Source organism: Triturus cristatus, chromosome 6 (genome assembly GCF_964204655.1).
Source record: "Triturus cristatus chromosome 6, aTriCri1.1, whole genome shotgun sequence".
Classification (NCBI taxonomy): domain Eukaryota; kingdom Metazoa; phylum Chordata; class Amphibia; order Caudata; family Salamandridae; genus Triturus; species Triturus cristatus.
Genome location: NC_140589.1, coordinates 1313822475 through 1314110284, shown reverse-complemented (window position 1 = coordinate 1314110284; position 287810 = coordinate 1313822475). Strand labels below are relative to the sequence as shown.

At 46.3% G+C, this 287810-nt stretch overlaps 1 protein-coding gene across 3 annotated transcripts; it reads right to left on the bottom strand.

The window, feature by feature from the left end:
* Positions 1-142829: 142829 nt before the first annotated feature.
* LOC146821352 (uncharacterized) lies at positions 142830-285911 on the bottom strand. 3 transcript variants are annotated; one of them, XM_085612284.1, is made up of 8 exons: positions 285785-285911; positions 230005-230125; positions 229794-229877; positions 229074-229184; positions 207891-208010; positions 194036-194137; positions 184143-184232; positions 142830-146909 (listed from the first exon to the last, which is right to left on the bottom strand). In XM_085612284.1, the coding sequence occupies exons 1-8, from the start codon at positions 285806-285808 to the stop codon at positions 146185-146187; spliced, it is 1377 nt and encodes a 458-aa protein (XP_085468410.1). In that variant the 5' UTR covers positions 285809-285911; the 3' UTR covers positions 142830-146184. The 3 variants fall into 3 exon arrangements, with proteins under 3 accessions (XP_085468410.1, XP_085468411.1, XP_085468412.1); XM_085612285.1 differs by lacking the exon at positions 229794-229877; XM_085612286.1 differs by lacking the exon at positions 229794-229877 and having other exon boundaries at positions 207891-208007.
* Between the last annotated feature and the right edge of the window lie 1899 nt (positions 285912-287810).

Sequence of the window (287810 nt, the reverse complement as noted above, 5' to 3'; positions counted from 1 at the left end):
CACTTTAGAGGTCTGCTGTTGGGCTCGAAGTTTGGTCGCAAGGAACCTTCCGCATTTATTCCCGTTTACGTAAAAGGAGCGTTTTGAAGATTATTCAGCCCTATCCAAGTCTAGGCTCACCAGTTGTTTCTGTGTGATCTCTAACTGGCGCCATATCCTGGGGGCTCCTGTGCAGTGATGCACATGTTGTAATTATCAGACCTTCTCCTTGAGTTCTGCCCTTTTAGCCGTGCGTTAGTGATTTTCAGCCGCCAAGATTGCTATGATCGCCCCCCAAATGACCCCCTTTAGAGCGTCCTATAGAGTAGATGTAGGGATGTCTGGAGTGTGATTGAGTTCAATGTAATCGCAAATGACTTTTTGGATCTCCATGACCACCTTCGGTCTTTGCAGCAGGGTCTCTCGGAGTCTCCATTGTCGCCGCACTTCCATCTGTCTAGGGTTATGCAACTCCAGTATGAGCGCTGAGTGGTCAGACCGAGATCTGGGTTCGATCTCCACTGCCCGAATAAGTTGCTGTATGTCTTGCGTCCCTAGAAAATAGTACAGACGGGTGTAGGACTTATGAGCGTGTGAAAAAAAGGTGTAGTCCCAAGTTTGGGGATGTGAGGCCTGCCACAGATCCACCAGCCCCACCTCCCTCAGCCAGTCCAGTTCCTCATCCGACAGGGCCCCTGCCCCACCCTTTCTGGGGCCCAAGCAATCTAAGGTATTGCTTAGGACTACGTTAAAGTCGCCTCCTATTAGGACTAAACTGTCTCAGGATGTGAGGGTCTCTTTTAATGCAGCACGGATGAAGTGTACCTGTCCCTCGTTGGGTGTGTACAGGGAGCCCAAAGTGAGTGTCCGGGGCACCCAGTTGTATATGATATGCCAGGAGGTGACCTTTAAGATCAGTGAGTAGAGGACCAATCGATCCCTGAAAGCCATGGAAGAATATGATTGTGACCCCCGCTGCCTTACGACCTATGTAAGAGAGGAAATGGTGTGGGAAGGACTTAGATTTAAGCCTGTGAAAGTCCCTTGCCAGAAGATCAGTCTCTTGAAGGAGACAAATATTGGCCTCCGTGTGTTCTAAGTATGAAATGACTGCCCTCCTCTTGACTGGGTTATTAAGTCCCCTCACGTTTAGGGAGATCACCTTCAGATGGTCACTAGATGTCATTCTATGATTGTACTGTTGTGCTAATTGCCTCTCTAGAATTCCTCTGGACAGGAAGGTGTTCTATAGTATGTGTTGCCACCTGGAAAAGCAAGAGCGTATGTGGATGACCTACCGCTTTCCCCGTGCCTGTCACCCTCCGTATTATAGCTGTTTGGTACCTATTGAACATTAACATTAGAACATAAAATGCAATAAAGTCTCTGAAAGGGGAGAGATGTCAGACTCTGTCCTCGCCACTCCTGGAGCAAGACAAAAGGTGGGGTCCATGTTGGCCATTAGCGTTCATGAGGGGTCCCTTCCCCTCTCGGTCTCGGATGGTGTCTGTTGTGTACCCTTGTGCTGATCACGATTTAACCTCGACTTCCCCATCCGTGTTCCTGATTTCCTGCCAAGCTCTCTAGCACTGCCTTTTTCTCTTGAGCCATCATGGCTGATTCCAGCCTAGCGGAGCCCCTGCCCTGAGTTCTTCTTCTCCCACGAGGTCGTCCGCTGGGCCCGGGTTCTGATCTCGCCTTGTTCACAGGAGGGCCCTCAGGTGGATCAATCTGTAGGAGGTTGCATGCTGCTTTAAATGAGCGCAGTGATGAGACTTTACTTCCCAATTGAAGATTAGATGGAAAAGGTGACCCCCATGTGTATGAGGTGTTTGGTTCTCTGAGGTAGGCAGTCACTGATGGAACTCCCTCTGCTTCTGCAGCATGATCACTGAGAGACCTTAGAGTTAAAGTGGGTGGCCACTTTTTCTGATGGTCTATTGATTGTGTTATCTCTTGCCCAGATAGGCTTTGCTTTAGGCCTTCTTACGATTGCCAGATCAACCCTCATTTTTAAAGTAACTAGTGGCGATACGCTTTTTGAAAGGGTGCAACATAGGTTTCCCTCTTCTCCATTTGTAATGCCCCAATGTGACCTCAATCTGGTCCTCACTTATTTGATGAGCTTTCCTTTCGAGCTACTTCACAACTGTCGCTCACGGCTCCTTACTATTAAGACTGTGTTGCTCATCTCCATCACCTCAGCACATCCTGTTAGTGAGCTTCATACTGTTCGTTTCAATCCAGTCACTACTGTTTTTTCCAGACAAACTGGTTCTGCAGACGCGAGTATCATTTCTACCAGGCAGTCAAACTGCCAGTGTCCTATGCTCAACTTGACCCCTCTAAGGAGGATAAGAGGCTTCATCGCTTGGATCCCAAAAGAGTACTCAGCTTTTACATTGATGGTATCAAGGAACAACGGATGAAGGATTAGTTCTCTATCGAGTTCTCTGGAGCGAAAAAAGGCAAGGCAGTTCAGAATAGAACCATCTCCTGCTGAATTGTGCTCTGCATTAATATCTGCTAAGCATTGGCCAAAAAGCAGCCTCCAGGAGGACTGTCTGCTTGTTCTACTAGGGAAAAAGCTGCTATCCCTGCATTCGCATGCAGAGTCCCTGTGCCAGACATATACCCAGCCGCTACGTGGCTTACCCTTCATACGTTTACAAAGCACTATTGCCTGGACAGTCTGGTTTGCAGAGAGGGGCAATATGCCCTCTCGGTCCTCCAGGACTTTCTGTTTTGAGTCTGTTCACAGACCCACCTCTAAATAGGTGCTGCTTTGATATCTATTCAAAAGGTGAGGAATCTATGGCTAGAAGTCTTTATCAGAAGAACAAGTTACTTGCCTTTGGTAATGCTCTTTCTTGAAGAGATTCTCTATAGCCACAGATTACTCCTCAAGCCCCCCTTTCTCCCCGTTCTGGGATTGAACTCTATCCGTTAATAAGATGTCTAGTCTAGGGATCCGCACACTGGCTGCAACCAGTTTTCTCTTGGGATTCTGCATCTGGGGATGCAGATCGTCTGAAAAGTAAGAGGCTCCGCATGTCATTTCGTGAGCAGAGCAGCGTCAGTGCGGAGCCGCATGGCGCCTTCTCAGCGCACCAAGGTACTACTGAAAACATTCCGGATCCAATATGATGCTGGGGGAATATTCAGAAGGTGGGGAATTTGTGGCTAGATAGTCTCTACCACATAGAGTATTACCAAAGGTAAGTAACTTGTTCTTCCAGTATGTGGATGCCCTGGTGTGTTGCTAATTCCTTGGGAGAGGGGAGGTGGGGGACAATTTAGTACAGCCTAAAGGCCTGGCATTGTAAAAGAACATACAAGGGATTTGTGGGAGCTGACAAGGCTATGGTCAGATACAGCCATTATGTGGACAGAGCCTATTCTGATGCGGTAATGGAGACTGGGAAGAACGCTAGTGCTACTAACATGGCCAGGAGGATGAAAATGTGAGGTCTCAGTAGAGAACAAAGGAAAACTAGGGTAATGCCGAAAAAAGGTTTGCAGAGCAGCTGTTCTTTCCGGAAGATGGGGGGGGAAAGATGGGGGGGCCGTCAGAGGTGGAGCTACAATGTGATACAAGTGCGAAAGGACCTGGCAGGGTTGCTGTGCAAGCATGTGTGGAAAGAGTAGGGGAAGCAGCAACAAAGGGGGAAAATAAACTCCTCCTGGCAGGTTTTCAGGATGTTTTTGGACTTTAAGTATGTTGGTTATGATACTGTATAGGGGAATCCGCTTTGGGAAGAATAGCGGGTGGAGAGTCGGGAGAGTCCAGAGATGGGCCAAAAGACACAAGGCCTTGGTATGTTAGTAAGTTGAGTTGTGAATAGTATGAGTGAAAAGAGGCAGTTTTTCTAATGTTAAAGGACTGTTATTTAGGTGTGGGGTATAAGGGGATCAGGTTCAAATCCTGTATAGTGAAGCCTTAAGGTTAGTCTGTATGGCAAATTGCCAAGGATTGTTAAAAAATAAACGTTATGCGGACTTGTCTCATTCACAATTTTTTTGTCTACAGTGGTTCGCTATCTTGCCCAAAACCAGTTAGCCTGACTTTTCTGTGTATTTCTAGCCTCCTTTTTAGACACGCACCATAGGTCATAGGCGTTAGGAGAGCCAGTGCCACAAAAATCACAGTGCCACAAAAATGCAAGAACCTAAGGAAAGTGTATTGGTGGTGTTTTTCACATGAAGTGTAGACTGAAAAAAGTAGAAAATGAAGGAGAAGGAAATTCTGAACTATTTCTTTGCGGGGGTGTAGTGTTGCCATTGATTAGAGTGCAGTTAGAACGTTTCCACTTGTTGGCTTTAGTCTCACATACGCCAGATTTATTGTTAGTTATTTGGTGTAGTGCCTGGATCCCTGATACAGAGTGCGTGCAGCTTGCACCATGGTACCATTCACAGTCTTGCATAGGGATGAACAACCAAAAAGAGTTCCTAATCAGTATGGCGAGAGGTAGGCCTTGCTGGAGACCCAACACAGAGAGGCTCATTTAGAAGCCCATTGAGCTGCCGGTGCTTCACTTGTTTTGACGCACCAGCAGTGCAGTGTGCCTGCCCATATTTACAATGCCACGTAAAGCCACCCTGCATGGGTTTTCATGACCTTGTAAAAATGGCCCCTTTTCACACATTACTCTGCATGAATGGGGCATTTTGAGGGTTTGGTGTGGGTGTTCCCACGCAAAATCCATGAAATCAGGCACATTCCCAGATTTACAAGGTTTCATGAACCAGGGAATGCGTCAGATTCCTACGCCTCGTGCAACGAAGAGAAATACCTTAATTTCTCCTGTTTTTTCCTTTTACTGTGTGTGCTGCATTCTGCAGCACACATAGAAAGAGGAAAACATCTCGCTCGTGATTGTTTTTGTGCAGGAGGGTGTGCCTTCCCGCACAAAAGCAATAACCCTTACAATACTTGCACCATGGCGCAACGGTGCCTGCATTAGCGCATGGCAGCCCATGGTGCACCAGTGCTGGGGGAAAAGGACAGGCATCCGTCGTATCTCATACATAGATATCTCATAGATACAGCACATTCCTGACCCTTTGTTTTGATGCAGGGCAGTGCACAATTCCTTGTTCATTTTCCTAACTCTTCAAAATTAGTGCAAAACTGTGCAAGATTGTTCCACTTGATGCAAAGAGCCTTTAAAGTTTTATCCTTGATCAGACCTCTGTTTTGGGATTTAGACAGGGCCTCGGAATGGACCCTGAAGATGTGTTAATGTTAGCCAAAAAAGTGCAGCTTTTTATTCTCGTGATGTTTTTAGAGTGCAGATATGTTGTCTACATGCCAAAGCACCAGTGCTTTAAAAGGGCAGGTAATGAGTACCTGCATTCTTTAATTTTGGAGATAGCATAACAACGCCTCTCAGCAAGGATGCCATACTTTCAATGGGAGAGTCCATTTACTGAGAAGCAAACGGGCACTCCGGGAAAGAGTAACTGCACTTCAATTTTTCAGTTCCAATCGCTGCCTAAATATTATACTGCTCAGGAGGGTGGCTTACAATACCACTGCAACTAAACTGACCTATAAAAAGGTCAGTAGCACGACCATATGCTCTTGAGTAACACATATGAAGGGGCTGGAACTATGCGAGTGATTTGTGAGGGGATTTGCATGGGAAGCAACTTTTACAACGCAATGCTATTACAACGCATTTTTTACAACGCAAAAGCTTTTACAACGCATGCATTTACAACGCATGCTTTTATATGGTAAGTACTTTTACAACGCATATACCATTACAACGCATTTTTTTTATTTTTTTGAAAAATGATGTTAGAAAAAAAAATTAATTCATATTTTAGTATTTATATTAAATACTATATTTTAAAAATATGAAAGAGTAATTTTGGAGTATAACTAAATAAATAAATAAGAAAAATTAAAATATATGAGTAGTATTATAAAAGATTAATACTTGAGTATTTTAAAAATATGAAAGAGTAATGTTTGAGTATAAATAAATAAATAAAGTATAATAAATGAGTAGTATTATAAAAGATTAATACTTGAGTATTTTAAAAATATGAAAGAGTAATGTTTGAGTATAAATAAATAAATAAATAAAGTATAATAAATGAGTAGTATTATAAAAGATTAATACTTGAGTATTTTTAACTTTCTGATTTAAAATGTAATTAATAATAATAATTATTTAAAAAAAGAATGAGTACTTTTGGAGTTTTAAATTTTAAAAAAGATAATGTTAAATAATAGAGAATTTAAAATAAAGAAAAATACTTAAGTATTAATTGAGTAATTAAAAATAATTTAATTTTGGAAAATTAAAAATATAAAAAATAACCTGGAGTATTTTTTGATTAATATAAAATAAAATAATAAGAAAATATAAAATACCTGAGTATTATGTTTTAAATTATTAAAATAAACAATTAAATTAAATATATAATTATTTAATATATATTTTTATTTTTGAACTGAAAAATTACTTAAATTAATTTAAAAATTTATATGTAGAATAAATCAAAAAATAACTATACTAAAAACATGTTCTATTGAGACAAGACATTAATACATAAAAGTTTATATTAAAAAATAAATATATTAAAATTGAAAAAAAAAAATATTTGTAAAAAAAAAAATAAAAAAATTATAAAATATTTAAAATATTAATAGTTATTTAAAAATAATTTAACTTTAAATTATACCAAAACAAAAAAGAACTAAGAAAATAGAACTTACTTTTAAAAAATTCCCACGCTTTTGTATTGAAGTCTATGTGATAAATTGTCCTTCATTTATTTTGGCAGCTTAAGAAGATACAACCCGCGGAACAAGAAAGGAAGGAGTGAAAAGAGAAGAAAAAGCAAGTTTGAAAGGAAAAAAAAATTAGAGTCGAGGTAAGGAACACATTTAGTAAATTTACATATTATAATATATATTTTACATGTTTAAATAACAAATTAATAATAAATAACAGTAAACAAATAAGGTGTATTAAATATTTCTTTATTTGACAAAACATAGAAAAAACATTTTTGTTTTATTCTTTTTTATAACATAATGTACATATTTTATAAAAACATACATTATTTATTATGATTTTTAAACATATATTTATTGAAATAGTAAATTAAATAGTCCCTTTTTAACATTGATGCACGCGATGATGTCATGACGTGAACGTAAACGTAAGGCGCCATTTTGGAGAGCATCGGAGGAGGAAGCAGCAGGAAGCTGATCTGCGTCCAGGTAGGAAACTTTTTCACATTTATTTATAGATATAAAGTTAAAAAAAGATACATATATAGTAAATAAAGAATAAGGAGAGGATGCGGAATAACTAATTGATGTTTAAAATGTAAAAAAGCATGTCCACGTTCATGTCATTAGTGTATGTCTATGTCGGGTCGCGAAAATTTATTTGTAACAAAAAAAAAATGTAATTAACTGTAACAGTAATTAAAGTTACAATTAAAAATGTTATTTTCAACACTTCGGTACAATTGTAAATGATTTATATCTTCATTTAAAAAAAAAAAAATTTTGCGTATTCATCATTTGAGAAAAAAAGATTGTTATTTATTTGGTGTTTATGCAGCAATGTGCATTTCGAAAAAAGGATTGACTTTTGAAAATCTGAATAGGTAGAGATTTTATGGATTTTTTGGGTGGTAGTTAGTTAGGAAGTTTACTACAAATTAATATCTTGCTATTGATCTTTGGAAAGTTGGAAAAATATTATGGTAAAGTTGTTTTGGATACATTGGTTGTTTGGAAAAAAATGAAGATTGGAAAAAAAAAGGAAAAATTAGGAGACCCGACTCGTAATTTGGAAAAAATGTTTGTAAAAAATTTGTATGTCAATTGTAATTAAAGGTTATTTAATTTTGAAGCAAAGCAGGAAAGTAAGTAGATAACTATTTTTAAAAAGAAAGAATGTTAGCAAGATTTTCCAGGTAGTCTAGAGCCACACACAACGTAAATTGTTGTAATATAGCCAATAGTCTCTCAGACATTTCCTTTGTTCTTAGAGTTACTCGTGGGTTTAGACTACCTGCAAGGGTTTGGGCAAGTCTCATTTCTTGAAAACTTTGCTCCTTCTTCAAAGTTTCCAAGAAAGAGTAGAAATTAGGATGAGGTTTGCCAATTGTATGGTTGAAGGAGTTATGCCATCCCTCTATGGCATTATTTGTTTTTGCTTCTCCCTCTAAACAGCTCGTGTAACAGTTCCACCACTCCACATGGAATTGTGGCTTCCTCCTGCGACCCGATCTGCTTAGGTGCCCAATCCATGTGTCCTAATAATTTAGGATGGGTGCCAATTTCTCTTCATTACTTGTAAAAAAAACAGATTCTGTAATAGCAGTGTAGTACTCGTCCACACTATCGGGAGGAACAAAACAAAGTGCTGTTAATTTTTTTAATTCAAACTGTAGTTTGCTATCTCGACAGTATTCTGCAACTAGGGATGTTTTTTGTAATTTACGCCAAAATGCCTGGGAAAAATGGAAAAAACATCCCTGAATTTGGGTATCCATGTACGTTTTAGTGATCACATTGATCATGCTCAATTCAAAATCTATTATTATTTTCCTAGGACTTTGAGAAGTTTTACTTTTAATAACTGATAAAAATTCAGAGTATGTTGCAGAAGTCTTATCAGGTAGCAAACTATATACTAAGGGGATTACATTATTGTTAATTTTTGCATGTATAGTGTAAATTTGAGTGAAAGGATGGGGTGTACTTTTAAACGTCCCATCCATCATCCAAATTTCACTATTTTCTAACTTTGCTAGGTTACGTGGGGTACTAAAAATAAGAATTCGTTTCTGAGGGTTTTGGTTATCATGCAGAAGGAAAGGTTCATCAGAAAAAGAAATAGAACGATCATGTGGAATTCTAATATCAGAAAAAGTATGTGGTGTAGATAATTGGATGTTACTTGCCTGCTTTTGTCTTTGAATAATTCTTCTCAAATTAGGAATTATAGGCATATTACTAGCAACATGACTGGGGACATGCTGTGCAACCTCTCTTAAAATGGATCCTGTAGAATCATTGGAGGTGCTTGCAATAGCTTTCATTTCATTTACAGTTTCTCTTATTTCTACCTCCATTGCAGAGGCAGAGTGGTTATGTTCTGTTGTTTTTACAACTAAATTATCAAGTGTAACCGCTCTGCCACTGCAATGGGTAGAGTAGTATTGCACACACCTCCAATGATTTCTAGGAAAACTTATTCTTTCCTTACTATATATGTATCCTGCATGGTTTAATAAATTTTTTCCTTTCCTCGATTTTATATATTTTGCAGTTTCAAGAGTAGACATTATCTGTGAAGAGAAGAGAAGAAAAAAAAATTAGGATGTAAAAGTAAAAACACTAGCTGCAATGTTACCCCTACACCATGCCACACTTTCTCTACTGCTGCACCTTTCTGGAGTTAGAATAGTAATTGTTACCCCTACACCATCCAACACTTTCCCTACTGCTGCACCTTCCTGGAGTTAGAATAGTAATTTATACCCCTACACCATCCAACACTTTCTCTACTGCTGCACCTTCCTGGAGTTAGAATAGTAATTTATACCCCTACACCATCCAACACTTTCTCTACTGCTGCACCTTCCTGGAGTTAGAATAGTACATTTTACCCCTACACCATCCAACACTTTCCCTACTGCTGCACCTTCCTGGAGTTAGAATAGTAAATTTTACCCATACACCATCCAACACTTTCCCTACTGCTGCACCTTCCTGGAGTTAGAATAGTAAATTTTACCCATACACCATTCATCACTTTCCCTACTGCTGCACCTTCCTGGAGTTAGAATAGTAAATGTTACCCATACACCATTCATCACTTTCCCTACTGCTGCACCTTCCTGGAGTTGGAATAGTAATTGTTACCCCTACACCATCCAACACATTCCCTACTGCTGCACCTTCCTGGAGTTAGAATAGTAAATTTAAACCCTACACCATCCAACACTTTCCCTACTGCTGCACCTTCCTGGAGTTAGAATAGTAAACTTTAACCATACACCATCCAACACTTTCCCTACTGCTGCACCTTCCTGGAGTTAGAATAGTAAATTTTACCCATACACCATCCCACACTTTCCCTACTGCTGCACCTTCCTGGAGTTAGAATAGTAAATTTTACCCCTACACCATCCAACACTTTCCCTACTGCTGCACCTTCCTGGAGTTAGAAAAGTAAATTTTACCCCTACACCATCCAACACTTTCCCTACTGCTGCACCTTTCTGGAGTAAGAATAGTAATTGTTACCCCTACATCATCCAACACTTTCCCTACTGCTGCACCTTCCTGGAGTTAGAATAGTAAATTTTACCCATACACCATCCCACACTTTCCCTACTGCTGCACCTTCCAGGAGTTAGAATAGTAAATTTTACCCCTACACCATCCAACACTTTCCCTACTGCTGCACCTTTCTGGAGTTAGAATAGTAATTTATACCCCTAAACCATCCAACACTTTCCCTACTGCTGCACCTTCCTTGAGTAAGAATAGTAATAGTTATTCCAACTACAACCCATATTTTATGCATTGTGGGATTTTATTTAAATTATTAAAAAAAAGGTTTGACTATTATATTGATGGATTTATAACAGTGTTCATTTAAAATACCTTTTGTTTTTGGTGTTTGTTTCTTGGTTTGGCTTCTGCTATGGTTTTGGCCTGCTGGCTGGAGTTTTTGGTTATTTGTTTTTCAGATTTTTTCGACAAAGTTGCAAACAATTGTCTGTAAAAATGAAATAAAAAAAAAAAAAATTTGAACAACTTTAACAACGTTGGTGACAAATGCAAAATAAGAAAAATTTTATGTAAAGCAGACATTTTATATAAGTCTAACGACATTACATATCATACTTTCCCTGGTGCTGCACCAAACTTGATTTAGATAAATATTTTGTACCCATAAACAACCTACACTTTCAATAATGCTGCACCTTCATGAACTTAGAATAGTAATGGATACCCCTACATTATCCCTCACTTTCCCTACACCTCAACCTTCCTGGAGTTAGAATAGTAATTGTTACCCCTACACCATCCCACACTTACTCTAATGCTGCACCTTCCTGGAGTAAGAATAGTAATTGTTACCCCTACACCATCCAACACTTTCCCTACTGCTGCACCTTCTTGGAGTTAGAATAGTAAATTTTACCCATACACCATCCCACACTTTCCCTACTGCTGCACCTTCCTGGAGTTAGAATAGTAAATTTTACCCCTACACCATCCAACACTTTCCCTACTGCTGCACCTTTCTGGAGTTAGAATAGTAAATGTTACCCCTACACCATCCAACACTTTCCCTACTGCTGCACCTTCCTGGAGTTAGAATAGTAAATTTTACACCTACACCATCCAACACTTTCCCTACTGCTGCACCTTCCTGGAGTAAGAATAGTAAATTTTAACCCTACACCATCCAACACTTTCCCTACTGCTGCACCTTCCTGGAGTTAGAATAGTAAATTTTACCCCTACACCATCCAACACTTTCCCTACTGCTGCACCTTTCTGGAGTAAGAATAGTAATTGTTACCCCTACACCATCCAACACTTTCCCTACTGCTGCACCTTCCTGGAGTTAGAATAGTACATTTTACCCCTACACCATCCAACACTTTCCCTACTGCTGCACCTTCCTGGAGTTAGAATAGTAAATTTTACCCATACACCATCCAACACTTTCCCTACTGCTGCACCTTCCTGGAGTTAGAATAGTAAATTTTACCCATACACCATTCATCACTTTCCCTACTGCTGCACCTTCCTGGAGTTAGAATAGTAAATGTTACCCATACACCATTCATCACTTTCCCTACTGCTGCACCTTCCTGGAGTTAGAATAGTAATTGTTACCCCTACACCATCCAACACATTCCCTACTGCTGCACCTTCCTGGAGTTAGAATAGTAAATTTAAACCCTACACCATCCAACACTTTCCCTACTGCTGCACCTTCCTGGAGTTAGAATAGTAAACTTTAACCATACACCATCCAACACTTTCCCTACTGCTGCACCTTCCTGGAGTTAGAATAGTAAATTTTACCCATACACCATCCCACACTTTCCCTACTGCTGCACCTTCCTGGAGTTAGAATAGTAAATTTTACCCCTACACCATCCAACACTTTCCCTACTGCTGCACCTTCCTGGAGTTAGAAAAGTAAATTTTACCCCTACACCATCCAACACTTTCCCTACTGCTGCACCTTTCTGGAGTAAGAATAGTAATTGTTACCCCTACATCATCCAACACTTTCCCTACTGCTGCACCTTCCTGGAGTTAGAATAGTAAATTTTACCCATACACCATCCCACACTTTCCCTACTGCTGCACCTTCCAGGAGTTAGAATAGTAAATTTTACCCCTACACCATCCAACACTTTCCCTACTGCTGCACCTTTCTGGAGTTAGAATAGTAATTTATACCCCTAAACCATCCAACACTTTCCCTACTGCTGCACCTTCCTTGAGTAAGAATAGTAATAGTTATTCCAACTACAACCCATATTTTATGCATTGTGGGATTTTATTTAAATTATTAAAAAAAAGGTTTGACTATTATATTGATGGATTTATAACAGTGTTCATTTAAAATACCTTTTGTTTTTGGTGTTTGTTTCTTGGTTTGGCTTCTGCTATGGTTTTGGCCTGCTGGCTGGAGTTTTTGGTTATTTGTTTTTCAGATTTTTTCGACAAAGTTGCAAACAATTGTCTGTAAAAATGAAATAAAAAAAAAAAAAATTTGAACAACTTTAACAACGTTGGTGACAAATGCAAAATAAGAAAAATTTTATGTAAAGCAGACATTTTATATAAGTCTAACGACATTACATATCATACTTTCCCTGGTGCTGCACCAAACTTGATTTAGATAAATATTTTGTACCCATAAACAACCTACACTTTCAATAATGCTGCACCTTCATGAACTTAGAATAGTAATGGATACCCCTACATTATCCCTCACTTTCCCTACACCTCAACCTTCCTGGAGTTAGAATAGTAATTGTTACCCCTACACCATCCCACACTTACTCTAATGCTGCACCTTCCTGGAGTAAGAATAGTAATTGTTACCCCTACACCATCCAACACTTTCCCTACTGCTGCACCTTCTTGGAGTTAGAATAGTAAATTTTACCCATACACCATCCCACACTTTCCCTACTGCTGCACCTTCCTGGAGTTAGAATAGTAAATTTTACCCCTACACCATCCAACACTTTCCCTACTGCTGCACCTTTCTGGAGTTAGAATAGTAAATGTTACCCCTACACCATCCAACACTTTCCCTACTGCTGCACCTTCCTGGAGTTAGAATAGTAAATTTTACACCTACACCATCCAACACTTTCCCTACTGCTGCACCTTCCTGGAGTAAGAATAGTAAATTTTAACCCTACACCATCCAACACTTTCCCTACTGCTGCACCTTCCTGGAGTTAGTATAGTAAATTTTACCCCTACACCATCCAACACTTTCCCTACTGCTGCACCTTTCTGGAGTAAGAATAGTAATTGTTACCCCTACACCATCCAACACTTTCCCTACTGCTGCACCTTCCTGGAGTTAGAATAGTACATTTTACCCCTACACCATCCAACACTTTCCCTACTGCTGCACCTTCCTGGAGTTAGAATAGTAAATTTTACACCTACACCATCCAACACTTTCCCTACTGCTGCACCTTCCTGGAGTAAGAATAGTAAATTTTACCCCTACACCATCCAACACTTTCCCTACTGCTGCACCTTCCTGGAGTTAGAATAGTACATTTTACCCCTACACCATCCAACACTTTCCCTACTGCTGCACCTTCCTGGAGTTAGAATAGTAAATTTTACCCCTACACCATCCAACACTTTCCCTACTGCTGGCTGCACCTTCCTGGAGTTAGAATAGTAAATTTTACCCATACACCATCCCACACTTTCCCTACTGCTGCACCTTCCTTGAGTAAGAATAGTAATAGTTATTCCAACTACAACCCATATTTTATGCATTGTGGGATTTTATTTAAATTATTTAAAAAAAGGTTTGACTATTATATTGATGGATTTATAACAGTGTTCATTTAAAATACCTTTTGTTTTTGGTGTTTCTTTCTTGGTTTGGCTTCTGCTATGGTTTTGGCCTGCTGGCTGGAGTTTTTGGTTATTTGTTTTTCAGATTTTTTCGACAAAGTTGCAAACAATTGTCTGTAAAAATGAAATAAAAAAAATAAATTTTGAACAACTTTAACAACGTTGGTGACAAATGCAAAATTTGAAAAATTGTTTGTATTGCTGACATTTTATTTAAGTATAACTACATAACATATCATACTTTCCCTGGTGCTGCACCACACTTGAGTTAGATAAATATTTTGTACCCATAAACAACCTACACTTTCAATAATGCTGCACCTTCATGAACTTAGAATAGTAATGGATACCCCTACATTATCCCTCACTTTCCCTACACCTCAACCTTCCTGGAGTTAGAATAGTAATTGTTACCCCTACACCATCCCACAATTACTCTAATGCTGCACCTTCCTGGAGTAAGAATAGTAATTGTTACCCCTACACCATCCAACACTTTCCCTACTGCTGCACCTTCCTGGAGTTAGAATAGTAATTTATACCCCTACACCATCCAACACTTTCTCTAATGCTGCACCTTCCTGGAGTAAGAATAGTAATTGTTACCCCTACACCATCCAACACTTTCCCTACTGCTGCACCTTCTTGGAGTTAGAATAGTAAATTTTACCCATACACCATCCCACACTTTCCCTACTGCTGCACCTTCCTGGAGTTAGAATAGTAAATTTTACCCCTACACCATCCAACACTTTCCCTACTGCTGCACCTTTCTGGAGTTAGAATAGTAAATGTTACCCCTACACCATCCAACACTTTCCCTACTGCTGCACCTTCCTGGAGTTAGAATAGTAAATTTTACACCTACACCATCCAACACTTTCCCTACTGCTGCACCTTCCTGGAGTAAGAATAGTAAATTTTAACCCTACACCATCCAACACTTTCCCTACTGCTGCACCTTCCTGGAGTTAGTATAGTAAATTTTACCCCTACACCATCCAACACTTTCCCTACTGCTGCACCTTTCTGGAGTAAGAATAGTAATTGTTACCCCTACACCATCCAACACTTTCCCTACTGCTGCACCTTCCTGGAGTTAGAATAGTACATTTTACCCCTACACCATCCAACACTTTCCCTACTGCTGCACCTTCCTGGAGTTAGAATAGTAAATTTTACACCTACACCATCCAACACTTTCCCTACTGCTGCACCTTCCTGGAGTAAGAATAGTAAATTTTACCCCTACACCATCCAACACTTTCCCTACTGCTGCACCTTCCTGGAGTTAGAATAGTACATTTTACCCCTACACCATCCAACACTTTCCCTACTGCTGCACCTTCCTGGAGTTAGAATAGTAAATTTTACCCCTACACCATCCAACACTTTCCCTACTGCTGGCTGCACCTTCCTGGAGTTAGAATAGTAAATTTTACCCATACACCATCCCACACTTTCCCTACTGCTGCACCTTCCTTGAGTAAGAATAGTAATAGTTATTCCAACTACAACCCATATTTTATGCATTGTGGGATTTTATTTAAATTATTTAAAAAAAGGTTTGACTATTATATTGATGGATTTATAACAGTGTTCATTTAAAATACCTTTTGTTTTTGGTGTTTCTTTCTTGGTTTGGCTTCTGCTATGGTTTTGGCCTGCTGGCTGGAGTTTTTGGTTATTTGTTTTTCAGATTTTTTCGACAAAGTTGCAAACAATTGTCTGTAAAAATGAAATAAAAAAAATAAATTTTGAACAACTTTAACAACGTTGGTGACAAATGCAAAATTTGAAAAATTGTTTGTATTGCTGACATTTTATTTAAGTATAACTACATAACATATCATACTTTCCCTGGTGCTGCACCACACTTGAGTTAGATAAATATTTTGTACCCATAAACAACCTACACTTTCAATAATGCTGCACCTTCATGAACTTAGAATAGTAATGGATACCCCTACATTATCCCTCACTTTCCCTACACCTCAACCTTCCTGGAGTTAGAATAGTAATTGTTACCCCTACACCATCCCACAATTACTCTAATGCTGCACCTTCCTGGAGTAAGAATAGTAATTGTTACCCCTACACCATCCAACACTTTCCCTACTGCTGCACCTTCCTGGAGTTAGAATCGTAAATTTTACACCTACACCATCCAACACTTTCCCTACTGCTGCACCTTCCTGGAGTTAGAATAGTAAATTTTACCCCTACACCATCCCACACTTTCCCTACTGCTGCACCTAACTGGAGTTACAATAGTAATTGTTACCCCTGCACCATCCCACACTTTCCTTTATGATGCACCTTCAATGAGTTAAAAAACTATTTTTTACCCCTACACCATCCAACAGTTTTGCTAATGGTAAAGTTAATGTTTTTATTTTAAAAATTAAAATTATAAGAAAAATTAAATAATTTACCTTCACATTAAGAAAGGTGAGTCGAGTAGGTTGAGATGAAGAAAAATTTGGCAAACGATATGTTGCTTTTGATAGAAAATCAAATTTCTGTTTTAAGAACAAAAATAAGATGTTATAAGTTCGTATATATTAAAGTTACTTCAGAGAAAAAAAATGGTTACAGTACATTTTATAAAATATTAAAAAAATTTTAGATGCACTGTTTGGATGGAAATAAAACATGATTTATGAGAAAAAATGGTATATAAATATAATGGTAACTTACTTGTATTAGGAAAGAAAGAATGCTTCTCCAATGGATTGCAGTGTTCTCTCAGTCTAGGTCACAGTCTAGGTGTCAGAGGGTCAGGTTTTTGCGTCTGGTCTCTCTGGTAGTTGATAATCAACTGATTGCAAAATGGTGTCTTGCTGGTATTTATAAGTTTTAGTCAGTGTCATAATTAATTTTTTTAAAAACAGCGTTCGTTGTGTTTTTTATTATACTTTTATTTGCTGTGGAAAATTATAATTTAAAAAAGCTTTAAAAGATGTGTTGTTTTCACTTATTTGCTCCGTTTTGGCATCCATTTTGGAACATGTATTTTGGTACTGTTTTCAAAGAAAGTGTTGTAGGACAAGTTTTAGAAGTGGGATGGTTAAAATGGCGACTATGTGTATGTGTTTTGTGTTGTAATCCGTTTACTTATTTTCTGATATAATCATGATTTGCATGTATATGAACTGTGGATTAATTATTCGTTATTTGTGTAAAACGTTTAAATTTGGTATTCCGGATTTTTTGGGGAAATAGGAGTATTAATTTTAATACCCGAGTATTAATTTTGTAATGCATTTCAGTTAATTTACGTACAGTTTTTCTCCACATTTTAATACACTTCCCCACCCTAAAACCCCTAATTTCCCTGCATCCCATGCCAGATTTTATTGTACTTTTTAAAAAATATATATATATTTTGGCGTTGTAATGGTATGCGTTGTAATTGTTTTCGTTGTAAAAGCACTTTTAAGTATTTTACTCAGTTTTGCGTTGTTACAGTATTCGTTGTAAAATATTGCGTTGTAATAGTGTTTGCGTTGTAAAAAATGCATTGTAAAGGTATGCGTTGTAATAGCATGCGTTGTAACGTCATACATCCGATTTGCATATTTCATTTCAGACACTTAATTTTTCCATCAGTTTACATCATTTGAGAGATTGTGCCTTGTAAGGAATAAATTACCCCCAAGTTCAGGGACTCTTAGGTGGCTTGCAGTATTATAATTACATATATTTGAGGGCACTTTATCCATACATCCCTTCATTTATGACATTCAGACATTGGGGGATATATTTTGTAAGTTTCAGCGCCGTGTTTGTGATGCAAATCAACGCTAAAACTTTTAGGTTTAAATCTATTTTATTGGGTTTAGTAAACAATCAAACAATGCCACATAGAAACTTCGCTTTATCATGAGCAGCATATAGCCCTGTGCATTCAGTATCTGAACAAAAATAAACTAAAAAAGGAAAAGACATTGCCCTCCACCCCTCCCCCATCCTACATTCACCGTAAGATCTGTAACTCTCATTGCCTAGGATTGTGATGTTTCCAGTTGGTCCGTGTCCAGGGCAGTAGAGGTGCTAGCCTCTGGTAAGCGTAATAAGCGTAAGTATTTAGGGCAAGTGAGTTAATGGAATTCAGGTGTAAGTAGCGACAAGAACGGCTGCCACAGTTCTCCAAATGTAGAATCCTTCCCAGATAATGTGAGGGTTATTTTCTCCATCCCCAATACGTGCCATAGGCGTTGGAGCCAACCCATGTGGGTGGGAATCCAGGGAGGTCTCCAGTGAATCAAGATATTTTAAATAGCTGTTCCTAAAGCAATCCCATTCTGGCGCCCTCTCCTGGACTTTAGGGATACGTTAATGTTATGTTATGTTATGTTATCCGTTCTTGTATAGCGCACAGCTGCCCCAGCAAAGGGGCGTCCCGGCGCTCTGACAGGCAGAATGAAACATACATAACAGAGAAGCAGACAGAGAAATGGGTTTGACACCCCTGGAAGTACGTAGGCTGGGAATCTAGGCGGGTGAGTGTCCAGATGTGTGTCAATCTCATCCAGTATCTGAGACCAATACTGTTGTAAGTGTTCGCATTCCAACAGAATGTGTACCAGTGTACCCTGCTATCCACAGCCCCGCCAGCAGTCTGCACTTTGTTTAGGATCAACCCTGGTTATTCGCACTGGAGTGTAATACCAATATATAACCACTTTCATCAAAGTTTCTGTCAGCCCCATATTACTCGCTGTGTGTTGTGCCCTTTGATATACTCCCTCCCACTCCGTACTACTCAGTTCACCTGGTCACTGTGCTTCACCGGACCTCACCGGACCTCATCTCCCAGGGTGCAATCTGCAGGAGAGGGAGGAGGATCTTGCCGCCATCGCGCTTAAAAGCGCTCTACAACAGCGCGGCGCGGGACGCGCTCACCTGGTCACTGTGCTTCACCGGGCCTCATCTCCCAGGGTGCAATCTGCAGGAGAGGTAGGAGGATCTTGCCGCCATCGCGCTTAAAAGCGCTCTACAACAGCGCGGCGCGGGACGCGCTCACCTGGTCACTGTGCTTCACCGGACCTCACCAGACCTCATCTCCCAGGGTGCAATCTGCAGGAGAGGGAGGAGGATCTTGCCGCCATCGCGCTTAAAAGCGCTCTACAACAGCGCGGCGCGGGACGCACTCACCTGGTCACTGTGCTTCACCGGACCTCACCGGACCTCATCTCCCAGGGTGCAATCTGCAGGAGAGGAAGGAGGATCTTGCCGCCATCGCGCTTAAAAGCGCTGTACAACAGCGCGGCGCGGGACGCGCGCGGGCAAAGCCCGGGCCAAGGGCGGGCCAGTCCTTGCCTGTCTGTGACCGGAGGAGGCCGGGCCGGGCAACCCCCCTAACATCTGCAATGGGTAAGCGAAAAAATCCCTGTAGCCAAGCACAGAGTGGGCTAAAGGCAAAAATGCCTCGCAAATCACCCTCGATAATATCTTACTTAACCTCGGCGGTGGGGGCCCTGAATAAAGAAATCGCTAATGCAGAAAAAGAGTTGGGCTTGGGTACAAGCGCAGAATTAGAGGAACGGATTACATGTCTTCCCCCCGTGACTGCTATTTCCACCCCATTGGATCCCCTTGCTTTACCCACATTTCAGTTGGACAGTCGTGCTCATTAATGGGGGCCGCTGCCCCGTCTGGGATTCCGGCCTCTGTTTTTACCGATCTTCCGCTGACTGTGGAGGTAACCGCAAAAGGCTTAACCCCGGGCCCCAAAGGGAAAAAGAGATCCCATAGAAAATCCTCTGAACGAGCGGGGAACATAAATAAGAGCAATTCTACACAAGTCAACATCGCGAGTGAGCCCACCGCTCAATTAGCACGGGACGCAATTGAAGAGATGTTTACATCACGATTGGAACTTGCACTTGCTAGTATCGCCAAAGACATTATTGACACTTTGAACACTTGTGTCGCTGGGATATTGGCAAAATGCGAACGTATTGATTCTTTTCTATCTGCATCTAATTCATCATCGTCTATCCCAGGTGCAACTAACGTGCCTAAACCCATTATAGATTCCAGGTTGGGCTCTGGTATAGCTTCTGGGGACGGCCAACCTCTTCCCCTATTTCCAGGAGATGGGATGGCCTCCGGCTCTTTGGGGAATCATGTGCCTCATTATGAGAATCACGTTCGTACCACCAGTCGTCTCAGGGACCCTTTAGTGAAAACCCAGTCTTTGGTCTCCAGCGGGCTCCCACTTGCTCTGGGGGGGCTCGCTGGACCAAGGACTGAGGTCCTTAACCTCCCCCCAGAGGCTGGACCATTGGTCGCAGTCCTGGTTGGGGTCCCACCACTTGGGATTGATGTTAATGAATCCATCCAGGACCGGATGGGAAAAGAATGTCTGACAGAATATCGACGGACAGAAAATCGACCTACAAAAATATCGACACAAAAATATCGATCACAAGAATATCGAGATCCTATCTACAACATGGTAAGTACAAAAATATCGAAAATAAAATATATAGAATGTCAAAAATATTGTTATTAAAAATATAAAGTATTTTTTAGTTAAAAAAAAAAATGTAAAATAAACCAAATAATACTTATAAATAAAATAAACATAATTAAATATATTTTATAATGTTTAAAATTATTAATTAATATATATATAATGTAATAAAACATTAATTAAACATATATATATAATATATATACTTAATAATACATTTTAATAATTGTTTTAATAACTTATAACTTGTTAAAAATTATTATAAATTACAAATACATCATACACATAAAACAATAACATGAATAAAAATTAAATAATTATATATAACACATTTAAAAAATTACATTTAATTTGAATATTGTTAAAATTAATTATATATTACATTAGCTAAAATAATACAAAAAATATTAAATAGCACCGACAATAAAACTACTACTCCAGCTCCAAAAAAAAACAGTAAAGAAAATGTTGGATAGCGTAGAGCTAAAAATTACTATTTCCACTCCAGGGAGTGTAACAATAGGGAAAGTGTTGGATAACGTACAGGTATAAATTACTATACCCACTGCAGGGAGTGCAACAGTAAGGAAAGTGTTGGATAGCGTAGGGGTAAAAATGACTATTCCAACTCCAAAGAGTGCAACAGTAGGGAAAGTGTTGGATAGCGTAGGGGTAAAAATTACTATTCCCACTCCAGAGAGTGCAACAGTAGGGAAAGTGTTGGATAGCGTAGGGGTAAAAATTACTATTCCCACTCCAGAGAGTGCAACAGTAGGGAAAGTGTTGGATAGCGTAGGGGTAAAAATTACTATTCCCACTCCAGAGAGTGCAACAGTAGGGAAAGTGTTGGATAGCGTAGGAGTAAAAATTACTATTCCAACTCCACAGAGTGCAACAGTAGGGAAAGTGTTGGATAGCGTAGGGGTAAAAATTACTATTCCCACTCCAGAGAGTGCAACAGTAGGGAAAGTGTTGGATAGCGTAGGGGTAAAAATTACAATTCCAACTCCAGAGAGTGCAACAGTAGGGAAAATGTTGGATAGCGAAGGGGAAAAAAATACTATTCCCACTCCAGAGAGTGCAACAGTAGGGAAAGTGTTGGATAGCGTAGGGGTAAAAATTACTATTCCCACTCCAGAGAGTGCAACATTAGGGAAAGTGTTGGATAGTGTAGGGGTAAAAATTACTATTCCAACTCCACAGTGTGCAACAGTAGGGAAAGTGTTGGATAGCGAAGGGGTAAAAATTACTATTCCAACTCCAGAGAGTGCAACAGAAGGGAAAGTGTTGGATAGCGTAGGGGTAAAAATTACTATTCCCACTCCAGAGAGTGCAACAGTAGGGAAAGTGTTGGATAGCGTAGGGGTAAAAATTACTATTCCAACTCCAGAGAATGCAACAGTACGGAAAGTGTTGGATAGCGTAGGGATAAAATTTACTATTCCAACTCCAGAGGGTGCAACAGTAGGGAAAGTGTTGGATAGCGTCGAAGTTAAAAATAACATAGTTATAAATAAAATAATTATTTAAAATAATTAGTGATTTAATTATTAAATAACTATTTTTTACAAATACCAATAAATAATTATTACAAACATAAGTACCAAAGAATAATTAATTAACAATACATTAATAATAAATAACAATAAATAATAATTAATAAATATGAATTACCAAATAATAAATATTAAACGATAAATTATTTTTCATAACCAAAAACATATGAATTATTAAAAAGTAAATACCAATTACAATATATTTAACAATTTAAAAAAATATATACCGCAAAATAATAATTATGAAACATTAATTACCAATTAAAAAATATTGAACTATTAAATATTTTTCATACGCCAAAATAATAAATATTACACATTAATTACCAATTAATAACTACTTCTTAATATATTAATTAGACATATCAATGCATAATATTTAATTATATTTAATTCACAATTAATGATTAATCAACAATTAATTATTTTTCATAACCAAAATATTATAATTTAAAATATTTACCAATTAATAATTATTGTCCAATTAATTAATTATCAATACCCAACAAATAATTTAATAATTACTTAATTAGATTTCAATTACTTCCAACACTATTCCCCTATAAACGCACGACACACTCCACTAATAAAATAATACACTTAACATAATTATCAATTAATCAACTAATTAAAACTAATTGCCAATTAATAAAAATTAATTACCAATTAACACTTAATTAACAATAATATAATTATCAATACCAATAAATGAAAATAAATGATTAATTAATTACAATTAAATTACTTCCCACCCTATTCCCCTGTAAACCCACAACCCGCTACAGAACTTAAACGCAAAAATTAATTAAAATTAATTTATAATTCCTAAAAATGTATAATTAATTCCATATAATTAAATTACTTCCCACCCTATTCCCCTATAAACCCACAACCCGCTATGGTACTAAAACACAAAATTGACTTAAAAAACCATTGTTAACATATAAAAATTGTATACATATATGTTAAAACCAGTAGAACACTTAACTAAAAACATATAACACATACATATTAAATACATAATAAAATACATAACAATAATATAAATATCGATATTAGTAACATCAATATTAGTAAAATCGATATATTTGATGTCGATATTACTAACTTCGATATTACTAACATCGATATTAAAATACTTACCTTAGGATCGATATTCTGTCCATAGATATTATTGACATCGATATTCTGTCCCTTCGATATTTAAAACTCGATATTAGTGTAGGTAGATATTTAGTTTCGATATTTTGGCTGCTCACCATGGGAAAAGCTAAAAAATGGTGTGATCAGTACTGCTCGGGAAAGTCTGAGATCTCATCTAGTATTATAATGGCAAGGAGGGTGGATTGGGTGGGAAATCGCCCCAAGCAAGTGGCTGGTGATTGTATTGTTGTTAATTCTAACAATAAGCATGTTGTTGATAGATTGTTTTGGGATGCCTCAGCGCTGGCGAACGGGGAAATCAGAGCCCTCCCTTTGGGCTTTTTTTATCCCCCGGTTAGCCGACCATTCTTGCTTGACAAGAACCATCTTGACCTCTATTTGAAGAGGCAAATCCAGCCTCCCCAACGCAAGACTGAATTCAAAACCCCAGAATGTCGTTTAGTAACCACGAGTCCTGCAGAAATAATTGTTCCACATGTAACTGTCGGGGATTCTGGATATGAACGTGGGAGTATAGTTACATCTAATATATTTTCCCCATTATCCCAGCTAGAGGAGAACGATTGACTACCATCAACATCTGATTGCTCTCTGAATCAGTGTCTTAATCCAGTGTCCGTAGTTTTGAATACCCCCCATAACTGTAAGATCATTAGCTGGAACATCCCGGGGCTTAAATCTAAAAGGGATGATCCCAGATGGCTAGATCGTATTAAAAACTACGATCTAAGTGCCTTCCAGGAAACATGGGAATGCGAGGGTAATTTTTGGTTGGATGGATTTAAAACATTCCATTTACCTGCTCGCCCTTCTACGGCGGGCAGAGCTAAGGGGGGCTTGATATTTTTATTTTCCTTAAAGTTCAAAGGTTTAACAAAGCTGATTGAAGCAAGCTCCCATAATTGTTTGATAGTGGAGCTAACTACACCCAACCTGCCCAAATTACTATTAATTAACTTTTACAATTCGGGGGAATGTTCATCTAGGAATGAACACCTACATTTTTTAAAATGTTTTATAGAAACTTATAGGGCGAAGCAACTTACTTCTTTTCATATTATACTTATGGGTGATTTTAACATTCATCCCTGCATCGAGAATTGTCGTGTTGACGATGAGTTGGGCCCTGAATATTCGTCGCCACCGCACTTTGAGCATTCGTTAATGGGGGAGGCTTTGGAGGATGTCCTCGCGGGATCTGACCTTTTTGAACCCGGCTTTAATGATCCATCTGACCGGGTCCCGACATTTAAGGCTAAGGGACGTGACACAATTATTGACTATATATTTTTGTCTCCCACCATGTTATCTAGTGTAGTATTTTATAATGCTATCCAGTCTGCTTTTAGTGACCATAACCCAGTAATCTTGGAGCTATATATAAATACGGGTTTTTTGATGCCTCTGGGTAAGACCTCGTTAGTTAATCGATTGGTAACATCAGATCAGGGGAGAAGGCTTAAATGGTCAAAGGTTACCCCAGATTCCTTTTTTTCTAATCTTTGCCTGAAGGTTGAACCCGATATTGCTACCTGTATAGATTCCACTTGTCCGAAAGTTGAGATTATTTCAGCATTCGAAGGGATTTGTGGTCAGGTCGCTAAGGACCTGACCGTCCCCTCTAACTTTAAACCTACAATTGGTGAAAGGTGGTTTGATGTAAATTGTTCCAGGGCTCATCAAACTTTAATGCTAGCACTGAAAACAACACCAAGAGACAGCAAGCAGATAGCTATCCTTAGAAAGCATTATAAGTCTACACTACACACTCGTAAAAGTAAAATTAAATCTGAGGCCTGGAGCGCATTAATGTCGGCAGAAGTCCTTAAGGACAGTTCGAAATTTTGGGCCATTGTCAACACCCCCTTCTTTACGGGCCTAGGGAACGATAGCTTAGACACTAACATCCCAGAACAACAGTGGTTAGAGCACTTTGAGTCTATTTATGGATCAAGTGAGACCCAGGACTTGTTCCCTTTTTCAGATAAACATGGGGAATTCTCTACTTTGGTCTTCAATGTGGGAGATGTTGAAAAGGCTATATCGGAGACCCTCATTAACAAGGCCCCGGGTCCTGATTGTGTTCCCGCAGACATGTATAAAGGCGAACCTAAATTCTGGGCTAAAATTCTTACAAACATTTTTAATGCTTCAGTTACTTGGGGGTTTCCAGAATCCTGGTCACGGTCTACCATTATTCCAGTTTTTAAAAAAGGTCCGAGAGGGGATCCACGATGTTATAGGCCCATATCTCTGATCGATTCTGCCGTTAAGATTCTGGGTAAGGTGATCTTGGCAAAACTCTCAGACTGGGTCAATGACAACGGGGTGTTGTCTAATCTTCAATATGGCTTTAGATCAGGTAGAGGCACTACGGACCAGTGCCTCAACCTACATTTATTGGCTGGCAAGTATACAATAGCTAAAAAAAAAGTTTTACTCTTTATATTAACGCCCTAGATAGATCCCTGGATAAGGCCAGTCTGGACGTTCCCCGTATAGGAAATAAGTCAGTCCCGGTTCTCCTCTACGCGGACGATGCCGTGTTATTATCACGGACCGCTGTAGGGCTCCAGAGACTTCTGGACGCATTTGGGGCCCATATGAAATCTCTGGACCTGGTGGTGAATATGTCCAAATCACATGTAATGATAACCGGCCAACGACCCAGAAAAGAAAGAACTTTTTTCTGTAATGGAGTAGAGATTTCCAAACTGTCCTCCTTTACGTATCTGGGGGTCTTGTTCGATGAAAGAGGTTCTTGGGTCCCTCAATTTAAAGCCAAGAAAAATGCAGTAGTTAGGTCAACTTCAGCACTTCTGGGGTTCTCAAAGCGGTTGGGAGCCAGACCTTTTGATGCCATTCTCGCCATTTTCCGCTCTAAATGTCTGGCTATTGCCACATATGGTGCTGCTATCTGGGGTTATTAACCTGCGACAGGGGTGCAGTTGGCAGAAAATAACTTTTTACGCACACTCTTGTCTGTGCCCCAATGATCCCCCACATTCTCTATTCATCAGGAACTAGGGTTGGGTATGTGACTGATCAATTGAGATTGGCCCCATTAGTTTGTTGGATTAAAACATGGCTAAATCCGGAGTTGACCCTGAATCATGAGATTTTGCGGGATTGTGTTGCTCTGGATAACGCGAGTAATATCCCATGGCTGTCCTATGTTAAGTCTACGTTTTACAAACTAGGGCGCCCTGAGATTTATAACACTCCAGCAGGGATTAAAAAAGAAGATGTAAATTGGGTGAAAACACATTTTTTAACCTCAGCAATGTTGGCAAGGGAACAACTAGAGTTACAAAAACCTATGGTTAAAGCCCATTACTTAACCATTTCCACTTTATTGATTGAGCCCTATTTAAGCGTTGTGACTAAACCTTACCATCGTTGGCTCCTGACCAGATTTCGTTTTAATCTAATCCCCCCTTTGTTGGGTAATTATTCTGGTTGGTGTAAATGAGAGGAGATGGGCCCGTGCCAGTGTGACAACTTTTCTACACAGGACACTATGCACTTTATCATGTTTTGTGATTCTTACAACGATCTACGGAGGAGGTTTCTAGTCCCTCTTTTGAGGGAAAAGGGCTTCTTCCAGGTTAGACCAGCCCTTTTACACCTTCAATTATTGGATGATGTTAGGACTATTTTTTGTGTGGCTAGTTTCCTTGTTGCTGCTGTTCGCCGCAGAAAAAAACATTGCCCATGAATAATTTTGAATGAATTTTAATTGGTTTGGTATTTTAACTAGGATTACGATATCTTTTTGTAGATTGGATCTTCGAAGTTATTTTAATTTCCTAACTTCTACCCGTTTTTATGATAATATATCTCTTTTTATATCTCTTTTTATCCTTGTGTACTTATGCATTGTACTTTTATGATTTTAATTAATCGAATAAAGTTACTTTGTCTGTCTGTCTGTCTGTCTGTCTACTCAGTTCCCTTCCCAGGTCTCTCTCCCAGCGAGCGCGACTCACATTGTATGAGTGTGTTTGTCTTGTTATTAGCATCATGTTGAGGTCAGAGATTAGCTTTTTGGCCGAGGTCCTAGTTATGAGCCACTTTTCGAAATGTGTAAGATATCTCTGCACTTGTGGCCTATAATGTGGTTGTAGTACCCAATGTCGGAGTTGTAAATAGCATAGCCATTCTGTCTCAGGAATCCCGTAATCAGATTTGACCTGTGGAAAAGAGCACGCGCTCCACATCAAATAGGTGTCCTAAGGCATGGCACTCTGAAGTGCGCCAATGCACAAAAGCAGTCTCACCCATCCCTGGGCCGAATTCTGGGTTATCGAAGAGGGGGTAAGGGGGAAGGGGAAGGTGGTCAGATTGTACTTGATGCTGGTTTGGTCCCAAGCCACTAGTGTTGTATGTGTTATGCAGGATGCATCCAGACTTGGGGGCCTATGTGGTTTTTTAAGAAAGGGAATCTTTTGAAGAGACATACCTGCCACCACCCGGTCCTGAAATAACCAATGCTTCTCAGATTCGTTGCGGCTCCACTCCACCAGGTGCAAGTAAGTAAGTAAAAAACATTTGTAGTGCGCGTGGTTACCCGAAGGCATCCCAGCGCTAGAGGCAGCCGCTCATAAACTAGGTGCAGACTTTGGGAAATAGAAACGTTTTTATACGTTTCCGGAAGGCCAGATGGTTGGTCTCGCTACGAATGTCAAGGGGGAGGAGATTCCACAACCTTGCTTCATTATACGAAAAGAGACCACCACCGGTACGTGATTTCCTGATCTTAGGAACAGTCGCTATCTGTTTATTGCCTGACCACAGAGTCCTTTTCGGGTGGTAGGAGGAAATAATGGATCGAATAATAGGCGGGCCATTTCCTAGCATTGCCTTGTGTGAAATGCATAGCGCCTTGAACTGCACTCTCGGCTGAATTGGCAGCCAATGTAGTGTGGCAAGAGCAGTCCTTGCTGATTGGGGATGTTCAGAAGCAGACGCGCTGCGCAGTTCTGTACAATCAGAAGTTTCCTGAAAGTAGCGCATGGTGCTCCTAAATACAGGGCATTGGCATAGTGAAGCCTGGGAAGTATGAGCACCTGGATCGCCATTTTTCTAGCAGGGAAAGGGAGCAGGGGGAGAATTTTCTGTAACATCCTCAACAGCCCGAAACAGCGACCTGCAAACTTCCGTGCTTGCTCCCCAAAGTCCAGATTCCGATCAAGCCAAACCCCCAGGCTTTTAATCTGGTCCTTGGGGGAGGGGGTGGGGCCAAGGCAGCTGGGCCATGGTAAACTTACATTAGGCGAGGGAAGTTTACCTAGAATCATCAATTCTGTTTTGGACCCATTGAGTTTCAGATATGAACCTTCCATCCATGCTGAAACTTTTTCAAGGCACCTGGCCAAATCAGGGCCAGTATTGTTGAGCTGGTTGAGAGACACCACCAGCTGTGTGTCGTCAGCATATGTAAAAATCTGTATGCCGAATGGCTTCACAACACTGGCCAGAGGACTCATGTAAACATTAAAAAGAGTGGGGCTCAGGGAAGATCCCTGTGGGACCCCACATCTAAGTGGCTTGGGTTCGGAGGTAAACTCATCTTGGAACACCTGAAATGACCTGTCCTCCAAAAAGGAGTGAAGCCACTTTAGGGCCATACCAGTCACTCCTACCTCTCTGAGTCTCTGAACAAGCAACTGATGGTTAACCGTATCGAAGGCTACGCTAAGATCCAAGAGCACAATACCAGCGCAGCCTCCGTTGTCTAAAATTTTTCTGGTTTCCTCAACCACTGCCAAAAGGGCAGTCTCTGTACCATGTTGGGGCCTGAAACCAGTTTGGGAAAAATAAAGACGGTTGATGCTTTCCAGAAACGCAGAGAGTGTGAGGTTCACATGCTTTTCCACCATTTTGCTAATTCCCCGCAATAATGATATGGGACGTAGTTCCCTAGTGTCTCAGGGTCTAGATCTGTTTTTTTTAAAAACACTTTTACCATTGCTCGTTTCCATTAAGGAGGGACCAGACCTGCCGAGAATGTACTATTAATCGTGTCCAAAATGACAGGGGCTACAGTATCAAAAACATGATTTAAAATAGGGGGCGCCACTACATCCTTGGGGGAGCCTGATTTCAACTGACTAAGAATACCTTCCAAAGCAAGCTGATCTAGAGGAAGAATTTCCGTTAAAAAGCAGTCGCTAGCATAACCTCCTTTGCTGATTAATGGTTGTGCATTGGCCTGAGGAAAGGAGGAATAAATATCTTGAATTTTATTGGGAAAAAAGGTTACCAGTTCATTACAACGAGATAGTATGTCATCAACGAAAGTGGGAAGGGGTGAAGGTTTAAGAAGAGATTTCAGTATACGAAAATGTTTGTGAGAGGAGTTAGCGGCTCAAAGGATTTGACCTTCATAATGAAGGGCCTGAGCACGTTTAATTTCTTCCTTGTATATTTTTATATCTTCCCTATAGATCATTTTTTTAGCTGCCGAAAAATCTTTCCTCCATTTTCTTTCAGACCGTTTACATGCTTGCATCAGTGTGCGAAGCTTGGGGGAGTGCCAAGCTGTTCTATATGCTCCACTTATATCATTGATCTGCTTTTTTGGAAGCACAATATCTAGGGAGGATCCAAGCCATTTGTCAAAATTATCATTCGCTATAACAGGGTTAGAATCAGGTATCGGTCTGGTATCATTAAGTATTGCTGCTCAATGCTCTGTTGAAAGTTTGGACCATAAGCAAGTCAATTTAGTGGATTTTACCACTGGCCTGCTGATGGATTGATGAACCCAGGAGAAAGAAATGAGACAATGATCTGACCAGGGCAGGGGAATAGGACTTCCCACCAGCAAGTCGCTAATGTTAGAGAAAATGGGATCCAGCAGATGGCCTTTGGAATGGGTCTGGTCTCTCACTTTTTGATTAAATTGAAGGGCTCCCATAGTGTCAGTTAGCTCACATATGGCGGGTAGAGAAGCCTCATCAAAATGCATGTTAAAATCTCCTAGTAGGGAGAAATTGGATAGGGGGCTGGCTAGCCTGACAGTAAACTCTGGTAAATCATTGCAGAATTGCCCCAAGCACCCAGGGGGACGGTATATTATAATCCCAGAGAAAGTGCAGGTATGGGAGAAACCAATAGAAAAAGACAGACTCTCGCAGTCAGGTAAGGAAATTGCTAAGGTGCGACAGTTAAATCCTATTTTATAAACAATTGCTATGCCACCGCCTCTGATATGCTCTCTATCACATCTTTGAATGGCATACCCGGGGGGGGGGGAGAGCTTGAACAAGGGCCAGGTCAGCCTCACTCGATAACCATGTTTCTGTTAAGAACAGAACATCTGGGCGCTCTTCCTCTAACAATAGCCACATTTCCATGGTGTGCTTAGGCAACGAGCGACAGTTAAGTAAGAGCATGTTGAAAATACTTGGAGGGGACAGGCTTCTGTCCTCCTTGATGGTGGACAGAAGGTTAAAGGAGCAGTGAGGGCATTGAGTTCCCTTATAGTCGGGCCAGATAGGGTAGACACAGTTATTCCTCATTGCCCCTCTGTACTAATGGAGTTGATCGGCAGTATAAAAGATTTCCCTCGTCCAACCAGCAGGGGTCCTGGTACTTGGGACATGTCTGGCGCGGACGGGCGCAGACGGACTTGCCTTAGGCGCGCCAGCGGCGCATCCGCTGCACGCGGCCGTGTCATCGGCCCCTTATATAGTTGGGCGTGCTCGCCGACGTCAGCGTATCAGTCAGTGCCCAGAGTACTAGAATGCTAATATCCCAAAGGTTTCACAGTGCAATGGCGACCCCCGGGGCTATAACACAGCTTCCCGGAAGTCCAAAGAATAAAGTGCAGAAGCGCAAGTCACAAAAATGACCCCCCAGCAATTTTAAAACAACAAAACAGTTTAAAACAGTTCTAAAAATACAGTGTTCTCGAACTGAACACCACTCGTTCAATAAGCAGCGCCTTTAGGTGTCTTAGTTGTGCTGCGTAGTAATAATGCTGGGGGTCAGGAATCCCCAACCCACCCTCGACAGGCGGCAAGAAGCCAATGGTTTTCTTCATGCGCGGTTTGCGGCCTTGCCAAATAAAGTGTGAAACCTCTGTCTGTATCTGATGGATCAGACCGGGGGGAGTCGGGGAGGACCGTAATTTTAATTGCAGCTATCCTCCCTAGCCATGAGATTGAAATTTTTTTCCACCTCAGCAAGTCTGAGATAATCTGGGTATGCAGTTTGTGATAATTAACCGCAGCAGTAGCCTGTAATGTGGATGCCAAAGGGATTCCCAAATATGGGACTGTGCTACTTGCCCACTGTATGGGGTGTTGGCTCTGCAGACCTTTCAAAACTTGGGGTGGTAGGGAGAGATTAAGTGCAACAGATTTCTCAATGTTCACCTTAAATCCCGAGGCCTTCGCAAAGGAGTCCAGCTCCGCGAGGAAGGCTCCTAGTGCGGTGACTAGGTTGGCCAGTGTCACCAATATTTCATCTGCATACAAGCTGATAGTGTGTATGTTCCCTCCAAATGGGACCCCAGCAATATATAGGTGCGATCTCACTCTTTGCGCCATAGGTTCCATATATAATGCAAAAGCAGGGGCGAAAGAGGGCACCCCTTTCTTGTACCTCTGCCTATGGGAAAGGGGGTCGATGTATGCCCATTGATTCTAACAGTTGCTGTGGAAAAATGGTAGCAGTTGGTATGAGCCACAACTAGATTTATCTTTCGCCGGTTTAGGGATGACTGCAATGGCGGCCCCCAGCATTGAAGCCGGGATTGTCCCTGGTGTTGAAAATGTATTGAAAAACCGGGTCAATAAAGGGGCTAATACCGAGCAAAACGTTTTATAGAAGGCCGCCGTAGAGCCATCCGGCCCAGGAGATTTGGCTAATTTGAGTTGCGAAATTGCTGCTATAACCTCCTCTACTTGGATGTCTTTCTCTAGATGTCCTGCTTGCGCTGAAGTTAGGGTGGTGGGTTGCGCCTTCGCTAAGTAAGTGTCCCCGTCCGTGCTATCCAGTGTCTGACCTGAGTAGAGCTGGGCCTAAAATTCCCGAAAGGTCTCAACTATTGCCGCATCATCCTGCTGAATCTCGCACCTCCTGAACCCCTTGTAGCTGTCTACTCTCGCGTAGCTTATATGCCAACAGGCACCCGCATCGGTCACCTCTGACGTAGAAGGAGTGGCGCAGTCGCAAGGCTGCATACTCTGCTCGATCTTGGTCAATGGCTGCTAATTGTGTTCGAATTGCGCATAGTTGGTGCCAAACTCTAGGTGCCCCCATACTCTGGAGCATTTGCTCTAGCTCCCGTATCCTCTGAGCTAAGTTCTCTCTTTTCTTTCTGCGGCAAGCATTATCTGCCACGAGATCGTGATGACCTCGCCTCTAATCACCGCTTTGAGTGCCTCCCACAGTGTTGATGTGTTTGTGTCTGGAGTATCATTGTGAAGGAGGTAGTCATTGATGGCGCGCTGGATTTGCGCCACTGTGTCTCGACGGTGTAAGAGTATGTCTCTAAGACGCCACTGCCAAGCAGGGCAATGTATAGGGGGAAGCGACAGTGTGGCCATGACTGGTGCGTGGTCTGATAATGATGCCACCAGGATTTCAACCTCCAAGGTGAGATCATGAATAGCCCTAGAGCCTATTAAATAGTCAAGCCTGGCGTAAGTTTTATGAGCATTTGAAAAAAGGAGTATTCTAAGAGTTGGGGGTGTTGGGATCTTCACAGGTCTATCAGGCCCAGCTCCCTCATCCTACCCAACCCATCTGCCGAAAGGGCTCCTGTCTGGCAGAACCGTTGAGCCGATCTATCAATGCCTTGGAAGAACCGAGACTCCAGGATAGCCACTTCTGCAGCTTTGGTAGGAACAGACGAGAATAGTTGCACGGAAAACATACAGGACTTAAGCCGATCGCAGTCGCGGGTAAGGAGATGTGTCTCCTGTTAGGGAAGATGCCGACGAGTCCAGCTCGCACTCGGATAGTACTTCTTAGATAGACTGATAGGATAGGAGCAAGAATTATAAATAAACCGACCCCTTAAGCCACACTACCCTTTCCCACCCCATCCAGACACAACAGGATTGCCATCCATATTGTCCTTAGGGACGACAGATCAGGTCCCTGACTCGGATTACACCACAGGCCCGAATCCCCTCACCTCACATGATGTATCAGACAAGAACCGGACCTGCCACACCACCCGCATAGTTACTTGGTTCACTGTTACCTTTCCCCTTTCATTATTTGATTTTCCTTTTCTTACTTTTCACACTTCGTTATTGTTCTTAATTAACTCATATGGCATTACCCTACTGAGAGGCAGCACACAACATTCACTCCCAATGCCGTGATCCCCTCTTCCCTACCAGACTGTTTGCACATGCGGGACCCACATGGCAATGAAGACTAGGCTCACTCATTGATCCATCACTCTTAGTGGGTCTTCACTGCAGACCCTCAACTAACAAACACCTTGATGGTATAAATGTGCATGTGTATGACTTGAACGCCTCCTGATGTTAAATGTGGCCTCTTTTTTTTTTCTTCCTTCTGTCTTTCCCTTTGACAAATGGTTAAAGGCCTAATACCTGTTTACGTGTGACTTGTATACCAGAAACAAACTGCAAAAAATGTTTATTGTATAACTCATATGCCAATAAAAATATGTTATAAAAAAAAGGAGATGTGTCTCCTGTAAGAGGCAAATGTCAGCTTTGGTGCTTTCTAGATATGATAGAATCGTCCTACGCTTTATCGGATTTTTGAGACGTGTGGCAGTGCTCGCTCTCTTGAGCTGTGCATGTGTGATTGGGTGGTGCAGCTGGGCTGGCAGCAGGCACTCCAACGTTAGTATAGGCCGCGAGTCCTCCGGTACTCCGCAAGTCAGCGTACAGGGTGGGCCAGCCACTCTCGCTCCAAAAACGGCATTCGTCGGAGGCCGCGCCACTCTTCCGTGGTCGCTTTGTTCTATTGCTTCTGCCGCACCAATGTCGCCCAAACTGTTCCTAGTCTTTCTAGGGATGGTATTCGGCAGAATTCGTCCCTTTGTGCCATACATACACAGTGGGTATCTCGTTGTTGGGCCGGCGGCAGGCGGGAGCAAAGGAACCCAGCGTCCTATCTCACCGCCATCTTGGCCACCAACGCTAAAACTTTTAAAACTAATTCACTCAAAAATAGCCTAAAGCGCTGCTTTGCATTACTTAGCGCCAAGGGGGCGTGCCATGGGTGGTACATGGGTGTTACCATGTAACTACTCAAGGTTTCTGGCACTAAACTTTATTTACTTAAAGTAGACAGGGCTAAGCGCGAGAAAATAGTGCCCATTTTGAATAGGCGCTATGAAGGAGAAATGCTTTCATTTCTCCCTTCTCTTCTGACTTTGTATGTCTTCTGCACTGTACAGCACACATACAAAGTGGGAAAGGTTTTAAAGTTAGTTTAGGCATGGCATTTTGTACTGGAAGTGTTCCCTTCCAGTACAAAACCTATACCAGACTCACGGAGACACCCTTGCACTATGGTGCAAAGGTGTGTCCGTGGAGCACAGCAGCATATTTCTGCGCTAGGGAGAGGTGAGGAGAGTGCCATATTTCTGTAAATACGGCACTCTCCTGCTCTCTCCTTCTCACGCAGTGCAAAATGTTCATCAGCTGCACTGCGCTCCATGAGAATCTAGTAAATCTGCCTCTGGGTTGCTTTTAAAGCCAATAAGCCTGGTGTTAATGTACCAGCACGTGCTCATGGTGTATTCATTCACTGCATGGACAAACGCGGTTTACCATATTATGGCTTTTCCATCTTTCTTTGCCAGTGCTTGGAAAACAAGTACCAAAAAGAATTGCTTTCTGTAGAGAATGGATATAAGGAAATGGATATTACAAACTGTGAATATTGAGGGCCTCTTTTATGAGGTTTTGCCATAGGGCAGCGCCGCGGGCCTTCCTGCTGCGCTGCCCTACAGCAAAAGAAAAGGGCAGGAATGTGCTGTATTTATCAGAAACGTCGCATTGATTGCCTTTTCCCTTGTGCTGGCGCACAATGGCCTTCTGTGCACCAACACAGGCACCTTTGCACCATGGTGCAAGAGTGCCTGCGTTGCGGGTATGATTATTTTTGTGCAGGAAGGAAAACATTCCTGCATAAAAATAATCATAAGAGGCTTTTTCCTCTTTCTATGCACACACAGAAAAAGGAAAACCGAGGAGAAATGAAGATATTTCTCCTTGTTGTGCCTCCCTTATTCCTCCCCTGGGGAGGCGCTAGTTTTTGTCGTTGCCTCAGATTTACGATTTCTCAATAATCTGGGGCAGTGTAAAAAAAAATGGACGTTGCTGGGAACGCCCCCAGCAACACCCATTGCAGGCCCCTTTAACACAGAAAACTGAGATCAAGGGAACAATATTTTTGAGCCAGCATTAAGCCAAAAAAAAAAGTGACTTAGTGCTGCCTCATAAATATGAAGCAGGCTACTGCGCCACGGAACGTCGCAAAAGTGACATTCTGGCGGGGCAAGGGGCCTCATAAATGAGGCTCTAAGTGTATTTTTAGATGTAAAATCATTCTTCATGCATTTCAGTGGAAACCCTTGAAGGTGAAATGATGCACCAAATAGCCAATAGCATGAGCAAAGAGTAATACTCCTCTTTGTGAATCCAAATATGGATATTTTAAAGAATTGGTAACAATATGTCTTGCAAGCAGTTGCAATGTCACGCCAGAGCTAAAATGTGCATAAATAATCTAGAAGAGGAATTTCCGCACCTAACATTTCATTTCCCCCAGTAGGCTCTATCATACCTACCAGCACACTGTCAACCCTATCTGCCAGTAGTATTTTTTTAGGTAAAGCCTAAGCTAGTGCGCATGCGCTTCTCTGCGAGACTTGTTCTGGTGGAGTAGCACATGGAATCCCGCCCACTCACCCCCCATATTTGCCATTGGCTTGTGTCATTGTATGTTCTAAATGCTGGCTTCTGATCCAAAATAGCCTTGTTAGTACCTCCTTAGTACCGTCTACTCTTCATTTGCCACCTCCAATGGCGACTGGCCCCTTTACTTCGGTTGTTAAATGGTACATGTTATTTAGACTGTGAGCACTATTTTCTTGTTTCTGTTTCTCTTACTGCAGGCGCGACGTGCTTTAGAGGCTTCTTTACCCCCACTCCATTGTCATGCCTTGTTTACCTCCACCCTCCCTCCCGTTGTCTGTGCCTCCTCCCTCCTCCCTCCTCCCTCCCGCCAGACCCCAACAGGCCGTGCCTTCTTACCCCCCCTCCCAGCTGCCACCACAGCCCGTTTCTGGTCCCAGCTTCCTCATGGGTGTACCTGGTGGCTCCTAGCTGCCACCACAGCCTGTCTGTTTCTGACTCCAGATTCCCCATGTGTGTACCTGGCAGATCCTAGCTACCACCACAGCCCGTTTCTGGTCACAGCTGCCCCACCGGTCCATAGCACCCGGCAAACAAAGGGAAAGCTGGTGACCAGCCGTGCCTGTGTGTTGAGACTAGAGTGCCAAGCAGGCACGCTGGAGCTGTCTAGTGTAGTGCCACCATTGGCAACATTCCCCACCCACACAAACACATAGCATGCATGCTAAATAAATAAATACACAAGACAACTTTTTGTTTAGGCAAATATTGCTGCAGGTTTATTCCATACAACAGTATGCAATATGGTGGGTTATCTTACGGGTGATCCAAGGGCAGGCAGCTGGAACCAACTATATTGCCTGCCCGCCTGATGAGCCAAGCAGCACTGGGGAGATCTGTGCTACACCTTATGGTGTGATCCTCTTTCCGGATCACGTGACACATTGGTCCCTTATTACTCACGCCCCTTTCAGGGCGGAGCATAGCAAGGCAAGCTCCCGATTGTTCAGGCCCACAACCGCCCGAAGGACTAACAGGACGCCAACGCGGTTTTCCAGGAACCTCCCATGAGGCTCCTGGGATTTGGCTCTGGCGCCCCTATTGTGCCCTGCAGAGGTACCCTTTTGTACCTATTTGCTTCGAGATCGCCCTGTAACTCCGCCTACAACAAAAAAGAAAACATTACAACATTCTATGTATCGTGCCTGCCACCCCCGGTAAGCGGTAGGGTTGGAGACGGCGTAACCAGCACGAAAAGAGGATGCCAAAATGGCAGGGGGGGCTTATATACCCCCCTCCCCCCCCCCCCCCCTTCCTACGCGCGCGGGAAGTGACGCACCTAGCGCGCCACAGGCCAGTCTGGGGGGGACTCCTCCCTGAGTCCCCGCAACTAGAGAAGGGGGTGGTTTAGTGCCCAGATGGCACTAGAGGGCTGCCCTCTTGAGTGGCCTCCTGTGTGGGCCACGGGCAGCAGCATAGTGCCACCTTTGGCAACATTCCCCACCCACACAAACACATAGCATGCATGCTAAATGAATAAATACACAAGACAACTTTTTGTTTGGGTAAATATTGCTGCAGGTTTATTCCATACAACAGTTTGCAATATGGTGGGTTATCTTGCGGCCGATCCAAGGGAAGGCAGCTGGAACCAACTATGCTGCCTGCCTGATGAGCCATACAGCACTGGGGAGAACCCAATCTGTGCTACACCTTATGGTGTGATCCTCTTTCGGATCACGTGACACATTGGTCCCTTATTACTCACGCCCCTTTCAGGGCGTAGCGTAGCAAGGCAAGCCCCTGGTTGTTCATGAAACCAAATTCCCTTTTGGCCTGTGAACTTGTGCCAAGAACTATTCACCCTCCTGCGGGAAAGTTCTACTGCCTCACATGACTCAGCCCGTGCCAACTCTGGGTGGGACGAATTCAGACACCATGGCTCACATTGCCCCATGTATTGGCTGATCTCGCCTAGCTGCCGTCCTTCTAGCACCGTGTGTCCTGAACTCTTGAGTCACCCATTTATGGGACAGCAGCCAACTTGTTAAGTGACCACTCCCACAACCCGCATACCTATTTTGGCTATTAGGGCGAGAAGGTTTATACTTAACATTTGCACAGTTCCTTTGATTGCTAAATCATAACGCACAGGAATGTTCATAACTAGAAGTATGTGACAATGAGCAAGGGAGTCCTCCTGCACTTGCCATGCATCCCTTATTCCTTATGGGAATTTCGCCCACTTAGCTCCCTCTGTGGTGAACCCCCCTAGGCATACCAGCTTAGGAATCTGTCTGATTTAATACAGTGCACAATGTCTGCAATATGGTGCCTAACATTCCGGATTGACTAAATCCTACTTTCCCCCCATCCTAGAATATTCCAAAAAGGGGGAGTGGGGGGGGGGGGAGGGGGGGGTTCGTCCCTGCCTATCCTGTGCAGCCCCAGCAGGAGAATAACCTGCTCCGTTAATTTTCAATTTTTCGTTCAATACTGGACATGCCAAATGCTCTTTTTACATCGTAGCTTTTTTGCGCTTGACACCTTGTTTACCCATTTTTTGGGACAGCAGCACACTATGTTGGCTGGCAGCGTCCCCACCCAGCGTAGCTAATATAGCTAACTGGGTGGGGCTTTTGAACTTAACTGCAGGAACAAGTCACCTACCCTTGGTACTGGGGTGCACTTACTTCGCCCTGTTGACCAGACAATTGCACAGACCCCTTTGATTGCTAAGCCCTGGCAAAAACCTTAATGGTGTCAATCTGGTTTGAAACAATATATGTATTGTGCCCACTATTGGCGACACCTACCCTTTTGTGTAGTGACAACTTACGCAGAACACCCCGCTTGCTTAACTGCCGTCGGATCAGAGATGCACAGTACCTACTGTCCATCTCTGACCCTGGCTGCTTTAAACCCGCAAAAATGTTGGAATTCCAGATTCCCAGTTTCCTGTTTAGCTGCAGTACACCTTCAGTGGATTCGCTAGGAGATACCACAAACCGCATTGGTCATGCGAACCTTAAGAAGTACACAATTTTCACCTGGTCGTACCTCTAAATGAGACTGGCTCCACACAGCTGTAGGCCAGAGACATGCATATATTAAACCTATTTACTGGTTTTTGCCACTTGGCACCCTACTGGTTGGTGATGCGGAACCTCCTACCCCACATAAGCTGGCCATCTAGCGTTTCCGCCACACCACCCATGTCCCTTGAATCACCCTCCATCCCCCTGTGCAATAGTCATATTGCTAAGTGGGCAATCAAGTCAAGGTGGACAGGTTACATGCTCAAACTATAATGGGAGGGACCCATACCTGCCTTCGAAGAACCCGACTTTGTTTTAGCCACTTTTTTAGGCACATGCTGCAGAAAATTGGCCCTTCAGATCTTGGATACTAGCCAATGGAAGATAGAAATTTGTGGCATTTGCTTATGGAACCTCAAGATTTACTGCCTAAAGCCATATGGCGCCTTTACGGGGACCTAGAAGATCAGGCAAATGGAGGACCCCTGTGCCTCAGCTATGCCCCTACGAACTTTTGCATTGTAGGCCAACGTGATACTTCCTGCTATGGAGCCCCCACTGAACAGCCAGCTGTGGCTCAAAAGACAGGTGAAATCGTATCCCCAGCCTTCTTATGTGTTGTTCACATGGTGAAAATTGGGGCTAATTTAATACCACTGCTGGGGGAGAACTGTTGTAGGGCTCTGGCCCTACTGCCAACATTTCCCATGCTCTGTCAGGGTTTCCTAAGCACCAGTCCCCTACCCTCCTAGTCCCCCATAGGATTCAACAGAATTGACCCCCCAACCTGGGGTGCGATGGCCCGCCAGCCACCAGACCCATATCTGAGTACTATCCGGGACCTAATGCTTTCATCTTTCTCAAGCAAGGGATAGCCACCTGCAGCGCTCAATCGCTCCCTAATAAACTATCTGCACTGGCAAGTTAGCATGGCTATATTATTCCTTGCTGTCCTGTATGGGTCCAACCCAATACTTAAAGAAATGCTTGCTTACTTGGTGTAGGTAATGCAGTCTGCATATACTATGCTAAGAACAGGGTGCACTTGCTCCGTGATCCCCTGCATTCTTGTCTGGCCTTCCTTTATGCCCAGGGATACCTAAGGCAATGCTTCAATTCTGAAATGATGGGACTGTGCAAGAGCTGTAATGAGTCTTCACCTACAGAAGTCACCCAACAGACAAGTTGGCCCTGCCTACCTTGTGTTCTGGTGCCAGATTTAGAAAGAGCCTTGCCTTCACTTGCTGCCCCCTCGGAAACACACAATGCCCGTGCTCTGACCGCAACGCCGCGATGCCCTCGTGTAGCATCGAACCCCTGGTCACATAAGAGCGCGAACTCCAACTACTTAAACCTACACCTTGACCATAATGCATCCACCAAACATGGACCTGAGAACCCGACTGTTCACTTTCCCACCTAGAGTGCCTCCACACTGGCTGCACGCCGGATGTCTGATTCCACGTGGTGCCATGGGGTGAAATTTACGCATAACTCCGTAGCTAAATGAGAATGCTTCAAAAGGTTGGCTTCCTAAGTGATATAGATGCTTTTTAGTATCACCAGTGCTGTGAAGTGAACCGCTCGCACCTAACAAAGCGAACACCTGGACCCCCGGAACAAACTGCTCAAAGCGCACAGCACCAACAGCGCCACCCCCGTGCCCATTCATGTTCAGGAACATCATAATTTAAGAAAACACCATGCCCAAAGACTTAAAAAACGACCAACTCATATCACCTTGTCCCCTCTCCTGAGGCAGGGTGGACAATCAAGACTGGTGCGCACGCATTCTTCCCATAGCCCTCTTGCACATTTACAGTAACTCTTGATGCTGTGCAACCATGTGACCTAACGCATTATGGCACCCAAAAAGTCCTTGCTTTGATCAAGACCTAAAATTAGGTTCTATCTTTACATGGCATTGCTTGGTCTGCCGCCAGGCCACCATTGCAGAAAGATGAACTTGCTGCCACCACCAGACTTTGAAGCCTCGCCCTGTAAACCACATAAGCACAGACTGCACCCTGAATCACCGAACCAGTTAAAAACACTGGTGCCCTGAGTATTGAATCAAGCGTGGGGGCCTACAAATCCCCGTCCCCACTTGGGCACACAGCCACCTGCGCCCCTGCAAAACTCATCCACATTTGTTTTGCAACTCAATTTGGGCCCTTACCCCATACAACCTGGCTCAGGTTTGGCTCCACAATCATTTAAACTGTTGCGCAATGGAGCTACGCAAAGGTATTGAAACGCTATACATGTGCGCCTAGTACATTACCTATTCAGCACAACTATCCTCATGCCCACTGCAAATGAAAGCATGGCCATCCGTGGAACTGTGCAACGGTCACTGCTCCAGGTGTAGCCCGCCAAATGCAAAGTTTGAGTCGAGTGCCTCCGCTAAACCCGCAAGCGATGTAGCCCACTGCCATGCACTGGTGTGCGCCACACCCCTTCTCTCAAAGGTGACCATACCCTGGACCCACCGACAGGCCACTTCGTCGCCCGCTCTGAGTCGGTCCCACAGACACTCTTGTGTGCCACCAACTTCTGCTGTTTTCTCACATTTTTGGGGTGGAGAGGGTGGGGGGGGGGAGCTTATTAATACACTAATAATACCTGTGCATAGCACACCCAGTACAATCGTAATTATTTCTTGATATTTAATAAAAGCTGTTTATTGCAATGCAACTTACTGGTACTCATTTTTTCACACTCAAAGAGTGAAAGATTGAACTAGCTACTCATACACTGCACATTACAGATGGGGTTAGCAGCAGGCACCAACCCTAGTGAGCTATCTTGTTTGGAAAGGATCTTTGACCTGGGAATTACACCTCGATCTCTATCCCAAATGCAAGAATACCTTAAGAAATGTACTAGTATTCAAATCTGAGACCAATAGATTATATATACCTATGGACCTGCTACATAATATGGCCATAATGCATGCTACCCCCTCACCTTCTGCCTGCGAATATAACGCTGTGATTCCAGGCTGATATCCCTTCCTCGTGCAAGTCATGTATTTTAAAATTTTAAAACTTCTGCCAGTGAGAACCCTGTTGTGGACCGGGTGGGGGGGGGGCACTATAAGTCCAGCTACCTAACTTCACTTGAATAATGGCCATGCCACCATTTCTTCAACATTGTAGCCATTAGTGCTTTAAACACCCTGTTTCCCTCATTGTGGTACAGCAGCCCCCCTGCTAGAAGTCAGATTCCTCCCCCGCCTATCTCTATGGTTGTCCGGGAGCACCGAGTAACCCACGTCCGCCTCACCTACACAATACCCGCACCGATCGGTGAATGTCCCTAACTGCAACTGCGGGCACAAAAGTCTCCATACGGTGCTGGCAACAGTATCAAGAGGAACAGCTATCCTGTACCCGAAGCATGCCAAGGATGCAGTACATGCATAAGCGGAAGCCGGAGTTCCCAGCGCTAGTACGGGAACCGCCCACGCAAGAGATCTCCAACCCACCGCATGATCAACCTGGCTCAGTGTGCACATTCGCCCGTGCGTCGCACGCATCACCATCAGAGACCATCCACCCGATGCCATGACACATAGGGACCATCCACCAGCGTGTCCAACCCAAGGCTGTGGAAAGAAATCCATTGGAGGCCATACTGAACAAGTAGCCCGCGATACAAGAAAACATGCTACACTGCTCAAGACCCCTGCTGAGAGGGATAGGGCGATGCCCGGCCGAACGAACCATGACGTGATGGAATCCGCCTGGTTGCATGCTCGCCTCAGCTCCCATGCACCCTACTCTCAGGGTGGAAGGGTTCAGATGTATGTTGGGTAGATCAGCAGGTAGGCTGGCCGGCATAACTCCGGAGGCCGCAGCCACCGCACCCAAAATCCCCGAAGGAAACCCAAATACCCCTCACAAATTTCTTCATAAACAATCCCTAGGAGGGAGCTGCACAAGGAAAACTTTGCGTGCAGCTGGGGGAGCCGCACCAGCACCGGACGCAGAGGAACACACTGGAGCATGGGCATCAAGCTCCACGTAGAAGATAGAGCAGCACTACTCGCTGTGACAAGGAATCATCACCGCGCCCTGCAGAAAAACTGCATCCTTATAATGGAAAGTGCAGCAGGGATGCATTATTCACTTGCAGGACACCCAGGCCTCGGGCACTTGCTACCACGGGTGCCCGGTGCACCCCTGGTTTGCATGGTGAACACACACCGCCCCCCAAGGCCATGAGGGCACCGCCATTTAAACCGCTTGCCCACTACGCGTCTCATGGACCGTGGGTGCCGCACTGGGAGGACGGCCACGGCGGTGCTTATGGCGAGAATATTGCTGCTTCCCCGCCCAAGTGTTCAGCACCACCTCTCATCCCCTTGTGAACACCCCGAGGGAGTCTTGGCCCACCCCACAGCACCACCCAATGCACCTGAATGCACAACTATCAAAATACACACACGCCATCTCACATATGGGCTTGTAGGATTTGACAGCACCGCCAATGAAAACCTGATTCAAACTGCGCACACCGCTGAAAGACCGGGCCTCGCAGAGAGCATCTCTCCCCAAGTGTGCAAAATGCTAATGGCAAGCCACAAAATGGGAGCGAATACTTGAACCCCCAAATAGCTTGTGAGTGATGGAGCGTGGGTCACCAGCTCTGGTCACACATACACCTAATGCTCACCTGGGCCCAGACCACATTCATACAGTAAGCTAGTAAACCCCCGCTGGCATCAGTTTCGTGTAAATAATACCTGTAACTTTGTTACCTTTACCAAGTCTCACCAACTCAATAAAAATATAGTTTCCTTCCTCAATGAATTAAAAGTACAACGCCAGCATTGCACCCCTCTCTGACACTACTCTCCTCGGGTGTCCCTTTTCCGGAATCCCTCTAGATGAATAGATTTATCGATCAATATCTCGAACTCTCGGACAAAGTTTCTGGCAGCAGCAGGGTCTGAGACAGCATCTTGGACAAGAACTGGAGCAGGATACGCGTTGGGTCAGTGACGAGTCGGAATGACAGATCTGACAAGTCGGACGAGGTCTCTAGCTATCTTACCTCAATTATACTGTTCTTGATTCGTGTACCACCCCCCATGTATCAATTCTTATGTTTTCCCCTATTCTGATTGGTCAGGATGAAGAGGTGAGTTCATCACACCACTTAGAATTTAAGTTTTTCTCTATGAGCCATTGTTTAAGTGCCCGCCCCTTAATTTTCTTTTCCCATAGCTTTATTCCCACACGCATTTCACATTACTCAGTAAATTAAACATTTTATTCAACATTGTTGCTCTCGCTGGGGTCATCAGTTGAACTTCCCATGCTTCTTCATTCAAGGTGGCCTTGGCTGAGTGACACGGAAGCCATGATTGTTTCCGGCCAATCTTTATGCGCATGCGCGTAGTAGGGATTCCAGTCACCCTCCGAGGCCCAAATAAGAACTAATAATGAAGTCAGAAAAGACACGTTAGAACACAGAAACAAATAATTTCACTGAATACCACTTATCTCTACTCTATCCCCATTTACTTGTTTAAATCTTTTGCAATAGTGTTTAATAAAACTTACGAATTTTAGTTTAGCAGTAGCAAGTGTATTAGCATGTGAGTTCGAAGCGGCCATTTTTAGTGCCATTGCGCAGATGCAAACGTTTCCCACCAAAAGCGACAGTCATACTACGTAGATGCAGTAGACACATGCACAATAGAAATCCCGCGTTTTGTCGGCCATTTTAGGACATTCATGTTGCGGGTTAGTAATGCACATAGAAAAGCTTCCCCTAGATAAAAGTGTTCATGGTGTATTGCGGTTTTAGTATTCGTAAAACAAATTGGTTACATTATTATACATTATTTGAGAGGATTGAATCCAAGCAAGTTTCTTTCACGAATCCTTGCTCCACCATGAGTCACCGGCACGGTGCCAAGAAGCCACGCCGCATTTCTGTGATACATGAACAGGCGTGCGTGAAGGGTTTCCACGCGACGGGGGCAAGGGCTCACAGGACCTGGTGCAGTCAAGGCCCCAAGGATCGTGCCTCGCACAATCTGCTCCCCCCCTTCACCCCTGGGGTTCCTAGACCAAGAAAGGCAAGGGGGGAGCAGCAGGGATCGCCCGCCACCAACAGCAACAACTGCTTTCTTGACCTTGCTATAAAGTGTCGCTCAAGGTGCACACATAAAGCAGTGAAATGCCACTCATAAATACACTGAATAACTTGTAAATTCATGCAGGCTGGACTGGCCCACAGGGTAACCCGAGGCTGCCCATGGCTTCTTGCCACATACCGCTCTCCTGCCTTTGGCAAGCAGGGAAAGACAGGCGGCACTCCAGCAGCCACCGGCTCCACCCTCCGCGCACTTGAAATGGAAACCCAGGCCGCCTCAATGTCGACAAAGCGGGTGGTGAAGCTCTCCGACCTGCAACAGCGGCTGTAATTTATAATTTGGGGACCACAGCCAGTGAAAACAGGATTTGACCCCCATAACTTTTAGAGTGCCAACCACGCACCCGCTCACTACAGGAACCCCGACGCTGCCTCCACTCTTCCTCTGCTCACTTGTCCCCCACGGGGAAAAGACGCAGCCCCTGAACCCCTGCCACTCAAATTGGGCCCGGAAAGTCACAACCTCCAGCCCGGGAAAAAGCCTACTAAATGAGCCCCTTCTTATGGGGCTGTCAAGGGCACACTACCTGCGTCCTATGTAACAGACGAGAATCCCCAGGCGTGAACACCCGCTCCACACCACAGCGGCTTGGGTGCTTTTAATTGCGGGTACCACTTCTCCATAACCATTTAAAATTGGCAAGAGAGGCCCCAAGGTCCTCCCTGCACCCCAAACTCACCACGCATGACGACCACCACCTGGTCCCGGGTACACGGCACCCAAGGCGCGCTGCAGACACAGCGTGTCCAGCGGGAACAAAGGAGACCAAAACAACGCCGACCGACTCAAGACCAGATGGCGTGATCAGCGCGAAAAGAAAATGCGAAAATGGCAGGGGAGGCCAATATACCTCCAACCCATCCTCCGCGCACGGGAAGTGACGTGCATAGCGCACCGCAGGCCAGTCTGGGGGGACTCCTCCCTGAGTCCCCGCAACTAGAGAAGGGGGTGGGTTAGGGCCCAGATGGCACTAGAGGGCCGCCCTCTTTTTTTTTTTTTTTTTTTTTTTTTTTTTAAAAACCTTTATTGAGCATGAAGAAACAGTACACAGCTGTACGCCTACATCCTGAATGATCAGGCCGGCAGCGACAACATGCAGTGGGGGGGCATCGATGAACACATTTTGAAAAGCAATCTCTGGTTTACACAGCATGTCGCCTACAACCCAAACGGGCCGGCCGCGTAGCATAGGAACTAGAACTGTGTAGGCATGTAGTAGTGGACAATCAGAGCTGCATGAAGTGATCCAGTATGAGGAACATGAGGTTTCATTCAACTTTAATAACGGAACCAAACAAGTGCTACATAAACTGTGCCCTTCCAGCAGAGATCCAGCACACCCAGCCCGAGGCATCCATGACAATGTGTCGCTGGGCTGTGCCGATCGCGTATCATGCCATGGCGCGCAGGCATCAACCAGGGTGCCGACGTCCCGCGCCCCAAGGCACTGTCTAGTTAGCCGGGAGGGCATGGCAACGGCCCTATTAGAGAGCATGACATGATGCTGCTTCCTGTAGTGTCGTGCATGCTATGCCGTAGTGGGGTGGGGGGGGGGGGTGGGGGGGGACACCATAAGCTCGCGGCTCCCTCCGCCCGCATATCCCGTGAGTGTTAGGTGATTCCACGGGACGCGTGAAGCCAGCCGAGTGTAGCGAGAGCGCCGGCGTAGCATGTATGGGGAACTAAAGGAGTGCGGGAGAGGAGGGGGCCAAATCGGTGTCAGCTGGTAGTGGATTAGGTGCTGGAGCCGGCGAGGTAGACCGACCTTCCACTGGCTCATCCCCACTCGCGCCTGTCGTGGGCTCGTCTGGGAACTGTATTTTTAGAAGATACGCAGTGAGGGGACCCCAAAGGTCCTTGGGGCGCGATTTGTGAGGTAGAAGGTCCGAATAGTTGTGCAGTTGTTCCTGCCAAGTTGTCATCGTATCCAGCCAGGTTTTGAATTTAGGCGCTCGTCCTCGCCCCCACCTGCAAGCGACATGGCGCTTTGCCAACAGAAGGCCCATCGCGAAGAATTTCCGGTGCGCCTTAACCGCGTGGTTGGAGTGGCCCAGCAGGGCAATCTTAGGACAAGGAGCAATGCTTACCCCAATCATTTCAGTGAGAGCTGTAAACACCTCCCCCCAATAGGCGGCAACGGCCTGGCAGGACCACGCCAAATGCATGAAGTCCGCCCCTGGCCTTCTGCAGCGCAGGCAGCAATCATTGTCCCGGAGTCCGAAGCGGTGTAATTTAGCGGGTGTAAAGTAGAGGCGATGCAGAAATTTAAAATGAACCAGGCGGAGGCGGGCATTTCCCGTCACCGCGCTGGTATGGGAGCAGCTCTCCTCCCACTGGGCGTCCGACAGATCGCAATCCCAGTCAGTACGCGCTCGGAGAGTGGGGGGGGCGGGGCAGCCTGCGCGTGGGTATATAACATGGAAACCACATGTGTCGGAGTCCCCTTCTGCAGTAGGGCATGTAGGGGCGCCATGGTATCAGGCTCGCTGGGAAAGTCAGGGGTGACTGCCTTGATATTTTGCCGGAGCCGGATGTAGAGAAAGGTATCCATAACGGAAGGAGTGGTGTCTCTGAAGAAGTGTGTAGCCGTGCGGAAACTCCCCTGGTGGTACAGATCTCCCCAGGTGTGCACCGCAAGCTTTGCGAGCATTCTACGGCCAATTTCCTCACGGGCCACACTCACCCTTGGATCGTGGGCCAAGGTCATTCGTGGGGAGTATAGGAATTTTACTTCCATGTGGTCCGCCAGTCGTTTCCAGGCACTGACAGTGCAGTCGACCGTGGTGGGGTCTCTATGTTCTATTCGGGCTGACGTGTACAAGTATCCGGAAGGTTGTTCCGGCCTCATATACCCATCTTCGACTGCCAAGTGAGCCATAAAGGGGGGGGGGTGAAGCCAATAAGCGGCAAAGTGACCTTGTGCGCAATCATAATATCGCTGGAAATTGGGGACATCAAACCCCCCTTGGTGGTAAGGTAGCATAAGGGTTCGCAGCCCGAGTCGGGCCTGCTTGCCTCCCCAGATAAGTCGAGATAGCTGGGAGTTGAGGGCGCGAAAGAAATAAGCGCCAGGACTGTATGGTATGTTTGTAAAGAGATACAGCAGCTTGGGGAGGACAACCATTTTAATCAGTGAGATCCGTCCCGCCATTGACAATGGGAGACGGATCCATTGGGAGACTTTGTCCGTGATTTTATCCACAACAGTCCCGTAGTTGGCTCTAATCAGGGCTTCCCGATTTCTAGTCACCTGGATGCCCAGGTATTTGATCTCCTCTTGCTCCCACACTAGGGGATAATCTAGAGGGAACCGTGTAGTGTTGTCCGTCAAGGGGAACAAGGCATACTTCGTCCAGTTTATCTGAATCCCCGAGATGGCCCCGAATTTAGTGACTTCCCGCAGCAAAGGGTTCAAGTTTTCGCGCGGCTTATGCACATAAAGAGTCATGTCGTCGGCATATAGTGCAATGAGCAGTTGGCGCTCAGGGTAGATAAGAGATCGGTGATTATGATGCTGCCGAAGCTTGGCTGCTAAGGGCTCTATGGCAAGTGCGAACAGCACCGGGGAGAGGGGACAACCCTGTCGGGTCCCCCTGTGAATCGCGAAGGGGGGGGAGCGGGCACCATTAAGCAGCACCATTGCTTGAGGCCGGCAGTACAACAGTCGGATCCAGTCCAGGAAATTGAAGGGCATGCCCATCCGTTCCAGCAAGGCCAGGAGGTAATCCCACTCAAGGGAATCGAACGCCTTAGTGGCGTCGAGAAAGACCGCGGCTGCCTCGCTCTTCGGGTCAATATCCTGTATCACCGCCTGGAGAGTGCGCAAATTATGAGAAGTTGCACGGTTGGGAACAAACCCGGCTTGGTCTGGGAGCACGAGGCGCTCCATCAGGAGATTAAGGCGAGTAGCCAGGACCTTCGCTAATATTTTAACGTCTGTATTTAACAGCGAGAGGGGCCTGTAGGAGTCGCAATATTCCGGCGCCTTACCAGGTTTTAACAAAGACGTTATGAGGGCCTCTCGCATCGTGGCAGGCAGGGATCCCTCCTCTAATGAAGAGTAGTACACCTGCTGTAGAATGGGGGCCAGCACATGCTTGAAGGCTTTGTAGAAGTCGATCGGTAACCCGTCCGACCCTGGCGCCTTTCCCGACTTCATGTACATAATTGCGTCCGTTATCTCATCTAGTTCCAGTGTATGATGGAGGAACTGCTGCTGTGTGGGGCCCAGCCATGCAAGCGCGGTGTCGTCAAGGTAATCATGCAACACTATCGGGGCGGTCCTGTGGGAGGAGTATAGCCTAGTGTAGTGATCCGTGAGGACCTTGAGTTGGTCAGCAAGATCCCGCTGCGGGGTACCATGCTCATCAAGCAAGGCAGCAACATAGTTGCTATACCTAGGGGAGCGAGTCGCGGAGGCTAATGCCCTGCCAGGTCTGTCGCCCTCGCCGTACACTCGGGAGACATAGGGTCTCCCCAGAAACTTACTCTCCTTGGCTGCGGCTTCCGTGTACTCATTTAGCTTCTCTCGCATCTGCGCCGCTGTGCCGGGCTCTCGCCCATTTCGCTCCATTTCGTTCTCCAACTGACGGAGTTCAGCCTCGAGCCTGCTTAACTCTCCGCGTAGAAACTTAAGGACCCCACCTCCCTTAGCTATGCACCAACCTCTCACGGTAACTTTGAACGCCTCCCAGACTGTAGTAAGGCTGGAAACGGAATCTATATTTCGCTCAAAAAAGTCCTTTATGTCTTGCTCAAGTTCCGCTTGAAACACCGAGTCTGTGAGGTGTGCAGGATTCAGTCGCCAACTCAGGTATGGGGAGACCGTGAGGGGAATACGCAGGGACAGAAGGACCGGAGAGTGGTCAGAGAATGTGCGAGCAAGATGGAGTGCTCCACTCAACCAAGGGGAGAGGCCAGATGAAAGGAATACGTAGTCGATACGCGCCCAGGTGGAATGTACTGCGGAGTGGTGGGTGCCCTGCCGGAGCGTGGAGTGAAAGTGCCTCCAAGCATCAATTAAGCGGTGCTCGTCCACTATGTTCAACAGCGCGCGTTGTGTGTGCGTGTAGTGCGACGCCTGCGGGTGTGACCTGTCCATCCCAGGCCTGAGTGCAGTGTTGAAGTCGCCCCCCAATATAATGTGGGAAATACCTAGGGACTGAATCTTACCCCAGATAGTGAGGAGTGCAGAAGGGTCATCCGTGTTGGGGCCGTAGTAACAGGCAAACAATATCGTATGCGAGTGTAGTGTCCCCCAAGCCATGCAGTACCGACCCCCAGAGTCCACCTCAGTACCCGCCAATGTAAACCCCATCCCCCGTCTCACCAGTATGGTCACCCCTCTCGCGTAACTCGAGTATGACGAGAACACCCTGTTCGTAGGCCACCGTGACGCAAATGGGGGGGTCATCCCCGGTTGTAGGTGCGTTTCCTGGAGCATGGCAACGGACACTCCCTGCCGAGTCAGGTAGCTAAGGACTTGCCTCTTCTTCCTCGGGTTGTTTAACCCGCGCACATTCCATGAAAGCAACTGAAAGGTCTGCGCAGGGCGCTTATCAGTTAAGTCCCCCATTCCCCTGTGTAAAGGCATAAGTGGCATGTTCTCACAGCTTGCAATTGCTCGTAGCACTTAGTAACGAACTCCATAACAAAACCCCATTGAACTACCCCCCCCACCCGTCCCCCCGCATCTTGCACTGTGGAGGCAGCTAATCCAGATGCGGATCGAAGTATTCGACCACCCACGCCGGCTACCCCAACTGGCCGGGTAAACAGTACCCACCCATCCCCTCCCCCTCCCATCCAACCCAACCCAACAAACAGAAAAAATACAGCAACTACCCCTGCCTTGATGAGGAAAGGGGTACTTTGGGGTGCGCCCATTGGGGGGATCGTACTCTAGGGGCGCCAGACCTGCCAACCACCTCCCTACTTGCACCCACGGGGACCCAGAGTCACACTAGGCCCTCAAAGTGGGACGGAGGTGGGCGACCGGGCACAAAATACAACAACGACCAAGCCAAGTGATATTGTCATGAAACAAAGAGAGGTACCCCACCAGGAGTGACGTTGATCCAGTCGGGCAAGTGCTGTCCCAACAGCAGTGTGAGTTAGAGGGGGGAGCAGCATCCCCGATATGTTCAGTCCTGCTGCTCCATCGGAGAAGGCGACGGTGTCCGAGAGGGCCGCGGCCCAGCAGCCCCCCCCAGCCGAATCTCCACGTTGCCGCCTGAGGAAGTCCTCCACCTGCTGCGGCTGCTGAAAAAACAATTGTTTGCCCTGGTGTGAGATCTTCAGTTTAGCAGGGTATAGCATTGCATACGGAATCTCCCGGGCCTGCAGCTTCTTTTTTACCCCAGCAAATTTCCGACGGGCCTCCTGCACCGATGCAGTGAAATCGGGGAAGAAGGACAGTGTAGTGTTGCAGTAGAGCACTGTTCCCATCTCTCGCGCACGTCTGAGCACCACATCCCGGTCTCGATAATTAAGGAAGCGTGCAATTATGGGCCGGGGCTGGCCGCCAGGGGGGGGGCGGGCAGCAAGGGACCTGTGGGCTCTCTCCACAATGAAGTGAGGGGAGAAGGATTCCCGCCCGAACAGGTCGGCCAACAGGTTCTCGATGAAGACCTCCATTTTCCCGGTGTTGGTGGTCTCCGCAAGGCCCAGGATGCGGACGTTGTTGCGACGGGACCTCGCTTCTAGGTCCTCATTCTTATCCGCAATGATCTTAAGGAGACGATCCATTTGGGAAACATGTCGGCCTGAAGAGGCGGCGCCGTCTTCCAGTGTGGAGATCCTGTCCTCCGTCTCCTTGATGCGGGTATCGTGCCGCTCCAGTTTGGCCACCACACCATCCAGCCTGGTAGTGATGGTGTCAATTTTAGAGTCTATGGTTGTTAGGCTTTGTTTTAATCCCAGCAGGAGAGATTTCCAGTCTTCGTCAGGAGGGACAGCGGCGGGTGGGCCAGGCTCGGACGCCGGCGCGGGGGCCTTCTTGGCATCAAATGGTAGCTTGGACTGTCGCGCGTCGTTGCGCCCCATGGCGCACGGCGGACGAACCCGCCCAGGTCACCCCGCCAGCAGTCCAGGTGGGGCAGGGGGCTCTGTCCAAGCCAGGCCGCAGTGGACAGGGGTGGCGCGGCTACTCACGCCCGCCTCGAGGATCGCTGAAGTGAGGGAGGCGGCCAGTCCAGGGGCAGCCCTCAAGCGAGCGAGCGACCAGGGAGGCCGGCAACGGGGGGGGGGGGGTGTTAGCAGTCTCCGGGCCCCGCACTCACAGGATAGCAGATAGTGGGCCACAATCCGCCCAGTGGAGGCCAGCAGCAAGGAATGGCCGGTCAAGCTCGGACGCGATCTCTATAGTATATGGCGGGTCAAGGGTTCCAAGGTTCCAAGCAGCCCCCGTCCTCGGAGCCGCAAACCCCCCACGCCCGCAGTCACAGTCGCCGATGAGGGGGGAGCAGACGTCGCGGCCCCCCAGACCGCGCAGCCGGTCAATGCAGGACAGCACGCGCCGACGGGGCCACGCTCCGAAGCCCCCCTCGGCGCGATCCGGCAGCCAGGTCCCGGGTAGGTGTCTCTACCCACGAAGATGCGTGTGGGGGAGGGGGAGGGGCAGGATAGCCCCCAAGCCAGTGCTCGGATATCCAAAATGGGGTCGGCGGCAGCCTGCGAGCGTGAGTCTCGGGTGTAGGCCTCAGCCAGCGGAGGCCAAGCGGGCGAAGGTCCCCCCGGTTCGGCCCAGCCTCAGAAATGTCGCCGCACGCCTGCTGCGAAGCAACTGTCCCAGGTAGGGCTTGCCGCCGATCCTCCGGCGTCTTTTGCAGCCCCACCAATCGGAGCCGTCCAGAGTCGCGAAGGCCCCGGAGCCCCGGGCTTTCGTGGATCGTGCCTCCCGCAGCTCGCCGGCCGCAGATGAGCCCTCACCCTCGGCCGCGGGAACTCCAGCGAGTATCTCCGCACTCCGGCCGGCTCCAGAGACGTGGAGGGTATCGGGGAGCAGCGTAGGTCACTGCGGATACAGCCGTGGAGGTGAGGCAGAGGATAGTCTGGTCAGGATAGCAGAAAGGATCTTGAGAGTGCCCGGTCTGGCGGGAGCCTCACTCTTGTGCGGCCATCTTGGTTCGGCGCACTCTAGCGCCCCCTAGAGGGCCGCCCTCTTGAGTGGCCTCCTGCGATGGCCACGGGCAGCCGCAATCCTTCGGATTCATCGTCAGTGTAATACAGCTATGCGCCTGAGACTGATGCGAAGCAGCTCATCCCCAGCCTTGTGTGCAAAAATCAAGGTGCTGCCTTTTGGCAACACCCAACGCGATCCTGGTACTCCCACCATAGGGGGGTTCCAAAGCCTCACCACTGAGTAAGCAGATGCCTTGCACTTTCTAATCACCTGTTAGCGTCCTACTCCTTTGTCTCCGAAGAGGGTGCGGGGACCCTCGGGTCCCCCAAAGGGCGACGAGAGGCTCACCCCCTCCCAGTCATGAAACCTGGGACATGCCTCGAGACGCTGAGGCACTTTCTGCAACAGCAGAAGCCAAGCCTCCTGCCACACAGAGGCAGATACAGAAGACACCAGATCGAAAGACCCTCCTAGTAAACACTACACATTACATGCATCAATCCTGGCGCACACGCTGAGGAGGTGTTATACGTCGAGCATCCTGTGCCCTAGCTTGGGTAAAATCACTTCAAACTACAACCCCCACAATGCACCCTGTGTCAAGATTCAGTAGCCTTGTTTGTGTGCTGCCACAAAGTCTCACTTGAATCAGATTGGCAAGTGACTAGGTTAGGATAATGGAGAGCTTCTCACTCCCCACAGTGCTTGACTTACTCCTTCGTTGTGTGGACCAGGCCCCCTGAATCGGATTCCCTCGTTTGTACTTCCTGCTTGCTGTGATAGCTTTGGGATTTTTATGTTGTGCCTGTGAAGCTTCTTGGATCCTCCTGAGGAAGAATCCTGTGCAGTTCTTCATGAAGTACGAGTGCTTTCCTTTTTAGGTCTCGCCTTGGCAGCGCATGCGCTGTATGTGCTGTCTCAGCGAGACCTAAAGTAATCTCTATATGTTGGCAAGCAGCCGGTAGTTTCTCCTGCTGCTTGCCATTGGCTTAGTGTTGTTCTCTCATTTCTTTTTCTTTTTTTTTTTTTTTTTTTTTTGAAACCGTTTATTACAAATCTCAAGAATATACAATTATGGGCCCACAACCTTCCGGCCGGCCGCTAGGAATGGCAGAAACATATGGCATACGTTCATAGAACCCTTGGCATTACAAAGGAGCATAAGCAGGAGTCATCAAGATCATGGGCCACAGCCATAATACGTCACAGTGCGGTTTCATTTTATACAAACAACAAGAAAACAACACCCACAAGGCTACCCTACAGTCGAAAGTAGCAGCACGTGCTCCCCAATAGGGAACCCCAACTATTAGAGGAGTCCAAAGAGGGGAAGGGAAACAGAGCGAGGACTGGGGGAACCCTGTGCCCGGGGCTAGGGGAAGGGGTCAGCTAAGGGGACGGGGCTGGTGAGGCAGCAGGCAGCAATGGTGGCGCGCAAATACTCCCACGGTAGGCGTTCCAGGGGCCCCACACTTTCACCCATGTCGCAGGCTTACCCCTCGCCACATACACCACCTTTTCTCGAAACATGCACCAGTCCATGTGCTCTTTCCAGGCCGACACCGTCGGGGGGTTCTGGGATCCCCACAGTTGCGCAATGTCACGCTTAGCAATCATATATCCCAGAGTCACCCACCACGTTTGCGGAGCCGAGTAGTCAGTTGGTTCCCACACATTCAACAGGCATCTCCTCGCTTCCGGCAGCAGCGCAACACGCGTAACCACCCGCAGGACCTCGTGCACACCGCACCAGAATCGCTCCACCCTCGGGCATTCCCATAAAATATGCAGGAAGGTCGCCACGGCACCACAACCACGCTTACACAATCCATCCACAGTGTAGCCCATGCGCTGAAGCCTTGGCCCCGTCATGTAGACCCGGTGGAGTATCTTGAGCTGGACGAAGCGAAGGCGAGCCGGTATAGCCACCTCCTTCGGAGAGGCCACCGCGGAGATCCAGTCCTCATCGTCCAATTCCAGACCGTCGGCAACCCAAGCCTCGCGAAGGCCAATCAGCAAGCCCGATCGATCATTAATCAGTTTTTTATAAATAAGGGAGATCGTACTGTCTGGGACGTGGCCATCTAGCACTCTATCCTCCAGGGGGGAAGACTCCGGGATGGAGGCGACGTCTGGGAAGACGGAGCCCAGTGCATGACGGATCTGCAGGTATCGAAAGTATTCACTGCCCTGCAACTGAAACTCCGTCTGCAGCATCTCGAATGTTTTAAATCCTCCCCTCGACCAGAGATCCCCCACTTTACTGATACCTATCATGTCCCATTTCGCGAAGCCCTTCGAGGTCCAGAGAGAGCCCAACTTCTCAGACGCATACAGCGGTGACGCCCGGGTCAAACGGTCCTTCCACCCCATAGCTGCATTAGCCGCATGCCATACTCTGACCATGACACGCGTAGGTCCCGTCAAGCGAGCGTCGGGCGCGCCAGAGTAGAGCGCTCGATTGTAGTCGCCACCGGGCAGTAGCATCTTGTCCATCTCAAACGCCGGGTTCAAGGCGGGCCCATAGAGGCCATGGTTAATTGCAGCTAGCTGGGAGGCCCAGTAATACCGTTTAATGTCCGGGAGGGCAATCCCCCTGTCATACCATGGGAGCGTCAACTTCGACAGGGCAATGCGCGGCCTCCCGTCCCAGAACAGGCGGCGCTGTAAACTCTCCACCTCACGGAAGTAGCGCGCCGGGACTGGGTCCATGGTGTTCTGGAGAGCGTATAAGAAACGTGGCAACGACATCTTAAACAACGCCGCCCGGCCGAGCGGCGAAAGCGGCAGGCGCCGCCAGCGCACGACGTCCTCCTTCAAGCACTGGAGAGGGGGAAGCAAGTTCCGCTCGTAGCGAGCCTCTGGGTCCAGAGTAATGTAGACACCCAGGTATCGAAACCCCTGAGAGGCAATCTGAATCGGACAACCCCGCGGAAGGACAGGAGCCTCCCCAGAGAGCACATACACGCATGATTTAGCCCAGTTGATGACAAGGCCTGAGTTCCGGCCGAATGAACGTAAAACATCAACCAGGACTATGAGTGACTTACATGGGGAGGCTAGGTACAAAAGGATGTCGTCAGCGTATAGGGACACACGGTCCTCATATTCGGGGGTCCAACGGAGTCCACGGATGGAGGGATGCCACCGCAGCCACTCCGCCAGGGGCTCCAAGGCCAGCGCAAACAGGAGCGGCGACAAGGGGCAGCCCTGTCGCGTGCCCCGGCCCAGCTCGAATGGGGCCGAAACTCTTCCATTCACCACCACCTGCGCCAATGGGCCCGAATACAACAATTTAACCCAACTGATGAAGCCCGGGCCGAATCCAAACTTCGCCAGCATCGCCCAAATGTATGGCCACTCAAGCGTGTCAAACGCCATAGTGGCGTCCAAGGACGCCAAAATGGCCGGCTCCCGCACGAATGGGACACGTGCGAGCACCCCGTGCAAGCGCCGCAGATTAAGGGCTGTATTGCGATGGGGGATAAAGCCGGACTGGTCTTGGTGAACCAGGTCGCCCACCACGCCGACCAGCCGATTGGCCAGCACCTTGGCGAGAACTTTGGGCTCCGCATTCAAAAGCGAGATAGGCCGATAGGATGTGACCCGGTCCCGAGGCCTCCCTTCCTTGTGGATCACCACGATAGTAGCCAGACGCTGGTCCGGTGGGAGGGAGCCCAGCGAGTGGGCCGCCAGGAACATCGCGCGGAGGTGGGGCGCCAATACATCCGGTCGCAACTTATATAACTCGATAGGGATGCCATTTGGGCCCATGGCCTTGCCAGAGGCAACCGAACGTATGGCGAGGGCAATTTCGTCGGATGTAGGAGCGGCATCCAGCGACGCCCTGTCCTCCTCCGAGAGGGAAGGCAGCGCGATATCCCTAAGCAGGGAATGGGAGTCCTCCTCCGAGCAAGGAGAGACCGGAGAATACACCTCGCGGAAATAATCCGCGAAACAGGAGACAATTTCTTCTGGCTCGGTGACACTCACACCATCCGTCCTCTCAATCAGCGGGACCACACGATTCACTCTCTCCTTTTTATCCAACCACGCTATCAGTTTGCCCGCCTTATCACCCACATCATACAGTCGCCCCTGCTGCTCCCTACTGAGGCCCCTGGCCGCCTCCGTAACGAGGCCTGTAGGCCGCCTGCTTAAGTTGTAGGACATGCAGTGCAGCATCCGTCACTCCGCCCTCTAAATCACCCTCCAATTCAGCAATTTCGGCCTCCACCCGGGTAACCTCCTCCCGCTCGCGCCTCCGGGCATGGGAAATGAGGGACAGGGCCTCTCCTCTGAGAACTGTCTTGAAGGCTTCCCACAAGGAGATAGCCGAAGGGACGGACCCCACATTCTCATCAAAGTATCGCTGCAGGGATTTAATCACAGCAGCGCGAATAGTGGGGTCGCGCAGGTACCAGGCATTGATGGGAACTACCCTGCCCTCACCCCTCGGAAGGACATCAAAATGGAACAGGAGCGGGGAGTGATCTGAAATACCCCGCGCCAGATGGCGCACCTCCCCCACACTCCCAGCATAGGCCGCCGGGACAAGGACATGATCAAGCCGTGAGAGGCTACCATGTGCCCCCGAATGGAAAGTGTACTGCTGCTGCGTGGGATGTTTTAAGCGCCAGCAGTCCACCAATCCCAGTGTATCCAAGAGGCCAGGTAGCCACGCCTGGGCCCGGGGGAGGTCCCTAGGGGGGTGACGATCCAGAGTCCCAGAAACCACCGCATTGAAGTCCCCCCCAACCACTAGGAGTCCCCCCGGAAGGCCCAGGAGGAGGCGCCCCAGGTCTGCAAAAGTGGTCGCCTGCAACCCCGGTGGGACGTATACCGATACAAAAACCACCACTTTGCCTTCCATTCTCCCCACTAAAACAGCATAGCGCCCCCTATCATCATGGCGCACCTCATCAATTTCCAACGGGAGCGAGTTCTTCACCATAATGCCCACACCCCGTGAGCCCGACGTGAAGCCCGAGTGGGCCACCAAACGATAGCCACGCCGATTCATGGCACAAAAAGAGTTTCCAATAAGGTGTGTCTCCTGCAGGAAGACTACATCGGGTGAGATTCGTTTCAAATACTGCAGGACCACACCTCGTTTGATCCTATCCCCCAGTCCATTAACGTTCCAAGACAACAAAGTCAACTCACTACCCTTCATAACACACAGGAGCCATCAATCGTCCCCCGGAGAGCACCTTAAAAACAATACAGAAAAGGGTTAGCCTTGTGGTAAAAACGAACAACAACACCCCACCCCAACTCCCCCCCCCAACAGAACTCCCCCCTCCCTGCACCCCTGCATGAGCCCAAACAGCCCCCCCAAAGTGCAGTGTGCCTGTCGCCCCATAGATGGTGAAACTAACTAAACCCCCAGAGGAGGAGGGAGAACCCCCAAGAGACCCCACACGACCTCCACAGGAGGAGACTTACTCGAACAGGCGAACAGTCAAAAGTGACATCAATTTTGTCCAGAGCGAGGCATAATATTAGTCCCTCAGTCCTGATCCGGCGGGCCCTCTCCCCCCACCGCTCCCCCCCCACCCCCCCGATCCCGATCCCCAGGCAAAGTATCTAACCAGTCCCCGGCTGCTTCGGGACGATCAAAGAAGTGCGTACGGCCATCCAACACCACCCGCAGCATAGCCGGGAAAAGCATAGCATACTTGAGATTGAGGTCCCGTAGACGACGTTTGACTCCGAGAAAGCTTAGTCTCTGCTTTTGGAATGCTGGGGTGAAGTCAGGATAAAAATTTATATCCATATTGTCGAGTCTGACCGGCACCAGTAGTCTGGAGGATTGCAGGATAGCGTCTCTGTCTCGGAAGTTGAAAATCCGGGCGATGAGAGGCCTCGGGGGGGCTCCGGCCTTGGGCCTTCCCCCGGGAACCCTGTGGGCCCGCTCCACCGCGAAGAATTTACTCAATCCCCGGGGCTGGAGGTGGGTGAGAATCAAGTCCTCCACGAATAGATCCGCCGCCGCCTCCTCCCGTCCCTCAGGCACCCCGAGAATACGGACATTGTTCCTCCGGGCCCGACCCTCAGAATCCTCCAGGCGACGATCCATCAGCGCGCTCGCCTGGCCAAGCCGGCGCACCTCCTTTTGGAGGGCTGCCACATCCGTCGTGAGGCCCGATGTGGTGTGGGCCAACGAATCAACCCGGTCATTAGTCTTGGATAAATCGGCCCTTACCAGGCCAACATCCACAAGGACCGAGTCGATTTTCTGCGCCAGTGTATCAAAACGCTGGTCCACCGAGGCCTTCATCTCAGCGATGGCGCCCATCACGTCTCGCAGGGTCAGGTCCGCGGGCAGAGCAGGAGCATCAGTCGGGCCCTCAGGGGACCTACGCGGCACCTCGGGAGATCCCTTCTGGAGGGTGTAGCGGTCCATGCTGTTAGACTGGGGGACTGCGCCACGTCGGGTCGATTTCACCTTTGCCCGATCTCCATCTTGCTTTGTGGACATGGTTCCAGTCCCACGGCCGTGCCAGGCACGTCGTAAAGGGCGGGCAAGCCGGTCCACGGGATCCGGGGGGGGGTCACCACAGGGCCACGGGGCAAGTCACAGCCGGCGGGTCGGCAGGGCACCCCAACGGGGCCACACTACCTCACAGTGCCCCGCGACCCAACCTCGCCCGAAACAGCAAGGAGGGTGCAAAAGCGAAAGTGAAAGTGCGGGGTACGCGAGCCGCCGCGCCCAGCCCGCCGCTGTTGTTGACTTTGCCTCCGGATCACCCCACAACTCCAATCCGGGGTCCGGCGTGGAGAAGGCCGGAAATCTCAATCGGTGCTACCGCCGGAGTCCGAGGTCCAATTTGGAAGCGGAAAGCGGGTGCCACCTCAGCTCGGGCTCACCAACACAGTCCCCTCATCTAGGACAGGATATTGTCAGGATATATGTAGGAGGTCGCAGAGGTCCTCGGGAGCCTCGCACCTACGCGGCCATCTTGGTTGCGCGCTAGGCTCCTCCCTGTTCTCTCATTTCTTACCTTTGTTTTCAGTGGCCCAAATGACTTCCGTGTAGTCCGGAAGCAGAGGCCACCAACTACAGTTTTAGTCCGCACTGTTCGGACTTTTTGTTTATCTTGCGCATCGCTGCCTGACCTAAACATGGCAGCGGCACATGCGCAAGGAGCCGTTGTGCACGAGGGGTGGGCAGCGCTGCTGCTTGTTTTTAATTGACGGCCTGAACGGGTCGCTCAGTTAATGACGCACGTCCGTCTCTGGTGGAGCTGAACAAGCCTCGATGGTGCTCTCTGGCCCGGGGGCCCCCGCTCATCCCTCAGCGTCCGGTTCAGACATCCGGCACTTCTGTGGCCCCGGCACTCGGCTTCAACCCGGGCCTGCCCCTCACCGCTGCTCGGTGTGTTCGGGGCCTGCTGCGGGGATCTTGGCATAATCTGAAGGTTGTAGGGCTGGTTGAGCCTTGATTGCTTCAGAGTGGTAAAAAGATTATTATTGAGTTGCCTAATAAAATACCTGATGATAAAGCACCAAGAGGTAAATCAGTCTGAGGTGTGAGGTATGTCAGTAGTTAGTCTTATTATAATCATAGCAATAAGTCAAAATATGAAATATTATGTAAAAAAAATTAAAATGTGCCCTTCCCCACGTCTACTTTTCAGTGTAAATAGATGGCGACAACAGACTCCTGCTCGAAGCCTCAAGTTGGTGCATGAGGCACTGTGGAAAGGGAACCCCTCTTTTTATATCATCTGACATATTGTACTGATGGTATTCATGTTACTACCTTACTTTTCTGGTTCAGTTTAACAATGGTACTTCTTGTGGGGTTTCTGCTTTAGCCTGCAGAGTTATTTCGCATCATCATTGTCCCCTATAAAGTCCCTTTGTGTTAGCAGTCCTTGTTGGCATGAAAAAACCATCCCCCCCGGATCTTTCCCGCCTCTGTGGACATGGCATGCATTGCGTACCCTTGGAAATTGCCTTCATGCCAGACTGCAGCTCAATGGGCACTGGCCTCATACATGATCCGCTACATCCTCTAACAGATCCGACATATTGTCTTCCTGATCCCCCCTTTGTCCAGTGGAGCTTTCCTTTCATCTGGCTGTGGTGTTGGCCTTCGGGTGACTACAGTGTCTTTGGCTGCTACTTTGAAAGCTATTGTTATAGACACCATTTTATGAAATGTCGCTCTTTCACTGCTGCAGTGCCGTCCTGTGGTTGCTGCATCACCTTTGAAACATACACATTAATGTTACATGTAGCAGGTGCCGTGTTAAAAGAAATCTGCATTTTCTCTGCCCCTTCCTCCGAGGTGCCATTATCCCCCATCTCCCCAACCTATGCCATTCGTGTTGCTTGTTTGTCCCGTCTTTGTGGTAGTCTTTCATCTGTAAACTATTGATGTCCGCATATCACATGTTTGTTTTTTATTATTTAACGTGAGATGTGATTATTGGGATTGGGGGCCTCGGTCCCTCATTAAATACGTCTGTAGATGTCATTCCATTAGATACGATAGCGAATTGCTGTTATCACCTTTGTAGGAAGTAGTTCACGTTGTTACATGTTCACTGCAGTGCCGTCCGCGTGCGTTGGAAATGCGCTTGGTGTACTTTGGGCGTATTTGGAGTGGGCGCTCTGTAAGTGATAGCATTTGAAGTGCTGCTCTCTATGTATGTGTGAATTGGGAACATGCACTATTTATACACAATTGGCACGCAATATCTATCTACTCGTGTAACGCTTTCTGCACACAAACTTGACACAGTCGCGTACAGTCTTGGGGTGTACTGGTTCGTTGTCAGTGTAGTGTGTATTCTGGAAAGTGGTCTTACATTATTGGTGTTTGTGTGTTCCGCCTGATACTTGCTGGCAACTGTTTGGCCTGCGTCCCTTCGTGCATTAAGATGTGCTCTGTATATGTATGTGTTGTCGCGTGTACTTTACTATGTGGGTATTACTGCGATCTTTGTGTTTTCATATGTGTATACTCTGCGCATATGATATGTGCATTACACTTGCATCCCTTTTCTTTAAGCTTCTTGGACTTTTAAAATTCATGTGAAAAACTTTAAGGCCGTTTGCATTTATATTTTGTAGAGTCGCACGGGGCAGAGCGAACGAAGTCCCAGTAACAGAGTTGTAGCCCGCCACTGACATCTGCAATAACCGGAAGGTCCGGGCTCATGAACTTAGTAAGGTAGATTTGGCCATATGTACTTTCCACACCAGGAGTGTGGTATGAAGCGCTTTGTAACATTAATATTTTGAGGGAAAGGCTGGGGACTCAAAACGTGTGCTTTCCCATTTAAATCCCCACCTCTCTCCAAATAGAGAACTGACTTTGTGAAACACGAAACTGGTGAACGTCATTGAACTTTCACCAAATTTCGGAGGGAAATCGTACTGTTAGTGGTGGTCTGGTTTTGGTACATTTTTGTTCAGTGGCTTTTGAGGAGAAATTCTATAATGATAGTTTACATGCACTGAAAATGGTGGAGGAATTTCAGCCTTGTAATTACTCCGTGAGCATCAGATAGGACTGCCATCAACTGCAACAGAGCTAGGCTTTCATTTGTCTTTTAAAGGTTATCCAAAGCCGCACCACAGTCTAGTGTGTATACTAGCTTATTAGGTAAACCAAAATAGGCCGCAGTTGTGAACGGACCTCGTTTATTCTGCCCCTCCCTGCTGTGGTCTAAAATTTGTTTTCAATTTCGGAGCTTACTCTGTGCCCAAGGGACTCTGGAACCGCCTATGTATACCATGAAACAGCCCCACAAAATAGTATTGTACATTATACATTCATTGCGTTAAGCAACCTCCTACGAAACGTGCTAACATTAAAGACGTCAGACACTGAAAAACATGCCAATGGGAATTCTTCCAAACTCCCCTCTTACACTCCTGCTGCTTCCAAACTCTGTGGTAGAAGCAAGAATAGCACATTTTATGATAATGAATTCTTGTCTTCACTCTGTTTGCAGAACACTCAAATATGTGCCAAAACTGATTGTGCCCTTGCCTGTCAGCAACTGGAGATATTAATACCACCTCGGCAACATTTGCACCTCACTAAAGCGGAGTAAGTATCAGTGATATTCATTAGTCGTACCTACTCTTTCTTTACGTAGTCCTCACTAGAGAGATGGCTCTCCTCGCATCGCTGGAGCCTTGGAGGCCAATAGGAGTCTTTCATTAATCCTTTCTTGCCCATCTTGTGTCTCACAGGGCTGGAGAGCCCTTGCTCTCCTTGGACTTTTCAAAGCATAAATACACTCCACATACCACTCAGTGCCACATAATTACACTCTACTGAATGCAACATACACTCCACATAATACCGCTCACTGCCACATAATTACACACCACATAATTACATTCTTCTAATGCAACATAAATACACTCCACATAATACCACTCAGTGCCACATAATTATATGCTACATAATTACACTGCACTCAATGCAACATACACTCCAAATATTACCACTCAGTGTCACATAATTACACGCACATAATTACACTCTACTGAATGCAACATACACTCCACATAATACCACTCAGTGCCACATAATTACATGCCACATAATTACACTCTACTCAATGCAACATAAATACACCCCACATACCACTCAGTACCACATAATTACAAGCCACATAATTACACTCTACTCAATGCAACATAAATACACTCCACATAATACCACTCAGTGCCACATAATTACACTCTACTTAATGCAACATGAATACACTGAATGTAATACCACTCCATGCCACATAATTACACACCACATATTTACACTCTACTCAATGCAACATAACTACACTCAACATAATACCACTCAGTACCACATAATTACATGTCACATAATAACACTGTGCCAAAAGGTCAAACTCACGTATATGCGAGACCTATTGCATTGCAAATGCTTGTTTCTGTTTACCCTCTGCTCCGGATAATTATCGCCTGAAGCAGTTCATTGCAATTGTTTTCATTTTAGAGAGATCGCGTTGCTGACTGAGGCTGCCTGCCTCTCCCCAACTCATTAAGCACAGCTGGCTTGGAACTGTGAGTTTGCAATTATCAGCGCAGCATGTGTACGCGCTGAAGCTCGAGTCTGCCTTTCCCTACATTGTTCACACTCGGCAGACTCTGAGCCACAATTCCTGAAAATTTCAGCTTCAAGTGTAAATGCTCTGAACTCCTAGGCTGCCTGGCTTTAACTTTTGGTTGTTGAAAACCTCTGAACCTTGAAGAAAGGTTTCTTGCGATCAGCTGAGAGACTCACTGAGAACAGAGGCTGCCTGTTTCACCTTGTTGGTTAATTAAAGCTCAGAACTGGAAACCTAGGGGCATATTATCAACAAATGGCGATATTTATCGCTAACTCTCCTTAGCGACATTTACCTTATCGCCGCAGTTCGACAGAATCCATCGCCGCTTTAGCGGCCTTTCAGCAACACACCACTGAAGGTGGGAGTCCAGCGCCACAGGAGGAGCTGGATGAGTTGGAAGAGCAGGTGTCCCGAGTCATCAGTGAGGAGACGGTGGTTGGAGTTGCGGTTCAGGATAGTGCTGAATGTGAACAGACACAACAACACCAGGGTGAGCATCAACCACGGACGGGGGGGAAGGGGGTCGATGGGCACAGTGGCATTCATGTACAATTACATTAATTTAAGTGCATACCCACATGTACTGTGGATCATGTCCCTAATACCCCTGTCCATGCTGGCATAGGGACATATCCCCCTTCTAAAACAACACATTGCACGACACACATTGGCCGGCATACAGACTTCCAAATGAGCACAGAAAAGGAAGCCCAAAATAGTCCTAGCTCACTGTCAGACCACTGCATAAGTGCCCCCTCAAATGACAAAGTGGAACAACAACCTGACATGCGGTAGGGTGGCAAAATGACCCCCTTGCCACATCACCACACACATACAAATAGCCTGCACAAGGACACATCTCACTCTAACGGCAAAATGCATGTGCACGTTGACTGGTCATGTGCACAATAAGGCATGCCACTACCAATGTCAGCACACCTGCAGCAATCTGCACATGTGTATGAGTGGTGTGCAGGAATGTGCATGTGCAAATAGGTGGACTTTGCTGTGCATACACAACCTTGCACACAACTCACACATTTGCACAATGCTGCAGGTGTGCTGACAATGGTGGTGGCATGCCTCATTGTGCACATGACCAGTCACATGCACAGTGCATCCGCAGTTTTGGCCTCACAGTGAGACGTGTCCATGTGCAGGCAATTTGTATGTGCGTGGTTGTTAGAACTGGGAATCTCTAGTTGGCACAGGTATGCACTTGCGACAAGCAGGGACTCTCAATTCTAAGTCAGAGTAAGGGGATCACCCTTTCAAATAACCCCTGCTTACCCTTTAGGTAGTGTGGCGCAAGCAGTCAAGACTATTCTCAGGGCGTCATAGGTTAAGCATTTGTGAACACATACAGTAATACAATGACACACCACAAATGGACACCAGTCAAGGTTGTATCAAAAATAGGTTTCTTTATATAAGGCTTAGCACAAGACCAGCATAACGAATAAAATGACCACAGTATTATTTTAAGGTTCAATGTTCTTGTAAAAAGGCTTAAAATGCAAAAATAGGCTTCTTTTAGTCACTTCTGCTTCTTTTCAGGCTTTGTACGGTTCGTACCTGGGTGTGCGACTCGTCCGCATTAAAAACAAGGAAAGTAGAGGTCTGGGTCGCCAATGGCCTAGAATTGGATGATGAGGACTGGGTCGCGGCCATAGCCTCACCGAGGGAGGTTGCCATACCGGCTCGCCTTCGATTTGTGCAGTTAAAGATATTACATAGGGTCTATGTCACCGGTCCCCGCTTGCTTCACATGGGTTACACAAGTGATGGTTTATGTCGGCGTGGTTGTGGCCTGCTTGGTACTTTTCTTCATATTCTGTGGGAGTGTCCGAAGGTGCTACGTTTCTGGACGGGGGTGCATGCAGTGATGGAGGAGGTTACGGGTGTGGCTCTGCTCCCTGAGGCTCGGCGATGTGTGTTGAATGTGTGGGAACCGACTGACTGCAATGTGGCACAAAAACGCTGGGTGACTTTGGGCAACATGATTGCTAAAAGAGACATTGCACAGCTCTGGGGTTCCGGTAGGCCTCCCACAGTTACGAAGTGGAAAGAGAATATGGATTGGTGCATGTTCCGAGAGAAGACTGTTTACGTGGCCAGAGGCAAACCTAAGAACTGGAGTAGGATGTGGGGTCCCTGGAATTCCTACCGTGGGGATATATGCACCCCCCCCTTGGTGGTCACACCAGACGTAACGATGTCCCCTTGACTTTGATGTTCCTGGTCTTTTTCCCTTTCGCTTTGCAGGATTGATGACTGATCTTTTCCCTGACCCCCCCACCCCCCCCCCCTGCCCTTCTTAACGCGAGTTACTGTGTAATGGGCTGCATTGTCGCTGTTGTCCCCCGCTCATGAGAGAGCAAGTCCCTGCTAATGGAGTTCTTCTGCCTGGTCTAAGTTTCCTTTTGTTGTTTTTATTTATAAAATAATTAATAAGAAACCTTTCTGTAGTGCTGGGTTCAGTTGTGGGCGGCTGCAGCCGTTACGCGTGCGGTTCGCTCCTGCTCTCATGATTGCTGTATTATTGTTGACCTCCTTTTTTCTACGTTAGCGGCCGGCCCAGGCGGTTGTAGGCCCATGACTGTGAATATTTGCTGTGTAAATAAAGGTTTTTTAAAAAAAGGAAAGTACGAGTCAAACAATCGGAACGGACTCTGGGGTCCGTGACGCGCACGCTGCGGTGTGAACAGAACAAAGTACCTTAAATTTGTGGGGTCCGTGACGGACAGTGCGGGACAAGTTGATGGGTCCGGGTCGTAGTTCGGCAGCGTATTCAGTTGCTGGTCGGGTCGCGGCGTCGGGATGCGGTGTTGGTACAGGACCTTCAGGGATACGTGCGGATGGCCCGGATCAGCTTGCAGAGTCCGTGGCGTTCGGCGTTCGAGCCGTACCTTCGGTGCGGATAGGCGGCGACACTTCTCGGCGCCGTACAGCGTACGGGGAGGATCAGCGTGATGCGGCTTCTCGGCTTTGAGTACGGCATGGTGCAGTACGTTAGCAGCGTACGGACCGTACCTGCGGGACAGCGAAGCTTGAGTCCGGCGTACAGGGTTCGGCAGCCAGTGTTGTATGTCTCGAATCGGCGGGGAAGGTTAGGTGCGATGCGGCCGGGAGGAGTACGGTGCGTACTAACGCTTTTGGATCAGCGTAGACACACGGTGCCGGGTGGCAAAGACACGGCTTCGCGGCGGATGGGGTACGAGTCGTACTGGGGCCAAATCCAGCGGGAAACAAGCAAATATTGACCAGGCAACTCAGTTTTGGAAGGCAGATGAGTCCAATGGTCCTGGGACTCAGTTCAGGGGGCAAGCTCTTCTTCCAAGCCCTTGGAGATTGTTGAAAAACAAAGTGCAAAGTCTCTCATAGTCTTTTCCTCTCCTTTCTCAGCAAGGCACCAACTGCAGGCCAATCCCGCAGGTCAGGGAAAGTTACTCCTCCTTCAGCTTCTTCCAGGTCCTTCTGGTCAGGCAGAGTTTCTTCGTGGTTCAATCAGGATCTGATTTCTTAGGAGCAGAGCTCCTACATTTATACCAAGTTTCTTTTGCCTTTACAGGCCAGGGGGGCCTTTGCATAATCCCAGTACATTTCTTTTCAGTGAGGAGCACTTTGTTGTTGGGACTCTGGCTTCTTCTTTCAGCAGGCAGGGCAGAGACATCAGACGCTCCCCAGGGGGTGAAGCCAGCATTGTGGTGGCAGAGCACTGCCCTATTCAGAGTCAAGGTGCACTCCTCCCACCCATCCTGGTGTAATCTCTCTATTCACCACCTGATAGCCCCAGCCTGTCTCCTGGAACTTCCCAGCCCTGTCACTTAAGCTACACACAAAGAAGACAGCCCTCCCCTTCAGAGGCGGACTGGGATGGTTAGGCACGCAAAGGCTTACTTTCTAAAAGTAGCATTTGCAAACCCAGGATATTAAAATAACCTTTACTAAAAGATGTATTTTATTATTCTGAGTTCAGGCATACTAAACATGAATTTCTACCATGCTTCCTGAGCCTGCTAGGATTATAGAGTGTTATAATCTAGCAGCCCATTCTGGCCTATGGAGAGCAGGTAGCCTTACAATAGTGGAAAACGAAAATGGCTGTAATTCACTATTAGGACATGCCACACACCTCAGGGCATGTCCTACCTTATCCTTACAATGCACCCTGCCCTAGGGCCTACCATAGGGGTGACTAACATGAAGGTAAGGGAAGGTTTAGGGACTGGCAAGTGGGGACACTTGCCCAGTCAGCATGACAGTACCTGACTGCATGCAGGTTCTGCAATGGCAGACCTTAGATACATTTTACCAGGCTGCTTCTGTGGGTGGCACAACCAGTGCTGCAAGCCCACTAGCAGCATTGGATATACAAGCCCTTGGCACCCCTGGTGCACTCTACTAGTGACTGATAGTAAACCAAATAAGCCAAACATGGAAGTCAATTCACATAATACATTTTCCCATAGGGAGCACTTGCCCTGTGGCACTGGATGGCAGTGTCACAGGGCCCAGGGCCCTGAGCAGCTAACACCAGCACAAAAATACATTGAGGCACAGACAAAAATGGAAGGGTGACCCACGCCAATGGTGCCAGGTCTAACAGTGGTGATGTGGCAAGGGGTAAAATCTGACATCACCTGCATCACCATGCAATGTGCCCCCTTATCTGTTCATGAGATGCAGTCTGCTGTACACCAGGTGGGGAAACATCTAGTGAGTCTGCATACCACACATACATGCAATGTCACAACGAGTTGACCATGTAGGCTGCTGGATAAAGGTTGCACCTCCAAAAATGCACACAAACAGCACACGTCACTCAAAGGGCGATGGAATACAATGAGCAGGGTGATGTGCCAACAACCACACAGTACGTGAATAGTGCATTACAGGAATGTACCACACCAATATGTACTGCATGCCTTGTCTGTGTGGCACACTCACTGTTGGACTTGGCCCTTTTTGCAGGTTCATCCCTAAACCTTTTGCCTTTCTCGTTAGCCTTTTTTCTGACATGGTGTTGGTGGTTTTAGGACTCTGGGCACTTCAGCACTGCTGTCCAGAGTAAAGTGTGTGTGGTCTCTGTGATAAATATGGTAAGATTCGTCTACACATGTTTGGCCTACTTAATTTACCTGTCAGTCCCTTGTAAAGTGGTATCTCATATACCCAGGGCTGGTAAATTAAATGCTACTGGTGGGCTTGCAGCGCTGATTGCGCCACCCACCAAAGTAGCCTTTCAAACCTGTCTCAGGCCTCTGCCATTTCAGGGCCTGTGCGCGCAGTGTGACTGCCGCTGTGACGTGGCACCTAAAGTCTGTGCCATGTGTGTGACCCCCCTTTTACTGCTTGTCAGTCACCCCTAAGGTAGGCCCTAGCTAGCCCTATGGGCAGGGTGCATTGTAGGTAAAAGATAGGACATGTACCTTAAGTGGGTGGCATGTCCTGGTAGTGACAAACAGCCATTTTGGTTTCTCACTACTGTGGGGCTGCCCTCCCATGGGAATGCATTGGGGATTCCCGGATAAGTGTTTCAGTGGTAATTTCTGATATGAGAGGAGCAGCGTGGTCAAGTTTGGTATATTTGGAATAGTGATAATAAATGCTGCACAATGGTGTGTGCAGATTTATTATAACTATTTTAGAAATGCCACTTTTAGAAGTTGGCATTTCTGTGTACTATGTGTCTGCCTGCCTGATGTGAATTGCGTGTCTGGCTTTTGAGTGACAGGGGCGGGTGAGGTGTATGTGGCTCCAGGAGGGGCAGGGTGAGTTAGCACTAGGCTGAATGGGACATCTGCATTTGGAGAAGTGGGAGGAGTAGTCCCTGGTCCCTGAATAGGCCTGTGCCTAGCCTGTACAATGCTGGCTCCGCCCCACTGTGGTGTGTCTGATGACGAGCCCCCACCTGACAAAGGGGAAGAGGAGCCTTGTAAACAAAGTGCTCCAATTCCCCCCTGAACCAGTTGCATCTGGTTCCCCCAAACCCTGTACTGCAGACAATGGACTGTGTGATATAAATATAGGGGCTGTGACCCCATGATTTTTGAGCTTGTTCCTGTGCTGGGGGCTGCTGCTGCTCGGCTCCAGGAGAAACCGCCACAAGGGACTGCCTCCCTGCTGGAGGGCCCTGTGAGCTGGCCTGCCTGAGCCCAGCCATATGCCCCTAAAAACTTTGCGCCTCGTGAGCGCTCTGACTTCTAATTGCCAGGAGAGAGGAGCTGGCGTTTGCAGCGTGCTGCATGAAGGATTTCAAGAGGGAATCCCCAGTGTAGGGATTCCCCCTTGCTGGGTTGTGGAGCGGGAGCCCACCCCGCTTTATGCTGTTATTTGCAGCGGGTGCCCACCCAGCTGTTCGTGCTAATTACAGCAGGTGCCCACCCCGCAATTACTTTCTTGGAAAGCGGGAGCCCACCCTGCATTTACCCGAGGAGGAAAGATCGCCGCCACGATCCCCGACCTGGAAGCCAGGCAACTGTTGCCTGACTGTAGGCGGAGCTCCCCTTTGAGGAAGAGAGCCCCTCATGGAGTCTAAGGCTGTTTCCGGGAAGATCGCCTCGGGGGAAAAGGGACGCCGGAGACTTCGCTTCGGATCCAGCCCTCCGCCTCACAGAGAGCCAAGCGGAGGCAGCGGAAGTCAGGCGGCCGTTGCCTAGTTACGGGCGAGGCCGATGGAGGCTTTGCTTCGTGCCCTGCTGCTTGTTTCTTCTTTCTCTCCTGGGTCTTGTCACAGCTGCGCCGCAGGCTCGGGGGCAGCTGCAACTTCGGGGACAGTCGCTAAGGAAAGAGCTGCAACTTCGGGGACAGTCGCCAAGGAAGGAGTCAAAGTCACGGGTGAGTGGCATCCTGCCCCCTCCCTTCGCATTACGGGCATTGCTTGGGCTCACGTGGCCCGGTTGGTGCTGGGCACTACGGGTGCCGATTGGGCGCATTTTGTTGTAGAGTCCCTGAGTGGGACCGGAGAGGCACAGTGCTGCCAGGCCTCAGTACCCCAGCTGCGCCGCACCAGAGCGGGCAGCTGCAACGGTTGGCACATTTGTTGGAGAAAGCCCCAGTGGGGGCGCAGTGAGTGCCAGGGTCCACAGCCTCTACACAGCTGCACCGCAATTAGCAGCAGCTGCAACGTTTAGGCCAATTACTTACAAGTCCCAGTGGTGACCCAGGAGGCACAGTGGTGCCAGTGCAATTGCGCACTTTGTTTGCTGCTGAGGCAGCTAGTGGGCCCTTTGCGAGGTCCCTCCTAGGACCCTAACTGTGGACATAGGGCATTTGAGCCCAGAGGAAGGCCAGTTGGCCTAGGGTCATGTCCATGGTTGGTACCTGTGTGTACTGGAAGGGCGCAAGGCCCCAAGAGATGGCCTAATGTGTTTGTTAGGTTGTTTATGCCTAAGGTGATGCCTACTGCTAGTGCATGATCTGGTTTATGCCTAGTGTCATGCTATAATGTTTTAGGATGATGCCAAATGTGATTTATGTTCCATGATTATTGCATAATGTGTTTATGCTGGTGAGGCCTATTGCGTAATGGGTTTATGCTTAGGAGGTTTGGGCCTAATGTGTTTTATGCATAACATAATAATGCTGCGGTCATTATTGTACCAGTAGTTACTGGTTGTGTTTTATGTTTACTACCTGCATACTGATGGTTCTGACCGTGGCCCGATTGGCCTGGTCCTGTATATAGTCCCCTGTGAATATTGCCTAGTGCCAGTTGGCACAGTGTATATGTGTGATTATGATTCTAATGTGTTTTATGATAATACAAAGGCTATTTTTGATACAACCTTGTGTGGAGTTTCTTTTGTAATGTGCCTAGTGTGATGCTGCTGTGTGCGTGTGTGTTGCGCAAACGCTTTACACATTGCCTCTGGGATAAGCCTGACTGCTCGTGCCAAGCTACCAAGGGGGTGAGCAGGGGTTATCTTCAGTGTGCAACTCCCTTGCCCTGACTAGAGTGGTGGTTTCTTCCTGGCTTAGGCGCAAGCCCTAGCCAACTATAAATCCCATTTCTAACACTCGCTGAACCACAGTGTGTCTATAAAGCTGTCTCACTGCCAAAGTATGACAACAAGCAAGGATAGCTAAATTGAAACAAATCATGTCAACTGGCCAGATGCCACCCTCAACCCCTATGTAAAATTGCACTCCTAACCCCCCCAAGTGTACACATCTGACACACAGAATACAGCATTCCACATCAGTACTGATGTGAGTTGCCCATCACACCATCATGTGCAATTCAAATAAGCAGTTTGGTAAGTCAACTGTGTCAGTGAACCAAAATGCAGTCAGGTAGTCATCACCCACATGCCTAGCCAGGCATTGAATAACAGAACCAGGACAGCAGGTATCATCCATGGCAACCGCTGCATGGCACATACACAAACACACATCACCCGCACATTTGCATCACTTTTGAGGGTGGCGTTGACCATGCCTCAGCACTACAAATAGGCATAACGAAATGCACATACATTAGAAAACAGGCCACTTACACACCACACGCGGGCTCAACCTTAAGGGTAATGAGTGTTGACACTATGGGACATATTACCAAGCCCCTATCGTCACCACAACGTCACTTATCTGTTCACGTTGGTGTGGCGACAGGCTCAGCGCACCATTATCAAGGCAGCGAAAAGTCACATGTGGTTTAAAGACACGTTAAGTTGATCTACGCTGGCTTGAGAAAAGAGCCCCTTACAAGCTAAACCTTGTGTCAAAAGGGGGCATGCAGTGGGTGTTGTGGTGGTTGTCCCACAACAACACCAATTGAAGACTCCGCTGAAGTTAGGCGAGAAGAGGTGGCAGTGTTGATCTGAACACCAGATAAATCATGGGCCTATGGTTGCAAAACTAGGAGAAATGCATGAATCCCCATGTCATTGCTTGTATCATGTGTGCTGCCTTGTGCATCCCACATGTGAAATACAAATTCCATGGTATGTTGATGTTCAGGAAGGTGTCCCTTCCTGTACATGAGCAAACTATACTTCTAAATGTAATTTCGTAACTTCCATGTGTGCTGCACGAAGCAACACACATGAAAGCTACAAAATGCCGGCTTAGCTTTGTTCATGTGCATTAACTACTTCCTACACATGAACAAACATCCCTTCCCGCAGACACCCTTGCACCATGGTGCAAGTGAGCCAGAGCTGGCGCTAAGCAGTGTACTTTACTTCCATTGCAGGGGGAAACGCCAGGCTGCACAATATCCTTCACGGCATGTATGAGCCTGGCGTTAAGAAAGTGGAGTTGAGAGCCGTGAAGACAAGATGGCTAACCCCTCACCCTGCCACGTCCTTGTTCACATGCCCCTGTCTGTTCAGACCGCAACAACAATCCAAACTCATGCAGAACCATACTCACAACGGGTCAGCCAAACGGAGGGCACTCAGCATTGCATGCAACCAAAACAATTCAGTACGACGTGCACACCAGACAAATTACAATAGACAAAGCAAAATGGATGTCCGTGTGTACTACATAGTGCAGCACATGTTGAAACAGCAAGTAAGCTCAAATTACTAATGTGCCTAAGGTCTGACCAATTCACACATAACCATACATGCACAAAACACATGCACATGTGCAGTACCCTGCAATGCTGCGTGTCCGTGAGCCACATTGAAAAGGCAAGTGACAGTACATGATGACTAGAATGCCTGCAGGCCCAACCTATTAACATGGTTAAGACCACCTCACTGAGGTGGCTGAGTTTGGACAACATCCTTAATCAAGCAAGTCACACTCTGACACATCCCCATGTACATACAACACCTGGCGCAAAAAAGTCACATCCGCAATTTCCGCAAAACCATCAATATCCGGAAACAAATAGGCATCTCCTCAAAAACTGTATGAATGGACACTGTCCTGCTGTCGGCTTGTAAACACATCCAATGCATGATTGTACATGACAAACACTGTTTAACTGTATCTCCACCATCCCTTTGCAGAGGGAGAGACATCACCTCCTGAACAGCACAATGGCCCAACCTTCACTGATGACGAGGAGGAATACCCCACCATCGATCAGGAAGCACTGCAACATCCGCTAGACTCCTTCAGCACCCCACCACCAGGAGCAGGGCAACCCAGCAGCACAGCGCCAACCCCAACCCCTGCACAGACCAACCAGCAGCAAGCACCTCCCAACACAACTGCCTCCACAGACCCCGAGAACCCACAACTGGCCTTCCAACACCGTGTGCTAGAGGTCCAGCGTGAGATGGTGGAACGGTTGCGGTTCGAGCGCCAGACGGACACACTTGAGGCCATCCGGGACCACATGCAGAAGATCAGTCACCCACAACCTACTCGATGCACTCCAACGGTCCATGGCTGACATTACTGGAGTCATGATTCAGAGACCAGACCAACTGTCTGCTCAGAGTGGCTCCAGCAATGTCAGCCAGCATTTGGCCAACATCTGTTGGATAATGGAGAGCACGAGGCAGATGCAGGCACAAGATATGGCTGCCAGGGCCGCACACCAGGGCGAGGTTGCTGGGATCTATCATGCCCTGCACCTGCTCATCACTTCATTGCTGCCACATGGACTGGCAGAGAGGAATGCTGCTGCTGCCTCCACATCCTCCGCTCCGCCACCGGATGTGTCAGTGCATCACAGGGCCGCACCCATCATACCACCACCCACATGTGAGGGACATCACACATCAGAGGACGAAGATGAGGGTGAATCTGCTATTGTGATAAGGAGGAAGTGGTAGGATCCATCTGCGCCAAAAGCCCAGTTTCATCTTTGGTGCCGGGCTTAGTTTCCTGCCAGGGCAAAATCTTCTTGCACTGTCCTCCACTGTTCCCCAACAATCACCTTGGACCACCACATGGACTGCCATATCACTTTTTCTTCTGCCAATGCCACTGCTATCAGCCTGTGGACTGAACTATGCATCTTCCCTTGGACCTGTTACCACCAAATGACTCTGTCTGGCCCTCCAACGGGCATCCATGCAATGTGGGCATGTATGTCCAAGCACTGGTCCAGTCTTCATCCTCTGAATGTAAATAAAATCATTTAACTCACACAGATGTGTGTGGTTCTTGACCAATCGAGTATAGAAGTATGTGAAAAGTTTTAGGACACTGATTCACCAAGAAGGTACACCAAGGCAAATACGAACAATGCACCTGTTTCACCTGATACAGATAGGCAGTGAGATGGCGGTGTATGTGTAAACTAGCGGTGCCCCCATTGCTCCAAATCAACCATCTAGCAACATACCAACCTATGCCCACGTCCTTCTATGAAAAGGCATGTATGCTAAAATTTCCTATTCTGTTTCAGGCCACGAGTTGTGTCCTCCTTAACAATTGTAAACAAATATCTCTTGGCATATCAGCTCACACACAACGTGGTGGAGAAAGCCTGTTGTGATGGTGCACATTGTATGTCACAACCCAAAATACCGGACAGCATATTCACATTGATGAAGACACTGAGGGCACATGTCCACCATACACATACGGTACCACAATGTATGCCTCAGTGAAGTAGATTGGCAAATAGGGGCTCAACACAAAGTGCAATCCGTCAGTCAGCCCCTCCCTGTCGACAAACAATGTAACCTAAGATATGCACCCTCCCATGCTGTGACCACTGTGAGCATATTGGGCAATGTGTGTAGTGATGTGTGTGTCACTGCACACAGCATATAGTCAGATGCACCAACAACATTTCAAGTGCGTCATCAACATGAGTCAATGGCAAAAGTAACAGCTGGCACAAGTCTCCATGACACTGTCCCAACAGGGAGCACTGCAACAGATCCCCCTTGTGTGCAGCAGAATCGTGTGCCCCCCACCCCTATTAGCTGTGACAGAATTAAAAACTTGACTAGTGCCGTGAGTCATGGTAGGCATCTAGGACATGTCAACTCTGTAAAGCAAATTGCACTACTCCCAAAATACATTTGTGAGTAACGTAAAATGTGAAGTACACTTACACTCACATTACATGTGTAAATCAGGAACACTGCAGTTTCAAGTCCAGTACACAATGCACACAGATATCTAACAAATCATGCATGGTCTGGAGACTGAGCGTACATGTACCGGATCATATCTTACAAAGGAAGCAGACACACTGGCACTACGCAGCAAGTGTGGCTAGGACTGTGCACTGTAGATGGACTGTGCAGCAGGAGCATGTGACATGCAGGTGTGTGACGGAATCCGTTGAACCTGGCGCATACATCCATCTCCATGATGGATAACAGTAGCAAACTGTATTCACTTGCCATGCCATCTTACTAGGTCATGTGCACAATGGGCAACAATGTGCTGTCCAAGGGGCGCTAGGTGACGTGCTTGTAAGATGGCCGCAAGCAAGTGAAGCGCCCGGTGCCGTTATCCTGCCGTTTTCCTCCTGGCTGGGCTTCTTTCTGGCACTGGGCACCACCGGTAGCGAGGCCCGGACTTTCTGCCGCCACACGGTGGGAGTTCGCCGGCGCAGCCGCTTGCTGCACCGGCCTCGCAGCACGGAAATTGGCGCCGGTGGGCGCGGAGATGTGGGCGGTGAGCCGCGGCCGGCTGCAACAAGTAATTTAGTCCGCGGCTCACCACGTGGAGCCCAGGCCGTGCTGGCTGGAGCGCCGGCGGCGGCGGTGTCCTTATAAACGTGGTGCCCTGGACCAGCGGTGGCTGAAGGAGACAGTCCTGCCATGCAGTGAATTGCAGGGGATGCCCTGACCCTGTGGGACGCCCTGGATACAGCGGCGAGGGAGACGGAGGCACGGAGGCGGTCGCGGCCTGCTGATGGAGCCGCGAGGTGCGACCATTGACGGAGTTGTGGTGCGGAGGGCCCCCTGCGACCTTCCTGGGGCACTGCTGCAACCTTGCCAGAACCTAGCCAGAACACCCGAGGTGCCCCGGTGAGAGGCCTGCCTGAGCGCTTGGTGGCGATCCCCTGGAGGGGTGCTGCACGCCTGACAGATGCGGTGAGGTGGCTGGGAAGGTGAGGCGGGCCTCCCTACATTACGCGGTGGAGCGGTGGGCCCGGTGCTGGACTATTCGGTGGCCCTTGCCGCAGCGGACTGCCCTGAGATCTGCTGCGACGGCGCGGGGACCTGGAGCCTTGGGGACCCGCCGACTGCAGTTGGGTAGGCGATCAGAGGACGGCCTGGTACCGGACTACGAGGTGAGCGACGGTGGCGGAGAGCGAGGCCACCCGGCGCTGGCGTGAGGGGAGCGCCTGGGCTGTTTACACATACCGGAGGCGCTGACATGTGGTGGTAGCGCCTGGAACCTTTACATGTGGTGCGGCGCCGAGGGAGCAGGAGAGGCACGGACTGACTTGCGGGTGCTGGTGGTGGCGCACGCCGAATGAGGTGACCTGGCCTAACTGGAGTCGGGGTGCTGTCTGGGGCGTGCGCCGCCTGTGCCGTGCCTGCAGTACCGGAGTGGTGCCCAGCGATCGGTGATTGTGCAGGAGCAGCTGCCAGAGGTAGAGGCGGTGGACATCCATCAGCCCTACCTGACGAGGGACACCGACGTCCAGGGGTGTCCGACGGGGGACCCTGGTATATCGGGGGAGTGACATACGACGGCCACTGGAGGCCCACGAAATCAGTGAGTAGCAGGAAGCTGATACCTCCTGGTCGGTGGCTGCGGACCCTGCGGGGGGGGCTCTGGCTTCCTTCTCCTTCCTCCATCCTTGCCACGTCACCGGAGGGGCTGTGGTGTCAACTCTCTCCTGTTGTGTTAGTCTGAGGGCTGGGGCCCGAGCCGCCTGCCTGGTGCTGGGGTTATCAGCAGATGCCTACGGCGCAGCAATTGGTCATGGGCCGGCTACGAAACGCGTCAAAGGAGGGCCGGACATCGACGGCGGGCTTGGGCCCCATGCCGGGATGCCGCGGTGAAAGCGTGGAGCCTCAGGCGGCGGCGCTTGCGGCAAAACTGGACACAGTGCTAGCTGCGGTGGAACGAATTGGCTCTACCCTGGAGCAGACGAAGGCTTCTCTAGAGTCCCGGATTGATAAAGTCACGGTGGACTTCACCCTTCTTCACGCGGACCACCACAAGTTAGCGGACACAGTGGCCCAACAACGCCAAACGCTCCAGGATGTCCAGCCAGTGGTGAATAATCACACTGCAACATTGCAGGACCTAATAGACCGCGTACACACCCTGGAAGATCGTGTTGAGGATGCCGAAGGGCGTTCCCGGCGCAGCAATATTAGAGTGGTGGGACTACCGGAGGGCGATGAGGGACGACAACCAGAGCAGTATGTCGAAAGGTGGCTTCGAGACCTACTCACTCCGGGGGCACTCTCTCCGCAGTTCGTGGTGGAGCGGGCCCATAGGGTCCCGGCACAGAAGCCCAAGCTGGGGGCTCGACCCTGTCCCTTTCTGTTCAAACTTTTCAATTACCGGGACAGGGATGTGGTGCTTCGCGAGACCAGGAAGTTGGGTGCAATCACAGTGGGAAGTGGGCAGGTGATGTTCTTCCCGGATTACACGGCGGTGGTGCAGAAGCGGAGGAGCAGCTATCTGGCGGTGAAGCGCCAACTGCGTGACCTGGAGATCCCATACTCCCTGCTGTACCCGTCGCGCCTCAGAGTGGTCACGAAAGTGGGGACCCGTTTCTTTGATGCCCCGTCGGATGTCTGGGACTGGCTGGAGGAGACTGGGCAGAGTAGGGGGCAGAGGCCTCTGGATCCAGAACTTGGCAGTCGGCGGGGGAGAAGGCCAAAGCGGCGGCGGCGGAGAGGGTCACCTAGAGATACAGAATTGGGCCCGGGGGTAGCGCCTAGAACGCCAAGGAGCGCTGGAAGCGGTGGCAACTCTCGGGTCTATGAGCAGTCAGGGAGATGCGGACATTCCTAGACATAGCGAACCCGAGACCAGCAGATCATCCTCTCCGTCCACCACGCTCTCTGAGGACCAACTAATGCCACTAGTGATGCCCCAGACCTCTGACCACATCGTATGAGCTGGAAGCGGCGTGACAGTAGCGCTCACCGGCACACACATCAATAAGGGATAGACAATGAGTCATGTTGGCTGACTGTTTACAGATTCTGCTATATGCTATGGTGTAGTGCTATGTGATGGCGCTGTTAAGTCTATTTTGGTCGCTACATGTGTGCGGGGAGGACGGGAGGCCCTGTCCCGGGGGGGGACTGCACGCCAGGCGGATTTTGCGGCAGGTGGCGTAGGTAGCTGCAGTTAGGTTATCCGCCCATGCTTGGCCAAGCCCATGCTACAGGAGGCACCTACAGCGCGCACAGGGGCACCGCAATAAGGGAGCTGCTGGCGGTATCTATAGCCACACTAAGCACCCGTTAGCCACTACCTAGCTTAGTTTCATTCCATGAGCGTTTAGCTTGCAGTTTGGACAAATGCCCGTACAGGGGTTTGGCCTGATGGTTATGCTGTTTTTGATTTTCAGCTCGCGTGCTTGGCAGCACGTATATGTTTACTTGTTCTGTTTCTCATTGCAGCGCACCGGCTTGACATGTAGAGCCCATGTTCTTCCCACTGGTCGACCGGACCCCGGCCCCGTCACCTATGCAGTCTTTAATTGCTTTACATGACCAACACCAACGTAATCACATGGAATATTAGGGGCATGCACACGCCAGCGCGTAGATATTCCATTTTCTCTTATTTGCAGAGACACAAGGCGGCCATAGCCCTCCTTCAGGAGACTCATTTGACACAGTCAGAAATAGCCCGGCTGTGCACCCGCTGGAGGGGTCAACTATTTGGAACCACATATTCTGCACACGCCAGGGGCACGTTGATCTGGGTGAGGGCGGGCACTCCACTCACATGTACGGAGGTAGTAGTCGACCCGGCTGGGCGATACACATTAGTGCGCGGGCGACTTTGTGGACAACACATATTACTAGGCTCATTGTATGCCCCGAACGTTGAGCAATCGTCATTTCTTGCCCATCTGTCCACGGTGTTAGCGCCTTACGTGGGTCTCCCCTGGCTCCTGGGCAGGGATTTTAATTCAGTCCTCGACGTACGTCTTGACCGGTCCTTCCCGCCCCTCCGTAATACACAAGTAGTTTCAAATGCACGGGCTCTGAATGACTGGATATCGCGTTGGGCATTGGTCGAAGTGTGGCGCAGTTTACACCCCGATGATCGCATCTACTCGTACTATTCGGCAGTGCATGACCTCCATGTGCGTCTTGACAGGGTGGTGGGCTCCTATCCTTTGCTTCCCCTGTTAGAGCAGGCAGAATATCTAGGTCGGACGCACTCCGATTATAATCCTCTTAGACTGTGCCTCCGATGGAACCCCGGCCGTCCCCCAATCCCTACATGGCGCCTCCAATCAGCGGGTCTGGAAGATGCAGAATTCCGTGCATTCTTAGGCACTGAGATAGAGCATTTTTTTGATCTGAATGAGGGCACCACGAGCAGTGAATTGACAGAGTGGTATGCCCATAAGTCCACCATCAGGGGCCATTGTTTAGGCACGATGTGGAATATCCGCAAGCAGCTTACATTGTCGCTTGCCGCCTTGGAATCCCGCCTACTCTCGTGCGAGCGGCACGGGGAGGGCAGCGGTTGTGACTCGACCCGGCTGATGAGACTCCGGGCGCGCCATGCAGAGCTGCTGGAGCGCTTGCGATGCCGCAACTATGCGGCTCACTCGGCTCGTGTCCATACCACGTCAGACAGGGCGGGGAGGTTGCTGGCCTGGTTGCTAAGACAGGAGACTGTTTACGCTCCGATAGGCGCTATACGCGGGCCCGACGGGTCACTTGTGTACATGCAGTGGGAGATTCATCAGGTGATGACGGTACACTACGCGTCACTGTACCGCTCGACGGGACGCCGGCAGGCGCAAGATCTGGACCAGTTCTTGGAGGCTGCCTGTCTGCCCACGGTCCCAGATGAATATCAGGAGTCACTCGAGAGCCCTCTCACTGCGGATGAGATCGGAGACGCGGTCGCCTCTCTGGTTTCTGGGAAGGCACCGGGCCCTGATGGGTTCCCGGCAGAATATTATAAGACCTATCGGGAATCACTGGTACCCAAATTGCACACCCTCTATCTGGCTGCCCTTGAGGAGCGTACCTTGCCCGGCTCAATGCGAGAGGCCTATCTGGATCTCTGCTCAAGCCCGGGCGGGATCCCACCCAACTGGGGTCCTACCGCCCCCTTGCTCTGCTTTAATGCGGATTATAAAATTCTGGCTAAGGTGCTGGTGGAGTGGCTGGCGCCAACGGTGCCGGAGCTGGTACATACCGACCAAAATGGCTTTGTACCTAAACGCAGTACCTCCCTTAATCTGCAGCAGTTCTTTCGAGTGGCATCCGATAGTATCCAACAATGGCCTAGGGCGGGCTGCTTGGTTTTAGACCTTGAAAAGGCCTTTGACTGCCTGGAATGGGGATACCTGGTGGCGTCATTGTCACACTACGGGTTGGGTCTTGGCTTCCTTCAACTGGCAGCCCTCCTGTACAAGGTCCCCACAGTGAGAGTGAGAACCGGGCCGTACATATCCGATGCTATCCCTATTGGCCGCGGCACTAGGCAGGGGTGCCCGCTCTCACCCCTCCTGTTTGTGCTCGCAATAGAGCCTCTGGCGGCCACACTCCGCAGGGAGCTGGCTGACGGCATCCCCCTGGGTAATGCGACGCATCAGGTATCCCTTTATGCGGATGACCTGCTGGTCTTTGTGAGGGATGTGGCTCACATTCCAGTTGACCTGGAGCGTATTTTGCTTAAATTCGAGGCCCTCTCGGGGCTCCGGGTGAACGCTGCTAAGTCCTGCCTATACGCGTTCCGGGCAGACACTCAAGACCCGAGTTATTCTCTTCGGGGAGTGCAGGTACAATGGCGACCGGACACCTTTCGTTATCTGGGTATCCAGATATATCGTCAGCCAGCGGATCTTGTGGAGGGCAACCTGGGCAGAGCCGTGTCCGCAGTCAAGACTCAGATGCGTTCTGGGGTACGCTGCCCCTCTCGGTCACGGGCCGAGTAGCATTAGTCAAAATGGTGATTTTACGCCGCCTCCTGTACTATTTCGCCAACTTGCCTATTTATGTTCCGGCGTCTTTCTTTGCGGTTTTGGCGCGGTCCCTCCGGGACTTCCTGTGGGGTGCCACGCGTCACAGAGTCACGTTGCCCAAGTTGTACCTCCCCACTGACCAGGGGGGACTCGCAATGCCGTGTTTTGAACATTACTATCTGGCTGCGCAGCTGCAGTGGATAGCCCGTTGGCTGGCAGACAGAGGCTGTGAGGATACTGCGACTGTGGCGCGCCCCCCCTCTCACTGGCTGACATCATTAAGCTTTTCCATCCGGCCGCGAAGGTATCGAGGCCTGTACCTCTTCTTTTGGTGGTAGCCTACAAATGCTACCGCCGGTGTCTTCACCTTACCCGGACCCGGACTCCTTATGCCCCGGCCATACCGCTCGAGGGCTCTCCTAGTGGGCAGGGGGTGCTCAGTGCTTTGGAACTCGAGGACTGGAGCGCGGCAGACATACAAACATTGAGGGACCTTTATCGGAACGGGACCCTTCTTTCGTTTGCCGCTCTGGTGGAAGAGACGGGGTTGGCTCCCGGACACTTTCTACATCATCGGTCTTTGGTGGCGACGCTCACGGGCTGTTGGGGAGACCTTCGGGAGGAGCCAGAGCAGCATCTCACGGTGCAATATCTCCATGTCATGGGGCGGGGGAGACATCTGGTTAAATGGTTCGCAGCGTCCTTGTGCACACATGCGGCGATTAGTTTGACGTCGTTACGTGGTAAGTGGGAGGCGGATCTGGCTCGACCCGTGACTGACCAGGAGTGGGACAGGGTGCTGCAGGGACCGACGAGAATCCCCAGGAACATGCGCTTCCGCCAAATACAATTCTTCATCTTACACAGAGCATAACTCACGCCCGCCTCTATTAATAGATACTATCACCGCATGGATGCATGCTGCCCCCGCTGTGCGGAGCTGGACGTTGGCCTAATTCATATGCTGTGGAGCTGTCCCGTACTGAGTTCGTACTGGCAGGCAGTGCAGGAAGTGCTCTGCGAGTGTACAGGTCGTGATGTCCCATTTGAGTGGCCAGCCTACCTACTACACCTCTTCCGCAGAACTCCTTCCACAAAGGTTACTTCTCGATTCATTGACTTGGGGTTCGTGGTGGAGAAACGGCTTCTTACCAAGCGTTGGAAGGCGGCTACTCCACCGCACACGCGGGCATGGCGCGGTTCCTTTTTGATGTGGGCTAAAGTGGAGGGCACGGCCCTCAGGAGGGAGGAAACGCTAGGCCTCAGGAAGACGCCCATTGCAGCCCAGTGGGAGGCGCTTTTGCAGACCATGATGCGCTCAGATGAAGACCCCGCAGAGGCCTGTCGGGTACGTGACAAGGGCGCCACCCCGGGGGGCATGGAGTTAGTTCGTCCAGCCGAGGGCCATGGAGTACAGTAGCGAGGGCTTAGCCAGGTTTGCGGGGCGCAAGAACAAGCGCGATACTGTATGTGCAGTAGCCAGTGTAGGATGCATAGAGCTGGGGAAAGACCTATGGGACATGGGCGAGCAATACTTGGACAATGTCCGGACTTTGTTGCTGTTGCTGCACTGGTTGGGCGTTAGCTGTTTGGCCCCTGTTATTTTATGATTTGCTATCTGTTTATGGAGAAACTCTAAGGGAGAATGGGTGACATATTAATATTCTTTCTTCGGGCCCCCCCTTCTGTGGTAGGATCTCAAAAGCAGCTTTATAGTTGTTGACACAGTTGAGAGGGCCTCCATGGTGACAGGAGACCAGGTGTCGTACCCATTCTCCACAGCCCAATGTATGCTCGTCTGGGTGCATAACCAAGGTATAAATGTTACTGTACATTGTTCTGTTCCCACACTGTGATGTACACCTTTTCAAAACCTCAATAAACAGATTTATAAATGAACAATGTGCTGTCCAAATCCGTGAGTCACACAGAAGATATAGAACGTCACAGATGACTGTCCCTCGACTAGGGCATCAATCCAAATTGACACCCTGTCAGCATTGCAAGTTCAGTGAGCTCACATCTAAGGGATCCTGACAGAAAACATCCTGCTAACTAACATGTCATGAGCAGACTTCGCGATTAAAATGGATAGTCCAGTGATGGCAAAAGTTGCATACAATGGAATGACCCGCACTCCACAACCTCATCCCTGACATAAGTGCAAGCTGATATCTGAAGTATCAAAAACTTTATTACAACAGTATTAATATGCAAGAGACCTAAACTAACACTTAGCACCATAACTACTACTAAAATCTAAAATAAGTATTAACAATATTACTTACCTAAACTATCTACCCTAACTAATCCTAAACATGCAACAACACATCATAGACATCAACCCCGCTCCCACCCTTAAGGCACACCACGAGACAGAACAAAGACACCTAAGCTATACATAAACTAACTAAACATGTAACCTACACAAAGAAATATTTTCTGGGAATTTATATATATATATTTTTTTTTTCTTGAAGACTGCCCAACTAAAGGAAACGGAAACTTATACCCAAATACAGATGACTAATTAAAATCTTATATCTACCTAACAAGCTAACACTGACTAAAATCTACACTAAACCTACACTACCTAACTATGAAAAACTAACCTAACACCACATAATAAGAAAATTCAAACGTTGGTGGAAGGGAGAAGAGTGGGATGGTGTCCAACAGGTCCTCACATCATGGCAGTCCCAAGTGTTTTTGTATGTCCGTCACTCGTCTGTTGACATCAGACAGTCCACGCCTGAGCTCTGCTAGTGAGACCACAATGTCCTGAAGCAGCCTCCTGTCCCGCAATGTGAACGAGACCAGTTGCAGGTGGGACAGTTCTTTGGGGTGGGGTGGGGGTCGTAGGGGGATTTGCCACCTGTCCTGGCTGTGACACGCCACTGACACCTGAGGGGCCGGGGGGGGGCTGTCTGACATCCTGGGCATGCTCTGGCCTCTCCTTCCATGTGCCCTTCCTACGTTCCTCATGGTACCACTTGGACATGTTGCGGTACACCTTCGCAACCATCTTCACATGGCGGTATGGTCCCTCCGCACCTGGAAGGCATGTATTTGGCCAGGCCTCATGTTGTCTGTGAAACACACACAAAGGCAAATTAGAGTCCCTTGGCCAATGTCAATTTCCTCCATACACATCTGTAAGACAAGTTCACTTAAACATGGGAGCATACACTACAGCGTAACTATATGAAGTCACCAAGTGACCTGGACAACGACATGTTAAAGCATGGATCAGTGACTACATGCTGGAGAGACTGACATGACAGTGCATGGCATGGTACATGCACTGTCACAAATTAATTTGGCTGACAGTGCCAAATGATTTTGCCATAACATACACGGGCAGAGGGTGACCTGTACAAGCAATGGGAGGAGGAAAGCATTACCCCCCTGTGTGTAGCACCACCCTCATCCTCACCAGTGACACAGGGCTGCATAGGTACAATGCCCATGTGCAGGCATGTGTGTCCCACAGCACATGTGTGCGGTTCATCACGACTGCGCAAACACAGGCAATCATGCACCAGAGGGCAAGTGTGTCTGCGAGCAGGGATCTTTGTACATGTGTAGGGATGACTAACTCCTGGAACATGAACAATCCTAAAATGCCATTACGTAACTATCATGTGTGCAGCGTTGTGCAGCACACATGGAAGTTTCAAAATGGCTTGTTGATCTACAGTTTGTTCATGTATGGGTATGGACACCTTTGTGTACATGATCCAAACATGGCCGTTTAGCTTTTTCCATGTGTGCTGCACAAGGCAGCACACATGGAATGCGCAAAATCGTTGAAAAAGGAAGCATTACCCCTTGCATCGCCACCTTGAGACCAGGATTTCTCTGGGTGTAACTTTTCCGCAGCCACCTATTATCGCCAGACTTGACAATAGGTGGCAGCGTCAACTTCAATGGGTATTGCGGCGGAACGCACACAGCAGCACCCACTGCACGCCCCCTGTCACGCTAAGTTTAGCAACAAAGCTGACCTATCACGAAGGCAACATTAAGACACTTAACATGGCTATCAGCCATATTGAGTAGCTTTATGCTGCCTTCATGATAGTGCGCTGAGCCTGTCGCCAGCACAACGTCACAATAACTGACATTGTGGTGGAGATAGTGGCTTGATAATATGCCCCAACATGTGAAGTCTTGCCGCAGAGAGGGTGAAACATCCATTTCTCGTAATTCACACTCAATAATGCATTGCTGGTCTACGCTAGGATCACTCAGTAGTGTATCAAGATTGGCTGGCCGCAACTACACAAACAGTCACTATGCATTTCCATTTGTGATGGCACCCTGGAGTCATCATGATCATGATGTTGTTAGTGGGAACGCTTCTTCACAGATAGCGTTGGAAAACCATGCATAGTAAGATAGATGCCAAAGCACTTAAGGCAGAGCTAAAGCAAGCGTGGTGTATGCGTGCACAGAACTGACAACAATTGTGCCTGAGGAGTTTCCACACCTGATCCTGAGTCAATCAGGGAATGGACGCAAGGAGGCAGCTCGTCAACACCACTGCAGTGGCCATACATGCCAATGAGAATGATTTGGGCAAATCTGCTGTGTGTTTGTGGAACGTGCCATTGATATGCTTGGCTCACTGTCACACACTGCCACAACTCTGATTCCGGCATGGAGCATATCTAACATATCATAATTGTTAACTGTGTCTGCGCACTTACCTGCTGAAATTCACTGCCTACTTGTGCATCATCATGCACACTTGCACAGTCATCTCACGCAAGGATGAACATGCATTCAATGTCATTGGATAGTCATCTGCAAAGCCACTTACATGTCTCCTGTCCCATCTGTGTTAGCTGCAATACACAGGCATGTGCTGTGGTGAGCGAAGCCATGGATCTTGGGGCATATTGACAAGTGAGTAGGAGAGGCAGGCGTTCGCCTCCTCTGATTAACGGCTACCTCCGCAACTTTGCTAATGCAAGTCTGAACCCTATTTCCAAGGATGTTGTACATTCTAGCGTTTCACCCAGCAATGGCGTTACGTCTCACATCTTAGCGTGTACGCAGGCACCCTTGCACCAGAGTGCAAGCTTATGTGTGTGCATATGAGTTTTGTGTCTGTACATGAAGGTGCCCCTTCATGCACATATGTCATCATCGAGGACCATGTTGTGACTATCATGTGTGTCGCACAGTGCAGCACACAGGAAAAATACATTGGTGAAAAATGAGGTATGTTAATGTGTGTACTGGGAGGGCCACCTTGCTGTACTTCTACACACCATGTCAATTCACTATTCCCATGTGTGCTGCACAAAGCAGCTCACATGTACAAACCAAACATGTTGATCAAAAAGCATTCATGCTCATATGGCCAGAATACAAGCGGGATGTAACTGTTTATTTATTTATTTTTTATTTATTTTCATAAAGTCTCATACAGTGTACAAGAAAAGCATCAAAGAGTACAACAATATGAAAAAACAACCATCAACATCTCGTGGCTGTAATGCATTCATAGAAGAGATAGAGTCTAATCACATTGGTATAGTTACATATAGCATACGGCACATGTAATTACAAAAAAATATGTTCACAGGGAAGCATTGTCGGGGGCATCTGGCTGTGCAACAGAGCACAAATATATCAATAGGGGCTCCCAGATGTCATTTGGCCTGGAGGACGATGGCAGCACCTCCGCATACAGCACTAGATTTTCTCTGCAGTATACCAAGCCCCTGAGCCACTCTCTGCTGAAAGACTCTGCGTGCTATCCCACACCATCGCCACTCGTCTTTTGGCAATACGCAGTGCCACCCACGCCAGTCTGCCTGTGACACCCTTCAGGAAAGGGACTAGGCCCAATAAGCACATCTGCGGGGAAGACTGCAAGTTGATCCCAATTATCTTAGACAATTTGGCAACCACATCGGCCCAGTATTTCAACACTCGCCTGCAGGCCCAAGCTAGATGCCAAAAATCTGCCCCCAAGGCCCCACATCATTTACAAGCGTTAGTGTCCCAGAGCGCATATTTAAAAAGTTTGTGCAGCGTATAATAAACCTGATGAAGATATTTAAAATGTAAGATACGCAGCTTCTCATTAGAGGTGAGGGCGCTAGTCAGTTGGCAGCAATGTTCCCATTCTTTCTGCGTAAGCAGTCAAAAACGTGCCATTGGGGTAGAGGTCTTGTAACTTGTCAATTTCCACCAGTGCCATTGTGCGTACAGCTCCCTCCTCGTGTGTTACCGATATGCCCGAGTGGTAAGCAAGAGGCAGCATAGCGGTGATTTTCCGGACTCACGGTCCAACGCCTGCCAGGCTGCGATTGTCGAGATAGTAGTGTTAATTGCATCTCGGGCGTAGTCCTATACTCATGTGTTAATATGGAGCTCAACGGGATGGGATGTGTGTCCTAGTGTTCCACCACTACATGCGGGATAAAATCATGAGACGTAAACTAAAAGTGTGTGTATTGTGCGTGCACGCAAAGATAATATAGATAAATATTGGGCACACTGAAGCCCCCACGCTTTAAGTCGACAGTAAGAGTCCTCCAGCGCACACGAGCCTGCCTGCCACCCCAGATCAGTCGGAGAAGCAGGGAGCGCACAGTTTAAAAAAAATGTTGGGTGAGTGGGATCTGTATGTTACTGAAAAGATATATAAACTTAGGAAGTACAACCATTTTTATCAGTGCAATGCAGTCTGCAAGAGAGAGCAGGAGTTTCACCCATCTGTCCACCTGCTGTTCCAACACCGTAGTAGCAGCTCCATAGTTCTCTCGGATAACAATATCTGGACCCCGATGGACCCATACCCCTAAGTATTTAACCGACTCTGCTGCCCATACAAGGGGGAATTCAGGTTTGTGAAGAAGTGTACACACCGTCGGTGGCATCACCACAGATTTAGTCCAATTAATATGTAGCCCCGAAAACCGAGCAAAGCGAATATATTCACGCAGAACCGGCACCAGGTAGTTGCAGGGCCCGCGTATGAAAAGCAGCATTTCATCCGCATATAGAGAGATGATAATCGGCTGATGTACAAAATTGAGAGCCGCATATTTGTGACATTACCTAATAAGGCAAGCCAGCGGTTCCAGGGTCAGGGCAAAAAACAGCGGCGAAAGGGGGCACCCCTGTCTGGTCCCTCTGGTGATTTGTATAGGGTCGGAAGTGTAGCCCTCCCCCCCGGACCCGTGGGGTTTGCATACAGTAGCTGCACCCAATTAACAAAGAGAGGGGTAAAAACCATCCGCTGTAACACATAAAAAAGATAACCCCACTCTATTGAATCAAACGCCTTGGTGGCGTCAAGCATGACCGCTGCCGCTGGTAGTTCGGGATCCAGGGTGTGAAACATAGCAAACAGTGTACGCAAATTATGGGAGGCGGACTGCGCGGGAATGAAGCCAGACTGATCTGGCAGTACCAGATTCTGCATGAGCGGCTGGAGATCAGTGGCCAAAATCTTCGTCAGGATTTTTGTGTCCGTGTTAATGAGCAACAGCGGCCGGTACGAATCACAACTAGTGGGCGGTTTATCCTTCTTAAGTAATGTGATGATTAGCGCCTCGCGGAGAGATGGTGGCAGCACACCTAGATCATAAGCCTCGGCATACATTTCTAACCAGTAGGGGGTGAGTTCCTCTGCATAGGTCTTGTAAAATTCACAGGGAAACCCGTTGGGACCCAGCGCTTTCTTGTTGAGAAGGGCGCTTATTGCCATTCGGATATCTTCCGCTGTAATCGGCTGGCTGAGATATTCTCTCCGACTATCCGACAGCCATGCGATGGCCACCTGGGACAGATAAGTATCAAGTTCAACAGTATCTGTCTTGTCTGGGGAGGTATACAGTTTTGCATATGATTGCCGGAATTGGTCTGTAATGTCTGGGGCACTATAATGGTCTCGACCTGTGTCCTCTGTAATCTTCGTGATGATGTCATGGCCCATACGGTTTTTATATCTTAGTGGCTAGTTGATGTCCCGGCCTCCCACCCTCCCCATAGACGCGGGCTACATGACGTTTAGAGATGTATCTCATCTCCTCCTCTGCCAGCTTCGCGTGCTCGAGTATAGCGTCCTTAATGGATGACAGGGTCGACTCACAGGGCGAAAGCTCGTAGTTCCGCTCCAGCCTTGTCAGAGTAGCCTTCACCTTAGTCAATTGGTCTTGCAGGTCCTTAAAAATGCCAGATGATGTACCTATGCAGGTGCCCCGAATAGTAGCCTTGAACCCTTCCCAGAGCACCCCTGCGCTATCTACAGAGCCTTTATTGTGTGCAAAATATTGTGTGATGGCCTCACGAATTGTCTCCAGATAGAGATGATCCAGCAGTGCTTCGGGCCGTAAGCACCAGGCAAAGGACCTGGGAACAGTTTGCGGTATACAGAGGGTGAGGCGGACAGGACAGTGATCGGAAAGTGTGCGTGGCAATCCCTCCACATCCGGCACCCAGCCCGCAGCCCCCTCACTCATCTGCCAGTAATCGAGGCAAGACCAGCTGCCATGTGCTGTGGAGATGTGTGTGCCCTCGAGTGTCTACTCATGTCTATGTCGCCATATGTCCAATAGTCCCAATTCAGCCATTCTATCATTGATAACACGAGCCGCCCTAGGAGAATGTCCCTCCCTGTCACTGGATTTATCTTTGCTGGGGTCCAGATGTGTGTTGAAGTCTCCCCCCCCCAAAGAAACACAGCGTCTGGCAAACTTTGCAGAGCAGCGAGAAGACACTCATACAGGGTAGGGTCGTCTATGATGGGACCATAGATGTTGACAATGGTGACTAGTTTGCCCGCCAGTTTCCCATGTACCACGGCATAACGACCCACAGTGTCAGCACCGGTCTGGATTGCGGTGAAGGGAAGGCCTTTTTTGACAAGTGTTAGAACCCCACAGCTATAGGAGGAATAGGAAGAGGCCAGACGGTAGCCAGCCCAGTGAATCCCAACCAGTTTATCGGTAGCCTGTGTCAGATGCGTTTCTTGTAGAAGGGCAATGCTGATTCCATGGGGATCCAAATGCGCTATTACCTGCCGTATCTTTTTTGGCGTGTTAAGCCCCTGCACATTCCATGTTAAACAAGAGATTGACATTACATTATTATGCACAGATATAGCAAAGTGTACTTGAGACAGAATTTACCCTGAGCCCCCAACAGTCTTGCTCTAACATTTTAGAGTGTGAAAACATGTCAGCCATATAGAGTGCATGTGCATTGCTCAAGATATTGATAAAATAACCAGTCACATAAACAAACCCTGCAACACCCATCCCACCCACCGTCACCCCCCACCCACTTCAGCGGCCCTAACTTGCTAAAGCCATCCCAAACCCCCATGAACAATTCCCAAGTGCAATACTGAGGGAGTAACCAGTTGTGGAGAATATACATAAGGGGGGCGCCGGAGCAAAGAATCCCTCCCGGTGAGATAGGAGGTGGCCGAGCCAGCGTGAGTTCCCTTCCCGGCCATTTTAACGTTTCATCACAGAACACCACAAGGTCTGCCCCCAGTGATAAACATTACAAATTTAAACAGTGAAGAAAATATTGCCATAATTGGACCAGAGCATGTCGAATGTCTGCGGCACTCATGTCAGAGTTCAGTGCGGCAACCTGGTTGATTAACGCCATCTTAGCTATGGAACAAAGCAAAGGCATACCCCAGCTCCATCACATGTGGCCCGCAGGTATATCTGCTCATCTGCCATTTCGCTAGTACCCCAGCCATCACCCCCCGCCACAATGTTGGAGGACCGGCTACGACGAGTGACAGTTTTGGCAAAATCCATTGCTGACTTCGGGCAGGTGAAGATCTTTTACTTTCCATTGTCCTCTATGCGCAACCGCGCAGGATATAGCATGGCATATGGTACCTGTGCCGCAATGATAAGTTTCTTGACAGGCTGATACTCTCTCCGAGCCTCCTGAACCGCCACAGTAACGTCGGGGTAAAAGGCGAGGGCGTTCTCCTCATGGGTGATGGTACCCTTCTCGCGAACCATACGGAGAACAGCGTCCTGGTCTCTATAATTCAAAAGACAGCCAATGATGGGACATGGTGGGGTGCCCGGGGGAGGACGGGCAGCCAGAGAGCGATTAGCCCGTTCTACAATCAGGACCTGAGACAACTGTTCTGTCCCAAAAACCTCACGAAGGAGATTTTCCACATACGTCTCAACTCGGCCTGTGTTCGTGGACTCTGGCAGGCCCGTAATGCGCACGTTGTTGCGACGTGATCTTGCTTCTAAATCTTCATTACGGGCCTGTATGACAGCTAGCACCTTTTCCATGGACGTCGCTATGGCGGTCACCTGTTGCAGGCCGTCTTCAGCATCAGAGATACGCATCTCCGCTTCCCCTAGGTGCAGTGCGTGCTTGTCCAATTTCGTGGACATATGATCCATTCGCAAGTTCAGGTGGTCGATCTTTCCATCTATGGATTGCAAACTGGCCTGAGCCGCGAGAAGGGTTTTGTTGATGTTGGTTAGGTGATCAGTGGGAGCGTCAGCTTCGGAGTCAGGGGCAGCATGCTGAGAGGCCCTGCTGGTCTTACATGGTTCAAATGTGAGACGCGGCTGGCCGCGCTCGGATTTTCCCATGATGCTGGCACAAACTGTAGATAGCGGATCTCAGCCCAGATAAAAAACAGAGAGCCCCACTTGGCAGCACCGCACAGTAACACGAGGTGGTGATGTAGAGCGGAATGAAGTTGTGACCATGCAGGTAAGGTGCAGCGCAGCCGAGGGCAGGAACTGTATAGTAACCAGTAGCGCCCCCCAATCTGCAGCGCAGCTGAAGCCCACCACCAGTGCCACCAGTTCAGTGTAAGCCCAGAGCATGGGGTGGTTGCTCAGTAAGTCCCAACCAGGATCCGGGCTAGAAGAAAAGGACGCGTACACCCTGTGTCTCCAGTACAGCGGCTCCGCCGCACAGGGGGGAGAGTAGTGCAGACCAGGTTCCCAGCAGAGTCTCAATCCGCCGCGTCCCCCTCAATGAAGAACTGAGGCAGGGATGACAGCAAGCACAGCTGCAGTCAGTTGGTGGGCCAAAGAGTAAGGCAAAGCGATTATGTCTCTGGTACCGGAACAGTATGACGTGGAGTCAATGGTCTGGCACAGTAACACCACCCCAGAGATGAGGGGGAGATAGCAGATCAGGCCCACACCAAGGCCACACGCCATCACACCTCTCCACAAGGCTAAGCTGATCAATTCTGGCTGCACCGCCGGGCACAGTCACTAGAGGAGCCACAATGCAGCAGCCATCAGGAGCTCCAAAGGCTGCAGAGAAAGCGAGCCCACCACCTGTCCGTCAGCCAGCAGCGCACAGAATTCAGCCACGCAAGAGCAAAGGTGTCACCAGTCCACCTCCATCCACAGCGAGTGCTCCGCAGTACGACGCCCGACCAGGTCGTGATGAAAATGGCAGCAGGGGGAGCCCGCAGGACAGCCGAAAATAGGGCAGCAGCATGCCGTTTCTGGAGCGGTCACAGCGGGAAGGTAGGAGCACGGGGCATACACCCAGGACCGCGGCCCAGCCCCCAGCAACGGCCCAAAGTGGCTCCACAGTAGGCCTGGCAGTCAGCGCCGAGCAGAGGGTGATCAGCCCCGCCTCCCGCAAGCCCGCAGCCGGCAGACCGCAGAGGCAAAGATCCGAGGGCGGCCCGCTCCCCAGGCGCTATTAAATCGCACAGCAGGGAGCCCGCCAACCCCCAGTCCAAACCGCACAGCCCAACGGACACAGGCTGAGCTGCGCAGCTTCCCCACAGTACCCGCATACTGCAGCCAGCGCCGCCCGCAGCTTACCTCGGCCACGCACTCCGAGCACGTCCCGGTCTGGCATGCTGTCGGGGCAGGCCCAGAGCTTCAGCCGTCTCTTAGCTGCTCAGAAGACGCCTCTGCGGTCCGCAATTCCCGGCCAGAGTGCTCTGCAACACTCCATAGTGCAGTGCCTGCAGGCAGGGCAGCAATCGGGGCAGGATGGCAAGGATAATGGGTAGATTATGGGCTCAGCCAGCGGAGCTGCTCTACAGAGCGGCCATCTTGCCGTGCGCCCTCCAGCGCCCCAAGCGGGATGTAACTGTTGGGAAGTTGTGCGCTGCCAACTATGAATGACGCAATTGGACATCAGGGGCAGCCTCTGATACAATGGGTGTTGCTGTGCAATGCCAAACACAACACCCAAAGCACGCCCCATTGACACTCAATACAGCGTGACAGTGTACCTCATTGACAAGTAAGCGTTAATACACGTGGAATGTTTTAACGCTGCTCAGATAATGATGCTAGGCCCCTATTGACAACACAACTGTGATGACACTTATGTTGACTTTGCGATATGGGCTTGATGATATGCAACTCACTTTCAATGTGTGTCACTGACTGGGGATGGGCCAAGTCACAACTGTGAGACCAATGCATTTGTACAGAGTCACTTACCGATTTGTGCACACCGCTGACTTCCACAATACATCATCACACTGTAGGCAAGGTAGAAGTGAAACGCACCTATACTTTATACTGCAATGGTGATCATGTGACCCAGACATCCAGGCCAACACAACATGCTAGTCAATTACGTTCCAACTCACCACTGGTGTGTGGGTCCTCGAAGCTGTCAATGTCCACATGTGTGATTGGCGGTCATCCATCTGTGAGACGTGGAAAGAAATATGTGTTGGTATTAGACTTCAAATCATATGTGTCATATTCCTCATACCAAACATCACCATGACAGCAAATGTTACGTAACTGTAGTGGGGCATCTCATGTTGACTACATGATTGTTTAAACTTTAACTGCCATTCACACCAGACCTGTAACAGCGGATTTTGACAGAGAAGACTGTATTGCTATCTGACATGACCATTATCGTAGTGTGAGTCATCCACGAGGCAACATTACTCTATGCATCCTGATGTTCTACATGCACTTTGTACAATTGTGTAGCTGCACATTGCACAAAGCAGTTACACAGGGGTTGTTGGTGTATGACAATCTGGAGATGTCCACTTTCCTTAGTCCATTTGTCCCTAAACCGGAGTTATTCACACAGCAACTATGTTCACAGGGCAGCGTAGATAACGTAACACAATTCATGATGACAGCATTTTGTCACTAGCGTCTGGCCAGCACACAGCTAACATGGACAATTCCATGGATAATTAATGACCAGTCACCCATGCGGTACACAAACAATCGTCTGCCTGCAAGCACATTCTGCGCATGTGTGCCAGCTATAGCAGTACTGAGCTAAGTGTTGTTCCTGCGCAGTCGGTGACACAGACTTGCAACATATGCTTGTCAATGTGGTGCTGCGTTGTGTCTCGTATGTGCCAACAATATGCGCAAACGCTTTTCGTCTCCCACCTCAATCAGCAAACAATTCTCACTTTGCCAGCAGTGCCACCCACATCGTAATTTACATTCTTTACAGTCCACCAAAGAAAATGTGGAGTTTGTACTCACCACCCTGTAGGCCTGTCATGACTCCCACGTAGTCCAAGAGGTCTCGCTCACGTGCAAGCATGTCCTGCCAGCGGTGCTTCAACTGGCGCACAGTGCGGTCCACTCTGAAGAAACGTAGCATATGCACCCGCACACGCTCCCATCTGATCTTATGCACCGTCACATTGTACCCTTGCAGGATACGGCCTCCCCTCTCCAACATCAGTGGCAGGTGGAATTTGATGAGCCAGAGGAACCCCCCACTGTCCCCTCGGACATCCTGCCCACCTGCCTACACCCGGCATCTCCCTATACACCTGTGAGCCCACAGCCAGAAAAAAATAACCCTCTGAAATATCCCCAACAAGTATTTAACTGCCCCACAAAATTGAGGACAGGAGACAGTAAAACACAATAAATGAGTACACAACACTTCACAGACACTATACACAGGACACAGGACACAGCAACACAAAAATCACCAAACTGCAGCACACACCACCAAGTAACTCCAGCACTCAACACTAACCAGCAATGTGCTCAAAAGAGAAACTGAAAGTGCAGAACACTACTCCAGTAGACAGGAAGCATGCAGACATCACTTCCCGTCTCTTTGTGGCCCGTTTTTGAGTTAGCGGCAAAAATCTGCACCCAAATGGTCCCATGCGTAAACTTTCCAATGGCAAAAAGTGTTGCACGATGTTTTTAACATTGTGCGGATGGGGGGAAAAAATGACACTTTTTCATGTTAGCGTCCAGATTTGCACGCTAAGAGGGAATCAATGCACTGATGTACAGTCTTACTGAAAATTTAATGTCGGAGCCATGTAACAACATGTTGAGGTTGGTTGGCACTCAAATGACGCCATGGAAATGAGGTTTCACAACACATGACACCCTAACCTGCAGCATTCAACACAGGTCACACCATAATTGCATATCTAACGAGAGGAGCATCAATAAATCATGGATTTGTAAAGTGTGCTACTCACCTATGGGCGTCACAAGGCAAAGGGGCATGACTTTTGGAACGCTTCAAGTTGTCTGTGTACGTGCATGTGTTGAAGGTGATGTTGATGTGGCGTAGTGGTTAGTGTGCAATGGCAGATGTGGCTCTGTGGTAGATGTGAGGGGGCCAAGGGGTCTGTGTGGGCCCACGGGTGAATGCCTTTCCTAGCGGAGGAGGTGTATTCATCCGTGCCTGGTGTCCATTTAGAGATGGCGGTCTGTTTGTTGGCTCAGGGGTGCTGGTTGACCATCTGCTGTGTCAAGTTAGTGCTCCACATACTGGTTGTAGTGCTTGTGGATCTGGAGGTGGTCGTGGCTTCAAAGCTAGTTGCTCCGGACACACAGGAAAACTGGTTTACCCCCATTGCATGCCCATTTCTCATAATTGCCCCCATTGCACGTCCATTATTCATTATTTACCCCATTGCACGCACATATTTCAGATTTTACCCCATTGCACGTCAATATTTCAGATTTTACCCCATTGCACGCCCATATTTCAGATTTTACCCCATTGCTCGCCCATTTTTCAGATTTTACCCCATTGCATGCCCATATTTCAGATTTTACCCCATTGCACGCCCATATTTCATATTTTACAACATTGCACACAATATTTTCATATTTTACAACATTGCACACCCAAAGTTTCATCTCTTAAAACCATTGCACGCCCACAGTCTCATTGTTTTAACCAACGTAATCAGTGAGTCCTCTGACTCTGGTCAAGGCCTCTCTCTTTCCCAAGCAGCTCAGCGCCTAATACACCGCTGTTGCACCTCCCCTCCTCCTCCTGGGAGGTGTTAGAGCCCCCAGCTTGCCAGTGTCATCAGCTGAGCCTCGGCCGGTTACCTCTGCCTGATTGTATTCTTGCCATCTTTGTGTGTGATCCATCACTGCATCGTGCTAATTCTAAATTGGTATCCTTTGTGCTTTTACTTTAGTGTTTGTATCAGTAGCAGTCTGTTGGTTGTTCGTTCTCCCTGTGTACTTTTTCCTGCCGCTGCTGCCCTAGCGGGACCGTCCCCTCCACAGCCGATCCCGCCTCTCAGCCGATCTTCCCTCCCCCTCCCCTACTTATGGCGGCTGCTACGCGGTTGAGCAGCGGACACGCGCAGCGGGGGCTCCGCTAGTGCGCCGAAGGTGCACAAGAGGCAAGCTCACGACCCAACCGTGACCAGCGCCAGGATCCCAGGGTCGCCGAGGCACCACGGATATGACTCCACCGCCCTCCATGCACTCAACCCCAGAAGACACACCGGCTGCCAAAGATCTACACCCAACACAACCCATGGACAGTTCTCCTGCAGACACTGCTGGAGATCCTTCACCATCGACAGCGCCCCCACGACTGCCGAAGGTCCACGGAACGCCTGCAACACCTAAGCCCTGACATAATCCTCCTCAACGTGGGCTCCCTACACAGACACGCAGTAGAGATCTGGGACCCGATCGACAGCCTCTCGCCCGACTTCGCATTCTTCACTGAATCCTGGACCAACGCCACCTCCGGCCCCTACATCGCCACCGCCATCCCCGACGGATACAAGAACCAGAGAAAGGACCAACGCCCAGGAGGGGGACTCACCATAGCACACAAGACCCCCCTCCGACTCTCGACCTCCAGCACGAAAGACCCCCTCTCCAACACAGAACACCTCCACTTTCAGATCCGAACCAACCTGGGGACCACGCTATGCGGCACCCTCGTCTACAGACCCCCAGGACCTCGCACCCAGGACGCAACTACCATTACCGACCCCGTTGCACCCCACCATCACCTCTACGGACTACATCCTACTCGGAGACCTGAAATTCCATCTTGTCAACTGCAGCAACCCTGACTCAACCACCCTCCTGGTCAACCTCTACAACCTCGGACTGAAACAGCTCATCAACACACCCACTCACAGAGCAGGACACACCCTCAACCCCATCTTTGCAGGAGGGACAAACATCCTCTTCAACCACACTAAGGAGCCCCTCTGGACGGACCACCACTGCGTGCATTTCACCGTCAACACCACCGCCGCACCCAAGCCCGCCCCTTGCCCGCCACAAAGGAACTGGAGCAAGATCACAGAGTAACACCTCAACACCACCCTGCTCCACTACCCCCCCCTCCGCCATGACCGACGCAAACTCCGCAGCCAAAGAACTTCACCGCTGGATGTCCAACTGTGCTGACAAGCTCGCACCCCTCCGCCACCCCACAAAACAATGCCCCCTGAAGGCTGCCTGGTTCACCACCAAACTCCAAGAGGCCAGGCGCACCTGCAGACGCCTTGAGAAGACCTGGCCAAACAGGAAGACCACGGAAGACCTGAACAGCCACAGGAGCGCCCTGAAGGAATACCACCAGCGCATAAGAAACACCAAGCGGTCCTTCATCAAGAACAAAATCCACACCAACGCCAAAGAACTTTTCAACGTTATACAGCAATTCACCAAACCCCCCAGCGAAGCCACAGACGTCACACCATCCCAGGAACTGCAACAAGCACAGCTCCTACTTCCATGTGAAAATCAAAGCCTTCTATGAAAACTTCAGCGAACAGATGCCAGACACCATCCCCCTCCCCACCACCGACAACAAGGCAACCCTCAACACCTGGACCCACGCCACCGTTGGACACTTCACCGCAACCATGAAGAACACTCACTTAGGAGCCACCACGGACCCCTGCCCAGTGCACATCTACCACAGGTCCGCCGCCGCCATCGCACCCTAACTAGGACAGACCATCAGTGCCTCCTTCAAAACAGGAATCTTCCCAGACGACTGGAAGCGGGCAAAGGTCAAACCCCTCCTCAAAAAACCCACGCCTGACCTGACGGACCTGAAAAACTACCGGCCCATCTCTCCTCCCCTTCGCTGCCAAAGTCGCAGAGAGACTCGTGAATGCTGAGCTGACCACCTTCATCGAAGAGAACTCCATCCTAGACTCCTCCCAGTCCGGATTCCGCTGCAACCACAGCACCGACACCGCCCTCCTCGCCGCCACTGATGACATCCGCATGCTACTCGGCCAGGGACACGCTGCGGCCCTCATCCTACAAGACATCTCTGCAGCTTTCGACACCATCTCACATCGCACTCCCGCTGCCAGACTTCACAACGCAGGGATACGAAGAACCGCCCTCAACTGGATCCAATCCTTTCTCTCCGGCAAAACCCAGAGGGTCAGACTCCCTCCCTTCCTCTCTGAACCCACGGACACCAACTGTGGAACACCCCAAGGATCATCTCTCAGCCCCACGTCTTTCAACATCTACATGGCCCCCTCGCCACCATCGTCATACAGGATGGGCTCAGCATGGTGTCTTACACCAACAACACCCAGCTCATCCTCTCCCTCACGAAGAACCCCAAGGGCACCAGACGCTGCTTCAGGAAGGAATAAAGGACGTTGCGGCCTGGAAGAAAGATAGCTGCCTGAAGCTCAACTCGGAGAAGAATGAGGTCCTCATCCTCCGACCCTCGACCTCAGGGACAAAACACCTGGTGGCCCTCAGGGTGCCACCCACCCCTAAAGACCATGCACGGAACCTCGGCATCATCCTTGAATCCTCCCTCACCATGACCCGCCAGATCAACTCCATCGCCTACACCAGTTACAACTGCCTTCTCATCCTACGTAAGACTTTCAAATGGATACCCCCCAAATGCAGAAAGAACGTCACCCACGCACTCATTACCAGCAGACTCGACTAAGGCAACGCCTTCAACACCGGAATCAACAGAGCTCTTCTACACAAGCTGCAAACCATCCAGAATGCCACAGCCAGACTCGTCCTCAGGACCCCACAGCACAAACACATGAACCAACACCTACGAGACCTCCAATGGCTCCCCGTTGAGAAGAGAGTAATCTTAAAACTCCTCACACACGTCTGCAAATCCCTCCACAACATCAGACCCAAATACCTCAATGAGAATCTCCTTCCACGCACTCAAAAGGAACCTACGCTCCGCCGACCTTGCCCTGGCAGAGAACCCTCGCATCCGCAGAGACAGAGCAGGCAGAAGAACCTTCTCCTACATCGCAGCCAAGAGATGGAGCAAGCTCCCAGCTAACATCAGATGCTCCCGACCCTCACACCTTCATGAAGAACCTCCAGTCCTGGCTCTTTGGCTGCACCGGAGCTGCACACCTGCCGCCCCCCCCCCCCCCCCCCCCAGCGCCTTGAGCCCCTAACGGGTGAGTAGCACGCTGTATGTTCCCCCTGATTGATTGATTGATTGATTGAAGGTACACACTCCAATTAATTATTGACCACTGCCAACAGACTACAAATGTGCATTTATTCACAGAGGACAACATATATTGATTTATTTGCACAAAGGACACGCTAAAATTATGTATTGGGTAGCACAATTTGCCCCATGTAGACTCTAGCCTTACACATTTGACACACTGAAAAGCAGCTCTGTACTGAGGAGACATTCCCAGCACGGTGGAAGTTTTGTTATTTTCATTGCACTTTTTGTGCAACATACCCTTTTCAGAGTGATGTACCCATGCTGGACAAAAACAAGCAGACAGGGTATGTGTGTATATTATGTTATTGGCACACATCGTGATTGCGGTCATTTTGCCATGAGATACATTGGAGGGGGACTGTCACAATGTGATGTGCTCAGTTGAAGAAATTGTTTATTATTCAGTCCCTTCGGGAAGTTCCTGCTGCATTTACTGTGGGGTGTGCGCCACCTGCCTTATCTTCAGCATCATCCTGGTCGCCGTCCGTTGCAGCAGGCACTTGGATTCATGGAGCATTTGTGCGAACACATATGTTGTGCAATACACAACATGCAAGGATAATTTTGTTGACCATTTCAGGGCTGTACAGCAGTCTGCCACCTGTGATGTCCAGGCAACCGAAACGTGACTTTAGCACGCCAAATGTACGCTCCACAATGCACTGGGCACGTCTGTGGGCTGCATCATACTGCCTCTGGGCCTGGGTGGTGGGGTTTCGTAGGGGTGTCATCATCCACGGGCATAGTGCATATTCTTGGTCCCTATAACATGTAATAGCAAGATGTTTACATTATTGGTTGTGCTGGCTGTGTTGTTGGTGTAGATGGTTTTGTGGTGTGTCATTTGTGTTATGTTGGATTTCATGTTAGCCATGTGTTGCTTCTGAATGATTACAGGCATCAATGCAAATTGAATTGACTCACTGTTGATACTCCCTCCCCCAGGCATCTTCAATTGTGTGTGCTGCGCGGTTGCATGACTGGCTCTTCTCCCATCTATCGATGGCACTCATCCACCCTCCTCACAGTCAACGCCATGTGAATGTTGAAACGGCAATGGGCCACAACAGACACGGTTCACGTTCAGTTGTGCTGCTGTCGCTGGTGCCAGACATGCCCCAGTGCACATCACATGCTGTTTCCTGCCCGACCGGCCACATATCAACAGTCATCAGCCCCCTCGCAAGCAGGACACATTTCAGGCAGGAAGACTTCACCCACACCATCAGCATCATCAGACACAACACTGTCCACTACATGGACTACGTACTCATTTGTGAGTGTAGACTCCAACTCACATGCCACGACTACTCTATGTACATTTGACTCAGTGAAATGTTAGCTGACATCAGACAGTCCCAGATCTTCAGCACACTGATCCACAAGGCAGGGCACACCTTTGACGGCTTCTTTGCATGTGTGGACTTCGTCTAGTTCCTCGGGCCCACTAAATGCACATGTCCACATGACCACTTACGCATGCTCCACCTTGTTGATGTACCCCAAATCACCGTTGACCACATGCAGGCCCCCACAAAGTTGGTGTAGATCAGTCACCGATGAGATGCTACACACCACCATCGACAGCAACAACCACAACACTGCAGTCACCAACAATGGCGCAAGTCCACATTTTCCAGACATATTTCTTCAACTGCGCATGCACCCGTGTCCCACTATGCAACTGCAACATACGTCAGGCAATGAATGACACCTCGGTCAGCACCAACCTCGGACTTGGCTGCTCACACATGGAGTGGAGCTGGTGCAAGGTTTGGGATACCAGTAAACAGCACCAGCAACACATACAGAATGCTCCTAATCAACATCAACAAAATGCCCACACACCACACTGCTCTTCCGGGTAGGATTGCTGTGATTTGCAACATGTATGATCAACAGGTGGGGCGTGCTATACGCAGGGGAGACATAAGTCTTCATCCTCGTAACAGAACTGTAAGCAGGTGGCATCACCTGGTGTTCCAACGCTTTTGGATGCCCCCAACCCTAATCTATGTACCTGTGCCCCATTTTTTGACTCCTCCATCTCCATGTACCTACAGGTGGCCTGCAGCTGCTTCGCCAGCCTCTGCATCCTACATGCAACCTTCACATAGATCCACACATTGTCAGGTGTAACAGTGACTCACACAGTCAATGCCATCAGGCTGGGCTACAGAAACACACAATATGTCAGCATGGGCACATCTGCAGTCAGCTTACTCCCAACTGTCCAGCACAACACCTACGCACTGGCCCTTGTGTTCCTACTTTCATTGTGGATCATGTGCCTCCATTGCACATACATGGTTCCCACCTCTCACCACATTTGCTTATGGGTGGCGCAGGGGCTGGTCATTTAAGGATGGTTTGTCTACATATCTAGCCACAGTTCGAACAGTTCTTGGTGTTGTTGTGTCTGGTTTGTGGGCATGTTGATTGACATGTTGTATGTGCGATTGTAACATGTTCATTCTCAAAATTGTGGGTTGCATGAATGTGGGGTTGAGGCGTGTGGTGTGTTCAGTTAGTACTTACCAACAAGGACAGCATTTCCATATGTGCCATCCGGGAAGCGCTGGTTTATGATGGACTGTCGGAAGATGTAGGAATCATGCACACTCCCTGGGAACTTGGCTATGACATTGGTGAACAGTCCCCGGTGGTCCACTATTGCCTGCACATTCATGGAATGGGTGTGCTTTCTGTTGCGGTATATGTGTGCACTGTCCGCAGGGGGCACAAATAGGACATGAGTGCAGTCAATTGCACCCAATACCTGTGGGAATCCGGCTATGGCGTAGAATCCTTGCTTGGTCTCAATCTGTTCCTGCACAGTGTTGGAGAAGTGAAGTTGCTGGGGTATCAGGCTGAGTATGCCAACCAAGACAGTTGGGAGGAAGATTGGGAAGGCTGCCTTTGATACTCCTCCAACTCTGGCCGTTGTTGGTTGAAAGGTCCCAGAGGCCAACATATGCAGCACGGCCAGCAGCTTTGTCTGTGGAGGGATGTTGGTTCTCCGCTATGTTTGTGGTGCCAGTCTGTGGGTTATCTGGTTCAGGATGTGTTGAATGGATGTCCTTTTGAGCCTGTAGTGGGCAATTACATCCTCTGGCATCAGGTCTGCGAGGCTGAGACGTCTGCGCAAGGCCTGCTGTCGTCTTTGGCGCTGCCTTGATGGTGGTCCTGGGGGAGGTTGCAATGGCGATGGTGGTTGTTGCCTTCCTGGGGCTCCGAGCTGAATGATTAGCACCTCCATGGTGTCTGTGGGTCTTCAGGTGGGGGTCTGTGCTGGTCTCCCTTATATGCCTCCATTTATCACCACTTTTCAATTTCTAGACCTGTTTTTTCCAGGTCTTATTTTCCTGCAGCTAAGGGGTCTTAGCGGGACTTTTTTATCGCTTCGCGAGTCCGGGACATCATTGGTAATAGTGCAATGGTGTGTTAGTGACTTTTTTCATGAAATTTTGAGGGGGTACGCCTACTTTGCATATCATTAGCAGTAACTATCGCTGCCATGCAAGGCAACAGTAAAAACGATTGCTATCGCCAGAAAGCTGTCGCTAATGGTTATTAGCGACATCTTGGTGATAGGGCGATAAAAAAAACATGTTAGCGGTACAAAAGTGCCGCTGACGCGGCGGTAACTGGCTTGATAATATGCCCCAAATTATCGTTTCGAACTAAAACCTTGAAAACATTTATTTTAGAGGTTGTGTGCACTTCAAAAGATTTAAGGAACTTCTCACAACAGAGGCAGACGTATGCTTCTGATGAGTTGAACTAAAGGAATACTTATACAGAGAAGTGCTCAGCCTCAACATCCTTTATACTATTCTTACCTGAAGAGACATCTATTATTTGTTACTTGCCTGAAAACTTCAAGGTCACCAAAAATGTCATTTATATTTAGATTGGGCAAGAGAGTGGGGTGGATTACTGCGGCTAAAGCCTGTCCGCTTCTTGTCATCCCTTGGTGGTCCATCCCTTTGTCTCTTCTCTCCCGGAAGGCAGTAGGCGATACCAGAGTGATTACTAATACTCTGTTTGGCTCCATCTTAGGGGAGAGTTGGGGTACATCTTTGCTCCCGTGGATTCTGGTTTGAGGAAATTCGATTTTCGATCTCGCTTGTATTCAGCCACCATTTTTTTTGTGTTCCACCGCCATTTTGTGTTGACCTCACTCAGGCAGCACAATGAACGAAGTTTTTCTGCTGATCTTACTGCGACGTGTCAAATAACCTTCTGCCTCTGTTTACGAGACTGATGTCAGGGACTGGCTGAGTCCACTAATCCTTGTCTGGTTTGACTAAACCCTGTCTCAACTGTCTGTCGGTTCACAACATTCTTTCCTGACTTTATCTTATCTTCTGGCCTTCGCTATTCTCTACTTGTATTCTCTCATTTCACAACTGTCCTCCAAAGCATACAAATATGTCCTGCCACCTGCAAGTTGAGTTGTAGACACTACCACTGATTAACTTGTGGGGAGGGGTGACAAAAACAGTTGGAAGACAGGTTTATTTGGGTTACTTGATATCTTGTTTTCAAACTTTTCTCATTGGTTATATCTTGTTTTCAAACTCTTCTCATTGGATAACCATGTATGCATTGGGAGTGTTCTTGGTGAATCTATGCGCTATAAAAGATTGTGCGCCACAGAGTAAAGTGGCAGTCTCCTAAGAACATACTGAGTGTACTTCTGGGACAACTGTACTTAGCTGCAGCTAATAAACCTGATCTTCTATGCTCAACAGAATGTCCTGTGTCTCTGTTCAACAAAGCAGGTGAACTCAGGAGATTAAGGCGTGCCCTGCGCCGCTGGCCCATAAGGCCCTGGTTCTTCAATTGGTGCCCTCTGTGAGGCGGCTTCAGAGGTAGCGATTTTGCCTGAGGGTCGTGAAGAACCCCGCAAGAAAATTCTGGAGGAATCGCGAACCACGTCAAGCGACCCCTGTATGTCGAAGTGGTCCGAAGGTGTTTTTCAGCGCGGTTTCTCCTTCCTGACGGCTGCTGACGACTGCTGCCCTGACTGCTGCCTTGCTTTGGCCCCTTTTGGTGATGTATGGTATCACGAGACGTTAGACGGGCCTCTGTTGGCGTAAGAAGACACTTAGTTAAGTATTGGTGGGTAGCTCCCACTATTTTTATTGTGAGGGGTGAGTACGTTTGTGCTATATTATTTGATTTAACCCCTTGATGTTTGTGAACAGTCCAGTGAAATAACGATGCCTGGTCTGAGTAAGTTTAGAAAGTTTTGTTGTTTTGGTTGTGATAGGGATTCCCGGCTGGAGGACTCTTGTCCAATTCCTCCGGTTGGAACTCCCACTTATGAGCTTTATTCTAAACATGGTGTTGGCCCCATTGCCTTTAATGAGGCATGGATCCGATACACAAAGAACGATGGTGTTCTACAGTGGCCACAGAATGGTAGCTTTGAGCCTGACATATTAGATAATTTGGAAGCAATTTTGTTTAAAAGAAAAGCCCGGCCGGCAATGTTTGACTCTTTCCGCCTCTGGCGTAAGGAAGCCAAACAGAGAGAAATTAAACAGGCAAAACGAGATAAGAAAACACAAAGTATGACGATTATACAGGCTGCCCAGCAGTTTAAAGATAATGAGATGAATCATGAAATGGAAATTTCAGAGAGACAGCATCGTATGGCGATAGATAAATGCTATCCGGTGTTGCCTATTTCCCGTTCTGATAAAAGTAAGGATCCGGAGGAAGACCCTTTGATGTCTCACTTATTGAGATTGCCTCCTCCCTATGTACAAGGTGCTAATGCACCCCCATTGTTACAACCAGTTCAGCCATTAGTTGCGCCTCCGCCTGCTCCGGCTCTTCCGCATTTGCCCCTTCCGGTAGTGCCACCCCCACCTCTTCCGCCACCGACTTCTTTGCCTCCGTTTCCTGAACATCAATCTCCTTTGCCTTCGGCTCCCCTTATAACTGTTAATTCTTCTGTTAGTTCACCTAATACCTTGTCCCCTGTTCTTATGTCTAATTCTCCTACTGTGCGCAAACGAATCACAGATACTGTCTCTGGGTTTCTGTCTCCTTTCTTTGAGACTTTGAATATGTCTCCGGCTTTTTCTCGAAGACAGTCTCGTAGTCAACTCCCAGGTTCCGACGAACGGGTGGTATTGGACTCTCTCGCTCGCAAATGGATCGAGAAGGGTCCCCAGTATAGTGTGAAAGATATCATGACCACCTTTCATCAGTGGGAGGCGCCCATGCAGAGATATGTATTTAATGTTATGTGTGACACTCTTGCTAAAGAATGGGAGGATATGGATTTGGGTTTACTTCCTCAGGGTTTGTTAGATGTTCAGGCTAATTTCGATAAGGGACTCATTGTGGGTTCTAAGGTTGAGGATGCCGTAAGGACACTTGTCACTTTTAGGTCCTTATTTTCCTCACAGACTTTTTTTGATTCCGATCCTGCTGTTAGGCTGACATCCAAACATTATCCCATAAGAGAGGTTCCTCCAGTGTGGAGAGAAGCGGTTGCACAAGCAGGTGCTAATCCAGCTGTTCCCGCGCACTTCCAGCGTATATGGGTACATGTCCCCTGGAAGAGATCTGAAGTTTTGGCTCTTAAACAGTCTCTACCGGATCCCCGTAAAAACCCTGCTGGCTATTATAAGGAGTTGTCCCAGACTGTTAATGCCTGTATTATGAATTTAGCTGATATTGATATGTTGATGGGAAATGTAGTCCCACAAGCATTATGGGCTCGGATTCGTAGAGAGGATCACGCCCAAGCATTGGGTGGCGATTGGGCTGCTATAACTGCCGCGGATGCAGCCCAAGTGGGTGGTGCTAAGCCTGATGTTTTGATTTCAGAACTCCCTGGTAGGATTATTACTTTAATGAAAACGATGATGCCCGCCTTTCGAGTTAATTGGGATAAAATAGCTGCGTGTAAGCAGAAGTAAGATGAGAGTGTCTCTGATTTCTTCACTCGTTTTGAGGAGACGTTTATTGATCACAGTGGTCAGGATATGTCTACGGAGGGTGGACAGCGATTATTAGTAGATACATTCGTATTTAATTTGCTTCCAGAACTGTCACATAAGTTGAAAGACTCCGAGAGTTCATGGGCTGTTTCTTCTTCTGCCCAGATATTGGCTACTGCTCAATATTACGAGAACAGGGATAAAGAGGAGAAAGATAAGCAAGAGAATAAGACGAAAGAATTAAAAACGAAGGTTCTTCTGCAACAAGCTTATCCTCCTCGTTATACTGAGCGCCAGTTTCAACAGCCTCCACAGTTTCAGAGGGTGCATCAAAAGCCTGAGCCCTTTATTCCGCGACCTTTATTAGGTCCTAACCAATGTGCCTATTGTAGAGAGGAAGGTCATTTTAAGAATAGCTGCTCGGTTTTATTGCAACGTAAGGGAGAACTATCTGCTCCAAGAGGCCGTGGTGGTTTCCAGATAATATACAGGGGTAGAGGTCGAGGTGTGACGCCTCAAGAACAGCGTTCCTTACCCCCTCCAAATTCTACGAACTACTTCGATCAGCAGAATACTCAGTCTACACAATATTACAATGATGATTATCATGTTGAAGGTGAAAATGAAAGCCTTCACGCTAACAAGGACAGCCATAGACAAAGTGAGGGAGTTGTATCGATTCCAGTAAATCAGGATGGGCCTTATGTCAATGTCACTACAATGGGTGTTTCAGAGCCATTTCTTTTAGATACTGGTGCGATGAGTAGTTCTATCATTCATTCTAAACTCCCTGGGGGACCTTTGTCTGGCTTAACAAATGTATCGGTAGGATTTTCTGGCGCCCCAGTTCGTAACCCGATTTCCTGTCCTTTGCCTATTTCAATTGGCCCTTATGATATGGAAGCTCCTCTTCTTTTAACGACTGGTTGCGGCGAGAATCTGTTGGGTTTGGATCTATTGAAAAGAATGCATGCAACGATATATTGTTCTCCTTCTGGTGTGCATCTTACTTTAGGGCAGAAATTGACTTCTTCAATGTATTTGTCTAAAGATCAATTCCCACCTGAATTGCTCTCTCTTCCTGCAACGCTCTGGGCTACGGGTCCAAATGATGTTGGTTGTCTTGAGATCCCGCCTTATGTTGTTACTCTCAAGCCCAATGCTAAATTGCCACGCATTCCTCAATACAGAATTTCCAATGAAGGTGAAAGAGCGCTTTTGGATATCATTTATGATTTGGTTCAGAAGGGTGTGATTGAGGAAACGAGAGGAAATGTATGCAATAGTCCTATTCTTCCTGTTCTTAAACGCACTGATCCTTCTAAGCCTCCTGTTTATCGTTTTGTGATTGATCTTCGGGAGGTCAATAAAATTGTTGTACCACAATTTCCTGTTGTTCCAGATATCACTGCCCTGTTAACTATGATACCTGCCTCAGCGGCTTGGTTTTCTGTTATTGATCTGAAAAATGCTTTCTTCAGCATTCCCATTGCCAAAGAGAGTAGGGATATTTTTGGTTTCTCTCTAGGAGGCCGAAGTTTCCGGTTCAAGCGCGCACCCCAAGGCTATTGTGAAAGCCCCTCCATTTATAGTCAAGCTCTGAAATGTCAGCTCGATGTTTTTCCTTTGCCCCCAGGTGCTACTCTTATTCAATATATGGATGATTTGTTGATTGCTGCTGATTCAGAGGATGTCTGCAAGAATGTGACTGTTGCACTGTTACGTCACTTGTCTGATCTTAATCATAAGGTTTCGCCTTCTAAACTACAATATGTCCGTCGAGAGGTTACCTATTTGGGTCAGCTCTTATCAAAGGAGGGAAGGCGATTAACCCCAGAACGAATTCAAGCAATTGCGCAAATGTCTGTGCCATCTACACAAAGAGAGGTGCGCGCCTTTCTGGGCATCACTTCTTATTGTAGACAATGGATTCCGAATTTTTCTTTGTTGGCCAAACCTTTGTTAGCACTCACTTTGAAAGACACACCCCAACCCCTTCCTTGGACTGACGAATGTCAGAAGAGTTTTTCTGATTTACGTACTGCTCTGTGTTCTGCTCCTGTGTTGGGTACTCCAGATTACAGTAAGCCCTTCACGCTCTATGTCCATGAAAGAGAGGGTTGTGCGTTGTCAGTCTTAACACAACGATTTGGAGACAAACAGCGGCCATGTGCCTATTTTTCAGCTACGTTAGACCCAGTAGCCAAGGCATTGCCTGGTTGTCTCAAAGCTACAGTAGCAGCAGCGATTTCTATTCGTCAGTCTGCTGGAGTGGTGCTAGATAATACTCTCATTGTTATGGTACCCCATGCAGTGGATACTTTGCTAAATAGGACGAAAACACAACATCTTACAAGTGCTCGATTGTCTGGATATGAGCTGACGCTCTTGGCTAGTCATGTGCACATCAAACGATGTAATATTTTAAATCCAGCCACACTGTTACCTCTTCCAGAAGAGAAAGATATTCGGAAACAACATGATTGTTTTCTCCATACTGAGGAGGAGACAAAAGGCAGGATTGATTTGAAAGATACGCCGTTAGTGGATCCAGATGGGATCCTATGGGTGGATGGGTCTTGTTTCAAACTCCCAAATGGTGAGACAACTTCAGCTTATGCTGTTACCACCTTGTATACAATCGTGGAGACAGCATGCATCAGACATAATTCAGCTCAGGCAGCTGAACTGATAGCTTTGACCAGAGCGTGTGTGTTATCTAAAGGAAAGAGAGTGAATGTGTATACCGACAGCCAGTATGCGTTCGGTGTGGCGCATAGCTTCGGTCGTTTGTGGAAGGAAAGAGGATTCCTTACCTCCCACGGTACTAAAATACAGCATGGTCAATTGGTAACTGATCTTCTTGAGTCACTTGTTTTGCCGACCCAGATAGCAATTGTGAAATGTAGTGCGCATAAGAAGATTACTGATGATGTTGGTCGCGGAAATGCTTTTGCGGATGAGGTTGCAAAAAGGACAGCCAGAGATGCTACAAGTCGCATGTATGTTGCGGGCCCTGCGAATTGGGCCAGGGAAAGAGGGATGTGTGAGGACACAATAGAAAGTGTGAGATCGATTCAGGGAGATGCTACAGAGAAAGAGTTCAGAAAGTGGAAAGAGAGTACAGGAATGTTAGACGCAACAGGATGTTGGATAGAATTGTCAGAACACCAGCGTTGGCTGTTACCAGACGCCTCCTACTGCATGTAGTTACTATGGCGCATGGTCCAGCCCACATCAGTGCAAAAGGAATATGTAAACTTCTGGCTCCAGTGTGGCTGAACGAAGGGATTCCAAAATGTGCAGATAATGTGGTGAAGCATTGTATCATTTGCTTGATGTACAATCCGGGAAAGGGAACCCCAACTCCGGCAGGTCATTTTGCTCCCCCAACATATCCTTTTGAGGTGTTGCAAATCGACTACATTCACATGGATCGATGTAACAATCTTAAATATGTTCTGGTAGTGGTATGTACCTTTTCCAGATGGATAGAGGCTTACCCCCTGAAAGACAACACTGCTTTGTCCACTGCCAAGGTTCTTCTAAAAGAGTTCTTGCCTAGGTTTGGTTTGCCGCGCATTGTCTGGAGTGACAGTGGAAGTGAATTTGTAGGCCAAATTATGCAAAAGGTGTGTACCGGTCTTGGTATAAGGCAGAAGTTTCATGTGGCAAATCATCCTCAGTCCGCGGGTTTGGTAGAGTGCTATAACGGCACTCTCAAACTTAAGCTTGCAAAAGTACAAGCCAGCACAGGTCTTAATTGGCCCGATACTTTACCTTTGGCTCTCCTGTTCACTAGAATAGCTGTACATTCTCGTTTGGGACTCAGCCCATACGAGATTGTTTTCGGGCGCCCAGCTAATGTATGGGGAGTCCCTCGCCCTAGAAAGTATTCTGATATACAGTATCCAATGCTGATTGACTATTTACATGACCTCACCACTAAATTACGTGTTCTTCACCAACAGGTTCAAAACGCTTTACCAGAAGCCTCCACAGACCCAGGTCATTCTATCCAACCTGGAGAATGGGTCTGTGTGAAAAATTTTCAGAGGACAAAGAATTTGGAACCTCGCTGGAAGGCGCCTCGACAAGTTCTCCTGACAACTCGCACAGCAGTACAAGTCGAAGGGAAAAAGAACTGGATCCACGGCGTGCACTGCAAGAAAGTGCCCTCGCCCTTGCCTTTTGATCAGTGGGTTCGTAAGGGTATAGGTGATTCTGAAGGAGAAAAAGTCCCCCGATTCATACCTTTCAGTAGTGCACACCTGGATGGAACTCGATCGGAGAAAGAAGATGACGACATTCTACAAGAAGCCGTACCTTCCCATCTCCGATTAAACACTACAGAGCCACAGACCCTATTTCAAGACCAAACTGTACCAACAAGGACTGGATACAATTTAAGACCTAGATTGGTCAAGGACACCTGAGATTTCCATCTCTTCTGCTACATTTATCATCTGTCCAGGTTGCAGGGTCACGGTAGGAGTCTTGGTTTGTGACCTGTATAATGGCTAGGCCCCCAGGACTTGCAGTGTCATAGGACGGCTAATAATCACAGCCAAGTGAGTAAGGAAGATTGCCGTGAGCAACAATTTTAGAGAATGGATGTTAAATTAGGAAAGAAGGATAATAAGGAAGAGATGAGAAAGAAATATTGTAAAATATTGTACAGTCGATGTGACGTAACATTGTGTGTTTCTATATTTTTGTGTATCTTATTGGCTTGTGTAGGTTGGGTTATTCATGCTATGCAGCAAAAAGTTGTCCCTAATTCTATCTCCTTACCTCTTCATTCTACTATCTCCCCACATCAATTATATACACTTCCCCAACATGAACTAATCAGGAGAACAGAATATTTTAATAATTCATTTATCCAATTGTTGCACCAACACCAATTGGTAGTCAACACAACCGACTGTTGGGTGTGTGGACTTATGCCTCATACCACAGATAAAGGGATGCCATATTTAGTCCTTCCATTTTCTTATGAAGGTTCCGCTTGGGCCTATTTTGTAATATTTTCAAATGCATATCGGAGCCGATTTTGACGTCCAGTTGGTTCCTATGGTAGTAAGCCAGATTTTAGTCATAATTCTCTGATAAAGGGAATGGTGGCTATGACTAAAATTGTGGAGAATAATAAGGTTCCTGTTGACGAGAGACAAACATATACTAATTGGAACGTGACTCGTTACATTACTAGCCTTACAGATAAAATTAAACAGGGAAAATCTCCACCAATTTGGACTGTCCCTCATCAAGGTAATTTTTGTTTACAAATGAATGGCCTGACTACTGACACTGGACAAAGAAAAAGCTTTTGTTCCCATACATACATCTACACGTCTCAGAATTCACGGCCGTTAGTGCCATCCCAGGGCACATATTTTGTCTGCCACGATAGAGCTTACACGTGGCTCCCAACGGATTTTTCAGGAACATGCTATATAGCTTTTCTTCTCCCTCCTACATACACTGCTCCTTCAGGCCATCATAGAAACAGATATGGCAGAGGGATTATTGATTCTAAAGACACGGCAGGACAAGAGGGAAGTGATTTCCTCAAAGGATTTCCTCCTTTTTGGGGCCCAATGGCCAACAGCAGAAACATGAGACAGCTGGTTCGTGTTGTTGAGACTACCATAGATGTCACTGTGGGAGCCTTGAGTAATCTCACAGCTGAACTTCAGGCGGATCGTCTCATGACTTTGCAGAACCGGATTGCACTAGATGTTATTCTTGCAGATCGTGGTGGAGTCTGTAAATTGATTGGATCTAGCTGTTGTATTTATATACCTGACGACGCCCCTACGGTATACCAAGCCATCTCCAAATTACACATGATCTCCGAATCGATTCATCAAGTCGAAGGAGATTGGTCTTTATTAGGATGGTTTTGGGGATTACTATCTAAATGGGGATGGAAGGTACTAACCTTCCTTGGAGTGGATTTGGCCATAATTTTTTCCTGTTGTCTCTGTATGCAGTGTGACCCCGCCATCTGCGGTTTTTGTGCCACTCTGTGTGTCCCAAGACCTGAGTCACAGAAAACAGAGAACATTAAAATGATGTTGCAGCAACAGTTTGACGACCTCATGGCTATTGACATTGATTCAGATTAACGTGAATCTGTGTGTTTTGCCTGAGTTATGGCAAAAGGAGGGTCTGAGGAAATTCGATTTTCGATCTCGCTTGTATTCAGCCACCATTTTTTTTGTGTTCCACCGCCATTTTGTGTTGCCCTCACTCAGGCAGCACAATGAACGAAGTTTTTCTGCTGATCTTACTGCGACGTGTCAAATAACCTTCTGCCTCTGTTTACGAGACTGATGTCAGGGACTGGCTGAGTCCACTAATCCTCGTCTGGTTTGACTAAACCCTGTCTCAACTGTCTGTCGGTTCACACCATTCTTTCCTGACTTTATCTTATCTTCTGGCCTTCGCTATTCTCTACTTGTATTCTCTCATTTCACAACTGTCCTCCAAAGCATACAAATATGTTCTGCCACCTGCAAGTTGAGTTGTAGACACTACCACTGATTAACTTGTGGGGAGGGGTGACAAAAACAGTTGGAAGAGAGGTTTATTTGGGTTACTTTATCTTGTTTTCAAACTTTTCTCATTGGTTATATCTTGTTTTCAAACTCTTCTCATTGGATAACCATGTATGCATTGGGAGTGTTCTTGGTGAATCTATGCGCTATAAAAGATTGTGCGCCACGGAGTAAAGTGGAAGTCTCCTAAGAACATACTGAGTGTACTTCTGGGACAACTGTACTTAGCTGCAGCTAATAAACCTGATCTTCTACGCTCAACAGAATGTCCTGTGTCTCTGTTCAACAAAGCAGGTGAACTCAGGAGATTAAGGCGTGCCCTGCGCCGCCAGGCCCATATGGCCCTGGTTCTTCAGGTTCTTCTGAAAGCCTGAAGTAAGTCTTGACAGGAGGGCACAAGAGCGTCTGGCCACTTATAGGGCAAGAAGGCTTTGATTTATGTATTATCTAGACAAGGTGCCACAAAATGGGTACCTCACCTTTCACTCAGTGCCACCCTTTAGCATGTGGGAGCTTGGCACACACCCAGGGCGCCTACCTCCATAGGGGCACAGGAGCTCCCCGCAACCGTCTCCTCACCACTTAGGTGCAAAGAAAAGTATGCGTAAACGCTTTTACTGAAGCCTGCTTTCTGTTTGTCATTTTTTCACGGCATTCGTAATTTTACCCCCTCACCTGCCTCCTGCTCCTCTCAAGTTTTCAATAGGTAGCTACATAGGAAAAGTGGGAGGGGCGCCAAATCTGGTTTTGCCCAGGGAGCGCTCTGATCAAAGGCGTCTCTGCTTTCACGTGTGCTGTACCATCACTGCTGGGCCAACTCACCCAAGGCGCATACCTCTGGCACAATGCAGTATCAGAAGGAGACAGGCCACTGCTTCGAAGGGCATTATTGTCACCTAAAGCACTGTTACAAGCGCAGGGGCTCACATCCAAACCATATATCATACGTTCCTGAGGCTCTCCCAGCCCAGCACACACATACAATGTCACTGAATGCCCATCTCAACCACTCACGTGCACAAGTCTTGTACACGCAACCCTGTCACCAAAGGTTCAACTCAAGTAGTGGGCCCCCACCTAGTCCATTGATCAAATGTGCAGGAGCCTTTCCCAGCCATCGACGCACATGTTCAATACTGTCATCCATGGCCCCATCTCATGTGCAGGGCTCACATCCAAGTAATATAGTACAGATGTAGGGACCTCACCCAGGTGGCCTCTCTCCTATCACACGCTAACGCTCATATGTGCATTATTATCACCAAAGGTACCATAACATGTGCAGAGACTTAAACCCAGGCCAGCACTCATGTACGTGAACCTTACCCAGTCCACATGTGCAGTATGAACTAGCCACCAACCCTTCTCCTCCGTGAGATATCACGTGTGGTACCCTAAACCCAGACACCCATTCATGTGTGCATGATACCAGAATACCAGACATCATGACGAAATATAATCTGACTGAGATACTGTAGCTGAAATATAGTTTACACAAATAGTGTTCTATTGGTGTAGATAACTGCACCCAACAGCATGACGTTTTTATAAATGATATTTAGGACACCATATTTCTGTCAGAGGATGTCTTTGTGTTGCTGTTCTCCAGTACAGCCCCCTATGATGTGGTACCAGAATTACTGTAACCACGGTATCGTCTGAGAGAAGCTTGCATCCTACTTATAGTCCACAAAAATATCATTCAATTGCAGTAAATGATAGAAAACTGTTATAATTGGCTTGTGTCTTTCCTTCCTTTGGCGTGTCTTCCCTGCTGCTCAGCTAGTAGGAGTGTTAGAATGCCTGATGACCTCATGGAATATTTGAGTGCCTGGCTTGTGTGGGATGTGTCAGTTGAGGGCAGGCAGGCTGAGCGGCAGGGAGGCTGCTCCTGGTGGGGTTACATTTCCATCTAGCTATCTAATTCTAATGAACTTACCTTGTAACTAAGCTTCAATAAATCCAACCTATTTTATATACCTTGCTCCATGGACTTTCAATTTACCACATTTGGTGACGATTTAAAGAACCTACGCGTTGAGGAAAGAGTCTGTGTAAAGGAATTAAGAAATTACTGGAACTAAGGAACCTACTAAAACATTTTGGAACTACAGAAACTTTAAGGAAAAGGAAAGGCCTTGGCCAGCCCCACCAGTGTCTTCTGTCATCTGGGCAGCCTGCAGCCCAGGGTGTTTGACCTTCTACTGCCGGTCTTCGTGCAGTTGTTGTGGAGCCTGCTTTGTCATACTCCTGTTTTGGAATATTTGTGCGTTTGGACAGTCTCTCCAGATAATAGAGTTTCATTGTGGCGTAACAGGTGCAGTGGCAAAAGTCTTAACTGGAGCAGGGAAACTGCAGGTGTTATCTGCTGTGAACGGAAGCAGATGGTGTGGGCTGTTGGGCGCATATCTCCTGAGTGAAGACTGCATCTGATTTGAGCGGAATCTGCCTTCGATATCGGAAGCGCATTATTCTCCAAGCTGACCAGGAGCTGTGTGGAGTGTCAAGCAGCCCGTCAAGGAGCAGCGCTTCTGAGAGGATTTATCACAAGGAGACGTGGAGCAGCGCAAGTAATCAAGCACTGATTACCTCTCAACTGGCTGGTGAGGAGCGGTTGTGGGGGTGTTGTGCTGTGAATTGTGCCCACTGCGACGGAGACGCGCTGTAAGGAGAAATTACTGCGCAATATTTTGTTTTTTGGAAGGCAGTTAGTGTGGTGTGCGAGGGCTCTGGTGGACGTCTAGCGACGAAGTGTAACCTCCGAGACTGTGCTCATTTGGCAATTGAGGTCATTGTGGCAAGCAGAGTGTGATCTACGATATTGAAGGAAAAATCAGCTGTGCTAATGCAGATTTTCCACATTTAGAAATGGGTAGAAAATCATGATTTTAATAAAGGCACGGAGGCTAATATTATGCATTTCCCTTTTATTGCTCCCCAGAAAGCAGCAACAAATAAACCATAGAATTAGAACACTTCAAACTTCTTAGAACACTGAACATGCATAAATACATAGAACTGGCAGCCATCTTCCGCTTTTCGTGCTGCGAATAAACATAAAATCCAAAGTCTCTTCCAAATAATAATAAACTTTCCATCTGTCTTGTCCATCACTTCCAAGTTTCTTTAAATCCAAATTCTTTTTCTTTACCCTTCATAATAAAGAAAGAAAAAACATTAATAAAATTGGGAGGGCACAGTGGAGGGATAATATTAGCCTCCGTGCCTTTATTAAAATCATGATTTTCTACCCATTTCTAAATGTGGAAAATCTGCATTTTACATCAAGGCCCGGAGGCAATTTTATTAAGCATGTTCAAAGTTCATCTAAAACTCTATCCAAGACATTCTCTACAGGCTTAAAATAGAACTTCTTAAATGTAGAATAATTACTCCAATCAGCAGCCTTCACAATTCCACCTAAACTATACCCTCTCATTAAAGCCTTTGATGCCATAGCCCCTCTAACAGAATGAGCCCCCAAAACACTTACATCAACTCCAGATCTCAACATTACTTCTCTCACCCACCTTGCCAAAGTAGGTGTTGACACAGGCCTAAAAGGCTTCTTATATGAAATTAAAGTTGCGAACAACCTCCTTGCCTTAGATTGAAAGTCCTCCTTTCATATTCCCTCAAACACCGAACCACACACAAATTGTCATTTCCTTCCAAATTTGGATAGAAAATACTTCTAGACATGCTCTTCGTTCTTTTCCTTAACTCAAAACACACACCCTCAGGTTGATAAAACCTACAATCTACCTCCAATGCCTTTATATCAGACACCCTTCTACAAGACACCAAACAAAGAAGCATAGCCATCTTCCAAGAAAGCAACTTAATATCCATTGAAGCATTACTACCCCAACTATCCAATTCCTTCAAAAACAAAGAAACATCCCATAATACCCCATACTTTGCCTTTGGTGGTAAAATCAACCTTACACTCTTAACCAACCTCTTAACCAAAACATTCTGTCCTACAGGTATACCATCCACCAAAATATGACCTGCTGAAATCGCTGATCTGCTAATATTCACTGTATTGTAAGCCAATCCTAACTTATACAATTCTAGCAAATAATTTACCACCTCCACTATAGGTGCTGATACGGAATCCAAATTCCTCTTGATACACCAATCAGACCATCTTCTCCAAGCTGATCTATAAACTTTTGTCGTCCCCTTTGACCATGATTCAGCAATAAGATTCTCAGCCTCCTTCGATAATCCATGCACTTGCCATATTCTCCTGAAATCAACCACGCCACTAACATTAACTGAACCCTCACCACTAAATCGTGAACATTCCCTTCTGGATCCAGAATGATCTCCTTCAAATCCTGTAACAATACCGGATCCTCTATCAATAAATCCATCATATCTGGAAACCACACCTGAGCTCTCCAAAAAGGTGTCAAAATTACCATCTCCGCCTACTCTCTCCTCACTTTCATCAGAGTTCTCTGAATCAATGAGAATGGGGGAAAAGCATAATTCCTCCCCACACTCCAATCCTGTAGAAAAGCATCTATTCCCTTCGCTTCCGGATCCGGTCTCCAGCTGTAAAACTCTTTCAACTGACAATTTAGTCCGTCTGTAAACAGATCCACCTGAAAAGGACCACATCTCTTCTCCAACTTCAAAAATATCCCTTTCAGAAGTTTCCAATTTCTCACATCCCTTAGATATCTTGAAAAACAATCCGCTTCTACGTTGCACAGACCCGGAATATATTGTGCCTGAACTACAATCTCCTTCTCTAAGCAAAATCTCCAAAACTCCTTTGCCAAGTCTGCTAGACCTCTCGGCCGTGGTCCTCCCAACTTGTTCACGTACCTCACAGCCGACAAGTTGTCCATCTTCAACAGCACACCACACTTCACCCTGTCTCTCAAGAAGCTCTTTACTGCAAATGACCCTGCGAGAAGCTCCAGACAATTTATATGCATCTCCTTCTCCTCCTTTGACCACTTGCCCCCTGTTGAAACCAGACCACATTGTGCTCCCCATCCTTGAAGACTCGCATCCGATTCTATCTCTACCTCTGGAACCTCCCCAAAAATCGCCCTGCCATTCCAAGCTTCCAAATTCATCAGCCACCACCTCAATTCATCCTTCGATTCCAGATTCAACATTATCTTTTGCAAATACTTTGCCCCCCTCCTTAAATGAAAACCCTTGTCCTCTGCAATGCCCTGTAATGTAGAGGGGCCGGAAAAATCGTTTGAATTGATGCTGACAAAAGACCCAGCAACCGAGCTAACTGTCTCAATGTAATCCACTCCGAACTCATTGCTCTTCTCACTTCCTTCCTCATTTTCCTCACCTTCATCATAGGTAACTTCAACACACATTCCAATGTCTGTATCTGAAAACCTAAAAATTGAATCGTCTGCTGTGGATCCACAAAAGACTTCTCTTTGTTTACTACAAAACCTAAGTCCTCTATCACCTTTACAGCAAATTCCGTTTGCTCCTTTGCCAACTTCCTTTCCTCTGCCATGATCAGGAAATCGTCCAGATACACTATCAAACGTATTCTTCTCGACCTCAACCAAGCTGCTACCGGACGCATCACCTTCGTAAAACACCATGGTGCTGACGTCGACCCGAAAGGCAGGCTCCTGAACCTCCACAACCTTCCCTTCCACCTGAACTGTAGGAAGTCCCTCTGCTCTTTGCACATCGGAATAGTTAAATAAGCATCCTTCAGATCCAACCTTGTCAACCAATCCCCTTTCCTTAAGAGATCCCTCAACATATGGATCCCTTCCATCTTGAAATGATTGTATGAGACCCAATCGTTCAATTCCCTCAAATTTATCACAGGACGCATACCTTTCTCCTTTTTTCTACCAGAAAAATGTTGCTTATAAATCCTCCTTTCACATACCTTGCCACTTCTATTGCACCTTTTTTCTCTAGCTCCTCTATCTCCTTTGTCACCATATCCTCCATTTCTCTTGAGAATCTCAAAACTTTTGGTGCTCTCACCTGTATCGGCGTCTGCAAAAAATCTATTCTGTAACCTGTTACCGTCTCCAACACCCATGGATCCCTGGTAATTTTTTTCCATCTCGAAACAAATTGGGCTAGTCTGCCGCCCAACTTTATTTGGATAGAAAAAGGGCCTTGTAAGCATCTTACCTGAGGCACCTCTTGTTCTCCTCTCAGAACGCATTCCTCTTGCCCTGCTTCTCTGCCTCTGAGGGAAGAAAGCTCCCTGTCCCCCTCTTGAACCGTAGAAGCTTGATCCATAATTTGAAACATAGGGCCTTCTTCCTCTTCCAAAATTCCCTCTGGAAAAGGCTTGACCTCGGCCGGGGAAACGGCCCTGCATCCTCCCGGCCACTCCAAAAACTCTCCTAATGTCCTTTTGAGCTTTTTCCAGCGAACTAAATGTACTCACATAGCGAGACATATCTTTCACAAATTCGTCCCCAAAGAGCAAGCCTTCACTTCGCTCTCCCGGCTCATTGTTTGCTAAGTCCGCCAATTTAGAGTCAATTTTGAATAATATTGACTTCCTTCTCCCAATGCAAATTGCTGTATTTGCATTACCCAACAAACAAATTGCCCTTTGTACCCATTGACGCAGCTCTGCGACATCCACTCCAAAATTATTTGTATGTGCTTCCTCGCACATATCGAAAAAATTTGTCAATGGTCCTAACACATCCAAAAGTCTGTCTTTACACCCTTTAAGCCCTTTCTCAAGACCTTTTCTTGGGTCCTTCCCATACTTATTAATAAACGCCATCATCTTCTGGTCTAACTCAGGCGTGTAGACAACTTTGCTTTCTAGACTAGGTCTAGGGCATTCACTTCTTAGTCTTGTTCTCACCTCCTTAAGAATCTCTCTCCTAATCCAGTACTTAACATATCTTGCCACGTGCTTTAGCGGAGTACACTGTGGAGAAAGTGGATGCTGTATCAGTAAGGGGTCAAACATATCCTCACCTTGAGGATCCACAATTTCTTTCTCTTCCATTTTTATCTCTCTCTCTTTAATCTTTCTCCTTTTATTAGGGACTTCTTCCACATCTGAATCCTCGATACTTGAGCTGCATGTCAGCTCCACATCTCCACTCGAAGATGTCGAATCACAAGATACACTTGTATGTTTCATTTTTTGCGCCCTTTTAGCGCCCTCCTTGGCCTTTATAGCCACATCCTTTTGAACATTACGTTCTTTTCCCTTTTTTATTGACACACTCATTTTCCTTTTATGTGCCTTCTTATTTCCATCTTTTGAACCAATTGCAACCACCTCATGTTCTTCTGTGGTCCAATAACTCTCATCCTCACCTGATCTCAGCCTTCTCTGCATTCCTTTTTCCATACTATTCTCTATCTTTTTATCTAACGATGTTGTCATTTCCCCAAACATTTTCTCCATGTAGCTTTTCATTCTTTCCTCAAAGCTACCCTCAACTCCTTCCATTCTCTCTTCTTATTTTATTTATTTTTAAATATTTTTATAATTTTTTTTATATATATTATACTCCTACCTCAAATTTAAATAAATCGTTACCTCTCTCTTTTTTTTTTTTTTTTAATTCCTTTCTCCACACTTCACCAACAAAAAACCCTCTTTAACTCCTTTCTTCCTCCTATACCATAAAATCAATTAATCCAAACCTCCTCCTATTCACAATCCTGTCAAACCAAAAAAACGACCTGCTCCTGAACCCTGACCAAAGTCTGTCAGAAACAACCTCTCGTTTCGACAGATTTCGTTAAATAATTCCCAAAATATGTCTTCCTACACTCCCCCTTCATCACCATTAATTCATCCCAATCACCTAAAATGGCCGCTGCACGCTACGTGCGTACGGCGGCCTCTACAGAACAAAATTACTCGTCTCCTAACTCGCACGCCTCCCTCGCGCGTCCTTTAAGCAACTTCACGTTCCGACCTCGCGGAACGGCTCCACTCTGCCTCGTGCATACACGCGTTCCTGCCACAATGCCCCAACCGTCAAATCACAAGGTAACCCCCAAATCCCCAATTACCATGGCTCTTTTCTACACGCGCTCGCCCAAATTCACAAACCTCACCAAACTTGATATTATTTTTGTATTCTCTTGTAAAAAAAAAAAACAATATCGCTACCACGAGAGTCTTTACATATTTTACTTTTAAATGTTTAAATGATCACTAATTTATAGACTAAACCTCCTTTGAAAAATACTATATCTAATTTATCTTATAAATATTATATACATTTCATCAAATAATTGCAACCCCTTTTAAATTATTTTCGTTTGAATAAAGATCAACTTATCTGTCCACTGAGCAGCAACAAAAGCGGAAGATGGCTGCCAGTTCTATGTATTTATGCATGTTCAGTGTTCTAAGAAGTTTAAAGCGTTCGAATTCTATGGTTTATTTGTTGCTGCTCTCTGGGGAGCAATAAAAGGGAAATGCATAATATTAGCCTCCGTGCCTTTATTAAAATCATGATTTTCTACCCATTTCTAAATGTGGAAAATCTGCATTAGCACAGCTGATTTTTCATTCAATATCGTAGGTCACACTCTGCTGGCCACAAGGTAATCGAGGTTATTTAGGCAGCTGCCATCCACTAGGATTCACTGTGCAAGGGTGGCGGTGTTTGTTCAGTAACAGTGAGTACTTTCTTTGCCGTTTTTGCCTATAGCAGTTTCGGTTGCACCATGGCAGTTGAAACGTTATCACTCTTTCAAACATGTCATGAGCCGTCCACTGCACGCATTCACTGAGCGCGCACTGTCTTACCATCCTGCTGTTCTGCCATTCATCCGTGGGATTCTCAGTGACGTGTGGCTTATGGCTATTGTGGACGTTTTTGAGCACAGTGATGCCGGGAGCCATCCGGCGCGGCCTCACCGGTGTGTACCGCCATTTTGGGATTGGCGTTTCGGATCTTCTTGGTTAACTGCTATTTCAAGCACATGCTTGCCAACCACATTTTTACACGCTTTGCCAACCGCGTTTTATTTTGGGATTGTCATTTTCAAAAAAGTTATTGGAAACATCGTCTTAACTGAGCAACAAGTGGGATCCTCCTTCATACAAGAGCCCTGGTATTCGGTGTGTGAATATTTCGTTTGAGCCATCGTGGATTTGGTTCTTTTCCTACTTAACTGTATGTACTGTGTTTTTTTGGGGCGAGCATTTTTTCTCCACGTGCAGAGGTCTAATAGCTGCATTCCTGAAGTCTTCTGTGTAAAAGCTGGATGTTTTAAGCTTGGTGGTGCATTTTGGATGAGGACTTCGGGTGAGAGATCGCTCAGAGGTGTTTAATGACTTTCTCTATTGTTTGTTATGTTTTACATGTCATGTATTGGTGTGCGTGCTTGTGGACATGCAATTGTTTTCCTGGTGTAATGCTGTTCTATTTTCAAGGGTGGTGAGTACAAGTTTGTGTTGAGGTGGTGGGGCGGTGAGTGCCCCAGTTCTGATTTCTAGGGTGGTTAGTACCCTAGTACATCGAGGTTGTGGGGTGGTGAGTGCCCTGGTTCTGTTTTTCAAGGGTGGTGAGTACCCTACTACGTGGAGATTGTGGGAGTTAAGTACCCTTTTGCGGTGAGGTTGTGGGAGCTGAGTGCCCCAGTTCTGTTCCTAGGGTGGCGAGTACCCTTTTGCGGTGAGGTTGTGGGACCTGAGTTCCCCAGTTCTGTTCCTAGGGTGTTGAGTACCCTTTTGCGGTGAGGTTTTGGGAGCTAAGTGCTCCAGTTATGGATCATAGGGAGGTGTGTTCCCCTATTACGTGGAGATTGTGGGAGTTGAGTGTCCCATTTCTGGATTTTTACCAGATTTGCGAGTTTTGCGTGGTATGCCAATGAGTGGCATTAATGCTTGTTTTAATTTTGCATAAGGGAGGGGGATAAGGTTAATCCCAATATGTTTATTTTTGAGAATGCAATGTAAATGCTTTCCTTTGCAATGTAAATGCTTTTCTTTCAGAATGTATTGTATATATTGATGTTTGTGTTTGCTTGTTTCACTTCTGCATTGTTGTTTCCCTAAGGAAGGGGATATGTTATAAATGGCGTGTGTCTTTCCTTCCTTAGGCTGTGTCGTCCGTGCTGCTCAGCTAGTATGAGTGTTAGAATGCCAGACGACCTCATGGAATGATTGAGTGCCTGGCTTGTGTGGGGAGTGTCAGTTGAGGGCAGGCAGGCTGAGTGGCAGGGAGGCTGCTCCTGGTGGGGTTACATCTCCATTTACCTATCTTCTTCTAATGAACTTACCTTGTAACTAAGCTTCAATAAATCCAACCTATTTTATATACCTGGCTCCAAGGACTTTCAATTTACCACAAAAACCTACCACCTGTGGGATGAATAATTTTGAAAACGATATTTAGGACCATATTTCCGTCAAGCTTTATTTTTGCTGACAACATCTGAAATAGAACCACTCCCAACACAGGCAGCCACCCACATGTGTGGTTCTCTTACCATGTCCCCTTTCACATGCACCCTGTAATGAACTCAGGCCAGCTACCGCAGGCTTAGTACCTGAACCTCAAATGACAAACGACCTGTCCCATACATGACTCAGGGCCCCTAGCACACGTCTGGTATCCTCCCCTAGGCCTCACAATAGCTCTGAAAGACTTTACAAGTGCCCATCCAACATACGCCGTGGGACCTCCTCACCACACCTCCACTACGAAAACTCCCATCTGTGAGGTCACCTGAGGAGACAGCAGGTCACCCACTGTGTGTGAAGAGCCCCATATCCAGGGCCACTTTAATTAAGGGGCAGGGGAAGCCCACATTATGCGGCAAGGTTTACCAAATTATGCAACAAGAAAAGGAAATTTATGCAGCCTATGTGGTATATTTAGTGATAGTATTGCCTCATTATTAAGTCATTTTTAGGTCTCGCCTGAGCCAGCGCATGCGCTGCTCTGGCGAGACTTTTAGTAAGTGGGCTTCAAAAAGCTCACCACACGCTTTTTGTGTGGCCTAAAGCGTGCGGTTATGTGCACGGTTACGCGCACAGGCACCATCTGGCTTTCCTCTTGCGCCATGGCTCATTAAGCGCATCCCTCATCAGAAAGCATGGGGGCACGGGTCTCTTTTTAAGTCAAACAGCCGTTGTCTTTCCATCTCGGTTACGTTTAGTTTACTTAGTTGCCATTCATTAAAATAAATAAATGTGTCTGTGGAAAACACACGCAGTGATTTCCAGCATTCTCAATAGTTTATTATAAATAAATAAAACTAACTTTCTTGAGACAAGTGCAGTTCAGGAAATATAAATCCCCAAAAATCACAAGAAACGTGTCGGCCCATGAACTCGGCTCAAATGCTGAAAGTTGTGTAGTTTCTTACAAATTCCATAAGCTTTGTGCTTAGGGTGAGAATGGGGGGAGTGTGCGGTGAAGATACAGGCATCTTACTGAGGACATACCCCTGCGATCAGTGGAGGCACGAACAAGTGATAACATGAACACTTGTCAGTCCAACTAACATCAAACAAATGCTCTGGCGCAAGGGTGTCCAACCTAAGTCCAGGAAAGCCTGGGTCCGTGACGGATTTGCAGGATATCAAGAGATATATTTGCATCCAAGAAATGAAGGACAGGTGCTCATCTACATCATCGGAGGTCACCTTGAAAACCTGGCCTGGACCGCCCCGCCTCCACTGGCATGGAATCCATTCTCACACACAAGATGGCGGGAGAGTGGTACTGCCTCAGTCCTGGCCTCGTGCAGGAAGGAAGCCAGGGACGGTTTCTATTAAATTGAACACAAAGAAAGGCAACCTTTAATGATTTCACATACAAGGCCACACCCAGCATTCTCTGCAGCTTGTCAGGATGTGAGCAGCACGGGGTTTGCATAGACTTGAACAGACCCAGTTCTGAGCCTGAGGCTTGCCTCTCTGGGTCTGTAAAGTGGCCACCCCTCGCCAGCCAAGGTGCACCTGACAGCGCCTACTCATAAAGTGCTCGGATGCCAGCAGGGAGCACTTTACTCATGACTGACTCTGTCCCGGCCCACCCCACCGTACTGAGACAAGCATCTGTTGTGAAAAGCTCCTCGTCCCCCGGGAGGCTGACCACATCTGGCTCTCAGAAGGCATGGTTCGCTGACGCAGCCGTCCTATCACCTCCCAAAGCGCCTAGAAACTGCTGATAGGCATGCTGGAGCACAGTTTCAATTCCACATCTGCATGCCTCACCTTTGACGTCTTCAAGGGGCCCTCGCACCTTCCACATACAGCCTAGGTCGTAACGCCCATCACCAAAAAGGAGATTATGGTTGACGCACAAAAGCTAGACCCTAGGCGCTACGTTATATACATTGCGCTGGTGCGAGAGCAACCGGGCACCGTCGCATGGACGTCTCTTTCATGTTAGTCAGTGCAAATGGCTTTTTATTTAACACGTTAATGTGCTGCAAATGTCAGCACGAAACTATGTCAGTACGAGTGTAACATAGCATCACAGAAGTGCTGGTTCAAAACTGCACTAGCATTGGTGCAATGTATGTAATCCCGCCAGGGCACAAGTCCTAAACAAGCATTTGGAATGCAATAGGTATCTCATTTATGCGCGTTTGAGCTATTGGCATTGTAAATGACAATGCCTTTTATTTTTGTTTTCGTTATTAAAACATAAATAAAAGGCATTGTCATTTACAATGCCAATAGCTTAAACTCGCATAAATGCGAGACCTATTGCATTGCAAATGCTTGTTACACATGTTAACACTAGGTGGGCAAAGGTTTCATTAGTACTGGTCTGACACCCAAATACAGCAATAAGAACCAGAAAGATGAACAGTCTACCTCTGCAAAGAGCCTTCCACTGTGCATCAACAGGTGTTGCTGCTTTTTAGTAAAATTTGATCCGTTTTAGCTTTAAACATATTATTGTTAAAATCGGCAGATTAAGTGGCAGATGATGGATTGTGAAGCAACTGTGACATCCATAATTATCTAGAAAACGCTGGGGCTGCATAATTTCTGTAGCCCTGACCATAGCTCATACTGACCCACATATTTTGGATGGTTGTAGTGGATCTAGCAGAAGACCCGAAATGTGGAAATCCACTCTGGTGAATCTTATCTAAATGAATCGTGACATCACCAGTTTGTTGAATCAAGCTAGTGATTGCCTTTCGAATCCAAAAATACGTTGGTATGTTTGTGCTCTGCAGTGGCTCACACAGATCCTTGATCCCTTTTCTTGCAGTGACTCATGTAAGCCCTACTTTTGTGTGCACAATTAATTGCCACTTTTCTGTGCCTCCGACTTTTTTTTATTTTGTTGTTGCAGACGACGTGCTTTGGTGCCGTCTCTACCCCCCTCTCTCCCATTTTCGTGCCTTGTTTGCCCCCCCATCCCTCCCGTTATCCGTGCCTTCTCCCTACCCCCACACCCTCTAGCTGTCCGTGCCTTCTTACCCCCGGCCACACCCAATGCAATAGGTCTCGCATTTACGCGAGATTGAGCTATTGGCATTGTAAATGACAATGCCTTTTATTTATGCTTTGGTCTTTAACCCCTTCTGTGCCCATGACGAGCTGGACTCGTCATGGAGCACAGTCGCGCTGTGCCCATGACGAGTCCAGCTCGTCATGGCACCCACCCACGGGGGAAGCACTGGCGCTCCCCTCGTGAGTGGTCGACCTTTTTATTTTTTACTGGAAAGGCAGGGGAAGACCTTCCCCTGCCTCCCCCCGCCCCCCCGCGTCATCAATGACGTCAGCGCGGCTCGCGCGCTGACGTCATTGGAGGTTTCCCCTTTGCTCTCCGAGGCGCAGGATGCCATTTGCTTCCTGCGTGTCGGAGAGTAAAGGTGAGTTTTGGGGCTGGGGAGGGGGGATTTTTGCATCGGTGGGTTTGTGTTAGGGTGGGGGCACTATGGAAGGCCCAGGCATGCCAGAGGCTCGGCTTCGTTCGTGTGTGCCTGTTGTTGCTTCCCTGTGAAATGGATTCAAATTTGAAAAACGCTTGTCTTTCTAGTTGCTTCCCTGTGAAATGGATCCAAAAATGCCGAGAAATGCCCTTCTTTTTAATTTTTCAAATCCAAAGTGCAGCAGCATGTAGAGAAATAGAATTTCTTATATGAGAATTAAATACCTAACTAATAGCAAGACAGAGGGGTTGCAAAGTGGCCAGATTGGTTTTTTTTACATCCAAATACACCAGCAACACTTTACAGAGTTTGCCAGTGAAGTGCTACTTTCATTTTCTCATCTTTCTTTGAAGAGCATTGTAGTTTCCAGGTTGGGAGAGTGCACCATTCCTGGAGGTACTGCAATACCTGGTTGATGGGTGGATTGGAAAACACAATGTGTACCATGGCTCTGTGTTTATGGATGTGGTCTTTTTATACCATACTGCTTACGTTTTGTAAGGATGTAAGCAATGGACAGTGAAACGGTTCCCTTCAGGGCCCTCTAGTCATGTCCATAACTTTTCAGGTGAAACCACTCGCTGATTTCTGAATAGTTAGTGAGAGATCGTTTAGGTAACCATGTTGTTTCTGCTTACATTTCACATGCTTTGCATTCCCTATGAGTGATTGCTTTTTTTTTTTTTTGGCAGCATATTACTCTTATCAAGTGCATAATTTGAATTGAGCCACATCCAAGTGTTTATAGCGGGCACAATTAGGTTACAGCTGAAGGCAGTGCGAGTTTCTCTCAGTGGGCAAGTATGGTGTTCAGTGGGGATGTGGCACTATGGCCAGAGCTGTGGAATTTGGAACTGGGGAACCGGGTTCTGCATTCATGACCAGTCCACCACACCACTGTACTGAGGGAGCACATTCCCATGCTAGACCGTAGAAGGCCCCACTAGACCTTAGAAGGCTTGATGTCTTAGCACAAGCAGGTGTACCCTAGTGGTGTCAATTGTGGGTTAACCTTGAAGGCCTATCCACCTCAATCCATACTGAAGTTCATCTCCAGTCTTGCGGGCAGGCCTACGAAGCAGCACACCCTAGAGCAACAGTGATCCAGTCGCTGTGACTGTCACTGAGGTCACATGAACCTTGAGCGATGCGAACGGTGTGACCTCTCTGGGTACCTATTTCGGGTGGGTGTTTGCATTGTGCTGAGGGGATTACCAGGTAATTATTCACGCAGCTCTCTGATGGATGTCACATGAGGTAAAATACTGCAATAAATGGCAGACACTCTGAAAACAAGAGCAAACGTTATGTTACATGAGGCAATGGTGGTAATTGTGCATGTATCAAAAGCAAACAAAATACAAGAGGTAGCAAACAATACATTACAAGAGGAAAAGTGACATGTGTGCAAGTTACAAAAGAGTACAAAGTACAAGTAGAGGTAAAAAAGTGCAATAAATGGCAGACACTCAAAACACAGGAACACACTGGGAAGGCACTTCTACGGGCATGGAGAACAGAATTTCCTATAATGTAAAGACTTCCTTCAGACAATAGAGAGGGTGTGAATTAAGTTTGGAAGTGTCTTTGCAGGAGGAGAACTTTGAGGTCAGTTTTGAAGGACTGGGAAGAGGGAGGGGGTGGTCCGGAGCTGAGGCTGAGTTCCAGATTCTCGCCGCGTTGCTTGTAAAGGATTGGGCCATCGATCTTTCCTTCTTGAAAGTGGGAGGTTCAAGTAATAAATTTTGCGCAGTACGTGATGGTCTAGAGCATTATATGCATATGTGACAATAAAGTTTTTTTCTCCTTTTCATTCTAGTCTAATGCTTTTGATTCCTGATTCCAGTTTCGACAGTGGTTGTTCTGCAGTTTTGTGTAGTTGCATTGTTTTGGTAAGAATTTTTTTGTTGTTGTATTTACTCCAAATGAGTAATATTGTAATGTCTGAATGAATTTTTTTGTAAGTGATGTCATAATGGCGGCATATTTAGTTAGTGGTTTGAGCATGAAATTATTTGCAATGTGTTTTGCATAGTCTTATGTGTAATTGCTTTTCTCTTTCTTTTTTTAGTGGGATATTGTTGATCCATATTGTGTCTGTACAGAGTAGGTGGTGGTGAGTAGTTTAGCTGCCTCTGGCAAGTGAGTGGTATTGTTTTGGAGCATATATGAGTTTTTGATAAAGGTGCTTTTTGTTTATTACTCATTTTACAAAGTGTTTGTTGTTGTTGACTTGTTTGACAAGTTACCTTTATTAGTAGGCAATATGGCTAGCCGTAGAATGACTGCTCAACAGGTGGTTGGTATGCTTCTTGAATCTTCCTCTGAGGGCCCAAACATTTTTTTGGATAGGCAAATTTGAAGTCACCTAACTACGTTTTGGGCCCTTGCCTGTCGCGGGAACTTGGGCCTCCCACACAAGTGAGGCACCATTTTTACCGGGAGACCCAGGGGAACGCTGGGAGGTGGGAAATTTGAGTGAGCCCGGTGATGCCACAACTTTCCCACACAAAAATGTGTGAAAAAAGTGATTTTTTTCAGCTAAAATTGAGGTTTGCAGGGGATTCTGGGTAAGGAAACGTTGGGGGATCCACGCAAGCCATACCTCCCTGGAAACCCCCGGGTGTTTAGTTTTCAGAAATGTATGGGTTTAGTAGGTTTCCCTAGATGGCCGCCGAGCACCGGGCCAAAAACCCAGGTGACCCCCCTTGCAAAACCAGGTGGTTTTGAGATAGGCAATTTTGATGTCACCTCACTACGTTTTGGGCCCTTGCCTGTCGCGGGTACTTGGGCCTCCCACACAAGTGAGGCACCATTTTTACCGGGAGACCCAGGGGAACGCTGGGAGGTGGGAAATTTGAGTGAGCCCGGTGATGCCACAACTTTCCCACACAAAAATGTGTGAAAAAAGTGATTTTTTTCAGCAAAAAATTGAGGTTTGCAGGGGATTCTGGGTAAGGAAACGTTGGGGGATCCACGCAAGCCATACCTCCCTGGAAACCCCCGGGTGTTTAGTTTTCAGAAATGTATGGGTTTAGTAGGTTTCCCTAGATGGCCGCCGAGCACCGGGCCAAAAACCCAGGTGACCCCCCTTGCAAAACCAGGTGGTTTTGAGATAGGCAATTTTGATGTCACCTCACTACGTTTTGGGCCCTTGCCTGTCGCGGGTACTTGGGCCTCCCACACAAGTGAGGCACCATTTTTACCGGGAGACCCAGGGGAACGCTGGGAGGTGGGAAATTTGAGTGAGCCCGGTGATGCCACAACTTTCCCACACAAAAAGTTTGTGAAAAAAGTGATTTTTTCAGCTAAAATTGAGGTTTGCAGGGGATTCTGGGTAAGGAAACGTTGGGGGATCCACGCAAGCCATACCTCCCTGGAAGCCCCCGGGTGTCTAGTTTTCAGAAATGTATGGGTTTAGTAGGTTTCCCTAGATGGCCGCCGAGCACCGGGCCAAAAACCCAGGTGACCCCCCTTGCAAAACCAGGTGGTTTTGAGATAGGCAATTTTGATGTCACCTCACTACGTTTTGGGCCCTTGCCTGTCGCGGGTACTTGGGCCTCCCACACAAGTGAGGCACCATTTTTACCGGGAGACCCAGGGGAACGCTGGGAGGTGGGAAATTTGAGTGAGCCCGGTGATGCCACAACTTTCCCACACAAAAATGTGTGAAAAAAGTGATTTTTTTCAGCAAAAAATTGAGGTTTGCAGGGGATTCTGGGTAAGGAAACGTTGGGGGATCCACGCAAGCCATACCTCCCTGGAAGCCCCCGGGTGTCTAGTTTTCAGAAATGTATGGGTTTGGTAGGTTTCCCTAGATGGCCGCCGAGCACCGGGCCAAAAACCCAGGTGAACCCCCTTGCAAAACCAGGTGGTTTTGAGATAGGCAATTTTGATGTCACCTCACTTCGGTTTGGGCCCTTGCCTGTCGCGGGTACTTGGGTCTCCCACACAAGTGAGGCACCATTTTTACCGGGAGACCCAGGGGAATGCTGGGAGGTGGGAAATTTGAGTGAGCCCGGTGATGCCACAACTTTCCCACACAAAAATGTGTGAAAAAAGTGAATTTTCAGCTAAAATTGAGGTTTGCAGGGGATTCTGGGTAAGGAAACGTTGGGGGATCCACGCAAGCCATACCTCCCTGGAAGCCCCCGGGTATCTAGTTTTCAGAAATGTATGGGTTTGGTAGGTTTCCCAAGATGGCCGCCGAGCACCGGGCCAAAAACCCAAGTGACCCCCCTTGCAAAACCAGGTGGTTTTGAGATAGGCAATTTTGATGTTACCTCACTACGTTTTGCGCCGTTTCCTGTCGCAGGCACTAGGCCGACCCACACAAGTGAGGTACCGTTTTTCTCGTAAGACTTTGGGGAACGCAGGGTGGGTGGAAATTTGTGGATCCACGCAGATTCCGGAACTTTCCACCACAGAAATGTGGGGAAAATGCGTTTCTTTTGACAATTTTTTAGGTTTGCAAGGGATTCTGGGTAACAGACCCTGGTGGGAGGCAGTCAAGTCACCCCATCCTGGATTCCCCTGGGTGTCTAGTTTTCAAAAATGTATAGGTTTGCTAGGTTTCCCAAAGTGCCAGCAGAGCTAGGGTTAAAAAACTACAGCTAGTCATTTTGCCAAAAAAGGGTCATTTTTCACTGCGAAATTGAGGTGTGACCACGATGCATTTTGCGACGTTTCCTGTCGCGGGCACTAGGCCGAACCACACAAGTGAGGTACCATTTTTCTCGTAAGACTTGGGGGAACGCGGGGTGGGTGGAAATTTGTGGATCCATGCAGATTCCGGAACTTTCCACGACAGAAATATGGGGGAAATGTGGTTTTTTTTACAATTTTTTAGGTTTGCAAGGGATTCTGGGTAACAGACCCTGGTGGGAGGCAGTCAAGTCACTCCATCCTGCATTCCCCTGGGTGTCTAGTTTTCAAAAATGTATAGGTTTGCTAGGTTTCCCAAGGTGCCCGCAGAGCTAGGGTTCAAAAACTACAGCTAGTCATTTTGCCAAAAAAGGGTCATTTTTCACTGCGAAATTGAGGTGTGACCGCGATGCGTTTTGCGACGTTTCCTGTCGCGGGCACTAGGCCGAACCACACAAGTGAGGTACCGTTTTTCTCGTAAGACTTTGGGGAACGTGGGGTGGGTTTAAATTTGTGGATCCACGCAGATTCCGGAACTTTCCACCACAGAAATGTGGGGAAAATGTGGGTTTTTTTGACAATTTTTTAGGTTTGCAAGGGATTCTGGGTAACAGACCCTGGTGGGAGGCAGTCAAGTCACTCCATCCTGGATTCCCCTGGGTATCTAGTTTTAAAAAATGTATAGGTTTGCTAGGTTTCCCAAGGTGCCCGCAGAGCTAGGGTTCAAAAACTACAGCTAGTCATTTTGCCAAAAAAAGGTCATTTTTCACTGCGAAATGGAGGTGTGACCACGATGCGTTTTGCGACGTTTCCTGTCGCGGGCACTAGGCCGAACCACACAAGTGAGGTACCGTTTTTCTCGTAAGACTTTGGGGAACGTGGGGTGGGTTTAAATTTGTGGATCCACGCAGATTCCGGAACTTTCCACCACAGAAATGTGGGGAAAATGTGGGTTTTTTTGACAATTGTTTAGGTTTGCAAGGGATTCTGGGTAACAGACCCTGGTGGGAGGCAGTCAAGTCACTCCATCCTGGATTCCCCTGGGTATCTAGTTTTAAAAAATGTATAGGTTTGCTAGGTTTCCCAAGGTGCCCGCAGAGCTAGGGTTCAAAAACTACAGCTAGTCATTTTGCCAAAAAAGGGCCATTTTTCACTGCGAAATTGAGGTGTGACCACGATGCGTTTTGCGACGTTTCCTGTCGCGGGCACTAGGTCGAACCACACACGTGAGGTAACATTTTTCTCGTAAGACTTTGGGGAACGCGGGGTGGGTGGAAATTTGTGGATCCATGCAGATTCCGGAACTTTCCACGACAGAAATGTGGGGAAAATGTGTTTTTTTTAAACAATTTTTTAGGTTTGCAAGGGATTCTGGGTAACAGACCCTGGTGGGAGGCAGTCAAGTCTCCCCATCTTGGATTCCCCTGGGTGTCTAGTTTTCAAAAATGTATAGGTTTTCTAGGTTTCCCAAGGTGCCCACAGAGCTAGGGTTCAAAAACTACAGCTAGTCATTTTGCCAAAAAAGGGTCATTTTTCACTGCGAAATTGAGGTGTGACCACATTGCGTTTTGCGCCGTTTCCTGTCGCGGGCACTAGGCCGACACACACAAGTGAGGTACCGTTTTTCTCGTAAGACTTTGGGGAACGCGGGGTGGGTGGAAATTTGTGGATCCACGCAGATTCCGGAACTTTCCACGACAGAAATGTGGGGAAAATGTGTTTTTTTGGACAATTTTTTAGGTTTGCAAGGGATTCCGGGTAACAGACCCTGGTGGGAGGCAGTCAATACACCCCATACTGGATTCCCCTGGGTGTCTAGTTTTCAAAAATGTATAGGTTTGCTAGGTTTCCCAAGGTGCCCGCAGAGCTAGGGTTAAAAAACTAGAGCTAGGCACTTTGTCAAAAAAGGGTAAATTTTCACTGCGATATTGAGTTGTGACCACGTTGCGTTATGTGCCATTTCCTGTCGCGGGCACTATGCCTACCCACACAAGTGAGGTACCATTTTTATCGAGATTTGTAAAGGAACTGTTATTATCTATTGACTTTCGATGCATTTCTGCCTTCCAAATGAAAGACATTGTGTAAAAAATAAGTCATTCTAAAAAATGACTGATAATTCTCATGCTAGTATGAGTATTCCCAATTTCAGAAATGTGCAAATATCTACTGTTTCTAAACTCTATATTTTGTTCCCATTTCAGAAATATATAGGTGTCTTTCATACCGATTTTTCCATGTACAAATTTTTACAGAATAATTACTATATACCCGGTACATAATAAAAGAAACATTGCAAGTCGCTGCTCAGTTTTTGGCTCTGGGCTCATCGGGTTCTTGGTGAACCTACAAGTCCTATATATCCACACAACCAGTAATGTCCAGCGGATGCAACGGTATATTGCTTTCAAAGAGCTGTCATAATTAGAAGAAGTTACAGGTGAAAACGTTGACACAAAGGCTGTTTTTTTCAACTAATTTTCAATTTATCCTATATTTAACTGTTTGTTTCTATAAAAAAACCTTGATGGATCTACACAAATGACCCCTTGCTGAATTCAGAATTTTGTCTTCTTCTCAAAAATGTATAGCTTTCCAGGATCCATTATTGCTTTTGTACCCATTTCTGCCATTAACTGGAAGGAGGTCAAAAGCACAAAAAATTGCAAAAATAGGCTATGTCCCAGAAAAATGCCAAAACTGTGTAAAAAATGTTGGGATTCTGACAAAAGTCTGGTATCCCCGAAAAGCTGGGAAAATAGTGATTTCAACCCCACAAACCCTTTTTTGATAACATTTGCAGGGAAAAACCCAGATGCTTTCATTTGCAGCCCGTTTTTCCAATTTTTCCGAAAAAAAACAAAATTTGCTGTATTTTGGCTCATTTCTGTGACCCCTCCAGGGGAATCCACAAACCCTGAGTACCTTTAGAATCCCCATGATGTTGGAAGAAAAGGACGCAAATTTGGCGTGGATACTTAATGTGGTCAAAAAGTTACAGGGGCCTAAGCGCGCGCTACCCCAAATAGCCAGAAAAAGGCTTGGCACAGGAGGGGGAAAAGGCCTGGCAGCGAAGGGGTTAAAACATAAATAAAACGCATAGCCATTTACAAGGCCAATAGCTTAAACTTGCGTAAATGCGATACCTATTCCATTGCAAATGCTTGTTTCATTTCTGCTGGGTCACTACAAGCTTACTAATGCATTTATTCGTTCGCCAGGTGCTTGAAGAAAATCTGTATTTTGGTTTTAAAAGCTCATGTAAACAGATCGATGCCTCAGCCTGGGCTGAAGATCTGATAAAAGAGGAAGAGAATGTATCCCAGAAAATGGGCTAAGTCCGCGGCCGGTGCACTTTCTTCTCAGCACTCCAAATGACCGTAGTACATAAAGCTTCTTCACTTGCCACTTTCTTTTCCTGTCACTTGTTTTATTTGGCATTCTGACTAATCATTGCGCTCTCCTGGCCTTGCACCCAACTCGTAAGCAGGAGTCATCAGCCATGCACAATCATTAAGAACACCTTTTTTTATAACCTGTATCACATGTGCACCTCGACAAACCGCATAGACATGACTTAAAAAATAAAGACAAATCCTCTATTCTCTGTTGTAGTACCCTTGAGTTGCTATAGCGAAGTCTTCAGGGTGCAGTAACCAGTGTGGACTCCACTGTATAAACAGGCAGTTTCTCCATTCCCACAGCAGGATCGGTTCAGGGGACAACTGGTTCAGTTGCAAGTTATATGTACACTGTTGGAAATAGCCCTTTCTGCAGGGTCACCCCCAAACCTTTTGCCTTCCTCCTCCCGTTTTCGCTCACCTCGTTTATGTTGGCCTTAGGACTCTGAACACTTTACCAGTGCTAACGTGGCTCATACCCAATTGGCTTATAAATTCCTTGTAAAGTGCACTACATGTGCCCAGGGTCTGTAAATTTAATACTACTAGTGGGCCTGCAGCACTGATTGTGCCACCCACTTAAGTAGCCCCTTGAACATGTCTCAGGCCTGCTACTGCAGAGTCTATGTTTGCAGTTTTAATCTGCCATGTCGACCTGGCAAGTTAAACCTCCTGCAAGGCCTAAACCTTGCTTTTAGATACATATTAGTGACCCCTAAGGTAGGCCCCGGACAGCCCAAGGGCAGGGGGGAGTGTATTTAAAAAGTCAGACATCTACTTTTAAGTTTTACAACTCCTTGTAGTCAAAAACTCTTAAATTAATTTTTTTACTACTGAATGGCCTATCTCTACCATAGGATTACATTATTACACGCTGAGTGTAATTTCCAATTGGGAAGAGATCAGACCTCTAAATCTGGTGCCTCTAAAATCACAAGTTAAAATCACAACTTATGGTGAAGTAGCAATTTAAATTGCAATTCTGAAAATGCCACTTTTGAAAAGTTGGCGTTTCCTTACTTTAGGCATTTGGTGGCTGTTGCCTGTCTCTGTCCAATCTTGGTTGGGCGACAGTTGAGCTTTGTGTATTCACTCTAGATACCCACACACAAAGGGAGCTTAGGTGTTACTTGATGGGCCATCCTGGGAGATAGGAGGGAGGAGCTGGGCACAGCCTTATACTTACACAAGAATAGGCTGTATCCTGTCCACACACAAAGGGCTCTGTAGTGAGTCTGGAGCCAGGGCAGGAAGGGAGGACCTGTGTGCACTTCAAAGCCTTCTTTGAAGTCTCCTCCACTTCAAAGGCCCAATTAGATATAAGTATTGGACCTCTGACACCATGACTTCAGTACACTAATGAACCTGAGACCACTGTGCTGTGCTGCTGAAAGGACTGGCACTTTGCTGGAGTGGTGCTTTGCTGGGACCCTGCCTTGCTGTGCTGAGCCGCTGCATGCTGTTCCCCTGCCTGGGTGAGAAGCACTGGACCGGCATCACTTGAGACCAGTGTGACTTCAAGGGCTTGCCTCCTGATTGAGGTTTAAGGGACATAAAAGACTCCCATCTTACCTGCATCTGGACTCTGCAATCTGTGAGTCTCTCCTGGCAAGTGGTGCCACCCCAGTCCTGGATCCTTGGTAGCGAGGCCTAAGGTGCTTCTTTGAGCCAACCCATGCATCCTCATCGCAATCGGCGCGTCTTCGCCTTTGCGGGGCTCGGAACGGGTGCATCTTCACCTTTGCAAGAATCGGTGCGTGGAGTGGACCTGACACATCTCATTTGGAACCAGAGCATCACCCTTGGAACCAACCCATTCTCTGCTTAGGAGAAGCAGTGCATCGCATTCGGAACCAACGCAGTGCACTCGGAACCAACACATTGCTGCAGTCACATGGAGAAAATCGACGCATCTCGTCCACTGCATGGCTTGAAACTGACGTATCACTTCGGCTGCACCTCGTATCTTCATCGCTGATACAGTTCGGATCAAGGTACCTTTGTTCCGCAGGCCCAAGTTGGTCCCTGTATCCAGCTCACACTCCATCGCAGTCGAAACGTGCTTTTGACTTTGCCCTGGTTCGGCGTGACCAGATTTCCCACTTAAGCGCTTATTTCTTCTGAGCCCTATTTTTCAATTTATTCTTTAAAAATTCATATCTCAACTTCTACTTATTGGATATTTGTCGTTGTGGTCTTGTTTTATTTGTAGACTTGAGTTCCATGCTACTAACCTGGTGTGGAGTCTTTTTGTGGTGTTGTCATTGGGTTACTGTTTGAAGTGTTGCACAAATACTTTACACGTTGGCACAGCTCAGTCAGGCTTTACTTAAGAGGCAATCTACCAGAGGGTGAGCTCAGGTTTATTTAGGTTGTGTGGTGACTTACCCTGACTGGGATTGATGTTCCTGCTTCAACAGGGTGCATACCTCTGTCAACCAGAAACTCAATTTCAAACCTATACATTTGTAGAATACCCCACCTGGAAGAATAGACGTCCTTCCTAAACATCTGCTCTCACTAGAGTAACTATCAGGGCAACACCAAAGAGCTATAGAAACATTTCATGCAGCATAATACTTAGTGCTGCAAGGACACACAAAGAACAGGCAAATCAAGATACAACAGTTATTAACAATAAACATCTGTTATATGTCTATTCCACCAAGAGACCCCTGGGAGTAAGTGTTTACTCTACTGATATGCATGTTATGTTATTTAAATCAATCATTGCATTGCTACAGTTTAATATTTTAAACATGCAGTACTCCACCACATATCTGTACACTCATAGTTGATAGCAACTACAATCACTTACAGAGAACCTAGATTTGTTTCTGTGTCAGCTCTGCCACTTTTTGTTTACCCTCCACCACTAACACAGACAAAACCCTAATTCTTCGCTTTTAATCAGTCTGATGATGTGTTTTATTCATTCTTTTATGAGGCCCAAAATTGCCTCTTGACTAATCTTTCTTCTAGGCTTGGAGGTTTTGGAAATCAAATGGTGTTTCTTAGCGCCATCTTTCACTCTTTTCCTTCGTCCCAATGTACCTTCTGAATCTGCATACCAGCTAGTTTCTCTACCCATGAGAGAATGCTCCAATTAGGGGGTCATAGTCTTTATGGATGGATTAGTCCATGAGCTGGTGCTTCCTTACAAATTTGGCCTTTTGGGGGTCAGGCTTGGAGATTTTCAGCCTGGGGCTACCCCATCTCTGTAATGTAAAAAATAAAGTGCAGGAGCTGATGCCTTGATTGCATTGTAGCGCTATGAGAAGGGAGATAGAAATTAGGACCAGAAATTACAGCATCTACGAACTAGTTAATGAACAACTTGCTTTTTAAAGATTTCCTGAAAGGCAGCAACCGAGAGTTTGAGTGCAGCTGCAGAGCGTTCCAGGCCCTAGTAGCTACAACCCCTTTGAATTTGAATTTGGGAACTCTGAGCGGATAACGATCAGACAACCGCAAGATTACGCAAGGCTGGTAATGCTGAAATGTATGCTTTACAGTCAACGTTTCGGTGGGGTGGAATGCTTTAAATACCAGAAAGACGCCTTAAAGATGACAATCTTAGCCATTAGTATCAAGTTAAAGGCCTTAAGAGCCACAGATGCTGAAGCCATCCAAGGTAGATTCAGAGCCAATTTGCCCGCCATGTTTTGGATTGTCTGTAGAGGCTTCATTTTCTTAGAAGTGGTGCCCAGGTTGCAATAATTCAACCTGCTCAGTATAAATGCTTGAACCTCCAGTGGCCGTGTTGTAGTTGACAAATATGGTAGAACCTTTCCCAAAAGTCTTAAGTGTAGGTAGCAAGCGGCTGAAAGTTGATTCACCTGCCTGGTTAATGAAAGTGGAGAGTCAAACTGAAAACTCAGGTTTAGAACCAATGACACTGGCTCGGGGAAGAGCCAAATTCAAAAGGTCAGAAACTTGTAGGTAGTAAACCCGACCCACATGACGTTGAAATAATTAGTAGTTCTGTCTGAACTGAACTTCAAGCAATTGTCTGATAGCCAACCCTTGACAGCCAGCATACATTGATTTAAAACAAAAAAAAAAACTGTAGTGCATCAGGACTATCCTTGTCCAGTGCTGTCAACAGTTTGGTATCCTCAGCATGATTCACAAATCTAACTCCAAATAAGTGAATAAGGGATGCTAGAGGTTGCATAAGTAAGTTGAGCAGAGTGGATCTGAGTGACGAGCCCTAAGGGACACCACAGATCAGATTTTTTGATTCAGATTGGAAAGAAGTTCGATAAATTGCATGTGATCGATATACCAAGAGATTAACTATTCTTGCGTGACACCTGTTATGCCAGCTTCTCTCAGTCTGATAAGTAGCTGTTTGTTGGAAACCATATCAAATGCAGATAACCTATCTAATAACACCGGAAGAGAGGCTTCCGCCAAAATACAGAGATCCTCCAGGACTGAGAGCTAAGACGTTTCTGTGGTATATGATGTTTGGAAACCTGACTAAGCAATGTCCAAATTATTGTTGGCTGCCACAAGAGAAGACACCTGTTGACTGACCGTCTTTTCCATAATCTTTAATGGTAAGGGCAGTATAGAAATGGGTCTGTAATTACTTGGTTTTCAGAATCAGCTGTAGGCTTCTTTAGCAGCAGTAACACGAGGCCTTCTTTCAGTCACCGGGAACTGTTCCCTCCCAAATGAATGTATTACATAAATCGGGGAGGACACAAAGTAAAATCACAGAGCCCTTCTTCAAGATAGATGGAAAAGGATGCAGTAGTGGAATCAGACCTGTCAGATCATCTGCAGTTAGCAACTTAAATTGCTCAAGAGAGAGGCAGTTCTTATTAGCAGTAACAATTTCTGGGCTTCTCACTAGTGAGTATCTTGTGGAGGTGGTAAAAGAGAGACAAATCTTTTAAGCTGTATCCATGCAAAATCTGAGATCCTATCACAAATTGGAGATTGTTCAGCTCTAGACATGTTGGAACCGTAAACTCTAATGGCAATTTCTAATATGCAGTGGCATTTAATAGCACCCTTAGGGAGGACCTTCCCTTTTTGCTGTGTCCAAGCCTTTTTGCCATTTCTTGAGCACACCTTCTAGGTCCTCTTTAGTTCTTATAGCGAGCGCTTCCCCCAACATCTACAAGGGGATTCCATTGCACCATACACTATTCCTTTATTTGGAGAGTTTGCATGTTTCCGGAGTCAAGTTTTTTTTCTTCTTTGCAATCTAATACTTGTAGTCATAACAATGTATAGCAATAAATAGGATTATAAATTACACACAAGAAGGACCGGATTATCTTCTCACACTTTGAAGTAATTCAGAATTCAGAGCACTGGTTAGTACTTTGAAAGCTGTACTGAATGTATTGAGGCAAATAGGCGAAGGAGAACACATCTCATAAGCCAGCTCCCGCCTGACACTGATGTCTGCTATCATGGCAGGGTTCTACAGTGGCATGGGAGTGTTCCAAGCAGACTGGATTCCAAGTATCAGACACTACACTTGTAATCTGAAAATTTGCAAACTCTGTTTACATTTTTGACATGCCTACAGATGCCTCTGCTTGGACATTCTAATCTTGCTTGCTGCTACATTATTCAAAACTTTAAAGAACATGGGCTGCTTTAAAAATAATCTGCTGTTTGAGAATGCAGGGATAGTGGTATGCTGCTCCTTGCAGGTCAGCATCCCTGTGCTTGTGTCCAGTCAATGGGCCGCAGAAAGCGACCTGCCTAATTAACATTCATTAGGCAGGTTGTTTTGCCACCCAGAGGCTAGATATTTTGTGTCACAGCTAATTATTACCTATTATTAGTCACATAGCAAAATCACAGACAAGTCACAAACAGTCAGTGCACAATTTTCAGCAATTATTTACAATCTGTCGCTGTGCATCTGGCCCAATCTTCTATAAAGGCATATTTTTGCGCATGAGATTTGTACATCCCCAAATTTATACACATTTATTTTAGAGTCAACTAGTTTATTTATACTCCATTTTGGCAAATGTGCGAGATGTAGCCAATGTAAAATGTAATTATGCATTATATAATTAAGTTATTAGTACAGATTATATAACAGAATCTAAGTAATTTGTGCCTTTTTAAAACATAGTAACATTTTCTGATACAATTTACAGTCCATCCAGTTCCCTCCTCCCCCACTCACCTCAGAAAATTCCATTAAACATTTACATATTTAGTCTCTCCCCCAATTTCACATTAATTCAGAATTCTTTGGGCAATATATTCAAAACACATTATCGGATTTTAGTCAATCAATCAGGGTTTTGTAGAGCACATTACTCACCTGTGAGGGTCTCAATGTGCTGAGGGGGGCGGGGTGAGCAGCTCCGTTGGGGTCATCTGAAGAACCAGGACTTGAGGTCCTTTCTGAATTGGTGCAGTGTCGGGCTTCGTCAGAGGTGAAGGGAGAGTTTGTTCCAGGTCTTGGCTGCGAGGTAGGTGAAGGATCTTCCACTTGCTCTGGTCCTGTAGAAACGAGCGACCGTGGTTAAGTCGAGGCCGGCTGAGCAGAGGTATCTCTTGGGGGCGTGGAAGGAGATTCGGTCATTGATGTTTTGAGGTCTGGTGTTGTGGGGGGCTTTGTAGGCGTGTGTGAGCAGTTTGAAGGTTATTCTTCTTTCGACGGGGAGCCAGTGGAGGTCCCTGAGGGATTGGGTGATGCGTTTATGTCATGGGATGTCGAAGATAAGTCTGGCTGCGGAATTCTAGGTGGTCTGGAGTTTGCTGCTGAGTTTTTTGTTGACTCTGGCTTAGAGCATTTCAGTAGTCCAGTCTGAAGGTGATGAGTGTGTGGGTGACGGTTTTCCTGGAGTAGGGGGGATACATTTGAACGTCTTGCGAAGTATGCGGAGGGTGTTGAAGCATGCAGAGGATACGGATTTGATCTGGCGATTCATGGTGAGTGAGGAGTCAAGTATGATGCCGAGGTTGTGTGCATGGTCCGTTGGGGTGGCTGGGTTTCCGAGGCCCCCCTGCCATGATCCATTGATGTACCTTAGCATCACCCTATCCTGTTGAGGGCTGCCCCCACAGGAATCATATTACATTATCAATGTGTTCCCAGTCTCAATCTTGTGTGAGAGGAAACCTCTCCAGAGGGGTCTATCGTCTGTCTGTTGAGAAAAATCTCCTGGACATTTTAACAGGTTTGAGATGGAAAATCTCTATCTATGGTGAAACCAATTGTATTACATCACTTTTCCATGCTTTAATCAGGGGTTCTTTTAATGCCTTCCACTGCATGGCCAGCCTGCATTAGGCTAGAAGAGCATCAATTCATTCATCCTACTCTGATATTTCATTTTACCCCCATGTAGGAAAACTAAAGGCGAATACGTTACAGGTACAACAGTCTTCAGGCCTTCCATTTATATGAGTAACCACTACCCACAGTACTTTTGTATGGGGGGGCACTCCCACAACATATGGTTCAGCCTTTGTAATTTATGTTTGAATTCAGTTCAACGGGCTGCACATAACATTTACAACTTCGAAAAAGCTCACAAAGTATACAAACCCAGAGCGAAACAAGTGTTGGTTAAGTATAACATTATATTTTTAAATATCAAAATATGATGTGACATTATGATAAGCCACAACTTATCGCAAGAACAACAATATAGTTTAATTTGAATAAGATGTGCAATCCAAGAATAAGTCAGATCAAGGCCCAGCACTGTACATTGGCTCCCATCACTTTCCAGACATCATCTGGAACAATGAACTGGGCACTCGAACAGGCTCTAATTTCACAGCAACTCTGTTGTCCCACTCCTACATCGGTCAATGCAGACTGGTTTGCTGAGGGTTATACATAATTTTCTCAGGCAGCTACGTGGATGGTCAAGAGGGGTCAGCTGTGATTTTAACTTACTTCAGTTAGCTTTAGGGAGTTCTTTCTTCTCACTTCATAGGCAGAGACAGGACCATGAATCTTTTTAAATGGAAGACCAGTTTAGTAGTGTTTCTGAAGTGGTCATGTTTTACTTTCATGTGTAAGCTTTGGTTGAAAACATTATTTTGTTTAACATTTTTTGTTACTTTATTTTTGGCAGGAGTTCTACTCCTGTTTTTATTATTGCTATAATGGGAAAGAAAATCAGTGCTACAGACAAGTCCTTTTAGGGCGTTTTAAATCCAAACTCCGATTAAATTGTGTTTAAGCTAGGGAATTGAGAAGTGGAGCATCTGAAATATTCTCAAATTGGCTGATGTCCAATAATTTTACCGTCTCACCAGGCAAGTGGTAGTGTAGAATTAAAGGGGCAAAGGTGGAGAGGTGGAAGCAACACAGGTGACGAGGGGTGGAAGCAACATAGGATGGATTTTAAAGCGGGTGAGAGAAGCAACGCTGGGGGTGGAAGTAACATGAGCAAAAGTAATATGGGCCAAGGGTGGAGGAAGCAACGCAAGGCACAGTTGGGGAGGGATCAAACAGGCAAAAGAGACCAACCTGGAGCTGGTGGGTTTATAACTTTATTGTGTTCTGTGAGGGTGTTTGGATTGTGGTTCTAGTGTCCATCTGGTTCTAAAGATAAATGTTTCGGAAATTGTTCTTGTATCTTCCAGACCAGCCTGGTGTGTGTTTGAACTACCATGCTCTGAGCACATTACATCCAGAAATGAGGAGATCCTGTTTCCAGTTACGAATTGCGGAATCTGCATCTTTCTGTTCGTTTTTTAAAATTTTCATTCTGTGCAGGCAGTACGAGCACGTAACACCTTTCGATACCTATAACCTAAGCACATTATATAAACATGTTTTTATATAATTATTAATGTTTTCTTTGTTGCTTCTTTTGTGATGAGATTTACTTGTGGGTCCAGTTCACTGTTTGAAAACCAAATAGACTTGGTACAGATTTCACTTTCCGAGATCTCATCTCTCACATTTCTCTTTCATTTCATAACCACAGCTGATTGATTCTGTATGAATGGGCGTTCATCACTAGGGGTGCACTTCATTTATCAATACATCTGTAGCTTCTGCAGTTGTTTTCCTTTGTAGTGTTCTGTCTCGTTGATGGTGGTATTACACAATTTGCTTAGTTACAATTTTTGTACAACTGCTTAACCATAAATGTGATCCCATGAAAAGCTTAAATAGCTTTGATGATCAAAGTCACTTAAATGTTTTTTCACACAGTTATATTTTCGGAAAAATTTACATTTTAATAATGCTCCTCCACTAATGATCAAAGATGTGTGAAGTAACCTACTGCTTTTCGGGTGAACAGTCTTGGAATGCACCGCATGTTAAGGTTAATTGGTCAATGAGGAACAATTACCTTGATTGTTTTCATACGCGTAACCTTATTCCAAATTTGAAGGTTAAGTCCAATATGTCATGCTAAGTTATGGCTTGAATTGTACTCAATACTGTTACTGAAACTGCCAGTATGTATTATTCTGTGCTTAAGAAGACGGCCTTTTCTATTGAAGCTCTTTCCACATTCTGTGCATTTATATGGTCTTACACCACAATGTATCAATATTCGGTGTTCATTAAGATTACCTTTCCGATTAAAGCTTTTATGACATTCGGTGCATGTATAAGGTTTTTCACCTGTGTGTGTTCTTCTGTGGGTAGTAAGATCTCCCTTTTGAAAGAATCTCTTTTCACATTCGGTGCATGCATATGGCCTCACACCTGTATGTGTTCTATTATGCCTATTGAGCTCTCCTTTTTGGCTGAAGTTTTTATTGCACTCAATGCAGGCATATGGCCTCTGGCTTTGTTTTTGGTTTGAAAGGTTGGTACGGAACTTGTCATTCCTAACGACACCTTGACTTTGTTCACTGCATTTGGCAGATGTCACTAATTGCACAATTTCTGGACGTACATTTAAATGTAATGCATTACTGAAAGCCGTTATACAGTGAATAGTGTCCTGTCTTTCAAATTCCCAATTATTTTCAGACTGAAGTTCTCTCAAACATCTGTCTGTCGTATCGGAATTATGGCACATATCCGTGTTGACTTGTATTGGAGGTGTTTTGCAAGATGATGTTGTTTCTGTACATTCAGTATAATCTCCACCTTTGCTACATAAGTCCAGTTCTCCATCACCTGTCAAATTGAAACAAGAAGTCAATAGTTAGCTTTCCAAATGTAGAAACATAACAGGCTACTACATTCCATCTAAAATCTTTAATTTGAATAGAAAATAGATCAAAGAAACGTTAGTAGTGCGCACTGATATGAAATAAATAATGTATTAGAAGCATAACACAGAAACTAACAATCAATTACTCCTTTTGCCACAAGCTGCCATTGTGTATAAGAAACATACATTGCAAGTCACAAATCAATATGCTCTTCAGTATGTAACCTCATTTGTTCTGTAACTTAAAATGTTCATGCTGTCAGATAGAAGAAAAGCCTAACCAAAGTGAGCAGGTTGAAGCTGTTACATAACAACATGCCCATTCAAACAGGAGCCTCACAGAGTACAGCCAACCACTCCACCAATTCCCTTGCAACTCCTGCTCCACTTGATCTAAAACATTCTCTCCTTGCCCTCATGACATATTCACCTACCATTCTCAATATTCCACTCATGCTCCTGTTGAAACATGGTATCACACATTCTTGGCACCATTTTATACCGTTTTGTACTATTTCACCTGATATTACCCATAATCGTTTGATTCACTGTAGGGTGGGTAAGTGAGTCACATCAACACTTCTCAGTCCTGGACTCTCCAAGTCAGCTGTCTTGCTAGGGTCAGGTGTTTTTCACCATTGCTGACACTTTCAACAATTCAGATTATACTTCTTCCTAGTCATCCACTCCAATGGATTCCTTTCCCTGGTATGCCATGGCTCGATGATTGTGAGGAAGTGCAGGAATCGTTCCCCAAAAGATAAGCCAACAATTGAGAACACTAGCACACGTGAAATATACTGTTATTAACCCATTGCTCTTACTAGAAAGTTATAAAAATACAAATTATCACAAACTGGCAGCAAAGATGGTCCTCATCCCCCCAAGTTTACCACCAGAATGACTCACTACACTGTGTGAACTCACTGCAAAAGATGCAGTAGGACATGGTATACCCAACTCACCATAGGTACTTTAAGGTAAAGATCTCACCCATCTCCACAGGTGAAGCCCCCCCCTTATCTGTCACTAGGGCCACTCATTCTTCATCTCCATACTGCAGGTACATAAACTTCCCCCTTCAATAAATATAAGGTGTCTGTTTTACTGCAGCTGTTTAAGACTAGAACACTTCTTGGCTCATCCCCTGGGACTCTTGACTGCTGTAGCAGCTATCCCCTGGTCTGATTAGATGCCTGCTCCCACGTCTATGGACCGCTACATGCAAAACCAATGCAAGTCCTGCTATTCTCACTTGTCCATGATGCCTGAAATAAGTAGCAGGGGCCCAATTCACTAAGGTACTTACGGCTAGTTACCAGTGCGGAGTCACTAAACTTGTTGCAGAGTCTCCGCACTTGGGCGGAATTTCCGCACTCGGGCATATTCTCTGCACTGCAGTGCTCAGTGCAGAGATTCCGCCCTGAGGCTGGAGACTCTGCCATGAGTGCAGAGACTCTGTACTCATCACTTTACTACATTTAAGTACCTTTGTGAAATGGGCCCTAGATGTTCCAGGTTCAAAAGACACCATGTGACAAGCGAAGGGTTTCAGCTTTTCCCCTGCCATCCAAGGAGCTTATGATCCCTTGCAGTCATTGTTTATCTTTTTTTTTTTTTTTACATGTCCATTTTCTTTAAGCCATTTATTGTAGGACTTTGAGCTCACGAGATTTGTTTTTGTTTTTTCCTCTTTGCATGGCAAACAAGTGATAGAACAACTGGAAGAAAGGTTCTCATTGAAAAAAAGAGTGTAACAATGTTTGGTGCTATGTCATCTCCATTTAGTGCTTCAGTTAAGAATATGCCAAGCTATCCTTTTAGATAGGACTGTCTATGCTTGACGAAATGATGGCATTAAGCATACCGGCAATCACAGTAAACCACCCTACTCCCATCAGACCAAATGAAATAGCCACAAATAAAATTAAAGAACAGAGACTAATTGGAACATACTGAAAGTAGCCTCCAGGCAAAAAAGAGGATGCACAATGAGCAATATTAAATCCACCATGGGACCTATTCATGAAGGCATTTTCAACATAGTACATTTTAGGCTCTATTTACACCTGCCAGGAATTTATGCCACTGTCCATTTCCCCCCCACAAAAATATATGTAAATCCAATTCAGGAAACCAGAGGTGGGCATTCAAAAGCATGGTTTGCCTTGGAGGTTAAGGAATGCTCACAATTATACATTTGTGGGCATTCCTCAACATCTATTCGACCTCTTTCTTCCCACCCTGCAAATGGTAGGAAATTTACTCCAGCCGAAAGCTGGAGTAACGCCCCTCCCAGAATAAGAAGGATAACAGATAAACCTGAGATATCTTGGGGAACAGGAAAACATGTTTTTCCCGCACAGAAAAAACACAAAAGGCTCTATTTTCCCTGTGTGGAATTCTCAACTGTGTAGAACTTTGCACAGGAGTAATAGGACCCTAAGGACATGTTGTAGGAAAGTGGGTTTCTGTTGCAGTAACCCCCCCCACTTTTTGCCAGACTACGGATGCACTTTTTCTTGGTGTGCCCTGGGTCCCCATCAATCAGGTTCCCAGGGCCTGTGTTCTTTCCCCAAAACTAACCCAATTGGCATCTCTGGCCACAGGCCAGCCCCTGGTAAATGGTACCGCAGATACTCTGGGCACTGTGACCAGGGAAGACCTCTAAGGGCTGCAGCACTTATTGTGCCACCCTCAGATGCCCTGTACCCACACACATTGCCTTTGCAGGCTGCGTGTTTTGGTGCAGAACAAAGTAAAGAGTCGACATGACACACATCCCTGTGTGCCATGCATACAAGCCACTGCCCTGGCATAGATCAGTCACCTCCCTAGCTGGGTGCCCTATGCCAGTGGTGAGGGTACAGGTGCATGAGCCGGTAAACAACGTTTACTGCGAAACCTTGTCCCCGCAGGGAATCACAACGCAGTCGTTGCAACAACCGCGTTGTGATTTAGCATACCATTACTCCGCAAGTCGGAACAACGACTTGCGGGGGGGGGGGGGGCGGGGGGAGGTGTTGGATTTAAAATCCAACACCTTCCCTAGTGTCCGCACAGACAGGAGTTGGGATAGTAAGTTATACTATTCCAACATCCAGCGCCCCCCTCCGCAAGTCGTTGTTCCGACTTGCGGAGTAATGGTATGCGGAATCACAACGCGGTCGTTGTAACGACAGCGTTGTGATTCCCTGCGGGGAAAACGACTGCGGGATGACGAGATAGATTCGCATGAGCCATGTACCCCTACAGTGTCTAAGTCCATTCTTAGGCATTGTAAGTGCAGTGCTGCCATTAAGAGTATATGGTGCTGGGAGCTTGTCATTACGAACTCCACAGCACCAAAATGGCTACACTGAGAAGTTTGGTATCAAACTTCTCAGCCCATTAAACCCACACTGATGCCAGTGTGGGATTTAATGAAAAATGCACACAGAGGGCATCTCAGAGATGCCCCCTGAAAAACCAGCCTGCCACCACGAGACATGTTTCTGGACCCCTAGGGTGGGAGCTTACGCCTTTCCTGGGCAGAGGTGTTCACACCTCCCCCAGGCCAGGAAGAGCCATCTGTGGCAGGGGAGGTTCAAAGGCCTGGCAGCATTTGTAATGCGACCCCCTGCCTCTCCTGCTATCAGGAGCATGCCCCCTTCCTGTATCCCTTCCCTTTCGGCGGGAAGACGGGCGGGAGAAACTAGCCAGCCCAGGAGGTGTGCCCACTTCTGCCAACTCCACCCCTCAGGCGGGGGAGGCGAGGTGAAGCCCACTCTCCAGTGCTCGCCATCTTGCAGATAACAGGCACACCCCAGTCAGGACTAGGGATTGTGCTCACTTCCCCAAGTAGGGTGAGCACACCAAGGGTGTAGTCACCCTAAGGTCAGTAGCCCATTGGCTATTGACCTCAAGACCCCTAAAACACCCCCTAAATACTGTATTTAGGGAGCAGCCCTGAACCAAGAAAAGAGATCCAGCAAAAACAAGAAAAGAAGATAAGAAGAAGGACGAAGAGCCGTGCAGAGCTAACAAGAGGATGACGCCCACTGACTTGGCCCCAGCCCTACAGGCCTGTCTCCCCTTGAACCTGCTCCTGCGAAATCCCAGTGTGTCCACCAGCCAGCAACCTCAAAAACCCCAGAGGATCTGCCTGCCTTCACTTCATAGATTGAATCTCCCGTGAACACCGGACTTGTTCAAACTGCAGCTTTTGGTGCCAGCCAGAGACCGCAAATACAGCCCACTCGGCACCTGCCGAACCCGGCCCGAGCTCGAGTGGAAAAACACCACGAGGAGGTCCCCCCAGCGATCCTGACCCGAGATCCGGCGACCCCTGACCTGCCTCAAGCCTCCAGACGAAGCCTGCAGCCTCAGTCCAGAAGAGCCCCCTACCATGACCAGAGCGGGTAAGAAAATTCGACGTCCCAAGACACCCCTGCACCCGACGCCCCACCGCCTAGTGTGCCCAAACCAATGGTGCCTAACCAACCCACGACATCCCAACTTACCCCTCGAAGTGGTGGTCGGACCTGGAAGATCCTCGTCCCCGAGCCTGCTGTTTTTCTTTGTCCCGGAGGTTCTCCATGGGAAACAGGTCACCCAACCTCAAAACAGCACCCTGCACCCGGCCGCCCTAGTGCCGCTGAGGGTGCACATTTGGTGCTACTTTGGTCCCCAACTTGCCCCGAGCTAAACCCTAGGTGCTTTGCTCCCACAACCTCGTGGACTGCTTAGGATAACATTGGGCCTCAACACTCTGCACCTGGCCACCCTAGTGCCGCTGAGGGTGCAACAACAGTGCATCACTGGGGCGCAAGGTGGCGCACACGCAAGATGGCCGCACAAATATGAGGCTCCGGCAGCCCGGTGAATTAATCCTTTATTTATCCTGCTTAATGGTCTCTTCATTGCCTGGGAACGTTGTTTCTCAACACGTATAAGCTGACTGCCGACTCCCTGTGAAACACAGCAATTTTTGACAGATCCCGCTCCTGATTTGGTCCCCCAAAGATTCAACCGAGGGTGCAGGCGGAGCGGCGAGGTGACCTAGAGCGGCCTCAGCCGCTACGAGAGTCCGCTGCTGCCCATGCGGAGTCCAGGCCCGGAGGTGCGGTTTTGGTAGCGGCTAAGTGAATAATGAGCTGGGACTCTAAGTGGCGCTGAACGCAGCTGCTTACCTGGAGGTGAGAGACTCTGCTCGTTGCAGCATCAGCGGGGGAAGCCTTGACCCGCGCTGCGGTGAAAGGAGTTGGAAAAGTGGCGGCGAGCGCTGCTGGCGGCGACTGACACAGGCTCCAACGCAGGGAGAGAAAAATCCTTGCGGCTGCCTGGCGAGCGGAGGCGGAGCCCGGAGGGGTGCCGGGGGTCTGTGCAGTCCTGGCAGTCTTTGAGCCCAGACGGCCGGCGCACATTGTATGCATCTGCGTGCCTTCCCGCCTTGCTGTGCTGAGGGAATAGCCCGTCGCTGGCGGGGTATTCCGGACCACGAGAGATCAGTCTGAACCCTCGTTGCGGACCACATAGTAACGCGGAGGGGGAGTAATTAACTCTGCGGTACGGCATTTGACACTGGCCCGGTCCCCAAAGGCGCATCGAATAGAGGTTGGAGGGGTGCGAGCTCGTCCATTGCTGTCATCTGCCTGGGCGGACGCGGGCGGCACAGCCTCCCTGGGCGGGAAGGAGCACCAACGGTCCCCGTCCTGAGACAAGCGGGGTTGAAACGCTGCCTTCAGCAATAGATCATGGCTGTGAGTGTTATGGATTGTGAGGACCTAATCCTGGGGGCCAAGACGCTCTGAAAGGTGAGGCTCATGATACAGAGCATTGCTAGAGACCATACTTGGTGCTTCTCCCCTCGCAGCGCACTGGGCATTCCTGTGACGCCTGGGCTGGTGGCATCTGACTTTTAATTGGCGAGCTGGCATATTGCACCACTGGCGACGGGGCTGCCCCTCCATGTAGAGTGTGAGAGCTGCTCCTTCAGCCCCACTTGCGAATTTGCGCATCCAGGAAAATCGGGAATTAAGGTGCGGGGTCTAGAGTGGCTGGGCCTCCGGTGGAATAATTGTACTACAGGCGCTAAGCGGAGAAGGAGGCGCAAAAGGAATAATGCGCTAGCAAGACTGTCGCTGAAAGATTGGTGTGGCGGCAGATCCATTGCTGTGCCTGGTCGCGCAACCCTGCCTGGTCGGCCCGAGTGTGGTTTACTGAAGTGAGCACTGATAGACCACTCAGACGAAGGATGGAGTACACAAGTAATTTGGAAGCGCCTCCAATAACAACAGCCATACACAGTAATGGGCAAGTCGGATGCTAGACAGCCAAAGCTGAATTTTGAAGCCGCAAAGAGAATCCCCCGAGCCTTACCGGATGATCGGGACGTAGACAAAAGAGCTGAAGCCCAGGGAGGGGCGATGCCACAAGATACCGACGTGCAGAGTATCCTGCAGGAGGTCGGGCAGGGGTTCGCCACCATTGTGAATAAGGTGGACAGAATGTTAACGCGAATGGACGCCATTGCACATAAGTTGGAGGGGCACGATGACCGCATAAAGGAAGTAGAGCGGAGTGTCTCGGACGCAGAGGACACGACATCCAGACATACAACGCAGTTAGCCCACATGGATAAGCTTCTAAAGCTTATCGCTGCAAAGAATGAGGAGTTAGAAGCGTGCAGCAGGCGCAACAATATTCGCGTAATAGGAATTCCCGAGTCGACCAATACAGGGAAAATGGAAGAGTATGTAGAGAAACTGCTGTTGTCTGCGATTGGAGCAGAGTCCTTTTCCAACCAGTTTATTGTAGAACGGGCCCACCGATCTCTGGGGCCTCGCCTTCCACCTGGCAGTGCCCTGCGGCCCATTATAGCAAGGCTTTTGAAGTATAGAGACCGGGATGTGGCTTTGAGAGTTGCAAGAAGCAAACAGACTCTGTCTTATGATGGGAATGCGTTCTCCATCTACCTGGACTTCACGACGATAGTCCAGGAAGAGCGGCGCAAATTTATAGATGTTAAGAGCAAGCTGCGGAAAGCACAAATAGATTATGCGCTATTATATTCTGCACGGCTCAGGGTAACTCATCAGGGTAAACAAAAATTTTTTACCAAGCCGCAGCAGGTGGAGGAATTTCTCAAGCGAATCAAGCGCACGACACGCACTGATGGAAGCATGGTGTCGTCGCAGCGATCAACATCGCCGGGAGCGGAGGATGACTCGTAATGACTCGGGCCCTTTTGCATAGCTGTGTTAATTATAGCATTTTTTTTTCAGACGAGGACCCATTCTGAGCAATACCCATTGTGCATCGGGCACCCTCTGCCTGTACGAGCCCTGATCGTCATCAGCGATGGGCTTCACGGGTGAGTGGTGTCTGTGCCGCCATCTAGTAACGTCCCCCAATGGGTGTACCCCGGGGAATGCTCAATGCAAGTTCATTGCAGGGGCGGTAATGTTGTTTTTGTTTACGTTGGAATTAGGGGAGGGCAGGTGGGTGAACCTTTCTGGCAGGTTGGGGTTGCTTCAGTGGGTGGGAGAGGGTAGAGGGGGGAATGTTGTGTTATTTGTATGACAATCATCCCACAGGATTTTTTCTTTGTTGATTCGGAGATGTTAACAGTTGCATTGGAGTGTGAGCATACTAAGCAAATTCAGGCATTGACCTATTATAGCGTACAGAGCATGGAGGGCCACTTAGAGGGCATCACTCAAGTTGATAGAAAATGTCACAGAATATGACTGATAGAGACTCTGGAACATTAAATATTATTACATGGAATATCAGAGCCATGGGGGACCCGAGGAAGAAAAGACACATATTAGCAAATCTGGACAGGCACAGAGTGCACATTGCCATGTTGCAGGAAACGCACCTCACTCCCCAAAAACCAAACAACTTTGCACACAAATGGGCGGAGTATAGAATCTTCTCCTCCTATTCATCTTACGCAAGGGGTACGGCAATCCTTATTAAAAAACAGATACCGTTTCAACTAGCAGGAACCACCTGTGACTCGCAGGGCCGATACTGCCTGGCGTGGGGGAGACAGGGCTTGGTCTCAGTCACGCTAGCCTGTTGCTATGGTCCGAACGTGGATGCACCCGAATTTTTCACATCCTTATGGGCTAAGATATTTGATATAGGCTCTAGTCACATTATCTGGGGGGGGGACTTTAATGTAGCGTATGACCCATGTCTGAATAGATCACATCCTGCTCCTCATCATTACACCAAAGCGCACGCGGTTCTCCAGGATACCATAGCCGTCTATTAATTGATAGATGCTTGGAGACACACCCACCCACACGCCAGAGAGGGGACGCATTACACGGCGCAGGCAGTGTCATGGGCGCGGCTAGACTATTGGTTGCTGTCCCGAGGGGTGGGATCAGCGATAGTTCAAGTGCAGCATCTAGCTCGAACTTACTCAGATCACGCCCCTGTTATGTAGGAACACGCTGGCGTCCTCAGAATTCTACACGCCACGCAGGGCTTGGTGATTACATGCTCCCATTTTACTAGACACACTCTTCCAGGCAGAGCTGCGAGAAGAGATAAAAGATTTTTTTGCGCGTAACAAAGGCTCGGTGGATAGTGTGGAAATCATTTGGGAGGCGTTTAAAGCCACGCTCCGGGGGTTTTGTATTGCAAAAGGGTCGGGGTGCTGAAAGACATAACCAATACACTGAATAGATTGGAGGTGGAGCTTAAGTCACTGGAAGCACAATTAGCCACGGACCCGAGCAATGTTACCCAACTCAAGTTTAGGGACAATATAGTGATGCAGCGCAGAGGGAGACTCGTTTACGGGGTAAGTTCTGGGTGGCACGCTTTTATGGGGAAGGAGATAACCCTAATAAGGCATTGGCACAGACAATCAGGAAGTCTCGCTACTCAGGCTATGTTATGGAGCTGGAGGACACAGACGGAATGGTTTATTGCGATACTGCCCACATTCTTAGGGCATTTACGCACCATTATAACCGACTATACACCACCCAGGGGAGGGACAACTTGGAATTGGAGAGTTATTTGGGGGATGTAGCGTTAGGCTGGCTGAGTGATAGGCAACGGGAATTCTTATGTGCGCCCTTCGAGCTGGACGAGGTCAGGGATGCCATTATGAGCATGCAACCCGGGAAAGCCGCGGGAACGGATGGTATCCCGATAGAGTTCTACAAAACATACATAGACCTAATGGCCCCCATCTTACGTGAGGTGTATGAAGAATCACTGGAGGTTGGCTGTCTACCTGCATCTATGAGGGAGGCTATTATTGTCTCTCTTTTGAAACCTGGGAAACTGCCCCGGCAGTGTGACTCCTATAGGCCGCTTTCTCTCCTTAACTGTGACGCTAAAATACTGGCCAAAATCATTGCCACTCGCCTGAGTCTGCTCATGGAGAACTTGATTCTCCCAGATCAATCGGGCTTCGTGCCCGGGAGAGCCACCTCGCATAATTTACGAATACTTTTTGCTATTCTAAATAACGTCTCGCCGGATTTGCCACTGGCCGCTGTATTTTTGGACGCTACTAAGGCGTTTGATTCCATTGAATGGGATTATATTTTTGGGGTTATGCTACGGATGGGTTTCCCACCCCTTCTCCTTTCATGGATTCGGCTATTATACCAATTGCCGGTTGCTAAAGTGCTTATTAATGGCCACACATCCCAGGCCTTCCAAATCACTAGAGGCACCCGGTGGGGTGTCCCTTATCCCCCTTGCTTTTTGCCCTTGCGATAGAGCCTTTGGCGGCGAGACTGCGACAACACCACAATGACAAGGCTCTGCAGTGTAATATGCGGCAGATACTTATATCACTATATGCCGATGATATTACGCTATATATACGGGACCCGCAACAAAATCTGAACCCGATACTAAGAGAATTTATAATATTTGGGGCTCTATCGGGGATTCAAATTAATTGGGGGAAGTCTTGCATTTTTTCCTCTGACGACGGCGACGGTACGCTTCCCGCTGGATTACCCCTTAGAGTGGTGCGATGAAGAGCTGAGGTATCTGGGAATTCGGATCACAAAAGATAGGGAGGAACTCATGCGCTTGAATTATGGAACTGCAATGACTCACATAACGGAAAATGTTAATCGCTGGATAGCACTTCCCCTTTCCATGGCGGGGCGGGCCTCCCTAATTAAAATGGTAATACTTCCCCAATTGCTCTATTTATTTTTAAATATCCCGTACTATCCAGGGGCTTTTTTTTTCAGGACGCTTAGATCAGAATTGACGCGTCTAGTGCGGGGAAGGAAGCAGCCGAGACTGCAATTGAAGGTACTTATTAGGCCGTATGCACAGGGAGGGTCCGGAATACCGAATTTTGAACTCTATTACCTTAGCGCACAAGCTCACTACGCAAGGTTTTGGGTGAAGCAGCCAAGGTATATGCCGCAAGTAGCGGCTGAGCATAGGCTTGCCCACCCCACCCCATTAGAGGGAGTTATATATGACCCGATCACGTCCAGAGACCGGACGCCGACCACACTCACATGCACAGCGATGGCTTGGCAACGCATAGGGCGCATGTTGATTGTCGCCATACTTTATTCCCCATTGCTGCCTCTCAGTTATCATCCGAGTATACCCCTGCTCCAAGAAACAATATTTCATCACTTCAAAGAGCGCACTCGCATTAACACTTGGGGGGACCTATTCCATAATGGTCGCTTTCGTACTGTTGAACATGTCTTCCAGGGCCTGCAACAGACCCCGTTGGATGTCTTTCTATATATCCGCCTTAGACACGGAATTCGGTCTTTATCCCCGGACTTCCCGGCAGAGCCGCCGGCTCCAACTCCGCTTCAATTAATACTTAAAAATACGACAAATAAACGCCTTGTCTCCCTAATATATCGGACGGTGCACACGCAGAGTGAATTGCCGGCCATGCTCTCTCGTACGCGGTGGAGCGAGGAGCTGGGACTCGTTTTGACGGATGAACAATGGGAATATTGTTGCTTGCAAACTGAGAGGGTCTCGGCTAGCAGTAGGCTCCGTATACTTCATTATAAGTTTCTTCATAGATTATATTACACTCCAGCCAAGATGCACAGATATCACTTGCGGGATACGGACAGATGCGATAGGTGTCAAGTTCCTAGGGCAGGTTTTCATCATCTGGCGTAGGACTGCCCGGGGTTGCATGAATTTTGGGGGCAAGTTTTTGACGCCTTAGCTTTGATGACGAATGAGCGCATTGAACCCACGCCACTGATGGCGCTGCTTGGTTATGTCAAACCAGTACAGGCGATACAACGTAAATACGTTGCTCTCGCCCTACTCATGGCTAAGAGGCGGGTGGCTTGTCGCTGGGGCAGGGGACGGGCGCCCAAATTTAAGGACTGGATTGATGACTTGGTGATTCGCCAAGAAAGACTCACCACATATGCTGAAATGTTGCCTAGTACCTCTAGACCTAGGGATATCTGGGCCCCCTTGACATGCTACTTATTATCGTGCCCGCATGGGCCAGATTCCTCTAATGCAGAAGTACCTACACAATAAACTTTTTCATTGTAATGGAAGTGACATGGAGGTTCCCCTATGCGACACTTATTTCACATTCAGATAGAAAATCTCCAAGAGAATAATTGTGGTCGGTGGTACGGGCTCCTTACTAGCGATGCGTATTGACATTATGAGCTCTGTAATGAGTTGCCGGATGTACCCAAGAGAAGGGGAGAAAGCCCAGAGTATATAAGTTTGAATGATGGGTCTCCTGATATGAACAACAGCGAGATCACATGCGACACTAATAGCATCAAATTCACACAGATTGCGGGACTGGCCACATACCGGCCTACACGGATATGTAGGAAGGCAAGGTTGACAAGTAAATGAGACGAGCACATGGTGTCGGGGGGGCTGCCATCTAACCCCTAATGTAATGCTGATATAATGTGATGTTCTGATATATTCTGTGAACTGGTCTAATGCTATCAATGTTGGAGAAACATGTACTAATTATTGCTTGTAATGATGCTCAGGATGTTTTTGTTTGGTTGAAAAACAATAAACAGAATTTACAAAAAAACAACAGTGCATTACTGACCCTGGGAGACTCCTGAGTCTAAACCCAGAACCTTAACTCCCACAGCCATCAACTTACCTGTGAACCATTAACCTGTTTTCCTCCCATATGATAACATTGACACTTGTTCTCAAAATAAATATTCCTTAAAAATCGCACAAATAACCAAAACTTGTTTACTCACCTGTTTGCAGGAAATCTAGGTATCCAGCTCTGAATTAGAAAAGTAACGTGAAAAGTAACTTACCTGCAATTTACTGTGAAAGCCTATTCATTTCTATGTACTGCTCCAAAAAGTTTTTTAATTGTGGAGTTTTGAAAACTGAAAATATTCTTTAAAAATCATACGAATAACCAAAACGTAATTACTTACCTGTTTCTAGGAAATGTCCCAGTGCTGAATCTAGGTATCCAGCACGGAGTTAGAAAAGTAACGTAAAAAGTAACGTGCCTGCAATTAACTGAAAAAGCCTATTCATTTCAATGTACTGTATTTGCTAAGTGTTGCATACTACTGCTCCCCTGTAAATCAAACAAAGTACAATTTCTATTGCATTTTCCAACTGTTTTATATCCAGTAACTTATTACTGAAAAGTTTTTCGCTACATCCTACTCAGAGTTTGCTAGGGGAGCGCTTATTTGGGTGGCACCAGGAGTTCCCTTTCAGGCTATACACACTAAAGAAGATCCTGATGGGAGGTTTGTGTCAGTGGAGGGGACACTGGATGGGCACAGTATATGCTTGGTGAATATTTATGCCCCGAATAGTGATGATGGTGGGTTTTTAAGTCGAGTCTTGGGGCAGCTAGATCTGGACCCAGACACGGAATTGATTGTTGCAGGAGATTTTAATTGTGCCCTTGACGGGGAGCTCGATAGATACCCCCCAAAGCTGGATGCCAAATCTAAAGTCAGAGAAGCAATGGGCCAGATGCTTCAAAATTATGGCTTATTGGATATATGGCAACACCGCATCCCTGATCGTCGAGTGTACTCGTGTCACACACCTGCTGCCAATACCTATAGTAGGCCAGACTACTTCTTTATACAAAAGATGGCGGCGCATCAGATAGCGGAGACGCAATATCTGGCCCGCTATTTGTCCGATCACTCCTCGCTATTAATAACATACTCGCTGGGCCGACCGCGATCTAAGGTACCGCTATGGAGGCTCAATACCGAAGTCTTTGGGGACACAAACTATAAGGACGCCATAACAAACGGACTGGCTGCCTCGTTTGAGGTGAACTGGGGCTCTGCCAGCACCAGGGCGATCGAATGGGACGCAATGAAGGTGGTGATACGGGGCAGTGCAAGTCCACAGCGGTGGGGGTTAAGAAAGTGCTGGAACACGACCTACGCCAGCATGAGGAGCGCTTGGCGGCACTGGAGAAGGAGCTTCCCACGAACAGGGAGGGGCCGGCTGAATGGGCTGAAATACGACGAAAGATAGGGGACATCTGGGACTTGCTAGGCAAATTTACCAAAACGACGAGCAGGCATCGCTGGTATATGGAGGGTGATAAGGCGGGACGGCTACAAGAGCGCCTGATTCGGGCGGAGACTCAGCCCCACCCGATTCTGGCACTTAAACATGACCTCGGCCATGTGGTATATACTCAACACGATATCAATAAGGCATTCCTAACCCATTTACATAGAATATACTCCGAGCCCGGTCCCTCATGGCCCGTGAGGTTGTGGAGGCCTATTTAGCTGAGGTGGAACTGCCTTGCATAGACCCGGAGAGTCAGGAGGCCTTAGGGGCCCCTTTTAGCGGGGAGGAGATTCGGGCGGCGATCGACCACCTGAAGACCGCTAAGTCCCCAGGGATGGACGGCATAGCAGCTGAACTCTATAAAGAATATGGAGGGGTCTTGATCCCTAAACTCCTAGAAATCACGGCGGAGGCCAACGAATGCGGAATGCTCCCAGACTCCATGCGGGAAGCATTGATAGTGATGATCCCCAAGCCAGGGAAGGATCCCCTGCTCCCCAGTTCTTATAGACCAATTCCAAAGCTGAACGTGGACCTTAAAATCATCATCCAGGTGTTAGCGAGTAGGCTCCTTTCATATCTTCGGTGGCTGGTACATGATGACCAGTCCGGTTTTATACCGGGCAGGAATACGCTGCGAAATATCCGCCGCCTTGCACACGTTATGCAATCATTGGAGGGACGGGCCCAACAGGGCACCTTAGTGTTCTTAGATATCGAACAATCGTTCGATTCGATTCGATGGGACTATCTCTGGCAGGTACTTCTAACAAGCATTGGCATAGCCAATAGGTCTCGCTTTTGGGACCTTAATAAGTATTTAGTTATGCAGCAGAATATCCTTGGTGCAACAACATCAACTGTTGCATGGCTAAACACTTATAAGGTCCCAAATGCAAGACCTATTGGCTATGCCAATGCTTGTTTGTAAAGTGCTTGCAGCAGATCTATTTTTTCAGTGACTGTTTCTAAATACAAATGCAAGTTTAATTGACAGTAAAAGACAACAAGAATATTAAAGCTAATTTTAAATAAATAAAAGATTACCTTTTATTGAGGAGAGTTGCAGGATTAATCACAAAGTGTTTCAGGAAGAAATATGCATTCATGTGAATTTCTAAATATTAGCAAGAGGGGAAAAAATGCACACAGAGACTAGAGTTTTATGTGGTCAGTAGCTTATTATAAATAGCAGTATTAAATAAAGAGATTCTAATAAATGTTTCATTTAATATCTCTTGAATTTCAGATGTGTTCACAGTTTTTAACTTGTTTTTTTTAACAAACTTTTCTGAGGGTGTTTGCATTCTCTGCCCATTTGAATTGACTGTAATAATGAGAGGACATGTTTCAGTTAATAAAGCCTGAAAGTTGTTCAGCAGCTACTAGAACACATGCCTTTAAGTATGAAGCAAACTCTTAAAAAGCGCCTCAATTTCTCCAAGTTTGGGACCTTAAAATTGTCTTAAGAACGAGAAATTACATATGCCTCTTTAAGGGTGTTTCGCAGAAATAAAGAAGCCACAAAATTGCTGCCAAAATTCTCGAGTGGACTGAGAGCACAGGTTGTAGGGCCTTTAAAATGTTGCTTGGTTATGGGTCAAGAGGACACACTTAAGTTGTTGGGGGATGATGGAGGTTGTAGCGGGAGACTACTTTCCAGGAAGGTTTGAGAGGCAAGGAGAACAAGTAGGAGTACGATTGAGAGTGCCATCAACAAAAGTAGATATGTGGCCAAATAGCTCTTGGATAAGGTTATAGTACAACTCGGGCTTTGTCACCACACAATTGCTCATGTAAACTACTACATTCTTATCTTGCCTGCGCCTGAGTTTTACACCGTGAGGGGCCTCAGAAAAGCCAGCGGGGCTGGGGAAGTGCTAGTCACTTGCTAGGAATCTGCCGCAATTGTAGGAGAGCAGTGTTTAATGGATTCAGGTTTCCATTCAACAGCCATGAAAGTTTCAACGTGGCAGCAAGTGTTTTTTCTTAATACATTCTAAGGAATCGCGTCTTCATCGCCTGACTACTGCAGATGATGCCGGTCCTCTACGTCAGCACTGATGCACGCCCCAAGATCAAAAGGCTGTGCTGTTCTGTTACAAATTATTGGTTTTTAGACGTTAGAACGTGAACAATTACTTATCGACAGCTCACAGAATGCAGTAGGTGGTTAAATAAAATGCTGGGACACAGCACTGTTGGCGACATGGAATCATTGGTAAAGTTACCAACTTCAGTCTGAAGGTCCATTCAAACCTTGGCCTCTCTGCAAATGCCGCCACCACTAGTCATGGGGGGTTGTGAGAAAATGTAAGGACCTTGGAGACAATAAAAATGTCTGCAGGGGAACTGAGAATAGAACGGATGAACAGACACTCTGCATAACAAGACGGTAAAAGTGAAAGCAGGGGTGTGCGCGCGACGGCAAACACGCGAGTAGTGCGAACCCAGCAGCAAAAAAAGTGAAAGCTCCAGATGGCGCCTCGGGTGCTAAAAGCTGTCGGGTGCGCGCGTGCATGCTCGTGTAAACGGAAGCGCTAGGCCGTGTGGCAGCACTTTGAAAACCTGTACACTACATGTCTCGGCCAGACCAGCGCATGCACTGGATCAGGCGAGACCTAAAAATGGTACTGGGGGAGGGGTTTGTAAACTGGGTAAAACTGCTCTATGCCCGACCGGTGGCGATGGTTCGCACGGGACGTTACGTGTCGGACTCAATACCTATAGTGAGGGGGACGCGGCAGGGATGCCCGCTCTCCCTCTTGCTGTTCGCCCTGGCAATGGAGCCATTGACTTGCCATATCCGCGGGGTACTTAAGGGACAAGGCATACGGGTAGGGGGTTCGGAGCACGTCGTATCGCTGTACGCCGACGATGCCTTGATATACCTTAATCGGCCGACCCAGTCATTGCCGACCCTGATCGCTACACTGACGCAATTTGCTGCCGCCTCCGGGCTTTCCAGCAACAAAACAAAATCACAGCTTTACGCGATTGGCTCGGAGAGTGAATGGGATGGAGCCCAGCGCCCGGAGATGGAACTCCCATGGGTAGAGGACACACTCCGATATCTGGGGATATGGATCTGTAGGAATTAAGCCACTTTTTACCAACACAACATGGGGAGGATAATCCGGGGTCTTCAGGGTAGTATTGCCTTTTGGAACACACTTAAACTCTCCCTGATGGGGAAGATCGCCTTGATAAAGATGGTGGTCCTGCCTCGCTGTCTCTACACGATGCAAGGTTCCTTCTTTGAACTCCCGCACCGGATATTCAAGGAATTAGATGCACTGCTTGTCCTATTATTATGGAATGGGAAGCGATGACGGATTAGTCTAGAGGTCATAAAGCGTAAGTGGGGCAAGGGTGGTTTACAGATTCCAGATTTAGAACTTTATTATTTCGCATCGCAACTACAACATGCTATAGCCTGTTTGGACACAGATCCCTCCTGGGAGAGGTCCCTGCTGGCAGACACATATGGGGACTGACAGTTAGGAGCACTTCTCTGGCGGGCAGGGGGGCATCGGCAACACAGTCCTCCATTGGTGCGGCTCTTAGCTGCAATATGGAACCGAGTGGTACGAAGACTAATCCGGGAACGGCCGTTTGCCCCAGAGGCGGACTTCTGGCTAATGCCACCCTTTGCTCAAATTGACCAGGTTATGTCAACTGATAAATGGAAAGATGGGGGCTGTCTGATGCTGTCTGACCTCTACCCGGACAATAAATTCATCACTTATCAGGAGGCGGTGACCACCTTTGAGCTGGGATCAGGACACTTTTGGCAATATGCCAAAATAGCAGCAACGGCACGACAATTACGGCCCTTGTTTCCAGAGGCTCCGGGGCACACCCAAACTCTGGTCACTATGATCATCATGGCTGGGGGGCGGAAGTTTGTTACTCATCTCTACAGGGCGCTGAGGGACGATAAAAAGAATGGCCCGTTTTAAAATAGATGAAAAATGGCAGCAGATGTGTCCGCAGGAGATCACACCATGGGACTGGGAAAAAATCCACGAGAGTGTGCGGAAGGTGTCGGTATGCAATCGCTTCAAAAAATCCAGTATAATATAATACATATGACTTACCTCTCACCCAGGCGGCTTCAGGCCATCGATAGTTTGAGGGATCCACACTGCCCTAGATGTCGCAGCGCTCAGGTGGATTTTCTACATATGGTGTGGACATGCCCAACGATCCAGACGTACTGGATGGTGGTCCTAGAGGACCTGAGCAGGATAACAGGGTGGACGACTGCCCTGGACTCGCGCACCTGTCTCCTGGGCCTGATTCCTCAAGATCCTAAACGTAAGACAAGTAGGCGGTTCCTGGTTCTGGGCCTTGTTATAGCCAAGCGGCGTATCGCGATCCATTGGTTAACTCAGCAAGGGCCACTATTGGCGAAATGGAGGACAGATCTGAGAGAGTGGGCTCTGGCAGAGGAGGGGCACATGCGTACCACCAGGAGAGATAACAAACTGCCTGAGGTGCTATTGGCGTGGGGAGGGATGATTCAAGAGATAGAGGGAAAGGCCCCACAATCCACACAAGAAAGCTCAGAGGAGACGCCTTCCACAGGGGGGACAGCCCCAGGTCAAGAGGGAGAGACACAAGGAGACCCAGCATGAATACTACGATGCACAGACCTCAAGTTATACAGACCCGGCAGGGGGGAGGGGAGGGGCTGGGGGGGGGGAGTTTAATTACAGTTGCGTTATGTTGAAGCACATAAAAACGAAGAGAGCAATGAAGACTGAGAAACCTCCACAGGTGCGAGCTTAGGTCTAATCTCTGCATGTATTATTGTTGAAATGTTCACCACCTCGGCTGAGGTGGGTGAGTTGTATGATTGTTTCTGTACATGGTCTGCTGACTTGGAGGAACAAACTAAAAGAAATTTAAAAAAAACAAAACTTATTACTGAAAAGTATTTAATGCTTACCTGTACCAGGCTTGCTTGGTTCTAAAAATAAACAACAGTATATTTTTATACAAACACAATTGGCCTAGAGTTTGGTTCTTGAGTGTGTGAATTAATTTGCTGACTGAGTGTGTTCATCAAATGCTTAACACTGTCCTCTGATACTGCCTTACTGCTCGACCAGGCTACCACTATTATAGAGTAAGCTTCTATCTAACTTTAACCTTGCCTCACTTTGGTGCAGTATACATAGAGCTTGTTCCTTACATATGTCACATGGCATTTCCAATTGTACATATGGAAACCTGTGCCTGGTGCAGTGTTCCAGGCATATTACTGGTCTAGGAGAATTGTTGGGTAGACCTCAGAGTACGGCACAACCCTTCCCCCATCTAAGTGTGAGAGGGCCATTGCTTGCACAGCGTTCCTGAAAATAAGACATTTTAGATTCTTCTGGGTGTGGGTGAACAGAGTTAGCTAGCTTATCTGACACCCCTGTATAAGGGCTCGGAGCTTGAGGAAGGTAGACAGTCTCACAGGCAATGGCTTGCTTCAACTAATTTCTGTCTCTGACATCAAAACAATTTGTGAATTGTTAAAACGTAGTCAGACATCCAATACAGACAAAATAATGCACCCATGATAGCTTTTAACCCTAAATAATGGTTAACACATCTGAAATCCTAAATACAGATACCAGAATTCGAGCGGGGGTTCAAGTATAAAGCCAAAGACCAGTACTAGGTCTGATATGGCATGCTACAGGGTAATACTGATACTACACTGTACTGTTAAAATGTTTGTAAAAACTGGTACTTATTCAAATTGAGGACTGGCTAGTCCTAGAGATGATCCTTCCTTTTCAACAAATGGAATTTAGACCGCATTTCAACACCAAAGATCAGAGTTTCTTCTTGCAGTATTTATTTGGCATGGACACTATTACGGTCACAGGTATTTACGTTACCGTGGACTTCTCAACTGCGTGTGAGCAGGTGCATATTATATGATGAGATGGACGGTCACGCGTGTTCCAAAGAGTCATCTTGCAATTGTCAAACTAATACTCTCTGGAAACTGGGATCAGGTGCAAGTTGGTATGAATAACACACCCTCCAAAAAGACCCCTTTGGAAGCCCGCCCTTAAACAGAGGTGTTTACGTGTTCCCTCATTTTACTGTTTGTATCGCCTTTACCACAGTATTTACCGGGAGCCCAAGCCTTTCCTCTCAAGGTGGGTAACAATAATATTGGGATTCTTGTCAATAAAGATGATTTGCAATTCACAAACATGTCTTCCAGTGTATGCTGGATAACCTTATAATGTTCAGAAGTAAAAACATGGTGGTAAATGTATAGGAAATGACAATCCAGCAGCTGGGGCTCTGTTGTCATAAACTCTGCAGGCCCTTCATCCCCAAATGGGGTGGTGTGGGAGCATCATTGTTTTACTGTAGTGCTCACGCTCCATCAATGGCATTTCGCAGACAGACCATGTCTTGCATAGGTTGTTAGGCATTTTTGACAATGAATAGCACCTGAAAATTGACAGAGGTTTATACCAAGGACTAGGTGTTCTCTTCTTAAAGGTGTAGCTTTTGTTCATCAACAATTTGCAAACCTTGTATATGGCTATTACATTTTAGAGGAGAGTGAGTTGAGATGAGTTATAACAGTCGAGTCAGCTCTTGGCCATGCTGTGATGATGTGATGTGTGGTGACACTGTAATGTCACGTGGAATGGTAAAAGGGAGAATGTTCTAGGATTGAAGGAAAAGGGGTTTTCAAGGATATACAGGGCAGTTACGGCTAGGATTAAAAGAAGTAAGCAGCTGGAAAAGGAGCTCTAATAAACTTGTTATAATTACCATACATCCTTTCCTGAGCCAGATCAACTTTATTATTATGGCGACAAAGGGAAGAACACAGGCTAAAGAATTGCTCTGAGGCTGTCTGACGGTCGAGCTGATTCCAGTGTCACGGAGAAGAGCAACCGCATATGCAGATAAAGAAAATAAAGCAAGCAGTGAGAGGAGCAGCCGCGTACTGTGTGTATGCACGGAATGTGATGCAGACATTTTGGGTGCCATTTTAAGGTCAGGCAGTATTCTAGCGAGCGCGTAAACGAATAAACGGAAGCACAAGGAAACAAAGTAAGCGTGCATTTTATTTACCTATTTTGTGGAGAGCATGCTGGGTATAAATACAATTTGATGAATAGATGCACAGGGAGCCAGGGCATTGTGAGGTGCTGCACGAACATCGGCGGATCATGTCTGTTGAGCAATGTCACTGCTCAACTCATGGGAGTCTTAGCAATGACTTGCAATTTGTCGACGGATCATCTAGTTCAGAGCAAATATCCAGAGTTGTTTGATGGTTTAGGCGAGCTTAAAGATAAAGCAATTACCCTGCATATAAATGAAGCAGTGAAGCCTGTGGCACAAACACATAGGAGAGTTCCAATTCATATGCAAGCGAAGGTAGAGAAAAAGATAAAGTTGTTACTTGAACAAGATATAATTGAAGAAGCAACAGGTCCAACACCTTGGGTGTCGCCCATTGTGATCGTTCCAAAGAAAGACACTGAGGACATTAGGATCTGTGTCGACATGAGAATTCCGAATACAGCTATTGAAAGGGGAAGATATCCAGGTCCTCATTTAAATTATATGATCAGTAACATTAGTGGGGCTGTTGATTTTTCAAACCTTATTTATGTAAAGGATACCATCAATTGGAAATTGACAGTCGATCAAGGTATATCACAACATTCTCTACGCATATGGGACTATTTAGGTACAAACAATTCCATTTTGGGATATGTTCAGCTGACGAGATCTTTCAGGAAATTATAAAGAATATTATAAGCAGGTGAAAAACAGCATGAACTATAGTGATGATATTTTAGTTTTTGGCAAAACGCAGGAGGAACATGACCGGGCGCTAGACGGAGTGTGCTAACAACTTCCAAAAGCTGGACTGATACTTAATCTACAAAAATGTGAAATGAATAAAGCGGAGTTAACATTTTTTTGGACATATATTTTCTCGTAAAGGAGTGAAACCACTCCAAAGAATCAATATGGAATATGATGCGGAACTGTGCAGATGGAGCAGAAAGATCTGTGATTGATATTATGTGTGCAACCATTCCCCAAAAAATGTATTGTCATTAGAGCTGCTCTTTGGGTCAATCAATAGCTTGAACCTTTTGTCAGTAGGGGAGTCTTTATATGGGTTTGGGACCACTACTTAACAAGATTTACATACATATGTTTATTCTTAAACTTTGAGGGGAGAAAAAAAGGGTGTGTAATTGTGTGATAACAGTTCCACAGTTACTCGGCTGCATAGCTTTTTAATAGATTTGGGTACTTCAAAAGCACTAAAATGAGGAAGGTCAAAAAGAGGTAAATATCACAACAATCCTGCAGACATGGCATCAAGGTGCTCCTCTCCTTTTCTGACATATATCAATAATAAGCTAGTAATGACACATAGCAAAACCATATATATTTATATATATATTGGCCATTCGACTGAATAAACTGGTGCAATGCAGATTTTTCCCCATGAAACTTTCTAATAGCTATTTCTCTTTTGCATCACTTGGGTCTGGAACTATAGCCTCCATAGACTCCTGAAAATGGCCAACATTAATATGCACGTTTTAGGTTCTCAACAACACTAAAGCAGAAACAAACAAGCATTTGCATTGCAATAGGTCTCGCATTCATCAGAATTAGAGCTATTGGCTTTGTAAATGATAATATCTTTTAACTATGTGTTTTGGTTTGGCATGCAGTGGATGTATGAACAGAGACAAAGCTGAAGCACTGTCTAGAGGACTTAGAATAGGAACTTACCTATAAGATCAGAGAAGCAAGTACCAACACTGTGTAGAGGAGTTAGAGTGAGGAATTAGAGACTGGACCAGGGAAGCAGCTAGCAACCCTGCCTAGAGGACTAAAAATAAAGAAAAACCACTGGGACCATAGACACAGCTACAGCACTGACTAGAGGACTAAGAATGAGGAATTACCACTGGGACCATAGACACAGCTACAGCACTGCCTAGAGGACTAAGAATGAGGAATTTCTACTGGGAACAGAGATACAGCTGCATCACTGCCTATAGGACTTAAAATGTGGAAATTACTGACGGGACCAGAGAAGCAGTTGCAGCATTGTGTAGGGGACTTAGAATGAGGAATTACTGATGAGACCAGAGGAACAGTTAGCAGCACTGTCTAGAGGAGCTAGAATGGGGAATTACAGACAAGACTAGGGTAGCAGCTAGCAGCACTGTTTTGAAGACTTAAAATGATGAATTACCTACGGGACCAGAGTAGCACTGTTGGAAAGATTTAGAATGAGGAATTACCGACGGGACCAGGGCAGCAGCTAGCAGCACTGTCTAGAAGACTTAGAATGAGGAATCACCACAGTGACCAGAGACACCGCTGCCGCACTACCTAGAGGAGTTAGAATAAGGAATTACTGACAGGACCAAAGAAGCAGCTGCAGCACTGCCTAGAGGAGTTAGAATGAAGAGTTACATACGGGACCAGTGAAGCAGCTAGCAGCACTGCCTAGAGGACTTAGAATGAGGAATCACCACTGGGACCAGAGAAGCAGATAACAGCTCTGTATACAGGACTAACAATGATGAATTACCACTGGGAACAGAGATGCAGCTAGCAGCACTGTCTAGAAGACTTAGAATGAGGAATCACCACAGTGACCAGAGACACCGCTGCCGCACTACCTAGAGGAGTTAGAATAAGGAATTACTGACAGGACCAAAGAAGCAGCTGCAGCACTGCCTAGAGGAGTTAGAATGAAGAGTTACATACGGGACCAGTGAAGCAGCTAGCAGCACTGCCTAGAGGACTTAGAATGAGGAATCACCACTGGGACCAGAGAAGCAGATAACAGCTCTGTATACAGGACTAACAATGATGAATTACCACTGGGAACAGAGATGCAGCTAGCAGCACTGTCTAGAAGACTTAGAATGAGGAATCACCACAGTGACCAGAGACACCGCTGCCGCACTACCTAGAGGAGTTAGAATAAGGAATTACTGACAGGACCAAAGAAGCAGCTGCAGCACTGCCTAGAGGACTTGGAATGAGGAATTACTGATGAGACCAGAGAACCAGCTGTAGCACTGTCTAGAGGACTTAGAATGAGGAATTACCTATGGGACCAGAGAAGCAGCTGCAGCTCTGTCTAGAGGACTAAGAATCAGGAATTACCTGTCATATTTCTAACATTCAGCGGCTATCAAAAGGAACGAACCACTAATGCTCCTAAACTGTGTGTCTTTTATATGTAAAGGTGACACAGCTGAGTTTACACTGCACCACTTTAATGGTTCTGAGTTTATCTTGTAAAACATACATGCCCACGGATGACTTTCACAAAAAGCCCGTCAAAAATATTCAGTCCGTGCAATGTCATTATCCGTGATTTGCCTATGTGTTCGCATACTGTGTAAACCAATATTAAAAGTAAACTTACTCACCTTGTGTGTAATTAACTGCACTAAAGTAACTTACAAAATGTTGATATTTTTTGTAGACACAGGGAGATTAATAAGAAGCTCTGTTCAAGACATTTAAGTAATGTCCTATGCTGCCAATCAATCCAACTGCGTCTACAAAAAATATGGATGATATGGAATGTGTCATTGTGTAAAGTAACTGGTGCTTGTGGAAAGCGCTACAATAGCTTCGGGTTGAGATGGTGCTACGCTAATTCAACCAAAAGGCTGCAGAGCGAACTGCTCCTAATGTTTGGCATGGGGACAGCACCTTTGAGGCAAACACAGGGAGACTCCTACACCGATCCCCAGAGTGAGAGGATATGGCGCAGCAGTGAGAGCTCCAGACTAGGGCGCTGGGGGTCCTTGTTCGAGACTCGCCATTGGTTCAACATCCTCTAAATGATTGTGGGCAAATCACACATGGGAGGTACTTGCAACAGTCCTAGTGCAAATGCTGCGTAAGTATTAAAAAAAACATTTTACCTAGAAGGGGGGGGGGGTTTAATTTGTGTAGGTGGTGGGCAACAAGTCTTTGTTTTCATGAGTTTGAGCAGGGGAGAGAAAGGCAGGAAAGGAAGACAACTGTGGGGAAACAGTGACAAAGGGGGAAAGCAGGAAAGACGGGGATAAAGAGGCAGGCGCAGGCCGTGTAGGGTGGGAGGAGTAACAGGCAAGAGTAGTAGCACGGTTTGGACTTAGCAGGGTCAGCTGCGGGCTCCTTCGAAAAAACAAAATCCCCTTCCTTGACGATTTGTTTTGTATTCATTTTATTATTATCAAGTTTCTTTATTCGATAAAAAATGTATCATAAAAGAAGACAATAAACAGAACAATGCAATAAAAGCATACAAAACAAGGAGACATCAGTATAAAATACATCCATCAACTCCCATTACCCCATGGATAAATATAGTATGAAGACAATAAGAACAATATCGGGCAGGAAAGAAGTCCTAACCATTATCTTTACACTATTGGATGGAGGTGGAGGGGGCTTTACAACGCCTCATGCGTGACCGCCAAGCACTACCCAAAAATTTTGCGACTCCGCAAACCATAGCAATAGAAGAAGTATCAGTGCTAAGTATCAGCAGAGCCATTCTGTGGCATCTAAGGCCCATCCCCTTGCATAGTGGTTTTAACCAGGTCCTCCTGGCTACCCTATATGCTGGGCAGGCAAAAAAAAAGTGCGCCACAGACTCTGTAGGTGCTGCGCAGCTAGGACATGAGATCGATCGACCGCTCTGCTTTTTCCATCCCGAAGTGAAATCATTGACTGGGAGGATCCCAAACCTAACCTTCAGATAGAGAGCTCTATCCAGGGGTAACTCAATATAGCCCAGGAACGGTTCAAAACTCCTACCCCATTTGAATGACAAGAATCGCTCTGTTAGAGAACCCCCTAGACTACTGGAGAGGGTCTCGTTCTGAACTAGATCCCAGTACAGCTGTTTAATCACTAACTTGGGTGGTGGTGTTTGACTTTCCCAAGAATCACTCAAACCCAAAAGGACTACCATCCGCTTCAGATTGCTCAGCCACTTAATCCTGTTGTTGGAATTGAGCAGGATTAGTTCGTCTAGGGCGGCGGCATATGTCTGTAGCTCCCTAGACCTTCGCAAGCGAACCCAAAAGAGTAACGGGCGCAAGCGCACTAGGGCCTTAAGAGAACGCCTGCCCATCTCTGCCCGTAGAGGAATTAACGGGGTGGAGGCCGGGAGGGCGACCGCGTCTCTCAGGAACTTGTTTTCAGACTTATCTAGCTCTATGGTGTTTTCGAACCCCCATAATTCGGAGCCATATAAAGCAGATGGAAGAACTTGGCACTCGTAAATAGCAAGGAGCGGTGCTAAGGGCTTACTCTTGGATTTCCGATGTTCTCTCAAAACCGCCCCTGAGACTCTTTTGTGGTTTAGCAGCATTTTGGCCAGATGGTCTTTCCAACTCATGCGATTATTAACCCTGATGCCCAAATAATCGAAGGAATCAACCAACTCCAAGGGCTCCCCGTTGAGCAGGAAATTATTTCTGAATCTAGTAGAAGGTGATAAGGCCATGAGCTTTGTTTTTAAAGTGTTAATAATAAGGCCTCTATCACTACAAAATGAACTAAAACGATTCAGAAGCTTTTGAAGACCTGCCGGGGACTTGGAGATCAAGATGGTGTCGTCCGCGAAGAGGAGTGTGGGGATTTTTTCGCCTGCCAGGGATGGGGCATCAGCCGGATCGCCTCTCAGGTGGTCCACCACTCCATTCACAAAAAGAGAGAACAGCGTTGGGGCCATAACACATCCCTGGCGCACACCCCTCTTCACGGGTATCTTCTCGGTCAATTGACCTTGGGTGCCCCACCTAATCCTGGCAAAGTTCCCCTCGTGGAGTTGCACAATGAGACTCAGAAGGGGACCTGGGAAACCCATTTGCTCCAAAACTACCCACAGCCTATCGCGAGGGACCAGGTCGAAGGCCATCCTGAGATCTATGAATGCCAGGTATAAACTACCTTTATTGATGGTAACTATCTTCCAATAGATCGCAAAGAAGCGAAAGACCTGGTCCATCGTGCCCACCTTTTGGCGGAACCCAGCTTGGAGATGGGACAAAACCTGCTTCTCTTCCATCCAGGGGCCTACCCTCATGATGGTGACCCTGCCGACCACCTTCTGTAACACATTAATCAAACTGATTGGTCTGTAGTTGGCAGGGTCATCTCTGGCACCCTTCTTAAAGATCGTGATTACCTCCGCTCCCTTCCATGAGTCTGGGACGGGGAATCCCCTGGAGATCAGATTCATTATTTTTGCAATGAGTTTGGCCCATAACTCCGGATCTTCCAGAAGGAGGTCTCCTGGTAACCCATCTGGGCCAGCAGCTTTTTTCGGAGTCAGATGTCTAATAGCCAGCACCACCTCAGATGGCAAAAAGGGGTCCTTAACCGGTTGTAAGGGAGGAGCCCTGAAAACATGGTCAGGGGAGGAGAAGGGCACTTCTGACCCACCATACACTGCGGAGAAGTGAGAATGCCATTGCTGACTGGTTATATGGCTATCTAGGGGGTGGGAGCTACTCAACTTTGCTTTGTTAATCAGATCCCAGAACAGGAGTGAATTCTTCCTTTTAGAGGCTGCTTTGAGATCCTGCCAGTGTTGTTCCTCCCACTCACGTTTGGCCTGCTCCAGAGCCCTTGCGTATTCTTTCCTCGCTACGCTAACCAAGGGTTGACTCTTTTTGTGCAGGGCAATTCTAATCTCACTTCGTTTTGCCTTACAGTGGGCCGAATACCATGGGTTACATGCTATTGTCGTGTTATTTTTCCTAATATCTCCCCTGCCCTTTTTGTTTTTAGATAAAAAGAATTTCCCAACGTCCTCAACCGTGTTGTTATACGCCTGAATAAAAAACATGCCATGGGCGGTCGCTGGTTCCTGGTCGAGCACGGTCAATTCTGTGGTCAAATCTTCAACATACTCTCTGATCCTTGCCAAATTGTGGACCTGTGATTGAACTTTATCCCATTTCAACCTGCGGTTACCCTGAATTGGTACCACCTCTTTGGTGGACCGCGGGTGCAATAACCTCCGGTTGGCATTACGCTTCCCCCATCTCAATGTCATACATAAAGAGTTGTGATCACTGTCCTGTGATGGGATCACCTCCATATCTACTAAGTCACACCACAGTGTCACATCTATTAAGATGTAATCAATTCTTGACGGGCTACTGAGCCTGTTAAAGGTCATCGCACCGTCGGGGTCGGAGGGAGTCCTGCCATTAAGAGCTCTAAGATTATAGTCCACGGTGAGGGAGTTAATCTGTATAACCTTTGTTGACCATTTTTTAATTGGGGCCAAGGACAGGACCGGGATAGACCATCTAAAGTCCGCCTCCTCGGTACCCAAAGGGTCATCACCATCTAAGGGTTCAAAGGTGCAGTTAAAATCCCCTCCCACAATGATTTTAGAGGAGGGGGGACAATTGGCTAGTGCCGGATCTAAGATCGATACAGTACTTAAATTTGTATCCCTTGTATTCCCTCTTACATAAATATTAAATAGCTCTATCCTGCTACCCTTATTTGGTCCCTCCAATGAAATATGTTGAATATCCCAACACCCAGAATCATGAGTAGTTATTACCCAGTTCAGAGAGATCTTTATCCATACATGTAAACCCCCGGATGGTCTGCCCCTTCCACTGCTCTGGGCTGGTAGAAAAAAAGTGGCATATCCAAATTTATGTATTGGAAGTGTACTCAAAGTCTCTTGGAACATACATACATCGAATTTCTCAATGAAGGAATTCCATTCAGGGAGTGCCAACTTTCTTTGCAGCCCGGCCACATTCCATGAGACCAGATGTACAACCTTATTATCTACTAGGTGCAAATTGGAAGGGACCCCCGCATTCATATCCGGAGCATGCGCAATAAGGGAGTTTATGGAATCTAATTGATGTAGTGGATTTATCGGCCTAGGGTCTATGGCACTAGAGCCCGGGAGCACTGGTAAAATGGAGGTTACCGTCCTACCAGTGGCTGATCCAGTTGGCAGGGTTAAACCTGTGATCCCGGGATCAAGACCAGTGGCCTCTATACACAACTCACGAGAGCTGGCCTCAGGACTAGCTGAGCCTGCTCGTCCCTCCCCACTCGGGAGAGCCATTAACCATCAATCGCAGTCTTCCAAACTAGAAAGAATTCCGAACCTGTTCGCTGCCTCCAAGGGGGTAAAGGGCCTCGAATGATCCCTGCCTCCCTTGTAGTTCCTAGAGAATCTGGAGGGAATAAAGTTCCACCGTAGGGAATCAGCAGCTAGAGTAGTATAAGGGGCGTAAGACGGGTGACTAAAAATAGATGCACCTGGTAAATTTGGATGCGATGGGGCCTGCTTGGTTATAAAAGAAGGGGGGAGCACCAAGGATCTAGGATAAAAATATGTTAGTGCACGTGGAGTAATGCCGTTGTAACCATTTCCAGGGGGCCAATCCAGGATATGGTCAACTGCTCGTGGGTCTCTAAAATTTACCACAACAATGTCTCCCTCAATGTTTTTACTTCTGCCACCCAGCCAAGGAAGGCGCCTAACATGTAATATCTCCCCATTAATGTTCTCCTCTATTGGTCTATGAATACTGAGCCAATGCATGATTTTATTTTTCAACTGGATATACCCTTCTCTTTTATTATTCGCCAGAGGCGGAACCCCCGTCAAAACGACCACCAAGGGCACGGCTTCAGGAGGCAAATCAACTTGCAGCATGTTATTTGTTAAGGACTTGCTAATACTGAAACTTTCACTCTCATCCCGCGTAGACGCTTTATGTGCTTTTAATCGTCCCCCCTCTGGATCGTTAGATATAGTCACACCCTGAGAACTCCCACTCGTGGGGGGGAATGACCTGTGATGGTTGGGGGCTAACTGATTAGATGACTGGGCTATGACCTTGGTACAGTGGGAATTGGAATTAGATACCTCAGTTATAGGCTCTGGGCCGGTGGACACAACCACCTTCCCCTGTCCTATAATCGGTTCAGCTTTCCTACTTATAGCGGATTCTAAATCCGCAAGTCTTTTCTCGACTCTTGATAAGCTTTCAATAATGGGTGTAATAAGAGACTTAATCAGAAGGCCCCAAGCATCATGATGGACAACAGAAGGGGTAGCTAATAATAATGAATCGGGAAGGGTGGAACATGGCACATTAAGGGACACTTCGGGTTCTAGACTAGTTATTGAGGCTGGAAGGGGCGATTTAGACATAGAAATCACTTCATCTGCTTTCCCTTTTACTGAATTTGCTACCTTCAGTGAATACTTCCCAAAGTCTGAATGGCTGGTCTTATATTTAGCTGAGACTCCCCCTTTCTTACGTCTTCTCTTACTCGGTGGCGGACCATAGGCCCTAACTACTTTGTAAGACTTAGTAAACTTCTTAACCAGTTTACCAGGTGGTGGGGTGGATTTAATTACACCGCGAGGTATGCTAGAAGAACTAGGGGCGGAATTTTCACCGATATCCTGCTCCATGGAAACAGTGGATATGGGGGCACAATCCCCTAATGGGAAAAGATCACTCATCTGATTAGAAAGGTCGCCCGCATCATTAGGACTAACAACACAGAGAGGAACCTGGGAAATGGGACCCTCGGGAGCCCTGAGCTTCAGATTTTCAACAGAGCGACGTCGCTCAGTTCTGCGTTTAGCCAGGGTGCTATCCCTTTCCTCATCGGGTAACACCCGTTTGAAATAGAGATCTAATGGACCAACTGGTGTAACCCCCGACAGTTCATGATCAACTTTAGTAGAGCTGTGGGTCATGGTGGCAGTATGACCCGAGTGTACACGACAAAGGGCACTGACAAGGAACTAACGGGTTAATCACCTGGCCCAGCCCGGCCTCACTCGGTCTCAGAGGGCCTAAGAGGGCCCACCCTTTGCCCGGACTGCGCCCCGCACGCGTCCCGCTCACGCGGGGGAGGAAAGGAGTTAAATAAGATAAAAACAGCAAGGGGAGGGGCCGGGAAGAGGACCAGGTGTGGCAGATCAAACAAACAGCAAGGCGCCCTGGTCCTCGCAGTCCCGCAGTGAAAGGTAAATTAAAATCGGCCTTTAACCTCCAGAGTCATCAACCACACTCACGTTGGGAGCCCCAAGTGCAAAGTCTCGATCCAAGCCTTCGAGCGTTTACTCCTTCGAGCCTGTCTTTCATAAATAAGGCCTCATGCAAATGCTACTGTATGCAAATTCCTTCTTTAAATCTGCATCCGGTGGTTGCCCCCTTACAGCATACCAGCAGCCACCAATTAGGGGTTTAGTGTACGCTTCCACAATACCCCCGTATCTTAATCACAGTTGCTCTTCGTCAACCGGTAAATTGCCGGCGTTTGGCTCACTCGCTCCACAAACACTGCACCATGCAAGGCTGCAGGAGGCTGACGAGAAAACCAAGGAAACCCGAGAGACCACTAGGATCCAGTCTCAGCTGCACCCGGCCGCGCTTGGCTCCACCGGTTCCGCCGCTTCCCACCACTGGCCCCACCAGCAAGGCCGTCCAGACCGCCCGGACCGCCTGGGAAACCAAGGTCTGAGGTACTATCTGGGTTCAGCCAGGAATGGAGCCAGCGCTGACCGCGGCATTCTTTTGGCGTTTTTTTCGGCGTTCTCGGCGTTCTCAGCAGCGGCTGTGGCAGCGCCTCTCCACCTCTGACTCCTGTGTTCCTGCTCTGCTCTGACGGCGAAATGGCAAACATGGACTGGCCATTTTATTATCCCCGAGATGTGATTTCTCCACAAATCCAGGTGACTATTTGACCAATCCCAGTTGCACTTTCTCTGACACATCTGCCAGATTTCCATTATTCCCGATCATGTAAGTAGTTAACTACAGTGCCGACTGGAAATCAACACTAGCCCTGGCAGAACAAACCAGACACACACTGCAGAAGGACGTAAGCAGATTGGAGCCATGGGGGCATGTTTGGGTTACGGCAGCCCTTCCTGTTCTGAAGCAGCCCCCTCGCCTGAATCCTACTGGGAAAATTCCAGAGTGGCACAGATATGGGTTTATTATGTTAAAATACTGTCATTGCAAAGTTCACTGAAATGTTTACTCCTGTTTCCAGGACAGGAGGCCCCGCGTATTTATTTATTTAATGCGATTTTATATAGCGTGAACATTACCTGAAGGTGTCAGAGGGCTTAACAAAAAAAACAGTTGCGTTACATAAGGACTTTGGATGATATGAGTTATAAAAAAAAATTGCAAATGTACAAGTGGAGCGAAAGGAGGGAAAAATTGCAAATGTACAAGTTGTCACTCAAGGAAGAGAGTACATGAGTTACATAAAAGATACTGACGGAACAACTCTAAACTCGCAAAAGAACAGTAGTCAGTACATACGCCTACTACAGATACTAGAGGTTAGAGTTGCATATATACAAGTTGAAGATTAATAAGTAAATACGTCTACTACAGATTCGCGTAGTCACTCATCTCCAGAACACACGGCCCAAACATGCAAGATGCACGCAGGTGGCAACACTGCTCGCAAAGGCAGAGCATTAAGGTGTTGACAGGGAGGAAGCCAAAGCGGGATATGGCCCCGTTCTGTGAGGATAAGTAAGTGATTGGATTAAGAGGCCCGTCTGACAGCATGTCTGTTCAGCCACAGAGGCTAATCAACCTCCCCATCCCGCCCGCTAATATATCCGGCACCGGGGACCATTTCGCTTTATGATTGCTTCCTGGAGGGTTTCCATTCCGCTTCATGATGACTTCCTGGAGGGTTTCCATTCCGCTTCATGATGGCTTCCTGGAGGGTTTTTAGGTCTCGTCTGACCCAGCGCATGCTGTGGTCTGGCGAGACTTTTAGTGAGGGCACAAAAAATGCTTCAATGGCCAGCCTAGAGCTACAGTGCATGTGTGCGGGCGCGCGCTTAGGAGCAGAGGCACCATATGGCAAACCTAATCATGCTCATTAAGCGCCCGCGATCCCTTTTTCTTTTGCCCGTGATCACTTTCGCGGCGCTCCTTTGATGTTCTCGTTCAGAGAACATCAAACATCAAAGAACATGTTGTGTTAATGCTTTGCTGCGCCCGTTTGACTTACAATGTGTATTCTCTTTCCACAAAATTGATGTTTGTGTTCCTTAATTTTGATATGCTTTTAGTATTACTGTCACACACAACCACAACCACACACACGACCACACACACAACCACAACCACACACACAACCACAACCACACACAACCACACACACAACCACACATACAACCAAACACACACACAACCACATACACAACCACACACACACATACCACAACCACACACACAAACAACCACACAACCACACACACACAACCACACACAACCATACACACAACCACCCACAACCACACACACAACCACAAACAACCACACCCACACAACCACACCCAACCACACACACAACCACACACAACCACATACACAACCACACACAAAACCACACACAACTACAACCACACACACACAACCACACACAACCAACCACACACACACACAACCACAACCACACACAACCACACCTACACACAACCACACCCACACACACAACCACACACACACAGCCACACACAACCACAACTACACACACAACCACAACCACACACAACCACACATACAACCACACACACAACCACACACACAACTACACCCAACCACACATACACACACAACACCCGCACCAACAACCGCACCCAGACACAACCACAACCACACACACAACCACACACTCAACTACACACACACAACCACAACCGCACACACAACTGCACAAACAACCACAACTGTATACACACAACCACACACAACCACAACCACACACACAACCACACACACACAACCACACACAGAGCCACACACAACCACACACACAAAACCACACACAACCACACACAAAACCACACACACACACAACCCCAACCCCCCACACACAACCACACACACACAACCACATAGACACAACCACATAGACACAACCACACACAACCACACACAACTACACATACAACCACACATACAACCACACACAACCACACACACAACCACACACAACCACACACAACCACACACACAACCACCCACACAACCACAACCACAATCACACACACAAGCACACCCACACCCACACACAACTATACACCACACTCACAACCACACCCACAACCACTCCCACACCCAACCACACACACACAACCACACACTCAACCGCCCACAACCACACACACAACCACACACAACCACACACACATCCACAATTACACACACATCCACACACACAACTACACACAACCACACACACAACTACACATACAACCACACATACAACCACACACACAACCACACACGCACACAACCACCAACACAACCACAACCACACACACAACTACACACAACCACACACACAACTACACACACAACCACACACACAACCACACACACAACTACACATACAACCACACATACAACCACACACACACACACACACACACACAACCACACACACACACAACCACACACACACACAACCACACACACAACCACACACAATCACACACACACAATCACACACACACAACCACACACACATCCACAACTACACACACATCCACAACTACACACACATCCACACACAACTACACATACAACCACACACACAACCACACACAACCACACACACATACAACCACCCACACAAACACAACCACACACACAACTACACACACAACCACACACACACCCACACACACAACCACCCACACCACACACAACCACCCACACCACACACAACCACCCACACACACACAACTACACATACAACCACACATACAACCACCCACAACCACACACACACATAACCACACACACACACAACCACCCACATACACCACACACACACCACACACACAACCACACACACAACCACACACAACCACACACACACATGCATAACCACACACACATAACCACACGCACAACCACACCCATCCACACATCCGCACCCACACACACAACCACACACCCACAACCACACACCCACAATCACATACACACAACCACACACACACAAACACAACCACACACAGCATTGGCATAGCCAATAGGTCTTGCCTTTGGGACCTTATGTGTTTAGCCACGCAACAGTTGATTTGGTTGCACCAAGGATATTGTGCTGCATAACTAAATACTTAGAAGGTCCCAAAAGCGAGACCTATTGGCTATGCCAATGCTTGTTAAGGCTTCTCTCGGAGAAAACTACACGGAGTCTATGTAGCTTCAAGAGTGTAGTGGCAGACACAACCACAACCACACCCACACCCACAACCACACACACAACCACACACACACAACCACACACAACCACACACAACCACACACACACACACAACCACACACACACACAACCACACACACAACCACACACACACAACTACACATACAACCACACACAACCATACACACATACAACCACCCACACACAGCCACACACACAACCACACACACACACAACCAACCACACACACAACCACACACAACCACACACACACACACACACACAACCACACACACACAACCACACACAACCACACACACACAACCACACACACCCACACACACAACCACACACACACAACCACACACACAACCACAACCACACATACAACCACACACAACCATACACACATACAACCACCCACACACAGCCACACACACAACCACACACACACACAACCAACCACACACACAACCACCCACAATAACACACAACCACCCACAATAACACACAACCACCCACACAACCACCCACAACCACACACACAACCACACACAAAAATCACACACACAATCACACACACAACCACACACAACCACACACACAACCATACATACAACCACACACACAACCACACACACACAGCCACTCAACCACCCACACAACCACCCACACAATCACACACACAACTACACACACAACCACACACACAACCACACACACAACCACACACACAACCACACACACAACCACAACCACACACATACAACCACACACACACCTACACATACAACCACACATACAACCACACACACACACCACACACACAACCACACACCACCACACACAACCACACACCACCACACACCACACACAACCACAAACACAACCACACACACAGCACCACACACACACCACACACACACACACCACACACACACACCACACACACACACAACCACACACACACACAACCACACACACAACCACACACACATAACCACACACACAACCACACACAACCACACATCCGCACACACAACCACACACACAACCACACACCCACAACCACACACACACACAAGCACACACACAACCACACCAAGCATTGGCATAGCCAATAGGTCTTGCCTTTGGGACCTTATGTGTTTAGCCACGCAACAGTTGATTTGGTTGCACCAAGGATATTGTGCTGCATAACCAAATACTTAGAAGGTCCCAAAAGCAAGACCTATTGGCTATTCCAATGCTTGTTAAGGCTTCTCTCGGAGAAAACTGCACGGAGTCTATGCAGCTTCAAGAGTGTAGTGGTGGCAGATGTATGTGGGACAATAATTCAAAAAAAATTATGAAGGCAGGCGTAGTGCTAAAATGTAAAGCGTGGCGCCCTTGCTTACTTAACTTAAGTTCATGATGGCCGTGAAGCGGGCGCCAGAGTGATAAAAAAAAATGAAATCAGGTGCCATGGTGACACAGCATCAGTATAAAAAAAATAAGTAGTCCCAAAACACAACATAAAAACAGTTGCAGCGTAACAAAACTGTAGTTAGTCGGTGGTCATTCCAATAAAACAGAAGTGATGCATTGGGAGCACCAACCGATAAGGAGCCAACCGATAAGGAGCCAGGAAATCAGAGTGACGTATAATGTAACCAATCGCAAGCAGCAGGCAGGATTACACTCGCTATACTGCTTACTGACTGTCAAGCAGACAGCTCATGCGTGATGCCGAGACTCAACCTAAAAACACAATCAACTTCAAAGCAATCTCTTACAGATATAACAGTTTAGGGCAGCTCCCTCAGTGAAACAAGTAAATTCTAGGAATGGAAAAAAACATAGCATATATCTTCAGAGTCTGCACACTCTACATAATCTAGTCCTTTCTTACTGCTTACTAATCAGAAGATCCCAAAGAACATATGCCTTTTGAATATTTTTACTACATTTTCCAATAGGTAACATTTCTCTTCTAAATTCCTTGAACATGTCCATGTACAATTTGGATACAAAAGTGTAGTACCTGGATCGCTTGAGCCTTGTTCTGACTGACCATAGATTTTGTGTCACACAGGCGATAACATAGGAGCAAAAGTGAGCATTTTCTGAACAACCGCTCACAAGAATACAGGTTTATTACTCCTCTACTTCGATTCTCTGGTTCAAATTTGATGCCACAATTAGATTTCGTTCCTTTGGAAGACACACTCCTATTACGAACTGCAGGGACATCACACCAGTGTTCTGTATTCTACACTTGATTCAAGGGACACACTCCTATTACGAACTGCAGATCACACAAGTGTTCTATATTCTACAATTGATTCAAGGGCTATCACCTCACTTACCAGTGTTTCCTTCTTGTTCCACCTCTCTCTTGAAATGTGCTTGTTCTTTGTTAGAATTTATTGAGTTCTCGTGTGTTAAAATTGGAATTTCTGTACCAGAGAGAAAATAAAACAAATATATTTCAGACATTCTGTGTAATGCTTTTCACCACCAGACTCCTCAATTGTCAATCTGTGAACCCACATTATCAATGACACTACCATTAATAATGGGGACAATAGAGATAGAAAGGAAGCCTTCTTCAATCATGTTCTGCATGTGGAGGGAGAGACATGCACATTAATGGTGTTTGATTCTTAGCTATAAACTACACAAACAATTGGGAAAATTCTTGGTAAGGATACAATTATGCCATGGTACTTATCTATTTTGCAGACAGGCATCATCTTATATTATAATCTTCTTTCTCAAGGATATAGGAAAATATATCTGATATGGGAATGTGATAGTGTGAAAATGTTCAAATTGAAAAATATGATGTCGATATACGCCATGGCATATGTACATATAACAACAAACTCATATCGCTGTTGTTGGATCCACCTGATATAACCTCCCCATCAACCAGAGTAAAAAATACGTGGTCAAGCAGGCCCTGCGACCTAGGCCTGAAGCAACTGATTGACAGATCACAGGTGGGGTGACATGTAACCCTTAGACAAACAAGCGAACAAAAACCCAAATAAATCCCACACATAGGCAGCGACACCAAAATAGAGTTTGGAGATTGGCCCCAATAAAAACACATTTGGCCAGAGGGACGTGCGTTCCCAAAACACCATAAAGTCAAAATGCCACACTAAGTTAGGAGCACTCAGCCAATCAGAATCTTGCATGCACACTACATGCAGTGATGACACGCTCCTTAAGTCGGGCATATGGACATGTACCCACTGGCCCCACATTGTGTCCACGCAAGGTCGAGACCCACTTGCGCTTCTTATCAAATGACCAGATTTATGGGCCTGAGACTAGGCCCAGATTCTCGTTCCTAAAAAATTTACAACTTGCTTTATAACACTTAGTGAAATGTATAAAATGACATCCAAAACCAATGAACGCTCAGACAGTCTTCAGACCCGACTCTGTTGCCTGTTCTTTCGGCAGCTGCGTTTAATTAAACTAAATGTTCCTGGTTTGCCAAAAGCCTCGTCTTTCATTTTTTCAAGGTAAATTCACTGTCGATCAACAAAACGGAAATATATATTGGTGTTGAAAAAAATCAAAAACTACTTCAGCTGAAAAAATAGAGTGAGAGATGTGACATGAGAATAAGGTGGAAAAAATATGACACAGTCTGGTTTTTGTTGTTGGTGAATGTAAGTAAAGAAGAGCGTAAGCCACTCCTGCAGACAGTGACGGAATTTAGCCACTTGGTTAATTCTAAATATTTCCCATAAACTTTTTTTACCAGGTGGAATTTTTATGCCGGAATGGGTAGAGTAATTATGGAACACACATTAGACCCCATTTCAGGCCCCCACACATTCTCCATCTCGTAATGAGGGCCATAGTTGGCAATTTTCTACTGCTGGACAAGTTAGGGGGTTATTAGTTAAAGAAATCACAGGTGAAATCTCATATCACACTGTTCTCAATGTGATGTGAGATTATTACATAAGTCACTCATCCACCATGTGAATTGATGTTTGATGAAAATATTGGTACAATGAAGTATACTGTTCCGTACATAAATCTCGGAAATTCTCTATAGAGTATATGACAGGTTACTGGGAGCATGTGCTCTTAGGAACAATTGCCCTCACCCACTGAGGGTGGCGTGTTTCATCATCGGGCGTGCTCCACTTCGGGCTAGCACTGCAATGCCCGACGGGTCCCTCAAGGGGGCACTTTACCGTAGATCTTTTGTAAATCGCCAGGTGAAAAGACTGGACAAGTGAGTGAGTAACCAGTCAGTGTGTAAGAAGGTTGGAATATGTGGATCAAGAAAAACTTGGTTAAAATCAACTATATGTACGTATGGACGCGAGGACAGGGGTAGGTCAATGTGCTTACACAATCAGTGAATCCTAATTCGGGGTTTTGTTCTAATGTGATGTCTTTGTAATCCATGAGGACTAACCCTTCTAAGTAGAGGGTTACTCTACACTACTCAGCCCCCGCATTACTAGATGGCGGTCCATTTTGGTTGGTAGATGTAAGTCAGCATCTTATCATCCCTTCACTGCTGGAGAACAATACACTTTTGAGCTCCTCAAACTCTGTAGAAAATTAGGTTGTAATAGCTCCTGATGAAATGCCAACAGATCGTTTATCGACTACTAAGGGCATAAACATATTGACCATTAATATAGAACCAAGTACAGCAGCGGATCAATAGGTGACCGCCCTTTTTCTTACATCAGAGTCAGGGACCATTATATCACAGTGCCTTTTACATGTTTTAATCTCGACATCGACCATAGACATCATATTAAATACATCAACACATATAGTCTATAGTTGATTTTAACCCACTTTTTCTTGATCCACATATTCCAATCTTCTTAACCACTGACTAGATACTCACTCATTTGTCCAGTCTTTCCAACTGGCGATTTACAAAAGATCTCCATTAAGGTGCCCCCTTGAGGTAGGGTGACCAGATTCTCAAAACAAAAAACGGGGACAGGTCCTAGAAGTAGGACTACGGTTTGCAGTAACCATCAACATAAAAGTAGGAGTATTTGACAGCTGTCATAGACATAGAAAAGTGACTACAATGACAGCTCCCTCCACAGACGAGTGGGCACTGGCTATGCAGAACCTGTAGGTTGCGAAGGAAACTCACACTGTCACAGGCTGCTTGAGCAGGACCCTGGGTGTACATACATCTGTGAAGGAAGCCTACAGTGCCACTGTTTGTGCTGAGCCTGTACTGTAGAAGAGAAAAGCGCACTGCCACTGCACATGCTGCCAGGCAAGTGTGCGTGACGCTTGCATTGGTGCTGCGTGCATTATACCTGCTCTTCTACAAGACAGGTGTTTGCCCTATCACTGCCTGTGCTTTCGCTGGTGTGTGTATGTGGTGTGTTGCAGCCTGAGTGGAATAAATTTAGCGGAAAGTCATTTGTGGGGCTGCAGAAAACCTCACCGAACATCCCTGACAAAATGGTCAATTAAGCTGAGCAAGTATACGTTTTCAAGGAGAATATTAGTGTACTCAGTAGCGGCCTGCTGTTTAAAAGACTATATTCCAAAAAATGCAACACCCACTTGTTCCAGTAAATTAAATCTTACTTTTTTTCCTCCTAAAAACGGACAATGGCTGAGCAGTGTATTTACAGGTTTGACCAGACAGCCGTCGATTTCCCAATTCATTTAACCCCCCCCAGCTTTCCCTGATAAGACTGATGGACTAAGATTGCCGTCAGCAGGGCAGCTTCTCCCTTTCATTGGCAGAGACTTTTGTGATCCCATAACTGCAGAGACTTGTGTTTACACCAGGTACCGAACCAGTATTAGTGGGCAGTTACAGCAGTTAAAATGCCCGTGTGGTGCCGCAAGCAGGGCGCGAGGATTTGTTCTAATGTGCACATGAGGCCTGATTAACATCTTTGCAACACGCCTGTGCGGGCACCTCTTGGAAGTCAGCAAAAGTACATAGGTGGCGCTGCATGGACAAAGAGAAGGGAAATCCCGAGAGAAAATGTATCTCTTCAAAGGATTTTTCTTCCTGCTACAGCGCTCAACTTCGTGACGTCACACGCAGTGCAAACAGAGCATGCGCGCAACCGGACCAACGAAAAAACGGGACATTTGTGTGTTTAACCCGGACACTGTTCGAAAACGGGGACATTTGTCTCATTTGGAGAAAAGTGTCGGGACACTTCTCCAAAAACGGGGACCGTCCGGGGAAAACCGGGACGTCTGGTCACCCTACCTTGAAGGGTCTGTCCCGGATTGCAGTGCCAACCTGATGTGAAGCAAGCCCGATGATAGAGCATGCTGCCCTCGGGTGGGTGAGGGCAATTGTTCTTAAGAGCACATGCCCTCAGTAACCTCTCATATGCTCTAAAGAGAGTTTCCTAGAGTTATGTACGGAACTGTATACATTGTTGTATTGATATAGGTATTTGTACAGTGTATACTGGACGGAAAATCTCCATGTCCTCCTTTGTGATACGCTTGATGAAAATATGCACATTATAATTACGGTGTGTCACAAAAATTGTACCCACTCTCTTCCCGCACAATCTCATACATATTTTTTTTTATTTTTGCAAAAACCTTTATTGTACATAAAAGATCAATACAAACATGGGCCTACAACCACCAGGGCCGGCCGCTAATATATACATGCTCAACAAAGTCAAGGCAACAACAGGCCCCCTGGGGCTCAGCCGAATTAACAAATTACTGAGTGCACCTCTGAGGTAAGCAGGATACATAAATTTTAGAAATAGAAACAAAAAAGAAAAATAAAATAACATCAAAAAGCAAGGCGGAAACCATCGAAAAAGGGCGTCTAACCACAGCCGGGGGACCACGCAATACATACTCCACCCTCAATCTCATACATATTTGAACCACTATTGTAACTGAAAGTGTGCCGATATTTCAAATCTCCTGGGCTAGAGGTTGATCTTAAAATTATCATGGTGTATACACAAGGTCATCAAGGGAGGGCGATGACATTGGGAGCTCTCTATGCTCTTCCCCCAGGATGAATTGTGTATCCAAGATTACATGGCTCTCTTTAAGAGTGAGCTTTGGCACCATGCCTGGGCAGTGCACATTCCCCTTTCTCGCCATCCCTGTTCCCTAAGTTCTAGTAATTTGAGGTGGAGGGAAAAAAGTAATAACAAATGTATCTTATATACCAATTTCATTAAACAAATTGTTATTAAATATATTACTGTGAGCTTCTTGCAGGGCACTGTGAGACGTACTTACTTATAGTACAGTTGTATACACATGTAAATGTGGCTAGGTGACAAGGTATATTTTTTTTTACACAACTTTCGGATTTATTTAGTGCCTGCCTACTCTTCATATATCTGGGTTAAAGTTTTTTTTTTAAGAATGCAATTTTAATGTTGGAAGAAAACATGCAGAATATAGCTCCACCTCTTTTCCTGACTTTTACAAGAGGATCATAGGGGTCTCAATGAATTTCACAAACATAAGAAAAACTTAGATTTACTATACTGACCACATGCACTCACACTTTTAGAAAATGTGGGGAAGAACATGGAAGGTGAAGGAAAGATGATTGTGCAATAGTAGTTTGAGGATGCTTGCAGCAACGTGTAAACCTGGCACGCTAACTGATGAGTGAATTAGAGATCAATTTCTACTATATTGTAACAGAGAGACATTAAGAGAGCAATAATGGATGGAGGATGAACCACCATTATGTGAAGTATTACTAGTAGCAAAAGGAGTGGAACACATGATGAAATATGTGGATGAGATCAAACAAGATTATGTGAATGGAGTAGCAGTGAATTGTTTGAGTACGAACCAAAGTGAAAGTGTGACTGTTAAAGAAACAATATTTAAGGGGCAGTGTTTCTCATGAGGGTTGATGGGACACATGGCTAACAAAAGAAAGTGTCCAGATGTGAGAGAAACATGCAAAAAGTGTGGATGAAAAATACATTATATGAAGTGCTACATGGGGTTTATTCAATGGAAGGAACAGAGCTTGGAAACAAGCAGCATTGTAATCCTCCGGATTAGATTACCATTGATAGCATAAATGTCAAAATAATATTTGAATCCTTTTGACACCTGAGGACGTTTTTGAACAAAATTCTAAAGGTAAACTTAAGCTACAAAGAATGGATTACACAAGTAGTTTATGGAGGACGGGTGATGAAAATGACACTGTATTTTCAAGTTGCCTGAGCTTCACAATAGGGTAGTGCTAGAAAAGCTTTAGGTTTCTATTAAAGGGGATAGCCTCATGAGATAGCCCCTTCAGAAAACTTTTAATGTGTTTTAGGACACTAAGACCTTCCCACAAGCATATTGTGGAAGAAGGTTGTTTGGATTTTGAAAGATTCCATCCATGAGTGTCTAAAGAGGAGTTATCATGTTTAAAAACATATGTACACAAAATAAGATTGAAGAAAGGAGCAGTACCCATTATATCTAAAGTGAGAAGATGACTGTGGTGAATAATTGGTGTGATTGTGTAAATCACGATTATCTGAATCTGCAGAGGCTGGAGAAAGGCTAACTCCAATCTTGGAAAACCAAGAAATCTAGTGGGGAGATTTTTGGGGGATTTGAAAGCACTTAACAAAGGCATTATGGTGGGTAAGAATCCACTTGCTGAATATTTCAGAGATGTCAGTGGTGACAGATGCCACATGTTTTACCACTTTGGTCCTGGGCTCTGCATGCCTGATTTTCATGCATGATGAGTCACATTTATACCTACAATGGGAGCTTACAGATCTGAGACAATACCCTTTAGGGTTGCATCTGCTGCATCAGCAGGTCAATTGGCAAGGAAGGGTAAAACTGCCGGAGATCTTTACCAACTTTGTTCTTCACTGAATTTTATTGTTGCTTTTATTCTTTTTAATTTGTTATTAGTGTACTGTGCCTAAATCTAATTTGCTGGATATGGTGAGGCTGGGCTGAGGTTGTCGATTGAACAGAGTGCTTCCTATTTCTAGTAAGTTCTCTGTCGGTCATTTTGGCTAGGCCGTTATACATGGTTAGGTAATGGTCTAGTGGCCACCATATGCAGCCTCCTAAGCAACCTATCAGCCATAAAAAGAAGGCCGATGCGTAGACGCTCTTCACTGTTATGGGTAAAACTGCCTGAGATCCTTGCCAGCTTTGAACTTTACTGAATTTTATTGCTGCTTTTAATCTTCTTACCTTGTTATTGGTGTACTTTTATCTAAATCTGAATTGCTGGGTAAGGTGGGGCTAGACTGGGAGTATCAATCAGACAGAGCACCTCCTATTTCTAGTACGTACCTTGACAGCTATTCTGACTAGGTCATTGTACAAGGCTAGGTAACAGGCTAGTGGCCGCCGTATGCTGCCTCCTAAGCGCCCTATCGGCCATAAAAGGGGGCCGATGAACAGACGTGTCGTTGGTGTGCCAAAGGCAAGTCCATCTGCACCGCGATGCTGCCAGGGGACAGAAACTCTGCCCCTCCGGTGGGACAAAAGGTAACTTATTTGGCTTCTCAGCTGTTATCGCTTAGGCAGGTTTTGCACAGTGTCTGTTCCGATACCCTGGCGGAGGAAGACGGCAGTTGCAACCACTGTGGGTTTTCTCTCAAACTTGTTGCTAACCCTGTTTACGCACCCTCGGGGGACAGTGTATGTACTACCAGCTGTAAAATGTTCAGTATCAACTGCGGTTTGCTGGAACGTCATTTTGTCAACATTTTAGACTTCATATTAGATCAATTACCAGATGTACAGTTTCTCAAGGAAACTTGGTTAAACCAGTCAACACAGGCCGAGCCAGCATTAGCTCTACCTACTGGCTAATGTATTAAAAGATGTGACAGACCCTGTGGGCAGGGCGAGAGGGGTATTGCGATCATTCACAATATTACTATTGGATGCAGTGTGGTCTGCAGTAACGTTAATAAGAATTTTACCTTTTCAGGTCTTCTGATCTATAGCCCATTTAGACATTTTAGAGAAGCACTTATAGACTATATTTCTAAACACCATCAATTTTAATATGGCTGCTTTTGATTGTCAGGATGATAACCGTCTAAAGAATTCAGTCATATTTTATGAGCATATCCCTGCAATTCCAGTGGGGGAGTTTTCCTATTTAGAGATTACTAAAATACAATTTAATTTCTTGGATGTTAGGCTTTCCTGCAGGGAAATTTAGCCACTCTGATTTGTCACCCTGCCCCTGTGATAAGCTTTTAAAACAGTCTGACCTCCATATAGTTTTATTCTGTGGTCTTTATAAGGAAGAACGTGCAAGATTCATCCTCCCGATTTTAAGACGTTTTAACTTTAAACAATGCCGTGTAGCACTTTATTTTTTAAAGAGACTTTCCAATCCACTTATATGTTGTTCAATAGCTTCTTTTTTATGGGCTTGTTTTAGAAGAAGGAAACACTCTGCACCATATCACTTTATAATTTAGTATTTTGAGGTGTTTGTGCTCGCTTGTCATTATGGCCCAACTTACTAATGTACTAATTAGAGTTGGGGCAAATTTTAGCTTCTATTGCAGGGTTTCTGTATTCTCAAATGGACTCTGTACCTAATAATGAATTATGTGATATGTTTACATATTTATTTTTCTGTGCATTTTTGTACTTTTATGATCTGTATTTTAATGGATCGAATAAAGAATGTGATGATGACGACTATATTTCTCCACTGGCACTCAAACTATCTAAGTTTAATATCATTGGCGACCTAAATTTACATTTTGAGCAGACTAATGACAACTAAATTCATAATTTTACTGATAACCTGGCAGCCATGCAATTGATTGAATTAGTTGTGGGTTTGATGCACACTGTGGGACATCTTCTGGATCCTGTATTCTCTAACCTACCCAACCTTCAAGTGTCTACCCATATTCCTGTGACGTGGTAAGAGCATTTTATGGTTCCCATGAGTATCAGCATCCCCAGAGCTGCCAGGACTACCACCGCCAATTCCCTTATGAGAAGGCAATGGTATAAACTGGACCTGCAACATGTTGGCTGCTGTATTCAGGCCAATACCCCTCAAGCAGATTTCAACCTGGAGGCTGCTGAGTTAAAGATGAAGGAAATAGGATAGTAGTTTTCTGGCTGAGCAGCATCAACAGAGGATTTCTTCAAGAGGGGGATGACTTTGGCGTTGTTCCATGGCGTAGGCACCACCGCTGAAGCCAAAGAAAGATTAGCAAGCTTTAAAAAGGTGGGTGTGCCAAACTCCTGAAGTTTTAAAATGTACTTGGTTTAATCGGGTCATCAGGAAAGCCCTACTTAACTTGATTCACCATGGCAATGAAAAAAGCATTATCAAGCAGTATTAGCTCTTTCAATTCTATCCTTTGCAATGAGTTGCCCATCGTACAGGGTGGACATACCTTCTTAGGATCTGCTGCTTACTGTGAAGTGTGGGTAGATGTCATTTACCTTTTTTACAAAGCGGTCTACAAGTTTATCACAGTAGCTACTGGAAGCCTCCACCAGCCCCAGACGGAGCTGCTGGTTTGATTAAGTTGTTCACGATGGAATACGTTTCTCTTGAAGTGTTACTGCAGTTTTTAATTTTATCTGTGAAAAAGTTGGCACAGGCCTTTTTAATCATTTTGTGATAGATTTTAATTGCCCTCTTATGTTTTTTTTGCTGGGATATCGTAGGTTTTCCTCCCGCTACGTTCAAGCAATTTGCAGCTCTTTTTTCAGCAATCAATGTGTCATTAAAGCAAGTGGTCTAGGGTCTCTTTTTCACCACATCCTTCATCAGTAGAGTGTACTGCCACTGACTGACTGCACAAATCTCTTGAAAGCATGGCCCTCTGAAGTCCCAGACCTCAGAGATTGCAGACTTGGCCAAATTCAGTAATGGTCCACAAGTAACAATATCAACAACACCCCACTCAAGGATGCCAGAATATAAGAGTTCACCTTTTAACAGTAAGTTATTTCTACCTCCCACCACTATTGTATCTCACGGTTCTCAGCCCCGTTTCTTGTGATTTATACAGCACGCATTTACTTTAAAACTAGAGTTGCGCTCTTTATGTACATTCGCATATACAGACCTACATACACTCTGAATATAAAGACACCGGGTAGATTAATTGAGGTTATTCAGGATTGACATGCTGACAGCAGATAAGGTTGTTCTTGCAAACTCTTAGCTGTTTGAAAGAGACTGAAACCTGTGCATCCTTATATATCTGGCACTTGAATAGGAAAGGCATTTATGCTGTTTACTCACCTACTGGGCTACCAATGCCTTCAGTGTCCTGATGGTACATGGAAAACGTTGTTTCCTCTTCTTTTATGGGAAATGATGCAGCTGGCGAAGTAACCTCATGTCCTGTTATAAATATACAGTGTTAATCAAAACAGAAGTGCATTCATTTTATGCTACAACACACCCTACTCGGTGTAGTGTGCTACTCATGTGGGAAAGTACTTCTACACCCCACATGGGGTAGTAATGTCCACAAATACAATACAATACTATGGAGAAGTTACTTATATATACCCAGAAAATCAATTTGTTTGTCTCAAGACACATTTGAGCTGCCTGGTCCTCGCTGTCACACAGGTTTGGTTGATTATATTTTACACAAAGTGTCATATTCATCATGGGTAAATTACTAATCAGGAGAGATATAATTAATCTGCATTTATTGGAGGATCTGAGTAATAACAGACTAGAAACACATGACGAACGCACAATTTTACCAACTGCCAACTAGCCATTGTTGGGAATGGGGCAGAGTAGGCTCTTCAAGGTGTATTTTAATCTGTATTCCAGATGCTGATCAACAATTTGCAAGATTAGAAGGAGAGGTCTGGTAACAGTGCAAATCTGTTAAATCGAAGCTCTAGAAGATTCTATATGCAAGTATAAAAGAACCAACCATGTATATTTAATGTATCCCTGGCATTTTTTATTTTCTTAGGGTGCACCTGCATTTCCACCTTTCTGGAATAGTTTTTAGGGTCTCTGATCTCAGTGGAGCCATCAAGGGTCAAATCTGGTGCTCTTTAGAGAAATTTTGGAGACTCCCTCAACCCTTCCACCTACTGATCTGCCTGCTATGCAACCCACCCCTTTGTATAAGCACTTGCTAGTAGCAGCATGTGTAGTATTTTGCGGCACAAAGCTGCACCACGGGTTCATTTCTACGGGCCTCCCCTACTATATTAAGTCCAGTGGTTTAAATCAAATAAAGCCCTTTGTGTTTATTCATTTTAAATGTTTGTGGATCTTCGCAAACATTATGTGTATGGGTTTTGCAATAATAATCATTAACATCATAACAAGTACAGACTGAAGGATGATCACAGTAACATTGGTGGAGATTTCATTATGGTCAACCTTAGAAGGTCATGATTATTATTTTCATGGGCGGCTTTTGCAAGAAGGAAGGCTTGGGCATTCCATCTCATACATCACCTCTATCTTCTTTGTCTCCAGGTCTTGTTTAAGGTGAATTTACAAGATGTCCTGGTACAGCAGGGCCCTGAAACCTGGACATGGCTAGTGGATCATGGGCACCGATCACATCAGTACATTCTGGGAGGAGAGGAATGGTTTCCAAGCACAGAAGCACCTGAGAGTGAAAACTCAGTCCAAACTGGCTTGTTTGAATAACAAATTCGGGAAATCCTCTGCCGCTCATTGGCAATAGGTGCTGCCCAGCTGCCAGCCATCACAAAAAATGGGGTCACTCAAATTGGTCCTGGACCTGGGTACAATCTGGTACAAAAGACAGTGATCCTAAACCTTATTTTTGAAAAGGAGATCAGTCAGTAACTCCTGGTATATCAGTAAATCATTTCTCGAGCATGCGAAAGGACACTAAGTCTGCTCATAATACTTAATAAATTATTATTCAAACAAAGAACAGAGAGAATGCAACAAACCAAATTCTAACTCACCATGTATTTTATTTATATGGCGAGGCAAGCGAATTGCAATACACTCTACGTTAATATTTACGTGTGAGGTTTGCTCCAAGCGGGACGTGCGAGAAGGAGGAGTGCTCAAGTGTGGAGTGATGAGAAAGAAAAGAATTCAAAGTAGCGACATAAGGCAAAAAAAAAACTGTGGTACAAATGAGAATGGGTGGACTGGTTGTTAATCACCGTCCTTTCTGGCCTGGCCACGTTCTAGTTGAGCAAGTTCTAATCACAATTTTTACATAGAGATATATTGCCATGTGGCATGTTGGATATGGAGGTTGGGGTCCAGGCCTTTTATTGAAAAGGCGTTGACGTTTCGACCCGTCTTGGAGCCATGAGGGTAAATTAGACCTTGGCTATGCGGGTCTTTTTTAGGACGGGGTGGGGCAACCCAGGGCAGGGTGATGGGCTTCGTAGTACCCCCCTCTGTGGTTCGTGGGGTGTGGATCGAATCCAATTCTCAAAAGTAGCGGTCCATGTAATCCTGTGGCTGTACTGCCAAAACCTAGGTAGGTTCGCGTGTGCACTGATGTATAATCTTCAATTATTTCAAACGATCAATCTGAACAGTTGGTAGAGGGAGGTCCGCATAGTTGGGACGATCCTCATTCAAGCGGGAAATGAATTCCAAAGCTTGAGCCGCATGAAGTCAGCATACCGGTACCGCCTCGACTGGCTGGATACAGCTGCCAGCGGCTGGACAGATAAGGTGGAGATCCACTCCACCTTGAGGAAGAAGGCAGACACAGAATAGATTTTGAGTACACTGCTGTTTTGCTTCAAAATTGAAGAAGTGAGTGCTGCCAGTCTCAAGGGCCTGAGGATCTCTGCTGGACACTGGGGCACATAGGTCGCAAAATGTCCACATGACTGATAACTAATAACCCTCAACCAGGAAATACGCAGATCTTCCTACCCTCTATATCATGGGTACTCACAGGGGCCTCAAAGTATAGTCTGTCGTGTAACCGAGGGCCGCAGTGGTGCTAGCAGGGTGGCGGTAATGGGGTCTGGATGATTCAGGGATTGTACAAGGAGGTATAAATAAATGTTAAATAAACAGGCAAGCATTTATTTTCAGGTTGACTAAAGTTAAGTGGTGCAGGACACCACCCTAGTATCTTCATTTAACCTGCAAATAAATACTTGCATGTTTATTTAACATTTTGTTTTAAATACTAGTGCTCAGCAAGTAAAGAGCAGCTCGTGCTGCTCTCCACCGGGAGGTACCATGTAAAGGTCAGACTTTGAGTATCACTGCTGTATACTTTATGAAATTCTGTTTACACTTTGGCAAGTTATTATTTTCTTGCTCAGCAGTTTGCCACTCCATTTCTCTTGTTACCAGTTTTGGGGTTGGCGAGCGAAAGGACTGAGAACAGAAAAGATATGCAAACCCAACACAAAGTAAGGAGGGTTTGGCGAGAGTGCTGGGATCATCCATTTTATAGCATAGTGTTTGCGGTCGATTAGCATACCCAAAAGGAACATGTATGCAAACACTGATCAATTGTGTTGAACTATAACTATTATAAACAGTGACTTTATCATGTTGCATTTGTCTGTAATGGCTCTTCTAATTTTCACAATCACTTAGTGATCATGAACATCACAAAATGTTTGTTATGTAGATGCCAGGAGCGTACTATAGATAGAGCACACTGACCCTATCCTTTTTGTGGCACATCTTTAACGAGGTGTGCCAAGCTCAAACAGAGACAGTGAACCCTATCAAAGATAGTGCACAGCCCCTTGCCAGATGCGAAGTTGTCGGGAAACATCGTTTGCAACGCGGGGATTACATCGTGATGCCATTACATCGCGGTTTTTACAACGCAAGTCGTTACAACGACTTGCGCTAGATGGCGCTCTAGGACAAGGAATAGTATAATTTACTATCCAACACCTTCCCTACTGTACGTAGACTGGAGTTGGAATAGTAAATTATACTACTCCTAAGTCCTATTCCTTGTCCTAGAGCGCCATCTAGCGCAAGTTGTTGTAACGACTTGCGTTGTAAAAACCGCGATGTAATGTACCGCGATGTAAATGTATGCGTTGTAATGTCATACATCCGAAGTTGTCGCTGCCCTTACTCAAGACAAGTGAAAAAGTAATGAATGCATTACTGGGTAATCTATCTGATGTAAAACGCTTGAAAATTCAAATTCAAAGAAGCAGACACTGCTGAGCACCACAACCAGGAATATAGTTTGATGGCCCCATACATAAAGGTTCTCAGTAATAAATGTGCTGTGAGTAGAACGGGTCAAGCGGATAAGGAAGATTAATGGATCCAGGGATTAAAAAGCATTATGGCCCCAGCCCCTAAGGTTTAATGGTGTGATGCATTAATGAGTGTGAACAGCCCACAGCTGCGGACCAGCATTTTGCAATAGAAAGTCATAATTTGGTCTAAAGTGCCATCTGAGGGATGGACCTCTATTATGCCAGTTTAGGCAGACTATTGTAAAGATTGGACACAATATGTCAAAGAGGAGTCACTATTATGCCGGGGATATCAGGAATGTGAAACGCCAAGGATGGGTCAGTATTATGCCAGGGAAAGCCAGAATGTTGTAAGAATGCCATATTATCAATCAATCAATCAATCAATCATGGCATTTATATAGCGCGCTACTCACCCGGAGGGGTCTCAAGGCGCTGGGGGGAGGGGTGTGTCACTGCTCGAACAGCCAGGTCTTGAGTTGCTTCCTGAAGGAGAGATGGTCTTGGGTACGTCGGAGGTGGATGGGGAGGGAGTTCCAAGTCTTGGCTGCCAGGTAGGAGAAGGATCTTCCTCCGGCGGTGGCTCTGCGGATGCGTGGTACGGTGGCGAGTGCGAGGCTGGTTGATCGTAGTTGGCGCGTGGGCGTGTAGAAGGTCATGCGGTCGTTGAGGTACTTGGGGCCCAGGTTGTGTAGAGCCTTGTGTGCGTGGGTGAGGAGTCTGAACGTGATTCTCTTGCTGACGGGGAGCCAGTGCAGTTCTCTCAGATGTCCGGTGATGTGGCTGTGTCGGGGGACTTCCAGGATGAGTCGTGCGGAGGCGTTCTGGATGTGTTGGAGTCTTTTCTGGAGTTTGGCTGTGGTTCTGGCGTAGAGGGCTTTCCCGTAGTCCAGTCGGCTGGTGACGAGTGCCTGGGTGACGGTCTTCCTGGTTTCAGTGGGGATCCATCTGAAGATCTTGCGGAGCATGCGTAGGGTGTTGAAGCACGAGGAAGAAACGGCATTGACTTGTCTGGTCATTGACAGGGAGGAGTACAGGATGAAGCCCAGGTTGCGTGCGTGGTCCGTTGGTTTGGGGGTGGTGCCCAGGGCCGGGGGCCACCAGGAGTCGTCTTGTCTGAGTTCAGTTTAAGACGGCTGTTCCTCATCCAGTCGGCGACGTATTTCATCCCTTCGTGTAGGTTGGCTCTGGCGGTGGTGGGATCGTTGGTGAGGGAGAGGATCAGCTGGGTGTCGTCGGCGTAGGAGATGATGTTGAGGTGGTGTTGGCGTGCGATGGCTGCGAGGGGGCTCATGTAGACGTTGAAGAGGGTCGGGCTGAGAGAAGATCCTTGTGGTACGCCGCAGATGACTTCGGTGGCCTCGGATCTGAACGGAGGGAGGCGGACTCTCTGGGTTCTTCCGGTGAGGAACGAGATGATCCATTCCAGCACTTTCTCTCGGATTCCGATGTTGCTGAGGCGCTTCACTAGGGTTCGGTGGCAGACCGTGTCGAACGCTGCGGAGAGGTCCAGGAGGATGAGGGCCGCTGTTTCCCCGTTGTCGATCAGGGTTCTGATGTCGTCGGTGGCTGCGATCAGGGCGGTCTCGGTGCTGTGGTTGGCCCGAAATCCGGACTGTGAGTGGTCTAGGGATCCGTTCGTCTCGAGGAAGGTGGCAAGCTGTTTGTTGACGGTCTTCTCGATGACTTTGGCCGGAAAAGGAAGGAGCGAGATGGGACGGTAGTTCTTGAGGTCGGCGGGGTCCGCCGTTGGTTTCTTCAGGAGGGCGGTCAGCTCGGCATGCTTCCAGCTCTCCGGGAAGGTGGCGGTGTGGAAGGAGGAGTTGATGGTGTCTCGGAGATGGGGTGCGATGGTGGCGGCGGCTTTGTTGAAGACGTGGTGTGGGCACGGGTCGGTTGGTGATCCTGAGTGGATGGAGTTCATCGTGCGGGTGGTGTCTTCGGTGCTAATCGGGGTCCAGTTGCAGAGGGTGGTGGTGGCGGGCGTTGGTTCGGTGGTAGGGTGCGTGGTCTGTGAGTCGAAGCTGTTGTGTATGTCGGCGATCTTGCGGTGGAAGAACGAGGCGAGGGAGTCGCAGAGGTCTTGCGTGGGAGTGAGGTCGTTGGTTCCGGCGCTGGGGTTGGAGAACTCTTTGACGATGCTGAAGAGTTCCTTGCTGTCGTGGGCGTTGTTGTCCAGTCGTTCTTTGAATGCGGTCTTCTTGGTGGCGCGGATCAGTTGATGGTGTTTGCGGGTGGCATGCTTGAGGGCGGTCCAGTTGTCTGTGGTGTGGTCGAGCCGCCAGGCTTTCTCGAGGGTGCGGCAGTTCTTCTTGGATTCCTTGAGTTCGTCGGTGAACCAGGGGGTTTTCTTGCTGCCGGGTCTGCTGGAAGTTTCTTTAGTGGTGCGAGGTCGTCGGCGCAGGCGGTCAGCCACTTGGTGAGGTTGCTGGCTGCTACGTTGGGGTCCGTTGTGCTGGTGGGGGTGTTCTGGCTGAGGGAGGCGGTGAGCTGCTCGGCGGTGATCTTGCTCCAGCTGCGGCGGGGGACCCGTTGCGGTTGGTGGTGGGTCGTGGTTCTACCGAAGTTGAAGTGGACGCAGCTGTGGTCTGTCCAGTGGAGTCCGGTGGCGTGGCTGAAGGAGACGTGCTTGCTGGATGAGAAGACGGGGTCAAGCGTGTGTCCGGCGTAGTGGGTGGGGGTGTCCACCAGTTGCTTGAGTCCGAGGTTGGCGAGGTTGTCCAGCAGGGCGGTGGTGTTTCTGTCATTATTGTTCTCCAGGCGGAAGTTGAGGTCCCCTAGGAGGATGTAGTCGGCGGAGGGAAGGGCGTGCGGGCTGATGAAATCTGCGATATCTTCGCTGAACTGCGTGCGTGGTCCCGGTGGTCTGTAGATGAGGGTGCCTCGGAGGGTGGTCTTGGGGTCGGTGTGGACCTGGAAGTGCAGGTGCTCGGCGGCGGGGAAGGTTTTGTCGGAGTTAGTCGAGATGCGGATGGTGTTCTTGTGTACGATGGCGATGCCTCCTCCCGTCTGGTTGACGCGGTCCTTCCGGGTGATCTTGTATCCGTCCGGGATGGCTGTGGCGATGTCGGGTGCTGAGGAGGCGTTCATCCAGGTTTCGGTGATGAAGGCGACGTCCGGTGAAGTTGCATCGAGCAGGTCCCATAGTTCCACGGCGTGTCTGTGAACGGAGCGGGTGTTCAGCAGGATGCACTTCAGGTGGTTGCTGTTAGTGTTGGAGTCGGCGGGGGCGGTGCAGGTCCGGTAGCAGGTGAAGCGGCAGGCTTTGCAGGCGAAGGGTCCGTTGGTGCATCTCGGGGTGGCTCGGTAGCAGGCAGGGTTACGGCCGGCGTTGAGAGTGGCGGCGTCGTAGGTCTGTCGTGAAGTCTTGCATCGGCGGTGGGAACCAGGGGTCCTGGCACTGGGCGCGGTCCGGGCGCAGACGGGCTTGCCTTTGGCGCGCCTTCGGCGCACAATTGGCGCGCCCTCTGCGCGTGCGCACGGTCGCCATTCATGGCGAAGTGCGAGGGAGGGATGAGCAGCTGGGAGGCGGGAGCGGGGAGGGCACAGAAGGAAAGGGGGCGTGTCCGCACTCACGGCGGCGGGAAGCGGGGAGCGGGGCGGGTGGGCGCAGGGGGCACTGCAGGGGAAACTGCACAGGGGGGCACAAAAAACACAGGTAAAAGGGGCAAAATAACAAGGAGACCGAATTAAATACAAGAAAAAACACAGTAAAAACAGTAGACAGCACCGAGCGACGGCGGGGGGCGTATTCAGCAGGAAGGCTCAGCGAGGCTGAGGGCAGCGGCAGGCGGGGAGCACACGCTACAGCTGGTGGCCGTGCGGCGCGGGGGTGTCCTAAGAATAGGTCACACTCACCTGTGCCGCACGGTCGCCCTTTATGGCCAAGTGCGAGGGAGGGAGGAGCAGCTGGGAGGCGGGAGCGGGGAGGGCACAGAAGGAAAGGGGGCGTGTCCGCACTCACGGCGGCGGGGAGCGGGGCGGGTGGGCGCAGGGGGCACTGCAGGGGAAACTGCACAGGGGGGCACAAAAAACACAGGTAAAAGGGGCAAAATAACAAGGAGACCGAATTAAATACAAAGAAAAAACAGTAAAAACAGGAGACAGCACCGAGCGACGGCGGGGGGCGTGGTCAGCAGGAAGGCTCAGCGAGGCTGAGGGCAGCGGCAGGCGGGGAGCACACGCTAAAGCTGGTGGCCGTGCGGCACGGGGGTGTCCTAAGAATAGGTCACACTCACCTGTGCCGCACGGTCGCCATTTATGGCCGAGTGCGAGGGAGGGAGGAGCAGCTGGGAGGCGGGAGCGGGGAGGGTACAGAAGGAAAGGGGGCGTGTCCGCACTCACGGCGGCGGGAAGCGGGGAGCGGGGCGGGTGGGCGCAGGGGGCACTGCAGGGGAAACTGCACAGGGGGGCACAAAAAACACAGGTAAAAGGGGCAAAATAACAAGGAGACCGAATTAAATACAAAGAAAAAACACGGTAAAAACAGGAGACAGCACCGAGCGACGGCGGGGGGCGTGGTCAGCAGGAAGGCTCAGCGAGGCTGAGGGCAGCGGCAGGCGGGGAGCACACACTACAGCTGCTGGCCGTGCGGCGCGGGGGTGTCCTATTATGTCAAAGATGGAACATTATTATTCCCAGGAAAGACAGAATGCTACAAGCAATATTCTCATTATGTCAGAGATATCTCACTATTAAGCCAGGGACACTCAGAATGTTATCATGAATGCCACAACATGTCAAAGATGGGTTACAATAACCAGTGATAGCCAGACATGCCAAGAATGCTAACAATATGTTAAGGATGGGATAATATTACGTCAGGGATAGTCAGATAGTTGCAAGAATTCCCACAGAATGTCAAGCATGTGTCTTACTATTATGACAAGGCTAGCCAATAGTATGCCAGGGACAACTAGAATGTCGCTATGAAGTCACACTATATGTCATGGACGTGAAACTGTCAGCAGAGGTACCCAGACTGTTGCTAAGAATACTCCCAATATGTCAGAGATGAGAATGTGGTTAAGAATGCCTACTCTATGTCAGACTGCCCGTTAATATGCCAAGCAAAGTCAGAATGTGGTCAGAAATGTCCCCCGCATATGAAAGATGGTTAACCACGGCATTTTAGAGACCCATATTTAACCATAGGCCCTGTTGAGCAGCAATTGCCTTTTAAGTGAGTGAACATCAATGTCTATAGCCAGGGATAACTATATCAAATGAGAAAGCATCTTAATGAATTAGTCCTTAAAACCTACACTTCCCAAATAGCTTTTTGAAACCATGGGTGTAAAAAGAAAAAAAAAATCTTACTTGTTGTTCGCAGGAGACAAAAACAAACCAAACACTGTGCAATTGCCACTTTTATTGGAATTAAAGCTCTGGCTATGCTAACTCTTCTACTTTACATTGCAAGATCTTGTAACAACCTGAAAACAAATCTTCAAAGACAAGGTTCAATTCATTGAAAAGGACGCTGATACTCTCAACAAAGGCAATCCCTCACCTAGTTTGACAGTTTGTAATGAGAGGACCATCTCTGCCCACAACACCATCTAGACAGCGTTCGGGAGAGGGCGAGGATCACGGGATTTCATGAGTAAACGGGTCTCTATAATTGAACTGCTCATTTTCCTATAGTGGCAACCTCTCATTTTAGGATTGGGTTCTAATATAATGGCAGTCTTGGCAGAAATAGTAAAGTCAGTGTACCAACACAAGAAGCATTTTTTCAAATAGGCCAGATTCAACAAAAGATTCCATACATCTGAACTGCTCTTCACTTAGCAATTGTAGGCACCATCATCAATCCAAACAGGAAGTAACCAAAGGCCTCTAGGGAAGTTTACCAACGTGCAAAATGTGTCAGTCAGACTTGAGGAATAATTATGGAAATGAGACCCGAATGCCCACATGCTGAAAAGTTGTCACTGGTTCCAGTAGGGCCATCCTCCCCAAACCCTTCTCCACTGTTTGCACAGTCACCCAATGCACGACAGCACAATGGCTCTGCGAGTTACACACAAATTCCTGATATCGGGTGAGACTTATAGGTGACTACTTTGAATTCCTGTAAAATCAACTCAGCCTTTCATCTGTCCGAAGTTTTTTTTTTTTTTGGTAGGAGATTTTATTCCTTCTCAAACATTACAGTGTTTAATATACAAGATCAAAGTTTCACTCGCTAAGTGCCTCCATCAGTATGACCTGCGCATATTCATTTGTATCAAAATTAACTCCCTCATTCTTCTTTCTTCTCCGCTGTTCATTCCTCGGATGGTGGTGATCTGTTTCTCGTATAGACTTTACATTTCCCCTTTTCCTTCAGTTTAACTGCTATTTATAATTCCTCTCATTGACTTCTCATTGTGGCAGTTCTATGTATGATTACATACTATCTGTCTTCACTCTCCAGTTTCTCCATATTTTCCGGTATTCCTGTGGGCAACCCCTATCCTCATAAATCACTTTCTTGATGTCCTGACACCAGCCCATACTCCTTAGCCTTTATGATAATGTTGGTCCTCCCCACCCTTCTTTGTTGCAATGTCTTCTGTTGACTACTAACCCCTGATTAACTAATATTTAAAAACTAAGAATACAAATAAAGTAGTAATTTAAAAAAGTTTTTAAAAAGTTTGCAGCCTCTCAGACACCCAGCAACATCTTCAATGGCTTATTTTGCATTGGGACTCCTATCAACTTTTTGAGTCTGATTTTAATCAGTCCCAATTATGTTGAATTCCTAAGCATTCCGAGACAGTATGAAAAAAGGTCCTCACTCAACTACATTTGTGCAGACGTATGTTCGTATCTATTCTGCCAATTCTATGTAACATTTCCCTTGTATAATATACCAGGAAACACCGATTACAACGATGGTAATTGGACGCGGTGCCAGCGCAACGCAACTTTTACATCGCAGGATCCTTTGCATTGCATGTATTTACAACACATGCTATAACTGCGCAATGACATTTCCAACGCAAACGCAGCAATGACATTTATGACGTCATTCATTAGGTCGTCGCGACAAACAAAAATTTAATTTGCAATATTGACATAATTATATGACATAAATAATGATTGACAGCTGCGTGCTTTGTGTCATTCAATAGGTCGTCGCGAGTCACGGAAGATGGCATGGATAGATGGCATGGACAGCTCCGTTACAGAGCCACGGAAGATGGCATGGGCAATGATTGATGGGAAGGGCAAGAATCATATATTTATTGCTGGAAATAATATAACTCATACCAAAAATGCACACAGTCCTTCAAAATGGTATGCGGTGTCACGGTGTAATTCAGAAGGTATCAGGTGAATCACAGAACAACCTTCTAATTCCACAAATGCACTCTGAGCTCTGCAATATGCCATGCAACACTTGGCTCAAAGAACGCCGCTTGATTCAAGAAACCAGTCACTCCCGTGTAACTACAAATTTCAGTCATTGGTATGTCGGGCCCCAACAATATTGAGCAGGAAAACACATCATTGTAAAAAACCCAAGCTCCAGCTAATGAGGTGAGACTACATTGACCGACACTCTCTCCTAAGACCACTATATCGTAGGCTCTGATAGTACAAATGTTAAAGGGTGAGTTTTTAAATGGGGCGTGGGCAGTATGTGAATAACTTAAATAACGAATCAGAATGTCCATACATACTGTATTTGGGTCACTGAAAAATTACAACCCTTCACAGAGAGCCTTACTGACATTATTAAATTACAATGTTCTATGAGGATTTAGTGGCTGGCCTACGTTAAAAAAATTGGAATGAGGTAGACCAAGCCAACTTTTGGGATGACCCATCCCGTATCACAGCCGCTGTGCTAGCAGTGGGTAAATCAAGATTTTGGGAGAGAGTTGCTGCCCAGCATGAATTGCCCAGCCACACAGGTAGGCTTACAAGACGCATTTGTTGAACAGATTTGGGTCTAGGGCTGAGGAATTTCCGACTTCCATTCAACTTGTGCATGCTTGTAAATTGTTTTTGCAGGTCAGGTATGGTATCCTCCCAATTGCTGTCTGATCCACACTTCATTTTGGGTCTCTGTAAAGTCTGAGTTTACTCGGTGCCAATCACGTATGCTCTAGGACGAAACTGAGCAGCATTTGTGATTTTTTGTTCTTCAGTCCAAAATAAGCTAAACCCAGAGCGAGCTGAATTGATCCCCTATGTCGGCTCCACAAATCAAACAGACTCCCTTAGATTCCGCAAAAGCGATTCTTCGATTGTGATTGTAGTGGCTGTGTCTAAGTTCCTTCACGCACATTGGCTGATTAGGCACAAATTGTTAGTTTGATCTCAAATGTTTTTATGTGTATTGTGATCACATCCTTTAGTGTTTTAGCTAGATATATTCTGGAACTGGTGGGTTTTATCTATTTATATATATGCTGAAATTGCTGGGTTTTATCTATTTATTTTGATTAATTGGGTCTGGCTTCTATTATGTATTTTTGATGTCTGTTTTTGTGTTTTGAAGATGAAATATACATTTTCGATCGGTCTTTGAACTTTAGCATCGGTGCACTTTTACTTAGGATGCGGTAACCAATAGCATGACAGAGCGGGTAAGCACCTACGAGAATGTTAGTGGATGTGACTTTTCCAGCTAAGCCTGTGATTGATTTAATATGCCAATGAGGTACTTCTTTTGCAGTAACCCACTGGATTTCGGCCCACACTATGGCTGCTGTAACAATCATCTGACAATATATAAAATAACACAAACAAAACAAAAAAAACGTTATACGGGGAACATTAATGTGAGTCTCTTGTTTTTGTTGATGTTTTTAATTTTTATTTGGCTTTCGGATTTCAAAATTACGTTCACGTTATTTGAACACAGTGGTAGAGAATATATTTAAAGGATGTCTTTTGGAAAGAACAGTTATTCAGGGAGAGTCTCTGTTGGCAATGTTGTTTTGGAGGACTTCCACACCTGGTAAAGCAGGTTATGTGAATAAAAAAAAAGATCAAACGATATAGTAAGAGTGACACATGGTTTATGGGTGATGATGTGGAACTGAATTTCTCGTCTATTCCTACGGGAAACACCCATTACAAAGATGGTAATTGGACGCAGTGTATAGAGAAAAAAAACGTTGTAACGGGAGACGATTTAATCAACTGCGTTGTAATGGCACAAAACAGCCGAGACACTGCAATCGCATGAAAACAGCAAGCGCAGTAAATGTGTGCGATGTAATTGCTTAAACGATGTCACAACAGCGTGGTAATTGCTTGCGTTGTTACGGTTTGTGATGTACCCAATGCACACCTTTAAATTATATTAATTTGAAGCTCGCATTATTTGATATTTCCCTTGATGATCTACGTATTTCATACCATGTATTATCTTCCAACTCTCCAATATCTTGTTGCCATTTCTCTCCTAACCTAGCTATTTTTTTGGGGATATTTATCATTGGTGAGATAAAGGGCCTTACAGCCCTCCAAAGTTGATGCATTGATGCACCCTTAAATTGCATAATTGTAAAATCTGGAAACATTGTGGTATTATTATCATTATTGTTATTGGTGCGCTCTCAACTGTGTCAGCTACCTCTTCCTCATCCTCACAAGCCAAAATGTAGAAGTCATAGGGTTAAGACTTCCCAATCCAGGCCTCCCATATTCTGGTTTTGCTTTACCACTTCAGACTCAATTCTAGCCCCACTCAACTGCTTCATAATGTCCCTCGAGACCTTGCGCTTTGCCTAGTTCTGTCTCCCTGGGGAGCTACATAGAGAAACAAAGGGCACTACAAGATTATTGAAACCGTAGTTTGGGTTAAAATAAAATATATATCAGTACCAAGCCACACAATATAACATATTGTGACACAGCATACTGAGATGGGTGTCTTGTGAGACCAGTTGCAGAAACATGTCAGAAGTACCCACCTGCGAAAAGGTAATTTCTACTTTCTCTTTCTGTGTTAGTGACAGTAACTTGTTTTACTGATGTCTTTTGTTCATCTTCATTCGCGATGTAGGAATCAGTATTGTTGAATTGAGATCCTGCTTAAAAAGATAAAAACATTTATTTTGTTAAGTAAAAAGATGTAATATACCCACAGGATTGGTCTCATTAACGGCTGCCTGAGGTTGTATCATCGGGGGAGTCATATACATTAAAAAGAGGGAAATGATAGGTTTTATGTTTACAACAATGGTTGAGAATGCCACAAAATGAAATAAAAGTTGATTTTGGAAAATGAATGTATGATCTAATTGTTTGAGTAACAAATGCTCAAGACCATTTTTGAAGGTTTTTGGCCGATAATAATCGGAACGACCAGGGATTATACTGTCTGAGACGTATATCAGATTACATATGTGCTAACATTTACAGATATTCATCTATAGCAATCGGATTCCAATAATGACCTGTCATCAGGCTTTGCTGACAATATTTGGAAATCCTCAAGCCAACATACCACACTGAATTGAGGTATGGGGAATTAGTCAGAAAGAATATACTTATAATATTATCCACAAATCAGACAAGGAGCATAATCCAGTGGACAACACCGCCATGAAGATGACACAAAAAGGCCCCACAGCTGAAGAATATCTGCATTTTGTTATTGATCGAGCAATGCCTTCATCTGTATCTTTGGAAGCCATCACAGATGTCACTCTGATGGAGACCACAGTAAGGGAAGTCAAGGGTAGCACATCCAGAAATGAATGAATACTGATGTACAGCAGTTGCTTTCTGGTGTTGTAGATATCAGCGCTCTTATGTCATTTGAGCATCTGCAGGAAAAACTGCCCGTGGCAGCATGTGGAGTTCTACTGCGAAACAGATGAACTGTCATCCTACAGAAACTATGCCAAAGAGTGATAGACTTAGCACATGAATCAAGCTGGAGAACAGTGGCAATGTAAAGAGACATATGAGAAAGAGTCTGGCTTCCACAACTTGACCAACTTGTCAATGAAACTCTAAAAAAAGGGAAACAGCCATCACATCGCATGGTTAACAATGCATGAGATTACAACGCGGTCGTTACAACGACCGCGTTGTTACATCGCAGTACAATTACAACGCAAGTCGTTACAACGACTTGCTGTAGGGGGCGCTCTAAACTAAGGAACAGTATAATTTACTATTCCAACACCTTCCCTACTGTTGCGCACGCTGGAGTTGGAATAGCAAATTATTCTATCCCTACTTCCAGCGCGCCCCTACAGCATGTCGTTGTAATGACTTGCTTTGTAATGGTACTGCGATGTAACAAGGCGGTCGTTGTAACGACTACGCTGTAATCGCATGCGTTGTAAACGCATGCAATGTAAAGATATGTATTCCTAAAAAAAAAGTCACGTGCTAAGTGGATCTCCAAGATGCAAAACCTACAAATGTCCCCTCTGCCAAAGAGTTCCTAGTGCCATTTGTTGACTTCTTTGGGACACACAAATCGGAACAGTATCCCATAGTTTTGATGGACGAGTATTCTAGATTTTTCATCGCAAAGAAGCCATAAGAACTGGACCAGTCATCCCTGTCCTGGATGAAATGTTCGCAGCCTAGGGAATCCAGGTGATTGCCAACACACCTGGATACTCCATACAGCTGCCTCTTTTCAATGGAATTAATGTTTCCACATTTGCAAGGCATCTGAATTTAAAGCATAAACAAGCATTTGCAATGCAATAGGTCTCGCATTTATAAGATTTTGAGCTATTGGCATTGTAAAATTACAATGCCTTTTATTTATGTTTTGGTTTTAAAACAAATAAAAGGCATTGTCATTTACAATGTCAGTAGCATAAACTCGCATAAAAGCAGTGTGTGGAGTGCAGCAGTGTGCGGCGTGCAGCAGTGTGCGGCATGCAGTAGCGTGTGGTGTGCAGCAGTGTGTGGCGTGCAGCGGCTTGCAGCGGTGTGCGGCATGCAGCAGTGTGCGGCGTGCAGCAGTGTGCGGCGTGCAGCAGTGTCGTGCAGCATGCAGCAGTGAGTAATGCAGCAATGTGCAGCAGTGTGTGGCGTGCAGCATTGTGCGGCGTGCAGCATTGTGCGGAGTGCAGCATTGTGCAGCGTGCAGCAGTGTGTGGCGTGCAGCAGTGTGTGGCGTGCAGCAGTGTGCGGCGTGCAGCGGCATGCAGCAGTGTGCGGCGTGCAGCAGTGTGCGGCGTGCAGCAGTGTGCGGCGTGCAGCAGTGTGTGGCATGCAGCAGTGTTTCGTGTAGCAGTGTGAGGCATGCAGCAGTGTGTGGCGTGCAGCGGCGTGCAGCAGTGTGTGGCGTGCAGCAGTGTGTGGCGTGCAGCAGTGTTTCGTGTAGCAGTGTGTGGCGTGCAGCTGTGCGGCGTGCAGCAGTGTGCGGCAGTGTGGCGTGCAGCGGCGTGCAGCAGTGTGTGGCGTGCAGCAGTGTGTGGCGTGCAGCAGTGTGTGGCGTGCAGCAGTGTGCGGTGCGCAGCATTGTGCGGTGTGCGGCAGTGTGTGGTATGCAGCAGTGTGTGGCATGCAGCAGTGTGTGGCTTGCAGCAGTGTGTGGCGTGCAGCAGTGTGGGGCGTGCAGCAGTGTGGGGCGTGCAGCAGTGTGGGGCGTGCAGCAGTGTGGGGCGTGCAGCAGTGTGGGGCGTGCAGCAGTGTGGGGCGTGCAGCAGTGTGCGGCATGCAGCAGTGTGCGGCGTGCAGCGGCATGCAGCAGTGTGTGGCGTGCAGCAGTGTGTGGTGTGCAGCAGTGTGTGGCGTGCAGCAGCATGCGGCGTGCAGCAGCATGCGGCGTGCAGCAGCGTGCGGCGTGCAGCAGGGTGCGGCGTGCAGCAGTGTGTGGCGTGCAGCAGTGTGTGGCGTGCAGCGGCTTGCAGCGGTGTGCGGCGTGCAGCAGTGTGCGGCGTGCAGCAGTGTGCGGCATGCAGCAGTGGGCTGCGTGCAGCAGTGTCGTGCAGCATGCAGCAGTGAGTAATGCAGCAGTGTGCGGCGTGCAGCAGTGTGCGGTGTGCAGCAGTGTGCGGCGTGCAGCAGTGTGCGGCGTGCAGCAGTGTGTGGCATGCAGCAGTGTGTGGCGTGCAGCAGTGTGCGGCGTGCAGCAGTGTGCGGCGTGCAGCAGTGTGTGGCATGCAGCAGTGTTTCGTGTAGCAGTGTGAGGCATGCAGCAGTGTGTGGCGTGCAGCGGTGTGCGGCGTGCAGCGGTGTGCGGCGTGCAGCGGTGTGTGGCGTGCAGCGGTGTTTCGTGTAGCAGTGTGGGGCGTGCCGCAGTGTGGGGCGTGCCGCAGTGTGGGGCGTGCAGCAGTGTGGGGCGTGCAGCAGTGTGCGGCGTGCAGCAGTGTGCGGCATGCAGCGGCATGCAGCAGTGTGTGGCGTGCAGCAGTGTGTGGCGTGCAGCAGTGTGTGGCGTGCAGCAGTGTGCGGCATGCAGCAGTGTGAGGCGTGCAGCAGCGTGCGGCGTGCAGCAGCGTGTGGCGTGCAGCAGTGTGTGGCGTGCAGCGGCTTGCAGCGGTGTGGAGCGTGCAGCAGTGTGCGGCGTGCAGCAGTGTCGTGCAGCATGCAGCAGTGTGCGGCGTGCAGCAGTGTGCGGCGTGCAGCAGTGTGCGGCGTGCAGCAGTGTGTGGCGTGCAGCAGTGTGCGGCGTGCAGCAGTGTGCGGTATGCAGCAGTGTGCGGCGTGCAGCAGTGTGTGGCATGCAGCAGTGTTTCGTGTAGCAGTGTGAGGCATGCAGCAGTGTGTGGCGTGCAGCGGCGTGCAGCGGCGTGCAGCGGTGTGTGGCATGCAGCGGTGTTTCGTGTAGCAGTGTGCGGCGTGCAGCAGTGTGTGGCGTGCAGCGGCGTGCGGCAGTGTGTGGCGTGCAGCAGTGTGTGGCATGCAGCAGTGTGCGGCATGTAGCAGTGTGAGGCATGCAGCAGTGTGTGGCGTGCAGCGGCGTGCAGCGGTGTGTGGCATGCAGCGGTGTTTTGTGTAGCAGTGTGCGGCGTGCAGCAGTGTGTGGCGTGCAGCGGCGTGCGGCAGTGTGTGGCGTGCAGCAGTGTGTGGCATGCAGCAGTGTGTGGCATGCAGCAGTGTGCGGCATGCAGCAGTGTGTGGCGTGCAGCGGCGTGCAGCAGTGTGCGGCGTGCAGCAGTGTGCGGTGTGCAGCAGTGTGTGGCGTGCAGCAGTGTTTCGTGTTGCAGTGTGTGGCATGCAGCAGTGTGAGGCGTGCAGCAGTGTGAGGCGTGCAGCAGTGTGAGGCGTGCAGCAGTGTGTGGCGTGCAGCAGTGTGTGGCGTGCAGCAGTGTGTGGCGTGCAGCAGTGTGTGGCATGCAGCAGTGTGAGGCGTGTAGCAGTGTGAGGCGTGCAGCAGTGCGAGGCGTGCAGCAGTGTTTCGTGTAGCAGTGTGCGGCGTGCAGTAGTGTGTAATGCAGCAGTGTGCGCAGCATTGTGCGTGCAGCATTGTGCGGCGTGCAGCAGTGTGCGGCGTGCAGCAGTGTGCTGCGTGCAGCAGTGCCGTGCAGCATGCAGCAGTGAGTAATGCAGCAGTGTGCAGCAGTGTGTGGCGTGCAGCAGTGCGCGGCGTGCAGCAGTGCGCAGCGTGCAGCAGTGCGCGGCGTGCAGCAGTGTGCGGCGTGCAGCAGTGTGTGGCGTGCAGCAGTGTGTGGCGTGCAGCAGCGTGTGGCGTGCAGCGGCATGCAGCAGTGTGCGGCGTGCAGCAGTGTGCGGCGCGCAGCAGTGTGCGGCGTGCAGCAGTGTTTTGTGTAGCAGTGTGAGGCATGCAGCAGTGTGTGGCGTGCAGCAGTGTGCGGCATGCAGCAGTGTACGGCGTGCAGCAGTGTGTGGCGTGCAGCAGTGTGTGGCGTGCAGCAGCGTGCGGCGTGCAGCAGTGTGCGGCATGCAGCAGTGTGCAGCAGTGTGGCGTGCATGCAGCAGTGTGCAGCAGTGTGGCGTGCAGCAGTGTGTGGCGTGCAGCAGTGTGCGGCGTGCAGCAGTCTCGCATTTGTGAAAGTTAGAGTTTTTAGCATTTAAATCTAATGTCCACGGCCCACTTTCACTTTCGTCCGTTGTTAAAGCTTTGTTGTCTTTATGGGGCCATGTGTTTGAAACACATGGCCCCATAAAGATAAGAAAGCTGACCCTTTGAAGTAGTATGATGGCGAGGCTGACTGCAAAGTTGAAAACACTCCATTAAAAGCTCAGTTTTTCTTTTCTTCTGCAGTTTTATATAACGTGAACTCTACCCTAAGATATTGGAGTGCGTTCACGCCCTTAATTACATCGGCCACGCCCCTTTGAGAGACCCTCCAGTTTATTCATACCACTTAAAGCCCTGAGTTTGACCATGTCGTTTGTATATTCTTGTGTGTCTATTAGCTGTTTGCACAGATGCCGTGCTGGGTGTGGAGGAAAAGCGTTGCCGTGTCCTGTCCATCCTTGACTTCCGACAGCGACTACAAGCCAGGCTAGAACTCTGACAAATGTCTTTCACCCCCACTGCCCTTTCCAGCCTGCCCCTCCCAACAGATCAAATTAAGCTGTTTTGTGTACTTCCACGTACAAGAGTGGCTGTAAAACTCGGAATGTACTAACTAGGGAGGGGGTGGAACAAACGGAGTGGGAGGTGTATGGGCGAGCGCAGACAGTGCAACACGAGCAGTCTGCACATGCACTCTACAACATAAAAAACAAGAGCGCACTGAAGCTGACGAGGAGGGAGTGGGAGGGGGGAGTGGGGGCGGGCATGCTTTACGACGCGTGGATTCTGTTGGGTATACGAAGAATGTCTTCAAAGTGGTCGATTTCACACACCAGCCTCATTCGATTGTTTAAACGCACAATCTTGGATTTCCTCTATTTTTGAAAACCCAAACACCACTGTAGCACAATGATTGTGTTCCTTAGAATGTTATTATTTTTAAACGGGTCATGGTTAAGATAGCCCCGTTCACTCGCGTGTGACAGCCATAAGTTAGAAACAGCTCTGATTGTAACTGAACAATGAAAATCCCCATTACAGAACTTACAGATCTTAAAATGGCGGTGTTTGTCCATCTACAGGAGTAAGAGGTAAAAGTGGAACTCCACAGCAAGCCCCCAGCAGACTAAGCGCAGAACAAAAGCATCCCCGGTTCGTAAAACCTGGCAAGCGAACAGACACCTATTCCCTGAATTTTAATAGCTGCATTGATTTTCTTGTCCTGCTCTCCTGGGAAATCACAGATGACCCCCGGGGCAAGAAAAGTCACCCACACCACCCCCATGCCTACCCTCCAGCTAATTCTGTGCTCACGGGGACGTCTGGAAGGGTCCCTTTTAAGAAAGCACAAATTTGATTTTGAGGCCGACCCCAGAAATGGCCCTGCTCCCTTCCCCATTGTTTGGCAGGCTGCATAATTTGCATTGCAGATCAACCCTTGCAAGCTGCTGCCCCCTCCTCCCTGCCCCCTCCCGTCTCAAATAACTGACCACTCAAAACACACACGCAGGGCACCCCCGCCACGTACCCAGATCCGCCACCTATGCCCATGTTTGACTGACAAGGGAGACAATCCAGCAATCTAGGGAAGCCGAGGAAAAGAGGGTCACATCAAGCAGAACTATGCAAAGACTTGAAATCAACTGGGCCCTTTAAAAGTTTAGAACTGACAAGACGATCAAGTTTAGACAATCATCTATTTGAAGTCTGCATCAACACCATACACTAATAAATGCAAGGCCGATATTTATTTACACCTTATTAGATGGTCTTACACTTTAGATGTGATCTTGTTGTACATTATTATCCAATCAACAGTGCATTAAAGTAGGAAGGGAAGCGGCCGTACGGCCGCGAATGTGAAAGTGATCACGATCACGATAAAACATCAAAGCGGCGAAAGTGAAAGACAACGAGTGCTTTCAGGCTGCCAAATGGTGCGCGCGCCCGGCACACATGCACAGTAGTTGGCGGCCTGAAAGCACTCGTTTGCACTTCCAAAAGTGCTTACTATAAGTCTCGCCAGAGCAGCGCTAAAGCGCTGTCTCAGGCGAGACCTAAAAAACGTACTGCTGTGCTATAAGCCAATGGAATATTTGAGAAATTCAGATCCGTGTTAAGAAGGCCTTTCAGCGGGCTGAACTAGATCAAGTGGCAGTACAAATCACATTGAACACAAATCTGCAAGCATGCTGCAATACTCCTCACAGTATCAAAGGTCAATCCATTTCAATATTCATGCAGGGGTGGGAAGTATGCATAAGAATACCCTGTATGAAGAGGAAGACCTATACTTATGATATCATTGACAGAAAGAAAAGCTGATGCAATATGCCAACACTTATCAAGGAGCTAGGTACTTCAAAATAAAGGAAGAAGTTTGGGTTCTAGTAAAGCAAGTACAAAGGAACAAGTCAGACACTCGATATTCAGCCTAATCTCTCCAGGTAACTACACAAAGGGAACAGTAATAACTACAAAGGCAGGTGATAGACAAGCAGTTCGCAACATATCTCACTTGAAGAAATACCACACAAGACACACTGCGGGTGCTTAAGACTATATTGGCAATAAATATTTGCTAGTCGTCTAACTCTGACATGTGTGAGTCGCTCCCTTTCCAAGTCATGCAAAGTTTTCCCACATGCTAAATCTAACAGTTATGTGATTTTTGTTTACACTCTTTTTTCAGTGCCTTTACTGGATTGCTGCATCACAGTTTTTTAGAGAAGTATTGTCTTTAGTGCAGTTGTTGTTAACCTTCTGGCTTTTGTTAGACCACCACATAATCACTATTGGAAACGGGGGATTCAATTTGGGGGTATGCAATTTGCACACTTTAAAACAGAAACAAATGTACATCAAACAAATACACACATTGCTTAATATTTAATTGAATTCATAAACAATAAAAACACAAACATCAAAATGTTAAGGTTTCCACCTTTCCAAATTTGGTTTTATTTCTAAAAGACAATGGGATATGTTAGACTATGTTATATCACTTTGCCTTTTCTGCTCCTAATGTATCTCTTTGTTGGTGTATACTAGTGCTCAAATTGAGGCCATCAATGGCCCATTCTATTGTTTGTTGTACTTGCACTACTCTGATTCAAGCTAAGAATACCAAGATTTTCACTTTTACAGTTTGCTTTTCTTTTGTGTATATACTTCACAGAATTGATGATATTTTTTTTATTTTTTTGAAAGAGTAGTTGTTATAATAGATCTCCAGGGGTCCGTGAATCACAGGTTAGGGCCCATCCTGCCTAAAAATGTCCTAATAGTAGCTTGCATTTAAAAAACAAATTGTGGTGCCATTGACACAGTTGACTTTCGCAGAGAACCAGGAGGCGTTAGACTCAATGTGCGTCTTGGGGCATTCACTGTATGGGGTGGTTTCCTACATCTGACATGTGCCATTTCGAGGTTGCTGAGATGGGTGATAGTGGTGCACTGTTGGGGACAGGGCTACTTTGCATAAAGCTTTCACCCTCTTCTTCCTCATCACCTTCACTTCCCACTGTAAGGCTTATTGTCCTCTCTCATCAACACCATCACATGCAGCAATTGTTTAAGGTGCGCCTCCCACCAAATTGCATGATGTTTTTTCATATGACTCGCTTGGTCTCTAGTACCGTTGTGTGAACCAGGCTTACCTAGACAAACATTTGTGTGGCAAATAGAGTATATTGCAACGCTATCCTCCTGCTTGCTAATAGTAAAGAAGTCCCAAACTGGGGAAAATAACTTATTCAGTGGGACACTGGTGCCACTGCCAGTATCCAAAGAACGGGAGGTAGTTGGGTTAGTTGATGATTGCCTCTCTGCAGTGCGTACTTCAACTGAAGTAGAAGTGAATGCAGGTCTCAGCGCGGGCCTTACAAATATGGAAGCTGGTGGTGATGTTGGTGGTACTAGTGCCACATCCCCCGATTCAGGTTGAATAGGAGGGGTAATGTCTGTACCCTCTGAGCTACCTTCCATTACAATGAATGGCTCATAATCCTCGTCACCTTCCATAATTGTAAGGCTTTAAGGAACTTTCAATTTCCAATCCATGTCCAAATCATCAGAAATGAGGGCTAGGAGAAGATGGTGGAGTACCCTTAATTTTTCTTGCTGGAGATCTGGAAGCCAATGGTTCAAGAAGAGAAACAACAGTTTGATTTGCAGCAAGTTCAGTTTCCTATTCTGCTCCTACTTCAGGAAGATCTACTATTGCTGACTGTGGTTCTTGTTGTCCACTTTGCTCAGTTTCCTGCGACGACTGGGTACTAGTTTGTGCCTGAGACAAATCCAATTCAGACTCACTGCTCATCACCATGAATTCAGTGGCTGCCTCACTGAGAGACATGGCCTTAGGCTTAGGTTGGGGAGGTGTCATTTATGTGGGAGTGCTGCTCCCAGCTTTCTCCCCAGAGGAAGGTGTGGCAGGCACACCACATTTCCTGAAAAAGGTTTGGGGTGGCATGCTAGTGGTGGCAATCTGCTACTTCTTCTCCTCCTCACTGGCCACTTTCTAGGGAGCACTTTTCTTTGGGGCCATCTTCAAGCTCTGCAAGTTGACAGTGGCACGTGTTGTAGTCATGTCACTTTGTACTGGACTTCTGTCTGGTAGTACAGTGGGTGATGTCTATTGTGCACCTAAAAGCAAACATTAAAAAAAACACTATACAATAATTTAGAGTGGTTACTTATTATCCTAAATAATTAACAACAATAGTGTATCCATCCAAAGTCAAATCACACCACCATAACATAATATTTAGGGGAGTTGGGGAAATGTATGAAAAAGGACACTAACAAGAACATAGGACAATATTTATCTGGGCGATGAGCAGCACATCATCCTCATCAATCTGTTGTAGAACGAAACGAAGGAATGAGTATAACACAGTAAAGTTTAATGCATTGCAACAGTCCTTCTGCCCCAGAGACCCAAGTGATCAGATATCTAAATGTTCTGTCTATTAATTTTGAAAAAAGCAAATTATGGAGGAGTGAAACCACCCAGTTCTAAATATATGATTGTTAAAAGAAAAATGATACTGTATTGCAAAATTGGGTGGTGCATCTGCATTCTCCTCGGGAATGTCCATCATTCTTGGGTGCCTGTCTGGACCAGTCCGGTAGGAAAGCAGGAGTGTTGAGCTTAGCTTTCGCCTTTTGTTCGTGCAGGAGATGAGAAGGTCTGCGGATTGTAAAACAGAAACTGTACTGTAGAGTCAAGGTGGAGAACAGAAGGAAGCTCGATGAGGAGTGTACCAAGAAGACTCAGTGGCAGAGCAAAAAAACAAGAGTACTCCAGTTTCACTTTTGCCACCAGTGCAATACATACACTCAGCAGAATTTCCAAAATCAACGCACCTCTCACCATTTCACATAGATGAGACTAGCCTCAGAGTCATGGTTTCCCCTTTGAAGTCGATAACTTCTTTCATCTAGCTGTTGATGAGGTAGTCCTGTCCTGAGTTCTTCCATCCTCCTCCTGACTCTGATTAACTCCGTCCCAGGCCTGACCCAAGGAAGATAGCAGTGTAGTGCACTGCTGTTGAAGATCAAGTAGCGAAAAAGAATTGCAGTATTTTGTAGAGGTTTTTGTTTGTTATCTAAAGTGACTGTTATGGTCTCTGAAGAACCAGATAAACAAGCATTTGCAATGCAACAGGTCTCGCATTTAGGTGAGTTTGAGCAATTGGCATTGTATAGTGGCCTGGCGCGGCAGCTCATGGACATGCTTTTCACATCTCTTTTTTGCTTTGCAAAGAACTGTAATAACACTTGCAGTCCAAATTAGACCATCTTTGTGCCTATCCACAACACCTCGTTCACTTCTCTGTAAAGGTGTAATCAAAATCGGTGCTCAAATGGAACACAGTCGTTCAGTACCTATTACCTGGTGTTGATAAGTGCCAGCAATCAGGGTTTTAAGTGGCCCAGGTCTTGCCGGTGCTGAGCACCGGCAGTTCTAGAAAGCAGGTGAAGCAGGTGCTGAGAAGGGTCCCAATCGGGCTCTCCATTCATCAGGTTAAAAACACCTTAACTCTGCTGCAGTACCACCCTTCAATGCCTTTGATGTGACCTCAAAGAGACCCGTTATAGTTCTTTTACAGTCTCACCATTTCAGAACTGAAGCATTTTCAAAATGCTATTACTACGTAGCCATGGTTGTTGTTTCTTTATACTATGCAACTAATAATCATTGACAAAGCCAATAGTACTGGCTTGTTGTACGTGAAATGTTACTGGCAGCAATCTCTCCTTATAAATACTGCATTTGTGCCGATAAGTGCAGGTGCGCTTCCTTTTAATTTCATGGGGGGCTCTGCCAGTAACTGGAAACATTCAATAGGGCGCAAGGAAGAACATTACGTCATAGTGCCTGGCGCATCACCAAATGGAGTTGCGCTACAGTGACCCAACTGCTGATGTAGTTGATGACCCGGTACACATGGCCCTCCATGCGGAAGCCTCCGTTGGAGAACAGGTTGTAGCTCCCGCCGCTCCTCATGCTGCAGCTGCAGGTACTGGGGCTGTATGGCGAGCAGCTGCTTGAGGGGCAGCAGGGCCAGCTCGCAGTTACAGGTGGTGAGCGTGTGCAAGTCCCCGAAACCGACGAAGACAAAGCTCCACAGCGGCGGCCTGGCCCTCCCAGCCTCATCTGCAGCAGACATTTAGCCCTGCCGCGGAGCCGAGGGACGGAAGCCGGGTCCGCACCGGGACCAGGACGGGCAGCGCAACTCGGCACATCTACAAATATGATCACACATCCAAGTGATGTCGGTGCCTCCTTGGTTTGCTGAGTCTGTGATCACTTTTCAATTAGTTGCACTCGCTTTCCGAAATGATGGCTTACTCAAAGTACAGGATTAGTCACATTCACGCCCTTTGGAACCACTCCCAAGGAGGGAAAAAATAAGCAGTGTCGAAATAGTTTGAGCTGCCTGGGAAAAAAAGCACTGGCAAAGCCAAAGTCGGACATTCACTGCCAGCTTTTTGAGCTGCCAAGGATTGTTTTGCTCTTCTACCAAAAAAAAAGCCCAATCCTCTGTAAAACAAAGCCCAAACCCAAACTAACATCCTACTAAAAAGAAGCCCAAATGACGGTCGAAAGCGAGATTTGCTTAAAAGCCTAACCAATATAACCACAAAGAGGGAGGCATGGCGAAAAAAAGTACCCCCAATAAAACTGTGGAATTAGGAGGAGGTGGGAGTGAGAAAAACTATATTTAAATGTAATCAGCTACACTACACACAGGCAAACAGAGACAGAGCAGGAAACAAAGAAATAAAGTAATCTCCCAGAGAACAGACAAAGAACTGTAGTGTGATGAGACAGTACTTAGTCCCTGTTCCATGGGAGGAATGGAAGAGAAAAAGGAGTCACAAAGAGGCAGGACTGACCACTGGCAAGCAAAGATTTTTGAGGGACACTGAAACAAACAAATCAAAAGCTGGGGGATGGCTTTAACCCAACATAACAAATTACAATAGGTCTTTAATGCTTGACCTAAAAACAATGGGCCCTGCAAGTAAAACTCGCTAAGTTTACAAATGCCAATTGCCCATCATTCAGGTCCCAAACATTGCAAATCATCTGAATCAAGTTTACAAATTACAGTTAAATACACTCACTCACTTTCTGCCACCACATGAATCATTAATCATCCCTCACAATCACTCACTCACTGCTGTAATAGTTGTAGTTACCGCTTCCAATCCAAGCACAGGTAGGTTAGGTAGTAGGTACACATTGTATCTTTGATGCAAGCAACACATTGGAATTTGGTATTGGCACTCTTAAAAATCAACAAACCTATGGGGCAGACCTGCTAAGTGATGCAAAAAAAGATAGACATTCGGGGGAGGCAGGCATTTTCTCCAATGTCATGAAAGAATTGTGGAGGCTTGTTCAGTGCACACTGGTCTAACTGCAATCTGGCTATATATGTGACTAAAAAATGGTAGGGCAGCATAAATCTGACACAAACATAATGTTCCACTAGCTACTTTATTTTTTTGCAAAGAAAGACATTAAATGAGAAGTAATTAAAAGGTTCTATGGTGGCACTAATATACTCAATCCTGGAAGTAGAGTTTGTCTTCAAACTCAGATTGTTCGCCCTTAAGTAGGTCAGGTAACACAGTTGATTCTCACCAATCCTCGTACTTCTTCCTGTGCTGTTTCAGGAACTGTGTTATTGTGTAGTATGATATGTTGGTTCATTTTGATCATAGTCAATCTCTCGACATTTTGAGGAGAGAGACTAGTCCTTCTCAATGTAAAAACTGCACCAGCTGCACTAGGCACATGCTCAGCAGACACACTGGCTGCAGGACACGACAGATACTTTACTGCCAGCCGGCTGAACTCTGGCCATTGGTGCATCTTCCCATACCAATAAATCAATGGGTTTTGATCCACATAGACCTCTTTTGGATCATCCAGATACTTCTGGAACATCCTCTGGATGGTCATTGGTGCTGCCACTTGCTCGACTTCTTTTGCCATCGCCCTCTGCATTGGACTTAAGCCCTGTCATTTGATCTGTCTTTGCTTTAGAGCAAGGCATCTCTGTTACTAGCAAAACCATAACAATTAATCATTATTTTGAAAGATTTGTGTCATCCGAGTTGTATTTTTATTTACGCATGTGTGTATTAGTGCAATATGACCTAAGGTCACGTTTATCTTGCTTGTCAACTTGTCTGGTACAGACAAAAAGGTATTGGTTGAGCCATTTTATTTCATTACGAGTTATCATGCAGTTGGTAAAGACTCTACCGAAAGCTTATGGACGTACTGTATCAAAACAAAACTGGTTTCTTGTAAAAAATAAACTGATTTTCTCTTGTATGAATTGTGTGGAATCTGATGTAATATAAGTATGTATGAATAATGAGTTATTTATTTCCATACGTTAAAGATGCTGCTCTTATAAACATATCAGATGTTTTTGAAATTGTGTATACACTAATTTTGGCAATTTGATTGTAATTATTCTATTTGCTGGGTTTTATCTTACTGAATTAATTTCTGAAGTACCCACTCTGACTGACTGACCAATGAGGCTTCAAAAGAAACAGGTTTATAGACAAATACATGACAAAAGGCTGGATAGTATAAAGTTAGCATGAGAAGTGGTAATTTAAGACATTTAATAGGGTGTATTCATTTTGGCTGGAAATATGACAACATGTAGAAGTGCCCAAGGAAATGAAATAATACTACCCCAAAAACAAATGCAACACAATCACAGTACAAAACAATAACACATTCACGCACCTGAACAAAACAATAATGCAACACAAAATACAATATGACAGACCAACACAAAATACTTAGGCAAATCACAATAACAACACAATAGCAACACTCCACAACAAAACAACATAAAATAAGAATACAACCTAGAACAGCAAAATGTAAAATCATAACCCAAAAGCTTGGGGCAGTGGGACCCGACACTTGGCAGGGACCTTAAAATGATTATGAATAAGGATCTAGATAAGGCCCAAAACACATACAGGGATTTCCCCAATAGGTAACGCCTGTTTGTAAGGCCTGGGAGCGATCGATTGGTGGAGGTTCAGACACCTACTGAACTACTGAGGGTGGACTTTACCAACCTTTCCTCAGCACATAAAAGTTATGCAAGACTAGACTACACTGTACTAAACAAAAGATTGCTGGCAAAGAAAGGTGAGAGATGCAGCCCTGGGTGATGTATGTTAATATCATATCAAAATTGTTTATTTCGGATTACAAATCCATAAAACACATACATCAATCCAACAATCCACTAAATAAAAAAAACACAGGTTAAAAATAGAAGAACCATGAAATGATAAACAAAAGAACCTTCTTAAGCAAGGGTTGCAATTAAAATATATCTACGCAGTTGGGACAGATGACAAAATCTCAGCTAGGCATCTATGGAGTTTGGCCTCGTACAAGGTTTTTATTCAACCGTCCTTCTTGCTCTGTATTATCCAGGCTGCATGTAGGAAATTTGCCATGCTAATCACTACCACCTCCCTAGTGTCGGATTTCAGGATCCTTAAGGCTGTGTGAAAAAACCTTAGTCCCAGGAGTTGGCACACAGGGAGAATCCATTTCTTATGGGGCTGTCTAAGGATAGGGCACAAGAAAACAAAATGAAGGCTGGTGTTAAGACCAGAAGTGCACACAGGGCAGCGATAGCTAAGGTTACTAGAATTCCCCCAATTCCTTGTAAAATCTGCCAAAGGGAGCTTTCTGTAATGAAACTTCATGTAAAGCTGCCGGGAAAGGAACCTTGTATAGCATCTAGTAAAGGTTCACAGCACGGAGTGATCTTGTGGTCTAGAAAAAGGTTGGTTAGACTTCCTGTGGGGCACTTCCTAATCTGCTTGCCCCACAGATCCACCTACACCGATCCTTAATTAGCTATCTCGATATCTGTGCGACTTTGTCAGGCCTAGCCATCATTACTTGCAGAGCAAGAGCTTTAAACATTCTCTTTAGATATGACAGCCACTGGATTCTCAAGTGACCTGGTGACTTTAAAAGTTTTCTAAGGGGAGATATAGGACTCCAGTTCGGATGATGTCCAAATCATATGCCAAACAAATAAGGGTCTTACCTGGATTGTAAAAGATATTGGGTACAAGTCCATGTCCTGGAGTACAGGGAGTGTTAGTGTGCTTTGGGAAAGGTTAAGGAGTTGTCTGAGAAAATGGTTCTGTGCTACTGATCATTCATTACTGCAACAGTAACTCCACAGTTCTACACCATATAGGGCAACACTTTTTTCATTAACTTTATAAAGTTTGAGTGCAGGGGTTAGATTCATCATCTTGAGAATTGCCCTCGACTCTTGTTGGAGTTTGAATGTCACCCCAAGTAAACTAAATCATGTACCAGCTCGAGAGGGGAATTGTTAACTAGTGTAGGGACCTCCTAGAATTCAATATCATAGCTTTTGTTTTCAATATATTTAACTCAAGGCCTCGATCAGAGCAGAACAAGAAAAAGCAGTTAAAAACTGCTTCTAGTCCACTCAAGGTTTTAGAAATGTGCAGAGAATTGTGTGTGAATAGTAATGTTGGAATTTTTGTATGGCTAATATTAGGGGAATCATTGTTTGCAAAGTTTAGTGCCGCAGCCAAATCGTTGATATACAATGCAAAGATCTCTAAATCCGGCAAACAGGTCATCATGTATTTTTATTTTTGGACCTGATTCCGTAACTTGGATCAACTTTTCCAAGACATCACCCACCCTGGAATATATCTGCTTCAGGAGATCCGGACACGCTTTCACATAGTCCCATTTTAGGGCTTTTTTGTTGTTAGAGGGGACTATGGTACCCAATTGGCTAGAATTAGTTACCATCTTTTGTGGGGCAATCAGCCCACGCAAATGCAAGATCAGGGCATTGTGATCACTGTCCTCTCTTTCTAGTACTTCCATATCGGACAAAAATGGCCAGTCGTGTAAAGACAGTTGTATAGTCTATTCTACTTGAACAATTGAATCGTTTGCAGGCTACAGCACCATCCTTGACGGATTGGGATCTCCTGTTGCAAGCTCTTAACCGTATTCTTAGAGTAATGCCCAAAAGCTGGAGTGCCATAGTGGAACTTCTCTTAACAGAGGAGATGCCCAATTTAGGGATCTGCCATAGTGCAGCTTCTTCGTCCATTAAAGATGGATCTTAGGCACCCAAGGGTTCATATGGCACAATAAAGTCACTGGGAACTATAAAATATGCTTTTGAATGTAAAGTGCTTAGGAAAGTATCTAAAAGTGCTAAGGTCAATGATTCCGTGTTGACACTCTGGGGTCTATTATACACATTAAAGAGAAAGAAGCACTTGTTGTCCATGTGGAGGGAGAGGTCGAAAATATCTGGGGAGGAGACTGTCAACCTCTTAATGGTACAATTTGGCATATTTCTCACCCAAATTATTAAACCTCCCATGGTCCGACCTTTCACCTGTGTCAGAGCCAGACAATAGAATTTTGAATAGCCACATCCAAAGTGCATATCAGGAGCCTAGGTTTTCTGAAAAACACAGATTTTGTGGTTATCAATGAAAGTGCACCCATGATTAATGGAAAAATGAAAATTGAGAAATCACATTGGAGGAGACCAAATCATGGAAAACCATTTTTAAGGAAAGATCATTTTAAGGGAATACAAAAAAAATCTATAATTAAAGGAAACATTTTAAAGGAAAGATCATTTTATGGAAAAATCTAAAATGATATTAATATTGGATTTAGGGGTAGGGAACGGTCTTTGGGTTCTGGGATGGGCAATGCAGTGTTTTTTGGGAAAAGAGATGGATGAAGTTCAGGCGTAGAAAGGCTTTTTTAGGATTCAGGGATGGGTGGAGTTTAAAAGTGCTGAGGGTTTTTAGCGAGCTGTAATGGTTGGAGTTTGGGGGTGGTGAAAGGTTTTTAGGGTTAAGAGGTGACTGGAGATTAGGGGTGTTGAGAGGTTTCTAAGGTTCATGGATGGGCGGAGTTAAGGGTGGGTGAGGGGGTTATAATGTTCAGTGATGGTTAGAGTTTAGGAGTCATGAGTTTTTGTTTTTAGAGTTCTGTTATGGGCAGGGTTTAGAGGTGGTGAGGGATTTTAGGGGGCCGGGGATGGGCGGAGTTAAGGGCAGAAAGAGTTTCAAGATTGGGAATGGGTGGAATTTAAGGTGGTGATGGGTCTTAAGAGTTATGGGATGGATGTAATTTAGGCATGAAGAGGAGCTTTTAGTGGGGAAAATGGATCAAGTTTAGCTATTGTTGTTAGGGGGTTAGCTATGGATGGTGTTTAGAGGAGGTGAGGGGTCAATGAATTAAAAGTGTCCAAAGTAATTGGCAATGTAAAGATATCAAACTGAAGTAATGTCTGCTAAAGTAAAGCACTAAAAATATTTCCTCAGACACAAAAGTTTCTGAAAGGAAGACCTGCAATATTTATACCTTAAAAAGTAAGCATGCACAAGCCAATTTCGAAATAAAAGACATTTTACGAGTTCGTGTCTATGAAATGGTAAGTGCCATTCATCCAGGAAGTTCCTATTAAACAGTTTAGGTGAAATGGTTTCTCAGTAATGGTATTTCATTAAATCAGTTATCTATATAAACACGTACAACTAGCTCAGGGTCCTATGACATGTCAGATCATGGTTTGCTCTCATGCGCATTGGATGAGTTTGGGACAGCTTGCACCGAACACAACACTGTGTGGTGCCTCAATAAAACACTGCATAAAGACCCAGTGGTGCTCCTGAATATAGGCCAGCATATCTCAAACTACTTTAATAAAATGATAACAAGAACCCAAGCATATCAACATAGTTGGATGTTTTTAAGGCAGTAATAAGGGAACACTGCATAGCTGCAGCTGCCCGTTTAAAAAAGATGAGGGAAGCCTTGCTGAACAAGCTGAGGAAAAGCTCATAGTGGCAAAGAGGTGTACAAACACTGTCACATCATATCTTTAGAAAGGTCTGCTGGGGACAAATACAAACATGTGGACAGAGCACATTTTCTCCTAACCAAACGAAACCACTCTATATTTCAGTTAGAAAGGGCAGAAAAAGAGAAGCCAGTCACAAAGGAGGAGATTCCCCCATCACATCAATGGTCTCAAGATATTTAAAGCTCCCTGGCCCACTGCCTTCCTAGCATTCTTTTACAAAGCTTTTGGTGTCAGCCTGTTGCTAGTGATCTTAAGAGTCTATAAAGAGATCGTCCAAAAAGGAGTAGCTACCCACACAATTTGAGAAGCCACTATTTCCCTCATACTCAAACAAGGTAATCCAGCCAAAGACTGCCAATTAACTCATCAATGTTGACACTAAGATACAAATTAAAATCCTCACATTACACACGCAGGGGCTGATGCCCACATTTCCACACTCAAGGCCAATCTAGCTTCATTTCGACTATGCACCCGGGGGACAACTCAAATAATGAGCTACATGTGATAGATATAGGACATAAAGGGAACCATAGGTCAGTACTCCTATCTCTAGGCACGGCAAAACTGTTCTATAGAGTCGAGTGGGTCTTTCTGGGGGACGATGTGATGAAAATGGGTTTTAGCAAAGATTTCAGAGTTGAGTGTTCGTTGGCTATCAGGCCCGAAAATATGCAGCTTAACAACACCTTGTTGCATTGGGTGCACACAGTACTAACTAGGAGACATGGGTGCCCACTCTCTCCTCGCTTGTTTGTTTTCACTTTGGAAACCCCTGCTTACCAAAACAAGTGTATCAAGGACATCAGATTTGAGCGAGATGCCCTTAAATAAACATATTTGCAGATGATATACTACTGTTAGTGACTGATCCTGTGGTATCCCTGCCGGTTATTCTAGTAGAGCTGGGGGAATAAAACTGAGTATAGGATTTAATATTAAAGTAAGTCAGAGAGCTTTAACCTTCCTAAAGGCCAGGCAACGTTACAGTCCTGGCCTAGCGTTGTAGCCCACCAAACCTATCCCCTTAGTATGGATTGGTACTTCCCATCCACCAAATAAATCCTTGCATTTCAAGCTGCTAAATGGTGTGGTAGAGAATGTAGGTATCTCCATATATGTATGTATATGTCATGCTGGTCGAATATTTCTACTTCAGGACACAGTGCATGAAAACACGTTGAATTTGAGTACCCTGCCCCTCTTCTAAGACTGAAGGACATTTAAGATAAGAGGCATGTATGAAGAAGCAGATGGAGAGAGATGATTCAAAATCTGCCTGCCCATTTAGGAGTGATTAGGTTGTTTTCAGTCCACAATTATGTAGAGAAATCTCTTGTAGGAATCGACTTCACGATTCTTGTTCAGTGCTCCTGTATCACTGTATAAAGTTTAACCATTTTACATTTTTGTTGCCGCACATAATCCTGTATCTGTTTATTGACCTTTCAGGGACACCTGTCTAACAATAGCTTTTGGAAGTAATTACTGAGATACAGTAATACCTCTCAAATAGTTGACAAAACAATCTATCTGGATATTCATGAAAGACTGCTATTCTCAGTATGCAATTAAGGGATGGGATCAGTCAAATGCTTGTAAAAAGTCATACGCCCCAGGACAGACAACTAGACTTTACCTGCCCACATACTGCTCATATTGTCATGAGTGGCCTTGAAGTATGGGCAGCAATAATTATTTGGCCTCTGTTCAAGGTACCACTGCTAATCTGTAAATTTCTGGTTATTTAATATCTTCTGGCTTCATTTGCTGCACCATTCAAAAAAATCCCTTCATCAAAGGTGCACCACTAAACATAGTCAACATTGAATGAATTATGTTTGCATAAAGAGAAGTGCACTTTCTGGAGGTTGATTATATACTGGTAGTGATTAAGTTAGTGCCTAGTGTATTTTGTCATCACGAATTCTGCCTCATCCAAGAATCATGGATTGGTTCATCATTTCCTGAAAATAATGACCTATCTGTGCTTGCACATATCATTGTTGGTCTCTTGTCAGATTAAAGCCAGGCAGTTAATCCTTCGCTGTCATCTGAATACCATCTTTATTATTGCTTTGAACAAACAGAAAATGGCTAGCTCTTACTGAGATAAGCCAAGGTCATACATTTTCAAATTCGCCTATAATTCAAGTATAGTGGAAATGTATTTTTCCACTTGCATGAAGACTGAGGGAGGTACTGCCTGCGGCTGATGACTGTCATGACTATTCCCAACAACAGAACAAGTCACATGTCTTTAATATATTCTTTGATGAAGACTAAAATGTAAAGCTCCTGCCGCATCTGTAAACACTATGTACCCACATCATTAATAGCTGGGTCGCTCACAAATGATTGATTATTAAAAACCTTCAATAAGGTTTTCATGTATCCTGTATCCCTTCCAAGATTTTATTTGCAAGGCTTCCAAATGTTACAGGCATTCTGTTGTGCGATGCTACATATTCCATTTGAAAAACCGTTATTCTCCTGATGATGGCTGCATTTTTAATCACACTTACCTGGCTAAAACTCTTAATTATAACAATAGGATCTTCCATATTATTCTACTACTTGCAAGCAATGTCTATATGTGAGACACTGCTGTAAGGATGTGCTACCATATTATCGACTGAAATTTGTATTAGTAATCCAAAGGATGGGTTTAACTATTACTGCCTAATCCCAGGCGAAACATGTAGGCACCTTTTACTTACTTGGACAACAATTCTTGCTGTGTCTTCTCGCCAACTGCTGTTTGTGTGGTATGCACACTTGCTCCTTTTCTAGAGCACCTAGTGAAAAGACTGTGGCAGCAATAAGAGGACCTGTAACCGGAAGTAAACAGAACTTAAAATGAGACACAGTTCCCCAGATAAAAGCAATAATAAAATAGAGTTTTATTATGGGGTAAAATATGAGATTAGGGAAGATTTGTACAATCTTGCCGGTATCCAATCATATTATTTAAAAAAAGTAATCAAGAGGTTTCACAATAAACTCGGGGTGTATTTAAAAAAAACATAGGAGCTGGGCTCTTCTTTTATGTCGAATTTAAGCGCTAATTAAAAAGAAGCAGTACAGAGATAAGCCATTGAGAACTAAATAAAAATGAGAAAAGGTATCTCTTAAGCGTAGTTTATTTTAATGCTGAAAGTTACCAAAGAGTTTCCGACCAAACAGAGATAAAAGGGTGTAGGGGGCTTATAGAGTCACGCAGCTTTGAGGTAACACTTGCAATATCATATTTACATACATTTTGGGGTATTTTATTTCTTATAATCTATAATCTCTGAAAGACAGTTCAGAAATAGAAACATAATATTATAATGCTTTATCCAGATTAGATATGGTAGCATAAAAGTGGGGTAAGGCAAGTACACACTGTAGTGTCTAAGTATGCCAAAAGCAAGAGAAGACACAAGATCAAAGAATACCTATACCACATTTTGATTGTTTTAGATAGGATATTTTCTTGAGTGTTGTTATCTTTAGCTGATTTCTGCAACATTGGGATAGTTCTACAATGCGAAAAGACAAACTTCAGTAATTATGCAGAAAGGGGGTTTCGGCAGTCTCTGAAAGATAAACAAAGATGAGTGTCATATGAAATTTGTAGCTCCGTGTAAAAATAAGATACATACGTACCCAGTGAGATTAAGGCTTGGTGGATTTCCTTCATCACATTCTTGTACAGTTCCCTTTGCCACTCATGTAAAAGCTTCCACTCAGCCTCCGAAAAATAGGCAGCAACATTTGGGGACTGTATCTGTAAGAAATATAAACGGATCAGACATGATCATCAACTCACCTCATCCGAACAGAAGGTTGGGGGTGTTTTACTCCCTATTTTTTTAAACCATTCATATACATGGCATTTCAAAAGTATAAAAATGCCTAGTGTTTAAAACTGTACATAAACTTTTAACTAATTGAAACCGGTTTAACCATGTTCAATTTTATAAAGTAAACATTGTTAGAAAGTAGTTTTACAACAGTTTTAACTCCAGTTCGCTAGTACACAACAACACCCATCAATAAATTATTTTCTAGTTAGAGTCTTTTCTTTAAAAATCATTGGGGTACTCTGCGGAAGTGACATAATGCCCCTCAAAAATGTATTCTCAGACCTTGTCAATAGATCTGTGTTAGATGTGCCCCAAAGCTCTGCACCGTAGAGGGCAGAACTAACACCCTTAGCCTTATAAATGTCAATAACAGGTGCAATAGGTCGGGTCGTGGCAGATCGCTGCTCCTTATACAGCGCCCCTGTAACCCTCTTATGTTTTAGCAGCATTTTATGGAGATGAGGGGTCCACTGCATGGTATCTGAAATACGGATACCTAAATAATCGAATACAGTGACCCTCTCCAGGGATACATTGTTTTTTTATTTTTTTTTATTTTTTATTTTTTTATTAATTCCAATTGTAGTTATGCATACATTATACTCAATTTTTCAGCAATCAATGAACAAGCATGGACAGTGGCAGAAAGATCACATTGACAGGGTCTCCGCTGCTCGATCACCCCCACGCCTCATTTCCAGCTCCAACGTCGGGGAGATACAGAGATTACCACGATAAACATTCCACTTGCCCCATTTTTTATCCCACTTCTTCGGTCATCCCCGGATTATAAAAACTTATTTTTCTGCGATCATACATTTATCAACCTCCTGAAGCCAAGCTCCCGTCACCGGAGAGGCCGACGCCCCCATCTCTTGGCTATTTCTCGTTTGACCAAGGTGTATCCAAGTGTGGCTAGCTGTTGTTCCACCTCTGTAAGATCTGTCTCCGCCCATATATTAAGCAGTCCCAGCCCTGGTGTAAGAGTCAGTTCTTTCCCTAGTGCCGTTTGAATATGAGTCGTGGCCCCCTCCCATATTTGTCTAAGCTGTGGGCATTCCCATATCATATGATAAAAGGTTGCCGTCTGGTTACAGCCCCTGAGACATAGTGGATCACTCCTGGCTCCCATCTTTGTAAGTGTTACTCCTGTTAAATACGATCTATGGAAAATTTTAAATTGTATCAGTCGGAAGCGGAGGGTGATGGCCGCCTCTCTAGAGGACATCTGTGCTGCCTGCCAATCCTCATCGTCAAGTGTTCCCAAGTCTCGCCTCCTCCTGGACCTCCCGGGTGGCCTGCTGGTGGTTGGGGGGGACTTCAATGCGGTAGTTTCTGGTTCTATGGATCGTCACCCCCCTAGGGACCTCCCCCGGGCACAGACGTGGCTGTCCGGCCTTTTAGACACACTGGGCCTGGTGGATTGCTGGCGACTAAAACACCCTACGCAGCTGCAGTACACCTTCCACTCGGGTGCCCATGGTAGCCTCTCGCGACTTGACTACATCCTGGTCCCGGCGGCCCACGCTGGGAGGGTAGGAGAGGTGTGCCATCTGGCGCGGGGTATTTCGGATCACTCCCCATTACTGTTACATTTTGATGTCTTCCCGAGGGGGGAGGGCAGGGTGGCCCCAATCAATGCATGGTACTTGCGAGACCCCACTATTCGTGCCGACTTGATCAAATCCTTACAGCGATATTTTGACGAGAACGTGGGGTCTGTCCCTTCGGCCATCTCCCTGTGGGAGGCCTTTAAGGTAGTCCTCAGAGGGGAGGCCCTCTCTTTTATCTCCCATGCCCGGAGGCGTGAGCGGGAGGAGGTGACCCGGGTGGAGGCCGAGATTGTGGAACTGGAGGGTGACCTGGGGAGCGGGGTAACGGATGCCAAGTTGCATGTTTTGCACCTCAAGCAGGCGGCCTATAGGGCCCTCGTCACGGAGGCGGCCAGGGGCCTCAGTAGAGAGCAACAGGGACGATTGTATGATGTGGGCGATAAGGCGGGTAAATTGATTGCGTGGTTGGATAAGAGGGAGAGAGCGAGTCGTGTGGTTCCTTTGATTGAGAGTATGGATGGTGCGCGTATCACCGAGCCGGAAGCCATTGTCTCCTGCTTCGCGGATTACTTCCGCGAGGTGTACTCCCCGGTTTCCCCCTGCTCGGAGGAAGATTCCCATTCCCTGCTTCGGGACATAGCGCTGCCCTCCCTTTCGGTGGAGGACAGGGATTCGCTGGACGCTCCTCCCACCTCGGACGAAATTGCCCTGGCTATTCGCTCGGTCGCGTCCGGCAAGGCCATGGGCCCTAATGGTCTCCCCATCGAGCTTTACAAGCTGCGCCCGGATGTACTAGCGCCCCACCTCCGCGCGATGTTCCTGGCGGCCCACTCGCAGGGTTCCCTCCCGCCGGACCAGCGTCTGGCCACGACCGTGGTGATACACAAGGGGGGGAGACCCCGTGAGCGGGTCACATCCTACAGGCCAATTTCGCTCTTGAACGCGGAACCCAAAATCCTCGCCAAGGTGTTGGCCAACCGGTTGGTCGGTGTGGTGGGCGACTTGGTCCACCAAGACCAATCTGGATTTATACCCCATCGCAACACGGCTCTTAATCTGCGACGCTTGCACGGGGTGCTCGCGCGTGTCCCGTTTGTGCGGGAGCCGGCCATCCTGGCATCCTTAGACGCCACCATGGCGTTTGACACGCTTGAGTGGCCATACATCTGGGCGATGCTGGCGAAATTCGGATTTGGCCCGGGGTTCATTAGCTGGGTCAAATTGTTGTATTCGGGCCCATTGGCGCAGGTGGTGGTGAATGGGCGAGTCTCGGCCCCATTCGTGCTGGGGCGGGGCACGCGTCAGGGTTGCCCCTTGTCGCCGCTCCTGTTTGCACTGGCCTTGGAGCCCTTGGCGGAGTGGCTACGGTGGCACCCTTCTATCCGTGGTCTCCGCTGGACCCCTGAGTATGAGGACCGCGTGTCCCTCTACGCCGATGATATCCTTTTGTATCTCGCCTCCCCGCGCAAATCGCTGATTGTCCTGGTTGATGTTTTGCGCTCCTTCGGGCGTAACTCAGGCCTTGTCATCAACTGGGCGAAATCCTGCGTATATGTGCTTTCCGGGGAGGCTCCGGCTCTACCGCGTGACTGCCCGATCCAGATTGCCTCCCAGGGGTTCCGGTACCTGGGTATATATATCACTCTGGACCCGGAGGCCCGCTATGAGCGGAACTTGTTGCCCCCCCTCCAGCGCTTGCGAGAGGATGTCGCCCGTTGGCGGCGTCTTCCGCTCTCGCCACTTGGCCGAGCGGCCTTGTTTAAGATGATGTCCTTGCCGCGCTTCCTGTACGCCCTCCAGAACACTATGGACTTGGTCCCAGCGCGCTACTTCCGCGAGGTGGAGGGCCTGCAGCGGCGCCTGTTCTGGGACGGGAGGCCGCGTATTGCTCTGGCCAAATTGACGCTCCCATGGTACGATGGGGGGGTCGCCCTCCCGGACATTAAACGGTATTACTGGGCCTCCCAGCTAGCTGCAATCAATCATGGCCTTTACGGGCCCGCCTTGAACCCGGCATTTGAAATGGACAAGATGCTCCTGCCCGGTGGCGATTATAATCGAGCGCTCTACTCTGGCACGCCCGACTCCCGTCTGACGGGACCGACGCGTGTCATGGTGCGTGTATGGCACGCGGCTAATGCAGCTATGGGGTGGAAGGACCGTTTGACCCGGGCATCACCGCTATATGCGTCTGAGAGGTTGGGCTCCCTGTGGACATCGAAGGGCTTCGAGAAGTGGGACACGATCGGAATCAGCACGGTGGGAGATCTCTGGACTAGGGGGGGCTTCAAGACTTTTGAGACGCTGCAGACGGAGTTTCAGCTGCAAGGCAGTGAGTACTTTCGATACTTACAGGTCCGCCACGCGCTGGCCTCCGTCTTCCCGGATGTTGCGTCCATTCCGGAGTCTTCCCCCCTAGAGGACAGGGTGCTGGATGGCCATGTACCAGACAGCACGATCTCCCTTATATATAAAAAACTGATCAATGACAGATCGTGTCTGCTGACTGGCCTCCGCGAGGCCTGGGTTGCTGATGGGCTGGAGCTGGACGACGAGGACTGGATCTCCGCGGTGGCCTCTCCGAAGGAGGTGGCCATCCCGGCTCGCCTTCGCTTCGTCCAGCTTAAGATCCTTCACCGGGTTTACGTCACGGGGCCGAGGCTTCTACGTATGGGCTTTGCTGCTGACGGATTGTGTAAGCACGGCTGTGGTGCTTTGGCAACTTTCATGCATATACTGTGGGAGTGCCCGAAAGTGGAGCGATTCTGGCGTGGTGTGCATGAGGTCTTGCGTGTGGTTACGCGTGTCGCACTGCTGCCTGAAGCGAGGAGATGCTTGCTGAATGTGTGGGAACCAAATGATTATTCGGTCCCGCAGACGCGGTGGGTGACTCTGGGATACATGATAGCGAAGCGTGACATTGCCCAATTGTGGGGATCCCAGAGGCCCCCGGCGGTGTTGGCCTGGAAAGAACATATGGATTGGTGTATGTTTCGTGAAAAAGTAGTGTATGTGGCGAGGGGTAAGCCTGGGGCGTGGGTGAAAATCTGGAGCCCCTGGAACGCTTACCGTGGGGGTATTTGTGAGCCGCCACTGCTACCGGCAGCCTCGCCAGCCCCATCTCCTTAGCCGACCCCCTCCCTCAGCCGTGGGCACGTGGCTCCCCAGTCCCTGCTATACTCCCATTCCCCTCTTCAGAGTTCTGCTGCTGGTTAGGATCCCCCATCTACGGAGCACGTACTGTCACTTGGATCGCGGGTTGCCTTGCGGGTGTGGTTTTTTGTGTTGTTCTGTTTGATAAAAAGAAACCGTATTGTGGGCTAGGAGTTATGCGGCCTACGCTATTGATGTCACCTGATTTGCCAATCTGCTCCGCCAAGAGACTCTCACTGTATGTATGCTATATGCCTTTTGCTACTCTAGCGGCCGGCCGGATGGTTGTAGGCCCATGCCTGTAACTTTTTCATTGTGCAATAAACGGTTTAAAAAAAAAAAAAAAAAAAAAAAAAAAAAAGTGTTCCCAAGTCTCACTCCCATTGTTCTCTGAGCTTGTGCAGTGTGTCAGGTATGTTATTGCACAGTTTTTTGTAGGTCAGTGAAATGGCTTTGGAGTGCAGTGGCCCATCGAGCAGCCGATCTTCCAATGGTGACGACTCCGGTATCCCTGCAGGGTCCGGCACTGCTGTGATAAGGGCGTGCCGGATCTGCATATATCTAAACTGCTCCCCCTGCTCCATTGCGTATTGATCCTGAAGCTCCTGAAAACTGAGGATCGACCCCTTCTTAATCAGGTCTCCTATAACGGAGATCCCGATGGTGTCCCATCTCTCAAAGCCCGGTTGATGGCAGAGAGAACCCAACTTTTGGGCATACCACAATGGCGTAGCCTTTGTGAGGACATTTGACCACCCCAGTCGGGAGTTGGCTCGATGCCAGATATCAACTGTATGAGCGAGAGGCCCCAGATATCTTCAGGGATACACTGTTAAGTACAGGGGATCGCCCAAGTTTTTTCGGGGGATTTAAGACTAGAAACTTGGTCATCAGTATTTATAACAAGGCCGCGTTGGTCACAAAAGGCCTGAAAACTATCTAGGAGGCCTTTGAGGCCTACCGGAGTCTTTGATATTAGGTGCATGTCATCGGCGAATAAGAGGGTGGGGATTCGCTCCCCTGCCAGGGATGGTGCATCTGATGGTTTTTCGAGTAGATGCTCAACAACCCCATTCATATATAGTGAGAAAAGGGTTGGAGCAAGAACACATCCCTGGCGAACCCCTCTCCCCACCGGTATCCTGTTCGTCTTCTGCCCCTCGGTACCCCACCTCACATGCGCGAAGTTACCTTCATGTAGCCTCACTAGAATAGACAAGATATTAGGTGGAATCCCCATATCTGCCAGCACACTCCATAGTTGTCCTCTGGGCACAAGGTCAAAGGCAGTCTTTAAGTCGATGAATGCAAGATAAAGACTGCCTTTGCCTATGACAACCACTTTCCAATAAATCAATAATAACCTAAAAGCCTGCTCTATAGTGCCGGTGCCAGCCCTAAAACCCGCTTGATAATCAGAGAGAACCTCATTATCATTGGCCCATTGAAGGATTCTCTCAAGCAGCACCTTCCCCACAACCTTCTGGATCGAATCTAATAAGCTTATAGGGCGATAATTGGCTGGGTCCTCCCTCTGGCCCTTATTAAAAATGGGGACGACCTCAGCCCCCTTCTAGGATTCGGGGACAGCGGCACCTTTATCAATTGCAGTGAGTAGGGTATGAATAAGCTTCCCCCATACCGGCAGATTAGATCGAAGCAGATCCCCAGGGATGCCATCAGGGCCAGCTGCCTTTTGGGGGACAATACAGCTAATCGCGTATTCAACCTCCTTAACTGTAAATGGGAATAAGGTGTTTTCTTCAGGTAGTATTAGGGAGCTGCAAGGAGCAGAAGTAGTAGCGATTCCTAACTGACAAGAATACAGGCTTGAAAAATGATCAAACCAGGTCTGCCCAGTAATATTACAAGTAATAAGCTCGCTGTCGGGCCTGTTCCTTGCCCTTATAGCGCTCCAAAAGCGACCAGCATCCTGCCCAGCACTGGCCTCTCTAAGTGTATGCCAATATGCATCCTCCCACTCTTTTTTGGCTTTTGCAACCACCCAGTTATATTCTTTCCTGGCTTGCTGGATCAGGGGTTGTGACTTCGCCTTGACAGCCTCAATTAGGGCAGATTTCTTCTGTCTACATTTGAGCGTATACCATCCCTGCTTCACAATGGGCCTCTGGCATATTATATGATCAACCACTGAAATCAATGGGAGTAGTACCAACAGTCAATAGCTTTCATTATACTGTTAAACCTTGCATTGTCAACATCAACAAAAGTATTGCAATCAATACATGTATTGCAGAGGTTTCCGTTTATTAGACTGTTATAGCAGTCAAAGGACAAGCCGATAGGAGCTGCTACACTCCAAAGTCCATGTACAGAGTACAGGCTCATGCTTTAAGGGTCAACAAAACATCTCCCAAGTTCATCAATACATCCACTTAGACGACTTGGGGCTAGTTTCTTAAAAACATTCCTGGGGGCTGCTGCACATCTTGCAGCCAACCAAACACATTTAAACATATCAGTCTTTCCCCTGCTATTCCTGGGGTGCCACAAATAAATTATGCACATTTTTACCTTCTTGCTGGGGATTATGAGGCAGAAACATCGCATGAAGCATCGTCCTGATAGGCCCTGTGGGACTAGTGATATGATCTTTGTAAACTCAATCCCCCCAGGGGACTGCGCACGAGAAACAGCAAATCACGCTCTGCAGCCAAGATTCCTCTGGAGTGAGCCAAGACCCAGGGGCCAACATTTTTATGTCTTCTGGCCTTTAAACATTTCTTTTTGTAGGGAGCAGGTTTTCCAAATCTCTGCACCAGACATTTCCTCTGCTTACGCTCCTGAGTCTCTATTCTGCTTGCGGGGATATCTTACACAGCCAGCAAGCAGAATACTCTCCCTGCTGCACTTCCTAGGCCCCATAACCTCAGGGCTGTCATGCAGGGGACCTGTGCGGCACCATCAAAGTCAACAGCCAGTCCACTAAAGGTCTAGGGGAATCATTCAGAGTCCCCAGGCGGGTTAATTCCCCCAACTGTTCCTCAATGGGCATAAAATGCTCAGTGTCACTGGCCCCGGAGAGACCCATCCTAGTCCTGAGGCTCAGCTGGAGTCAAAGTGCCAAAGTCCATCCTTGCAGGGATCAAGTGGCTTCTCCTTCAAGCTGGGCATTCTTTCGCTCTCAGGTACCGTGTATTCTCATCTGTCTCTCCCTTGGGCAGGGGTTTTTAAGTAGGGTTGAAATGTTCTAGAAGACAAGCAACCCCTGGCTAATCCTAAGGTGCCACATCATCACTACATCCTTGTCCAAACCCTTCAGCACAGCATTCAGGGACAAAAAACAATATGGCGACTTCAGACTGAGGCTCCTCTGAGGGCCTCAGCTTTGCCCCTAGCCAATGGAGCTACCTGATCCTATCGAAACAGAGATTCAAAGGCTAGACCCTCTTGTTTTGGCTTTGGCGGTCTAGCCCTCCTCCTTTATTTCTGTGGGGCAAGCTATTTGAGAAAGCTATTACAGCACGCTCAAAACTTTAAATTCAAGTAACTATTGGGTCACTAACACACTGTCTTTTGTTTAAAGAATAAAACCCAGTTGAAGCCTGAATTGGTTTTTAAACACGGAACTGAGTCCTGCATAGACACTTAAAGCAGGATTCACTGTTGCCATTGACTTGGACGCTGAAACTCTCACAGCATCTAACTGCAACATTGACTATACTGGATCGGGCCCCTGTTGTTGGGTGGTGTTTTTTCATTCAGAGACTTACTTTCTTTCTGTTAGAAACTCATCACTAGATACTGCAGTCATACCAGTTGTGTGGTCTTGCATACAGAGCTATATTGCTTCAAGAGAGTACTACAATCATCATAGCAAGTTGCTGCATTGTATTGTTCTGCCTGGCACCTCATCCAGGTTGATTCAAGTTTCAAAACCTTTTGTAAGCATTTAGCATCAAATAACTTTTGTGAACATTTTAATAAACAACCATATGAGTCCCGAAGTTCCATTAATCAACCTGAGTGCAGTCCCATGGTACAACATTGGTTGGCCATGGGGCCAAGGACTAAAGAAACCGAGCGCTTGGCATATATGAGTAATAATAATATTTGGACTGGACACAATAAGTTTCAAATACATTCAGAATTTTTTTAATTTGCATTTTCTACTTATCTCTAAGTTAAACTTATATTTTTCTTTGCAACTAAGACACTGGCTGAACAGTTTATGTGGATCTGTCTCCCTTCAGTTGGTTCTCTAACTACTCCAATCTACCACAGTAAAAATTGACTGCTTTGCCTCACTAGCCCTTGATCAAGCATCTATGGGTATTTAATTGGAGTTTAAAAGAAAAGTTGCTCCCAGGACATCAATGGTAAATGAGAATACTCACAGAAAACGGACCACTCACACGACTGCCAAAGGGCCTCAGAAGGGATCAAGCTTTGTGGGGGCTGAAGAGGGATTAAGATGGAAAGAAATTTCAAGTGGACTATTACATGTACTGCAACGCAGTGGAAGAATATTTCTTAACAGATTAGAGCTTCTTAGGAATTGGAGCAACAAGGACTCAAGCTTAATTTGGACTGGGCCTTCTGAGGCCTCATTTATGCAACGTGCCCACATATGGAGAAGGGTAGAAACAATCCTACAGAGGCGAGTCTAGATGAATAATGCACCAGCATTTGTTAGCAGCCACGAATAGGAGAACTGCGTAGTATATCCAGTTCAGGAAATTCATTGCCATGGTACAGATGACTTCATTTATGCAGGATTGTGAAGTAAGGTTAATTCTGTGAGCAAGACGAGAGGTACAAGGGTGCTGCCAGCTCTCCTCCCAGGTGACAACTCACCTGAGAAAATGGTGGCACTCAAGACCAGATCCGGTTTCCAAGCAGGGAAGGGTTAGTTGACAACAGGGCAGAAGGGATGAACCATTTAACAGAGGAAATAATAAAACATTGGAAAGCAGTATGTAAACCCCAACTGGTGGTTATTGGGCTACAGGGTTTATTCAACTGTTTTGGTGATCTCCTGCTAATAGGTATTAATGATGGGGCAATCTCATGCCGTATGGTAAGCATCTGTATTCTGGAGGGAGCATCTGACACATGGCAGGTTCATCAGGGTATTTTTTTACCTTTTATGGGTATATAGGTTATATGTTTAACTTGATATATTTTAACGTGTGGTTTCTTGAAATTGTTTGGAGCTTGAATAATTTGATAAATTCTGTTCCAACTTTCATGCAGCCAAGGATACAAATCCCTATGAAGGCCATCCATGTTACTCAGAAAATTCATTTTGGAAAGTTTAATCTTGTCAGACTTCCCTTTTCGGTTCAGTAGAGGCAGTAGCAGCACAGAGTCAGACAGAGAACGTAGATACAGGGGCCAAAGAAACTGTGTGTGTCAATACTATCACCTCAGCCTTCAACTGACGGTCCGAGGCCCCGAAAACAGGGCTGTCTGGAGATGCAAAATGTAGAATGAGAGTTACTAAGATGTCGAGGGACAGACCTAGGTACCAGACGCCAGAGTTCCACAGAAGTGGCTGGGCATACTTGTACCCAGGCCTTCCGGCTGTGCTGACATGGCCTGGGGCCGGCGTTGTAGGCTGGGAGGCCATGTCACTGGGCTGTAAAGAATCAGGCTACCTACCACCGGCCAGACATTTATTTGGGTCTTCATCCATCTGCTGTTTAACCATGTGAGCCCTAGCTGCTGGGGTGATGACGGTGAGCTGGCTCTTGACTGCTCCACAGCTCAATTCAGAAACTGGATCAGTCTTAAATTGTGGTCATTCTGGAGCCGACAGGCTTTGTAAGAGTGTTGTTGTGGGGTTGGTGTGATGGTGTATTGTAGGTAAGGCAGTGGAAAAGGTGCAGCAGAGAGTTTTGGCAGCGGATCTCATGGACGCAAAAGAAGGTCAAGGAGGGGAGCTTGTAGAGAATAAGGTTACATATAAACACGTAATTCCTGGGAAAGAAGGAAACCAAGATCTGAACATTTATTTTGATATTTACCAACAAAAATCTCTCTGTTTTCTCCTTCTGTAAAGAATGTGATTTTAAAAATCTTCAGATACATTGAATGGCATTGGTCTTGAAAAAAGCAGAACTTTGAAGTGAAGGGAGCCACAGCTACTGAAGAGCCATGATGGGATGTTATCAGGTCAGATGTCTTTCTACGAACATAATCCCAATCCATGACAAACAAGAGACTAGCAAAATATACGGAAAAACTACTCTCTACCTTTCATATTGTAATTAATAATGAAAGTAATAATGATTGGAAGAGATCTCCATATAGTTGTTCAACTTTCCACAGGTATGATATTTTATCACAATAAAATGACTGTTCTCAACTACCTCCATGTAATAGCGCAGAAAAGTATGGATGTGCCGCTGCAACATTAAAGTATAAAGCTCAAATGCTTATGGTGTTGAACATTTACTTGTTGTTTTGCTAGGAATATTTATTCACTATCACATTATAATGCTCCAGAAAATTTGGTTGCGGGAGAAACCTATGGTAGAAGGTTTTGATGCTTTCTATGTGAATGGCTGTGAGACTGGACATTGGAGACTGCGTGGTGCCTTACTTATACTGCTTTCAAAGACAATTATAAAAGATATAACAATGACGGGCGAGGATGTAGCCTTACGGCTAGAGCGGTCGGTCTCGAAGCTGGAGAACTGGGTTCGAGTTTCGGCAACGACGCTCAACATCCTGTGATTCTGGGCAAATCACTTAATCTCCCCGTGCCTAACAAAAATGAATGTGTCCTTCTGTAACGAAACTGGTGCTAATGTAAAGCGCTTCGATACCCGATTCGGGTCTAGTTCGCGCTATATAAAAGTATATTAAAAAAAATGACAAAAGTAAATATGAAATGTGCTAAGATAATTGTAATTATTGGAAATGCAGTGGTATATGAAACTTTGTTTTTAGTGAATATGTTTACTCATAAAAATAAGACATCTATAATATCAATGATATTGGAAGAAATAGGATTAGAGATTGAACTGTTAAAATCTGGAAACAACAGAAGTAATATCAGGGGATTTTAATAGGAAGCTGTTACCAACAACCACATATGACATCTTAGGGGATGTATTAGATGCTTATAAAATCTCAAAGGCAATTTTCCGACCTGTCATTGCTCAAGGAAGGGGAACATCCTATAGGTAGATTGTTGGCAAAAAATGTATGTATCTGCCTCATTGGAAGCACACCTCTCGATTCTTCAGCAAATAAAACCTTTTGTTATGGAAACCGATTATGTTCTATTGACTATAATTTTGGTTCTAACTTTGCAATTTCATCAGTTTAGAGACTATACGCTGTTAGGTATTGAGGGGTGTAATCATTGGGCAATGGAGGCGTTTCTTTCCCCAGAATTAAGGGATAAAGTATACTACTTTGATAGAGTCCTTTCTGTAGGGATTGTATACCAAGACAGTTGAGTGCACGTCTTGACTACTCACATTGAAATACTTTACGCTTATCAATCCGATACCTGCATGGAAATTGAACTTTATAAAAGTCTGAGTAAGCTGCAATGGTATCAAAAAGAACGGTTGTTGCATGTACCCAGGTAAAAGACCCCAAAAATTATTTTGAGATAAACATGAAGCTAAGCATTGAAAGTGCAAAATGGTTTGATCCTGACTGTTGGGAATTAAACACACAAAATGCTAAATTTTAAAAAAAGACCCAGGGAACTTGACACTGAAATAAAAGAATAAATAACAAGCATTGGCAAAGCTAATAGGTCTTGCCTATGTGAAAGGTATTGGCTTTGCCAATGTCTTTTAGCAATGTTGTACAGAAGTGTGACTACTGGTCAACGTGGCTAAAAGTTAGTGGCCTAACCATTCAGGAGAGTGGCGCAGAGGAGTGAAGTCAAGAGGAGAGTGGAGTGGAGAATTATAGTGTAGAGTGAGGGCAGTGGAGTGGAGTGGCGCAGAATGGCGTGGAGTAGAGTGGCGTGGAGTGGCCTACAGTGGGGTGGCATAGACTTCAGTAGAGTCACACAGAGTAGAGTAGCATAGAGTTGAGTGGCATAGAGTACAGTGACGTAGATTAGGTTGGTACAGAGTGAAGTGGTGTAAAGTAGAGTGGCTTAGAGTGGAGTACAGTGGAATGGTCTAGAGTGGTGTAGTCTGGAGTAAAGTGCTTTTGAGTGGCATTGTGTGGAGAGGAGTGGCATAGAATGGCGAGGCGTACAGTAGAGTGGAGAAGCGAAGAATGGAGAGGCATAGAATAGAGTGGTATAGAGTGGGGTGGCATACAGTGAAGTGGAGTAGAGTGGAGGGACATAGAGTATTATAGAGTAGAGTGGAGGGTCATAGAGTAGAGCACACAGACTGTTGTAGAATGGAGTGTCGTAGAATGCTGTTGAGTGGCACTGCATGCAGTGTAGTGGCGTAGAGTAGAGTGAAAGGGAGTGGCACTGAGTGGAGTGGTATAGAGTACAGTGGAGTGCCTAGAGTAGGATAGAGTGGGATAGAGTAGAGTGGCGTGCAGTGGAGTGGCGGCAAGTGGCGTGCAGTGGAGTGGCAGCAAGTAGAGTGGCCTAGAATGGAGTGGTGTAGAGTGGCACTGTGGAATGGCGTAGCGTAGAGTGGCATAGAGTAGAGTAGACTGGAGTACACTAGGGTGGCATAGAGTGGAATAGCGTACAGTGGCAGAGTGGTGTGGAGTTGAGTAGAGTGGCATGGAGTGGTGTAGAGAAGACGAGAGTGGAGTGGCATAGAGTGGAGTGACGTACAGCAGAGTGGAGTACTGCAGATGTAGTGGTGCAGAGTGGCATAGAGTGGAGTGGAGTAGCAGAGAGTTGCATACACTAGTACAGTTGTGGGTGTAAGTAACTAAAGCATCAATATAGACAGCAGAGAGGGTGAAAGCAACATAAATAAGAAGCTGTATGCCTCTGTTAAAAGTAGAAAAGTACATTGTACATCCCGAAATAATTCTGTAACCCTTAAAAATAAAAAAATATTGCTTTGCAAAAAGACGAGGAAGAACAGTGACAAGGAGGATTGCCAACCACCGCATTTTCATAAATAAAACCTGAAATAGTTCAGTAAATCAGCAAATCATTCTCTGTGAGTAATGTTAAAATGTTCCTGTGCCACAGAACCAGATAATCTCTTAGCTATTGTGGTCCATATTACAAGGGAATGGCAGGCTACCTTTTATGTCGTTCCATTTAAGTGGATATCAGGGATTGGGGCAATCCCAATATCATGAAAGGTTGCAGTAGTAAACCCACCTCTTGCAAGTCAGGGCTCTCAGCAGAACAACCCAGGCACTAGCAGGTGAAGTCTTTGACGGCCCTGAGAATTCTTAACAGGAGGCACAGTTAATTCAAGCCCTTGGAGAATCTTGGAAGCAGGATACATAAAGCAAAGTCCAGTCCTTTCACTCCTGGGACAGAAGCAGCAAATAGCATGCCGGCACAACAAATCAACAAGCAGAGTGTCCGTCTCTCCAGCAGCATGCAGCTCTTCTTCCTGGCAGAATGTCCTCAGTTCAGAAGTGTTCTGATTTTGGGGTGTCAGAGGTCGAATACTTATACCCCTTTCTACCTTTAAAGTAGGCAAACTCAAAGGAAAGTCTTTGTAGTGCACAAGCCCCTGCCTCTCCCTGACATGGCTCCAGACACACTACAGGGCTTGGAGACAGCTTTATGAGAGGACAGGCACAGTCCTATTCAGGTGTCTATGACAACTCCTCCCACCACTCTAGCTCAGGAAGGCCCATCAGCCTGGTGATAGGCCACCAGGATATGCAAGGCACATGTCAGCTCCCTTTGTGTGACTATCTAGAGTGAATGCATAAGAGCCCACCTGTCAGATGTGCATTTTACAGACTGGCAGAGGCACAGAATGGTTAAGCAATAAAATGCCCACTTTCAAAAAGTGGCATTTTAAAACGTAAAATTAAAAAAAAACGTCACCAAAATATGTTTTTTTACATTGTGAGTACAGAGACCCCAAAAACAAAAGCCTTTAGGCTCATTTCAGTTTCACTTTCTATGTGCTCATGGGGCTATCGCAGCCCCCCAGGCACGTAGAAAGACGGGAGAGGTATCATTGGAAAGGGGAGAATCTCCCCTTTCCAATGGTACCCCTCCCTAGTGGATCCCTGCTTGGGGATCGTCCCAGGAGGGCGATCCTCAAGCAGGGATCCACCCACTAGACACCAGGGAGGGGGGAGCGGCCCCTTGGGCAAGGGCTTTTGCTCTCCCCAAATGTTTTGGTTGTGATTTAGTCTTTTGCCCCCCTTGGGGGGCAGATGGGGGCAGTAGCATCCAATCTGCCCCCCCCTCCCCCGGGAGGGAAAAAAGCCCACTAGACACCAGGGATATTTAATTTTGGCCGCATAATTTATTAGGGTGGGGGCTGCCCATAAAGGCATATCCATACCCCCACCCCGCAAAAGTTACAGCCTTTCTGCCCCCCCGGGGGGCAGAAAGCCCACTATATGCCAGGGATTTTTTTTTAAATTATAATTTGTGGTGGGGGCTGCCCAATATGGGCATGCCCATGCCCACACCAACCCCCGCAAAAATGACAGCCTTTCTGCCCCCCCTGGTGGGCATATGGGGGCATTAGCCCTAAATCTGCCCCCCCGGGGGGCAAAAAGCCCACAAGACACCAGGGATTTTTTGGGGGCAAATTTGAATTAGGGTTTGGGCTCCCAAAACGGGTATGCCCATGCCCCCTCCCCCGCCCGCAAAAATAACAGCCTTCCTGCCCCCCTAGGGGGCAGATGGGGCATTAGCCTCCAATCTGCCCCCCCGGGGGGGCAATAAGCCCCCTAGAAGCAGGGATTGTTTTTGCAAATTTTAATTAGGGTGGGGGCATTGGCATGCCCGTTTTGGGCAGCCCCCACCATAATTAAAATTTGCCCAAAAATTCCTTGGCGTCTAGTGGACTTTCTGCCCCCCCTGAGGGGCAGATGGGGGCATTAGCCCCCAATCTGCCCTGCCGGGGGGGCAAAAAGCCCACTAGACGCCAGGGATTCTTTTTGGGCAAATTTGAATTAGGGTGGGGGCTCCCAAAACGGGCATGCCCCCACCCCCTCCACCGCAAAAATAACAGCCTTCCTGCCCCCCTGGGGGGAAGATGGGGCGGTAGCCCCAATCTGCCCCCCCCGGAAGGGCAAAAAGCCCACTAGACGCCAGGGACTTTTTGGGCAAATTTTAATTGGGGTGGGAGCATTGGCATGCCCATTTTGGGCAGCCCCCACCCTAATTAAAATTTACTCAAAAAACTCCCTGGCGTCTAGTGGACTCTCTGCCTCCCCCTGGGGGGCAGATGGGGACATTAGCCCCCAATCTGCCCCGCCGGGGGGGCAAAAAGCCCACTAGACGCCAGGGATTTTTTTGTGGCAAATTTTAATTAGGGTGGGGGTTGCCCAAAACGGGCATGCCCCCACAAAAATTACAGCCTTCCTCCCCCCCCCCCCCCCGGTGGACAGATGGGGCAGTAGCTACCAATCTGCTCCCCCGGGGGGCAAAACACCCACTAGATGCCAGGGATTTTTTTTGGGCAAATTTTAATTAGGGTGGGGGCTGCCCAAAACGGGCATGTCAATGCCCCCCACCCGCAACAATTACAGCCTTTCTGCCCCCGGGGGGAAGATAGGGGCAGTAGCCCCCAATCTCCCCCCATGGGGGCAAAAAGACCACTAGACGCCAACAATTACGCTGGCTTTTTTTATGAGTGGGGGTGGGGGCTGCCCAGTATGGGCATACCAATGCCCCCACCCCCAAAAAAACAGCCACAGTGTTTCATATCGGGGCAACCCCCTCCCCCCGATACCCCCCCGGGTGGCAGAAAGCCTAGCGCAGCCGGCACATAGGGAAACCTACCAAACCCACACATTTCTGAAAGCTAGACACCCGGAGGAGTCCAGCGAGGTATCGCTTGCATGGGTCCCCTAACGTTTTCCTACCCACAATCCCCTGCAAACCTCAAATTTAGCTGAAAAATTCACTTTTTTCTCAAAGTTCTAGAATCTACGTGGATCCACAAATTTCCTCACACCCAGCGTTTCCCCAGGTCTCTCGATAAAAATGATACCTCACTCACGTGGGTAAGTCAAGTACCCGAGACAGGCAAGGGCCCAAAACCTATTGAGGCGATATCAAAATGACCTATCACAAAACAACCTTGTTTTGCAAGGGGGGTCATCTGGGTTTTTGTCCCCGGGCTCGGCGGCCATCTTGGAAAACTACCAAACCCAAACATTTATGGAAACTAGACACCCAGGGGAGTCCAGCGAGTTATGGCGTGTGTGGGTACCCCATCATTCTCCTACTCAGAATCCCCTGCAAACCTCAAATTTACCGAACAATTCACTTTTTTTGCAAATTTCGGTGTGGGAAAGTTCTGGAATCTAGGTGGAGCCACACATTCTTCCCACGCAGCGTTCCCCCAGGTCTCCCGACAAAAATGGTACCTCACTTGCATGGGTGGGTCAAGGACCCGTAACAGGCAAGAGCCCAAAACCTATTGAGGTGACATCAAAATTACCTATCACAAACCAACCTGCTTTTGCATGGGGGTCCCAAGAGTTTTTGGCCCGGGGCTCGGCAGCTATCCAGGGAAACCTACCAAACCCACACATTTCTGAAAACTAGACACCCGGGGGCTTCCAGGGAGGTATGGCTTGTGTGGATCCCCCAACGTTTCCTTACCCAGAATTTTAGCTGAAAAAATCACTTTTTTCACACATTTTTGTGTGCGAAAGTTGTGGCATCACCGAGCTCACACAAATTTCCCACCACCCAGCATTTCCCCAGGTCTCCCGATAAAAATGGTACCTCACTTGTGTGGGAGGCCCAAGTACCCGCGACAGGCAAGGACACAAAACGTTTTGAGGCAACATCAACATTGCCTATCAAAAAATGTTTTGAGCCCTTCCCTGTCGCGGGTACTTGGGCCTCCCACACAAGTGAGGCACCATTTTTACACAGTTTTGGCATTTTTCTGGGACATAGCCTATTTTTGCTATTGCTATTATGCCTACCCACACAAGTGAGGTACCATTTTTATCGGGAGACTTAGGGTAATTCAGATTTGTAAAGCAACTGTTATTACCTATTGATTTTTGATGCATTTCTGCCTTCCAAATGAAAGACATTGTGTAAAAAAGAAGTCATTTTGAAAAATGACCGATAATTCTCATGCTAGTATGAGTATTCCCAATTTCGAAAATGTGCAAATATGTACTGTTTCTAAACTCTATAATTTGTTCCCATTTCAGAAATACATAGGTGTCTTTCATACCGATTTTTCCATGTATACATTTTCCCACAATAATTGCTATATACCCGGAACATAATAAAAAACGATTGCAAATTGCTGCTCAGTTTTTGACTCTGGGTTCGTCAGATTCTTGGTGAACCTACAAGTCCTATATATCCCCACAACCAGGAACGTCCAGCTGATGTAACAATATATTGCTTTCAAAGAGCTGTCATAATTAGAAGAAGTTACAGGTGAAAACGTTGACACAAAAGACTGTTTTTCTCAACTAATTTTCAATTTTTCCTAAATGTAACTGTTAGTTTCTATAAAGAAACCTTGATGGATCTACACAAATAACCCCTTGCTGAATTCTGACTTTCTGTACCGGCTGATCCACGCACTGCTCCCCTGCAACTATGTTATTGGATTGTTTTTCCACCTGGGGCCAGTCATGTAGTAGGCAAATCACAGGGACCCCCGGTTCACTCACCGGGCTTTCTTGGTGCCAAAGTCCTGGGGCGGCCCCGTCTACCTAGACTTGTCTCAGCCAAGTGGTGCAACAGCAGGGTGTAGGTTGCCTGATGGGGCTTCAATGGGATTTTCTTTGGGTGCAGGGTCCGCAGCACCTCGAATTAGTGAAAGTGAAAGCGCGATGCAAATATAAACAAGGGGCTGCCTTCCCGCAATGGCGAGCGCTTGTTTTCATTGTCAAATAGCAGTTCACAGGAGCGAGCACTCTGTGGTTTCACTCTTCTGAACTTGAAGTAAACAGGGCTGTAATATGTAAACTATTCTATTGATTAGAAGGCGGAAACAGGGCTTTAATCTCAGGGAATCTGTGAAGAAAGATTTTAGCAGATTATGGACAGTGTTTTTTAGGGTCTAAGTGTTTGCACTCAGGGCAGTTACTGCGCACTCGGACTCCCATATCACAAGCCGAACAATATAAGTTCATGGAAACGAGTCAGGAAAAATGATTAGCTGATGACAAGCTGTGGGGGGATCACGGCACCGCTTTTCAGTCTGTGGCACAGACTCTGCCGTCCTTTGGCATGGGAGCATCTCCTGCGTGGACATCCAGCCTGCCCTTTTAGTTGCACAATTTTTGTCCCATGTGAACACAGGGGAAGACGCGCCTTTTGTATATAGCAGACCGGTGACCCTTACAACATGAATTAGTCCATTTTTGCATAAGGCCATTTTTTCAGGGTGCCAAGTCTCTTCGGTGCTCTATGCCCAAAAGACGCCCCTCTTCAGCACTCAGTGCCCAACGGACACCCTGATCTTGGCATCGGACCTTTGCAGAGTAAAACTTTTTTTTCGGACTTGGAAGCAGTTTATGAGTGAGCGTGCGCAAGAGGGAGACTCTAAAGCGCGCCTGCAGGACTTGCCTACAAGACAGCACTGGTTCCTTTTCAGATAGGCCAATTAAATCGTCTCAAACAAGGGGATACCACTACACTTTTGGCCCCAGCGCCGGGTGTTTGAGTCAATTTTAACGGCACACCCGAAAACGTAGTTGATTTCAGTTTCACTGTCGCCCGGCTATAGGTACAGAACAAGATTGTGTTAAATAAATCATTATTTGAATACATTAGCTATCCAATTTAAACTGAGACCGATCTTTAGATTAGAACGATTTCAACAAAGTCGTGTTTTGATTGGTTGCTGCGAATAGATTGCACTATTTGTCTGGAACTGTTGGACACCCGTCGCGCAAACTGTGATACAAATACGCTCTGAGAATATTTTATGTTTATGAGGAAGGACTCATCGACTGGACAAACAGCAGGCACAACAAGGTATCTTCTCGGTGACAGGGCTCAGTGAGTTCAGAGACGGATGTCTGCTGTGTCCTGCAGGCCACAAGACCAGTCCTGGCTTCCAAAATTCCGAGCCCGTGAGGTACCTTACAGTGCCTAATATCATTAACACCTTTGATTTTCAATGCGCATACGCAGAGAAGGCAGCGATGCGGTTTTAGACACTTAGTGAAAAACAAATTCTTCCTATTTGCATGTGGCCGTCACATACGTGTTTCATCCGTAAATGCCTGGAGTTTTTGTCTCCCCGTAGCCTTAATGGTAAAATGCTGTCGTCTGACTCCTGTCGGCAGGTGAGTGCTGCTCATCCTAACCGTGCCGAGAGCGCGGCCTCCAGGTCTGTCTCTTCTGACCCTCCTACCCTCCCCACACCCACACACCGAAGTCTGCACAATGAACTTTACCATCTCTTTACATCCTTCCCACGCCCACTATGGGCGAGATCTCACGTCTTCAGGTAGTGAAATAACACACTCCTGGGTTATTAAAACACCATTACCCCACAACTCCTATTTAGGACTTTACAGGACGACTACCGGGCTCCATTGTTTCCATTTTATGGCTGTTGCCATCATGACTAATCTCTGCAATCCGCCCCCGTCACTGGTCTCTGGCTACGGTCAGCCTACGTCACCTGCAGACCGTGAACCACTGTAAACTTCTAAATTATGCTGCGTCTCCCAGTGCCTGAGCCACCAAGGGCAGTTTGTCGTGTGCGCAGGTCTCCCTGAACCCTACCTAAAAAGTCTCTGTCTTTACCGTACCTTGTCCTGACCTCTTGCCCCCTGCAAGAGCCCAAGATCGGTTCACATAGATTTAATATGTTCAGTCATTTTAGCATGCATGTTAATTCACTTTTACCGTAACCCGATTTTAATCTCGTTTAACGACACACACATCTCCTTAAATGTGTGCCTAAATTATAGGAACACTCGAGGTTCTTTCCCTACCAAGAATTTATTGACGAAATAATAACGTGAATCAACATAGTCATTGCAACTGGAGTTTTCCATTCTGTAGTAGCATAAATGCTATCATTATTATTACACAGCCACAAACACTCAGTTGATTGCCATTGAGAGACATGACTGCGGGTTACTCTTGCTTCAGTGAGTAGCGTAGGACACAGCCCTAGAAAAGAACGGACGTGAGCGGAAAGTGATGATTGGGACACGTCAATTAATCTCAGCCACTGCTAATTAATTACCTGGGGTCGCATCACAGTTTTATAGGCCTCGCCTAGCGTTGCAGCGCATGCGTTGCTCGCTTGGCGAGACATATTGTTATAGAGGAGATTACAGCAGCAGCATCATCATCGACGGGCTGGTAGACGGTTGGTGACCGGGGCTAGCTTATTGGAGGCGTAAGGGTTCTAATAGGAGGAACATTGTGTGCTACAGGTGCCCAACCATAGACGCTTCACTTATCCAGGATTTAGAGGACGAGTGCAGGTGTGTTCTTCGCTTGTTAGCTCTTACGTTGCTCTGCGACCCCCCCCCCTCTCCCCAGGGATGCTAACTAACCTTCGATTAAGGAGGAGATATGTGACTGTATTCTGGGGATATTAAATACTTTGAGTAATGGGAAGAGAAATAATATGTATTTGGGTTTTCTATTTAAAGAGGACGTTAGCACGTTTTACAGGGAGGATCTGGACTTTTTACACAGTTCAAGCAAGTCCATCGCTTTATCTTTCAGTTCCTCGTCCCCTTCTCGCTTTCATTTATGTTTTTCACTATTTCTCCCGACCCCTTTCTCCTTCACTTTTTTCTTCCAGTCGCCCTTTTCCGGTGCTGCGTCACTGCGGCCTTCAGGAGCCTTCCATGGCGGCGCCCAATCCTGGTGGGTTCGGCTCAGGTCTCCCGTGGCCCCCGGAGCAGAACCCGACTGTGAGCAGTAAGCAGGGTAAGGCGGGTCAGTGAGCTTTATTCCTTTCTATGTCTGTGAACATGTTAGCGGCACAGCTCATCTCGATGTTTGTATATAGACATGGCTGGGGTTATTCTTACATAGTATAAACTAACCTCTGTGTATGCCGATCTATGGCACTCTTTTTAGGTCTTCTTCTCTCTCTGCCCCCCCCTCAACACACTCTTTTTTTTCAACATTAATAAGCGGACACCGCGCTATGCAATGCAATGCAATCGGTGTTGCTTTTGGTATTGTAAATAACATTGCCTTTTAATTTTTTTAAAGGCATTGCCATTTACAATGTCAGTAGCTCAAAATAATGTAATTGCGAGATCTATTGCATTGTAAATGCTTGTTACATCTCCCGAGGAGACATGGGAATGGCTGGAGGGCTGGAGAACTGTCGGAGCCCACGGAACGGACTCCCAGAAACATCTACAGGGACAAGACTGATGCCATGAAAATTGTAGACATGACGCAGGTTCGGAGTTGGAGGAGATGGGGGGCGGCACCGCTGTGTAGCAAAGTGACTCACAGGTTTTGGTAGTTGTAATACAATTCACACAGGCTGATTTACCTCGGACTTGTGGGCCTTCGTACTGCGAGTGGTGAATGTATGAGACTTGCAAACTCACTATATGTTTTTAACAACCGGTACCACTAGATGTTTTCTATGATGTTTTGACTAAGTGGCTTATACAATGCATGTAGCACAGGGGAAGTATTATGACAAGTCAGGGAACAGCTAGGCCACGTTTCCCAATGTTGTGACTATGAGTATCGGTACACAGGCACTCTGCAAGGTTGGGGAGTGGGCAGTTTCGAGTCCACAATGCAGGGAGGCAGGAGGGACAGGGAAGTTTCACACTGTTGATGGATAGAAGTTCTGAGTTATTTAAATTGTTCAGAGAGGAAGGTCAAACAGTGCACGATAAATGGATAATGACGCTCATGGATTACAGTCAATGTGTTGGTTTAAAGTGTTGATACTGCACTCACATTAGCCCCGACTACAACTACTCACTCCCATACCACCCAAATGTATGGTAACTCTGGGGAGGCCCCGGGAATAGGTCAGCTTAAATTACTCTCATGGAACGTAAATGGCCTGGGTGATAAAATCAAAAGAGGAACCATCCTACAATATCTTAAGCAGCAGGCCCCAGACGTGGTCCTGCTGCAAGAAACCCATATACGGTAGAGCACTTATTGGGCACTTAATAGATGGGGTTACAAACTGGTGGCACATGCGGGCTATGCCAGGGGACCGAGGGGTGTGTGGGTTCTCCTGCGTACCCCACTCCCCTTTCAAATACAGACAGTCACACGCAACTTGTTGGGGAGGTTTGTCACAGTGTCCGGTTGTTGGGAAGGAAAACTGCTTAACATAACATCGCTCTACGTGCCACCCTGACTTCACTCACCAACACGGACGGATTTCAGTACCCACTTGCTTAATCTACCCGAGGGCGACCTGCTGGTGGGAGGAAATTGTAAGGCCACCCTCAACGGGGAACTGAAGAGAAAGCCGTCCAGACACGGAGAAGCCCCTGGAAAGCTATTAGCTGACTTCTTGAGGGCCATGGGTTTGGTGGATGTTTGGAGAACGCAAAATCCCTCTTCTTTACAATACACCTTTCTCTCAGGGGTCCACGGCAGTCTGTCCCGGATTGATACATTTTTCTGTGGGTCCAATCGACTCCCCATGTTTGGAGAGGTTGCCCATCTACCGAGGAGTATCTCCGATCACTCTCCCCTAGTGGTGATGGAGCGGGCAATTCAAAAATTTTGTATACCCTCCCCCTTTTGCATGTTTATACTAATTAGATTAATTAATTAATTATAATCGAACTAATGGATTGAAGTGGAAATTACTAATCAACCTTATTAATGATTGAAATACACGTGGGATTGCTTTGCATGACTTTACTAAATCGTAAACTACATTATGTACGCATACTAATGGTAGACAATTAGAATATTGCATGATATATGTTGCTTTTCTGATGTATTTGTGATTTGTGCTATATTTTGTAAGTATAAACCGCTTGAGTGTTGCTTATTGCTAGATAAATACATACACATATGGGTATTAGTGAGGGAATAACATTTATTTAGTCATTTTTATGTATTAATTACGTTTTGTGTTTCTTTTGCTTAAGTTGACCATTTGGGCCTGCCACAAAATGGCTGCCTCTGGTATCTAACCTGACCGTCAACACTACACGAGGTTCGAGTGAAGTGCGCCTGCGCTAACGCCAGCTACAGTGGCCTCGTCATGACCCTAACCAGACTGTACCCACCAAGGTCGTCCTGGGAAGCAAGCCAGCTTTTCAGAAAGAACAATAAGACGCCTTTAAAAACAGGAACAAGCAAGACTGATGATCTAAGAGACATTATTTTGTGAGAACCCTGTCAGACGATTTTCGATTGTCCAATCAGAGGAGCTGAAGACCCATATTTGTTACAATTTGTCAATGATTTTTACTATAATTTATGGTAGAATAGAGAGGTTGGTGCGGGTTCGTTTTTGGCTTTTCTCGATTTCCTGACGTTATGCTGACGGAGAGGACGGTGACGCTGCAGGACAGCTGTTTCCCTGAATCTTTGACGGACTGAATTAATGCCCAAACTCCTGATGAACTGAAATTACTAAATTTGATGGGCATAGATTTGCGAGAATACCAGATTTGACTTAGAGGATGACAATTAGCCAGAATAGGTAAATATGATTGGTGACTTGATTAAATGAATGATTTAATTTGCATTAATTAGATAAAGATTGAATTGATCAACTACAGAATGAGTTGGGTTGTTTATTCATTGAAAATGTATTAATTTAAAGGAGAGGAATACTAAAAGGTGAAGTTCAGGGCCTAATGAGTATCAGAAGGTTGCGTAGATTTGTTGCTCATTAGGGTAAAAAGGTAATTCCTTTCATGTCAGAGTTTGGAAGATAATCGCCTCCCGAGAAACACAGATTGATGGTGAATGAATGTTGGTGTTATGGGCCCCACCAGCGAATGTATGGATAGTGTATGTTTGTAAGATCTTTGGTCTGTGACGGAGGGAGGGATTTTGTACTCTACGCTGCAGCAGTTTTTTTGGTAGCAGTATGATGGTTGTTATTGTTTTGATTTGGTGATTACTGCTTGTACATTGCTTATTGATTATTAGTTATTGATTGATATTGATTCATGTACTAACACTCTATGTTGAGTTGCGTCGAGTTATATGTTGTTTGCACGGCTTCTGGGATGTAGGAAGTCGGAAGTTTGTAACGGTTCCGTAGTAGAGCAGAGGTAAGCGCTGCTCTCGGGAAAGACGGAATTGTTGTTGCCCTGTAGGTACACAGGAAAAACATGTAACAATTGAAGTTGCACGACGCATTGTCTGGGTTCGATTCGGTGACATCGTCGTGTGTTGCCATTAGAGACATTTTCTGTGTGAGAGAAGTGTGTATGATAGTGAAGGTTACCTGTGAAATTCTGGTCTTAGGTACCAGGGATCCAACTGGCATTCCGATAACGCTTATCACGGGAAAGGTAATAGGTATTCTCTGAGCTTGCTAGAAGGACAAAGTAGAGGGAAGCGCTGCTTTGTTAACGTATGTTATAATTCTGTAATAGGACAGACTGTTCGTTGTTCTCGGGAAAGACAGGATTCTGTGCGAATGTACTACATTTTCTTTTGTGAAAGTGTGTGAACAAAATAGCATTCAGGTTAATTGTGAAACTCTGGGTTTATTTCTCAGGAGCATTGGGTCTCCAACTATGTGTCTTAAATACTAGAGAAACGGTTAGCTGATGCTCGTTAGAAGGGTGAAGTAGAGGGATGTGCTACTTTATCAACGGAAGTAACGATTCCGTAGTAGGGCAGAGGTAAGCGCTGCTCTCGGGAAGGACGGAATTCTCGTAAGAAAGGTCTATTGCTATTCTTTGGTTAGCGAAGCGGACAATGGAGATGTTTTTACGTTGTTACTAACAGAATTGTAGCAATTGAAACAAAAACTTACAGCGGATTTTGTAAAGGAGGGGTAGACATGAGCAGGAGCTACCGCAGCGGCTGCTGACATCAGAACGACCGCGCTGGGATTGGACAGTCGGTCAGAACTGTGAAACGCTCCGGATTGGTGCGTTAGTGTACGCCGCGCTAGGAGTGGAGAAATACAGGGTGACGTAGACGCTCCTTATTGGTGCGTTAGTGTGATTCGCGCTGGGATTTGAGGATTGTGACAGTAACGTAGACGCTCTGAATTGGTGCGTTAGTGTGAGTCGCGCTGTGATTGGATAGAATAGTGGTACAGTTGTAAAGAGAGACTAGCGACACACGAAAGACATGAAAATGTATTACGAACCACCAGAAAAAGTCATGGTTAGGACGAATCAAGAAGTGGTTTAAGAAGGACAAACTGGTCACAACTAGGGAAGGACGGTTACTTCCTCCACCAAAAACCCCCGCATCCTTTATGATAGCGAAATATGGGTATCATACTTGTATTTGGTTAGACAATTGGGTGAGATACACGAAAGAGGACGGAGTATTAGCTTTTCCAGAACATGGTTCATTTAATTTGGCTGTTTTGAGAAATATGAGAGAGAAAATGATGAATTTGGAACCAAGACCTAGACCGACACAGTTTGAGGCTTTGACGGAATGGGAAGACGAAATGCATGAACGAGAGAGACAAAGAAATGGTAGAGGATATAGGTACCTGTTTGGAAGACCATATGGACATGAAACGCATAATGATCGAATGAGAAGATGGCGGGATGCGAGTATGACTGAGGGTTTGTTCCCTGTGAGAACTGCGGGAGAGAATGAAGGACGAAAGTGCGTAGAAAAGAGGCATAATGTGGAGTCGAGAGGAAATGGAGTGAATGAGTTCGAGGATGATGTTCTTGATGATATGTTCTATAAGAATCCACCACTGTATCGACCAGAACCAGAAATATTAACCCCAAGTGCCCCAATGAGAGAAACAGTACGAATTATAAAACCGGAACCAGAATCCCAAAGTTTGGGTAAAAACAATGCTACTAGAGAGGTAGAAAAGAGGTCGGAAAACGACCCTAGAATTAACTGAGAAAATAAGAGAATTGACTAAGAATCTAGAAGCGGTAACTGTTCCAGTAACGATAGGTCCAGTAATGCCTATTTTTGACAAACAGAAGGACAGTGAGCATTGTTTGACAGTCCCTTACAGAAGTAATAAACCGGTTGAACAACCAAGAGTGAGTCAGAATGAGAATCCATGGAGACAGACTATGAGTATAATTGAACCGAATTTTTCAAATAACCCGTTTGTAGGTCAGAACTGTGCAGAGAGACGTATGACAATGATAGAGACAGTGTCAGAAACACAAAAAGATTTTGGACAAGGAAATGTAGAGAAGCCAGTAGGACCATCGACAGAGGAGTTAAGTGAATGGTTAAGATGCTTGCAGAGGAAAGACAAAGAATCCCAATCAATTGATGTGGCCAAGTTACGAATGGTATTGGAAGAATTAATAGTAGGGACTATCCCAACAGAAAAATTGAAAACCTATTAGGATGAAGAATTATTATTTTTGTGCAAAAGTGTGACCTGGAGAGCGAAAAACTTACATGAAAGGTTAGAAGAAGTGGCAAATGAGATGGGTATTGATATTGAAAAGGTAAAAGCCTTACAGAAACCATATCGAGTAGATTTCACCGAAAAGGATATTGAAAACATGAACACCACAGGACAAATAGGTCAGATTAAGGACATAATCATTTTATTGAGAAAATGGGGAGATGTGGATAAATAGAGAAGCAGGTGGTATAGAAAACGTGATGATGCCTCAGATAAGACATTTTCAGCATTTCCTGTAAGAGAAAAGGAAAAGGTAGTGACAGAATGCCCTATGAGAGAGATTCCAGGAGGAGGATATGTACATGTTCCATGGACGAGACAGGATATTTTGTCTTTTACGAATGATTTCCCTCGACTGCGTGAGAAGCCCGTCGAGTGGTACAGGCAGGTAGACAGATTTGTAAAATTGTCTAAAGTACAATGGATTGATTTGAATAGTCTATTTGACATTATTGTACCAGCAGATTTATGGACAGAGTGCAGGCTCATGATTAATTGGCCAGGAATATCCTAGGGATCCTAAAACAGGAGCTCCAGACCCCGAGGTAATGAAGAAATATGAACAGGTTATGGTATTTTTGAAAAACAAAGTGCCCCCTAAAGAGACAGATTGGGTAAAAATTGATCGAACACATCAAGAAAGTAAAGAATCAGTACATGCATATTATGAGAGGCTAATACTAGCTTTTAAGCAGTTTAGCGGAGATGAGAATCTGAGTGAAAAGGATTTGAGTCATTTTGTATACAGATTTGTATATGGTTTACGTCCAGAAATTGGTGAAATGATTAAACAGCATACGGTAGATTGGCAAAACAAGAAAATAGACGAAGTATTGAGACATACTAAATATTTCAGTGATGAAATTGAAGCAAAACAGAGGAAACTAAAAGAGAAGGCAATGTGGGCACAGGTAAAGGTAGCAGAGAGACAAGAAGCACAATTGGTGGAACAAGCAGGGTCAAAGCCGAAATTTAATCCTGAGAAAAATAAAGGGAATATTGAGGAAGCTCAAAAAAAATTCTGTGTCATAATTGCGGTAGGATAGGGCATTGGAAATCCGAGTGTAAATTTCCCCCAAGTACTAACAATGAAAATCCATCATTGAACCCACAGGTACAGCATGAGGTGAGTGGTCAACTGCAGCAACAGCAGCAAGTTGTTACCCCACAGAATCAGGTGCCAAAACCACCTTTTCCACAGAGCAGGAACTCACAGAAGTATAGTAGTGAATCGGGATTCTACAATGAAGAACAGGTAAATAAGTTGCCACGTGCTAGCGCTGTTTCGCAGAATTGGCTGCAACGCGATGAAAGTGACTCAGAAGAAAGTTATTGACGGTGCCGAAGGGAGGAAGGAGAGTGCGTACTTGCCGTAACTCTAGAAGTAGACCAGACAGGACCATTTGTAGATGGGAAGGTTAATGATGGAAATATTACTTTCCTAGTGGATACTGGTGCTACTCGATCAACTGTTAGATCAGCTGATATTAAGAATCGTCCTCTCTCGGATGAAACGATCCAAGTAGTTGGTGTATCCAACAGACAGATTAAAACATACCTTACAGAACCAGTGAAGGTTAGCATAGGGACATTTTCAGAAATGCACCGCTTTGTGGTGTGTGACACCAGTCCTGTGAATTTATTAGGTAGGGACCTGTTGTGCAAAATGAATTGCACTATATTCTGTACTCCGGATGGAATAGCTTTTGAAACACCGGATGATGATGTACTGTATAAGATGACCATAGCTAACAGAGAAAATGAAGTTACTGAAACATATGCTGTATTCAACCCTGATGAATTACCTAAAGAATTGTACCAGTCTGTAAAAGCGGAAGTTTTGGGATTTCACTGGAGAAGATGTAGGGCTAATGAGAAATGTAGATCCAATAAAAATAACAGTAAAGGAAGGAGTAACATATCCAAATGTCCCGCAATACAAATTGACGCCTGAAATAATTGAAGGAGTAACTCCTGTAATAGAGAAAATGATCAGGCAAGGAATTTTGAGAAAAATAATGAGTAGTCCATGTAATTCACCAATAATGGGACTGAAAAAGCCTAATGGGAAATTCAGGATAGTGCAAGATCTGAGAAAGGTGAATAAAATTGTGGTATCATGTTGCCCCATTGTACCAAATCCATCAGCGATTTTATATCAGATTCCCCATGATGCAGAATGGTATACAGTGATTGATCTGTCTCATGCTTTCTGTTCCATCCCATTGCACCACGACAGTCAGCAAATTTTTGCATTTCGTTTTGGTGAGCGTATTTTGGAATGGTGCCGAATCCCACAGGGGTATACAGAAAGCCCCTCAATATTTAATCAGTTATTGAAAAAGTCTTTGGAGAGTCTAGAAATGCCTGAAAATTCAGTGTTAGTTCAATACACTGACGACCTTTTGGTGGCGTCAAAAACACGTGAAGCTTGTGAGGTAGACACGATAGCCTTACTAAATCATTTGGCGGATGGAGGACTTAAAGTGTCACCATGACAGTTACAGTTTTGCAAAAAGGAAGTACAGTACTTAGGGCATAACATTGAGAAAGGACTAAGGAAAATAACAATAGACAGAATCAGAATTATAAAAGGAATGAGAGGTGAGAATGTTTTTGGGAATGGTTGGATATTGTCGTCAGTGGATCAGCAACTTCTCTATGATTGCAAACCCTTTGGTGCGACTGACGAGAAGTGATGTGAAAGATCACATTGAGTTGAACAAGGAGGAATTGGCAGCATTTAGAAAATTGAGAGATGGTTTGTGTGAAGCACCTGCATTAGGTATTCGAATACGAGTTGAGTTGCAGTGAGAGAAATGGATGTGCACTTTCTGTGTTGATCCAGAAGCATGGAAAACTGAAGAGACCAATTGCATATTTTTCATCAATGCTTGACCCAGTAGCTGTAGCTTTACCTGGATATTTGAAAGCGGTGGCTGCAACATGTCGAATTTTGGAGCAGAGTGAAGGAATTGTGATGGGTTATCCATTGATACCAGCAGTGGGAATATCTCTGAATGCAAACAAAATTAGAAGACTTTCAACAGTAGTGGATCGCTTGTCAACTAGCACCGCTGGAGGATTTTTATTGGTAGACACTGAAATGGTTGCCATGCGTGCTATGGTAATGCAAAATCGACTTGCCCTTGATATATTATTGGCAAAAGAGGGTGGAGTCTGTGGAATGCTGAAAGTTCAACATTGTTGTACTTACATTCCTGACGAAAGCAAAGATCTGAAAATTTATATTAGGAATATTACTGAATTGCATGATGAAATTGTACCATTGGAGGTTGAAGGTGTTTGGAAAAAGATTGGAAAGAAAATAGCTGCTATTAAAAATGTCTTTGTAAAGCTTGGTAGTACATTTATAGGCAAAATATTGTTTCCATTAACATGTGTGATTTTCATAATATTAGTGATAAGATTAGGCTGTATTTGCTGTAAAAATAATTTAAAAAAAGAAAAGAGTAAAAAGCGAGAAATTAAGAAGAAAAGATAAGAAACAAGAAAGGGAAATTGAAGAGATAGAATTGGAGGAGTGGAAGGAGAGTATGTATGAATCAGCAAAAAGAGAAGACGTAGGTGAAACTGAATTATGATTAAGAGCAAGAAAACATTTTAAAAGATTCCGTAACAGACAGAACAAAATTTTTGGGTGGTATGGTGATAAAATCACCAAAGGGGGGATTGATGGAGCGGGTAATTCAAAAATGTTGTATACCCTCCCCATTTTGCATGTTTATACTAATTAGATTAATTAATTAATTATAATCGAACTAATGGATTGAAGTGGAAATTACTAATCAACCTTATTAATGATTGAAATACATGTGGGATTGCTTTGCATGACTTTATTAAATCGTAAACTAAATTATGTACGCATACTAATTATAGACAATTAGAATATTACATGATATATGTTACTTTTGTGATGTATTTGTGATTTGTGCTTTATTTTGTAAGTATAAACCGCTTGAGTGTTGCTTATTGCTAGATAAATACATACACATATGGGTATTAGTGAGGGAATAACATTTATTTTAGTCATTTTTATGTATTAATTACGTTTTGTGTTTCTTTTGCTTAAGTTGACCATTTGGGCCTGCCACAAAATGGCTGCCTCTGGTATCTAACCTGACCGTCGATACTACACGAGGTTCGAGTGAAGTGCGCCTGCGCTAACGCCAGCTACAGTGGCCTCGTCATGACCCTAACCAGACTGTACCCACCAAGGTCGTCCTGGGAAGCAAGCCAGCTTTTCAGAAAGAACAATAAGACGCCTTTAAAAACCGGAACAAGCAAGACTGATGATCTAAGAGACATTATTTTGTGAGAACCCTGTCAGGCGATTTTCGATTGTCCAATCAGAGGAGCTGAAGACCCATATTTGTTACAATTTGTCAATGATTTTTACTATAAATTATGGTAGAATAGAGAGGTTGGTGCGGGTTCGTTTTTGGCTTTTCTCGATTTCCTGACGTTATGCTGACGGAGAGGACGGTGACGCTGCAGGACAGCTGTTTCCCTGAATCTTTGACGGACTGAATTAATGCCCAAACTCCTGATGAACTGAAATTACTAAATTTGATGGGCATAGATTTGCGAGAATACCAGATTTGACTTAGAGGACGACAATTAGCCAGAATAGGTAAATATGATTGGCGAATTGATTTAATGAATGATTTAATTTGCATTAATTAGATAAAGATTGAATTGATCAACTACAGAATGAGTTGGGTTGTTTATTCATTGAAAAGGTATTAATTTAAAGGTAAATTAGAGAATTGGAAGTCAACCTAAACCTGCAACTAACTGATCCATCCCGATTTATGAGAGGAATACTAAAAGGTGAAGTTCAGGGCCTAATGAGTATCAGAAGGTTGCGTAGATTTGTTGCTCATTAGGGTAAAAAGGTAATTCCTTTCATGTCAGCGTTTGGAAGATAATCGCCTCCCGAGAAACACAGATTGATGGTGAATGAATGTTGGTGTTATGGGCCCCACCAGCGAATGTATGGATAGTGTATGTTTGTAAGATCTTTGATCTGTGACGGAGGGAGGGATTTTATACTCTACGCTGTAGAAGTGGCACATTACGGGGGTCCTCCCCGCACCTTGCGACGTGTGATGACACTTAGCCCATGGTGTCTTAAGGTGCCGGCAATCAGTGAGAAGCTCATACAGGAGACCACAGATTACTTCAAGAACAACGAGGGATCTGTAGAGTAAGATATAGTGCTATGGGAGACTGAGTACCAGAGATTGTACTACAGCAAGGATCCCTATATACATTGGCCTAAAGCAGGGATGCGTGCTGGCTCCCAGCCTCTTTAATATCTTTACCGCTGATCAGGACAAAAGGCTCTCAGAAGTACAAAGTGACCCCCCGAAAATCGCTCACTACAAAATAAGAAGCCTGCAATATGCAGAAGACATCATCTTATGCAGCCAGACACCAGTAGGCCTACAGCGCTTGATTACAAAGTTGGTTGAATATATGGAAGACCATGGCTTGTCCTTGAACCTGAATAAAACCAAAGTCATGTGTTTTTCGGCCATGACAGCGCTAAATGGAAAAAAATACCGGTGGAACGCATCAGGAAACAGAATAGAGCACTGTGACTCCTATAAATATCTGGGAGTAGTGGTCGACAAAAGGTTCACTCTCAAAGAACATCTAAACCTCAGAAAAGTACAAGCTAACAAACTCCGTTTTGCACTAAATATGTTAAAACAGAAACTGCAATGTCCTTCAAACTTCTACTTAAAAGTCATAGCAGCCAAGTTTTTACCGACCCTAACTTAAGGCTCAGAATTATTCAAAGGTCAATATGCCAACTTCCTGAACCTCCAACAGTCAGGTTTATTCAAACGAATTTTCAGGATGCCGCAGTTCACGTCACAAGCCCAAGCTCGTTTAAATCAACATCCTGTCAGACAAGCAGCGATAATAAACATGTGCTGGAAACTAAAAGCAGCAGAAGAGGATTCCTTGTTGGGGCATTGTTGGACAGAAATAAAGAACCAACCTAAAGGTATAAAAGACAGGCACACCGTCCTTGAACACGCACTAACAACGCTAGACATGCACGACGCCTGGAAAACTGACTACAGCTTTGCCGCATTAAAAAAAATAGCCAATAACGCCGCAAAACAAAAGGCTTGGACAATGGACAAAGCAGCCCTAACAAAGAAAAAACATGGCTGGATGGTTCTATCGACATATGAGACACAATTGCCCCAGCCATATCTTGTCCAGAACATAACTCCATCAATCCAACATCAACTAATTTTGGTCAGACTGGGAGCATTTGCATCAAAAGACCAAGTTCCCGCGTGTAAACAAGCATGGCCAACTATGATCTGCAAACTTTGTGGACAGGTGGAAGAATCACTTATACACCTAGTGTGCATCTGCCCAGCGGTGAACCAATTGAGAAGGCAGTACCTACTTCATGCACTCTGCTCCTCCCAAGCCAGATCGTGCCGACCAGCCTTAATGCTACTACTAAACAGCCACTCATTGCAGATCTCATGTAGGGCACCCAGATTTCTGCAGAAAGTCAATCAACTCTTACTAATATCAAACTCATACTGCTCACAGGCACATCGTAGGAGCACAACGACAAGTAACAACAAGAATACAAGTCATTCGTATACGACCTTTCCACCACACCAGTTATTTGCACAAAACCTTAAAATCCCGCAAACAGATGACCAATAAATGGAGGTTGTAACATTTAGGTTACATTTGCGCTTTGCACATAATTCTAGTTGAACATTTGATGCCTTTGGCACACTTAGCACCTCTGACAAATACATGATTCTTGCAACACTACAGAGGATCTGCGCGAATTGGCACCTTTCGCACACCGTCTCAATAAAGAAAGTGGATGACAACCAAAAACGAGCGACAACATCGCATTGTGATGGCACAAAACCGCTCAGGATTTCAGTACAGTTTTAAGATATATGTCAAAGATGGACTAAAAAGAGAAGTAATTTAAACACAGGGTATTGTTGAATAACTTTGAATTTAAAAAAAAAAGGGCTTTTCCCAATTTTTTTAATTTCTCACTGCTTTTGACAAAGCAATGCTTTTTTTTAACACAATTTGTAATGGTTTTAATTAACTACATGCAGTAAAGTATTATTATTATTATTAGAGCTATGGGAGGCTAACAAGACTGTGGTGAAGGGAAGAGGTGTATCTGCGATCGCTGGACATAGGAAAGAAAATAGAAAGGGTCTACTGGAGATAGAGGCTAAGATCAGTCAATTGGAACATGATCTAATTTCAAAGCTCCAGATGCTAAACATAGGCTACTTCTGAAGCAAATGGAATACAAATACATCACGAAGGATGCGGCTAGAGCACATCACCGCGCCACCCAACACTGTGAATACGAGGTTGGAGACTAAGCCAGCAAACTCCTGGCCAGGTTGGATAGGCGGGAGCAAGCCAATAGATGGGTCTCTATGATTGAGGGCAAAGATGGCTCAAGGTTACAGAATAAGACCGAGATTGCGGAGGCATTCGCGGACCATTTTGAGCAGATCTATGCATCTGTTGGGGCCTCAACACATGAGGAAGCACAGGAGCTACTGGCCACCCTCAGACTGCAGGTCCTTGAGCCACAAGAAGCCGAAGATCTAGACTCAGCGTTAACCACGGAGGTAGTGGTCAAGGCCATCGGGCGCTTAAGTCCGGGAAAGCCATGGGCCCGAGCGGCCTCCCCATAGAATTGTATAAAGTAAACACATCCACGATCGCCCCATATTTATTAAGAATGTACGATGAAAGCGTGTCTGCGAGCATTCTTCCCAAAACGCAGAGAATGGCCAATATCGTAGTCATACCCAAAGCAGGTAAACCCCAGGACAGGTGTTGATCATACTGACCCATTTCCCTCCTAGACCCGAAGGTTAAGATACTTGCCAAGATTTTGGCAACGCGTATGTCTCCCCTACTAGTCAAAATGATCCATCCGGATCAATCCGGTTTTATGCCTAGCAGAAACACTGCCCTTAACCTAAGGCGCCTTCATGGTGTCAAGGGTAGGGAAGCGAGGATCGGGTAAGACGCAGTGATAATGTTGCTAGTCGCAAAGATGGCATTCGACATGATTGAATGGCCTTTTTTATTTGCTGTACTTGAATTATTCGGGTGTGGTACGAAATTCTATCCTGGGTACGGTTCCTTTACTCGGAACCCCTGGCCTGAAACATAGTGAATGGCGGAAGATCGAAAACGTTCACGTTGCAAAAGGGAACCAGGCAAGGCTGTCCACTCTCTCCCTTGATCTTTGCTTTTGTGCTTGAGCCCCTGGCGTATCGCATTGAATAAAATAACGAAGAGCTGGTATGACGGAGGGATAGCACTACTGGCACATAAAATTTACTTCTGGGCCTCTCAATTGATGGTCACTAACCACTGGGTTCATAGACCCCTAACAGATCCAGCTTATAGACCGGATAGGTACAATATGACCCCAGGCAATTATCGAAGAGCAATTTACGGAGGAATAAAGAATGCACCTCGGTACACTCCAACATCCACCACCATTACACTATGGCACACGGCGACCTCCGACCTGGGGTGGAAAAACAAGATCACACAAGTCACCCCCTTGCTGGAATCAGACAGGCTGGGGCTACTAGCAAAACACCCAGGGTTCGATAAGTGGGACCTGATCGGACTCTCTACAGTTGGAGATATGTTGGTAGGAGGGAAAGTGAAACCTTTTGGCGACCTCCAACAGGAATACGAACTAAATGCGACAGAAACCTTTAGGTATCTTCAGGTTAGGAATGCACTACAGAGAGTGCTACCCATGGGCTCTGATCTACCTGTCTCCTCACCCCTGGAAGACAGACTACTCGACAACTACCTTCCCAACAGGGCGATCTCCCTGACGTATAGGAAAATTCTTAATAACACCCCAGATGCAATGGGAAAAATACGAGCAAAATAGGCAGAGGATGTGGGAGACCTTAGCAATGACGACTGGCAGGAGGCACTAGTGTCACCACGAGAGGTAGCGATCCGATCCCAATTTAAATATATACAACTGAAACTCCTACATGGAGCATATTACACAAGTTCAGCGTTGGTTAAAATGGGTATCTTAGACTCCCCGGTATGTCCCTGGGGTTGTGGGCAAACAGGCACATTCATGCACCAGTGGTGGGAATGCCCGCGTCTCCAGAAGTATTGGGGGAAGGTAACCTCTGCGTTATTTTTAATAGGTCATAAAACAATGGAGATCTCGCCCAGATGGTGCCTCCTTAACATATGGGACGCTACGGACCTCCCGAGGGCGGAAAGAATATGGGTCACAATGGGGTGCATGATTGCCAAACGCAATATAGCTAGATCCTGGAAGAAAACCACCGGGCTCAAATTCAAAGATTGGGAGACAGATATGGACTGGTGCATGCAGGCGGAGAGGGCAGTTTACGAGGGAAGAGGGTGCCCACTAAAATGGACCAGAATCTGGGGGGCCTTGACGAAAGTCGCGGAATGCCGTGTACACCTTTCGGGGACATTTCCCAACATGCAGGGGACCACCTAGATGAATGAATATATGTATTAGATGGAGAATGTCATTGGATTTGTTGTATAGGAACTGATCTCATGTAGCGTATTGATGGATATTTACTGCACTTGACATGGATGAAGATAATGGTGTTGCACTGTACTTTGTATTTGTACTTGTCATTCCTTGTTTGTTTAATAAAAAGATTTATAAAAGAAAAACTGCACTCAGACACTGAAATGGCAGGTCTGAGCCATGTTTAAATGCTATTTATGGGGGTGGCACAATCAGTGCTGCAGGCCATCTGGTAGCATTTGATTTACAGTCCCTGGGCACACCTGGTGCACTTTACTAGGGACTTAATAGTAAATCAAATTTGTCAATCATGGATAAACTAATCACCAATACAATTTACACAGGAAGAACTTTAGCACTGGTCAGCAGTGGTAAAGTGCCCAGAGTCCTAAAGCCAGCAAAAAATGAAATGCAGCACACAGTCAAAAAGAGGCGGTCAAAAGCAAAATACAGGGAAAATAACGTCAAAAGATGACAGGTCTAACATGACCAAACCCCCCCCCCCCCCCCCCCCCCCCTCCGCCACCCCTAGCTGAAAGTGGGGAGAACTACCCAACCTCATGGGATTTCTCTTCACTAAGGTAGAAGAACCTGGACAGACCATCAGCCTTGGCGTGTTCTTTCCTGGGCGGTGTTTCACCGTACAGCCCATTCCCTGTAGAGAGATGGACCACCTCAACGGTTTTGGGTTCTCATCCCTCATCTGCATGAACCAAGCCTGTGGTCTGTCTGAACCCGGAAGTGAGTCCCAAACAAGAAGGGTCTTAGCTTCTACAGTGCCCAGACCACAGCAAAAGCTTCCCTTTCAATTGCGCTCCACTTCTGTTCCCAGGGAAGTAACTTACTAATGAAGGCTACGGGTTGATCTAGGCCCTCTTCGTTCAGCTGTGAAAGAACAGCTCCCACACCATTCTCTGAGGCATCAGTCTGCACCACAAACTCCTTGGACAAGTCAGGAGCCTTGAGCATGGGCGCCGTCCACATGGCCTCCTTCAGGGTGTCAAAAGGGGCATGGCATGCCTCAGTACGTATCACCTGATGCCTCTGCTCACTAGAAGTCAGCTCTGTCATGTGCACAAAAAACTCCGCTACGCGGAGCTCCGCGAGCGGCAGAGTTTCTTTAGATAAATGCAGTTCGCGGTGATTGTCAGTGCCAGGTGCTTGTCAGCATGTGCAATCATCGCGAACGGCATCATGCACAGCGCAAGCGGGCGCTGCTTATTTTCTGCTGCTCGAGTAGATTTTTATTTGTGTGCCAGCTTTCTCAACGCAAGCGGGCGGTTTCTCAACACGAGCGGTCGAGAGCAGAAGCGACCACTCGCAATAAGAAATCTGACTGACCGCGTTGAGAAATCTCGCTGGGAGGTTGATTTTCCACGCTCACGGTCACCAACTTGATGTTGACCATCGCAAATGAGGAAAAATGTCGCCGGAAAGTGGATTTTCCTCGCTCGCCAACTTGACAAATGCCAGCGAGGATAAAAACTCCGCTCCGCAAGCTCCGCGTAACGCAGAGTGTTAAAAACTCCGGAAACGGAACAGAGTTCACCGCCCAGACTTATATGTGGGCAACAATGTTGCCATACCCCTTGAAATATCTATGTGAGTACCCGGTGAGCAATAAGGTATGGGTCTTGGGAGGTGCCCAAAGCCAGGATGGTTTCAATCTTGGGTTGTAGGGCTGCCACCCGGCCACTTCTTACCTGGTGCTGCAAGTGCAATACAGACCCCTGTCCTATCTGGCACTTACTGACCTTGATAGGGAGGCCTGAACTCTGCAGGGCTCTTGACACATCTTGGGGGTGTTACAAGTGGTCCTCCCAGCTAGGGCTGAAGACTGCAAAGTCATCTAGGTAGGTGGCACTGAAGTTCTCCAGTCCAGCTATAACCTGGTTGACCAGCCTCTGAAATGTGGCAGGGGCGTTCTTCAACCCAAAGAGAATACCACAGAACAGAAATCGCCCCTCTGGCATAGAGAACGCCGACCTCTCCTTGGCCCCCTTGGTCAAGGCAAACGGCAAGTACCCAGACGTTAAGTCAAATGTACTGAGAAACCTGGCAGCTCCCAGCCATCTATGAGCTAATCAGCTCGGGGGATGGACAGCAGGTCAGTCTTGGTGATGCCATTGAGCCCACGGTAGTACACGTTGAACCGCAGTTCAGCAGTGACAAACAGTGGGGCATCCTTTGGAACCAAGACCACTGGGCTGGGCCAAGGACTGCTGGAGGGCTCAATCGCCCCTAGGGTAAGCATCTGGGAAACCTCTTCCTTAATGATAGCCTTCACTCTGTCAGTCAGCCTGTAAATCTTGTTTTTTACAGGTGGACTATTCTCAGTATCGATTTTATGAGTGCACCAATGGGTGACTCCTGCGGTGAGTAAAAACAGATTAGCAAACTGACCCAGCAGCTGGTGACAGTCCCTTTATTGCTCTAGGCTCAATGTAGGGGAGAGGATCATACCTTCCACCGACCCATCCTGCTCCTGGACAGACAGGAGGTCGGGGAGAGGTTCACTTTCCTTTTCCACCCCATCATCAGTAGCCAAGTGCATGGACAACTCAGACCTCTCGCAGTGGGGTTTGAGGAGGTTCACGTGCAGGGCCCTCAAGGAGTACCTAGGAGTATGCAAGTCCACCAGGTAGGTGACTTCACTCTTGCGCCCCTTTACCTCAAATGGGCCAGACCACTTACCTTGTAGAGTGCAGGACTGTACTAGCTCAATCACCCACAGTTTTTGACCTAGCTGAAAGTCAACCAGAGTGGTAATCTGATCGTACCATCATTTCATGTCCTCCTGGCTAGCTTCTTTTGGGCGAGTTTCCTGAAGCAGACTGTCAGGTTCCAGAAGACCAGCATATAACTGAATACATCTGTGTTGGCTTCCTAGGAGCTTGCTTCCAGCCCTCCTTTACCAAACAGAGAGGTCCCCTCGCAAGGTGCCCATACAGAAGCTCAAAACGGCTAAAGCCAACCCCCTTTTGCGGGCCCTCCATGTAGACAAATGGAAGGCATGGTAAGAGGACGTCCCACTTACGCCTCATAAGTTCTCACAGACCCCCAATCATGCCCTTCAGGGTTCAGTTGAACCATTCATAAAAGCCATTACTCTGGGGGTGGTAAGGGGTAGTGAATTTATAGTTCTCTCCACACTCCTTCCACATGGCCTTCATGTTCAGCGACATGAAGTTGGTACCCTGGGCGGATACCACCTTCTTGGGGAAACCCATGCGGGTAAAGATCCCCATGAGTGCCCCGGGCCACAACAGGCGCCATCACTATCCTCAGAGGGATATCTTCAAAGTACCAGGTCCAATGATCCACCAAGACCAGGATGAACGAGTTGCCCATGGCTGTCTTGGTATACAGAAGTCCCACAATGTCAATGCCCACCTTCTCGAAAGGGGTGCTCACGACAGTGAATGTTTGCAGGGGAGCCTTACATCTCCCCCCACTCTTGCCACTCGCTTGGCAAGTCTGACAGGACAGACTGAAAGCAACTGAGTGTTTTCTCATTTGGGGGCCGTAAAAGTGGGTGGCAAGCCTGTCAAAGGTCTTGCCCTGCCCCAAAAGACCTGCCTGAGGCACATCATGAGCCAAACCCAGTAGGAAGGCTCTAAAGCACTGGGGTACCATAAGCACACAGGCTGCCCCAGGCTCAGCAACCTTAGGCTTGCTATAAAGGAGACCATTCTCCCAATAGATCAGATGAGATCCAGATTTTTGCCAGCTGTCTGGTCCTCGGCCTGCTGCCGAAGACCCACAAAAGTGTGACACTCTTTCAGTACTGCGCAGAATTCCTGCCTGGTAGGACCCCTTCCTGCTGCCAATGGGTGAGCTCAGGCAGGTTCTCCAGTTTGGCCACCTCTTACCCTGTAGGTTCCGGGGATCCCCCTCAGGGTCAGCCTCCTCACGGACCATGGGAATTTCGAGAACAGGTTTCCCGCATCCCTTGCCCCTTCTCTTCCAGGCACGCACCTGAGCCACTCTTTCAGGCTCCAGGTCCTTCTGCTCACCCTGGGCTACCATGGACTGTGTGGTCAGGCACACCCACTCAGGCAATCCCAATATCTCCAAGTGTGACCTGTATTCCACCTCCCGCCAGTGTTTTCCAGTTTGTTTCCCAGCAGACAGCCCAGGCATGGATGGGCTCACAGCTACCCTTGAAGAAACTGAGACCCCCACACCCCACTCAAAGGGAACCTGCACCACGTTACGATGGCACTCACTGTTGTCTGCTGCAACTACTTGGTAAAGCACTCCAGGGCCCACTTGCTCTTCAGACACTAGGTGACACCTGACAGTAGTCACACTGGCTCCTGTGTCTCTTAGAGCCTCTACTCTATGTCCATTAATGGTCATCCACTGCCTGTATTTCTTAGTGCTATGATGCATGAGGGTTATCTGGCCTATCACACTGTCCCTTAGTGAGACAAGGGACATCTCAGCTGGTTCCCCACACCCATCTGGTACCAACTCCTCCCCAAGCACTACACTGGCCATCACTCGTGACTGCCCATGGTGGGGGGCTGACCACTTGGAGTCCACCTTGAAGTGCCCTTCCTTATCACAATCAAAACACTTCCGGCCACTTCCCTCCAGGCAAAACCTTTTTCTTTTCACTAGGGGGTTGGGAAGCCCTACCCTGGTAACTGTTTTTTATAGAACTTAACATTTTTACCCTTGCCCCCCCTTCTGTTGCAAGGAACCCTGCCCACTATTGGCAAAGGCTTCCCTATACAAATTCTTGTGGACCCTGATCCAGTGGTCCGCCTCCTGGGCAAGCTTCCTGGGGTAAGTAAGCTTGCTGTCCATCAAGTGCTGGCACAGCTCTGGACAAAACAGAGTAGACAAGTGCCCCCCACACAATAACATTTTACAGCCCCTGATAATCTGCTACTTTACTGCTCTTCACCAAACCATCCAGTGCTCTGCAAAAAGAAACTACACACTCTAGCCATGTCTAATAATCAGGTTTCTTGCTCTGCCTAAACTTGTCCCTGTATCTTTACGGGGTAAGCCCATACCTGGTGATGAGGGTGGCCTTCATGGTAGTGCAGGTGAGGTTACGTACTGTCCCTAAGGTTAGCAATGTGTCCCTCCCCTCCACTGTGAAGTACTTCCCCAATACTTCCCCTATCTCTTTCAGGGACTTCATTTATGTGAAGAGCTGCCTCATAGCCCTGAAACCACTTCTAGATATCATCCTCCTTGGCATACTCTTTCCCTAGATTCTTAGGAATGTGCACCCTTTTCTCAGTCTGCACTGAAGAAATGCTGTCACTATCTGTGCTGAAGCCAATGCTTTTGGATTTCAGATCCAGCTCCTACAGACTGAGCTTATGAGACAAAAAAACCTTCTTCTCCTCAAGGGCCAGTCTCCTTTCCTCCAAAGCGTTCTCTCTTTCAAGCTCCATCTTGAGCTTTCGATGCTCTAACCTGTGCTTTCTGACCTCCCACCTGTCCTCCAGCACCTCTGGGCACAGACCTTTGAAGAAACACTGTTGCTTGCCCTGGAGGTGCCTTCCACCCAGGCAGATCCTGTTGTACCACAAAATACCCATGCAGGCTCTCTTCCTCCACCATATCCTCCGCTGTGTGTTCACCAGCAGCCCTAGCTGCCAGCCAGGTTTTCAGCGCCTTTTGCAGCTCCTCCTTTTTAGTGAGGCTTTTAATAGAACACTTGAAATCCCTGCAAAACCTTTTGAGTTGAAGCACCGTGTAGGTTTCCAGCTTCTCCTCCTCAAACACCAAGTCGGCAGGTACAACTGCTGACTCACCAGACTGAGACATAATTGTGGCCAAAGCTCAAGAGTTGCAGAAAAAGAGAAAAGCAAGAAAATGAACACTTTATGTAAGTGGCATTTTCAAACACACAATTTAAAAACCAACATCACCAAATTATTTATTTTTAAATTGTGAGTTCAGAGACCCCAAACTCCAAATCTAAATCTGTTCTCAATGGGAAATTACACCTAAAAGATACTTCAATGCATTTCCCATGTTACCCTATGAGAGAAATAGGCCTTGCCAAAGTAAAACAAGCATTAAAAATGCAATAGGTGTCGCCTTTTATTAAGTTAAAGCCATTTGCTTTGCGATATAATACCATTAGCAAAGCAAATGGTTTTAACTTAAAGGCGAGACCTATTGCATTTTCAATGCTTGTTTTAACTTGTTTTAAGTCACAGCACCCTCTACAACCATCGTCACCCTGATTAATGAGTTTCACAGATCAGGGCCACAGATGAGCTCCAGCCTAAGACGTGGAATTACACTAACTCTACAACAGCTCTTAGAGCGTTCCTTTAATCACAAAATAAGCTATTTTGAAAGCATCGTGATTTACTGTCGGGAGAGGTGGGCTGGTAGACTTGTGACCGGCAGCGAGGCATTTGTTTGTGTGGGATTGAATTGTGGTGGTATTTCAAGGATGAAGAAATTAACTGTGCACTGTCGGAAGAGGCACTGATATGTGTACTTTTAAGCTCGTACCATGATATCCTGCACTTGAAAAGGCTACGAACTTACACACATTGGTCGGAAGATACCCACATGCCATGACTCTTTTACCTTATAGTTAAATCGGATTTAATCTCCTCGGAGCAGGGTGTATCTTCAAGCTCATAAACAACGTGGCACAGATCCCATGGTTTTGTTATACAGCTCAAACGAACCCCCAACCCCCCCTCCCTAAAAAAAAAACAGACACACAGTCATTTTGCCATTGTAACTTTCTTCTCGTCACAGGGGAAGTTTGTTATAATTCAGCCAGAGAGAATAATTATGGGTAAGCATTTCTGTCCAGCGTTGTTTCATTCACCCAGACGTCTGCTAGCAATCCATTAACCTGGTACGCCAATTACAAAGCCCTTTAATTGACTTAAGGTATGGTAATATTTTATTTGTTGATTATTTAAAATCATTACAATCAGCAAGATACACATACAAAATAAAATTCAATTAAAAATATAACATTCAAACAAAAATTAAAAATTCATCTTCCCTTCCTAATTGTTTTGTGGCTACAGTGTACAATTATATCCAAACAAGATCTACTACTAAGCCTCAAGATAGTTTGTTGGGCTACAAATGATCAACATGCAAAAAATAAAAACGCCCATAATCAAATTACATTTAGTACAGTATTGGCTTTAAAGTGCAATTGTGCTAGTAAACTTTTAACAGCAGAAACTAAAGTGCCTTGTGCTAGAAACTAAAATTATCAATATACCATTTGTTACTCTTAAAAACTTTAAAACAGTGAATGATGCATAAGAAAGAACCAACCACAGTAAAATTACTTTTGAAACGACATTAGCAATAAAGTGCGTTTGTGCTAATAGAGGAAATATAATGCTTTGTGCTGGCAGCATTGGTTTACAATATACCATACATCATTCTAAAGAGTGCTTTATAACAGCATAAGCGGGAACGAGAGCGAAGAAGTCGTAGTAAAATACAATTGTTCAACACCTCATAGATAGTATGCGTTTCCGCTAAGCAAACTTTAACTATTTTAGTTTAAAAGATGCCAGCCCTACCCCTTTTATCGCTTTTAATAGCGATATAACAAACAGCAAATATTTTGGCCTCCACATCCGTTAAAGCAATTAAACGGTAGTTTGCAGGAATATCTTGGGGACCGCTTTTATATATTGGTTGAATGATACTTCCCTGCCATGAATCAGGGATGGAGGTCGTTTTAAGCACATCATTAAATAAAAATGTTAAAACCTCTGGCCAATACTTCAGATTTGTTTTAAAAACTATATTAGGGATTCTATTAGGGCCGGGAGTTCCATTTGATCTAATGTTATTTATTACTTTTTTAACTTTCTCTACCGACCATGGCTCTTTGTCGACCAGACTCAATGGGTCATAAACGTTTGAGTCTGATCCACCATCTTTTATTTTTTCTTGCGAGCCATGAAGGGCAGAATCAAATTTATTAAAATCCAACTGTGAGCCTGGAAAAACAGCAGGTAAGTTCTGGAAAATCTTTACCCAGCTTGATTACTCAATATTGGCATTATTGCCTCTATAATTACCAAGTTCAAGATTATTGATAATACCCCAGAATGACCTTGAGTCTTTAATTTTACATGAAAAGTGTAATTTAGACCAAATTTCTTCATAGTGCGTTTGTTTAGCCCTCCATATTTCGTTCTTGTATCTCTTTTTCAATTGTTTAATTTGTTGGGACACAAGAAAATTAGATGATCCTTTCACTTTTCTATACAATGCTCTTATTGCTCTATTAAGACTTCTTTTAAGATAGAGTAGCCGGTTTGAAAACCACCCGGGTTTATTTGAAGTGAAAGTTGCACCTTTTGATGTTTTGGAATTAGGAAAGTTAGCCAAAAGAGCAGAACACAATGAAGGCCAGAGAGCAACCATGGATTTTCCTTCAGCAATTGCATCTTGAGCTTTTAGAATTAAACGAGAGGGCGTACAATATATCCCTTTCACTTCTCTCATTCCATACTAACCCTTTAAGATTAAATGGTGTAGGAGCAGTTTTAATTATTCTTGTTTCCGGTTAGTGGTCTAAAGAAAAAGCGAAGAAAATAACTTGTGGATTATGGTCACTCTTTATCCTTGGTAATACATGATGGCTTTGAAGCAAATTTAACAGTTTCTCAGAAATTATTAAGGAATCAATAATAGAAGGATTACACGTTTTTTTAAATGTCGGTGTGCAATCCTCATCTTGCAATATTTTAAGATTACATTTTATGAACTGGGAATTAATCCACTGGGAAAGTAGTTTTGAATGTATATTCGGCTTTTTACAAGTGAAAAAAATGCATGTTAAAATCGCCAGAAATAATTATCAATGAGTCTAAATGGTCATAGTACAACACTTTCACTATTTCCCACAGGCTCGATAGTTGAGTAGATTTAACCTTATGTTTTGGACTTACATAAATATTTAAAAAAAAGAAGAATAGGTTGCTGGTAGATTAATTTAATACACTGTAGCTATTTTACCTGAAAGTCAATCTCAAAATGTTTAGCATCCAAGTTCACAGAAACATACGTGGAAAGGCCGCCACTAGGACGACCAGTAGAGGCCTTACGGAGAGCCACATTTGAATATTCAAAACAACCAATGAGGGGTTCACTGGTCATATTCCAGATTTCCTGGAGCATTAATATATCAAAGTCTCTAAAAAAGCTTATTACATCTGGGTCCCCAAGAAGTGACTTAAAACTATTTGTGTTCCAAGAACAGATTATAAAAGGTTTTAATGCGTTGTCACAGGTATACAGGCATCAATCGCGCTTCACAAGATTTCCATTTGCCAATGTAGACGGGAGCCAACTCCAATCTTCAACCGGATTAATTTCTTTCTTTAACTCTTCACATATTCGAAGCCCTGGTTGACAGCTCCTGATCTTGATACCAAACGACAAATTCAACTTTGTTGATGGACCTGAGGCACCTTTCAAAATTTTAACGTGTGGACCCAAACCTGTTTTTTGCCCACTGATCTTAGAGTCCGGGCTACAAGATGACCTACTCGGGATCAACAAAGTCGGATATTGGGACACATAAATTCTCCAAACTTTGATGCCCCATTTCTCAAATTGATTATTATTAGTGATTATTTTGCTGATAATTTCATCACTTTTCCAAGTTGTAACCGTTATTTCATTATAGAGATTATTGCAATCATTCTTAAACTCAACTGATTCCAAATCATCTGATGTTACATCCTTCAAATCTATAATTGCATTAAATAATTTCAGAATATTTCCACGGTTCAAAATATCGTAAGGGCCTCTTGTGTTATACTGAGGACAAAAGACTACTTTCTTTAGTTCATATGAGTAGTCTGTAGCCTCTATTTCCTCCTTATTTATATGACTAATTGAATCCCTCTTCCCAATGGTGGGAGCCGAAACTGGAAATACCAATTCTCTTAATCCTTGGACTTCAGATGACTTTTGGTCAGGAATAATTGATTGCTCAATATGAATCTCTTTATAACTCTCATGGCTGACATTATTTACAATTTTCTGAGTAAGGATATTTTGTTCTCCATGTCGATCGGCCAATTCTTTAGGTGACTGTTCTCGTCTAATAACCCCAGCGGTTGATGGAACAGAATTTTTAGACCTTATACTGTCATTAGACACGTCAGGGATGGAAATGTCGATAACTTCTCTGTTTTGGTTAACCTTAGAGTTAACTGCAAATACTTCCGCAGATCTAAAAATTGGAAATAGAACTTTCGTATCAGACTCTTTAGGCTCATTAGATTCTTTAGTGACAGCGCCCTTAAGAGTTTTTTTTCCCCTTTGATAATTTGTTATGGGTTTTCCTTAGCCTTTTTCTTACCCTTTTGGACAAGATCTCAGAGTTTGTAGTAACACTTAAGGCTTGGTTTACTTTAGGTTGAATGGTGTTCACTTCTTCCACTATTGATTGTTCCCTAGGTTCAGTTCTTTTGAGCCTATTATGAGATAGCTCAGACGTTTTCGGGATAATGACGTCATTTACGAGTTGATTGTTCGTATCGTCTACTTTGCTTTTTGCACTAATTGCACTTTGGAATTAACTTTTACTCATTGGGTGGTTTGCATTTGTAATTTTGTTTCCTTTATTCACTTTTTCTTGTGGATTCACTAACCTTTCTTTGAAAGTCATTCCCAATTAGTCCGGATAATTTAAGTAATTTGTTGCCACAAATAAATTAGTTTTATCTTCGTTGGGATTTGTTTTGCCTTGAGCTGTTCTACCCGACATCAGTTTTACTTCCTGTACCATAGAACTAACAATTGACGGGAGATCTGAAATTTTGTCAATCAGTTGTGCGCAAGTACAGGTTACTAGTTGGTTCTCTTTATTCGATTGAACTTTAGTTATCAAATTAGTCAATTGGAAAAGTTTTGCGTCAATCCCTACTACGTGGGTAACCAATGTATTTAAAATGTCTACTTGGATATTTAATTTATCAGAATGAAAGCTAAGAGCATTTGTGATCGAATCCATAGTGTGGAGTAAACACTCCCATATTCCACGATCGGGACTAGAAGAGTCTGTGTTGCCAGATCTAGCTTGATAGCTCCCATCAAGTTTTGTTAATAATGAAAAGTCCACCGAGTTGGACTGATTATTTGGAACTACTTGTGTGAATTTGCTTTGCTCATTTGAAATTAGCACATTCTCGGCACTGGCGATACCTGGTATCTGTAGTGATTTATTATTAATAAAGCTGTTTTCCAGAATTATACTTGACTGATCCGGATTAAATGACCTTAGCTTACCGACTATATCAGATAGGTCATTTGGGCTAGATGATAATTCAGGTATCACTGGTATCAATATTTGACTCACCCTCTTACTTTCTGTCTCGTCAGCAGCATAGCCTACCGTGAAGGCCTCGTCGCTTAGATTTTGATCCAGGCCAGAGGAGATGTTAATCACTGAGCCAATCTCACTTTGACTACAAACCAGCAGTTTAAGAGGCTCCTCCCGTCTGGTTGGGCTTACCACTAGAGATTCATCGACCATAGATACCGCAACAGATTGTATAGCAAAGTCTTGCATATGGATTTGAGCTTTTGCCTGTAACTGGCCCGATGTTTTTAGAATTGGATTGCGAGTCGGAGACACTTCAAACTTTTCTGAGCCTGAATTTTTGATCTTAACTTGGAGTTGTCCACCATCTTTCAACTCCTCTATTTCTAAGAGTAACTTAGATTGTAATATTGCAGGCGGGCAGACTCTCTTTACACTTGTTGAAGATAAAGGTGATAACAGGCCATTATCAGACTCATTATTTTTATTCTTTTGTTATTTTTGATACAGTTTTTGGTGATGCTTAAAAAAACTCTTAATAGATGGCTGTTTAGCGTGGACTTGATTTTTATAATCTTGACCAGAATTTGTGGGGGTGACTGCCGTTTTAAGTCATTCATGGAGGCTTCTCTTGTCATACACTACTTTGTAGTAGTAGTGGCACAAATATCCAAGCTTTCCTCACTCTTTTGACGTCGCTTTGATTGGGGTCTAAGCGGTGCCCCTCGCTGTCGGCCTGATCTCATTAGTCTGCAGGATAAGGCAAGGTTTTGAAGATTTAAAAGTTAAAATAGCTTATATTCATCACCCCCTACTGGACTTCCTGGTATTACCGGCCCCTCCTGGTCCCAAGACCACAGACGTACCACTGCAATACTACAATGCAGGTTTTCACTAAAAAATGTTTTAAGTCAGTCAGGCAGTCTAACAGACTTGCAGTTTAACTGCTGGTTTCAGTAATCCTGTATGCTTTGGCTCACTTCTATTTCATTACGGATATCAGCAATCAACTGCACTTACCACTATAGCGGCCTGGATTTTTTCAGCTAATTACCAGCTGATTCGCAGCTGATTCAGATGGAACTGGTGTACGGCTCCACTGATCGAAGGAGCCGATAATCCGGTGATCCGTAGACCATCGGGGTCAGGCTCAGGCTCGGGTTCAAACTCAAATCCTCACATGACCCCCCGCAAAAATCTTAAGGGCTCGCTTTTAAATCGCTGCCGGTGACTAGCTGCCGCTTCCGCCGCACACTGATCTCTGCACACTGCTCCGCTCTCTTCGCTAAGCACAAGGTCCGCGAATCAGCATTGGCAGCAGCAGTGACCCTCAAGCGGCAACGGCAAGGATCTCGGGAGTACGGGAGCTGGGAAAAATCCTTGAGGGATAGAGTTGAGCAGAGCAGAGTGATACGGTGCAGCGTCCTCCGCCTCCGGCTACCTCGCGCTCGCTCGGTCGCACAGCGCCTGCGTCTGACAAGCTGGAAAACCTGGAACCTGAAATCCCTGGATAATGAGGGGACACATACACAGGAGAAAGTCTCAGTGATTGTAATTGACCTGTTTCATTGACTGAAGTCCTTGAAAACTGCTTCTGTTAAATGGCTATAATTATTGTAGGCCGAGCAAAGCTATGTATGTCTCTGGAATATAATGTCAGCAGTAATCTATGTTACGTGTTTGTCACTTATAATTTCCGGTGATTGAAACTATGTAAAGGACAGGGGGCCTTGACTCACAGCCCGACATGTGCATTTAAATGTAACTTACACTCGCAAATGGCTTATTTTATGAGTTGAAAGCGACTTTTGAAATCACTTTACTTGCCAAAGGTGTTAAGTCACACTGAGGGTTATGTGCGAGTGACTGCTCTGCTTTTAGGGTGGTGGTGGGGGTGGGGATAGTCATTCCAGGACAAGAATTCATTAGAAGTTTGTGAACACCATCAAACTTACACCTTCCTGGGTGTCATAAACTCCTCTCTTTGCCCTTCACGCTGTAGAAACGTTTGAAGATTTACCGGTTACTAAGCCATTGCCTTTAAGTGTGTCAGCAAACAAGGACGTAGCAGTGAAAGACAACCAGGGTGAGGAGAGACTCCTGCAGCTCCATCAATGGAGAGCTACAGCCGGCCACAAAAAAAAAAAGAAAAAAAGCGATCGCGAAACTGAAAGCAATCGCTTTTGAAAACAAAGCCGCGAGTGGTGCGCGCGCGCCATATGGTTTCAATTATCGCGCCCGTGTCTGGGCACGATAATTGAAACCATATGGCAGGAATGCAAGTAATAGACACCAATAGGCCATGGGCAGAGCAATGCGCCCGCCTGTGGCCTATTGTGTGCTATTTTAAAAACGAACACGCAGGCCACAAAAGTAAAAACACACGCACGAGCGTGTACATTTCCAGGGTCCGTTTCAGAACCCCGGACAAAAGGACTCTCGCCTGCGCGAGCACTGCTGTGCAGTGCAACGCAGGGCGCGAGCCCTAAAAACGAAATGAACAGTATTTCACTATTAGGACATGTATAACACACCAGTAAATGTCCCCCCTTTTAAATAAACTGCACCCTGTCCATGAGGCTGCCTTCGGCCTACCTTGGGGGTGCCTTACATGTACTAAAAGGGAAGGTTTGGGCCTGGCAAATGAGTGCACTTGCCAGGTCGAAATGACAGTTTAAAACTGCACTCACAGACACTTTAATGGCAGGTCTGAGCCATGTTTAAAGGCTACTCGTGGGTTGCACAATCAGTGCTGCAGGCCCACTAGTAGCATTTGATTTAGAGGCCCTGGACACACTTGGAACACTTTATTACGGACTTACTAGTAAATCAAATATGCCAATCATGGACATAATAATCACCAATGCAATTTACACAGGGAGCACTTGCACTTAAGCACTGGTCAGCAGTGGTAAAGATCCCAGAGTCCTAAAACCAGCAAAAACTAAATGCAGCGCACAGTCAGTAACAAGAAGTCAGAAGCAAAAAGACAAGGGAAATCACACAAAATATGCCAGGTCTAACAGAAGCCTGCATCACAACTATAGGTTAATAAGCTTCACTGATGTTAGTTCAAAGATCTTTGCAAAACTTCTTTCAACTCACTTACAGAGATGGACTATAAGGAACAATCTCATACCAAGAGAAGCGGGGGGGGTTTCTGAGAAGACCATTTGACTGTGGACCATTGTTTCACTTTGTGGGCGACAGTAAGGAATTAACTGAAGGTAAATCAGAGACTCTGTATGTTCCTTGCTGACTTCCGAACGGCCTTTAAAACTGTAGACAGATGCCGACTCTAGAGGATATCAGTTTTTTGAAAACACCTTCTAGTCTACTCTAACTAACTAAATGATTGTACACATGGACCGTGTGTAGACCTCGATATTTTGGGGCGGCTACTGAAAACAAATTTGGTTTTAAATGGCCTGCGTCAAAGCTGGGTACCTGCCACAGCCTTATTTAGTCTCTACTTAGCTGATCTTCCATCAATTCTCAAACTACCCATTCTTTTTCACCCAAAATGCAAAATACAAATATTCTTTGTCTACTTTACTCTGATGATTTGATTCTCCTTGATTACACACCAGTGGGTCTACAGAGGAAAATGGATACGCGTAAAAACATATTCTTAAACCAGTCTTTTTAAAATATTGCACTTTGACAAGGAAGTTGGTGATTGCATTGCTAATTAATATCTGTTATTTAGATGTGATTATAGCCCTAGGTCAATTTATGAATGCTGCGATAAGAATGATGAATTGATTGGATTTATTAGCTATAGCTGTACTTGTATGATTTCAATGGTTTTAATATTTGTGTAGATTGGTTTGGTTTCATGGACTTCTTTGTCTTGATAAACATATACTTGAATTTGTCAGTCATAAAGTTTATTCGGCAAAAAAGCCATTTAAAAAATCTGCATAAATACAGTTACACATGCAATCCATTTCATGAAATGAGCCAATTATATTGCTGATAAAATGTCGATATAAAAAATTTCAAACTTTGTTAAAGACTATGAAATACAATAAAATAACTCAGGTGCCAAAATACAGTTGTATAAAAGTTCTGTTGAGGCTGATCAACCACATCTTTTCCTGAAACTCTCTAATGTAGCTGATCTCAGCATGGCAAACATTTGGCGAATCACGGTGCTGTAAAAATCTAAAACCAATCTTATAGGAATTAGAATGTAGTGTGCACAAGAAAGGAACTAAAAAACGATTTCTCACAAGTTTATAAAGTTCACAAATAATCATAAAGTGCAGTGTGCTTTGCCTTGAAAAGTTATTGCATGGGCCAGGCGATACACTTTCAAATCATGTACCTTATTGTGGAAAAGCTAAAAGAAAGTGAAAAGACCTCATTTATAACCAGGTCAGATAAAATCTAAAATGGGCGTTTTCTATATAAGTAAGATAAAGTTTTAGCCCATGGCTAGGAGATACAGTGTGATAATCAACCAGAGAGGAAAGTTGCTGTGCCATGTGCCTACAGATAAACTGTGCCTGATCATAGAAAGCTGATTTTGTCTGGCCTCTAGCGAAACAGGGAATTCGGTCAAGGTTATTAAAAATACTCGGGGACTCCCAGCATGCTAAAAGTACTCTACGGATACCCCAACTAAGGAATAGTCTGAATTGTCCAGAGCTAGGCAGTTTAAAAGGATGTTTTTAGAGAGCCCTAGCTCAGGGGTTTGTCAAGATTTTCAGCCAAAATAATAACGGGGTAAGCGCGAAAGTGTCCTACACATAATGTATGCCCACTTCTGAGTGACAAAAGAAAGTGGGCATGCCCGAGGCACCATAAGTAATCTTCGCAGGAATCCATTTCTACTTTTTGGAGTCTAGAGCAGTCACGCTATCCCCGCACTCCCACCCCATAGGTAACGATTGAGTGGCACTTGGCTTTCTATTTCTCTCCCTCATTGGACCATGACCTACCTTACATGCGAAACGGAAAATAGCTTCTACGGATCTATTTATTTGCTGCACCTTCAGCACTAACAGAGATTTCCAGTTCAATTGTAGGTCAAATCGCCACCCCAAGTAGCTAAAACTCTCTACTTTAGCGACAGGGCATGCTCTACAAAAATTGTGTTGGTTTTAGCTTTCTTTAACCCACAGACACTTTCAAAGGACTTTTGCTAATTGATCTTTAGTTCTAAAGTTGACACAAATTAAGCAAAGTCATTCAATGCTCTCTGAAGGCTAATTGCTGTCTCAGCTATAGGGACAGCATTGTCCGCATATAGGAGGTCCGAGATGGATCAAGTACCCGTCCTTTGAAAATATGATTACTCTGTAACAAGTGGCATTCCAGACCATTAATGTATATAAGAAACAAAAACAGGGCTAAAATACAACCTGGAAGACTTCTTGGTTACACCGAATAGATGGTGTACAATCCCCTCTAGTGCTAAAGCTGATCTTAGCTGAGGTGCTGCAATGCAGGCAACCAAGAAGGGTACTGAGGGGTTCTTCTCCCCCTGGTTTCCCAGGATAACCCATAATTTGGATCGATTACCAGTGTCCAAAGCACACGACAAGTTAATGAAATCTACTACTTGAATTTGAAATCTGATACTTGTGTATACTCTAGCATTCTCTCCCATTCTTTGTCTCTTAGGGCAACATATAGCAACGTTAGGAATAGGTTTGACCTAATTGCGATTTCCTGTGAATTGCAATTAGGTAATTGCTATTCCTAATGTACGAAACTCTAAGAATTTATAGTAGCGATTTCTGGGGGAGGGGGGTCGCAAATCGGCTTACCTCATTAATATTAATGAGGTAGGTAGCAATTTGCGACCCTCTAAGAATCGCTAAAATCATGGGTATGGTGGCCTGCTGGGGTCAGCAGACCACCATGTCTGTGATTGCTTTTCAATAAACCAATCATTTTGGTTTTTGCTGCAGCACGTTGTCTTTAAAGGAAAAGAGGTTGCATTTAAAAAAAGAAAAATGAAAAGTTTTTTTTCATTTTTTATGAGCGGGCAGTGGTCCGTAGGATCATTGCCTGCACTCAAAAAACGTTTTGCAAATGGGTAAGTTGGTGGTAAAATGCTAATGTTTGCGAATACATTCACAATCACAAAACATTCATACATACATACCGTTACGATTCAGTATTTTTAGCAGGGACACCCTAAACACGCCCCTTCCAAATACTGGAATGCAAACCCATTTTACGATACGGTAACAGGTTACCGAATCGCAAAATAGGTTTGATACATGGAAAAAGCCTTTTTTGCATTCACAAACGGTACGATTCTGTGAATTGGCCTGTTTGCGAAAGCAAAATTGCTTGATACATGCGGTCCTTAGTCCCATTCCCAGGTCTAGCTCCCATTTGCACTTTGTCTTGGATTACAAGGCTTTATATTACCAGGTTAATAATATGTGACTTCAATCTCCGCATGCATTATATGTAGGAATCTATATTTTCGAAGTTCTTCCTTGGCCATATTTAATTAATTATGTATTGCTTTGGTAGGAGACCTATGCATTAGTTTGTCCCTCTTGAATTCTGTCTTATTCTTCAGTCAATTGGTCCATTGTTTTTAAGGCGCCCACGGTGTAGGAGTTGTCTACTCTTTCTATTTCCGCTCTAGTCCCATGTGCTAGTTGTAAAGGGTCAAAGTGGCCTATGGGAATAAACTTGCCACTGGAAAAGTTGGCACATTTGGTTGGAAAGATTTTACAGAATAGCGAGTAGGCAAATAGGTCAAGGGGACTGTAGTATGCTCTCTTCACCTTCAGAGCATAGAACGAAATCACAGGACATGCGTGCACATCAATTGTTGGAAACGACAGGGGAAAAGAGGGTGCATTATGTTACATCGAATCAATAGAAACATCAATACAGATTATTTTGTGTATTTCTATTTTTGTTACGCGTTTTCTTCATGTTACTTTAATTTTCTTCTAATATTTATTTTATATTTTTCCTGTATTTCTGTTGACACAAAAATAATTTCAAAAGTGCACAATTTTGCTTACAGCAAATATATTTTCCTTGTGCCACACAAATAAGTACCCAATCTCACAAACAGAAAGAAGGTAGGCTGACGACATTTGACTTGCACTGTTGTTTCATGTCAGATGTGTGTTATTAATTCAGTCACTTCTTCATATGCCACTGCCACCAACTACTTGTAGTTTTGGTAGTTTCATTATAAATCTAAACAAAATACAGGCCTTGTGCTCTAGAATTGCAACACGTTCTGCTTGTCATTAACGGGCTACTTAAAGTGTCACAAACGGTCCATGCAACCGCCACACAGTTCCACGTGAAACACGTGCATGCAGAAGAGTTCAGAATATCCCCCAGAGTGCCTGTATTCCAACCCTACATACCTTATCTGACTCAAAGGGGAACATTTCTCTAATGATTTTCGCTTTGGAGAAGAGACTGACACACAGCTCGTTTCCTAGGAAAACATCCGACCTGAATTGTGGCCAAGAAGTCTGTGTGCATTACTGCGCATGCCCGGACTTAGAAAGACTAATCTGCACACTCAAAGACAGTACCTTCATTGCTGAGCATGTGTTGATGAATGATACCTCTACTGAGCATGCTCAGAAGTACCCAGTCTGACTTTGGTACTGAGCATGCGGCTCAAGTAGTGTCCCTTCTGTGGGCATTGTCAGTCACTAGAGCTAAGTTCGCTCTTTTTCGTAAAGGTGAAGCGTTCCTAGGTGGCAGAATTCCTCCGTGCGTTTATGTAAGGAAAGGCGCAGTGCGTGCCAGGCGCTGTATTGGCGTGTTCGCAGGAAGACTTGTTTTTGGTCTACCTTGTTCCTTTCTGTCCTCTGCCTATCAGTTCAGACACTGAAATTTCAACTGGAGATTGCAAAGTAAACCAAGAAATGTCTCAGCAAGAGGTACCTAATGTGAGTACTGAACCTTAATAGACCTTTCTGTTGGGTGCAGTTCAGTTTGGAATTTCGCGGGATCTGAGGGGCACGACCTGCCCATACTTTTTTAATTTAAGAAAAACTGTTCCCCTACTTTTTGTGAAAAGGCAAATGTTTCATCTGAAGTGTAACGACATGTAGTTTTCCGTGCTATGAAACCAAGGGAGGGGCAGACAGTTGACCAAGCCTTCTTGCCAGGGTGCCTGCGTGTCTAGAATACATGTAATTATGCACAACAGGTTAATCTGCAAATGTTAAGGGTGTTTGGAAGCCGCTATTGGCTTTAAATGATGGAGTCGCTTGAAGCTACTGATGACACAGATTTATTCTTTTGGAGTGATATTTTAAGGGAGTTACCAGCAGAGCTGTGAAGTGTGGGCTTTTTAAACACTGCTATAAAAAAAATTGCTGTTCATACATGCTGGTATTACTAAAATCTTTATTTTGGAAGCACTTAAGTTTAAACTTTTTTGTACATTTTGTAGTAGTCTACCTCATAATGTGTGTCTAGCAAGTTTAAAATAATAACTTGCATATTCACAGTGCTTTTTGTCTCAGACTGGGACCTCGTATCACTAAACACATGTAAGTCCCTATTCTCCACTGTACTGTCCAGGATTCAATTTAGTGGTTCCCTGGTTACACACACAGACCTCTGCAGTGCATCTAACTGGGAAGTACTGACTTACTTATAAGTCCCTAATATATGGTACACAGGGCATAAAAGACAGAGTGCTCACACAGGGCTGCAGCACTGGTTGTGCCACTCTGCATGTGACAGAGAAAAAATGGACCCCAGCCTGCTAATGCACACTGACAGGCTAATTCGACTTTGACATTAGACCCAATGGCAAAGCCACAACTTCTCTTAAGTGATACGTGTAAGGCCAGCAGGTGGTAGACAGGGTTTGAACATCTGTGGGGTCCAAGAGGATCCCTTTCAGTAGGATGGAAGCAAGTGGAGTCAGGCAGTGAGATCTATCTCCGGTTTTGTGTACAGTAGCTGGGCAGCTGAGTACCATTCAGTTGGGTAACAATAAACATCTGTTATTCAGCGCCAAGATACCCGTAGTGGTGAACGTGCGCTTTACAAATACACGTGTTATGTTATGTTATGTTATCTGCATGGTACCAGTGGTGGGTCTATTGGCATTGTGCAGCCAAATGATAAAACTGAAGATTGGGCACTCCAAACCCCCCTCTCTCGTAGCGGAGCACTAATGTGTCCCAACTGACATAAGGCCTCCGACCGGCCCAGATGAGTTCAAGGAGTAAACCACGTATAGCGAAAAAAGAACAAATTTGTGAGTGGTATGGGAATGCTTAGGAACAGGTACAGGAAACAAGCAAGGATCACCATTTTTTATAATCTCGATCTCGCTAGCCATTGAAAGAGGCAACCAAATCCACCAATCAAATTGTGTCAACAGTGTGTCAATGGCCGGGCCAGAGCTAAGCCTTATCA

Bases quoted from the DNA above. Each gene is read 5' to 3' on its own strand.
- LOC146821352 (XM_085612284.1), bottom strand. From the start codon at position 285,808: ATGTTCCCCTTTGAGTCAGATAAG. The intron at 229,185-229,793 runs GTATTCTTTGAT...TTCCGGTTACAG, and splicing joins ACAATCAAAATGTGGTATAG to GTCCTCTTATTGCTGCCACA. The intron at 194,138-207,890 runs GTGGGTACTTCT...TATTTATAACAG, and splicing joins TAGAAATTACCTTTTCGCAG to GACATGAGGTTACTTCGCCA.